This window comes from Dasypus novemcinctus, chromosome 1 (genome assembly GCF_030445035.2).
Source record: "Dasypus novemcinctus isolate mDasNov1 chromosome 1, mDasNov1.1.hap2, whole genome shotgun sequence".
In the NCBI taxonomy this organism is placed as follows: Eukaryota; Metazoa; Chordata; class Mammalia; order Cingulata; family Dasypodidae; genus Dasypus; species Dasypus novemcinctus.
This window is the reverse complement of record NC_080673.1, coordinates 181,622,212-181,900,042: the sequence shown is the minus strand read 5'-3', so window position 1 is coordinate 181,900,042 and position 277,831 is coordinate 181,622,212. Positions and strand designations below refer to the sequence as shown.

The 277,831-nt window shown below is 38.8% G+C and overlaps 1 protein-coding gene, 1 non-coding gene and 1 pseudogene across 6 annotated transcripts; 2 read left to right on the top strand and 1 right to left on the bottom strand.

Moving 5' to 3' along the window:
• Positions 1 to 34,400: 34,400 nt before the first annotated feature.
• Positions 34,401 to 194,298, top strand: STIM2 (stromal interaction molecule 2). 5 transcript variants are annotated; one of them, XM_071217145.1, is made up of 13 exons: positions 34,401 to 35,508; positions 35,847 to 36,223; positions 90,370 to 90,500; positions 134,227 to 134,341; positions 166,964 to 167,075; positions 170,458 to 170,573; positions 173,170 to 173,347; positions 174,524 to 174,701; positions 176,005 to 176,172; positions 176,909 to 177,009; positions 177,251 to 177,489; positions 187,809 to 188,082; positions 192,635 to 194,298. In XM_071217145.1, exons 3-13 carry the CDS (start codon positions 90,378 to 90,380, stop codon positions 193,110 to 193,112), a joined length of 2,082 nt encoding a protein of 693 aa, XP_071073246.1. In that variant the 5' UTR covers positions 34,401 to 35,508; positions 35,847 to 36,223; positions 90,370 to 90,377; the 3' UTR covers positions 193,113 to 194,298. The 5 variants fall into 5 exon arrangements, with proteins under 5 accessions (XP_071073246.1, XP_058156081.1, XP_004452300.2 ...); XM_004452243.5 differs by lacking the exons at positions 34,401 to 35,508; positions 35,847 to 36,223 and adding exons at positions 37,553 to 38,048; positions 176,456 to 176,479; XM_058300095.2 differs by lacking the exons at positions 34,401 to 35,508; positions 35,847 to 36,223 and adding exons at positions 38,208 to 38,397; positions 68,552 to 68,661.
• Positions 100,275 to 101,649, top strand: LOC139438681 (poly(rC)-binding protein 2 pseudogene; annotated as a pseudogene).
• On the bottom strand, positions 105,559 to 105,665 carry LOC111762682 (U6 spliceosomal RNA). Its single transcript, XR_002795735.1, has one exon. It is a non-coding gene; the product is annotated as a U6 spliceosomal RNA (small nuclear RNA).
• Positions 194,299 to 277,831: the final 83,533 nt, after the last annotated feature.

The following is a 277,831-nucleotide window of genomic DNA, read 5'->3' as shown; positions in this document are numbered from 1 at the left end:
TTTATACTAATAAATTCCTCATTAGGTTGTTTCTAATTTTTATTATGAATATTGTTTAAATGTACATGTTTATGCATTCCTTTGTATAGGATGAATTCTTAGAAGTAGAATTGCTGGTTAGAGGGTAGGCCCGTTTAAGGTTTTATACACATTGCAAATTGCCATGGAGAAAGGTGGTTTAAAAACATACCTCCACTGCAAGCTACCCCATACGACCACACACTGGGTATTGTTGTCATTCCAATTACTTGGTAGGATAAACATTTTCTCCATATGTTTGTCAGTTCTTTGTATAGACTCTTCCTTGAATTGCCTCTTCATACCCAAAGATTTGGGTTTCTTTTACTTTTCTTCCTGGAGTAACTGGTAAATAAGGGGCTACCTCATTGTTCAGTCATTTCAGTTATTTTTCCAATGATACTTTCTGTCCATAAAAAAAAAAAAAAAAAAAATTCCAGGCCTCAGTAGATGCTTTCTGGTTGAAAACAACCAACTGCACATTGTTTTGTATCTTTGCCGATAGTTTTCCGTATCACCAACCTGCCATGAGTTAAGTGCAATGACTGAGAGGCAATAATACTGTGTAGTTACATAGATTACTGTTTAGCAGTTGTTTGAACTTGGACAAATGGTTTAAAACTACTCTGTGCCTCATTTTCGTCCTCTGTAAAATGGGAATAACAGTGCTTATTTCACAGGGTTGCTGTGATGTCATAAAGATGAATAAACACTTGTAACAGGGCCTGGCACAAGTTAAGCCTTCAATAAACATTAACTATTAGTAATGGAATATATAATAGCTTACGCTGTATTACTGTGATAAGCATGTTACAAACATCCCATTTGGTCTCTGCTAACTCTCTGAATCAGATTCTTGTGTTATGTCTGTTTTATAGGTGACAGGACTAAGGCTTGGTGGGCTTAACTAACTTAGCCAAAGTCCCTCTGTTAATATGTAGATCTGGGACTCAAGCCCACCCATATTGCTTATGGAGGCACATAGAGGATGGATTGTTTTTGTCTTTGTTTTTAATTTCAGGACCACATATTTGTTGTAAAAGGGGAATTTAATTCCCACCTCAGGTAGAACTTCACATTCCATCTGATCATCACTTAAATATAGTATTAAAGCATTCTTGCCCAGCTGCCTAATCCATGTTTAATGATGATAGTAATCATGAAAAGCTGGGATATCAGAAGCAATTTAACGTTTATACATATTAGTTCCCATACCGTCTGCTTATAATAGGTGAACATTATTTAGGAAAAAAATCAGGAGTGGCATTATTACAAACCATGTTTGTTTTTCATTCTAAAGAAATGGACTATCGTTCTTAGGATATTAGGGCTGTTACAAACATAATCACTTCGAGATTTTGTCTGCTATAACTCAGGTTGAGAGTTATTGTTATAGTTAATGTCCACATGTATTCTCCTATATATTCAGCAGTCCCGACAGCAGCACCCAGTAGAGTTTGGCGTAATGGCATTTCAAGGTTTATAACCCACTTTTTTTGCTGTTTCTACAAAAAAAAGAAGATTAGTGCCCTGGTGTCCTTTTGGGTGGATGTGTATAATGGCTCTTGGATGTGGGCGGGTGAGGGAGATTGAGGGAGGGTGGAGAGAAAGCTGAGAGGGAAGTGTTATTAGCAATACTGGATAAACCTTGCCAGAGAAATAATAACAGCAATGAAGTAGAAAAGAACCTCCCAGCCAGTACTTCAACCCCCTACTGAGATCTGGGGCGCAGCAGGTCTCTCCTCTAAACTGATTGCATAATATTTTTTCTTTAGAAGGTTTCACAACCTCTTTTATAAACTGTTAATGTGTTTATTCAGCCGTATCGTGGGGAGAGGTAACTAATTTTTAACTTTTAACTACGATAGTTTGACCTCCCCATGGTAACTCCGGTGAACCTGCGTAGACTGCTCTTTCATACCCTTTTTTTTCTCTCCTCATCAATTCTATCACAATAAATGACAACTGCTTACAGAGATATTGGAAACACCTTACTTTCACTTTCACTTAACTGAAATACTCAGCTTTCAATATATTAGTATTCAAAATGCCTCTCTTCTTAATCACCAGCTCTGTCGTTTGGGTCAAAAATATTAGGCCAGCACCTACCTACCCAGCCCTAAATTCAAGCAAATGTTTTGAGGACAGGCACATTGTCACTGGACTTTGAGACCAACAGAGCACATCCAACAAATCCATGCTGGAAGATTCTTTAAAGAAATAGTTTTGAAACTGGTTCCTCTAAGAGCTTGTTTGGCAGCCCCTTTGATGGTTATAGGTATAGGGTAGGATAGAAACTGCCCAACGCTGGGAGCCAAATGCCCCGATCCTGGCTCGTTTTATATGTGTGGCCCCCAGAAGAGTTATCAAGTGTGCTGGGCCTCAGTTTTCTCTGCTGTAAGATGGGGTTAGTGGAGGATTAAATGGGCTACGTGTGTGAATGTAAGTGGTGGCTGTTGTGATTACTGTTTCTGGGTACATTTAAAGAATAGCAACTGGAGAAATTAATTTTGCCTCCTGGGCCTTAGCAATGGCCTTAAACGTGGGCAACCTGACCTATGAACTCTAGCTTGGCCTAAAGGGAATTCTCCCGCCGTTTTGTCATTTACATGTTGTCTTTGGATTAGCCAATGGTTGAAGGGTAAAATACTTGACGGTGTGACATTTTTCAAAACTTCTGTTATAAAACATTGTTTCCTAAATCTAGCTATGCATGTCCAAGTGTAATGCAGTATGGTAAAGTGGTTAAAAGTATGCCTCTAGAGAAACGGACTTTGGCCCAGTGGTTAGGGCATCCGTCTACCACATGGGAGGCAGGCGGTTCAAGCCCCCGGCCTCCTTGACCCGTGTGGAGCTGGCCCATGCGCAGTGCTGATGCGCGCAAGGAGTGCCCTGCCACGCAGGGGTGTCCCCCGCGTGGGGGAGCCCCACGCGCAAGGAGTGCGCCCCATAAGGAAAGCCGCCCAGCACAAAAGAAAGTGCAGCCTGCCCAGGAATGGCGCCGCACACACAGAGAGCTGACACAACAAGATGACTCAACAAAAAAAACACAGATTCCCGTGACGCTGACAACAACAGAAGCGAACAAAGAAGAACACACAGCAAATAGACACAGAGAGCAGACAACGGAGCGGGGGGGGGGGTGGGCGGGGGGGGAAGGGGAGATAAATAAATAAATAAATCTTTAAAAAAAAATTATGCCTCTAGAGCCTGACTGCCTTCAAAATCCTGGTTTTGCCACTTATTAGCTCTGTGACCAGGGACAAGTTATTTGACCGCTAGGTGCTTCAGTTTCCTAATTTGGTAAATGAGGGTGATAAGACTGCCTACCTTACAGGATTATAGTGCGAATTTGATGAATTAACAAATGTCAAGCCCTTAGAATGGTACCTGGAACATCAGAAGTGCTATGCTTCGCGTTAGCCCTTAGAACAGTGGTTGGCAATTAGCAGGCACTGAGTAAATGTTAGCTATTCCATTACCATTTTAGACGATGGAGGTTGTGATGCAGGAGAGTGGGAAGGATTCAGGAAGGGAGATTAGGACAAATCCATTTAGTTTATACCCCTTAGTCATTGTATCTACAACCTTTATCAAACCAATTATCTTTCTTGAGAGTTATGGACTTTGCCTGGGCATCCACAGATGCCCAGAACTCAAGACTGGAAGAAAATAAGAAGCTCAAATAGCACGTAATTAGAAGGAGCTTACTCTGAAAAATATGTTTGCTCTTGAGTGGAGCTTTAAATGAGCTCATGGGAAGTATATTATAAAATGCTTGCTTGCACCAAATGTCTTAATGGGAAAAACCTTGTCCCAGTTCAGTTTGTTTAAGTAATACACAACCATGACTCTCTTGGGTCTCTGTTTCTGCTGTGGGAGTCAAAGGTTCTTTGAACATCTTTAGGTATTCCAAAGCAATCACAAAATCGCATTGAGAGCTAGAAAGAAACTTAGAAATCATCTCATCCTAAACTGTCTTTTTACAGTTGCAGAAATAAGTTCAGAGGGGTTAACTGATTTCCCTGAAGGTACTCAGTAAGTGGGTGAGCTCAAATGAACACTCACAGTCTTTAACTTCTAGTCCAGTGCCCTTTCCAGAACACATCTCCAATGGGGGTGGAGTGGGGGTGGGGCCAAGGGGGAGAGAGAGAGAGAGAGAAAGGAAAGGGGAGAAAGTTGTTACATGAATGCAGATGTGGAATTTTCTGATTTTCCCCCTCTCTCTCATACACACACAAAAGGATAAACTGATCACATACCTATAGAACCATTTTTTCCCTTAAACTTTTTATTTTGAAACACTTTCAAACTTATATGACAGTTGCACAAATAACATAAAACTCATACAGAGTACTCCAACACTCCTACCCAATTACACATATCTACCAATTTTAACATTTTTTTCACAATTATCCTATCTTTCTGTCTGTGTGTGTCTCTCTTTTATCAATTTTCTAAACATGAGAGTGATACACATCATGCTCCTTGAACAAATAATTCAAGGATGTTCAGCTACGAAACCATCTTAAGATACAATTACCAAGCTTAAGAAATTTAACATTGATTTCACATTTCTTAAATTGAACAAATTAACATTGATATATATATAAACAGTTTTGATTTAGCCGAGAAAAGTATCTATGCAGTGAATCACCAAATGTTCAAGGTGCTAGTTTATTAGAGGCAGGTAAGATATTGTTTCTTTTTGCTGTATCTGGACTAAAACCTGTTGTTCTCTGGGTTCCTGGCCCCATGCTGTGATGCATGTGGAGAAAGAGCTTGGCTGACTCTCCAGGAGGTGGGTTTTAGCACTCCAGGAACTATTCTGGCATGCTGGCATGTAACTTGACATGGGCGTCAGCCTAGAGTGTTCCGGGGTGACAGGGATCTCTGGGTGGTGAGAGCTTATTTATGGCAATTCCTTCACTCCCCCCACCCCCTCCCCCCCCCCCATCTACGCAGTCATTCAGGAACCATCGGGACCAGGATCCAAGGGCCTCTGTGATTTGGGCTATTCCATACCTGGTCATGGCTTCCTGACCTACAGTGCTCAGGGTCCACAAATGAGGTTTCACTCCCTCTTGCATTTGAATTTGGGGGAAAGACTTTGTAACTGCTAACTCAACTTGACAAGTACTTGCAAATCATTCCCTCTGTTCCCCTCTATGAATAAATGATACTTCTACACAAATGATAAACACCCATAAGTTTGGCCAGGACATCTGAGCACTGTGGGTGAGCATTCCAATGAGGATTTTACTGAGTTCCTGGCTCCCATCTTTAACCCAGCCAAATTATCTTTTAGTTACTTTAGTTACTCTGAGTGTGTGCCATCCTACCTCTAGACCAGATGCTCCCGGAATAAACTAACGGACAGACAAAACTGGAAGGGGAAACTAGGTAAGTCCTTGTCATTAGGTGCTGGGGCCCTCACAGCACTCTCAGTGTTAGCCTCTAGGAGAGATTTCCCAGACCTTTGTCAACTCTCACCTCTGCAGCTGTCTTCTATTACTGAGATCCTCTCACAACTCCATCTCCACTTCTGCAATTCAGAGGCTCACAAAGGTGCATACTTGTGGCCAAGATCACACAGAACAGGACCCAAACCCTGGCATCAGCCTGAAAATGCCTTAAGACTACGATTTCATGGATGCTGGCATAGCCCGGGTGCCCTCCACACCCCCTTCCTCAAAGAGGTTTGTGAATGGAGTTCTGCTTGTACAGACTCATCCTTGTGTAAAGGAGTAATTTACCTGGACTATAAAGTTGGGCTTCAGATCTCTGTGAACCTTCAAAATGATATACAAAGTTTGGGGATCTTTGCCTATGTCCATTTTTAACCCTGCGGAGAGGATTTTAAGATCTTCTCTGGTGCCCCCAAAAGCTCTGCAACTCCTCCAAATTTTAAGAATGATTGCTTTTTCAGATACATAAACAAATTTCATGTATCATGAAGAAGGTAAACTGAAAATGTGCCTAAGGTTTTCTCTAGAAAAAAAAACTTCATTGATATTTTTTCTGTTCAAAATAAAATATCCATCACTGTGAGAGTGGTGATCACAAGACAGATGCCATCTTTCCATTCTTACCTTCAAGAGGAGGGCTTGAGCACAGGACTGACCAGGATTCTGAAACTGACTCTAGAAAATAATGTCTTAGGGCAGGAGTTGTCAAATTTTTTCTCTAAAGGGCCAGGTAGTAAATATTTTTGGCTTGGCAACATGGTCTCTGTCATAAATACAGAACTCTGATATAGTATGAAAGCAACCAAAGACAATATATAAACTAACGGGTGTGATGCTGTTCCAATAAAACTATATTTACAAAAACAAATGGGGAAGCGGCTGTGGCTCTATCAGTTGGGCTCCCATCTACCACATGGGAGGCCCTGAGTTCGTGTCCCAGGGCCTCCTTGTGAAGGCAGGCTCGCCTGCACGCTGCGGAGCGCCACCATACCCGCAGGCGCCGTGAAGCACCGCCCCACCCACAGGTGCCACGGAGCGCCGACTCAGCAAGGTGACGCAACAAAAGAGGGAGACAAGCAAGAACACAGAGGAGTGCACAGCAAATGGACACAGAGAACTGACAGAAACAAGCCGCAAGCGGGGAGAGGAAATAAAATAAAATAAATACAGACACAGAAGAATGCACAGCAAATGGACACAGAGAACAAACAGCATGCAAAAAGCCACAAGGGGGGGATAAAAAAAAGTGAAAAAAAAAAAATGGTCACAAGAGCCAAAAGGTAGAAACGACCCAAGTGTCCATCAACAGATGAATGGATAAACAAAGGGTGATACAGATGTACAATGGAATATTATCCAGCCATAAAAAGGACACAAAAGGGAAAAGATTGTATGATTTCATTTATGTGAAATGAAAACAAAGAACGGGTGACTGGCCAGATTTGATCCATGAGCCATAGTTTGTTGACCCCTTTCCTAAATGTTTTGAGATGCTATCAAATGAAAACAATAAGGCTCACATATCTGCCAGATTTTGGTGTACACAAACTTTAAGCTGCTTTGCAAAACCAAAATGCCTGATCATATTATTATGTTGGTTGTTGTTATGTTGGAATGAAAGTAATTTAAAGAAATATTTCTACATGTTGGGTAATCTATGGATGATGGTAACCACATAAGAGTTAAAATTAAGAACTCCACACGCCAAGTTTTTCTAGCGCATACGACAAATATAAAACTGGGTTCTTCAGATCATGATTTGTCTTTCTGTGCAACTCAAGGATATCAGATTCTTGGCAAAGGGACTATGGTAAAGCAATTCTTTTACCCTAAGGCCTCACTCTGGGTGGTAAATCCCTCCCTGAACCTCCACAGGTAGTCTTCTATTTTTTCTAGAAACCTTATATCTTTCAGAATCACAGGCTTCTGGTATTGCAAACACAAATAGGTAGTGTCTGCCAGTTTTCAGGCTGCTGCTTGTCAGATTAGGAAGAAAAGAAATCCTTACTATGTTCCAAAAGTCTACAGTTCCTTCTCTTTCCAAGTAAAACGTTAGAAACTCTGACCCACTTTTAACTTACCACATTTAATATAAGTAGGCCTTTTATATTCATGTTTAATATTTAGTTTTGCAGGCTGTCTTGTTAGAACCTTTCATATCTGTGCAGTAACAGATACGGAGGTTTTAACAAATGACTTATGAGGAAAAAAGAGAAAGGACTGGGCTGGGCACCAAATGAGCCCAAAGGAAGTAAAAAAGTCAATCAAAAGAAAAACCATTTTTCTCAAATAAAAATCCGCCCCCCCCTCCATTAGTGAGTGCTGAGTCACCCTAAAGGAAAAACGATCAAAATATAAGCCCTGCCCACTGTCCTCAAGGAGCTTAAATCCTAGCTGTGGACGCACAGAGACAAGTGAGAAAAGACCTCGCATAGTTAAGTGTATTAGTGAGGGCCTTCCAGAGAAGCAACCGTCAGGATGTATAAGTAAACGGTGAGAGATTTATTGTGGGATCTGGCTCACGAGACTGAGGGGACTGGAGGGCAGGCCACAAGTTGGGAACTCAACAGAGATGATGTTGAATTCCCGAGGAGAAGCTGGGTGGCTAAAGCAGAGAGAGAGCTGCTTCTTTCTGACTGCTGCTACCATCAGCACTCAGCCAATTCGGTGAGGCACCTCTCATTGCTGAAGGCATCTCCCCAGTTCACTGTGGGTGTAATCAGCCATAGATGCAAGCACCTGGCTAATGATGAAAATCCACGAAATACCCTCACAGTAACAATCAGGCCGGGGCTTGCTCTACCAAACAACTGGACAACCATAACTATGCCAAGGAGACGCATGAAATAGGAACAAACGGTGGTGTTTTTTTAAAAATGTTTACTGAGAATAATTTACGTGCAGTTAAATTCAGTCTTCTTAGTGAATAGTTGCATGAGATTTGACAAATACGTACAATCAGGTAACCACCACCACAATCAAGATATAGCAGAGCTCCCTCACCCGTCTCTAGATTCCCTTGGGCTCCTTTGTAGTCTATTTCCTTTCTTCCTCCAGCTCCTGTAACCACTAATTTGGTCTCTGTCCCTACAATTTTGTCTTTTCCATAATGTCAGATAAATGGAATCATACAGTCTGCAGCAGAAAAGATGAGGTTTTCATCTTAGGCAACCAGGAGCCTTTTAGAGATGGAATGTCTTTAAAACATTTTAAGGGGCAGTTGGTGAAGGAAGCTGGTGCTATTAAAAAACTGCCCAGGATAATGGGACTTGTGAGGGTTCATTATTTCCACACCACACACCACCAAACGCTCTGTTGCCTATTAGTGGCGGACAGGGATTCTTCAAAGCCTCACTCAGTGCATACATGGATCCACAGAGATTTGCCAAGTGTCTGCTGCATACTAGGACCATACTAGGTAGGTAGGCAGGCTTTGAGTTGTGACAGTAGTGCAGTGGCTTGCATGTGGGTTATATGCTCCACCTGCACTCTCATTATCTGTGAAATCCTCCCTACCCAGTGGGGAGCCTCCCAGAGCCAGGTTTGCACTCTAAGATACCCCACAGCCAAAGCTGGTTGGAGCAGGAGTAGATCTGTGACTGTATTTGTTCATTCAACAATATTTATTGAGTGTCTACTATCTGGCAGGGACAGTCCTGGAGGTTGGATCAAGCTGGGCCATCAGATTCCTTCTCCTGGAATTTAGAATTAGGAATAAGAGACAATGGTCAGCCTGGGCTGGTGGTTGGAGAGTATACATGTCATGGACACACCAGCATAGCAAAGGCCCAGTTTGAGAGGACATGTGCAAAGACGTGAACACGGGAGACTCAAGGGTGCTAAAGAAAGAGAATAAAACTGCTCCCCTCTCCTGGTGTCCTTCCAATTTCTTGGGCTGCTCCTTTTCATTTGCCTTTACAGGTTCTTGTCTGCTCATCCATGGAGTGATGATGTTTCTCAAGGTCCTGATCCCTCATCTCTTTTCACTTCAAATATTTTACCAGGATGACTCCATCTGCTTCTATGGTTTTAATTGCCATCTATAATTTGACAAATCTCAAATTTAGATATTCAGGCCCAAATACCATCAGCATCACCACTTGGATGTGCTACATTCACCAAGTTCCATGTATGCATAATTATGTGGTTGGCAGAATAATGGCTCCCAAAGATGTCCATATCCTCATCCCTGAAACCTGTAAATATGTTTTCTTACCTGGTTACATTTGCAGGTGTGATTAAGTTACGATTCATGAGTTGGGAAGATTATTCTGGATTATCCCTAGAAGAGGGAGGCAGGAGAGTCAGACACACATAGAGACATCTGAAGATGCTTCACTGCTAGCTGCAGGCAGCCTCTAGAAGTTGGAAAAGTAAAAAAAATTAAGAACAGAGGCCAAATCTGTCTTACTCATCATTGTCTCTTCAGTACCTAACACAGTGCTTGGCACAGAGTGGTACACAATGGGACCTCAACAAATAAACTTTAAATTGAGTCAGAATTCAGACAAAATACAGACAAAATTCAGGAGATAGAGAAGTTCCTTTTAGTTAGCTAGTGTTAGGGAGGGGCAGGGAAGAAGTAAGGGGTCAAGAAACACCTCAGAGGGGAGTGGATGTGACTCAAGCAGTTGAGCACCTGCTTCCCACATGGGAGGTTCTGGGTTCAATTCCTGGTGCCTCCCCAAAACAAAGACAAACAACAAGCAAAACAAATGAAAAAGCCAATTCAGGGGAGCCAATGTGGCTTAGAGGTTGAGCACTAGCTTCCCACTTATGAGGCCCTGGGCTGAATTCTGGTACCTCAGAAAAGAAAAAAAAAGAAAGAAAGAAAGACCTCAGAAAATATATGGCATTTGAGTTAGGTCCTTGTCCAGTGATTCAACTGTTGTCTCTCAGTCCCACCTGCTCTTTTACATTCTGCTCTGTAGAAGTGGGGCTACAAGTCTGAAAACTACATTTCCTAGTCCCTCTTGCCAACTGCGTCAGAAAGAAATCCAAAGGCAGCCAAAGGAGAACATTCCTGCTGTGGTATAGAGAGTGAAGCAGTTGCTCTGTTGCTGGAAAACAGCAGGGGTGGGGAGGTTCTAGACTGCTGCAGTGGAGGAGGCAAAGGAGGTACCTTTTCAGCAGTTCCAGCCAGGTCTATACAGCACTTCTTTGGCAGATCCAGAATTGGCAAAACCATAAAGTAGCAGGTAGGGATTTTGAAGCTTCAGCTTAAGGGTATTTAGCTGTTTATTTTTTGCTTCTTCAGCCACCACCCCCTTCTCCCTTTTGCTCTTTCAGTACCTTTGAAACCAACTCTCTGTACTCCATTTCCAACATTTGAAACATCTAGAGTAGTTTCTCTTCTCCTGCCTGGACCCTGATAAACACTGGCTTGAAGTTAGGATACGGATGAAGACAGAAAAGCAGTCCAGAGGAGAAGACTGCCATGAGCAAAAGTCCAGGGAAGGGAGAGCTTGGAAGGGTTTTAGGGGAGTAGAAAATCATACAAGTTGACTGGGGCATAGTTGTTGAATTGGAGTGTGGTAAAAAATAAAGTCACAGAGGCATAAAACATCTATGTTGGGGAGGAACTCACAGCCTAAGAAGAAAAGTTTGCACTGGTTTCTGTAAACAAAGGAGATTCACTGAGTCCTTAAGTAAAGTGCTGTGGTTGGAGCTTGGCATGAGAAGACGGTTCTAGTTAGTGGTGTGTGGTGCATTTGTATGACTATAGTCAGTAGGTTGAGGAACCAGTTGGAGTATACTACCAGAGTCTATGTGGGATACAGCAAAGGCTTGGAATAGGACTGTGAGAGTTGAAAAGAAAGGGAAGGATGAAAAAGGTTTACAGAAGTATAGTATTTACAGTCTTTGGGGCCTGATTAGAAGAAAGAAGTAAGAGGAGAAAAATCGAAGATGGCACTACAATTTCCCTCCTTTTAAAATGAAGGGAGGGGCCATCAGGAAATGTCAGTGACACAGAGCGAAAGTGGTTTGGGAGCTGCAGAAAGAAGAAAACCACAAATGGCATTTTTAGAGCACTCTTGATTTTCACAAATGTGATTTCATTTGATTTAAATTCCAATTCCCTAGCTCTTTCCACTATCTTGCTCAATGACGTTGGTCTATAACTAGGGAAAAAGGTTGGGTCTAAATAACATGACTTGGTAGTTTTGTACATAGGAGAGACCCCCCAAAATGTGATACTGGATAAGATCACTAAGAAAAAGAACAGAAAAGCCAGAACCACAGGATGAATATCAGTGGGTAGTTGGCTGGGGGGATAAAGTGTCAGGGGCAAGAGCAAAGATGTAGAGAGGTAGCAGGAAGACCAAGATGGTTCTGTGCCACATAAGCCAAGAAGAAGGATTTCACGCAAGATGGGACTTGCCAAGACTATCACCTTCTACAAGGTATTAGGGAAGATAAAGGTTGAAGAAAAATCCAATGGAGGTGGTGGGGACAGAATCTACATTTCTATTGGCTAAAGAGTGGCTGAAGAACAAGGAAGTGAGACAGTGAGAATGGCCTATTTTACCATCCTTTTGGCCCCTTTCCCACCCATTTCCTCTGCCCACCACAAAGCCGTTTCTTCCCCATACCCTTGGCACACTTACCCACTCACCTCCCGATATCACCTTCAACCAAGTGTAGGATGGACCAGTTGTTGGGGTTATGTGTACAAAGTAAGTTTTAATTTATGCTGAAAGTATGAGCTTCATGTAGACACAGTCTATGTGTGACAAGTACTGGTTCATTAGCTGAAGATATCTATTGGTATTAATGAATGGTCCTTACAGTTGTAGATAATAGACCCAAATTTATTTCTTAATAAGATACCTATCAATTTATTATACCCAGTCTGTCTTCTACAACTTCATTAAGAACAAAAACACAAGAATTATACAATTCCCCTCCCCTTCTGTATAAGTATAGTTTGTCACATGTACTTGGCACTCACCCAAAGTCACAAAATCCCACCAACACATGCCATGAAGTGTTTCATATCTCACAAGATCAGGAGAGCTCTGTATACCATGCTCAGAACACTTGATGTGAGTAGGCCACAGGGGCAGTGAGCAGGCTTCCTGTACTTTGACAGAGCTAAAATCTGATTACTTTGCAAGGATTTCAAACCCTGACCTAAATTACCCCCTCAGAATCTGTTAACATCTCCCATACCACCAAGCAAGAGGCATTAAGCTCTCCCAATTCTGCTAAGAGCCATTTTTGGGATAGGGTATACTTGGCCAATTTGGGACCCTTCATAAAATGTAGAACTTGCTAAATCCAAATGTAAATATGTCCATAATAAAATATAAGCCTTCTAAATTACATTCTGTATGAACAAACAAGCCTGTAAAACATCCAATCAATGGTGCAGTAGGTGGAAACAGATGTCACCATTTATTTTAAGATTAGTTTATTCAACAATTGAAAGGGGGAATGTTGCTTATTCTACATAACTTCTTAGGATTTGAGTAGTTTACCCATTATTTACACAATTTTCTAGATTTTTAGAATAGCACCTAAACTATGTAACTACTTTGTTTCTGTAATATAAACAAAATGAGTTTTTCCTGAAATGTGCCATAAAAAAAAAACATGTTATAATTGGGCAAAAAATGTTTTAAATAGCTAAAAAACTAAAACCAAACCAAATCCATGTGAATTAGTCTCAAATAACCCACTTTTTTTAAAACTACCAATATCAGCAGCAATAAATATGATTGGTATCTCTGAGTATGACATGTTAAAAAGGAAGAGTAAAATCTCAGTTAATTTCCACATCTTGAATTTATTTTTTCTAAATTGTAAAATCTTGAAGAGAAATCTTCTTTCATTTCAGGTTGCTTCATTTCTTTAGTTACAGAGGGTGTGTGGGAAGGAGGATGAGGGATGGGTGGGAAAAGCTGGGTGGGTTTAAACTGCGTTTCCATCACCCTCCTTTATGACAAAAAAAAAAGCTTTAAAAATTAGTCTCTTCCCTTGCTGTCTCCATTTCATCACCTCCTATTCACTTCTCAACCCACTGCCATCTGGCTTCCATCCCATCACTCCATTCAGACTGTTCTTATGAAGTTACCAATGTTTTCCTACTTGCCAAATCCAATGACCTATTTTAAGGCCCCCTCCTACTTGATCTCTCTGCAGATCAGACACTCCGTTCAGACCTGAGTCCCAAACTCATGTACCCACAGGGAAAGGCAGGAATCTAAATGGGTGAAGCTGGGTCCAGCGAAGGTGCTGGTCAGAGGAGTGGACACACACACCTTCTAACCTGGCAGTGGCTGCTCCTCTCTGGCCCCTCTGGCCATGGAGGAATGTGGACACAGCGTTGTCAAATCTTCTGATTTATTTTTCAAAGAAAAGTTGGGTATCTTGATTCTTTTGAGACTGTTTCTATTTTTAAAATATTGGCTCAAATTTATAAAATGCTGTGGGACAGTAAAGACATCTGTACTCTACTCCAGTAGATGATTTTCCACTTCTCTTGACTATAGGACCTAGCTCTCTTCATTCTACCTGTTCATCTCTACCTTTTTTTCTTTTATTTTTTTTCAGTCTTTCCCCCTCTTACCTGTCTCATGTTGAGGCTCCCCAGTGTTCCAGCCTTGCATCTCTTCACCTTTCTCATCCTCTTGGCTAATGTCACTCACTCCCAGGCCCAGGGCTGGGTTCTCGGTGCAACCAGCGCAGTCACACAGGGCCCCGCACTCTCAGGGGTTTACGGCTCTGAAGTCGCCATCTTGAAATGCTTCGAAATTTCTCTTTGAGTTTGTGTTTTCTAAATGAAGTCCAGGGGACTTGGCATCTCAGTAGACCTGGGACCCTTCCTCCACTTGCCTTCCAGGAAGGGGTCACCGCACCCTGGATCCTGCCTGGGGCCCCCAGTTCCGGCTCCTTCCCAGAGACTGCTGTGGACCTTCGCCAGGCAGGGGTCTCAGTGTGGGTGTCAGGTCATGCCCTGCAGCACTTGGGAAGAGCTGGCAGCCATAGCTGTGTCCATCCTGGGTGGTAGCCCCAAGGCACACTCATTTGGTGACTGTGCAACCTGCCTCTCGCCCACACCCTGATCCAAGTACTTAACATATCCTGGTGAAAAGGTGGCAGTACCCTTTGGGAGTCACCCATCCGCTGTGGGAGGGGAGACCCCTAACTAGACTTCCCCTCCCACTGTAGGAAATGGCCCTGTTGGGAGGGGGAATATGGCCGCCGTGAGGCCCAAGGGCTTCAGGCCCCTAAGAGGGTCTGAACTCACCCTGTGCTTCTGCCTGACCCCCAGAAAGTGCTCTGCGAGAGTCCTTTCTACTTCCTTCCATCTTTCCTGAGTCTGGCTTGTGCTCTTATCTTGTAGTCAGCTTGAGGCTTCCTCCAAGATCCAACCATGCAATATGAAACGTACAATTTCAGAGATTCTGCATACTAGGGAAATATATTCAAATACTTGTATTTAAAATTGACATTGCTCCATATAAAGATGAACAGGAAAGGTCATTCTGGGTAATTTATATGTTTCCTTTATTTAGAACAACATTAAATAGCACATAAGAAAAACCATGACATGTTGAAAGATGGTGGAAAAAAGGAAAATGCTTGCTTTATTTTCGTTCCTTTAGGCGCACTTTCTTCCTGCTTTATTTTGCACTGAGCTCCACACATGTATCTGGTTCTGCCCAAGCTTTCATTTAACTGATGGTTCTCACCCCTAAATCTTCAGTCTGGATTCAATGCCTCCTCTTCAGACCCATGTTTCTAAAAGTACACTAGGCCAGTATATCTGGAACTTTTGCAGACAACTCAAAACTCAACATGTCCTAATCTAATCTTATCCTCCCAAATCTGCTTCTCCCCTTATTTCATTTTTCTATTCATGAAATATCATCAGATCACTCTCTTGGAACAGAGCATGAGCTAAATATTTGTTGAATGAATGAACACTATCTAAGAAATATTTTTGATCCTCTCCTTTCCCTCAATTTCCCATAACCAATTGGTTGCCAAGTTCTATCAATTTTACAAAACATTCCACGCCCCTCATATCTCAATTCATGTATATCTTTTATCCTTCCTGGAATATCTATTCATTCTTCAAAATTCATTATTATTATCTCCCTCAAGAAAATTATCCTAATCCCATGACACCCAGGCCCAGAGCCTCAACAGACTTCAGCTCCTACACTTTGATTTATTGGACTTACCCCGCTCAGCTAACATCGAGTTGAAGAAGGTCAACCACCACACTATGGAGCCTAGAGTGTCTACAACTGAAAGCAGGAGGAGTGCATCCAGTATCCATGTGGAATCTAAGCCCCCACTTGACATAGATGTGCAATGGACACAAACAATCCAATGTCCACAGAGAAAATGTGGAATGGGTGTGGGAAGGGTAGCCATGGTGGCTGCTGGGTTTGGGGAAGGGGAGGAAGAGATGAGATGTGGAGGCGTTTTCGGGACGAGGAGATGTCCTGGGTGGTGCTTCACGGACAATTACGGGACATTGTAGATCCCCCCAGGGCCCACTGGATGGAACTGGATGGGAGATTGTGGGCTATGATGTGGACCATTGACTATGGGGTGCAGTGATGCTCAGAGATGTACTTACCAGGTGCAATGGATGTGTCACAATGATGGGAGAGAGTGTTGCTGTGGGGGGAGTGGGGGGTGGGGACGGTGGGGTTGAATGGGACCTCATATTTTTTTAATGTAATTTTTAAAAATAAATAAATAATTTAAAAAAAAAAAGAAAATTATCCTAATTTCCCAGGAAGAATTAGTCATTCTTTTTCTATGATCCTACAGCTTGCTGTTATAATATTTATTGTGGTGTATTGCAGTTACTTGTTTATATGACTGTCTCCCCTACTTCTGACCAAAGCAAAGGAAGAATATATTTATTTATCTGTAAGGTTTTTTTTTATGTATAGCAAAGTACTTTGAAGACTCTCAGTAAACGATTAAATGGTACAGGAAATATATAGGATGTGATTTAGAATACCAGAAAAAGCATATTCTTATATATAGAAAGCAAATCTGTTTCCTAAGGATACCTGGGGTACAAGGGGACAAAAAAATGGAGTCAGTTCCCATATCTGGTTGGCTAGAGGTTCATTTTGAGCACAAACTTGCCATAGAGAAGACAAGGGCAAAGGGGAAGAAGCAGGAAAAAAAAAGTCTTTGCCACTGTAAGAAAAATGATGTGATGGAAGTAAATGAACTATGAAATAATGTCTGTGTTAAAAATTCTTTTGGAAAATGTTAACATGACACATTTTAAAGCTTTATGTTTGTTTGGCTGAAGTCCATTCAGAAAAATAGATAGTGAAAAATATCAATGCCATGTTCTAGTAAATCCACATCTTCTCAAAATTTTCATTCACACTATGTATTTGATTAAGACTCCTCTATATTCATTCACAGTTTTTCCCAGTGTCTTCCAGAAAACCCACCCTCCCTAACCAGGTATCAGATGTTTTGATAAACATCTTAAAGTATCAGAGAAAGGAGCTGTGATGCCAAAGACCTTAGTGAAAACACTATGATTAAATATTTTACTAATGCCAGAAACAATAATATCTAGTATTATGTCTTTATTAACATTAAATATAAAATCTGGGATAAAGGCTATTATAAATCCAATCTTTTAAATAAAAAAGGAAAAACTTTACTAGAGAAGAATGAATTTGGAGAGTCACCCTTCCTGATTTTAAAACTTATTACCAAGCTACCTTATCAAAACAGCTTGGTACTGGCATAAGGACAATATTGTAATTGAGTTGAGAGTTCAGAAATACACCCTCACATCTGTGGCCAATGGATTTTTGAGAAGGGTGCCAAGTCCACTCAACTGGGAAAGAATAATCTCTTCAACAAATGGTACCGGGCTAAAAATGAAGGTGGACCCCTACCTAACACCACATACAAAAACTAACTCAAAATGGATCAAAGACCTAAATATAAGAATCCAAACTATAAAACTCCTAGAGAAAACATAAGGAAGTGTCTTCAGGACCTTGTGTTAGGCAATAGTTACTAAGACTCTTAGTAACCCAAAGCCACAAGCAACAACAACAAAAAATAGATAAATGGGACTTCATCAAAATTAAGAACTTTCATGCTTCAAAGGACTTCAGTGTGAAAGTGAAAAGACAACCTAGAGACTGGGAGAAAATATTTGGAAACTACATTTTTTATAAGAGTTTGATATCCAGACTATGTAAAGAAATCCTACAACCCAACAACCGGAAGACAAACAACCTATTAAAAAATGAGCAAAAGACTTGCATAGGCATTTCTCCAAAGAACATATGCAAATAAGCAAAAAGCACATGAAAAATACTCAACATCATTAGCCACTAGGGAAACACAAACCACAGTGAGAAACCATTTTACACTCAGTATTTAAAAAATGGAAAATAGCAAGTGTTGGAGTGGATGTGGAGAAATAAGAATAGTTGTTCATTGCTGATGGGAATGTAAATGGTGCACGCACTGTGGAAAATAGTTTGGCAGTTACTCAGAAAGTTAAGTACAGTAGAACCTTATTTTACACGAACTCCACACCTGCAAATTCAGGTATATGCAATTGGCAATTGAAAGAAGTAAAGGTGAGAGAAAATTTTTAAAAATTATTTCTATGATCCAGTTTGTTTACTTATTGGTACTAGAGTGTTTATTTGCCTTATTAATCAAATGTGCGATAGATAATTTCATGTAAGAAATACCTATTTTATTAAGCAATGGATATTGTTACTATGTGCATCCTGTATAGAGCTGGGGAGTGGGCAATTATACCTGCCGTGGGAGGAGGCAGAAGGCTGACCCAGTCAGAGGCTCTGGGAAACACCAGGAGCCCACTGACCAGGAGGCCCATGTAAGGCCTCTTCCTGGCATATCATTAATGACTGCCAATTTTTTTCCTCTTGGGGCAGGGCAGGCTGCTTGGATGAGAGAGAGAATTTTAAAAATTTAAAATTATTTCTATGATTATTTTTGTTTACTATTGCTATCAGAATGTTTATTTGCCTTAATAATTTAAAAATTTGTGATAGGTATGTTTGTATAAAAAGTACATATTAAATAATGGGGTTTGCTATTATGTGTGATTTTCAACTTATGTGAAGGGTCTTGGAATATATTGGTCATGTAAAACGAGGTCCTACTGTATAGAATTACCACATGAACTGCCAATCCCACTTTTAGGTGTATACCCAAAAGAACTGAAAGCAGGGACTCAAACAGATATTTGCAGACCAATGTTCATAGTGGCATTATTCACAATTGCCAAAAAAATGGAAGCAACTCAAGAGTCCCTTAACCAATGAATGAACAAAATATGATGTATTCATACAATGGATGTTATTTAGCATTAAAAAGTTCTGACAGGTGGCGGACTTGGCCCAGTGGTTAGGGTGCCCGTCTGCCATGTGGGAGGTCCACGGTTCAAACCCAGGGCCTCCTTGAACCATGTGGAGCTGGCCCACGCACAGTGCTGATGTGCGCAAGGAGTGCTGTGCCACACAGGGGTGTCCCCGCGTAGGGGAGCCCCACGCACAAAGAGTGCGCCCCATAAGAAGAGCTGCCCAGCGTGAAAGAAAATGCAGCCTGCCCAGGAATGGTGCCACACACACACAGAGCTGACACAACAAGATGACGCAACAAAAAGAGACATAGATTCCCATGCCGCTGACAACAACAGAAGTGGACAAAGAAGATGCAGCAAATAGACACAGAGAACAGACAATCGGGGTGGAAGGGGGAAGGGGAGAGAAATAAATAAATAAATAAATCTTAAAAAAAAAAGTTCTGACCATACAATAACATGAATGAACCTTGAAGACATCACGTTGAGTGAAATAGGCCAGACATAAAAGGACGAATACTACAGGATTTCACTGATATGAAATAATTAGAATAAACAAATTAATAGAGGCCGATACTAGAATACAGGCTGGAGTGGAGGTTGGGAATGGGGAGTTAATATTTAATTGGTATAGAGTTTCTATTTGGAGTGGTGGAAAAGTTTGATAATAGATGTTGGTGATGGTAGTAGAACACTGTGAATGTAATTAACACCACTGAATTATATATTTGAATGTTGTTAAAAGGGAACATTTTAGGTTGTATGTATGTTATGGAATAAAAATTTAAAAAGAAACATAGGACTGTACAACACAGTGAACTCTAATGTAAGCAATGGACTATAGTTAATAGTACAATTATAGTATTTTTCATTAATTGTAACAAAGTTACCAAACTAATATATAATATTAATAAAGGGAAAGCAGTGTGTGCGTGGTGGGGGTGGTATGTGGCAACTCTGTATTTTTTGCACAAATTTTCTGTCAACCTGCAACTTCTCTAATAAAATTATTAGTAGCAAATCAGGAATTTTTTTTTTTTTTTGAGGTACCAGGGTCTGGGGAATGAACCCAGGACCTCGTATATGGGAAGCTGGCACTCAACCACTGAGCCACATTGGCTTCTCTGAGTTAGTTTATTTGTTCATTTTTTCAGGAGTCACTGAGAACCGAACCCAGAACCTCCCATGTGGGAGGCAGGCATTCAACATCTGCTCCCCAATCAGAAATTCATTAGTTAAAAGTTTTTGTTTTTTTAAAAATTTATCTCTCTCCCCTTCCGCCACTCCAAACCCCGCCCCCCCCCCCGCCCCCCCGCCTTGTTGTCTGCTCTCTGTATCTATTCACTGTGCATTCTTCTGTGTCTGCTTGTATTCTTGTCAGCAGCACTGGGAAACTGCCTCTCTTTTTTGCTGTGTCATCATGCTGCGTCAGCTCTCTGTGTGTGCGGTGCCACTCCCGGGCTGGCTGCACTTTTTTCACATGGGCAGCTCTCCTTGCGGGGCGTATTCCTTGAGCGTGGGGCTCCCCTACACAGGGGACACCCTGCGTGGCACGGCACTCCTTGCGTGCATTAGCCCTGCACGTGGGCCAGCTCATTACATGGGTCAGGAGGCCCTGGGTTTGAACCCTGCACCTCCCATGTGGTAGGCCGACACTCTATCAGTTGACCCAAGTCTGCTTCCCTAGTTCGAAGTTGAATTACATAATCCTACTCAAGCCAGGAGAATGATAAACCTCAACAACCTTAAAACAATGCAGTTTATTTTAGGTAGTTTAGTATTTCCCTTAGTCTAAGATGAGAGGAAATTTACCTCTTTTTGTGTTGCATACCTCTTCTTTATTAACATTGATATGTTCTGAGCTGGAGGGCTGGTAAAGCAGAGAACTCTCTAGCTATTCCTAAATTAAGTGTTCACAGCTTTATTCCATTGTCCCACAATTTCTATACCAAATCATCTGTTAAAAATGCCAGTACTCAAGCTCCATGCCAGATCCACCAGATTAGAATATTTGGCGATAGGACTGAGGAAACTACATTTTTAACAAGCCTTCCACCCCATCCCAAGTGATCATGGGAAAACCCTATTTCCAACAAAAATGCAAGCATTTTAGATTTTTATATAATATGACTTTTCATTTCTCTTTAAGAATATTGGGAAAATGAGGAGTTCCAGCTAATGACTTAACTAGAAGAATTTAATTCCAGTTTATCCCTGAAAATCCTAAAGTTTTAAAAATATTTTAAACATTTTAGTGAAATTCCTTCTAAACACTTACATATTGCACTGTCTTCTCAAACAGAATATATTGCATAAACTGAACACTTTTATTGATGACAGGATCATTATTATGAATATCCATCATTATAAGGGTAGTTTAAGAAGTTATTGATAAAAATGTGTTGATAATAGGGGAGTATGGAAAAAGTGTGCCAAGTGTACACTATGGACCTGTTAAAAATCTGATGATATTATCTGTGGGAGGAAGGGCGCCCGGCTTGCCACAGTAGCAAACAGTGCGGCAAGAAGTGATACCGCCTCTGCCCACTGGGCCTAGATAAGGTGACCACGCCTGACTAGGCCTTTGCTGCTAGCGGCTGGCCGGCACCGCCCTCCCCCTTCCTATCTCCCGCCTAGCCCAACATCCGGCCAGCTCTCACTCCCCCTTTCCCCTCCCCTATTCCAAACCTCTCAGCCAGCCCTCTGCCTAGCAACCGCTTACATTCACCTATCAGGAAGCAGTACCCGCCCGCACCTATCAAATCCCTCCACGCAGTCCCTAACCCTATAAAGCTGTGTCCCCTTCCGCAATAAACCAGACTTGCGCACAGACCTGGTCTCCGCGGCTTTCTTCCTCCCCTTGCCGTGCGTCCTCCACACCTGAGAGCCCCTCTGATGCTGTCTGCCGCAGCCTCAGACGCCGCTGCGGTCTAGCCTGACCCCTCCAGACCCCCCCATCAGCGTCGGGGTTAAACAAACCCCAGCCGCAATTATCAGTGACAAATATTCTACCACAGTTAGTGTGTTGATAGAAGATGTTGTATGGGAATTCTGCACATGTGTATGATTGTTTTGTAAGTTTACAACTTCTGACATAAAAATATATTTAAAAAATAATAATAGGGTGGGTTGGGGAAAAAATACACCAAATGTAAGATAAGGACTAGAATTAGTAGTAAGATTTTGACAATATTCTTTCATAATTTGTAACAAATGTCTCATAACAATGCAAAATGTTGGTGGTGGGTTGATATATGGGAACCCTCTATGATGTTATGCATATTTGCTTTGAAAGTTCACAACTTTTACTATATACTTATTGTTTATGTATGTTCATATATAAATGATATAATAACAATAATAGGCTGAGTTGGGGGGAAATACAACAAATGTAAGATACTTTGGTTAGTAGTAGTATTTTGAGGATTCTCTTTTAGTTAAAAATGTTTCACAACAGTGCAAGGTATTGGTGGTAGGATGAAGTGAGGTATGTGAGTCCTGTATGATGTTATATACATTTGTTTTATAAGTTCACAACTATTACTATACACTTATTGTTTATATATGTTTATGTATGAGTGATATAATTCAATAAATTTTAAAAAAGGAAAAGAAAAAAAAGAAGTTATTGAAGTCTGTGAAACTGACTATCCCTCCACTAAGTGGCTCCAGGCAGCTCCGTTTTCATGGTGCTGCAGTTGCTCCTTTGTGTTTTGTTTAAATAATATTCCCGGGATGCTGACTTGGCCCAGTGGTTAGGGTGTCCAACTACCACGTGGGAGGTCTGCGGTTGAAACCCTGGGCCTCCTTGACCCGTGTGGAGCTGGCCCATGCGCAGTGCTGATGCACGCAAGGAGCGCCCTGCCATGCAGGGGTGCCCCCGGCGTAGGGGAGCCCCACGCGCAAGGAGTGCACCCCGTAAGGAGAGCCGCCCAGCGCGAAAGAAAGTGCAGCCTGCCCAGGAACGGTGCCACACACACGGAGAGCTGACACAAGATGACGCAGCAGGAAGAGACACAGATTCCCGGTGCCGCTGATAAGGATAGAAGCGGTCACAGAGGAACACGCTGCGAATGGACACAAAGGCAGACAACTGGTGGGGGAGAAGCGGTGGGGGGGGGGGCGGGGGGAGATAAATAAATCTTTAAAAAATAAATAAATAATATTCCCATTTTCTCCCTCTCTGTCAGCTAACTTTTTATAAATGGTACCACTCTTTTTTCCTATGCTCTGCTTTTCTCTTTATTAAGCTATAGGAAGGAAAGCTTGAGGTGCTCTTTATGGATAAAGGCTCTTGTGTGGTGCAAGAATCATTTGCTATGCTTTCAGGTATACTAAAAAACCACAACACAGATTGGCTTAAACAATAAGGGAATTCATCATCTCACCTAGCAAGAACGCTTATTTTACATAATTGAACTGATATTGTCTCTACAAGTTTTATCTTGCTTTTTTTCACTTACTATATCAAGTTGTTTCCTATGTCATTAACATTCTTTATATTCTTGTACACAGTATTTCACCATATTAATTAATCCGACAAATGCTTGTTGGATATCTTCTATGTGCCAAACATGAGAAGGCGGTGGAGATGAAATGGAGAGCAAGAATAGACTTGGTCCTCATTGTCCTTTTGTTTCTAGTTTAGTGAGTGTGCCATCAGCTATATGAGCATTATTTTGCTTCTAAGAGCTGTTTTCCAATGATAAACAACACTCTGATAAATATTGTTGCTTAAATTTTGGTTTATTTCCACAAGTGTAATTCATAAAAGTGAAATACTGGGTCATTTAAGGCTCATATTTATAAATTGCTTTCTAAAATGGATAGTCCCTGGCAGCCAGTTTATTACTTACAGTAAATAAACAACTCTCTTTCACAGTTCAGTTGTCCTAATTATATTTTTAAACTTTATTAACAGGAGAAAAAAATTATCATTGTTTTTATTAGTTTTTCTTCATGTATTAGTCAAGTAAACAATTTCTGAACTGTTCATATTTCAGCTTTTGTGAAATGTCTATTCTTACTGTAAGTTTCTTAAATATAAAAATATTTCCCCATTGCCAAGTTTATTGCATATATTTTTCCCAGTTTGATATAGAGAGTGTCTGTCATTTTAATGGAGTAAAATTTATCAGAGTACACTTGTAAATTATATAATTACTTTAAGTTTAGAAAATCCTTTCCCATCAAGGGAATATTTCTTCACTGATTTTTTTTTTATTTGACATTTACCTATCTGGAGTTAGATATATGGTATGAAATGATTTCCATGCATTTAATTTTTCCAAATAACTAAGCAATTTCTATGGACACTTTTTAGTTCTAATCTTAATTAGCCTTTCGGCTACACTTGAAACTGCTGAACATTGCTTTAGAAAGTATGTCTTCATTTTGGTTGTTCACTCTCTTTTTTGTCTCCTCCTATACTCTTGTCTCCCAAAGTTGATTTCAACCCTTTATTCTTCTCATGGTATATGTATTTAATCTGCCCCTTAATCACAATTCCAGCTACCACCCATATGTGGATGACACATGTTTTTTGTTTTATTTTTTCATATTTGGAAGAAATTCCTACCAGGTTTCCAGATCTATGTGTTTGGTCTTTGATTCATTCAAAATCTACCAAATAGTGATTGAACATCTACTCTACCAGACAGACTTCGATGCAAAGTGGATAAATGCCTGCCCTCAAGGACTTACATTCTTGTGAGTGATATTTTTGGGGAAGAGTTAGGAATTTTTTGTAATACAATAAATTATACAAACATGAAATGCTTGATTTTCAAGGGCTTTATTAATACTTCTTACAGAATAATTTGTGTAAGGTGCTATCTATGACTTAGGGAGATTATTATCTGTGAAAATTATGGACTAGTTATTTGGTTAAAGAATTAGATGAAAAGCAAAGGAGAGTAAAGAGAGAGTTAATTAAAGACAGAGAATATGGTTTGTTGAAATATAGTAATTTACGTGCAGTCCCTATACACAACATAGTAATAAATGTGCATGAGGCACTTAGTTACTGTCAGGGTGAACTGTGATTTTCTGGAGGCCAGTGACCGAAGAAGGGACATTTTTTTCTCAATAGTTACACAGATATGACTTCGAAGATGTGTATAAATACATCTTATTTATATTTGTACTTGCAAATCAAAGTCCATAGTCTTAAGCATCTCTTCAGAGCTGAGGTGGGGTTTTTTTTCTTTTGTTTAATTTTCTTTTAATTTTTGTATCATTTCTATTCAAATGCATCTAAGGGTGTAATTAATATTGTTCTGTATTTAATTTTGTAAGCACATATAATAAACAGTGTTTTAAGTAGGAATAATGGCTATGGAGAGAACTAAAACAGGAAAGGAAGTTAAAAAGTATCCATGGACAGATGGGAGGATTGAAATTTTAAACTGAGTGGACAGCGACAAAAGTGGCTTCTGAGAGGGTGACATCTGTGCAGGAGATAGATGGGGGAGCAATCAATGTGGATATCTGTTGGAAGAACATTCCAGACAGAAGGGAAAAGCAAGTGCAAAGGCCCTGAAGCAAGGTTGTGTCTGGCTTGTTCCAGGAGCAGTGAGGAGACTGATTGGCTCCAGCAGATTCAATGAAGAGGAAAGCAATAAGAAAGGAAGTCAGAGAGGTCACTGGAACCAGATCAGCCATTTCATTACTTCTGAGCCAAGCAAAGTGATATATATGAGGTTTAAAGGAGAGAAATAACATGATATCTGGTATAGATGTGTTGAGAACAGACTTTGGAGAGTGTAGTGGTTTGGAGCTATGTACCCCAGAAAAACATGTCCTTAAACACAATCCATTCCTGTGGTTGTGAACCCTTGCAAATAGGACATTTTGATGAGGTTACTTCAGATAAGGTGTGGCCCAGGATGGATTTTAATCCTGTTACTAAGGCCTTATAGGAAAAGTCACAGAGAGAAAAAAGCCCCAGAGGAAGCGGCTGGAAGCTGAAAGTCAATGGAACTTGGGAAAGGCGGGAGAGGCCAGGAGAGGTTGCCATATGTTCTACCATGTGATGTAGAAACTAAAGACCAAGATTCATCAGTAGCCAACCCCGGAACACAAATCTTTTGAAGAAAACATTGCTTTGATGATACCTTGATTTGGACTTCTCCCATCTCAAAATGTGAGTCAATAAATTTCCAATGTATTACAACCCATTGCATGGTATTTGCTTAGCGATGAGGAAACTGAAACAGAGGGCATAGGCAAAAGACTGAAGCCAGTTAAGAGAGAACTCAAGTAACCCAAGCAAGAATTGATGGTGTTTGGACAAGAGTGTTAGCAGTAGCAGTGGTGAGAAACGGTCAGATTACTTTTCTATTTTAAAGGTAGAGTTAACAGGATTTTCTGAGTGATTAGGTGTGGGAATTTGAGGAAGGATGTCATTAATTGAGATAGGGACTGTAGAGTTTTGGGGAGAATATCAAGAACATGGTTCTTGAACAGGTTAATTTGATATGTTAATTAGACATCCAAGTGAAGATGTGAAGGAAGCACTTGGATATATATAAGTCTGGAGTTTCCATGATAGCTTTGAGCTGGACAAATGAATTTTGGAGTCATTGAAATGCCATGGCATTTAAAGCCATGAGATTAGAGGCAATTACCAAGGAACGAGCACAGATGGAAAAAGAGGTCTATGCGCTGAGCTCTGGGCACCCTGTCATATATTTAATTGCTTACTGTACTTTTGTACTTAGGTGTACCAAAGGCATCTCAAGCCAAGCATATCCCAAGTTCAATTGACATCTCCTATTTTATTCTCCACGTTCATGTATAGAACCATTTTCATAGAAAAATGGGATGAAAATTCAGAGGAAAAAGTAAGCTCTTAAACAGGTTAAGCCCTATATGATTACTAAAATCTGGCAGCAAATTTAGCTTTGAGCTTCCTGGCAGCCAAAGAATCAATACCACGTATCAATTCTCAGAAGCCTTTTTGCCATTATTACTTCTTTCTTTTACTTTCCAATAAGTCACTAGCTCTTCCAAAGATCTTCTCCCACTCATTTCTGCTTCTGTGAGAGAACATTTCTGTGGCTTTCTTCCATCTGTCTAACCACATTGCTTATTAGATAAAAATAGGCTTTTAGGTTTAGATCTTACACATTATAATATAGTGTACTAAGTACTTTCCAGGTGGTTCATACGAAAATATACACACATACACATGCATTCTCACACACATACAATTTGGTGCCACTCAATGCCAAGATTTATTATTCAATTATTTACATGTCTATGTAGAGCAAAATATGGTTGTTCTCCAAAATGTGTATATTTACTGTTCTATAATAGTCTTTATTTTAAAAGATTCAGATGATATTACTTCCCCTTTCTCTTTGTCTACTTAACCTATTATTTGGCAACATCTTTTTGTCCTTCAGAGATATCTCAACTGTTATCTCTTGTAGTGTGCCTTCCCCAATTTCTGACTGTGCTCACATAGCAAACTCTTTTTATACCGATTATCTACATCTTTAGTGTAAACACTTATTTGTCTGTCTCCATCACTAGATGAAAGTGTCTTGGGAGCAGGCAATCTGTCTTTTCAATCTCTGATGCCCAGCAACTAGCATAGTGACTGGTACGTAGTAATCAATTGGTAAATACATGGTGAAAGAATGAATGCCCCTTGCAAATGAATGTCTTGTTTATCACACAGATGAATTGTGTGGGCCTTTATAACCTCATTGTGTAAACGTTAATCCTAAATAATTTCTCCATGTTTTAGTGTCACCCCATGCATACCTATATCTGAAACTTTTGCTTGGCTCTGAGGGAAGGTGACATTTTGTTATTTTTATAGTCAACTTATGTCTGGTTTCATGCTAATGGAAGGTTTTTTAGGGATTGCACATAGATCAGAAGAGTTGATAAACCATATTCTCTATCACTCTAAAATTTGATTGCCTTTTATGTGCCATAAACTGTATTAGATACTGTATTTATCTCATTTAAGCTTCACAATTATTATTTTACATAGGCATCTAATTTATTTTCTCAATGTCAAACAGAGAGGACTGATCCCAGAGTTGACTGGTTCCCAAGATCTTTCTTTTATTGTGAAATGTCTCCTTGACATCTTGAACTTTGGATGGGAGTACAGGAGGTATAGCCCTAAACTACCGAATTGCCCTTAATAAACTGTGGATCTTACGGTTATTAATTGAATTAAACTTCCTTTGCAGTTATCTATTTCATACTAATTCTATGGATAATGAAGTTAATAAATACGTTCCTTCCTGTGATAAGAACTATTTCTTTTATTTGTACCTGTTTAGTTCATGAAAAAAGACAGGGAGGGCATTTTTGGGAAAACTGTGAATAATCTTGTGGCTTTAAATATAAGCTATAGCCTGGTGATTCCTAAATTTAAATCTCCAGCCTGGGCTTTCCATCTGAACTCCTGGCCTATACATCTAATATCCCACTTGATGTTTCCACCTGGATGCCTAGTAGGATCTCAAATTAAGCATATACACCAAATGGAGCTTCTGGTCTCCTTCTATCACCACCTGCTCCCTGCCTCCAACCTCTTCTCACATTCTCCCTCATCTTGGTTGATGGCAGCTCCATTCTTCCAGTTGTGTAAAGCAAAAATGTCAGTTATCCTTGGCTTTGCTCTCTCACACCTTCAGTTGGTCTATAAATCCTGTTGATACTACTTTCAAATTTAATAAAGAATTCCACCATGTTTCACCATCACTTCTGCCACTCTTCTAGTATAAACACTATCATCTATTATCTGGATAATTGAAGTAGCTCCTAACTGGTGTCTCTGCCCCTGTAAGAACAAATCAGAGTGATGCTGTGAAAATATATATTATATCACATCACTGTACTCCAAACCTTCCAATGGTTTTTGAACTGATTCAGTAGAAAAATCTAAAGTTTTTATTTTGACCTGTAAGGCACTTCATGACCTTCCCTCTTATCTTGCATCTTCTGCTGCTCTTTCTCTTGATCTGCTCTAGCAATACTTACCTCCTTACTTTTCCTGGAATAAACACACACATTCCCTTTCCTCAAAACCTTTCTGCTTGCTGGGATACTCTCCCCCCAGGTGTCTGTATAACTAACAACCTCACTTTGTTCAGGTGTTTTCTCAAAAGTCATTGTCATTCTCCTTGCTTTTTTTTCTTTTCTTTTAGCACTTATCACTATCTAGCATGCAATATATTTTACTTATCTCATGTATTGTCAGCTTTTACCACTAGAATATAAATTCCATCAGGACAAGTGTTCTTTTTCTTCTTTCTTTTAGATTGCCACATAGTAAAGGCCTCAATAAATCTTTTTTTAAAAATTTTAATTCTATGCTTCCCTTGCTATTCATAGCTGCTATTTCTGGCTATTCTTGCATATTTATTTATTTAGCAGTTTTATTGAGATATAGTCACATGCCATATGATCTATCCAAAGTATATAATCAATGACTTTTAGTATAATCACAATGTTGTCCGTTCATCACCACAAACATTTTTAGAACAATTTCTTTACTCGAAAAAGAAAAACTGCAAACCCCTTAGCAGTCCTTCCCCAGCCCTACATAACTACTAATCTAATTTCATCTTTATAAATTTCTATTTCTATTTTTTATAAATGGAATCATACAATATGTAGCACTTTGTGTCTGGTTTCTTTCACTTAGCGTAATGTTTTTTTCCATACATTTTGTTCAGTTTCAAAAAAAGTCTTATACATGCAATTTTACCTATATTCATATTTCAATAAATCTTGACCAAATAACAATAATGTGTCCCAGAGAGACACTTTTAAAATCTTTTGTCCTTCCCTCTGGATGTGAAATATAGTGGTATGGGAATGTGCCCCTCATAATTTGAACCCTCAAATTTCTAGGTTTTCTGTTTTCCTCCATGACTGAAGGTTTGTCTCCAAAGTTTCCTTCAATTATTCCACTCCTCCATTGCCACTACATACTGGGACACCTTTGTGTAAATGTTAAAACATTCAGACAAATGCCTCAATTGACCAGTTTCCAACAGCTGCATTATCATTCATAAACTCACTTGATATTAATTTTGAGGCAAGAACATCTCAAAACAAGCTTTTTTCTTAGAGGGATTTACCCACACTAGAGATTATGGAACCAGCACTCAATGGTGACAAATATTATTAAACAATTAATGAATCATGAGCATGAATGAAATGGATATTTATCTTTTTATTGCTTTTGTGTGACTGTGAGCTCGTGGATCCTGGACACAGGGATTATCTTATTCATCTTTGATCCTAGCATCTAATATAGTACCTGACCCCTCAAGTGCATTCATAGTTTGATGCATGAATTACCAAGGGCTTTTTTATTTTTTAAGTACACAATGCCTTTTCACCTTGGTTCGCCTATGTCTCTGCCATTACCACTGTGTCGAACCCATTTGATGTGTCTTCCTGGATTTGCTTGACCATAGTTTTGTTTGATGCTACTGTTACCATCCAGGAACATTACTGCACCCCAACAGCATCCTAACAGGTTGTAGAGAGGATGTTCCAGTTTTCAGTGGAGGGAGGCTTGTTGAGCACTGCTGCTGCTGTTGTGGCAGCAACCAAGGGGTTGTAATGCTGTGCTTGCTCCAGGTCCCTCGTGTTGCTTGTAGGCATGACAAGAATGCCTTGCCTAAGGCCTTAAATCCCAGCCTTTTTTCTTGGGGTTTCAGTGTTGCGACAGAGGTGGTAGACACTGCGGGGAAGCTGCAGGCTGCAACTGGACAGTTGGAGAGGGCTCCTGTTTCCCTCACTTGTTGGCTCAGCTCCAGCATGGATATTGCCACTGCTGTTAAGGCATTAGGTGGCATGATTCAAAAGTGTGGAGGCGTTGTGTCTCCTGTAGTAACCTGACTCACGGGAACCAGATGAGAGCAACCTCCAGTGTTCTTTCTTCCCTTGCTACTGTTCCAAGACACTGGTTTTCTAAGTTCTCTCTGGAGATATCTGGAAAGACTGAACAACCAACTGTCTTTGCTGCAAAGCTGTGTCCAGCTCAGTAGTTCATTACTTTGAAAATTTTTTTTCGGTCCTCCGTCCCTTATTTCCCCTTTCTCCTAATGCTTGCTTCCCTGGGATAGTAGTATCTAACAAAGTGTTGCTTTATAAGCCTTTGCCTCACACCCTGTTTTTTAGGGACACTGGGTTAAAATATTTCCACTGACTGTCCCCTTAGGCCCTATAAAGCTTTTTTTTTTTTTTTTTTTTTTAAGATTTATTCCCCCCCTTCCCCTCCTCCTGCGCTGCTGTTTTTGCTGTCTGTGTTGTCTTCTTTTCTCATTTTCTCTCCTCTAGGATTCACCGGGGTTTGAACCTGGAGACCTCTGATGGAGAGAGAGGTTCCCTGTCAATTGCGCCACCTCAGTTTCTGTCTTCTGCTGTGTTTCACCTTGACTGTCCCCTTGTCTCTCTTTTTTTTAAGATTTATTTATTTCTCACCCCCCCCCCCAGTTGTCTGCTCTTTGTGTCAATTTACTGTGTGTTCTTCTGTGTCTGCTTCTATCCTTATCAGCGGCACTGGGAATCTGTGTTTCTTTTTGCTGCTTCATCTTGTTGTGTCAGCTCTCTGTGTGTATGGTGCCATTCTTGGGCAGGCTGCACTTTCTTTCGCGCTGGGCGGCTCTCCTTACAGGGTGCCTCCTTGCGCATGGGGCTGCCCTATGTGGGGGACACCCCTGCGTGGCACGGCACTCCTTGCGTGCATCAGCTCTGTGCATGGGCCAGCTCCACACGGGTCAAGGAGGCCCAGGGTTTGAACCGTGGACCTCCCATGTGGTAGACAGATGCCCTATCCATTGGTCCAAGTCCACTTCCCCACTTGTCTCTCTTTTGATGTGTCATCATCTTGCTGTGTTACTCACTTGCACGGGGCACTGGCTCACCATGTGGGCACTCACATGGGCACTCCTGCGGGCACTGGCTCACCACACAGGCACTTGCATTGACACTGGCGCGGACACTGCACCCTTTCTCTTCTTCTTTTTCACCAGGGGGACCCAGGGATTGAACCCAGGTCCTCCCATATGGTGGGTGGAAGTTCTATCATTTGAGCCACATCCATTTGCCCTGTAAAGCTTTTCATGTGCTTATGTTTGTGGTAAGCTCTTACACGTTTTTCTTTTGTCCTTCTCCCTCTGCCCCCACTTGGCTCTTGCCCAACTTGAAGCTCAGTAAGAACAAGACTCTTATCCTTAACACCCTTAAGAGTTTAGATAATAGCTAACTATGCACCAGGCACCTTTAGAATCATTATTACCTCACAACTACCATATATTGAGGTACTATAATTATCCCCTTTTTTACAGAAAGGGAAACTGAGGTTAAGATATTTTGTAACTTGGCCAAAATCACACAATTAGTAAGTGGCTGTGGAAACTCTAGAATCTTGTACTCTTAAAGACATCACCTTTCAAGTAAGCACACAACAAGCACCTGACTTTCCTGGAACCACATACAGGGGCTGGTCCTTATGAAGGCCATAAGGGTCAAATGGCTATTTATGTCAGTTTTTATACTTTCATTCTTAACAAGATGGCATGTTACTTGTAGTCTCTGGATAGATTTTCCACAAAAGGAGAGAGCAGCCCTTTGAAACTTTAAAAAAATCAGGCCATTCTTCTCCTTCATGTTGATGTAGGTTCTGTGGACATTTTTTTCTAAACTAGATGTCTCCTTTTGTATACTTTGAAATTGATGGTAGATAATTGCCTCCTAGATAATCCCTGTAGGTATTGCAGAAAACCCTTAGTAATTTGATGCCTCATACAACAAAGATGTTAGGAACATTTGATTTGTGTCTTGAACCTCAGGGAATGTATTTTGTCTGAAATGTGTATGTTACTATCCTAAGCTTTATTCCTAGAATAAATGCTTGATCTTTGGTGAATCAAGTTTTGGTTAGTAGGTATCAAATTTAGAAGCTTAGCCTCTTGCATCATACTCAGAAGTTTTTCCATTTCATCAATCATTCTCCTGTCTTTTGCTGTCAACTGCATAGGCATATCATGTTTTACATGTTGCATAATTTGCCTTTCATCTTCAGAATTGTCCTAGGAAACCATAACAAAGTACCACAAACTAGGTGGCTTGAAACAACAGATTTATTCTCACAGTTCTGGAGGTTACAAGTCTGAAATCAAGGTGTTGGCAGGCCCATACTTCCTCTGAAAGCTCTAAGAAAGAATCCTTCCTTGTGGCTTCCTAACATCTGGTGGTTGCCTGCAATCCTTGGCATTTCTTGGTTTGCAGATGCATCACTCCAGTTTATGCCTTTGTCCTCCTCTCTGTGTCTGAATTGCCTTCTCCTTATAAGGCTATCAGTTATTAGATTAAGGGCCCACCCTAATCTAGTATGACCTCATTTTAACTTTATTATATTCGCAGAGACCTTATTTCCAAATAAGGTCATATTCATAGGTACTGGGGGTTAGTTCTTGAACATATATTTTTGGAGATTACAATTCAGTCTAACACACTACCCAGGTATTCATCTTTGTGCAAATGAAAGTTCTCATTTTCTCATCACTTTCAAATATTATGAATATCTCTACTTTAATCTCCATCATAACCTACTCTTTTTTACAGGATGTGTCAACACTCTTACTGCTGCAGCACTTATCACATATTATGTAATCAATAATATTCATGTAATGCCTCATATTAACCAGCAAAAGAGCAAACATATCCTGTTTAATAATAGAAAAAACCCACAAGCCTGCTGATTCTGTTGGCTTTAACGGGCACAGTTGACTTCCTTTTGCTCTGTTGGGACTTTAAAAACATGTTAATAAGCTAAAAATTCTTAAGGCGATTTTGATATCCCAACCTGGATTCTGGACGCTTTTTAAAAAACTTCCTCTAATTCCGGATAAAGACGAGGTGATGAGGTTTTCCACCTTCACTAGAATAGCTTAAGAGTATCTCATGCTTTATGGGCTTTAGGCAGAAAAGAGTCTTGTTAATGAGTTACTACTTCTACCGTCTTTTTCTTTCTTCGTGCTTTAAATCATTCAACATGCATTTGAGAATGTACAACACGCCTATGGCTCTCTGTACGTTAGCTGCATCACGTTGGCTCCCTTACTTTGGAGACTTTCTTAAGTTTCGGGACCTCAATTCTCTTTTCAAGCTTGTGTGGGAGTTAATGAGAAAACATAATGTGGCTGTTACACAACAGGCCCCAACCCCGCTCCACAACGCAGCTCTTTGCATTTCTCCGAGGGACTTAAGCGTATGAGCTATTGAAGCGGGCTGGGCGATGATGCTCGGTTACCCCGATATTCCAGGGACAGGGAGTTAACGCCAAGAAGACCGCCCTCGGAGCCCAAGATTGGCGGGAGGACCTCCTTGGGCGGGCGAGACGCAGAAGGAAGCCCCTCCCGGACCGGAATTCCCCACTCCTCCTCCCCAGTTTGGTCTCCACGACAACCGCGACATCCCACGAACGGCCCATCGCGCCCGCCCACGCGGCGACGTCATCGCGCGGCGGCCGCTCGCCGGGACGCACCGCCCACAGAGCGGGAGCCGGAAGCTGGGCGCGCAGCGACGCGCGGCGTCGGGGGAACCGCGGCAGCGTGAGAGCTCGCGCACCTGTGGAGGGCCGGCGGAGGCAGTGGGCATGCGCAGCTCGGCCGGGTGGCGCTGGCCGGCTGCCCCGCTAGCTGGAAGAGCTCCGGTTTCCCGAGTTGCGGCGGCTAGCGCGTCGTGGGCTGTGCTGGCTGCGGGTGCAAGGCCGGAGGAGGAGATGGGCAGGGGAGCCCGACTCTTGGGAAGGGCGGGTTGGCTCTGGGATGGGGAGGGGCCGGGTAGATGAATCCAGCTGTGCGTCTTTGCAGGGCGCGCCCCACGGAGTTTGGGGTTTATTTGCCGAAAGATGAAATCAAACCACGTCGGTAAAGTGTAATGCGCATATCTGGTGCCAAGAACACGCTCAGGATACACGCCCAGATCGTGGGGACAGGCTCCTCGGAGGCTGACACGTTCACCTGCGTGGCAAGCACAGTGCAAGGGCTTTACACGCTGTTTTACTCACTCGCCGCCAGCAACAACCCAGTGGCGGCGGGCATTGTTACACGGTTGTTAATTTATAGGTGGGGAAACTGAGGACAGATCAAGTTGCCCTCAGGTCACACAGCTGAAAAGTGGCAGTTGCCAATTTCCAAGAGGTCTGATTCCAAAGCTCAGCGTTGCCTGTAAGATGCTTGAAGTCGTGAATAAGTGAAAATTAGATGGTCACGACATTCTGTAAATAAATCACAGAGTTTGAATGTTAAGCGTTATAGACTTCTATTGTGGCAGTCGGATAGTCCTAAAAGGAACTCAGTATAGATTTTGAACGCGGTTTGGCAAGAGGGAGGAACCAAAGAGCTTTCGGGTCTCTAAGGAAAGGGAAAACGAAGACTTGAAGGAGGAACCGGAAACCTGAGAAGAAAGGGAGGCGATTGCCTCAACTGGAGCCCTGTGTTTGTATTTGGTTTGCAAATAGAACCATCTGTAATTCTAGGGATGGACGTGTCCACCCAAGCAATGGACTTTCTCTTTTCTGCACTTAGGTTTATGCTCTGCACAGTGACACTGTTCCTCAGGTTTAGCAAGAATATGCATTCCTGCGACTGAGTACAGGATACAAAGATATGACATGTGAGATTTATTCCTTTATCCTGAGAGAAACATAGAATTCCTTTCTGTGCTAGCACCCTCTCTCTGTCTTTAAAAGAAAAGAATTGCCATCTTTGTTTAAAGAAGCTGTGTCTTGATGATTTGTTAGTTTTTCTGTGGTTTTATACTGTTTTTGCTATAACACAGCTTGCACCACTCAATTTTGCAATGATTGACTACTGCCTTGTATTAGTTGTATTGTTTAATGACTAAATTTTTCCTCCTAAGCAAGATTGTAAGATTGCCCAGCCAGAGACTGTATTCTCTATCTCGTTTCCGTAAGTGCTGACTTAATTGACTTTTTCAAGTGTCATTCACAGCTGAATCTCTTGTGTCCAGTACCCTGCCTGGAACATCACATGCACTCCTTGAGTACTGAATGAATGAAATGATGACTTCTGGAAAGCAGGAAACATGCCAGTTACCTGGTCTCCTAGCAGAATTATCTCCTTGTGGTGGACACACAGCAAATGTGTGTTTTGAAGGCTGTGCCTTTCAGCAGGGGAAATTTAATCTCCTTGTTGCCCTACAAGAATTGCCACTTAAACATAGTGTCCCCAAAAAGTCTGTCAAAAAACAACTGTTGATCGATTGCTTAGCCTCAAAGAAATTCTTAACTCTTTTCTGAAGTTGGCATCTGCACTTCTACAATGAAGGATATGGGTCAGGCTGCCCAAGAAATTCTTTAAGAGATTGTGTAAGTTGAGTATCTTCTAGATAAATAAGCAAACAAACCAGTAAAAAACGAAAACCCCAAACCAACAAAAATCCAAAGAGGACCACTGTGCTTAAGAACCCTAGCTGCAAATATTTAAAAAAATTGCGTGTGCCTGGGAGAGAGAATGCTGCTGCTACTGTGTGTATTTGCATGTGTTTGTGCGTGTGTGCGTGCTTACTGGGTTTTAAATTTATAGACTTTACATTCAGCTTCTCCTCTCAAGGGGGGTGGCCTGAAAAATGTGTTGGTAATTAGTTTGAATGAGAAAGATTCCAGTTATCATTTTTTCCCCCAGCAAACCAATTAGGCCCGGCCTGTGTAGGCTCTACAATAGAAAATAGATTTGGGTGCATAAGAACTGTGCTTCGATATAGGTGAAATCAAGTCAGATCTGACCCACTGTTCTTCGGTCGCTTGTTCACTTCACAGCAGATTCTCTGTGTGTATGTACGGCTGGAGGGAAATGATGTGGTCAAATTATATTTGAAGACAGGAGAGTCAGAAGCTTGAGCAAATCCTCTCCAATTTACATCCAGCAACTGCCAAATCCGCTCCACCCCCATTTATTAGCTTTGACACCTTGGGAGCAAGTTACTTAATATTTCTGGGTTTCATTTTACTCATTTCTAAGATAGAGATAACGATGCCATCCAACTTTTAGAGTCACAACGTGTAAATGTGTAAGACGCTTACAACGGTGTCTGCACGTTACAGGCGCTTGATTGTTTCACGGGTAAACGAAACGCTCCGCTATGCTAACCTCTACTTCCACCCAGCTAGCCACTTCTAGGTCTCACCTATATTGAAATTCTGGACACGCCTGTGTTTCCGTATACCAAGTTTTTCTGACCCACGCAATTAACTTTGCCGCCGCCTACACTACAACTCGCCCCAGTTATCTGGGATGCCTGTGCTGTTCTCCCTGACCCCTTCCGCCCCAATCACGGTGGGGGCGTGAGTGGGGGAGGGGAACAGTTCATCCTTCCTCTCCGCCCACTACATTTCGGGCTCCGCCGACGCCCCCAGAAACCTTCTTTCAGCACCCTCCTCATCTGGGAACGCCCCTGGGGCGGGGCTGGGGCGCCGCGCACGCGCATTGCAGCAGCGCCGCGCCTGCGCCGTGGAGGGACGGAGGGAAGCGGGGGATTGGTATGCGGCGAGTGTGTGAAGGGAGGGAGGCGTCCGCGCGGAGCGTGGTACTACGACGAGCGCGGGCCGGAGGGGGCGGGGGGATGCGCCGCGGCGGCGGTGGCGCGGGCGCTGAAGCTGATGTCAGGAGGCACCAGAGCAGCGGCTCCAGGTCTCGCCGCGGCCACAGCGCGGGTGTCGCGCACGGCCTGAAGACGCCGTTCTTTTCTGCCCCCACCTTTGAAATTTTATTGTTTTGAATAACCGGAACCAATGAACGCAGCCGGGACCCGGTCTCCGGAGGCCGCCGGAGCCGAGGGGACAGGGCTGGCGCCCGGCGGGAGCCCGCGTCCGAGGTGGCGGGGGCGGCCCGGGGAGCCGCCGGCGGTGGCGCCTGGCGGAGCGGAAGAGTGGCCCGCGGCCGGGCCGCCGCCGCGCTTGGCCCCCGCTCCCCCTCCGCGCCTTCATCCCGCCGCGACTCCCGGCCCAGCCTCGGGCTGGCGGCCGCGGCGGCGCTGGACTGCGCTGCTGGTGCTCGGGCTGCTGGTGGCCGGAGCGGCGGACGGATGCGAGTTGGTACCGAGGCACCTCCGCGGGCGGCGGGCGGCGGGCGCTGCCGCGGCAGCCGCCTCCCCTCCCGCCGCGGCGGCGGGCGACAGCCCGGCGCTCATGACAGGTGAGGGCCAGGCGGCGGGGGGCGGCGGCAACCCCATCCCCGCGGCGGCGGTGGGGGGAGCGGCACGGCCAGCGCGCGATGCCGAGCGGGGCTCCCGGATGCCGGCGCTGTGGCCGCGCTCCGCTGCGGTCCCCTGCACACTGGGCGCCTTGCCTTTTTACCCCGACACCCCGCCCTCGACCGAGCCTCTCGCCGGCGCTGGCTTCCCCGCCCTTCTTTCGGGCTCCCTGGTGCTCTAAGCTGAGCTATGCAGTGGTTTCTCTTCCGTGCTGCAGGAGGGTCTGCAAGATACTGGGCTGATAATTTTTTCTTTTGGAAGCTGCTAGTAAAAGTCAGCAGCGGCAATGCGGTATTGAGTCTCTCTGGTGCTGCTCTTGTAAAGGCAGCTGGCAGCGAGTCTCACCAGTTCAAAGCTCTGCTGAGCAAAACATCCCAGGGGAGGCTGCTAAAGAGGATTCTTTGAGAGCCATGATACCTAGTGGTATTAGTGGTTCCGTAATAGTATGCGGAAACCTTTAAGTCAAATGTGTATTTTTTTGAGGGGTGAGAGGAAGGCCATTTTAAATAATGGAAACTATTTGCTTGGTGGGTCCATCAGTGGGTGATAAAGGGTGCATAATAATCAGCAGGTAACCCTAAATCTAAAATTTAACTTGTGCAGGATACTCAGGGCTTGTATCTAATAAAAGTTCACCAGGTGCTTTTTAATGTGGAGCGTTCTCGAAATTATTGAAAACTTGCAAACACGTTTGATAATGTTAGTAGAAAATTGTATCGTTTTAAAACATTTAGTGTCATGTACAGCTGATATTTTGTGGTTTAAATTAATACTGTAAAGATCCTAAATAAGTTCTTTTGGAAAAGTTGTGGAGCCAAAGTAATGTTTTTCATATTACTTTATTTATTTAAAAGCAAATCTGTTAGGTCCTCTACATTAATTACAAGATTTTAAAAAGGAAAAAGTAAAGCGGAAACAAGATGACATATCATTAAGTTAAGCAAAGTGATAGTCCAACAGGCGCCTGAAAGTTACTAACAGCTGCTTGGAGGAGTGCTCAAGCTGTTCTTTAGAGCAAAGCAGATAATCTCTGGGTTCTATGATAGGATGTTTACTCTTGTAGGAGGAAGAAGGATGTTGGTAAACTTTGTCATACGCTTTGGAAATTGTAATGTATAGAACACGCTGAACAGAATATTTAACTTGCTTTACCCAGAAACATATCAAGTCTTTTTAAAAGCTTGATGGGGAAGCCTTTGGAAATGGAAACATACAGTACTAGCACTGTGTGAATTGGATAATATTACACAATGATCAGTGTTAGGAACATAGTGTGGTTTCAGTGAGAAAATAGGTTGGATAGTCTCATGCTTTAATAGTCTCTAAGTGGGAAATAAAAATGTGGTGTAGAATAGTTATTAACAGGAAAGATACTAGATAAGACTAAAATTTGAAAGATTGATGCTTGATTTAGGAAGGGACGGGGCAGAAACATTAGGGCTTCTGGAAGTTATAAGAGGTCGCTTTTGGTTTCTTGAACAGAAATGTTTGATTAATATATAATTGGCTAATGTTTTATCAAAATGTAATTGGTACATGGTCATGCAATTAAGGAAATTCAGTATTTGTTCACCAGTAACAGTATTTTGTATGCTATGTAGATCAAATTAAGAAAATTCAGATAGAATTTTATTTTAATAAGCTTTTAATTTTCCTTCCTTATGAAGACTTAAAATTTCTCTGTAAGAAAGGGTGATTCTTTTAGGGGAAACATTTTGATATATCATGCAAAAAGTTTGTATTGTACTTTAAGATAAGTTTACAGAAATAATATTAACGCTGGAATTTATTTCTAATATCCTTATTTTTTCCCTTGTTAGAATTCTAATTTTTTTTAACATATTAAGAATTTCTACTTAAAGTTTAAAATATTAACTGTACATAACATAAATTAAATTATCATTTTAATATAAGTGTAGTTAATATCACTGGTATCTCAGAAAAGTAATTTGAAAGTCCATAATAAAGTCAGAAAATGTTGAAAATTTCTTTGAACTTGTGACCTCCATAGAGCTTCTTCCCATTCTTAAGATTGTTTGAATAGGGCTTTTCTTTTATGGTTTCCATTTGTAAATGTTGTGTTAAGCCCAGAACATAGTTTGTAACGTCTCTTGTCCACTTCAGGAAGTAAAACCTTAGAGTGAATTTTTGAAAACACTGCATTGTCAGATTTAATTAGCGTTAAAAGATAAAAATGGAATAGAACATCCATCTGTATTAAGAGAACAAATTTCATGTACATTCAAGTTAATCCTTGAAAGGATTCTGAGAGAACTCTGGATTAGAGTTGTCATTTAACTGACTATTCTTAATAGCTCGGTAGAAATAGAGACAAAATCTCTTCCACTTCTCTTCCCCTCCAGGTTGCTATTTTTAATAGTTAACTTCTATATAAACTTCGTAATAGTCTTCCTTTTACTAATGTAGAAAAAAAAAATTTTTCCCTGTAAAGTTTGCCCCTCAAGTGTTCTTTACTCAAGGGATTTTAAGAGTATATTAAGAATAAATTGCTTTTGTTCGTGTGCTTAGTTTTGAACAAGCAAGTGTTTTTATGGAGAGTCTGTGGCAGACCATCAGAATAAACAGACCCATTTTCATAATGAATATTGGATTATGTTTTATTTTCCTTTTTTATATTACCTTTTCAGGATTCCTTGTGCAAAGGTTTTTGATAAGATGGAACAAAAATATATAATGCTGCATATTAAGTATTTTAAACTATATATATATATAGTTTAGAGCGCTTACTGTGAAAGTGATTGAAATTAAAATCAAATAAGGTATTGGTGACTGAGAGCATGCTGATCTAAAATAGTGCTTTAGTAATTCAAGACATTACTTTCCTTTTTGTTTCTTTTTCTTTCCTTTTCTTTTTGCCAACAGGTTTAGAATCTATGACTTGATTCCAGTGAGGAATGATCAGTCTCATCCAGACCTGGTCCCTGAGAAATAGTTTATGAAAGGGAGATAACGGCTTATATTAATACATATTTAATTATGGTTGGAACACAGATCTATTCTGGCAAAGTATGCAGAATACTTGAAACATTATAAATTCTTTTAATATTTGTAGCTAATTGTTACAGAATTAAAAAAATTAACTTGGAAATAATTGTTTTCTGTGACTCTCTTTTTGTGAATTAAAGTAACATTCTGTGGTGCCTACACAAAAGTTTTATTTTAACTATGATACCATTTCATGAGTTTGGAATGTTATAAGATTTACATTAAACATGATGTCTGGAAGTATTAAAATGTCAATGAGAATTTAAAATAGTCTTAGTTTCAAAGCATAATACCATTTAAAACGGGTTTTTAACAAGGGGTCTGTGGGCTTGAGTTGAAATTGAAAAAACCATTCTTGTGGGGACCTGTTGGTGCGGGTGTGATATATTTATTTTATAATACACAGTTTAGTGTGGACTTAGTAAGGGGTCTGTGGTTTTCACCTAACTGGAAAAAGGGTTCATGGAACAAAAAAGATTAAGAAACTCTGATTTAGAAGAACCACTTTGCCCAGTAGCATTAAAAACATTTGTGGGGCTTTCATTAATTTAGTTGAAAATATTTCAAAATAGCGTGATTGACATTGGACAAATCTTCTTTCTCACATTTATCTCTCCTTGTATCTGTACATACCCAGTAAATGTCATATTTTAAAAAAATTAGTAGTTGATCAGTGCAATGTAGTGTATGTATATTGCACTGAGGAATATTTTACAGTGAATTTACACATGTTCATGTTTACATTGTGGCAATAGTTAAATTTACAGTGTAGTTCACATAGTACTAGAAACCTTTATTGCTTCTTTAGTGAAGTTGCTCTGTCTGGACTTAGCTTGTTTTCCATAAGCGTTTTGATGGTTAGATCTTTTGCTCGATCCTCTTTCTCCTACTCAGTAGTTACCATCACCAATCCTTTTCCTCATCGTTCTTTGGCTATTGTTGTAGTCATATGGCTTTTGCTAACTGCAGGATTAAAGACTCTGCTTGTATTCATTTTGATCTAGCCTATTCTGAACATTTAAGCATTAGCAGTAATCTTTTTGGTCTGGAAACATTGCAGCCCTTGGTGCTCTTCTTGGGAATACTGTAGCAGAGCTGACCAGTCTCTGATGGGAAACCCCCTGCCAAAGGAATAATTTTAAGGGCCATTTGGAAGAGTGACTTTAGGATTCAGCTTAATTTTTAGCAGTAAAGAATTTCCACACAGGATCTCTTTACAGTTTGCTAAAGGCTTGCTTTTTTTGGCTGGTTAACTGCTAGTGTTTTTAGATTAATTTAGACTTCTCTCGAGTAACTGTATCCAGTACTTTGTATGTTGGCCTACTCATTGATAATGTTGAGGTGTGGAATGCTTTCAGAATGATGCTTGAAGTTCTGTATTTTATGTGTATAGTAGCTAAAGTATAACTGGTGAAGGCAATGTTAAAATTAATAGCCTGTAATATGATTAGCAAGCCATTTTTAACATTTACTACAGTTCGGACCTTACCTTATTAAGAGCTGCCTAGGAAGTTACTTCTGAATTGATCAGGTTTCATCAGCCAAACTATTAGTGAGCACATGCAGAGTAAGAATATCACATTCCTAGGAATTGGGAACTGTCCATTGGGAATTGGAAACTTCCCATTGGGAACTCAAACTAGTAACAGTTGGGTAAAGATAGGTACCTTTATTAATGATTATTGTGAAAATGCTTTATATACATCACTTTTTCATTCTGATTAGACTAAACCCTGTTAGATAACTGCTTTTCTTTTCTTATGAGATGAGGAAACTGATGCAGGGTGATCTTCAGTAACTTGCCCAAAGTCACACCTAATAGGTAGCAGAACCAGAATTTTTCTCCCCCTGAATCTTCTATTCTTAACTAGTATGTTGTCTACATAATCTGAGGCAGACTGTGATTAGTACCGTAATGGAAAGCAAAATGTTGGGAAAGGAAGAGAATGTTGGGATATATTACTTGGAGGAGAGTGTAGGATTTGAGCTGAACCTTGATGTATAGATAGGACCTTATATGGATAGAAGTGAAAGGGGTTTCTAGGAGAAGGCATAGGCAAGAAAAAGAGTAAATAGTTCAGATTAAGCATGGGGTGTATGTAGAGTAGTGGGAAGTGAAAGGGGAAAGAAGATTGGGGCCAAGTTGAGTGCTTTAATATTCCTTAGTATTGCCAATAATCCCTTATTTATTGATATGTAAACAAATCTAAAATTGGGATACTCAGTCCTGTACTTGGGAATATGGGAAGCTCCAGGATATATATGGTGCATTTTCTTGATATATCCATTTTACTAGATTATTTAGGAAGCATTAAATATTTAATTGCCAGTAACTGAAAACATTTAGAAGATATTAAACATGTGTCTTATGGAGAACGTAAATATTCCTTTAATTTTCAAAGTAAAACAAAAGACTTAAAAAAGGAATTTCAGCATTCAGAGTGTTTTGTTTGTAGACTGTTGGAGTTCTTAATCCTGTGATTAGGGGTTGAGTAGCACTGTGGTTTTTGAATATGAGAGTGACATGATCTCTGTCTTTGAGAAAGCTAATTTTGGGTGAATAAAAGTGAGGAGATAACAGAAAGAAGGAGGCCATTAGGAAGCGATACAGAAGTAGAGGGCCTGAGGGTTTAAATTATGCACTGCCAATGTGAATGTTTAGAGGAAATTTTGTAAAATTTGTGTTATTTTCTTATATTAAAGTAATCTGGCTACTTACAGGAAATATAAGAAAAAAAATTACCTTTTAATTTTAAATACCCAGCGTTTGTAGAGTGAAAGTTTTTAAAATTCGTACAAACCCTTGGAAGATTGTAGAATATTTTCTTTATTTCAGATGTTTATGTTATTTAATCATATAAAACTCAGCTATTCTTTTGTGTATGTTTGGGTTTAAGTGATGACTTTCAGGGTAGTTAACAGAAAAGTAGTTGCAAAAATTTGCCAATTGTTTTATAAAGCAGAACAAATTTTTTGGTAGCCAAAAGACAATATATTTGACATAAGAAGCTTCCATAAGGCTTTCAGTATCCCATATTTAAAATGCATGTTTATTTTTTTAACAAGAGTAACTGTTTACAGATTGAATTGATGTTAAAATAAATCGGAGGTGAACTTTACCATCACCTGTAAATATTAATAACAATGTGTGGTAGTACTGGCATTTCATTTGTTTCACATTAACTTCTGAATTTCATTCATGTGTGAATTTCAAGCTTGATCTGTTGATGATGGTTTCCAATGCCAAATCTAAATGGTTTGTTTTTCTCCTCCTAAATGTTATGTTGGTAGGTGAGCATGGGATATTTAATCCCTCTTGACACTATCTAATCCTTTCTTCAGTAACTGTTCTCCTTGACTGGTTTCATTGTTGCTTACTTTAAAGGTGGTTCTCCTCTAAAACCACAGTCTTGTGTTCCTCTAGTCTAGCTGAACATTTCCTCCTCAGAGAAGTTCTTTACTAGGAAAGTTCTGAATTGAGGGTGGAGAACCCCAAGCTAGTGATTGATTTGAGTTTGGCTTTATTTCATTTGGCCCTTGAGGTGATACTGCATAACCATCACGGCTGTAGCGCTGAGAGTAATTTCCTTGCTGCTGGGCTTCATCAGCCATGTCGTCTGAAGTGACACAGCTAAAAGGCTAAAAGCAGTTGTAGAATGTTTAATTATGACTCTTCAGTATTTTTCTTCAGGTAATGGTAACTTTTTTCTCCTCAGAGTCCCAGGGCACCAGAGAGTAGGGCTAGAATAGTTTAATTGAACTAACATTTATCTTAGAATCCAAGTGTCTATGTTTTACTAGTGTTTCTTTTGTATCTGAATTTGTTTTTGTCTCTGTGTAATCTACTCTGTTTCCTCTAGCTGTTTTCACTTTCTTTCTCTGTATTTCTCTTTGATCTTCCTAAACTTGCTATTATGTGGTAGTGAAACACTACAAAAAGCATTTTACAGAATTAAGTGCTGTTTTTAATTTTAAAAATACTAGAAGTTGAATCTTATTTATTTGATCACAAAATCTTAAACAACCTCATCACGGACCCCTAGAGTATTGTAAATAATAAGTAAAACAGGGTCTTTTTTTTTTTTAACCATACTTGAAATCTTTATCTGCTGTTCTGTACACTGTATGCTTCACAGGTCCAGTTTTGCTCTCATGTTTTCTTTCCTTTTCAAAAACATCTGATGTTTAATTTCACTAGGTGATCAAAGCACCCTTTCTTTTTCCCCTGTTCTCCAGCAGTCAACTTTTAACTTTTCTATGAATGAAATTATGTAATCCCTCTCCCTGCCCCATTTACCCACTATTTTAAACCATTGCCTTCTTCAGCTGTTCCTTCTACTTTGCCGCACTGGTATTCAGACTGTGTAAATCCTTGCTCTTTCTTCTGCATTTCTTGGGTACCACATTTTTAAAAATTCACTTTAAATCCCAAAAATACCTCTTGCTGTTTTTGATTTTGCCCTTTTAAGTATACCCTCTGATGTGCAACTAGTGTTTGATCCTCATTCTATTGTAATGGGTCCTAAAAAGAACTATAGAAAGATAAAAGTACGAAAATCAGTTTTTGATTAATATGCATATATATGTGCATATAGTTTTAAACATTATTTAGTGACTGTTTTGTCTGTGGCGTGATATTAGGAACTGTTGAGATAAAGATGCTAAAATTAACCATTTTTATACTTGAAGAGAATGTAAAATTGAAAATTGCCTGAGAATGTATTGCATAATTTAAAAAAATGTGTTAAGACATCCCACTCATCTTTTTAAGGGCCTCTACTGTTTTGACCTTTGTAGTAGCATTGCTGCATATATTAAAGTTATCTTTTAGAAGTTTATTGTAATTATTAAACATTTGCAGTGTTAAAACCAAATTCCCCCTCCCCACTTTTGGGAAGAATAAGTAATGTAAAGTAATACTGGTCTTGGACCACTCTTCTCTGTTACTTTTCTTCTACATTAAAAAACTAAACAAAAACTTCAGTGGCTTCTCTGTGTCACCAATTTAGGTGTTTGGAATTTCAAGTTCAATAAGATAGTGACATAGCTCTGTAGTCTCCTAGGAGATACACCCACTTTTAAAGGGTGGTGGTACTGTGTTGAGAGTGGAAGGGTATTAGGGTATGTGCTGTATTTTACAAAGATGGAGTTCTTAACTTCGATGGGAGAGGTGGGTTATTATTGAAGAGTTTTTCCACAGTAATTTGCAGAAAATGCCTGAGGGTTTGTCAGATAGGAAAGGGCATAGTGAAAAAGACCCATAGATATTAAAGGAGAGAGCTGAGTTTCTGGGGTGATATTTATTGTAGACACTGGCATTTGTGAATACTGGATGGAGGTTGTGAATTATATATACATAGCATGGCATCTGAGCTATGGTAAGCTTGCTTGCACAGTGACTGATTAGGCCTGGGCACACCATGATCCTTCTCTGCGTACAAGATTCAAATACATGCCAGGCATTTTACATGCTTTGTCTCATTTACTTCACAGAGATTCCTTTTGAGGTTATTGTCATTCCATAGAAAGTTACCTAATATAATGGAGATACAAATCCTCTCAAATATTTTATACTTAAAAATTCCTCTAGTGCCAAGGATCTTTATGATGAATCAGAGAGTTAATGGAGTTGAGTTAGGAAAAAAGGCTGATGAAGTAGCAGAATTAAACATTCTGAATAATGTTATATTCTAGATACTTTAATGTCCAACGACCTTATGAGTTCCTTCTTCATTTCTCTTTGACAAATAACCAGTTATTGATTAAAAAATTTTTTTGCTATGAAATATTCTAAAATCTTAAAGTATGCTCTCTTAAAAATAATTTTTTTAAAAAAAATTTCTCTCCCCTTATCCCCTCCCCCAGTTGTCTGCTCTTTATGTCCATTCCGTGTGTTCTTCTGGGACCACTTCTATCTTTATCAGTGGCACCGCGGGAATCTGTGTTTCTTTTTGTTGCGTCATCTTGTGTCAGCTCTCCATGTGTGCGGTGCCATTCTTGGGCAGGCTGCACCTTCTTTTGTGCTGGGCAGCTCTCCTTACAGGGCACCTTCTTGACTGTGGGGCTCCCCTATGCGGGGGACACCCCTACATGGCACGGCACTCCTTGCGCGCATCAGCACTGCCCATGGGCCAGCTGCACACGGGTCAGGGGGTTTGAACCATGGACCTCCCATGTGGTAGGTGGATGCCCTATCCATTGGGCCAAGTCCGGTTCCCTAAAAATATAATTTCTAAGACACCAATGCTATGTTTTAGGTAAGCTTTTTTTAAAGAAAAATGTTAGTATCAATAAGTGGGTAATTCCTATTCATGTTGTGTTTTTTCCCCTATTAATATTCCCTAAAGATGGGATTTTTTTTTTTTTTTAAATGGTCCCGAGGCCTGGGATTAAATGGACCATATTATGTGGGAAGCTGGCACTCAACCACTGAGCCACATCAGCTCCCCTGAGTTGTTTGCTTGTTTGTTTTTTTTTAGGAAGTACCAGGGACCGAACCCAGGCCCTCCTGTTTGGGAAGCAGGGGCTTAACTGCTTGAGCTGCATCTGCTTCCCAGGATGTGATTTTTAAGAAGCAAAGCATGTTATATCTTGGACTTTTATCTGGGCCATAGATCTTTTTCCACTTTTGTATATAGTGCTGGTTAAAAGTACAGCTTCTAGACTACGACAGGATTTCTTGGGTTTGAATCCCAGTCTGATAGTGGTTCTGTGATTTTGGGTAGGTGATTTAATTTATTAGTGCCTAAATTTCCTTATATCTAAAATGGAGTTGTGATAATAAAGGAGTTAATATATGTAAAGTGCTTAGAACAGAGCTTGGCCAAGAGTAAGTGTTCAATTGTTGTTGGCTGCTATTATTGTTTTTCTTTTTAATGATAGATATAGATGTAGGATAATTGTAGCTTTGTGATGTGATCTATTGACTATTACTGGTAAGGTGCTTTATGTTGCATTTTTAAAAAGTAGAAAGACAATTTATGGCACCAGGAGTATCTAAATAACCTTAGATAAGCAATGGTCTGAAATTAGTTAACACTTTCTAAAAAATATGAAGTTGAGTATAGACTGAAATTGAGAAGTATTATATTAAAATTTTTTTGTATCCTTTGGTTAGGTCATTTTATATCTTTATTTTATATGACTAAAAAATGTAAAGCATTTTGCAGTAGAAACGTTGGACTTAAAAATCCTCAATTTTGTTTCTTAGTATAAAGGTTTATTATAGGAAATTTAGAAAGTGTGGAAAAGTAAAAGTACAAAATAAGTTATCCCAACTAGAGATACCTGTAGCATCAAAATTTTATTTCTTACTGTCTCTTTTAGACCTGTAGGTGTGGGTGTGTATTTAATAATATAGAGTGATTTAAAAAAAAAAAATGAGACACGGGAAGTGGACTTGGACCAGTGAATAAGGCATCTGCCTACCACATGGGAGGTCCGCGGTTCAAACCCCGGGCCTCCTTGACCCGTGTGGAGCTGGCCCATGCGCAGTGCTGATGTGCACAAGGAGTGCCGTGCCACGCAAGGGTGTCCCCTGCATAGGGGAGCCCCATGCGCAAGGAAGTGCCCCACAAGGAGAGCCGCCCAGTGCGAAAGAAAGAAAGTTCAACCTGCCCAGGAATGGAACTGCACATATGGAGAGTTGACGCAGCAAGATGACGCAACAAAAGAAAAAAAAAGAAACCCAGATTCCCGTGCAGCCGATAACAGAGGCGGACAAAAAGAACACGCAGCAAATAGACACAGAGAACAGACAACTGGGGCGGGGTGGGGGAAGGGGAGAGAAATAAAAAAAAAAGTCTTAAAAAAAAAAATGAGACTGTGCAAAAATATTTTAATGTTAATTATATCCCAGAAATATGATAAATATTGGGGACAAAGTGATGAACAAGACCGATGAGGTTCTTGTCCTCATGGAGTTTGCATTTCAGTTTGGAATATAGAAAAAAAAATAAATGGAAGTTTAAGTTGTGAGAAATGCTATAGTGCTATCAAGGAACAAGAGAGAGGTAAGATAGAAAATAACATGGATGGTATGGGGACATTTCAGGTAAGCTGGTTAGGGAAGGCTTTTCTGAGAAGGCCACATTTAAGGGTGACATCTAAAGGATAATGAGGAACCAGCTCTGTGAAAAGTTAGCAATCTCACAGAGGAAAGAGCATGGATCTTGAGGCAAGAAAGAATTTGAATTATTTGAAGAAGTGAGAGAGAATCATTTTTTCTGAACTTCTTGAGGCAGGGCAAGAGTAGCATCTAAACAAATGTGTGTAGAAGCAAGGGCTGTATGCTACAGAGCTTTATTTTATTTAGAGAGTAATGGGAAGCAGTTGAAGCATTTTAAGGAGGGGAGTGATGTGATATGATTTATGTTTTAAAAGATCTCTTTGGCTGCTGTGAAGGGAATGGATTGTTGGCAGCAAAAGTGGCCACAGGGAGATTGCCTGAGAGGGCAGTTATTATAATCCAGTTATGGAGTTGATAATGGCTTAGACTATGATAGTAGCAATAGAGGCTGAGAGAGGAGGGGAGGTTAACGAGACATTTTGGAATTAGAATTTTTTTGGCTTGCTGATGGTGAAAAAAAGGAAGGAGGAATCTAGGATGAATCTTAGATTGCCCCCTTCAGTATTCCTAATGACGGTCCTCAATGCTAACTCAGGGAGGAAAATCTTGCCCAGAATATTTCTTCTCAGGTCTCATTGGTCAGATATGGGTTATTGGCAGAGGGAAGATAGGATTACCTTGCTTAGAACAATTACGTTTCATCCCCCTAGGGCTGGGGGAGGGTCTACCTTCCTGAGAACATTGGTGATCTGTATTTAAACAAAATGAGAGACTCTTTTATGAAGGAAGAAGGGAAGAAGGGTTGACACATAATTAAGCATCTTAACCTTTTTTGCCTCATTTGTGAAATGGAGATAACTGCCTCAGGGTTGTTGTAAAGATTAAATAAAATCATGCATTTGAAGTGCCATCAAGGAATAAATGCTCAATAAATGTTAAATTCTCCCCTCCCAATATCTTCCTTTTTTACTTTGTGTTTCTTTTGATGGTACTGCTGTTTTTAGAAATAATCAGCCCAAACAAAAATTCTTGGATTAGAATTTGAATCTTTCTCTAATTCTTTCCATTCTCATTGCTACCACATTAGTTCCGAACTTCTTTATTTGGGCTATAGGAGGCAACAATCTTGTAACTCACCTTGCAAGGTAGTTCCTTAATAAAACTTGCAGTATATCCAGTCAATACCAAATTAAATATAAACTTGTGAAATATCGTAGTGGAATACACAGACCTGCTGATCCTCTGCATGTTGTAATTATTCTCCAGTGACATTAGGCTATTCCTTTTTCTTTGAACTTGCCTTATTTCCTCTATTCCTTTGCTTGAGTATTTCCTTCATCCTAGAATGTTGTCTTCATCTCTCCTGGTCCATTCCAAGTGTTTGTTCACTCAATGAGGAAATATTTGTTGAGAATTTTCTTTGTTCAATGCATTGTTATGAGTTGGAGAAAAATGGTAGGCAAATATTGACATGGTCTCTGCTCTTCTGTGTTTCTTCTGTACTGATTCCTTTCACCTTGGAAATTCCATAAAAGATTGTTTATACCTTTCTTACTGAAGTTCTAATTAGCAGTGCTGCCCTAATTACTTTATTCATTCTACTGTATTATAATAGTGGTTCTGTTTTCTTTTTTACCACTTGAGATATCTATAGTGGTGTTTTTCTTATAAAAGTTGTACCATAGTCTCATAAATACTTTTTGACATGGTTTTGTCTTTGTAATGTATTGTAGTTAATGATACCTTAGATCTGTATAATGATTGATTTACAAATATTTGACACAGTGTCTAATAACCTTGAAATATATGGGTAGTTTAATCTGGAATATAGTATGATTTGTTCATTGACATTTGTTTTTATGTAAAGATGTTTTAATTGGTACTTAAAAAATGTGATGGGTTAAATACTTTTAGAAAGAATTGGCACATCTTCATTTGTGACTTATTTTTAGTGGAAAAAGGTTAGAGGATCAACTTATAGTTATTCACTTACATAAACTGAGCAGTTATGTTTAATATGTTATCCATTTTGCTTCAGTCATGAACTCTTTTCTGCTTTGAATTGAAAATTAAAATGGTGGGATTAATAAAAATTTTATTCAATTTGTAGTCTAATAGATGTAAAAATATTAATATTTAAAAAGTGCTAGTTGATGTGAATTTGGGAGTAGTAAATTCAGTTAGAATTTACTGTAAGTTTACATTGTGCTACTTAGTAGGGGACATTATTTATTTGCAGATTTGAATGACTCCTATGTGCCGGACACTTAAAAGGTACTGAAGAAATAGTAGAAAACTAAACAAATGAGTTCTCTGCTCTCATGATTTTGCTTTTAATGCTCTTGTTCTTTATTGTGCAAATGTAGTTTTGCTATGTTAAACAGTATGTGGTCTTTGAACAAATTGGCATTTTCCTCATTTTATAAATACTACAGATCCCGCTATTTACTAGTTCCCAGGCTACTTTGTAATTGAAACTGAGTGACACATTTGTTTTATTTATTAGTCTTTACACTCATTTGTAATATCAATTATAAAACTCAGAATGCTAAATCTCTTTAAATCTTATATAAAGGGTTTATAAACACTATTCTAAAATAAACTTTAACTTAATGTCATAGATTTAGAAACTAGATCTCTTTACTCCTAGTTGTTTTTTTTTTTGCCATATGCTATCTGATGTTTGTTTATTCTGCTTTAAAATTGAATAGAAATATGTCATCTATGAATTTAGTCAAACCTATATACAAATAACCTATGGTAAGTTGTTTATAAAATTATCAACTGTAATAAAAATTTTGAAGTCTTTAAAAGTTCTCCAGGCAGGTGGTTTGTAGTCATGTTAGAATTAATTTTAAGTTTGGGATATTGAACTGTTAGTAATTAGGCCATTTTTTTCTGTGTTCTAGATTAGTGAGAGGGTGAAAAACTGTTACGACATTCTAGGGCCTACTAATTTATATTGTAGCAACATGAGAATAGACTCTGATCAGGAATTAAAAGATAAATATCCTTTTTTTTCCTGTCTTCAGTCAGTTTTTCAGGATGTCTAGATAAGCAGCAGCTGTTTCTAGTTAAATACAAATTCTAAAGCAGGGCATAATATGTTTATAGATTATTCTTTCCTAATCAAAATGGAAAGATTCCTGAAAAAGTCTTATTCTGGTAAAATTTGAAGTTGAAAACTTAAGATATTCTGGAAAAAATGGGCTTTGGAGTGAGGGTCAATAGCACGATAAAAGCTCTTATTGATATTTATATTTGCTTAAAGAAAAGACCATAGTAAAGAATCATTTGCATATCCTGAATTAGTACACCTAAAAATTTCCATTTACCATTCTTTTATTATAAGGTAGGGTTTAGATTTGCTTTCTGTAACTTGTGAGTTACTTGAAAACCCATTTTAGGTTGCAGTAGATAATTTGCAAATAAATAGTATTAGCATATTGGCATATTAGTATGCTACACAGTATCTAGCCCTTTGAAATCTTCCTTTTTTTTTAAGTTTTATTTTTACTGATATCTCTCCCATTCCCCACTCTGCCCCCCAACATCTGCTCTCTGTGTCCATTTGCTGTGCATTCTTCCGTGTCTGCTTGCATTCTTGTCAGGCAGCACCGGGAATCTGTGTCTCTTTTTGTTATGTCATCTTGCTGCGTCAACTCTCCATTTACGTGGTGCGACTCCTGGGCAGACTGTGCTTTTTTCGTGCAGGGCGCACTCCTTGCATGGGAGGCAACCCTGTGTGGGGGGCATCCCTGCGTGGCATGGCACTCCTTGCGGCGTGGCAGCATTGCGTGTCGGCCAGCTCACCACGCGGGCCAGGAGGCCCTGGGTACCGAAACCTGGACCTCCTATATGGTAGGCAGACAGCTCTATCACTGGAGCCATATCCACTTCCCTAGATATGTTTTTGTTAATTGGAAAATTGTAGATTTTCACATTTTAAGTTCCACAGTGATTGGGTAAAATGCTGACTAATTTAGATGTTTAAAAATGGGGAAAATTTTGGGTAAATTTATTTAACAAGTCTTTGAATGTCCCCAGTAGTGTTGCTCATACATCTTCATTAATTCATAGGGTATTGGTAAAGTCTGAATTATTTCTGTAGGGACTTTCTATCAGGAGATATGAGGATATTGAACATTATCGCCTGGCTCTGTTCTTACCACAATGGAGGGTCTTTGGATTTTAGCACTTTCTCAGCTTTCAGGCACAAGAGTATACTTTTTTTCCCTTTTATATAATAAACTTTATTTTATTTTAAAATCCACCCCCCCCCCCCGCAGCTTGCTTGTTGTATGCTCTCTGTGTCCATTTGCTGTGCGTTCTTCTGTGTGTCTGTATTTTTATTTTTTTAATGTCTTTCCCCCTCTTGTGGCTTGCTTGTTTGCTCTCTCTGTCCATTCGCTGCATGCTCTTCTGTGTTTTTACTTTCTCTCCTTTTTTTTCGTTGAGTCATGTTGCTGAGTTGGCTGTTCCGAGGGGGCTGGGCAGCACTCCGCTGCTTGAGGGTGTGCCTGCCTTCAGAAGGAGGCCGCGGGATGTGAACTCAGGGCCTCCACAGCTGCTTCCAATAAGCTTTATTTTTAACGAAGTTTAAATTACAGGAAAGTTACATAGAAAATATAGGGGATTCCTATATACACCACCCCTTCCCCCCTTACTTTTTCCCCTATTAATAACATTTTACATTAGTGTGATATATTTGTTACAATTAATGACCAAATATTGAAGCATTGCTACTAACCAAAGTCTACATTTTACAAAGTCTATATTTACATTATATTTTGTACTGTACAATTTTATAGGTTTTGACAAAATCTATAATGGCTTGTATCCATCATTGCAATACCATGCAGAACAATTCCAATGTCCTAAAAATGCCCTATGTTCCACCTACTCTTTCTTCCCACTCCTTTCAGAACCTCTGGTAACCACTATTTTTATATCAGTGTTTGCAAGTTTTCTCATTACTACTAAAAATAAATCTACTTTGGTCCATGGTTGCGTTCCCCTCTTATGTTTGTTCATTCCTCAGTCTTGTGGATTTTGGGATGGTGGTGTCTTTTCTGCTTCAGATTGAGAACGGGCTTAGATTTTATTGGTCAGATGGAAGGAACTGTTTTGCCTGCAGTTTTAGATATTCCTTGTTTTTTTCGGGGGTGGGGTTCTTCACATCATCATTTTATCAGTTGTCCTGGGTGAGTCTCGTGACTTAGAGAGTAGGTGTTGGCCTCAGCTCTGCTGAGATTCAGGGCTCAACTGGCGTATAAACAGACCAAAGGTTTAAGTCTCTGGGACATATATTTAATGGGTATAGCACTAATTATAGGTTTGAGTAAAAGGGGTGAAAGAATCATGTGTAGGGAAATTATAAATGAGCCTATTCTGTTACATTGGGGAAATAGGTTATCATATATTCCAAGGCCCATTGAAGGAGTGCTGATTTCATGGGGCTCTGTGCCTTGCCTGTAGTGTTCCGATGTCTCTAGAGTCCTTGGTAGCACCCCTGTTTGAGGCTTTCTTTACTGACAGTTAGTGAGATCCGCTTGAGACATGCATAAGTGTAATGTCTGGAATGACCTCCCGACTCACTTTGAAATCTCTTAGCTATATAAACTTTTAAAATTTTTTGAGGTACCAGGGGTGGGGGATTGAACCTGGGACCTTGTATATGGGAAGCCAGTGCTGAAGCACTGAACCATGTTGGCTCCCCTGAGTTGTTTTTTTCATTTGTTTTGCTTGTTGTTTCTTCTTTAGGAGGCACTGGGAACCCGAACTTGGGACCTCCCATGTGGGAAGCAGGTGCTCAACCGCTTGAGCCACATCCACTCCCCATATAACTTTAAAAAAAAAAAAGATTTATTTATTTATTTCTCTCCACTACTCGTCCCCCACCCCAGTTGTCTGTTCTCTGTGTCTATTTGCTGTGTGTTCTTTGTCCGCTTCTGTTTTTGTCAGCGGTATGGAAATCTGTTTCTTTTGGTTGCGTCATATTGTTGTGTTAGCTCTCCATGTGTGTGGTGCCATTCCTGGGCAGGCTACACTTTCTTTCGCACTGGGTGGTTCTCCTTATGGGGCGCGCGTGGGGCTCCCTAGCGTGGGGACACCCCGTGTGGCACGGCACTCCTTGCGCGCATCAGCACTGTGCATGGGCCAGCTCCACATGGGTCAGGGAGGCCTGGGGTTTGAACCGTGGACCTCCCGTGTGGTAGACGGACGCCCTAACCACTGGGCCAAGTCTGCTTCCCTAAACTTTTTTGTATTTAATGTTTCCCCCTTTTGGTCACGGTCTTTTTACAAATGCTGCATTTCTGGTTGGCACTTGGATTAATCCCTTGGTACCAGGGAGGCTTATCACTGGGAATCATGTCCCATGCTGGGTGGTGTTTTTTCTCAAAACATTTATTGAATACCTTCTCTGTCCTTGTTGCTGAGATATTATTAGTATGTTATTATTGTAATTTTTGACAGTTCCAAATTATTGAATGCTTAGGTACACTCAATAATGTTTCATCTGGTAGATACTTTATTATATTCTTAACCATTCTTCTATTACTGGAAACAGTTATTTTAAGTTTTAATTTTGTAAATAATGATTAAGCCATCATCCTAGGGACTATCCTTGATTGCTTTTGGGTCATTAACTTCACATCTTGACTATTCTACTAAGCAACCGTGGGTTCTGACCTACCTTCATATATTTTGTAGCTCTTCTTCACTATTTCCATTGCCATCACTCTAATCCAGGCCACCATTGTCTCTTACTGGGATTCCTGCAGTACCTTCCTAACTATCTTGCTCTCATCTTTGACCTTCTACAGTCTGTTTTCTTAGAAGCCATAGAGATGCATGTAAGGTTATCCCATGTCCTCCACCTTTTCAGTGACTTCCCATTGTAATTAGGATAAAATAGAAACCTTCTATCCTGGCTTGTAAATCCCTGGATGATCTGGCCTGCTTTCCTTTCTACCTTCATCTCTTTTTACCATCATCCCCTCGATACTGGCTTCCTTCTGCTCCTATAATATGCCAAACTGTTTGTTCATTTCTGAACCTTTGCTCTTGTGAATTCTTTTTGTCTTGATTGTTCCTCTTCAGTTTTTTATAAGCCCCCCCCCCTTTTTAATATGTCTTTCTCAGAAAGATTTTTTTTGTGGCCACTTACAGGAGTAGTCTCCTTCCCACCTCCTCTCAGTAAACACAAGCATTTTGTTTCCTTTATAACACTATTATAACAAGAAATTACATGGTTTATATACTTAATAACTTGCTATGTGTACTTTCCCATAGGCATGTAATCTACTAAAGTATTGGACCTGTATCTGTCTTGTTCATATAGTACCTAGGTAATGTCTGGTATATCATGGGTATGCTGTAAAAATTTATAAGTAATGAATACCTTGATTTATACCTTTCATGCATTAACATTTTTGTATATTTTGATTTTGTGCTGGGGACGATAGATAGCCAGAAGTAGAATTAAGCTAGAGGATATGTTTAATGTATTTTAACCATATATGCTAACTTAAACATTTCAGAAATGATCTTTTTGAAGATCTTATGATACTTAAAATAGGTGACATGTCATCTCAAGCTTCATTCTTCTTTCATATAAGTAGTTTTTCTTATGAACTTGGACAATATAGAAACATGTAGCAAAGAGCATAAAACAAATTTTGCTCCTCAGAGAGAGAACCATTTTGGTATTGCCTTTTTTAAAAATACAGTAAGTATGTTTTGTATGTTGCAGTCCTCTTAGATGCAGTTATGTGTCTTGCTTTTTTAATCTAACATATCCTGAGATTTTTCTTAACTATTAAATATAATAGAGTATATAAATTACATCTATTGTTGGATAGATTCCTACTGTTGGGTAGATTGTTAACAGTTTTTTTGGTATAAAGTTGTTATAAACATCTTTTTCTGCATTTTGGATTTTAAGGGTACATTCCAGAAGCATTATTATCAGATCTCTTTCTCTATTTTTCATGCCAAACTGGTGTCTGCAAAGATTGCATATTTGAGTGCCCATTGATGTTTTAGTTGAAAATGAATCTTTGCTATTTTGCATGAAATACCCTACCATGTTTTCATTTCTTTGATTATTAAAAAGTTGAATGACTTCCTTGTTGTGCATTGTGAAGCACACTGCCCCTTGTTATTGGGGATTGGAGTTGTAGAATTTGAGAGAAGTTCAATTACTTGAGTATAGAGAGGCCAGGACTCAGGAATGATTTTGAGAAGGAAAAATGGTTTATTGACGGCCGGCCGGACTCGGGAACTTTCTGTTTGAATCCCAAGCCCCGAACAAGATTTTTTAGTCCCTTTTATACAGAGAGGAAAGGCCAAATGGTCCTTTTGTTTCAGTTCTCAATACGCTTGAATTAGCATATATTTCCACATCTTAGTAAGCTTTTAGCATGGACCTCAGGCATTCGATAAGCTTTTAGCATATTTGCTTTGCATTTCCCCTGAATACTTAAAGTTTATAGACCTTGCATTGTTAAACTGTCTCCTGCTCACCAAGGGCAGGACTGCAACCTTTCATCATCCCACACTCACAAGTAACAGATAGTTTAGGTTATCTCTGAAGAGACAAAGAGTCTCCCACCCATAGCCCACATCATTTCCCCCCTTTGCCAAAGTTTAACTTGCTAAGTTTTGGCATAATTATTGTTGGAGCTATGAGGTGGGTGGCTGTTTGTTGTTTTGATTGATTATTTATCAATCTTTAGTGTACCATCCAGGACTGTTTTTAAGAGGTTAGAAGTTTTCATTCTGGACAGCAGAATCCTGGGGCGGGGGCCTCCTGCAGTCATCCTGCGGCCACTGGCGCTCACATGGATTTCCAGTCAGGTTCCAGATCCATCTATTAATTTCATTTTACCCTTGAAGAGTTTACACCTTTAATTTAAAAGGGGTGCTGAAGGGAGACGGATCTCTTTTCTGTAACTGCTTCCTGCTGGCCATGGTCTGTAGTCTTTGCCTAATAAGGTGTAAAACTCTTAATTTATTCGAACTGGAGGAAGATGGATTTGGCGTTCTGTACGAAGTTGGATGAAGTTTTCATATAGTTAAGATGTTCACTCTGAAAGAAACTTAATTAAAAATTTGGAATACCCGTTTTTAAAAGAGGACACATTGGATTACAGAGGTAGACAAGGTTAGGTGCCTAAAAAGACGGCACTCCTTAAAAGCTGAAGGGAACAGCATATACATTCTTTTTTTAAGTTATTCATCTTTAGAGAGAAATTGCAACAGACACTTAGCTTTGTCTGAAGACACATTCCAAGCTGTTCAATGATTGGCACTCATTCGCTCTGTCAGATGCTCCTGGTGAACTGGCACTCCTTGGGCAACTGGCTTCACTCAGGATTAGAACACTAAGTTGGAAATTCTCTTCGTTTTCACCTGTGGGAGTGATCAGAACTACAGAATAAAGGTTTTTTTACACCTTGGTTTTCATTGTACAATTTCTAGCAATTTTGACTTGTTCAATAGGTGACTCACCATCAGCAAGCAAGCCTCACCTTTGCTACACAGCAGAGTACAGTAGAATATAGAAGTTGACTGAGACTGGCTGAGACTGCCACCTTATTCTATAGACATGTTTTTAACTGTTTAGAAAATGATTTTACCAGGAATTTAACATGTCTAATATACTTCTGCACTTGATCCAAAATAGAAAAGATAACGTTATAATTATTAGGCATATATTTAGTACAGGATAAAAGTACAGCATTTAATATTAACTAATGTATTACTTAATGCATAAGGATTCAGAGTTGCAATTATTAGTTTTGAGTTTCAGGTTTGTAATACTTTACATGTTATCTCTCCATGAGAGCAGGCCATAATGCCAATTGTGTTTAAGTTTCACTTACTGTATCCTGGTATCATGGCTCCACTTAGCATGTTCTTCAACGCAGTGAGCAAGTCGCAGCATCCTTCATCTTAGAGAGAATTTCCAGTATTCTACTAGCCTGGTGTATAGTGCTATCTGGCACTATGGAACAGTGCCAGTCTGGAGGCGATATCCATTGTACACTTGGCTGTACCGAGTCATTATTGGCTGCTGCAGGAGCTTGAAACTGCAACGTAGTTTCCATCGACTTCAGGAGCAGAACCAGAGGCTGATATAGCAAATATTTTTAATTGAGGGGTCAGTGACCAGCCTAGCCAGTAACTCACATGGAGAGGCCACCTGTAATGTATTCAAGGCCTGGTTTGAATGCACAAGACTTTGACAATGTTAAAGTTTATTCCTTGTTTTTATATATATTTTAAACAACTTAATGCAACACATATATCAAATGACTGTTCACTTACACAATTTTACTGTGAAGATAACAGTAGGTACTTTAGTAATAGAAGAAAAATATTATTTTTCATTGTTAAAATGAAAACAGAAGATTTCCAATAGAATCAGGATAACTTTTTATTACCATTTACTTAAATATGTACTTTGCGGTGGCCTTCAGACAGGTTTTATTGTCATTAAGTTATTTCTGCTACCAATACCAATCTAAGTTTTAGTTAACAATGACTTCTAGAACTAGAACTATTTAAACATTTTCAGTTTGGCAGATGTTTTACAACCTCCTTATAATTGACTATAACCACATTGACTAGACACCTCTTGTTTAAATAACTTATTAAATTACAATTACCAAAGAAATTTACCCTATTTATTTAAGAAAGCATATCTACAGTCTTTTTCCTTTAGCCTAATTTCACCAGTGTGAACTTACAATTTTCATTACTCTAAAGATTTTGTATATATAATGTTAATTTAGTTTATAAATTAACTATGGGAGATTACACTCAAGTTAAATAAAATTGAAACCATAATAGTTTATGCAAGGAATGTTCTCTTTTTCCCTTACAGGAAGCTAAAAACTTCTTTAAGTTATGAAAATTAATAATTTAAAAGCATACTGACTACCAGGTTTTAAAACACATTACACAATTACTTAATTTTTTAAATCATAACCCAGGAAAGATCTCTCCATAGTTTTTATGGACTTTCCTTTACTTACTCAAATTTGTTAATAGAGCCACTAATTACCTTTATTTTGTTGGAAAGAAATCTTCTGGAAGAAAATAAGGCTAACCAGATTGTGGAGAAGAAAAGAATTTATTCTCAATCTTGCAAGAAGGGGTGCAGAGCCAGATATGGCTGGTGCCCCGAACAAAGAAAAATGACACAATTTATACCGCTAAGCCTAGCATGCAAGCTTTTTCTGTTTTTCCATAGATTGGATACTTCAGAAGTTACATCTTATCTGAGATTTAACTTTCCCACACAAAAGTTTGTGATTTTACTGCTTCCTCTATCACATTCCAACCATTTTAGTTTTTACCTGCTCCCCTTTGTCAAATAAGGAATAGAATTTAGTGCTGAAATGGCACCGACTTAGCTCCTTCTTGGGCATCCTTCCACTGCCCATAGGACTGGCCTAAACTGGTCTCCTCCACTGCCATCCAACCCGGGAGTGGGAGACTGAGGCAGCAGGCCGCCAGGTTACATCAACATTTTTCTTATGTGAAAATTAACCTAATCTTTGTTTTTTTACATTTTATGGCTGACAAAAGGTTTAAACTGGGAAATTACCGGGCAAACTGATTCTTAATTCCCTAGCCTAGTAGATAGGTTTAATCTGCTACACCTAGTCTTTGCCTTTAAAGCTCTTGCAAAGAGGAGGCCCTTTCCCAATTGTTTCTATAATCAGATTTCTTTGACTTTTTCATCCTGCTTAGTTTAATTTGGGCTTTAAGAATATTTATTTACATATATAACTGCATATTTAATTAACAATTTGAATAGAGCTCTTTTACGAATTTTCATTTGTTAATTTGATATTATTATCCTGATGTATGAAGACATACACTGAGCAAATGGGCCGACACAAAGAGTTAGACAAAGAAACAAAACTCATTGATATTATTTATAATTTGCATTATTTTATATACTGTTTAGCTTAATTTGGGGTCCCGAAATATATATTACTTATAACTGCATATTTAACCTCAACAATTTGAGCAAATAGGCAGACATGAATAGTTTGACACAACATAACTTTAGTTACTTTAAACTTCTAATTCTTACAAAACAAGTGTGACTGCAAAACATTTCAAAGACTCTTGAAACTCTTCTTAATTTGCACTATGACTGTGCAGTTTTATACTATGACTATGCAGTTTTACACAAGAATTTTCTTTCTTAATGGATTGTAACCAAAATGTTCTCAGTGCTTTAGCACTATTTTTTTTTTGTTTCAGAACTTTATATTTTACTTTGAATTTAGCAGAATTTTGGATAAGCAACAAGATTAATTTTATATATATTTACTGAGGCTATTTGAAGCCTCAGGGAGACAGACTGGTTTTTCTCATGAATTGCCACTCTTAGGAACACTGACCGTCAAGGCAGGAGACTTCTCCCCCTCCACCCCCCTTTTTGATTTTGGAGATAATAAAACTCCAGTGGTCATTTAACCTTATTCCATCAGGCAGCAGTTTATTTAGTTTACACTTGAATTCATGAGAGAAAGGGTTACTAATACCAGGAGAGGAGACAGTGATGTCCCAGCTCTTCTCAATTATGAAATAACCATAGGCAAAGGCAAAGGGTGAGGTTAGGCTTGAAGTAACCATAAACAAAGGAAAGGTTAGTTTAGAATTTACACTTAAATGATAGTTTCAGGCTAAATTCACCCAGCTGTAATTTCAGTTATTGTCTTTCCACTGCTTTATAATATAAATGCATTTATAAATGATTTTAACTCTTACAGTTTTTATTAATTTTTTAAAAACCTATTAATTTTATAACACCTTTAAATACCTTTCATTCGACTTATAACATATTAAATGAACTTAACCATTACTTTAATTTTTCCTTTAAAGTAAAAGAATAAATCTTTTACTTTAAAGTTAGTTTGAAATAAAAAGCTACTTTTCAGGATTTGATTTCTAGAACATAAATGTTCTTTTAAAAGAAGTAAGACTCTTCTTCAAACACTGAGGAAATGATGAGGTTAAAACACAAAAAGCTATTTTGATAAAAGATTTTCTTTGTATATTGATCTTACTCAATTTTAATCATAAAAATTTTCCTTCCACAAACCTACTTTCAGTATTCATTTAGGTTTTGTCCCACACTCTACTCTTTCCAATAATCAATCATTTTATCTTAGGACAAAATCATCTTCTGTTTCCTTAACAATAAAAACACACTCCATATATCCCACATACTAAGTTACCAGGCAAACTTCTTACAACATATAATTGCCATTAATACTAAACAAGCTTGTTAAAATAATGAACTTTTCTTCACTTTAAATACTTAGTAGCATGTAATACCAGAAACAGTTTTTTTGGAAGCAAGTTGGCAGGGGAGACTGGCTGCTGAATAAGTTTGTTATAAAATTGCCTTTTATTATTATTATCAATTCAGTTTTTGTTAAGTAATGACTTTCTGCAATTAGCCATTTAAATACCTTAATTTAAACAATGCTTTGTAAAACTTTTATAATTATTTATACTCTTAAGACAAATTTTACCTTCACAGAACACATTCTCTTACTTAAAGTTACTACAATACCTTCTAAGAACCTGGGCAGAATGCAAAGGTATTTTGGCTTTGACACCCTAGGGAAGGAACTTTACTGCATTTATTCTGATTCTGCTTTTTACCCCCTTCAGGCAGTCGGGTGCACAACAATCAAACAGGAATGCAGTTTATGAATAGAAGGTGTGGACTCACTGGAAAGGGGCAAGCCGCTCCCCCCTTTCCAGCTTTCAGGCCAAAATGGGCAGACAGAACCTACTGAAATTCAGCAACTCTCCAGGGGACCCAGCCACCCTGACTGGGGCACAGCCCCAACAAACTTGGGTGCATGGCGCGGACACAGATGGCCTCCAAGCCCTGGCAAAGGGCCAGACCAGTGACAAGACAGCAGAGCATGCACAAACATCTAGACTCCGCAAACATCCAGACTCCTCAGTTTTGCCCCATAATCATTTCATCCCCTTGCCAATGGCAAGGGAGGGCTTCAGCTCAGCTGTAATTCTACTTTACATAAGGACACAACTCCAACACTAGCATTGAGCTGACACAGACAGAAGCACAAAGGTCACTAATCTGACCCACAAGTTTATATATATTTTCACCATGGCTGCCCCCACAGCCATCACAAACCTCAGAACACTTAACATTTGGTATAAAGCGAATTCATTCACAATTTAGCACCATAACAAAAGATTTCAGCTAAACTTTTCCCACTGTTTAAACTTTACACCCAGACCAAGCTCCACCAGAAAAGCCGATCCATTTTCCTGTAACCAAGTTTTGTTTTTTTTAATCTAGACCAAGTTCCAGGATATTAGGACTTGAACCTATAAATAGACCTTTTTACTAAAATCAATACTCCACTCCTTTAGTGGATATAAGACTAGTACCAGATTCTAACTTGCAGTTAGACAAACCCAAAACACCAGGGCTTTTTCTCGGTTTTTCTCCAGGACATTAGGACTCGAACCTATAAACAGCCCTTCCTATTAAAATCAAGACTCCACTCCTTTAGTGGATATAAGACTAGTACCAGATTCTAACATGCAGTTAGACAAACCCAAAACACCAGGGCCTTTCCCCGGTTTTTCTCCTTTTCCCAAGCCTAGAGAGAATGGCTTCCCCCCAATTTTCTGGGGCTACTAGGGTTCTCTCGGGAGGTGATCAGCCTCCCCTTCCTAGCAATTAAAGCTAGGGCCTTCCAGACTGTGCTCACCCGGGGAGTCTTACCTTCTTCCATGTTCGGAGTTCTTTTTCGTTCCCAGAATCTTTCTCTTCAGACCTTCCATTGCCCTCGATTTTTGTTGGGAAGATTCTGGTGGAGCCCACATCTTTTCTGGATTAAATTTAATCCAGGGGCGCCCAGATTTGGGGTTCACCCGAGTCCTCCCGGCTTCCTCGGGGATTTGGAAGGGGCAGCAAAATGCTACTGTCTCTGGCCTTCGTTTGTTGTCCTGCCGCGATTGCCAAAAATGTTGTGGAATTTGAGAGAAGTTCAATTACTTGAGTATAGAGAGGCCAGGACTCAGGAATGATTTTGAGAAGGAAAAATGGTTTATTGACGGCCGGCCAGACTCGGGAACTTTCTGTTTGAATCCCAAGCCCTGAACAAGATTTTTTAGTCCCTTTTATACAGAGAGGAAAGGCCAAATGGTCCTTTTGTTTCAGTTCTCAATACGCTTGAATTAGCATATATTTCCACATCTTAGTAAGCTTTTAGCATGGACCTCAGGCATTCGATAAGCTTTTACCATATTTGCTTTGCATTTCCCCTAAAGTTTATAGACCTTGCATTGTTAAACTGTCTCCTGCTCACCAAGGGCAGGACTGCAACCTTTCATCATCCCACACTCACAAGTAACAGATAGTTTAGGTTATCTCTGAAGAGACAAAGAGTCTCCCACCCATAGCCCACATCAGAGTGACCCTGGTAATATCTCTCTTCTCTTAAGAAACTAATGAGGGGATAGAGACTGATTGTTTCCTAATACGGTATTTCATTATGGTGACTCTTCTTAAAAATGTGATTATCATTAAAAGGGTTGAGCTTTATGATAGCTTAGTTGTGCTTCTGTTTTTTCCACATTTTTGATATCATTAAAGTTTCACCATTTTTTTTCCTCTTGTAATTCTTAGTTTCTTGAAATTCTTAATTTAACAACTCAGATCTCTGTGGTGTAATTACCATGAAATCTTGGTTGCCTTTATTTTCTGTTGCAAGTTCCTCTTGAATATTGACCCTTTTCTCCAAATGGTGAGATCAGTGGTATCTCATTGTATAGTCTACGGTTTGTGACATGTAGTAGCTTTTTAGTTTGAACTATCACTTGTAAATCCAGGGGCTACTGTGTATCTCTTCTGCTTTGGGGACTGGTGAGCAATTTTCTATTAGTCTGCAGAGTAAGAAAGAGGGAGTGCAGGGAGGGAATGATAATATGGAATTAGAGAAAGAACTGGGTTGTAGAATAATATAAGCCTGCATTTTATTTGTCTTCTCTTTACTAACTCAAAGTTATTGTGACCCAGTTTTTTCCTTGGGGGAAAGAGATAATAAATCCTGTCTTTTAAGGTCATAGTAAGGATTAAATTATAAACATGCACACATATACTATATATTTTGTTTTATTGTTTTTCTTATTTTATGTTCTTTTATTTTTAAAATACTGTATAATATATAATTTCATGTTCAGTAAATTAGCTGTTTTTTTGTCACAGTATGTGGGAAGAAGATATTATATAAACACAGGAATGAGTTGTATATGCCTCAGACATTGCCTGAGGTGCTGAAAGTATACCATAAATTGTATTGTGGTGGGCAAAGCAGTTTTAACATTCTCTGTAACAAAGCTGTGTAGCAGAAGTAGAATTATATAAATAAAATAAGGAGTGAAAGTCTCTTGGAAGGTTAATTTAAAACGAAAATTTCCTGCTACATTTATTAATTTCTTTCAAGGAGACTTAATGCTGTATCAAACAAAATTCCTTTTGTAACTGAGGGGGAAAAGCAGCATGTAGATTTTGGAACATGTTGTTGCTAAGCTGAGAGAGGTATATGACTCTGCAAGGTTGTGTGCTGTGGTGTGACACTAATAACTTAATTTCATGTGGTATGCCCATCAAATTGATCCTCAGTGTTTATTTTATTCTTTGCAAAGTTATTGTTAACAATAGGATTATGAAATTGTCACCTGGATTAATACTTTACAAATGGGTGAGCCTCTTTGACAAAACAAGAAAATATCTCAAGTAGGATTAAAATAATGGGATTAGATATTCCTGTGGAAGACAAGGTTTTTGCTCTAGAATAGTCAGTCATGAGACCTGCAATCTCTCACGTTTAGAATTAACTGGTTCCTAAAAACATTCCTGAGTCTTTCCTTGGGCTAGACTCTGCCAGCTCTGGAAATGCAGAGTTGAGTAATTTATAATCTAGTGTGGAAGAACAGATATGTAAAAAGATAATTACAAACATTGTGATAATTGAGGTAGCTGTAAAGAGTTGTGAGAGAATAAGGTGAAGAAAATAAAGGATGGGAAGTGGACTTGGCCCATAGGTTAGGGCATCCATCTACCACATGGGAGGTCCACGGTTCAAACCCCTAGCCTCCTTGACCCATGTGGAGCTGGCCCATGCGCAGTGCTGATGCACGCAAGGAGTGCCGTGCCACGCAGGGGTGTCCCTGCATGGGGAGCCCCGTGCGCAAGGAGTGCGTCCTGTAAGGAGAGCCACCCAGTGTGAAAGAAAGTGCAGCCTGCCCAAGAATGGTGCCGCACACAGGGAGAGCTGACACAAGATGATGCAACAAAAAGAAATACAGATTCCTGTGCCACTGACAACAACAGAAGCGGACTAAGAAATACACGCAGCAAATAGACACAGAGAACAGACAACTGGGGCGGGGGTGGGTGGGTGAGAAATTAATAAATAAAAAAAAGAAAATAAAGGAAATGAGCTATGAAGTAAAATGGATTTATGCCGTTTTAGTCAGGGTGAACAATAGATCTATCAATAATGTTGTGAACAAGACAGGAGTAATACAGGAGAAATGCTTATTAGCACAATGTTTGGCACATAGTAACTCTTACTAAGTGTTAACTTTAGCTGCCAGTGATGATGCACTGCTTTAAGTGATTAATTCTTGAAGATATTTAGAATAAAGGATTAAAAAAGAGCCCAGCATGGAGCTGGAGTGTGGTTTACTGGAGTGTGTACTACTGTGAAAACCTTAGGAAATTAAAATACAAAGAAAAGTACAGTTGGGAGTGGATGTGGCTCGGGCAGTTGGATGCCTGCCTCCCACATGAGAGGTCATGGGTTCGGTTTTTGGTGCCACCTAAGAAGAAACTAACAGACAATGAGCAGACAATGAGCAAAGACAATGAGCAAGAAAAACAGACAACTAGCTAATGCAGTGAGCAAACAGATGAGGGAGCCGAAGTGTGTGGGGGGGTGGGGCTGGAAGAAAACTACAGTTAATGATCTTGCTTTGCAGAAAGGGTAATGTACAAGTTATTTTCAGAAGGGGCTCCTTGTGTTTCAGTGCCCACCCATCAGTTGGCTACAGTAGAAACACCCAGTTTATTTAGCATCATTGGGGGATTAAGTATTCCATGTGAGTGAAGCGCCATCATTTATCCAGTACTTATGACATGTCAGGTGGTGTTCTAAATACTTTGTATGAAATAGCTCATTTGGTTCTCAAAAGCTTTTGGGGTGGATCCCTTTTACAGGTGAGATAACAGAAGCCCACAGAGATGGCAAGTGGTAGAGGTAGGATTCTAATAGGACTCATAACCATAACCACTACTCTCTTGCTTCCTAAGTAATTGGAGCTTGGCCTCTTTGAATTATAAAACTTGTTTTATTTCAAACATTTTGGAAGCAAATTATGTCTAAAATGTGTTATTTATTTCCCTTCCTTCTTAATTATAATGCACCCAGTGTGGTTTGACAGATGCAATGTTAGTGTTAGTGTACATGCAGAAACAGATATTCTTATACTCTTGATTTGTATAGAGCTGTTGAGCCTTACTGGTGATCTTGAACTGCTGCAATATTTACTTTTTAATAAAACTTTTATTTAATCTAACAGTAAAGGGCACAAATCATCAGCACACAGCTTAGCTGTTTTCACAAAAGGAATATTCCCATGCAGCCAGCACCCAGATGAAGAAATATAGTATTACCTGCACACCAGAAGTTCCTCATGCCCCCTTTGACAGTGCCTCTGCCCAGGGCTAATCACTATTCTGACTTTAATACTATAGATTATTTTCCCCATTTTTATTTAAATGGAATCATTATTATGCGATTATATCACAGTTTTTTTATTGGACAGCTGTAAATAAAATTTTTTTTTTATATCTGCTAAGGCTGGAAAGTTTGGTATTCAAGCTTCTGTTGTCACAAGTATCAGTAGTGTGAAGGATCCTCCTTTGAGTAAAGTGTATGGAATTTTAATATATGGTATTTACAGCACCTTTTTTCAGTTGTAATGATTTATTTTTATACTTTCAGGTTGATCTGTGTTTTGTCTAGGCAAACCCAAATGACAACTTTCAGATAAATTGCTTATTTGTATTTACTCTGCTTAATAATCTAAGGAGTTTGGGTGCAGAGAAACTTAAAATATAGGGTCATGTGTCATTTGCATTATAGGAATAAAGCTAATTTTAACACCTCAGGTTTATACATATGGCCGTGGTGATTTTTCCTAATTACTGAGGAATTGTAAGATGATGTTTTGAAAATTTCATATAAGCTTTGCTTCAAATTTCATTTTTGGATATCTCAGATATTTTAGAAGATGATCATGATGGATGTTTCCCTCATTTGAGAGAGAAGAAGTTGGGACCATGGGTGCTCATAATTTGTTGTTAAGTGGAAAGAAGAGCAATATGACAGGTGAAACATTTAATTTCCTTTTAGATTTACTGCAAAACTGAATTAGTGAGATGACTTGAAGGAGATTTAGGAAAATATATAGAATTTTCTTACTTAAAACTTTTACTGTCTAACAGCATATTGTAAAGATTGCTTAAAATATTAATTTAAGGCTAGTATATTAATTCAACATATATTTACTGAGCATTTATTATAGGCATTGTTCCAGGCACTCAAGCAATGACCAAAACAATGAGCCTACATTCAAGTGAAATAAGACAGACAGTAAACAAGCACAGAAATGTTATTAGTCAGGGTTTTCTTGGGAAACAGAATGGACAAGATGTACATATAACGTTAATATTATGAGATCTTTAATAGGAATTGGCTCACACCACTGTGGGAATGAGCAAATTCAAATTCTGTAGGGCAGGTTGCAAGCAGGCAACTCTGAAGATTTTCAGTGAATTCCCTAGGAGAAGCTGTCTGGCTGAAGTAGAGATGGAAATTCTCCCTTCTGACTGCTGAAATCTTTACTTTTCCTTTTATGGCCTTACACTGATTGTTGAAGGCAATCTCCTAAGTTGTTTGTGGCTGTAATCAGCCATAGATACAAGCAACTTTGATTATTTAAATCCATGAAATATGCTCACAGTAACAATCATGCTAGTGCTTGCTTGACCAAACATCTGGACACCATAACCTAGCCAAACTCACACATGAACTTAACCATCACAATTCACCCTTGTCAGCTTGCACCTATATATATCTCCTTAAACCATGTATCTCTAAATAAAAAAATGACTCATTTTCACCTAACAAATATTCTAAATACTGTCCTTTATATACCCGGAAACACACTAACTTTCCCTAGAGTGTAGGGTACAAGTCCTTCTCTTTTTTTAAAAATTCCCCTCCCCCCCCATTGTCTGCTCTCTCTGTCCATTTGCTATGTATTCTTCTGTGTCCGCTTGCATTCTTGTCAGTGGCACCAGGAATCTGTGTCTCTTGTTGTATCATCTTGGTGCATCATCTCTCTGTGGGTGCAGCGCCACTCCTGGACAGGCTGCGCTTTTTTCGTGCAGGGCGCCTCTCCTTGCAGGGCGCATTCCTTGCATGTGGGGCTCCCCTACGTAGGGGACACCCCTTCGTGGCACAGCACTCCTTGTGTGTATCAGCACTGTGTGTGAACCCTGGATCTCCATATTGTAGGCGGACGCTCTATCATTTGAGCCAAATGCGTTTCCTAGGTACAAGTCTTTCTTAATTTTCACTTTTAAACTTCATATCCTATAATTTAAATGCTGTGACATGAAGGTAGTAAAATTTATGTCATATGATGAGGAAATAAGGGAAGAAAACAGGTATTTGCTTTATGTATGTATATATATGTAAACATACTCATAAAACAGGGAAATAATATTAATAACCATTACTGCCCTCATTTTCATAACTGGTCATGGGGTTGTAGCTCGTATTTATAGCTATCTTCTTTCACTATGCATTCCATATTCCCTTTTCTTTCAGCAAGTGCCTCAGTTGACCATGGGTCTTTGCCTAGTGGGATGGCCCAGATCTTCATTTCTGAATTTCTAGGTCATTAGCAGTCCTGTCTGGGTTGGGTTGTTGCAGTTTTCCATTGACTTTAATCATAGGGCATGGTGGTAGACATGCCCTAGGGAATCTCCTGTATTCCAGGCAAACTCTCTTTTTTCCTCCACTGTGTAAATGCAGTCTTACTTCCCCTTGATAGTCAGGATCAGTCACCCCGCCAGTACAGTAATTCCCTTCTCTGCCTGTTGGTTCAGATGCATGAGGAGCCCACAGTGGCTTAACTTCTAGTTCATTGGTATCATTGTGTCTCCCGGTGGAAGCAGTGTTCTTTTTGGAAATAATACCTGTAGACCAGCAGTACTTAAGGTAGCTGGGACTGGAAGCAGACAGTTTTCTAGTGGATCACTAGGGGTAATAGTGAGTAGTGCCATTCACATTTCCACCTCTTGTTTCCTGGATCTGTGCATACGGGTAGTGGGAGAAACGGCACCATTGAGTAGATGCAGATTTAGAGCATATATCAACTCTTGAAGAACACTGCCCCAGCCCTGCAATGTATTGCTACCCAGTTGGTGCCTTAATTGAGTCTTCAAAAGGCCATTCTACTGTTCTATCAGTCCAGCTGCTTCAGGATGATGGGGAACATGGTAAAAATAGTGAATTCCATGAGCATGTGTCCATTTTGTGCTTTCCTTCAGAGTGGGCCCTTTCAATATTTCACCATTAAGAATGAAGTCTGTTTGGTATAGGTTCTTAAAGAGATTAAGGCTGTACGCTTATTTTCCTATACACCCTTACATTGCATTAAAGTTAAATTTTTTGAGTGCTTTTTCCACACCTGTTCTTATGTCATATGATTTTTCTACTACCTTTAATCTGCTAGCATGAATTCTATTAATTGTTTTTTTTATTTTTTATTTTATTTATTTCCTCTCCCTCCCCCCAACTTGTGGCTTGTTTTCTTGCTGTCTGCTTTCTGTGTCCATTCGCTGCGCGTTTTGCTTGTCTCCCTTTTTGTTGCATCACCTTGCTGAGTCTGCTCTTTGTGGTGCCTGCCACTTGGCAGGCAGCTCTCCACAGCATGTGGGCAAGCCTGCCTTCACAAGTAGGCCCCAGGACGTGAACCTAGGGCCTCCTATATAGTAGATGGGAGCCCAATTGATTGAGCCACAGCCACTTCCCTATATTAATTGGTTTTTTAAATGTTAAAACATCTTCTATACCTGAAATAAACTGAACTTTGTCTTGATATATTGTGATCCTTTTTGTGCTGTATTGAATTTAATTTGCTGCTGTATTGAGATTTGTTCATTTATGTTGGTGAGTGAGGTTGTCTTTATAGTTTTCATTTCTACTATTTTTTGGTTTTGATGTCAGTGTTACACTAACTTCATAAAATGAATTAAGGATGTTTCTTCTACTCCTTGGAACAGTTAGTGTAAGAGTGGAATTCCTTTTCTCCTGAATATTGATAGAACTCAATAATGAAACATCTGGGCTTAGAGTTTTCTTTGTGGGAAAAAATTCCCAGATGGTTTAATAAAAATTTTTGTGTGCGAAGAATTTAAGGTAAAAGAAGTTTCTTCCCGTGATGACAGAGGTTAGTAGTTATAAGTGAAAAATCGGGTCTCTGATTGATGCCTTTTTTTTTAAAGGAGGTACCAGGGATTGAACCCAGAACCTTGTATATGGGAAGCAGGGGCTCAACCAACTGAGCTACACCTGCTCCCCTGTACTTTTTTATTGAATTATTTGAATTGGGTTGTTTTGATGCCATTTTCTGAGATACATGTTACTTACCTTGTCAGTGTAAGTCATTACATTTAATACCTATATTTCAAAGTTTTTGTAGGTTATGTAGTATATTGCCTTAATACATTTGTTTAGATCAGTGCTTTAAACTTTTTAGGTTTCTAAGATTTCTTTAAGGAATCTTTAAGGGGCTCTTATCTATGTAATCTAGATTCTAAGAAGTTTTGGCTCTGATAGTTGAGTGTTTCGATTATGTCTCTAACTTCTAGGCATCAATTCCTCACTGGTAAAACAGATATCTACTTCACATAGTTTTCATGAAGATTAACTGAAAAATGCTTTATAAACCATAAACTATGTAAATGCAGGGTTTTAAAGATACTGAATGTAGGTCAAATGTTTCAAAGAAAGAAGGCTAGAAGGAACCTTTGAGATCTGTTTCAGTCCCTCCATGTTATTGGAAACTGAAGTTAGAGACTCAAAGTTACCTATATTAGCTAGCCTACTGAGCTGATCTACAACCCAGGTGTCCTACTTCTCAAGCCATTGGGCTTTTCCTCTTATGCCCAACTTCAAATTAAATGCCTAGTAATTGAGAGAAACTTTGACTTCTTCAGGTACATAGTTTTGTATATCATTCCCAAAAGGTTAGTTAGAAAAGTACATGGGACATTAAGGGAAAAGGAATTTTAAGACTTTAATTTGCCAGTAATTAAAACTGCTGTCCAAGTAGTTATTGAATTTTTTTTTCAGAATTCAGACAAAGAGAGCCTTGTTATACTTTTGAGGGATTAAAATTCATCTGATACGGTAAGTAGTAAGGACCTGTGTGATTGCTTATGCAGGAATCACTTCGTACTTGAAATTCAGTTGAAAATTTCCATTGAAATTTTCCTTTAAAAATCATGATTTTAATAGAATTTTAGTAAATTTTACCTAGTACTTAACATGAAAACTTTCCAATTTAATTATGTTTGTGAAAGGTAGTTCCTTGAAATCTAATTTTTCCTCCTAATTCCTTATTCTATCTAAATATACTCTGAAAATTGTTTCCTTTAACTTCTCTCTTCTTGAAGTTAGTATTTGAGCTTTGAAAGTTGAATATATTATGGTGTTTATGGCTTCTTATGCCTTTACTCTCTGACTGCTGTAGTATACTGGAACAGAGAGCAGAATAAGTAAATCCCAGGCTAGGAGCTGCTCCTCTTTCCCTCTAGCATTGTTTCTCCTCCACCTTCTTGTCCTTCCACCTTCTCCTATTCTTTTTCCCTTCCCCTTCCCCATTCCCCTCCATAGGGCACAACCCGTATTTCACCTGTTAATCCCAGTTCTGTTGTCTGATTTCACTTGAGAATCTCCTCTCTTTCCCTTCTTACTCTTCTTCTTTTGGGAAAATTGGCTCCTTGTGAAATAATGGGACAATATAGGGACATGTTAAAGGGAGAAACCCAGGAAGAGCTTTTGTGTAAAATAACACGTTTGCTGAGGCATTTCTGAAATCTTAAGTATTCCCTTGTGTGTAACTTTTATACAAATAAGAGTTCTAAACTCTAATGATTTTTTAAGCTTATTTGGTCACACTTGTATTTTTATTAGAAATAACACCATCCTATGCTAGATTCATCAATAGTTATTTTGAATAAAAAGTTTCTAAGAACTGAGGCTGTATTCTTTCTGTTTTTTGTTTTTTAAGTTTTTATATGTTATCTTTCTGTTTTAATAGTCATTTCTATGAGTACAGTAAACATTTATATAAAAATTCTTTATATTTGTTTCATTCTTCATAGGAATAAATGAGGGTGAATATTGTTATCTTAATTTTACAGCTGAGGATACCAAGATCCAGAATGTTAATAGGTTTACTGAAGATTTCATGGCTAGTAAATAGTAGAATTGTAATTTGAACTTAAGTTGACTCCAAAGTTGGTGTTTTACTGCTTTTGTTCTGAAATTTTACTTATCTCATTGAGAGACTGATCATCTAGTAAAGGATGGAGTTGATAGGTAAACAGTTACAACTATAACAGTTACGTATAAAACATTGCAAGAGTGGAGAATAGGACACATCTAACTGTTTAAGAAGGTCAGAAAGACTTTATAGAGGGAGTGTGAGTCATTGGTGAAGTGATTCTTCAGAGATCAGAATGTGCCTTGTATTTCATGCTGTAGAGATTGGACTTTATCCTTTGAGGGATTAGGAGCTACTGAAGGGTTTAAAGCATGAGGATGATGTGATCAGATTTGTATTCTAAAAAGATCTGGTGGCCTTAAAGTGGGGGGTGGGTCTATTTGTAATGTGGTGATACTACCGAGGGGGAGACTGTCAAAGGAATGCAATAGGAGAAGTGATGAGGTTGTTTCTTAGGACAGTGGCTATGAGATGGAGAGGTGGGAACTGGATTTGAATGAGGTTTCGCTGGTGAGAGTTTGATTTGGTAACTGTTTAGATATGGGAGAGACTGGAGAAGTCCTGGGTCACTCCTAAATTTCTACCATTGAAGACTAATTGGGCATTTTTTTAAAAAAAAGAGATTTATTTATTTATTTACCCCCACCCCTCCTCCCCTACGGCTTGCTTGCTGTCTGCTCTGTGTGTCCATTTGCTGTGCGTTCTTCTGTGTTGCTTGTCTCCCTTTGTTGCATCATTTTGCTGTGCCAGCTCTCTGCGGGTGCGGGCCGTCAGCTCTTCACAGGCATGGCCAGCTTGCCTTCACAAGGAGGCCCTGGGACGCGAACCCAGCACCTCCCATGTGGTAGACAGGAACCCAATCGATTGAGCCACAGCCACTTCCTTAATTGGACATTGATACTGCCATTCGTTTAGAAATTATATGTTTGCATTTTGGGGAAAGGAATGAGGAAGGAAGCAGCTCAGTTTTGTGCTGTAATTAATGTTTTCTTACTCATTACTTGTTTCCTGAATCTATACTTCAATCTTTTCTCTCTACCAGAATCATTTTAATTAAGCCCTAATTACAGCTGATATTAACTTTTAAATGTTCTGATTTATTTCTGTTACTAACTGTAATTATATGTTCTCTTTGCTAACAAAGTCTTTCTACTTAATTCATCTATTCTATTTCATGTTTTTCCCTTCATTTAAAGCCCAGTTTCTCTGAAATTGGAGTTTGGGCTAAAAATGATGGCAGTTTTTTTTGTTAATAGAAACTAAATAATAGTGCATTTTAAATTTGATGGCAACTTAAAGTCAGTGAAAGCTTTATTAGTATTATACCTATGATTTACTCCTCTTTTTGAAGCTTTTCAAATTTGCATTGTTTGTAGCCGCTTCCAAATTTGGTTTTATTGTTGCTGTTGCCATTATTACCATTCCTGTTTTCTAACGATCATTTCTTGAAGGTCAGCCCTGGAGTTGGATGTGTCACAAACCCATTCTAGGTGCTTTAAATGTTATTTGAGCCTCACATTACCAGTAAGACTTTTGGGCTTTCTTAACCTTTTTCCATTTTTTTTGTTTTTTCTGAAATGGTTCATGACATGTTTAATAGTACATGTTGTGTAAAATCGTCCAGAGGCCTCTCTAAATCCTAATTGACTATCTACAGAGATTTAAACTTAGAAAATGCTTCAGAGATCATGACTTAAACTACTCTCCAACTTTATAATCCCATCTCCTGAATATCCTCAATTTTGGAAGATGTTCACTGACTCAGAAGAGGACATGTTTTGTTTCTGAACAGTTTTATAAGAAAGTTCTGTTTTATATTGATTGAAAATATTTCCCAGATACTAATTTTAAGGTTTTCTTTTATTCTTGATATGAATAATTGTGTGAGCAAGGCCTAGAAGTAGGAAAGTACTGACCAACTCGAGTTTTGGGTACCTGGGTCAGTTAGGGTTCTTCGGTTATAAGGAATAAAAAGCCATTCTGGCTAATTTAAGCTTTTTTTGTAAGAAAACAAAACATACATTGGAAGGGCATGGATAGTTTGTAGAATGAAAACGAAGCACTTAAGGGGAGGGAGGAGAGAAGGCAGAACATCTCTTGCCTCTCCAACTGGTGTAGTTTGTGTGTTGGCCAAGGGTGGGAAGGAGGTGGGGGGTTGTGGGGGAGGGTCGACAGGGCATCTTGTAACACAGTTCCAAGACTGTTTGAGGGTGGGATAGTTACCCTATGACTAGAAAAAGAGGAAATGAATGGATGCTGGGCAGAAACAACAGTTTCTTACTATACTACCAATGCTGGCTGAGTTTTCAGAACATAAATAAGTCAGATTAATTGAAGCCCAGAAATATTTTTCAGCTATCATGTTTAAGATTTGTTAACAAATGACATTACTTTGTTTTTCTTGTTGGGGCTCTAGTGACCTAAGCAGTTAATAGCTAAAGTCTTCTAAGATAAGAAAAAGTAAACCCACTTATATTTCTATTAAGAGGAAATTTTAGCTTTTAATAATTATACAATATATAGATGTTGTTCCCAGGTATTTCTTCTCCTCACCAAAAATAGTGAAAGCTAAATGTTTTGGGTTTAGAAGAGTGATCCATTAAAAAAGAAATTTTTTTTGGATACCCGGGATTGGATCCGGGACTTCATACATGGGAAGCAGGAGTTCAGCCACTGAGCTACACCTGTTCCCCGGGTCCAGTTCTGATCATCTTCAGATTGCTGATCTGCTAAGAATTTTGCTTTTAGGCTGTTAGGCGTATGGCTACATTCAGGATAGAAGTAACATATTTTAGTGATAAAACTGTTTCTCTACATCGAATCTAAATATCTATATTGATTATGGTAAATGTGGGATTAAGACTACTCAGTGTAGTACCTACACAGTCAACATTTCAGGGAAGCAAAGCTAATATTACTTAAAATGATCAGCATTGGTTTGTGAATGACTTCTTTCATTCCATTCTACATCATTCAAAATCATTTCTTAGAAATTTCTGATTGAGTTCTGCAGGCAGGAAGAATGCAGTAATTGTCAATCTTTTTGACAACATGTCCTCCTAGGTTCATTTCTACCTTTTTGATGCTGCCCTGTGTCTTGTTCTTTCCTCAATCCTGAGCTGGAATGGAACTGCTGCAGTGTTCCAATACGTCATGTGATAGGTGGATTGTCTCTAAGAACTGTCTTCCTGTTGCTAAGAGGGCCAAAAAAAAAGTTTGTAATTGTTTTAGTTTTTAGTACCTAATCATTTGGAAATTTAGTTTATATTCCTAGATATGTCTTTATAAAAAATTATGAAATATAAAGGAAAGTGGTAAGTATTCTTAGTGCTTGGTATAATGAGTAAAGTCTTTTCCTAAATAGTGACATCTCTATAATAGGGAGGCTGAATATTAAAGTGGGAGAGTTCTGAGAACTAGTCAAACTTCGTAAATATTTTTGTAATCTGCCTTAGTCTCTCTCATTCTATTAGCACAGCCTTAGTTCAAATCCTCCTTGCTTGGGATGATAAAACAATTTGTCTCCTTGACTCCAGTCTGTTGTCCTTAAATCCATATTTTGCAACTGTCTGAATATTCTATACAAAACACAAATCTGACATTATCTTCATGAGTCCCTAATTGCCAATGAATTCTGCTAAGGGCTAGGCGTTTGTGGCATAACCCAAGTGGCTCCTTGAACATTTAATTTTCATGAAGTCTCATTAAGTCAATAATTTTATTTATATATATATACATACACATGCATACACATATATTTACATGTATACAAACCTATATTTATGCATATATATAAACATGTGCTTAATGTTTGTGCAATATTTTAATGAACTTGCTTACATAAATTATTTGAGTCTCTAGATTTGGTAATTTTAACATCTTTAAAGTTGAATATTTATCATATAATTAATTTTCTTCTCCTGAAATTCTTTAAGTAATATTTTACTTATTCATTTCTTAATAGTATTTATTAAAATACCTAATATATGAAGATATTAATTCAGACATCGTGTAAATTTCTAAGAGAGAGAAAATAGGACATATAACTGATAATAAATAAGAAAGTAGCACAGATCTCTGATAACCATGTTCATATTACTAAAGGACAAACTTAGCTGAAGCTTGCAAAGAATAAAATAAAAGGAATTTTCAAGTGTTATGTTTGGAAGAAAAAAGGCAGTGGGTTTATTTCTGGTACTGTAATGTTAATAGATAACAAAGAGAAAGCCAAACTTCACTTAATTGGTTGTCTCTTTTGTTAGGAAAATAACTGTGTGATTGAAAATGATAGAGCCAACATTGTTTTTTAAGGATGGGAGAGGATTAAAGTCCAGGATGAAGGAGGCTATGAGAAAGGAACTAACTCTTCTTAATAGACAGGATTTTTTCATCCTAGGATCTAAAAGCAACTTTAATAACATTTTCATGATCTCTGAGCAATCTTGAACACCAGGAAATGATACATGAAGGGTGGCAGTTACCTGTTTTTAAACATTTTTATTGAGGTGTAAGTGGCATAAAATAAGCAGTTTTTATTTATAGTATACAATTTGGTGTTAAGCACTTATCCATGTATATATGTGTGAGTGTTATATATATAAATATACACCCAAGAAACCATTAACACAGTCAAGATAATAAACATAACCACCATCACCAAAAGTTTCCTGCGCCCTTTGTAATAGTAGGAGACTGAGAAGGAGCAGTGAGTGAGCAAGGAGGATAAGGATAATGTGTTGTCCTGGAAACTGGAGCATATGCTTACTGGTAGGCCATGTAAGATGAAAAATAAGGATTGGCCTCAGGATTTAGTAATGTAGAGGTTATTAGTGATATTGATGAGGGCAATTTTGGTGGCGTGGTGAGGGTAAAAGCCTTATTGGAGTTGGCTTTCAAGAGAGAAAGGGAGGAGAAAAATTGGAGATGCTGAATTAGTAATGTTTTCAAGGAGGTAATCTGCAAAGGAAAGCAAAGAAATGGGGGTAGTAGTAAATGAGGTTGAGGGGTTTTTGTTTTTTTAAGGATGAGATAAAAAAACAAGCATGTTTTTATGCTAATAATGAGCCATTACAGAGCAAAATGTTGAGAAACTCCCAGAGCCAATGCCTGTGAGAGGCTAAATGGGATGAAATATAGTTACAAGTATAGGGATTGACATTACATAGAATCAGGTATAGTTCATTTGTGGCAAAAGGCAAGAGATACAATATGAGGGTGTAGACCCTAGAAGGTGGTTTGATGAATCATGGAAGGTTTTGGAAGTTCTTTAAATTTTCAGGGAAGTTTAGGAAAGTCATTGCTGAGAGTGAGGATGTGGAGGAGGCATTGTGGGTTGAAGAGCAAGAAAGTGTGAAATAGAGTGAGAGAGGATCAACCAAGAGTTTTAGTATGACTGCCCAGCATTAAGGGTGCAGTTGAGGTCTGTGCTCATGAATTTAAAGCATTACTTCTCAGTCTGGTTATGTGTGTTTCTCCAGCCATGTTTAACTGGTATGGGTGCAGAGCAAGTGGAGAATTAGATTTCACCAAGGTTATGACTTTGCAGTGAAGTATGATGAAATGAGAGGAAGAAAAGGGAGTTGAGGCTGTGTGCAGGGGAGTGATTATAATGAGTGACCATGGAATTTAGCTGTGAAAGGAGGGTAGAAAGAATATGAAAGAGTGAGGAAAAGTAATCTATGCAGGATATGATGGTGACTGGGAAGGGTGGAGTCTGGATAATGTTTTAAAGGTAGAGCCGAGATTTCTTCATGGTTAGATATGGAATGTGTGTGAGAAGAGTAGTAGGAATGACTCCCGAGTTTTTGGCTTGAGCTATTGAAAGTATATAGTTGCTGTCTTTTGAAGTATACTTTATCACATGGCTTGGCTTTATTTTGTTGATCCTTTTAAAATGAAAATAAAAATTCCATGATTAAGCCAGGCAAATATAAATCTTAAATTTCTATATTGATCCATTTATTCAATAAGTAGTTATTGAGTCCTTGTTAGGAGCCACTTTGTGGTCTTAGTGATGGGAATATAGCACTGAACAAAACTAATAAAACCAGGAATTTGCATTGGTTTCAGTTCCAATTGGGAAAATGATGTTATGGAAAACTTATGAAATAAAAGTGATTACGGTGTCTTAATGAAAATTAAATTTTCATTTAACTGCTAAATAACTCTGGTTTATTTGACTGTTTTAATATTTTTTCTTTAGGCCAGTTTAAACTTAAATACTGTTCCTCTAGGAACTTATATTATCAGAGTCATTTCTTAGATCACAGTTATTTAAAAAATTAACGTATTAATGGTATATTCCAAAGAATATAAAATAAAAGCTTGAGGATTAATAAATTGAAATTTGTGTCAGAGTTTGTGGGACTACATGAAAATCCTTTATTTTAGGCCAAAAACGATACTCTGCAGATTGATTGCCTGAGAAATTTCCAAAGTTTAAATCCATCCTAAATGGAAGAAATTATGCTATTCTTCCATTAAATAAATAAATAAATAAATAAGCATATGCAGAAAACCAGTATACAAGCTTTGGGGTTGTTATTTTGGGTAATTCATGAGTGCCATACGTTTTAGATAGTGGCGAAGTAGTAGTGTTTATACCTTCCTAAGGATAACTCTTGAAATAGAAGCAATATTAATTTATATGCATATATTTTGGTATATTGATTAAATAATTTCATTACTCTCAGAGTTATCTTAAGTAAAATCTGATATTTAGAGAGAGAGAGCCCCTCAAGAAGAGTGGAAGTAAACACTTTCAGAGGAAAGAGATTATTCTGGGAAACATTTTAGTTTACTGTACTAGTTATTAACAGTGTTTGCTACATACCAGGAATCTGCAATAACCTCTTTAACTCCGAACTACCTTCACTTCTCCTTACCCATTTTGAAGCAGAAATAGATGTTAGAATTATATGGTAATTAATTATGTAAATGGAATATGTAGAAGAGATTATATTTAAGAATGAGGTTGATGATCCTAACAGCTATGTGACAATTCTTTCAAAAACTACACAAAAGCTTTGCCTGATTCATCTTTTTGCATGAAGACTTTTTGCAAGATGCTATCAAGTACTGACATGTTCAGTTCCTCTTTGCTGTTATTGAATGTCTCAGGCTATTTTAAAAACATTCAAGGGAGATATTAATTCTAAAATTCAGAGACCCCATTATGTTTCTGCTTTGATATTTTAATTATCAATAAGGATTTCAATAAGTTTTGGGACTATATATTATTTTAGAACCCTGGATGTTGGAAGCAGAATTTTTAAAAGTTTAATGAAAGATTTTTTTGAGGGTCCTCTTCTCAAAACAAAACAAAACAGTGGCTGTCTGTTTTTGAAGGTTATTTCCATAAGAAAAGGGATTGTTCAGCTGTTTCTTTGTAAATTGTATAGGCAATCCCCAACTAGGAATATTTGATTTGCAAATATTACTGAACATGAAGTCTCTGGCCCTGGTCTCATTTCCCTACTGTGGCCACCGGCACATCACAACATATGCCAGCTCTAGACACCTTTTCCAATGATTGTAGCCATAGCCTTGTAAGTCTTCAGGCTTTTATTATGCAACAACGGTACATGGAAGGGATATTACAAATATTTTTTGTGAGATCAAATTGGTAGGTAATGAACTCTTCCTGGTTGGAAATGTGATTTTGTTTCCCCTTAAAAATGTTAACTTTCTAAAGTAATTGTGTGAACAAACAAACAAAAAGAATCCAAGATATAGCAAAACTTTTATCTAATTGAGCATTGTCCTTTTCTTTGGAGATGTAAATGCTCTTCACTCTTTCTCTTCTTTTGTTTTAAGGCATATTTGGTTTTGGGATCAGCCAAAAGCTATTTAGTGTTAAGTCTAATTTTTAAAAAAAGTGATATTTTTTACCAGATAACGGAAATACAATGGAAATACTGGACTTGCTTTTCAGGAGAGTTAGTATTGAATTTCTACCGTGCCATTTATTGATTAACGACTGAGCATTTACCTCTTTAGAGGATCGTATCTATTGAGTACCATTTATTGAGTCCTTAATACGTGCACACACTATTAGATGTTTTATATGTAGAGATCTCATTTAATTCCCACAACAACTTTGCAAGATTATTATTCTTATTCTACATATGAGGAAATTAAGGAACAGAGAGATGAAATCACTTCCTTGAGATTATACTGTAAGTGGTAGGGTGAGAATGAGCAGAAAATTAAAGTTCCTCCCCCTGCCCTCCAGACTTTTCCAGCTTTCTCATCTGTAAATTCAGGATACTCATTTTATTTTGCATGATTGTTGTTAATTTCTTGAACTGGGGGATAAGTGAAACAATCAGTGTAAAGCTCTTGGATCAATGCTTGGCATATAGAGAGCACACAATAACAACGTTCTCTTTATTTCCCTCCTGTTAATGTGGGTAGGATAGTATTAATAATCTTGGTGCACTATAGCTTGTATTTTGGTTGTAGCTTTGAATCATCATATTATCTTCTCCAAAACAAAACAAAATAAGCAAAGCTATTCCATCAATCTGTGCATGCAATATATTAGCATATTAATAAAAAGAGTAGCACAAGCATGCAGTCTCTCTAAAGGGTCTGTGCTTCTTAAAATCTTAAACTCAATTTTGGTCACTTTGCTTTCAGTTGTGTATGTCATTAAGATTTTTCTGATCTCTGGAGAGAAGTTAGGAATTTCTTCTTGATTCTCTGCATGTGTGTTCCTAAATCCCTCTCTTTTTTGTTAAAAACATTTTTCATTAAAATTTTTATAGCATCTTTGGAATCCAGGAGTCAGTATAATAAATGTATGCCTGGTCCTGTTTACTTTCTTTTCCTTTCATACCTAGTCAACAGTATTTTCCCACATACAACAGATGTTGCAAAGTTATAAATGTGAAAGCATTCGAAGAGTTTATAATATAAAACAAATTTGGGAGAATTTATGTGGTTGTCAGTGAATTTAGAGATAAATACAGCTGTATAAATACTTCTTATTTATTTATGTACTTTGAAAGAAGATATTGGTTAACAATAAATATAAATGAAGTATATAAGGGAGTGTACTAGTAAATGAACTGCTTATTAAGATAGTTTTGAGGCAGAGGCATTATCTTCTGGCTCAGTGTAGAGAAGCTCTTTTGAGAAGATTATATAAGTAATTTTTAAAGGGACAAGGGGCTTTGGTAGGGAGAGGGATAAATGGGAATGAAATATCAGAAGATGGGTAAATTGAAAAATGTCTCTGGAAAGTGGGAAGGGACCTAAGGGAACTGAGTTTTGTCTCTTTAAAACATTTGGAAGGTAGTATAGGTGAATGTTGCTATTATTAAGGGGAACTCCTATCTATATATCAGGGTAAACTTCTTTCTTTTTCCTGGATCTAGATTAATTAATAGCTACTTTTTATGCAAAATCAGTGATTAAAAGATTCAGAGCTCCAAGAGGCAGTCATCAGTCAGAAGGGTTTACAGCAAAGTCCCTTTATTTTCTTTTCAATATAATACTTAAGCCATAGTTAGATACATCTGCAGTGGTGTCTCATCCCTCTCTTGGTAAGGTCTATCTCCTTTAACTATTGTTTAACTTTTCAAATGTCTGAGCAGAAATGAGAGCTCCTGGACTCATCCAACTGCTTTTTTGTGTATACCCATCCAGTTACAACTTTCCCTTATTCCTTTGGTGTTCTAGCATGTGATAAGCTCTAAATAAATCTTAGCTGCTGTAAGTAACATTAAGAGCCCAGATTCGTTTGTTCAATATATAGTATGAATGCCACCTATATATCAGGTACTATAATGGTTTTTTTTTCCTTAATTTTTATTTTTTTCTTCTTTATTTTCTTTTAAATGTTACATTAAAAAAATATGAGGTCCCCATATACCCTCCACCCTTCCCACATCAACAACCTCTTCCATCATCGCAGCACATCCAGTGCACTTGGCGAATACATTCTGGAACACTGCTGCACCACATGGGCACTGATCCACATTGTAGTCCACACTCTCCCCCGGTCCACCTAGTGGGCCACGGCAGGACACACAACATCCACTATCCATCCCTGCAGCACCACCCAGGACAACTCCAAATCCTGAAAATGCCCCCATACCATATCTCTTCTTCCATCTTTGTACCATAAGCAGCCACCGTGATCACCCTCTCCACATCACTATTACAATTTTTTCCCTTAGTAATCACAATAGTTTCCCTGCAGAACATCAGTAAGTCCACTCTAATCCATACTCTATTCCTCCATCCTATGGACCTTGGGATGGTTATGTCCAGTCCCCCTCTAAATCAAGAGGGGCCTTAGATTCCACATGGATAATGGATGCAATTCTCCTGCTTACAGCTGTAGGCACTCTTGGCTCCCTGGTGTTGTGGTTGACCCTCTCCACTTCCCTGTCAGCTGGCCAGGGTAAGTCCAACAAACCAGACGATAGGAGCTGCAAGTCTGCTGAGACCCAGGGCCTGGCCATAACATGGACAGTCCAGAGATTCAGATCTCCTGACTATACACCAACCCAAATGTCAACCACAGGTCCGGTAAAAGTAACAGAAGAGGCATGTGTAGAAAGGTCATATCTGAGTCCAACTCCATCACACTCAGGAACACAAACTCCAAAGTAGGGCCAGCTGACATGGCCCTGAACTCCAGTGCCATCTGCTATGACATTAGAACCTGTGAGTCTCTGCAGCCTTTAGGAGAACCAGCACCTGGGTTTCCATCTACCTTGGCTGTCTCTGGTACCCTGCTGAGGCGTGCATAAACATCACCCCTCTGATGACCTCCCGACTTTTTTGGGGACTCATAGCCATATAAACTCAGTTGTCCTTCCCATTTCCCCCTTTTATCCAAAATCAAAAAGCAGTTTTTAACACCTGATATTACATGTAGGCTGAGATATTCTGCCAGTCTGAGTTGACCCCTTTATTCTCAAAGTTGAAGTAATGTCTCCATTCTACTTAAAAATCATCAGTGGCTTCTATTATTAGACTCCTCTTGAAGTTCTTCCTTGCCCTTCACTGACTTGTGCTAAGCTGACTTAACAGATTTATGTTCTATTGCTCTTCCACCAATTATTCAGTATTAATAGTATTTTCTTCTTCCCAATATAGAATACTGTTGGCATTTTGTGGGGGACAATTCTTTGTTGTGTTGGACTGGCCTGTGCGTTGTCGTTTCTTTAGCATCTGTAGACTCCTACTTGCTGAATGCTGGTAGTAGTCCCCAGATGTTGTGACTGAGGAGCTCATAGTAAACGTCTGAGTTCCCCATTAATTTAGCATGCACTTTTATTAATATGAAATCCTTAGTTGATGGAGGGTATTCAGAAAGGAAAGCCTTCCGTACACTCCAAATAGGCCCATCTTTTAAAATATACCAAAAATAATTTTATGACCAAGTAGGGTTATAAGACATTTTTAAATGTATGTATTCTAGATTTTGAATATTATTCCTGAAGTGGCAGTGATCCCCTTCCATGGAACACATTTATGATTCTTGGTGTTCTCAGCCTAAAGAGAATGCCTTCACCCAGGTATAGGGTTAGGAGAGTTGTCTTCTTAGTCAGGTCCTGGCAGATCTAAAATAGTAGTATTTTATTATTTCTTGACCCTGGTGGCACTGTCCCATTTATGTTCATTATACTTAAACTTGGGCATGAATTTGGAGTCTGGAATACTTGCTTTGAATTCCAGTTCTGTCACATTCTAGGCATGTGATCTTAAGCAGGGTTATTGTGAGTCTCATTTCCTTATCTAAAAATCATAGTCTTGGCCCACTAGGGTTGAAGGAATTAAATTATGTACACAAAATACCATTTGTTTCTAGAATATAGTGGATGTTTCTTATTGGGTGAAATAATTTTGATTCAATTAACCTTATTTCTGTGGAATCACACTTAGCATTTGCCTGGCTTTGAGTAAAAGATAGCAAGGTGGATCTTAAGAATAGTGTTGATTGCTGACTTTGGCTAGGTCTCATTCAATTTCACCTGATTCCTTTTTCCTCAGTGGAAAGTGCTACTCTTGCTTCAGTGAAAAGAAAAGAAAGCGTTCAGTGAGTAATGGTAAAAAGATATATCATGCTGTGTTGCATATGACATAAGGTGAGGAGACCTGGGGGAAGAAATAAATCTTTGTCATTATCATTGTATGTCTAGCACCAAGCACAGGACCTAGCACATTACAGGCATTGCTTATATTTAAATGAGCAAATGGATTCTGTTTAGATGAGAAACATGTTCAGACTGTGGAGTACATGATATTAGTACATTTTGGGTAGCTTAAGTAGGTGTGTATGAAAAGTTGGCAAAGAATGATTTTGTTATTTTAGCACTTGTGTTTTAAACTGTTATAACTGACTTTTTTTTTTAAAGATTTATTTATTTCTCTCCTCTCCCCCCCCCCCCGCCCCGTTGTCTGCCTTTGTTTCCATTCGCTGTGTATTCTGTGTCCACTTGCATCCTCATCATGTGGCACCAGGAAACTGTGTTGCTTTTTTTGTTGTGTCATCTTGCTGCATCAGCTCTCTGTGTGTGCGGCACCCAGGCGCTTTTTTCACATGGGATGACTCTCCCTGTGGGGTGCAGTCCTTGTGCGGGGGACACCCCTGCATGGCATGGCACTCCATGCGCGTGACAGCACTGTGTGTGGGCCGGCTCACCACATGGGTCAGGGTATCGAACCCTGGACCCTCCATATGGTAGTCAGATGCTCTGCCAGTTGAGCCACAACCGCTTTCCATAACTGACTCTTTATAGGCACAAATCTTTTATAAAAGGTAGTATATTTTAAAAGAAATTTAGGCTAATTTGAGTTAAAATAATCACTTACGTGGAATTAAACTAGAATGGAAACAGCTGAAGAAGAAATTAAAAGGCATTTGTACACGTAATAGAGATGAAAATTTACAAGTATTCTAAGTTAGATTTCTAGGCCTTAATTCATATACCAAAAGGAAATACAATGTCATATGGAGAAATAGATCACTTTTGCCGTATCTTTAACTCCCATCTTTCCTTCCGCTGCTCTACCTTGACAAATCCGTAGAGTAATCTTCATCATCTACCTTCTCCTTTCCTTGGAGTTCTGCCAGATTTACTGTAGCACTTCCTGAAAGCTGTGTCTCTCAGTCTTGGCTCTATCTCTTCTATCTTCCACTGTCACCAGAATTATCTTTACATAATGAATCTGAGTGTTTAGTTTCCTCCTTAAAATCCTTGTAGTTCTTTCATAATTTGCAGGATAATTAACATTCAGAAAAGAACATTTAGAGATCCAACCCCATTTTATCAATTTCCTACCTGCTATATCTCTTTTCCCACTGAAAATATGGTTATTATTCTTCTAGGCATGCTTTTCTCTCCTCCTAAGCTTATCAACTACAGTCTTTTAAAACTCCCCAGAGTTACTTCTAGAAAACTTACTGCTGATTTCTCTTTCCCGGTCTGGATTAGGTACTTTTCTTCCGTGTTCCCATAAATGAGACAATGTTCTCAGTATTTAACACAATTTATTTTGGAAGTCTGCATGCCTTCTTTCTCATTTGAGCTTTTTTTGAATGCAGAGATACTGTTTTGTTTCTTCATTCTCTAAGGTCTCTCACTGCCTTGCATACTACAAGTTTGTGATTTAAATTAATGTATGAATTAATAGAATTTATCAGTGGATTAGCATATGCCCTAGCTATGTCCAGGGTATTATGAACATGTGAGAAGTGTGAGAACATGGTCTCCGCCCTGCTCATAAGCTTAGTTGTATGGACAAAAAGACATATAATACAATAAGCAATTAATAAACTACAGCATTAAGTGAACACCTAGGTAGAATGGTTTGAGAATAAAGATATAATAGACAAGTTCAAGTCCCTTGACATTTCTTATCTGCCCTTTACCTTTTTTCTCCCCTCAACACCACTAACTATGCTATATTTTACTTTTATTTATCTTATGTCTATTTCCCCCATGAGAATGTAAGTTTTATGAGGGATTTTTGTCTCTTTTATTTACTATGGTATTTCCAGAGCCTGGCATGTTATAAATGCTCTATTGATATTTGTTGAATGGAAGAGTTTAGAGAAGAAGTGATCATTAGGAGATGGTATTTATGAAAGACTTCATTGGAGAAGTTAAATCCTGAAGTGGGTCTTGAAAGATGGTGTTTTATTAGATAAGTTAATAAATGTTTATTACATACATTTATTTAAGTTAGAAATGGTTAATTTTATTTTTATCTGAAATTTTTTTCAGATCATATGTTGCTTCTATTTTTCTTTTAAAGCTTTATAAGGTTTGTGCATCTCTCACTGTTAACTCTCCTATAGAGTTTAACAACAAAGCCTGTTTAATCAGAGTGATTGATATTGGCGCTTTCCTTATATTCCAGTTGGAATAAACACTTTCACTTTATATGTTAATTAACAAGATAAAATGAATGTAAAAACATAGGGCTGTGGGAGGCAATTACACATTATATACAGATCTTTTTACTTTATGTTATTATGGTACCTGAGAGTTTATTTTTTACTAAGTATCTTCCAATATAATTACAAATGAATTTGAACTCATAGGCATATCCCTCCCTGTTTTGTGAATTAGGGATTGTATTTGACCATTATGGGTATAAGGTCTTAGATTTTAGCAGATCTTGATTGCCATTCTAAATACATATATACATATACATGTATCACACATAAGTATTAATTGTACTTTCCACTTGCATAGAGTTCCTTTTTCTCTTCTGCTTCCTTCCCATCCAAGTCTAAAATAACTAGAATGAAATTGTGAGTTAAAACTATTAAAAATTTTAAATTGCCAAAATATCTTTTGGTTTACAAGTAGAATGTGGAATAATATAAGATTGTCATGCTTTTTAGAAAATAGAATTACTAATGGCTTTCAAGTACTGGTTTCTTTCTTGCAAGGTTTTTCCCCTAAACACAGAATTAGGTATTCTTATGCTCTTATAGACCTTACTAAGCTGCTCTTTTACTTTATTTTAAAGATAATGTGAAATAGAGACAGCTAATTCATAACAAAGCCAGAATGATAGACTAAAATTTAAAACTATTGTTGAAGGATAACAAGTCTGTGGGTAACCGTTCTAACATACTAACCACAATAAACTTTTACGAATTCTAGAATTACATGTGTTCTGATGGCATTTTTTATAGGATAGAATATTAGTGACTTGGTAGAAGTAAGTTCCTGGGATCTGTTGTCCAAAGTATGGTGAGGAGCTGTGTAAAATGACAGGTCCCTGCAGAACTGAGATGGTTATGTCAGACCAAAGAAGGATTCAGTTAAGTCTGACTTGGCGAGTGACGAGCACTTATTTAGGGGGCTTATGTGGTGTCCTTTTCCTCAGGGACAGGAGGAGGGACAGCGTTTTCCAAGCTCGATCGTCTGCATTCAGGGCAAAACGAGCAGGGTTTTTTAAAAACGCATGTGTACATGCAGTTGGGACAGGCATGTGAGGGGTAGTAGGACTTTGAAAGAATGCAATGTTCCAAGATTCACTGATCAGGTACAAGTTCACTACCAGTTCTTGAGGCTTGCCTTTTAACTATTTAGGAATGAAATGTTGCTGCGACTGGAAAGGGAAAAAACTGGAAGGGTTGAGGGGAGAAAATATAAAGTCATATATACCACATTTGTCTACCAGCCAGATCATGGCTGGAGTGAAATGTTGGCAGTAGTTTTTCTTTTTGGTATATAGCATGTTTACTAGTTGGGTCAGCAAGAGGTAATTTTCACTAGTCTGATTTTTAAGCTGTGAAAAACTATACATTTCTCTAAAATGTTAGTTTTTGGCAACCTGAATGTAAGGATTCACACTTTCCTTTAGAACATTTTCCAAAGAAAAGAGGTCTAACTGATAAATGTATATTAAGTAAAACATCAGGAACAAGATTTTTAAAAATTTAGTCTTTTTCTTTCTTTTTCCTTGTTGAACCTAAGAAATTAGTATTTTATATAAAGCCATATGACCTCTTGGATTCTCATTAAAGAGAAAAGTGGAAAAAATGTTGTTTTGAGGTCATTGGAATATTCTGCATTTCCCTCATATTCTTTTTGATATTTTCCTAGGACTTACATTTAATTAAACTGAATTATACAAAAATAGCACATTGTGTTCTGTGGTTTTTAGTTTTTTTCTTTCTTTTTTGGGAGGAGGAGAAATCTTCTTTTGGGGAGGGAATAACGAATAAATATAATAGGTTGGATAAGAAGAAAATGGTTAAAGATGTTTTAAAGATGTGGAAGAACCTGACATTATTATAGACATAAGTCCTATGCAGTTGCCTATTATTAATTAAATTGGATTATTTATTTTTAGTTAATTTTGGATGTATATTATACTTTTTATGGGTGAAGAATACTCTGCTAGGCATTCTAAAGCTTTGGTTTCACTTAGTCTGAAGTTTAATTTTGTTGGTTTTCTTTTAAATTATATTCTCTAATTATAGCCTGTGTTTTGGTATGGGAAGTTAGTAATTGCCCATTGTTCTCTTTCAGATCCCTGCATGTCACTGAATCCACCATGCTTTACAGAAGAAGATAGATTTAGTCTGGAAGCTCTTCAAACAATACATAAGCAAATGGATGATGACAAAGATGGTGGAATTGAAGTTGATGAAAGTGATGAAGTAGGTGAAAGAATTTTTTCCCTGGTATTCTCTTAAGATTCTCAGAATTGACTGAGTTTTTAATCTTAAATTTTCCCAGTATTCCTTGCATTACTCCTTCAGCTTCGGCATTTTTAGTTTTTCTTTTTACACTTTAATTTTACCCTCTCTATAACTTGGTTTTGCTGATTTTTTTACTATGTCTACAAGTTTCTTCAGTTATAAAAATTTAGTGTTCTGGTCTTGGATTTCCAAGTATATATTGTATTCTTACTGTATCAGTTCTCTGTTGCTGCTTTACAAACCACCCCAGAACTAAGTGACTTAATACAGTAGTTCATTATTTCAGCTCATTCTCGACAGATTCAACTCATGGTTGATGGATTCAGCTGACCATTTTTGTGGTTGTGGAATTCAGTTGGGACCTCTACTAGGGCTGGAAGTGTTAAGATTGTCTAATCCTTAGGGTCTCTTCCATGTGGTCTCTCGTCATTTAGGATTCTAGTTCAAGTTTTGTTATAGCATGACAGCTCGCTTCCAAGTGGTAGTGTACCAAGAAGACAAGTTCCCATGTGCAAATGTTTAGCATGCCTCTGCTTGTCAGTGTTTGCTAATGTCGAGTTGGCTACAGCAAGTCACTTGGCCAATCTCATAATCTGTGTGGGAGAGGATTTATAGGGGTATGAATACAAGGAAATATGGGGTTCATTGGGGGCCACCAATGTGTAATAATCTCCTGAACCCACTGTTCTTATTTTTTAAGCATTCCCATGTTCTTCCTGGTCTTTTCTTTCTCCCTTATTTTCTCCACTGAAGTTGTTTTCTTTATTCGGTTGTGGTTTCATTCTAACCAAATTTCTTAGGCATTTTTAAGCTTTTCATTCTCTTTGTTGAATTTGTCCCTATTAAAATGTTCTTTTTTAGTTTACATAGCACCAAATTATATTATTCTTTATATTACCATCTAATGCTATCAAATGTTCTGTCACATTATCTATTACATTTTATTTAACTGTGACATTGTTTAAAGATCAGTTCTTTTTTTTTTTTTCTAGTTCATGTGAGAACATTCTTACATTTGTATTATTAACCACTTTCATTGACCACAACAAGGTTCACAGTGTTATACATTCACATGTTTAATACTCTGGCTTTTCTTATAGTGACATAAACAACACCAAATTTATCCCTTTAACTACAATCACAAACACAATTCATCATTGTTAATTACACTCATGGTAATGTGCTACCATCACCTCTATCCATTTCCAAATATTTATAATCAACCTTATTAAAAATTCTGCACAAATTAAACATCTGCTTCCCATTCTCTACTGTTATTCTATCTCATGGTAACTATATTCTAGATATTAATTCCTTGAGTTTTCTCATTATACTTAATTCATATTAGTGAGAGCATACAATATTTGTCCTTTCGTGTCTGGCTTATTTCACTCAACAGAATGTCCTCAAGGTTCATCCATGTTACATTCATCAGGACTTCATTTCTTTTTACAGCTGAATAATGCTCCATTGTATGTATATACCACCTTTTGTTTAACATTCATCTGTTGATGGACACTTGGGTCATTTCCATTTTTGGTAATTGTGAGTAATGCTGCTATGCGCATTGGTGTGCTAATATCTGTTCATGTACCTGCTTTCAGTTCTTCTGAGTGTACACTTTGCAACAGAATTGCTGGATCATATGACAGTTCTATACTTAGCTTCCTGAAGAACCATCAGACTTTCTTCTACAATGGGTGTAACTTTCTTCATTTCCACCAGCATTGAATAAGTTTTCCTATTTCTGTACATCCTCTCCAAAATTTGAGTTTTCTGTTTGTTTGTTTTTTTTAATAGTGGCCATCTAATAGGTGTGAAATGATATCTCATTGTGGTTTTAATTAGCATTTCCCTAATAGCCAGTGATGTTGAGCATCTTTTCATGTGCTTTTTTAGCCTTTGTATTTCCTTTTTGGAAAAATGTCTATTCGAGTCTTTTGCCTATGTTTTAATTGGACTATTTGTCTTTTTATAGTTGAGTTTTAGGTTTTCTTTATATGTCCTGGGTATTAAGCCCTTATTGGATACATAGTTTCCAAATATATTCTCTTATTGTATGGACTGCTTTTTTACCTTCTTGACAAAGTCCTTTGAAGTACAAAATTATTCAGTTTTGAAGAGGTCCCATTGACCTATATTTTCTGTTATTACTTGTGCTTTGGGTGAAAAGCCTGAGAAACTACCACCTGTCACAAGATTAAAGATAAGTTCTTGACCTGCCATGTAAAACATTTACCATGAGAAGGCTCATCCATTTTCAGTTTACGCCTGATTTTTCCATCTCTTACCCAGTATGTTTTCCTGAAATATTCATTCTGCCTGCCTTCTTCACAGGGCTCTTACTTTTACTTTAAACTTAGTATTTCTAAAATAAAATCCCAGTTCTCCTGTTTTAAATCCCTTACTATTCAGTGGCACTTTTGGACCCACATCTCTTTAATTTTTATTCATTTATATCAGGGGTTGGCAGACTTTTTCCTATGAAGGAGCAGATAGTAAATATTTTAGATTTTGTGGGTCTGATGGTCTCTATCATAACGTTCAGTCTTGCCATTGTAGAATGAAGCCTCCATAGACAATGCATGAACTAATTGGCATGGCTGTGTTCTAATGAAATTTTGTTTATAAAAGTAGGCAGTGGATTGGATTTTGCCCACAGCTATAGTTTGCCTACCCCTGCTGAAATAGTCTTTTTTTTCTTGAAGTGTATCCTTTCTCTCTTCTTTTCTAACTACCTTTTCTCTGCTCTAGTTACTTGCTTGCTCTGTTTTAATCTAGGTATCAATTACTTTGTCCATAGATTACTGTCTCTGAGTTTTTCCTCTCCAGTCCCTCATGAATATCACTCTGGTAGTGTATTTCTCTGTTTAAGAAACTTGAACTGATTTCTAATTATTTATTACATCAGATATTAACTTTTCAATCCTATGTTAAATGTCTCTGTGTCAGTTGATTTCCATTGATTGAGATAATCTTTTATATTTTTTATTTTTTATTTATTTTTCTCCCCTTCCCCCTCCAGCTCCCCTGTTGTCTGCTCTCTGTGTCCATTTGCTGCATGTTCTTCTTTGTCCGCTTCTTGTTGGTTGCACGGGAATCTGTATTTCTTTTTGTTGCGTCATCTTGTGTGTCAGCTCTCCATGTGTGCCATTCCTGGCAGGCTGAACTTTCTTTCGTGCTGGGCAGCTCTCCTTACGGGGCGCACTCCTTGCATGTGGTGCTCCCCCACATGGGGACAGCCCTGCGTGGCACGGCACTCCCTGCATGCATCAGCACTGTGCGCAGACCAGCTCCACATGGGTCAAGGAGGCCCGGGGTTTGACCTGCGGACCTCCCATGTGGTAGATGGATGCCCTATCCACTGGTCCCTTATTGGGGATAATCTCTTTTTAATTGTGGTTAAATCCTTTTGGTTAGAACTTAGTGTCAGTAATCAAAATCCTGACTTTTAGTTCCAAATAGACCAATTTATTTCATTCATTTCTGGAACTATAGGCTATAAGAGAATCCTCTTTTACATTATTTCCAATGGCAAAAATATTTGAAGTATGTAAATACGTTCTTTTGGTCCTAAGGAAGAGTGGATGAAATGAAATAGATGGAATATCACCTATTACTGGTTTACAGCATAAACTAGTTGGTTTTTATTATAGTCCATTAAATAATTCATTCTTTCATCATCATCATCAATTTTTCTCTCCATATATACACACACATACAATAAAGCTATCAGATTCTATTTTAGTAAGAATAATCTGGTTTAAGAGTGATAGATTGTTCTTTCTAATCCACTCAAGATTATTTTAGTGGTTTATTTGAGTTGCCAATATAGATGTTTAAGGATTAGACTTAAGTAAGTTATGGAGTATTAGAATTTGTTATATTTAATACTCTTTGTAGAAGGAAATTATTCTCTAAATAGATTTTTAAAAATTATTGTATGTTTTCTTAATTACAGTGTGACAATCTTAGCTTTTTTCAGGTAAAATCTGTTTCAGCTCTGAGAGTATATTAATGTTCAGTAGATGAATGGCTTGTGGAGTTTACCTGTCTTCTGCAATTAAGTTGCATGCAAATTTATTTATTTGCATTCTTTATTTTTAAAGAAGCTTTAGATTATATAAATGTTACATTGAAAATATAGAGGCTTCCCATATACTCTGCCCCTGTCCACTTCCACTCTTTCCCCCATTAACAACATCTTTCATTAGTGTGGTACATTTGTTACAATTGATGAACACATATTGAAGCATTGCTATTAAACATGGTCTGTAGTATACATTATGGTTTACACTTTGCACTGCACAATTTTATAGGTTTTGGCAAAATATATAAATGGCCTTTATCTGTCATTACACTGTCATGCAGAACAATTCCAATGTCCCCAAAATGACACATGCTACACCTATTCTTCCCTCTCTCTCTCTCTCAGAACCTTTGGTGACCACTGTCTTTATATCAGTGTTACAAGTTCTTCCATAATAATAAGTCTGCTTTGGTCCGTAGCTGCATATCCCCCTTATGTTTGTTCATTCTTCAGTTTTGAAGATTTTGGGATGGTGGTGTCCTCTGCTTCAGATCGTATCAGTCAGGTGGAAGGAACTGTTTTGCTTGTGGTTGTAGATACTATGTTATTTTGGGGTAGGGGTTGTACATCATCATCCTTTTGTTGGTTGCCCTGAGTGAGTCTGATGAACTGAAGAGTAGGTGTTGGTTGCAACTCTGCTGAGATTCAGGGCTCAACTGTCATATGAATAGACCAAAGATTTAAGTCTCTGGGATACATATTTAATGGGTATAGTGTAAATTATATGTTCAAATAAAAGGGGCAGAAGAACCATGGTAGGAGAATTACATATGAGTTTAATTCTGATACACTGGGGAGATAGGTTATCATATATACCAAGGAAAGGCCCATCGACAGTGTGTTGATTTCCTGGGGTTGTCTGTCCTGCCTATCATGACTAGATTTCTCTAGAGCCCCTGCTTGAGGTACTGTTTACTGTGGCAGTCAGTGAGATTCTCCTGAGATGTGCATACATGTAACCTCTGGAATAATCTCCTGACTTACTTTGAAATCTCTTAGCCATAAAAGCTCATTTGTATTTAATATTGCCCCCTTTTGGTCAAGGTCTTTTTCCAAATGCATCTCTAGTTGGCTCTTGGTAGTAATTCCTTGGTGCCAGGGATGCCTTTCCCCAGGAGTTATGTCCCATACTGGATGGAAAGCAGTGAGCTTATATGCTGAGTTTGCCTTAGAGAGAGTCCACATTGAGCACCCAGGAGGCTTCCAGGAGATGACTCTTAGGCAGTATATATTACTAGGCTAAGTTTCAATTTCACAAGAACAAGATTCATAAGTACAGGAATCAATATCAAGGACCTGATGTATTTGTCTGTCCTCCTTCTCTAGGCACTGCCCATGTACTCTTGAGATTCTTGCCACTCTATTAGAGAATGTAACAGGACTCCCCAGGATGGGAATTCAGTATTCTGTCAGTTATTTTGTGAGTATTCACCCACTAAGACAGCGCCCCATGACCACATGAACACATTCATATTCCATAGAGTATGCCCCCGATGCACCTCTCCCCAACATTGCCCCCACCACTGACACCCCACACCAGTGATCCTCCCCTGCCACAGTTGAAACCCTTCTGCAATCCATAACCTCTCCAAAAACAAAGCCAAAGAAAAAAAAATTTTTTTTGCATTGTGCCTTTAATCAGCATAAGATCTATTATCTTTTATATTTATTGACAATTTCTTGTGGATGTTTCCCCAGTGTCTTAATATTTTTCACTTTATTTTCAAAGAAGCTTTAGGTTACAAAACAGTCACATTGGAAAGATAAGGGAAAAAAGGGGGGTTGGGGATTCCCATATATTCTGCTCCTTTCCCCTCTTACATTTTCCCCTATTAATGACATATTACATGAATATGGTACATTTGTTACAATTGAACAAATATTGAAGCATTGCTACTAACCATGGTCAATGCATTACATTTTGCACCATCCACTTTTATGGGTTTTAACAAAATATATAATGGCCTGTATGCATCATTGCAAAATGATGCAGAACAATTCTGATGCCCTAAAAATGCCCTATGTTCTATCTGTTCTTCCACTCTCTCCCCTTGGAACCTATGTATTTTAATATGCCAAAGGGTATAGATGCAAAGTACCAGAAATCTGTTGACTTTCATAAAGAGTATTTATTTGGAGTAAAAACTTACATTCCTGAGGCTGTGGAGAGTCCAGCCCAAGGTATCATAAGAGGTACTTTCTCACCAAAGTCAGCTGACACATGTTGAAGCAAGGCAGCTGGGCGATCTCTGCCTAATCTCTCCTTCCTGGGCTTCCTCTTCCTCTTAAGGCCCCATGGGATCAGCTGTAAGCCATCATGTAACTAGCTCATCTCTTTCTGGGGCCACAGGATCAAAAATGACAAAAGTTCTCTCATCCTCATGTGTCATCTTGAATGAGCGTCCATTTATATAGGCCCACCAAGGGGGCAGGGACTCAACCTGAGTCACACCTTACTGACATGGTTGAATCAAAGCCCTAATCTTAATAGGTAATTTAACCAAGGGCCCCTCAAATGAATCCAGTATAATCAAAGGGGATCACATCTAGAGAGATTAGTTTACAAACATAATCTTTCTCTTTTTGAGATTCATAAATAATCTTAAACTGCCACACTGTGGTAACCACTAAGTTTCAGTTTTGAAGAATAAGGTTCATAGTTACATGCATAAATATTGAGGGCTTGATATACTGGTCTGTTTTCTTTTATTAGGCACTGCCTATATATTCTAGAGATCTTGTCCCTCTATTTGAGAACACAGCAGAACTCCCAAGGATGGGAGTTTAATATTTTCTTGTTTTTTATGTGTGTCTCCACCCACTGAGATGACATTGTATGACAGGATAAATACATTCACATTCCACAGAAGCATGCCCCAAGTGTACCCTTTCTCACATATCTCCCCACTGCTGATGCCTTGCACCAGTGATCTTCCTCTGCTATATTTGCCAAAAGAGCATTCCCACCATTGTAGTTTCAACCGCAGACTTACAGATTCCCAGAGTTCACCTGTTCCTTCCTCCTGCCCTTCCTCCCAACCTGCTCACCCTCACATTCCAGCACTGTCAACCCCACTCACATCCCTGCTCCGCCATCACCCCCATCCATTTCCAAACCACCCTTTCCACCTTATCACAGGTTTTGCCCATATTGAGCATCAGCTCACCATACTACTCTCTTTCTGTCTCTTGATAACTTAACTTCTAGACGCTAGCTCTGTGAGTCTTCTCAATATGCTTAGGTCATATAATTGGGGTCATGATGTATTTGTCTTTTAGTGATTGGCTTATTTCATTAGGCTTAACATTAGGTCTTGGGTACATATAACTTCAAACACCCACACTTCTTACATGAACTAGAAAAATAAAAGAACTGATCTTTAGAGAATGTCATGGTTAAAGAAAATGTAATTAGATAATGTGATAGAGGATTCAATAGCATTCCTTTAGGTTAAGAAGTATAATAATGCTGAGGGATTATATTTGGGGGGGGCGAATGGTGAAATTTGGGAAACACATATGGTTGATTTTAAGATATTTAGTATTTTACAATGTTTGAAAATATTTTTTTACATTTTTTTTGTCTTTGTTTTTTTAATGTTACATTAAAAAAATATGAGGTCCCTCCCCTCACCCCACTCCTCCCCCCATAACAACAACCTCCTCCATCATCATGAGACATTCATTGCATTTGGTGAATACATCTCTGAGTACCGCTGCACCTCATGGTCAGTGGTCCACACCATAGCCCACACTCTTCCATAGTCCACCCAGTGGGCCATGGGAGGACATGTCTGGTAACTGTCCCCGCAGCACCACCCAGGACAACTCCCAAGTCCCGAAAGTGCCCCCACATCATATCTCTTCCTCCCACTCCCTACCCCCAGCAGCCACTATGGTCACTTTATCCACACCAATGCCACATTTTCTAGAATATCAGTAAGTCCACTCTAATCCATACTCTATTCCTCCATCCTGTGGACCCTGGAATGCTTGTGTCCACTCCACATTATATCAAGAGGGGGCTTAGATTCCACATGGATGCTGGATGCAATTCTCCTGCTTTCACTTGTAGGCACTCTTGGCTCCCTGGTGTGGTGATTGACCTTCTTCACCTCCATGTTAGCTGAGTGGGGTAAGTCCAATAAACCAGAGTGTAGGAGTTGCAAGTCTGTTGAGACTCAGGGCCTGGCTATCACATGGTCAGTCCAGAGATTCAGGTCCCCTGGGTATACACTAAACCGCAGCGCCAACTACAGATCCAGTAAAAGTAGCAGGAGAGGCTTGTGAACAAAGATCACATCTGAGTCCAGCTCCATCACACAGAAACACAAACTCCAAAGTAGGGCCAACTGACATGGCACTGAACTCCATCTGCCATGACCATAGAACCTGTGGGTCTCTGTAGCCCTCAGAAGAACCAATACCTGAGGTTGTATCTACTTTATCTGTCTCTGGGACTCTGCTGAGGTGTGCATAAGGGCGACCCCTCTGATAACCTCCCGGCTCTTTTTGGAGACTCATAGCCATATAAACTCATTTGTCCTTTCCTTTTCCCCCTTTTATTCAAGGTCAAAAAGCATTTTTAACTCCTGGTATTATATGTAGACTGAGATATGTTTTTACTTTTTAAAGCTGGAATAGTTTTATATAGCCATGTTTCAGAAGTTACAAATTAATTTGTTGAGATTGGCTAATTTCAAGTCTGGAATGAGAGCTAGATTCTTTATTTAGAAATTTATATAATAGAAAGTACCTTGTTATTGGTTGATATATCGAGTTATAAGTATTGCAATATTTAAATATGAAAAATTAGAAACTCACATTTTACTTAATCATTTTAAATATCTTCAAAGGAAAGATCAGTTAAAATTGTGTACAATATATGGACAGTTTATTAAATAAGCTTATGCAGATATTTGACAGCCTATTTTAATGTATTTGGTTGAATAATAGTTCTTAGAATTATAAATTATTTTGACCTTTTTCTTAACCTCATCATCAGATATTAAATGTGTGCCTGTGTAATGTCCTCTTATCACTGTCTAAAGAAATTAAGTACGCATGGCACTGTAAGTTTTACTTCAATGGAAGGCCTTACATTTCAATGGAATTACAAGCATTTTGCAATAATGGTTAGACCTAAAAGCTTATGGTTAAGAAGTAGAGTTTACTCTATTAATGAAATAAGATATAAGGTATAAGTTGCTTCAGGTTGCCATTCTCCCCACAGAATGTTTGAACAATTTCCAAAATTGGCAGAGCTATCATCCTCAGAACTCTGGAAAGTAGTTAAAAGAGTTGCAGTGACTGAATGTGTGCAATCAAGAAACTGCAGCTTTAAAAATCATAGGCAGACCAGCAGAAGGAGCAGCCAGAGCAACCGCAGCCTGTGCAGTCTCCTTCCCACTACCCCGGGGTCTCTTTCCCCCTTTCCACGCTTCCTCCTGCATCCCCCTACTACTTTCCCTTTGCCTTCCCTCCTGCCTCTATTATTCTGTCCCTGGGGTCCAACCCTTCCCCTGCCTGCCTGTACCCCTTTTCTCCACAGTCACCTCACGTCTGCAGTTTTTGACTTTCACCCTCACCACTGACCAAAGACTTGACCATTCAAAGTCCAGCTCCCCAGAATTTTGCTGTACATGGGCACTGGTGTGATTGAAGGTAAATTATATGTCAGTCTCCCCATTTGACAACTTATGCATGGAAAAGAAGTTGACACTATCATTGGAAAGAAAGGAGAAACAGTTAAGAAGATACGTGAGGAAAGTGGTCCATATGTCAGTATCTCAGAAAGGAATTGTCCTGAGAGAATTATCACTTTGACTAGAACCACTAATTCATTTTTAAAGTCTGCTGTGAACATTGACAAACTGGAAGAGAACATCAGCAGCTCAATAAAGATGAACAGAGCTGCCAGGAGATCCGGGTCACCCTGAGGCTGGTGGTCACTGCTAGTCAGGGCGGCTCTCTCATTGGGAAGTGTGGTTGCAAGATCAAGGAAATACGAGTGAGTAGAGGATCTCAGGTTCAAGTGGCAAAGGATATGCTTGCCTATTCAACTGAGCAAGCCATCGCTATTGCTGGCATTCCATAATCATCATTGAGTATGTCAAACAAATTTGCTTGGTTATGTTAGAGTTCTCCCTGAAGGACTTGACCATCCCATACCGGACCAAGCCATCCAGTTCTCTGGCCAGCTTTGCAGGTGGTCAGGCCTATACCATTCCACAGTCAGATTTGACCAAGCTGCACCAGTTGGCTATGGAACAGTCTCATTTTCCTATGCCACATGGCAGCACTGGATTTAGTACATGTTTGGATGCATCTGGTCAGACTACTTCTCTTGAACTCACCATTCCTAACAATTTGATTGGCTTCATAATCGGGTGTCAAGGCACCAAAATCAGTAAGAGCTGTCAGATGTCTGGGTCATAGATCAAAATTGGGAACTGTAGCAGTTTGGTATTGTTTATGAATTAAAAAAATAGATATTGGATTCTGTTTGTAAACTGGTCTGCTCCTCTGAGCACATTATATTGTATTGGATTCAGAGGTTTCACTTTTACTTCATTAAATAATGATTAAGGCTTTGATTGGGCCATGTCAGTAGGACATTGAGTCCCTGTTCCCATTGTCTGGTGGGCAGGGGCTCTCAGAGAAACTGCACGTATCAACACGTGGCAACAGAGTCTGGGTGAGAAAGTACCTCTTATGGCACCTTGAATTGGAATCTTTAGGGCCCTCTGACTGTAAGCTTCTACCCCAAATAAATACTCTATAAAAACCAACCAATTTCTGGTATTTTACATCAGCACCCCTTTGGCTGACTAATAAACGAATCCAGTGGAAGGATCTACTGATAGATAGGTTACCATCATGGAATCTGCTACCCGCATTAGCCTGGCTCAATATCTAATCAGTGTCATGCTTTCCTTGGTGACGGGTGGCATGGGGAACAGCAAGAATAATACAGATGGATCTGTACTCCTTTCTGCTGTTCACTACCACCCATGATCCATCTTTGCAGTTTCTGAATAGTCAGCGATTCCAGGTTTTAAGTTGTTCGTAAATTTTCAGTTTCTGCGTATTTTATTATCCACTTACAATTTTTTAATGAAAGCATTTAAATTCCTTTCTTTGTTCAGTTTTTAATGCTGTTAATGCTGAGCTCTGCATTTTGTTTTAAACCTCCCTGGTTTTTGTTTGTTTGCTTTTTTGCTCATGAATTTTTTCTATTTGTCATGTCATGGAAATATAAGAGTGGAATATTAATACATTTCAGTTTAATTCTGTAATGTTGGGAATTTTTCAAAAAAATGAAAAGGTGGACTGGAGCTTTTTCTTTGTGAATAGAAAAAAAAAATGGTAGGTAAAGCTCATGGTGCCCTTGCCAGCCTCTCCACCACTTCCTCTGTGGTGCAATGTGGAGGCCACCTGCACTCCTGTTACTGGATTTTGTTTAGGCTCTTGGCTATACTGCAGAAATGAATTTCAAGAGCACGCCAGGTGAGTTAGGCCAGGAATTTACTCAGGTAGGGAGGTAAGAAAAATGGGAGAAAATAATAGATCAGGGGTCCTAGGTAGAGAGGAAGGGGCTGAAAAGTGATAAAAGTGGACTGATTTACAGGATACAATTTCCCAATATAGGTTATAAATGTCCAGGTTTTATTTGTGTGGTAATCCAAGTGGGGGAGAAGGCAGCTGTTCAGGTCCAGAGGCAAGTGTGAATGAGAGAGAGAACTCAGGCCCGGTGCCACCTTTTGAACTGTTAATTACCCCACCCCTTTGCTAATGGCAGGGGAGGAGTTCCAACTGTTCACAGTTTTGATTGCTTATTTCTCCCATCAATCCCCCAGGAGGGCCCAATGATAAAGTCCTTAGGGAATATCTGGGGCTTCTGGAAGTCTTCTTCTGAGTGGCAAAATCTTGGGGGAGGGTCTTCCAGCAGCTATCTTGGGGTTATTGATGTCCATGTGGACTTCTTATCAGGTTCCAGATCCATCTACCTATTCCCTATCTTACTAGCCTGCTTCACTCCCATTGTGGGTCCCTGTCCTGGTTCTGGAGGGAACAGAGTAACCTCTGTGTGCATACTGGGATGCTGGTATGTCGATGCCAGTGTAGCAGATGGAATCCTGAAAGACAGAACCAAGAAACTTGTCAAGTTTGCCCTCTGGAGGGAACAGAGTAACCTCTGTGTGCATACTGGGATGCTGGTATGTCGATGCCAGTGTAGCAGATGGAATCCTGAAAGACAGAACCAAGAAACTTGTCAAGTTTGCCCTCTCAGAACTTGTCCTGTAGGTAGACACAGATTGCCGACCGCTAAAGCAGTTTAAGAACCAATTAAGTCAAAGCAGCCTGGGGCAAAGGATTATTTACATTAAGTCATACAATCAAGCATCCAGGAAGGAGAGAAAGTCTAATTCATAGGAAATAGAGGGGGCATTTGAATTCCCATAAATGGGTGATGGGGGGAGATTCAAGGACTGCAAGGAAACACAAACAGACTCTACATATACACCAGGCTCAGGTAAGAAAGACAACCCTGCGCTGTGCATTCACCTTGGGCTGGTCATCATGATAAGAGGGCTAAACTCTGAAGGAGACCATCAGCCAAAGCAGAGCCAGTATGCATAGGCTATGTAAAGTGGTGTGTATTTGCTTTTTTTTGCCTCTGTTGTTAGCTCCTGCATTCAAGGAATCTCTGTCGTATCAGTAATGGGGTACAGATGTAAGGAACAGTTTAGGACAAAACATTTTAAATATTAAAATGTACAGTGTATTAAAAAAGAGTACAATACAAATAGTAAGTGATGGTCCACCCAAAGAAAAAGATAAAATGCTAAAAACTATCAGTGAAGAGGACAAGTCTTTGGAAGTACAGGAAAAAGACTTTTTTAAAATTATTATTATTTTTCAGTTTTTTTAAAAAAGATTTATTTATTTATTCCCCCCTGTTGTCTGTTCTCTGTGTCTTTTTGCTGCATCGTCGTCTTTGTCCACTTCTGTTGTCAGTGGCGTGGGAATCTGTGTTTCTTTTTGTTGTGTCATCTTGTTGTGTCAGCTTTCCGTGTGGACGGCGCCATTCCTGGTCAGGCTGCACCCTCCTTCGCGTTGGGCGACTCTCCTTACGGGGTGCACTCCTTGTGCGTGGGGCTCCCCTACGTGGGGGACACCCCTGTGTGGCATGGCACTCCTTATGCACATCAGCACTGCACGTGGGCCAGCTCCACACGGGTCAAGGAGGCCCTGGGTTTTGAACCACGGACCTCCCATGTGGTAGATGGATGCCCTAACCACTGGGCAAAGTCCGCTTCCCTATTTTTTAGTTTTTAAAGATACTTAGATTACATAAATGTTACCTAAAAAAAAATTTGGGGATTCCTACATGCCCTCCTTCCACATCTCCCACACTTTCACACATTAATAACATCCCTTATTAATGTGGTTCATTCATTGCTATTGAGGAACACATTTTGGAGTATTGCCACTAAGCATGGATTATACTTTACATTGTAGTTTATACTCTCTCCTACCCAGTTCTGTGTAGGTTATGGCAAGACATATAATGTTCTGTATTTGTCATTGCAATGTCATTCAGGACAATTCCCAAGTCCCCCAAATGCCCCTGTATTACACCTGTTTTTCCCTCTCCCTGCCTTCTACATCAATGATATAATTTCTTCCATTGCTAGAATCACAATAAGTCCATAGTAGAATACTACTGAGTCTACTTTAGTCCATAGTTGATTCCCCAATCTTGAGGATTCTGGGATGGTGATGTCCACTCTGCCTCTAATTGAGAGGGGGCTTTGATCCCATAGGACTGGTGGATGAGACTCTCTTGCTTACAGTTGTACTCTTTCGTTTCCTTGGTATGGTGGTTGTCCACCATCACCTCCTTAGTAGTTGTCCTGGGTGAGACTAGTGAACTGGAGTGTAGATGTTGCAACTGCATTGAGATTCAGGGCCCAGCTGGCACATGACAACCCAAAGATTTAAGTCTCTTGGACCTATATCTACCAACTCTAGTACTAATTATAGATTCATATAGAAGAACAGAGGAGCCATGTGTAGGGAAACCGCACAACTGAGTCCAACTCTGTCATCCTGGGGAACATAAATTCTACAATAGGGCCCACTGACAAGGTACCTAACTCCTGAGCTATCAGCCCTGACTATAGTGTCTGGATGTCTCCAGAGCCCTCAGGAGCCCCACTATCTGGGGTAGTATCTACTTTGGCAGTCAATGAGATCCTGCGGAGATGTGCTTAAGTGTAACGTCTGGAATGACATCCCGGCTCACTTAGAAGTCACTTAGCCATTTAAACTCATTTGTCTTTACCTTTTCCCACTTTTAGTCAAGGTCTTTTTCTAGTTGCATTGCTAGTTGGTGCTTGGTGGGTTTCCCTTAGTGCCAGGGAAGCTCAACCCCGGGAGTTATGTCCCATGCTGGGGGGAAGGTACTATATTTATATGCTGAGTTTGGCTTAGAGAGAGGCCACATTTGAGCAACAAGGAGGCTCTCAGGAGGTAACTCTAAGGCACTCTATAATACTAGGCTAAGTTTCAATTTCAAGTGTAAAGGTTCATAGGCACAATCATCAATATAAAAGTCCCATCATGGACCATTCTCCTTCACTGGTCACTGCCCCTATACTCAGGGGATTCTTGCTGTTCCATTAGAGAATGTTGAGCACTCCCCAGGATGGGGATTTGATATTCTTCCGGTTATTGTGTGAATCTCACTCACCATAAAAATGCTGCACGAACATCTGAAAATATTTATATGCCTTATATGTATGCCCAGGTGAGCTTCCTCCTATATATTCCCCATCACTCACAACCTGCACAAATGATCCTCCCCTGCCACACAGGTTGTAACCCTTTTGTGATTCAAAACCTCTTCAAAACTGAAGCAAAAATATGGACTGCTTCTCGAATTTGTGTGTCATCCTTGCTCAAGGGCCATGCTAATCATCTTTATATTGTTCCAATTTTAGTATATGCGCTACTGAATCGAGCACCAGGTCAAAAATTTTAAAAAATGTGATTCTCAGTATGCCTAGACAGATAAAGGATATCACAGAGAAAGAAATAAATGATATGAGGAAAACAGTGAAAAATACAAGAGTCTCAATAGAGTGAATTTTTAAAAAGGAAACAGAACTATTGGAGTTGAAGCCTATAATAACTGAAATGAAAAATTCCCTAGAGGGTTTCAACAGTATATTGGAGCTGGCAGAAGAAAGAATTAGTGAACTTGATGATAAGACAATTGAAATGATTCAGGATGAGGAGCAGAAAGATAAAAAAGTAGAAAAATAAAAAAAGCAAACAGAGCCTAAGGGACCTGTGAGATGCCATCAAGCATACCAATGTATACATTATGGGAGTCCTAAAAGGAGAAGAAAGAGAGAAAGGGGTAGAAGAAATATTTAAAGGAATAATGGCAGTAAACTTTGCAAATTTACTGAAAGACATGTCCATACACATTCCAGAACCCAGTGAACCCCAAACAGAATAAACTCAAGAGAACTACACCCAGAAACATAGTCGTCAAACTGTCAAATCCAAAGACGGGAGATAGTTCTGAAAGCTGTAAGAGAAAAGCAACATGTTATGTACAGTGTACAAGATTATGTGCTGATTTCTCATCAGAAGCCATAGAGGCAGGAAGACAGTTGGACAAAATATTTAAAGCAATGAGAGAAAACAGCTGCCACCAAGAATTTTATATCTGCAAGACTGTCTTTCAAAAATGAGAGTGATTAAGCTACTGCCTCATAAACAAAAGCTGAGCAATTCATTACTCCTGAAACTGCCCTACAAGCAATGTTAAAGAGAGTTCTTCAAAGGACAGGACACTAGACAGAGGACTGAAGCGATAGAAAGAAAAAAGGCTCTCTAGTAAAGGTAATCCTATAGGTAATTACAAATGCCTGTACTATTGTAATTTTTTCATATACAACTCCAGTTTTTAATTTTTACAGGTTCTAAATTGCAAAATACATAAAAAATAATGGTAAATCTATTATATAATGTATAAAAATATGTTTTATAAGAAGTACAACAGAAAGGGAGTATGGTGTTCTATAGGAACAGTGTATACATATGCTATTGAAGTCACATTGGTATCATGTCAGTGATGATTGTTATAGATTTAGGATGTTAAATTTAAGCCCTGTGGTACTACGCAAAAAAACTAAACAAAAATATATACTGAAAGAATGAGAAAACACTAAAAATGATTCAGGGCATAAAATTAAATAACTATCAAAGTAGGTATTAATGGAAGAATTGAGGGACAAGAAGTTATAAGAGTTAAAATACCAAATAGCAAAAGGGCAGAAGAAACTTCTGTATTACCAGTAGTATTTAAATGTAAGTGGATTAAATCCTACAAACAAATGGCAGATATTGGCAGTGGATGAAAAAGCATGACCAAATGATATGCTGTTCACAAGAGACTCAACATTTACATTTTAAAGACACAAGTAGTTTGAAAGAAATGATGGAAAAAATATACCATGCAAATGGTAACCAAAAGAGATCTGGGGTAGCAATATTAGTATCAGATAAAAGAAACTTTAAGGTGAAAAATTGTTAGGGGGATAAAGGCCACTATATTTTGATGAAGGGGTCAATTCAACAAGAAGACATAAAATCATAAATATATGCACCTAATGGCAGAGCACCAAAATATATGAAGCAGATATTGATGACAGATTTGAAGGGAGAAATAGAGAGTTCTAAATTAATAGCGAGAAACTTAAGTACACTACTTTTAAAATAGATAACATCTAGATTGAAGATTAATAAGGTAATGGAAGATTTGAATAATACTATAATCTAACTAGACCTAACAGATATATGTAAAATACTTCACCAAACAGCAGCAGAATACATACGCTTCAAGAGCAGGACCAGCAACTCGGGGGTTTTGTAATTTGATCTCTGTAGTGATGTACCATCACTTTTGCTGTATTCTTTTTGTTGGAAGGGAGGCACTAGGTCCACCTGACACTCAAGAGAAGGTGTTTGCACAGGACCATGAATACCACAATGTGGGGATCATCAGGAAACATTTTAGAGGCTGCTTACTACAGTTTGTTTCTGGACGCTATTACCTAGAGATACTTAATGGGAAATTCTCAAGTAAAAATTTTTATCTTAAAAGCCATAAAGTGATGTAACTTCCTTGAAAACGTTTCCTTTTGGAATTGACAAACAGTGACACTTTTCATGTTCATCTTCCTAATAGGATAGATCTACAATTTTGAAGCAGGGTTTATCTGTTCTATAGAGTGCTTTGTGGTTAAGGGTAACTGTTGTTACATATACAAATTACTTTTACAATTTATTTGACAAATGAAGAGAGTAGGTACTAAAGAATTCTTGTTTCTTGTTTAATTATAATTTTTAAGGTATTTTCCTAGTATCCTGAGATTTTCATAGTTTGTGAGCAATAATTAATAAAACCTGATGCCACATAAACATAGGTTTTCATTCTTTCTGGAAAATAATGGCAGTAAGCATACAATTACAGTAGAGAGAATGTTAAATAGATATTCTATAGAAAGAACTGGTTATATGGTCAAAATTGGGAAATGCTGAATTAATTTAGTTTCTTTATTATAGAACTTTTCAGACTTACGTTAATAGGTTTATGTACTAAAATAATAGAAAACATCCACACTATAAGTACTTTATATATGCTGTGGTATGGACTTCTTACAGTCATGCTGTGAGCTTAGGATATATTATTATTATCTCTTTTCAGGTAAGGAAACAGGCTTAGGGAAGTGTATTAGTCAGCCAAAGGGGTGCTGATGCAAAATACCGGAAATGGGTTGGTTTTTATAAAGGGTATTTATTTCGGGTAGAAGCTTACAGTTACCAGGCAATAAAGCATAAGCTCCTTCCTTCACCAAAGTCTTTTGCCACGTGTTGGAGCAAGGTGGCTGCTGATGGCTGCCAGGGTTCAAGCTTCCTGGGTTCCTTTCTTCTTGAGGTTCAGGCCTCAGCTCCTCTGTTTTTTCCACAAGGTCAGCTGTAGACTATGAGGCCCTCAAGGCTTTGCCTCTCTCCACAAGGCCAGCAGTAGACTGTCAGGCGAATGGCTCTGTCTCTCCCTGAGGCTTCTGCTATGTCTAAGGAGCTGTCTCTCTTCCTCGGTGTTCTTATGTGTGTTCACTTCCTGGGCTCCAGCTCAAAATTCCAACCTCCCTTCTCTGTGGTGTGGTTTCTGTGAGTCCCCGCTCACCAAGAGGGTGGGGACTCAATTTTCTACTGACATGGCCCACTCAAAGCCTTAATCATTATTTAATCATGTAAAAGCAAAATCTCTGAATCCAATACACTCTCATATGCCCAGAGGAAAAGACCAGTTTACAAACATAATCCAATATCTATTTTTGGAATTAATAAATAATACCAAACTGCTGTAGGAAGTTAGGCCATATACCCATGCTTACCAGCTTTTAAGTGATAAAAATGGGGTTTTGAAGCCAACCTGACTCCAGAACCTATGATCTTGAGCTGAAGCTGTGTTATGTTAATGTGTATCATTTAAGAGGGTGGTATATCTTAAGTCTATTTGACCAGGAAATTTTCTGTTTCAAACTATCACATGAATCTAGTGTCTTAAAGCTCTATGTTTGGTGTAAGTGGTTAGTGTTTGTTTAATTGAATATACTTTTTGCTTTTAAAAATACAACCTTGATACAAGTATACGGTACTACATTGATTTTTAAAAAAAATTTTTTGTATTTTTATTTGTCTTTTTTTAAAAAAAGATACATAGATCACAAAAAATGTTACATTAAAAAATACAAATGGTTCCCTTATACCCCACACTTTGTGACTTTAGCGTAAGTGTGTAGTATTGGACGTGAGCTTACCTTTGTCTCTGATAAATTGAGTAAAGTCATTGTTTAGCAAATGGTAAACTGACCATTGTTTGTTCAATTTTTTGGTTTTGCTTTATATTTATTGAACCTTTCATGGGCAATAACATCTTGACCATGAGTGTCTGACACAGTGCCTAATAAGCATGTAATAAATGTTTGTTTAATGAGTGAATATTGGGGAAATCAGACTTTTGGAATGGTCTGTGCCTATAAGTAGATGGTGACCCTGTGTTGGAAACACTCTCCAGAGCTAAGCAGCAGCAGCTCCTGAGTACTTCTCAGTAACAACAACAACAACAACAACAACAACAACAACAACAACAACAACATGAAGTACTGAAGAAATAGAGTTCAGTTCAGCAAACCTTTATTGAATATCTGTCTCCTGCTAGATGGTGTGCTAGGTACTGGCATTGCAAAGATGGACAAAGATACCTGATTTCCTGGGACTAGTCATTTCATTAAAAAAAAAAAAAAAAAAAAAAATATATATATATATATATATATATATATATATATATATATATATGTAGACTTGTCCTGAAGGAACTGAGCTATGGTGAAGACTTAATAGTACAGAGACTAGAAGTTGAGAAAAGATGTGAGAAAGCACCAAATTAGTGCTGGGATGATCCATGGATATTAGGGAAACAAAGGAACAATGAAAGACACAAAAAGCTGGTGGGAAGGTGTATTAGTGCATCATGCTAAGGGCTTGTTGGTCATAGGCAAGCTCTTCTAACTTACAGAGCTCCTATTGAGAAATAATGTTAGTGTCTGGAAATTTTTTTTTTAATTAGAGAGATTTTAAGTTTACAGAACAGTCATGCATAAAATACAGTATTCCCATATACTATCCTATTATTAATACCTTGAATTGGTGTGGTGCATTTGTTATAACTTATGAAACACATTTTTATAGTTGTACTATTAACTATAGTCCTTGTGGTTTAACTTGGGGTTTCACTATATAGTACAGTTTCATGGATTAAAAAATTTTTTATTCTATTACCATATATATAATCTAACATTTTCCCTTTGAAATTCATTTTTTTTTTCATATCTGGTCTTGTAAGGGCATTTATCTTACTTAAATATTGAGAGAAAATTGCAGCCTAGGAGTTATATTAACAGATGTTATTCTATGGTGATGAAAATTATGAAATTTTAGGCCTAGGAGTACATCTTCTGTAAAACAGATTAGTAATAATTTAAAGAAAAGGTGAAGGATACATAGTAGACTTGATGGAAATATAGAGATACCTGTGGCTCAGATATAATTTTTCAAATTATGTTAAATCACGTGACATTGTTGGTAAAAGCAAAAAATAAAATGACTTTCTAGAAGCTGAACATGGTCTCTGATAAGTCATATTTCTACAAACTATTTTGCACATGCACTTCTACTGGTAAAAAGTTTTTGAGTGTATACACCCTTATTTAATTTATCAAGTAATAGCTATATATAAGTAGCTATATACATTACTGTCTGTATTAATATATCATTTAAAAACATTCAAAAATATATACAAAAAATGGGATAAAATTGGGTGTAAATGGAGTTTTAATATTTTCTCCCATTAAGTGAATTAACTTGTAGATCCTTATGGGGTCTGGCAACCCAATTTGGAGACCACTACATTAATGAATTGTAAAACGAGGTCATATTATAAATCATATAAGCTTCATTCCATTTTTATGATAACAAGGTATATTTGAGAATATTTCAAGAAAGGAAGTTTCAGAGGCACTGCTAATGTTAGTATTTATTCTTCTTTACTTTCTGTTGTAACATACAACAACGGAATATGTATTGTAAGAACTTATTGAAGTTCTTATGATGCCTACTCTACTTTCCGTATTTGAAATTAGCTCTGAAGCCTTGTAATAGGTGTTAATATGGAGAAAAAACTCACTCACTTTATACTAATTTAATTTAGAAGAAAATACAGTGATAGGAAGGAAATTTAGGTTTCAGTTTTTAATGGAAGACTTGATTAAAATGTATACTTTATTTCCTTCTTTGAAAAATACTTTTTTTCAACAAATCAGTTTTATTGATACATATTAATAGAACATACAGTTCATCCAAAGTGTATAGTCAGTGTTATTTTGTATAATCACAGAGTTGTGCATTCATCACTTCAATCATTATTAGAATATTTTCATTATTTCAATAATAATAAAAGACAAAAAACCAGACAAAGAAAATTCCTCACCTCTTAATCTCTGTTTCTCCTGCTGTACATAGCTGCTATTTCTGGCTATTCTTCCACAATTATTCGTTTATTAAGCAGCTTTATTGAGATATCTTCACATACCATATTATCTATCCAAAATGTGTAATCAGTAGCTTTTAGTATAATCACAATGTTGTACGTTCAACATCTCAAAAAATTTTAGAACAATTTCATTACTCCAAAAAGAAAGACCCTACGCCCCTTAGTATTCCTTCTTTAGCCCTACATAACCACTAGTCTAGTTTCATCTTTATAAATTGATTTATATTTACATTTTATGTGAATGGAATCATACAATATGTAGAACTCTGTCTGGTCTCCTTCACTTAATATAATGTTATGGGTGTTTTTTTGGTTTGATACTAATATTTTGTAGTATTAATCTACATTTGTTCAGCTTCAAAGAAAAATGGTCTTATATATGCAGGTTCACCCTTTTGAATAATTTTTTTCTGTAAATATGTTGCTATGAATTTGTTTTAGTTGCAAATTTTGTTACTTTTAAAATTTGATTTTCATGTGGAATACAAGCGTCTAATTATTGATCTGAAGAGATCGTAGAGGAGAAATGATTTTGAACATTTTCTAATAGTATGTGGAAGTCTCTTCTTATCCAGGTGGAAGTCATCTGTTAGGATATGCTCAGGTTATTTTAATATTTAACAACTTACCAAATATGTTTGTCATTTTGTTTATTTCTTCTCTCTTTGTCTATTTCTTCTCTGTACACTTATCCATTGTTTAAGTTTTTCAGAATGATACTGGAATTATGTACATGTTTTGGTAGCAAGGTAGAAAAAAGGTTGGAACACTTTCCTACTTTGCATTAGGGCTATAGAGTGAGGAAGGAGGGAAGCGGACTTGGCCCAGTGGTTAAGGTGTCCATCTACCACATGGGAGGTCCGCGGTTCAAACCCCGGGCCTCCTTGATCCATGCGGAGCTGGCGCATGCGCAGTGCTGATGCGCACAAGGAGTGCCCTGCCATGCAGGGGTGTCCCCCGCATACGGAAGCCCCACACGCAAGGAGTGCGTCCTGTAAGGAGAGCCGCCCAGCGCGAAAGAAAGTGCAGCCTGCCTAAGAATGGTGCCGCACACAGGAAGAGCTGACACAACAACAGAAAGACAGATTCCTGTGCCGCTGACAACCACAGAAGTGGACGAAGAAGATGATGCAGCAAATAGACACAGAGAACAGACAACCAGGGTGGGGGGGGCCAAGGGTGAAGGGGAAGAGAAATAAATACATAAATAAATAAATCTTTAAAAAAAAACAACAACAGAGTGAGGAAAGAAAGGTGAGATCTTATATGACAAATTGGATCGTTGCAGCTATATCTTTGGTCCCTGAGAGAGAGGTAACAAAGGGAATTGGCATGAATCTGAGATATTACTCTAAGGAATAAAGCAAAGTATAGTCCCTGAACAAGCATCATTAACCTTATTTGTTAGAACTTGTTAGAAATACAAGTTCTTTGACCCCACTCTAGCCCTACTGAATCAGAAACTCGGGGGCCCAGCAGTCAGTGGTTTAATAAGTCCCTGGGTGGTTCTGATGCCCTCTAATGTTGAGAACCACTGGATTAAACCATCAGGGTACTGATACCTGCTGGAAACTCTATATTGTCCTTTTATGAACATATAATATAGCTATAGAACTTATTTTCTCATAATTGCATCAATGTAAAATGGTTCATGGCCCCACCCCAATCAAGATGGCAGAATCAGACACTTCAGGGCTTCATCCTCCCATAAAAACTTGGAACAACCAGCAGGAACTAACAAAAACATTGTTCTCGGGGCTTCAGAGAACAATTAAAGGACTGTTGTAACATGATTTGGTTACTACAAATCAAGAAACAGGCTTCTTAAAAGCAGTGGAATCTCATGGTGCCCTGGCAGGACCCTTCTTTATCCTTCACCAGCTCTGCATGGAACTGGCCCATGCTCCCGGTGTAAATCCCTGGTCCTGGTTTCAGAAGGAGCAGAGTGAACCTGGTGAACATGCTAGCATCATGTGTGAGTGGCCTAATCTGTCTGATGTTGGCCTGAGGGACTCGGAGTCCTAGAACTTGCCCTGTGTGTAGAAGGCAACTCAGCAAGCTCTTTACAGAGCCCTGCAGAAGTGCAGACAAGTAGTGTTGCCTGGGGCAAGGAATTGCTTGCTGTTGGACATACAGTATAGTATACAGGACCCTGAGAAAACTGTTTCCTCATTTGTAACTTTGTAAATGGGGAATTCTTAGGAATATATGCACATGCCCCAGTCAAGACTCCTGCTGAGAAGAGATCCGGGAGGCCCCTACACTTTGGCATATAGCTGTTTTCAGACAATCCATTGTATGGATAAGTCCTGAAGGAGACACTGGCACAGGTCAACCTGCAAAGATTGGGAAAGGTATTTTAATTTTTTTCCTTCCTTTTTTTGTTAGTTCCTGGCATTCAAGGAAGGGTCTGTCATTACAGTAGCTGGATACAAGCTTAAGAAATAATTGCCACGGTAAATTTCATTGATCGCACATTGATATCAAATGTCCAGGTTTCAGTAAAAGGTTACAAAACATAAAAAAAAAAAACCCAGGAAGTAATAGCCCAGGGAAAGAAGATTAAAGCATTAGAAACCAACAATGAGGCAGATCAGACCTGGAACATCCAAGACTTATCCATGGTAAGTACATAGAAAATATTGCAGAAAATGCAAGTTTATAGAGACAGGAAGTAAAGTATGGGTTGCCAGGTGTGTGTGTGGGGGGTGGGTGAATAAGGAGTTAATGTGTAATGGGTGTAGGGTTTCTGTTTGGGGAGATGAAAAAGTTCTAGGAAGGGGTGGTGGTAAGGGTACTGCAATTTTGTGAATTTGATTAATCCCATTGAATGATATACTTGTGAGGGGTTGATAGTTTATATTGAATATAAGTTCCTACATTTTCAAACAAAGGAAAACAAGGAGCAACTAAAGAGACAGTGGCAATTAAATGAAATACCTGATCTAGATAAGACCTAGCAAGGGTGGAGAAAAGGCTCAAAGAGATATTATTGGGACATATAAAAAATTTTGGAATATAGACTGTAAGCTTTATATCAGTGTTAAACTGTTTGAACTTGATAGTATACGTTGGTAGTTACATAAGTGAATATCCTATCCTTGTTCTTAGAAAATGTATGTGGCAGTATTAAGTGTTCGTAACACATGAATATATACAACCTATACTTATGTGTTCAGAAAATGGATTGATAAATAGAATGATAAATGTAGCAATAAGTTAATATAGGTGGAGTGGATCTGTGTACCTGGGAGTGGGGCAGGGTATGTTCGAGTTCTCTGTATGTTGTTTATTCACTTTTGTATCATCTTGTAAGTATTACCATATTTCAAAATAAAAAGTCAATAAAAATGGTTCATGACTTACATCTTAGAGTTGTTTTTGCACTAAACTTTTATGAGTTTCTAGCCTTTTGGGAATGATACCTACATTTGGTAGTCTTGCAAAAGACCTTGATTCCTGCTCCTCTATTTTATGATTTTACTTTTGTCTAGTTCCACCTTAAAAATTTCCTAGTATGTTCCACTGGGAATCATGGATATATATCTCATTACTATAAATCAAGATAGTATATTTTTCTGGGGAGAGAATTATTTGCTTTTATAAAGTCATGTGGTTCTGTAACCTAGAATGCTTAAGAACCATTGTATAAATTACAGAAACATAGTTGAAGAAAATGTTTTATTATTTTATAGTTGTACCCAGAAATATTTCTTAAGTTGTGAAATTTCTGTCCTGTTTCAGCATTTATTTAGTGGAGTACCCAGGCTCTTATTTCTTCCCTTGACGACTGAAGTAGCTGTTTACTGGACTCCTTTTATCTTGCTATTCTATCCATTTACCAACTGCTTTTGGGTTATCTTTCTTTCTTTTATTTATTTTTATTTTTTTATTTCTCTCCCCTTCCCACCCCCATTGTCTGTTCTCTGTGTTCATTCGCTGCATGTTCTTTTGTCCCCTTCTGTTGTTGTCAGCGGCATGGGAATCTGTGTCTCTTTTTGTTGCGTCATCTGTCCGTGTGTGTGGCATCATTCTTGGCCAGGCTGCACTCTCTTTGGCGCTGGGTGGCTCTCCTTACAGGGTGCGCTCCTTGTGCATGGGGCTCCCCTATGCGGGGGACACCCCTGCATGGCAGGGCACTCCTTGTGCACATCAGCACTGCGTGTGGGCCAGCTTTACACAGGTCAAGGAGGCCTGGGGTTTGAACCGCGGACCTCCCATGTAGTAGACAGAGGCCGTATCCATTGGGCCAAGTCCACTTCCCCGGGTTATCTTTCTGCTTATGATATTTACTAAGAGCTGATTCTCCCAGAGTGTTTCTGGTCATCTGCTTGTCCTCTGAAAGCAACTATCATAGAAACTAGTGTCCCTTTACCAGAACATTTTCTATACCCTTCCATTTCTTACCATCCACGCCATCTTTTCTCTACCCTAAAAGTCTGATTTATTATAGTAGGTTTCTTCTTTTTAATGCTGCTTTATGTCATAGTCCATTTGAAAAGCACCATTGGTACTATATAGTTCAGCTACGTATGGATTAAATAGGCTTTTGCAGTGAGCTGGAAATTTAAACACCCTGTTTATAGAAAGGTGTGTTTCAAATGTCAGATATACATGCTTAAATGCAACCTGCATATAAACTGATAATGAATGGCCTGTAACTATGAAATCTGTCTATAGAGAGCTGAAAACTCTGTAATCCTTTTATGACAGACACCATGGAGCATTGAAACCTTCAACACAGTAGTATCCTTCCTCTGTTTCTGGGCATTACCACAACTCCTTCTTCAATTAGTGAATCATTCTCCTCCCTCAAATTATTTTTACTTTTTTTTAGTCCCACAGGTTCGTAGTTATATATATTCATTAAAAAATCATTCCTCTTTCCTATTTCATCAAATTTTAACTTACCTTAGAATGATTTTTGGATGAAATATTGTTACAGACTGAAAGGGGGCAGAGGAGTAGGAGTGGGAATCAGAACGAGCATCTGTACTTCTCATCTTCATTCTAGCCTGATGGTACTGCCAGTCCTACTCTTCTCCTCCGCCTCCTTTCCTGGGCATTTTCAGGATCACAGAGCATGGCAGTGCATTTATGTAATGCAGTTTTTTTTTTGAGAGTTTAGCATACTTCACATATTGTCTCATCTTTTAAAAGACCTTTGAATTTGGGTGGATACAGAACTTTATTCCAGTTTCACAAATGAATTAAATAAAATCGACTCTTTACTGAAACACTAACACTGTCTGCCTTGTCTTGTTATTATAGATAGTATGACCATCCAAATGGGTATATTTTTGAGGCTGAGAGTGGTGATATTAATAATTACACCGGGACAATAGGTATAAAATAGAACTTTCCCCTGCAAACTGGGATGTGTAATCATTCTAGGTATATGGCTTATCATAGTAAGCTTTCTAGTGTGCTTGCTTTTATCTCAGTCTTGCTCCCTTATTAATTTATTTTTAATTGATCTAAGTATTAATCAACTCTTGTGCTTTTAGCAAAACTTCAGTCTATTTCAATTTAGTTCATTACCCTAAGTCTTTTTATTTTTTAAGGTTGTTTTCTACTAACAATCAGTGACATGTGAGGGTTTTTCTATTCCTTTTCCTTTCTTAGAGTTGAGTGATTTTTTAAGAAATCTTTTTCTACAGAAATAGTTTAAATATTTTCTGTATTAACAACATAATACCCTTTTATTAATTTTTATAATTATTTTTTGTAGTAAGTTTCCTGGTTTTCCCAATTTTTCATATCTGAAGATTTTTATGTAATGCTCTAGGTTCTTTTATAAACCTTCTAGTGTTCAGCCTGCTGAATTTTTGCAAGGAGTTAGTGCTGCAGTCACTAACCACGTAGTCTCTAGAACACTGTTTTGTTTTAGAAATTTGTCTGTGTGGTCTTAAGGTTAGGTTCTGTACTGTATCAGGAGGGCATGCGCCAATTTGTTAAATTGTTCTTATCTTCGGATAACCCCACAATACGTAGATTGTAACATTATGGTTTATAAAGCATTTGTTCTGTCTCACATTATCTTCATCAGCTTTTTTGTTTTGTTTTGTTTTTTGAGAAATGCAGGACAGGTGCTATTCCTATTTCACAGATTAGGAAATTGAGGCTTAGATTGTATTACTTAGGACACTGTGTATAGAAGGGGAACTGGGATTAGAGCCCGACTATCCCAGCTCCTTTTCACTCTCCACAACATGTTTAGACACCGTTTCCAGTTGTTTTTTCACTTATATTTAATTTCAAGCACTGTAACTGAAAGAACCTCCCTGTATACATTCTTGACTGTGTTTCTGTTAATGACCTCAGTTATTGTTGTAAGCCTCTGGATATTGGTGTCAGCTTAGTCATTAGGACCTCACGCTCTGCGTATTTCCTTTGTTTTGGTCTGAGCACCATACTGACGACATGTCGTAAGTGTTACCTTGAGTTTGCTGGAGAACCCATCTTACTTCATCCTGAAGATCACTTCCCCCTTGCTGATGAGCTCTGTGTTTCATTTAGGCTTTTTCTCCTGGCCTTTCTGAGTTTGGCCTGGTTTGATATTGCTCAGGCCCTAGTAATGGTACTACCAAGTATTGATGACTTGCTTTATGCTCCCCTGTTCCCCTTCCTCCTAATACTCCCTTCTCCCTGGTAGTCTTATTGTGCCTGTAAGACTTTTAAACTTAACTGATAAGGCAAACTCTTTAAGAATTTAAAAAATTTCACCTTTATCCTGAAAATATTTTGAAAGGATTGATAATAAATTTTCGAGAACCTTTTTCTTGAATATTAGTCCTTGCTAACTGACCTTTATTTATTTTATATCACATTCTCTAAAATTTGTTTCACATATAAAATGGGTTGGTGTAGGAATTTTTCTGTGTTTGTGTGTGTGTGTTCCTTTTCCCTTTATTTTCTTTTCCTTGGTCCTTTCAAGAGCCTAGGAAAGATACTCAGACTCCTGACTTAAGGGCATTGTTGGTCATTCAGTTAAAAATAAAACACACATAATACTTTGAAGATCCTATTTATATATAGAGACTGTACTAAATTTGGGACAGAATTAAAAATATGAGCACAGACCTCCATGAGCTTACCATCAGGTAGGACACATAATGTCATGTGTATATAATATAAGGCATATTATGAAGAATTATCTGGGAACAAAAACAAATCATGGAAGTGCTTTTGTGTTTCAGAGGACAAGACCACATTTCTCTTTGTGGAACACCAGGAAAAGCTTCATGAATCAGTCCTAGAGATGATCCTTGAGAAATGGGTATGGTGTTCACAGATAGTGATGATAGGTAGGCCATTCCAAAATAAGGATAGGGAAAAGACACTAAAGCCTATGGTACTAATTTAGCCAATTGTGAATAATTCATTCTGACTGAGTATAGCATTATGGGGGATAGGATTGAAAATAACTTGCCTGGTTTTCCTTCTTCCTCCTTCAAGCAAATCCTCTTCTAATTCCTAATTGATTTTGCTTTTTGTGCATCCTGAATGTATGTATTCCATAAGGTTTGGTCTTTCGGCCTCTTCTTTGCTTTCTGTCGCTTTCTAGGAATTTATATTCTGGTCATGGCTTTAATAATCACTGTATATTTTCAGTTGTGACTTCTGTCTTGAATTCTAATCTCTTATTTTTATCTGCTAGGATTTCCAATTCACTGTTCTAAATGTTTACATAACACACTGCTTTATCATTATCTTCCCTCCTGGAAAGTCCCATACTGAACCAGTCACTGTCTTTTTTCCTAAAACCGTTTCCTGTTTTTCCTTCAGTGTGTTATTATTTTTATTGACAATATCACTATTTTACCAGTTAATTTCAATTCAGTTCAGTTTATTGAATTCAGCTTCAGTGCTCCAGACTCATCTTTGTCTGACTTCTTGTTTATCTCTCCTGAGTTGGTAAGTTTTATTAATATTTGACTTCTAATCGGTTTTGTTATTGCTAGTCTTTTTCTCCTTTTAAAATCATTTGACCATTATTGCTTGATTAAAACATTGTAGAACATGATATTTTATTATTCTATCACGTACTCAGAAGCTTATGTTGGAGCTCCATAATTCAGTGCTCTCAAACTTTGGTGTGCATCCTAATCACCTGAAGGATTTATTAAAAATGCAGATTGCTAGGTCCTACCCTCAGAGTTTCTGATTAAGTTTGTCTGGGATGAGACCCAAGAATTTGCCTTTTTTAGTTCCCACTGCAAGAGTGTACCAAATAAGAGTCTAGACTTCTTTAGTTTGTCATTCACTATCTTTTGTAGACTTGTGCGATGCTACCTCTCTTATCATTATCATTTTTTAAAAAAGGATTTATTTACCTCCTTCCTCCCCCCACCATTGTTTGCTCTCTGTGTCCATTCGCTTTGCATTCTTCTGTGTCTGCTTTTCTTCTCTTTAGACTATATGGAACCAATCCTGGGACCTTCTGGAGTGGGAGAGAGGTGCTCAATCTCTTGTCTGAGCTCAACTCCCTGGACTGCTGTGTCTCTTATTGTCTCTCCTCTGTGTCTCTTTTTGTTATGACATCTTGCCACTCCAGCTCTCCGCTCAGGCCAGCTTGCCATCACCATGAGGCCCTGGGAATCAAACCCTGGACCTCGCATATGGTAGACGGGAGCCCAGTCACTTGAGTCACATCTGCTTCCCATCATTATCATTTACAATGCAGTTTCCTCATGTATTTTTATTCTAGCAAAAATGAGCTATTTGAGAGGAGTAGGTGTAGCTTAGTTGGTTGAGCATGTCCCATATATGAGGTCCTGGATTCAATCCCCTGTATCTCCTGAAAAAATAAAAAAGGGATCTAGTTGATAACCTGTTTATACACATCTTTGTATTCTTATTACTATAGAGGCATTTCACTAATGATTTCTCTTAATTTCTTCCTGTTCCATTTTGCACGTCAAATTAATTATAAGACTGAGCTTGAATGAGATCTTTTCCATAGAAAACCTTCCCTGTTTTTCTGTGTTTTCATTCATCATCTTTCTGAGTTGAAACAGTCTTATGATCCTAAGTTTTTCTCTTGAGGTGTTTGTTGTTCTGTGGTTTTGCTTGATTCTTATTTCCATTTTCTTTCCTTCAGTCAGTCTACCTTTTAGGTTTTATCTGGTCCTTGTTAGTTACTTAGTATGTGTGTGGAGGTTAAGGGAAGTTTAAGCTCTTTCTGTAGGCCTAAGAAGCCAGCATTCTCTGAATAATCTATATAGGATTTTCATGTTTCAGAAGTGAGTTGGAGTCACTAAACTGAATCTCAGTGAAGGAAATATTTTAATTACCTGTTTTATTTTCTTTTTTTCCTTGCAAAACCAACAATTGATAAAAAGACATTTAATAATTATAATTTATGGCAAGTTAATGGGATCTTTTAGCATTTGACTTTCTTAAAGATCCTGAGAGATGAGTAGTGCATTTAAAAGTAAATAATATCTTTTTTTTAAATTAAAAATTTTTTTTAATTTCTTATTTTATTTTTTAAAATTTATTTCTCTCCCCTTCCCTGCCCCAGTTGTCTGTTCTCTGTGTCTATTTGCTGTGTGTTCTTCTGCGTCCACTTCTGTTCTTGTCAGTGGCACCGGGAATCTGTGTCTCTTTTTGTTGCATCATCTTACTGCATCAACTCTCCGTGTATGCGGCTGCCACTCCTGGGAAGGCTGAACTTTCTTTCGCACTGGATGGCTCTGCTTATGGGGCGCACTCTTTGTGTGTGGGGCTCCCCTACGCGGGGGACAACCCTGCGTGGCACAGGCACTCCTTGCGCGCATCATCACTGCGCGTGGGCCAGTTACGCACGGGTCAAGGAGGCCCTGGGTTTGAACCGTGGAACTCCCATGTGGTAGGCAGATGCTCTATCCATTGAGCCAAGTCCGCTTCCCAATAATATCTTTTTAATGAATAAAATTGTGCTCTTACAATGAATTTCTTCAAATTCTTGTTGACTTAAATTTTTGAGTTATAATTTACATGGGTTCAGTGCAGAGATTTTAGGTTTACAGCTTGATGAATTTTGACAAATATATATACTTGAGTCTGACACCCCAATTGAGATACTGAAACTTTTGATCTTTAAATTTTGAAACTTTCACTTTCTTTTCTGGAAAACAATAATGAGAAATGTTTAGGTTACTCTGAAATTTGTTAAGTATTATTGGTCATTTTTATTGATTGAATTGTATTCCCCAAAAGATATGTTCAATTTGTAACCCCCAGACTCATGAATGTGACCTCTGGAAATAAGATCTTTGACGATATTGTTAGTTAAGGCAGGGTCAAACTGAATTAAGGTGGGACCTAATCCATTTTAATTAGTATCCTTATAAGGAGAGGAAATTTGGACACAGATAGATACAGAGAAAGAGAGACATTTGTGTGATGGAGGCAGAGATTGAGATTGTCACAAGCCAAGGAACATCATGGATTACTGATCACTGCCAAAATGCTATATACATCATAGGGTGCATGACCCTGCCAACACCTTGATTTAGACATCTAGCCTGTAGAACTGAAACAATAAATTTATGTAGTTTAAGCCAACCAGTCTGTGATACTTTGTTATAGCAGTCCTGGTAATCTAAGATAGTAATTTTCCTTTAACTCTTCAGTGCTAACTTATATCCCATACTTTAAGTTGTGCTTAAAATCTTATCCCAGACTGCTAATAATTGACAAAAGATATTAGAATTGGAGTAAGGAAGTTTTTTGTTGACTTAAATTTTTTGAGTTATAATTTGCATACAATTCAATGCAGAGATTTTAGGTTTACAACTTGATCAGTTTTGACCTCTCCCTGTCAGAGGTCATAAAACTACTGGAGCTCAATCACCTGTATTTGGTTCATAATTCTGCCTTTTCTCCTGGCTTCTAGATTAACTGTACTCCTTGCAAAGGTGACTTCCTCTGCTTGTGCACTAGATCTCATCTTCGCTCATCTACTCTAGAATATTGCTTTAGCAATTCCCCCTTCTTAACAACCATTTTTTTCCCATTTTCTACTGGAATTGTCTCATCTATCTCAAACCTGATATTATTTCTCCCTCCTTATAAACAGAACTGTGGCAGTTTGACTTTATTTATGGATCTCAAAAAGAAAAAGATTATGTTGTAAACTGATCTGTATTTTTGGGTGTGATATCATTTGATTGTATTGGATTCAGCTGAGATGTCTTTGATTAAATTACCTGTTAAGATCAGGATTTCGATTTGATCATGTCAGTAATATGTGACTTAGGTTGAGTCTCTGCCCCTTAGTGGGCTTATATAAATGGACACTCACTCAAGACACAAGAGAAAAGGAGAGAACTTTTCTGTGTGACAGAAAAGAGAAGGCTCAAACAGCTCAGGCCCCGGGGAGAACTGAGCCATTCACCTGGTAGTTTCTGGCCAAAAACACAGAGTCACTGAGCGGCTGAGCAAGCCCAGAAAGAAACAAGCTCTATGCCCGAGACAGATATAGGAAGCCCTGAGAGACCAGACAGTAGATGAGCAACTGTCTTGCTTCAACACATGGCAACTGACTTTGGTGAGAAAGCATCCTTGAGTTGGACTCTTTAGGACCTTTTAACTGTATGCTTTTACCCCAAATTAATACTCTTTGTAAAACCAAACAGATTTCTGGTACTCTGCATCAGCACCCCTTTGGCAGACTAATACAACCACAAAATAAAATCTTCTTTTGACTCTGCTTCTCCTTTGGGTTATTTCTCCATTTCTTTCCCCTTTCCTTACAACAAAATTCCTCAAAAGGACTTGTGTCCAATTTTTATCCTCTCTCTTTTTTTTGAACTCAGGCTTTTACAAGCTGTTATTCCACCAAAACTGTTCTTAAGCGCACTGGTGATGTGCTGTTGCTGTATGCAGTGATCAGTTCGTACACTTTATATCACTTACCAGCATCATGACATAACTGAACAATGTTTTCTTTAAAGCACTCTCTTCAGTTTGACTCCCAGGAAGTCTTACTCTTCTTGTTTTCCTACTGCTATGCTGGTTGCTTATATTACCTGTTTTAGTTTACTAAAGGCTGCCAATGCAAAATACCAGAAATGGGCTGACTTATATAATGGGAATTTACTAGGGTAAAGTCTTAGATTTCTGAGGCTGGGAAATGTCCAAATCAAGGCATCATCAGAGATGCTTTCTCACCAGAGGTTGGCTGCTGATGATCCTGGACTCCTGCAACATGACAAGGCAAAATGGCGGCTGATATCTGCTGTCTTTTGTCCTACAGGCTCAATTCTTCCCCAAGTTTAGCTGTGGTGTGATCACGCATATGGCTCCTCTCTCCCCTCTCTCCTCTGGGTGTCCTTGCTTCAGGGTTTCTTTGCTGATTTCAGCCCTTGGCCTCTTTCTGCCTCCTTGGGTTTCTCTGGTTTGCTGGCTGTATGTGATCCTGGATTCCTCTCTCATATGGCAGGCTAAAAATGACAGCTTTCCTTGTCTCTCCTCTGCTTATATAGGACTCCACTGAGATGATTTGACAAATGCTGAGCCTTGCAATCTAATCAGAGGCCTTCAAGAAAGTGATCTAATCAAAGACGATCTATTAAAAGGTGTCTTAACTGAATCTAACCGAAAGAGCCCACATAATATAGGTTTACATGCCCAGGAATAGGTTTGCTTTAAAAACAGGATTTTCTGGGCTCCACAAAAGAGGCAAACTCCAGTACATTACTATAAGTTTGGGATTAAATGGTTTCAAAATTAGTTCAGTGACTGTATTACGTAGGGCTCTGTGTTAGCTTTTCTTTCATTTTGTTGACTTTCTACTCATGCTTGAGATGGCTTCTGTGAATGAGTTTGGCACTCATGATACTGTTGTGTTTGGAGGTATAAATTGGTTCAGACTTTCCAGAGGTCAACTTGACAGCTTAAGAAAATGTGGGTTATAAACATGACTGTCTCTTTCTAGAATCTCTACTAAGGAAATAATCAGAAGTTAGCACAGATTTATCTATAGGAATCTTTCTATGTAATCATGAACAATTTGAAACTCCATAAAAGGAAATGTATTGACTCACATAACTCAACATCTAGGACTGGTACCAATGTCAGTTGTGATTCAGAATGCTGTCATCAGAACATTGTCTCTCTCAGCTCTGATTTTTACTTTGTTGGCCATGTTCTCAGGCTGGTTCTCCCTGTATGATGGCCATATAGCCACTATCAGCTCTAGGTCAAATCCTACTAGTTTTACAACCCCCAGTAAACCGCTTATTTTTCCCAGTTGTTCCATCTGTTCCAGTTGTTCTGGGAGGGATGCACGCTGGTGCAAATTGTCCTGACAGGGTCATGTGCGTACCTCTGACCATGATTGTGGTCACAGGGATTGGGGTATTCTTACTGGTCAGCCCTCCTAAATTCAGACATACTGACACCTTCACAGAAGAAACTGGGAAATTAGGAAAATATAGTTAGAGGATTGCAACAAAGGAATAATTATGACCTTGAATTAGCAGTGAAAGGTTAACATATATATATATTTTTTAACTTTTTTTATTAGAGAAGTTGTAAGTTTACAAAACACACATACAGAATTTCCATACATCATCCCACTACCACCACCTTGCATTATCGAGGAACATTTGCTACAAATCATGACAGAACATCAAAATCTTACTGAAAGCTATAGTCCATAGCTTACATTTGGTATATTTTCCCCATAAACCACCTTATTAACACCATGCATTAGTATTATTATTTGTTATAGTTCATGAGAGAATATTCTCAGATTTGTACTGTTAGTCACAGTCTGTCATCCACCATGGGGTTCATTTTCACTGCTGTATTAGTTAGCCAAATGTTATGTAAAAAATATAGGGGATTCCCATATGCCCTGCTCCCCACACCTCCCACACTTTCCCACATTAACAACACCCTTCATTAGTGTGGTACATTTATTGCAATTGGTGAACACATTTTGGAGCATTGCCACTAAACATGGACTAAAGTTTACATGGTAGTTCATACTTTCTCCCTCCCAATTTTGTAGGTTATGGCAAGATATATCATGACCTGTATCTGTCATTGCAGTGTCATTCAGGATAATTCCCAAGTCCCAAAAATGGCCCCATTTCACACCTGCCTTCCTCTCTCCCTGCCTTCATAACCTCCGGTGGCCACTGTCTCTACATCAATGATATAATTCCTTCCAGTGCTAGAATCACACCAAGCCTATAGTAGAATACCAGTAAGTCTACTTCAGTCCATAGTTCGTTCCCCAATCCTGAGGATTCTGGGATGGTGATGTTTACTGCGCCTCTGAGAGGGGGCTGCGAGCCATTAGGGCCAGTGGTGGAACTTTCTTGATTACAGTTGTGGACACTCTCAGTTCCTTGGTATGGTAGTTGTCCATCATCACCTCCATGTTATTTGTCCTGGGTGAGACCAATGAACTGGAGAATAGGTGTTGCAGCTCCATTGAGATTCGGGACCCAGCTGGCACATGGACAGCCTAAAGATTTATTTATTTATTTATTTTTGGTCTTTTAATTTTTTTAATATTACATTAAAAAAATATGAGGTCCAGCCTAAAGATTTAAGTCTTTTGGACATTCACCTACCAACTCTAGTACTAGTTATAGATTCAGAAAGAAGAACAAAAGAGCTTTGTGTAGGGAAACCACACAACTGAGTCCAATTCTGTCATCCTGGGGAGCATAAATTCTAAAGTAGGGCCCACTTACAAGGCACCTAACTCCTGAGACATCTGCCCTGACAATAGTGTCTGGGTGTTTCCAGAGCACTCAGGAGCTCCACTATCTGGGGCAGTATCTACTTTGGCAGTCAGTGAGATCTTGCTGAGATGTGCATAAGTGTAATCTCTGGAATGACCTCCCAACTCACTTTGAAGTCTCTTAGCCATATAGATCCATTTGTCTTTCCCCTTTCCCCTTTTTGGTCAAGGTCTTTTTCCATTTGCATTGATACAAATTTTTCTTTGTATGCTAAGTGCAACAAAATGATGTTGTAATTATAAAAGATCTCTATGGGTAGCAAGTCCACAATTTCCTTTGGTACAGTCTATTTTATGGTCTTAATTATGGACCTGTATTTTAGCTCATAGTTCTATATGTATTTTAAAGTAATGAAGTAGTAAAATTCTTTTTTAGAAATTACATATATTAATATGACATAGTGCCCATGTTAAAGTCATGAATACTAATATAAACTTTCTTTTTGCAATGAGAACTCTGTTTTATTATATTTATGTGCAATAGAATATAAAAGCTATATAGTTACAAAATTAGCATCCAGTTTCTCTTTCTAGATGCACTGGTAACCATCCTTAATCAGTGTGCCTAAGAAATAGATTTGATGTAGTTTTAGATTTGCTTTTGTGCATTCCACTCCGGAATGCCACCATCTTGCTTCAGGATCTTTATTGTTGAATTTGTGTGCATGTATGCTGAATTATGCAGGTGCTCACTGTTTTATGTGCAAGTATTGTGCCTCCTCTTTGGCACCTCCTCTTATCCTCCTGAGAACCCATCCTACTACCTCCCACTCACTCATGCATGCTACTGCTCATCCATTTTCTCCCATAACATTTTTTTATGTTCATAAAATCATATACAAACATATATATAATATGCTTTTTTAGTTTTTGCTTTATAAAAATTTGATCATTCTGTATTCTTTGGTTGGTTACTTAAGCTATTTTAATGAAGAATATTTCTTATAAAAACACCATATCTCTCTTTTAAGCATTTATAAGTACTTACATAGCAGTGAAATTAAACATAACACCACACTGCTTTTCTCAGTGGTAGCTACTAGAACTAATAGGACCTCATTATATCACATTATCTTATCTCTAATATATCTGCTGCTAGTACTCTACCTCATAACTGATGCTCCACTATCAATAAGATAGTGATAGCTACTTCATGTTTTAAGCATTCAGGTTAAATGTAGTCTTTATATTAAATGTTTTCAATTCTGTGGAAATTAAAAGACTTTTAAATATATAATTCAGTGTCTTATACTGGTACTGGTATTCTCTAACTTATAAAGACTATATATATCTGTAATATACTTTATAGGTTTCCTTTCTACCAGAAATTTTGATTTTCTCTTCAACCATGAGTTCAGATTCAGATGTTGTTCTGTAGATTAACATGTCATCTCTGATTTTACTCTCAGATTCTGGAGTGCCTGGTTTAGTTCTGTGTTGTTCTTAGCAATTAGCAAGCAGTACCTTGGGGGATCCAGGTAACACCTCCTTGCATTAGGATAGAAGTTGAGAGATTATGAAAATGTACCTCAGAAACTTTGATTGCCTTATTTTTTTTTTAATGTATTAGACATACAGTAGCCATCTAGAGGTCCTAGTCAACATGAAAAAAAAAATAAAGTGATCATAGTCATTTGACATAATTTTATTAAATATCAGAGAACTCTAATGTGCCTCTTTATGATGGGTAGATGGATATATCTTCATTTTCATTTTGCAGTGGTAGTGTTACAATTTGTCTAATGATTCTCCTAATGGTTAGTAGTTCAGGTAGTTTTCTGTATTATTAATATGCTGTTACTTCTAAGAGTTTGAGAATTAGTGCATTTTTGTGGAAGAGTTCTGTCCAGGTTCTGTCTAGGTTAACATGGTGATGAAGAACTTAAACTTTGAAATTCTTTAAAATTTACTTCCAGTTTTGGGATCTCCTTTTAAAATAGCTATATAAAAAGGAATAGTTCAACTTCCTTTAGCTTTAGCTTTTTCAGCTTTAAAGTGGGGATAACAGTAGTACCTTTCTTGTCCATTCCTTTCTCTGAGACATTATACTGAACTATTTTAGTATTATTTTCAAGAATGGAAGATCCTGCCATTGTTTTCAAGAAACCCATCTTCTTTAACTGACTCACATGTCAGATCTTGGACACTGCATTATTTTGATGTCAGGTCCTTTTCATTTTCAAAGAAAAAGGTGTGGTTTTTGTCTACCTCTGTGTTATATATTTTGTTACAGAATATCAGAAATAGTACTTTAAGAGTACTGAGTGATCTTAACCTTTGTCAATGTCTGATATTCCCCAAAATGTATATTAAACCCATTCATATACTTAGGTTGAAACATATTTATTCATGTTCTAAACTTGAAAAGCAATAATAACATTAGTTATTAATTATTATTGGTTCTTAATACTCATAGTATTTTTATTGTCTAACACTTCTATGCAATATGTATGAACTTTTGATTTAATCTTCTTCATGATTGTATATGATAGTTAATTTTATATTCCATATTTTACAAAGGAATGATTCATGAGGCTAAAGAGAATTTAAATAGCTTGCAGAAGTCTCACAATATAAATTAGATTTTTAATGCATGTCTGTTAAGACTTCAGAGCCTGAATGCTTTACTATAATGATAAATTACATTTCCTGGGTACTGAAGTCTTAAATATATAAATCTTATAAAAATTTGTATTAAAAAAATAAAAGAGGAAACAGATTTATTTCATGGAAATCAGGACAATAATTTTGTTGCTGGGGCCTCCTGAGGACCTGGAAAATCATTAAGAACTGAGGCATTCCAGGTATCATGTCTATCTTTGGGCATAACTCTGTTATCTTTAATTGCTTTTTCTCTCTGCAGATTGGCTTCATCTGGTCCACTTACCACCTGGCCCCTCTTGTGTGTACATAAAATAATACCTTCAACACCAGAGGCTTTATTACCTTAAAAATCCAGAGCTACAGCCAAGTGACCCCGCTTTTTGTGATCTCAATCTGGGTTCTTGTGAGAAAGAATCCTGTCGTCCTGGATTGTTTTCCTCTAGGTCAAATGTTGATTCTTTGATCAGATGGCTGTGGCAGAGGGTAATAGGTTGAAGGACTAGAAACCTTCAGAGACCTACTGGTAATGTTGGGGGTAGTTCTCAGAGGAAGGGGTGTGGACTGAATAGAGTCTCCAAATATTTCTGTAAGACCTTATATGTTTTAAAGCTGTATCATAAAAAGAACATAGCACAAATATAAAATGTATAATATAGGTACAAGAAACTGAAATCAGTTTATTATGTAAAAACCAACTTCCTGAAAATAGATATGTAAAGCAAATTCTTTTCATGATACTAGAAGAGTTTATTTAAAAGAATCATCCAAGTGAGTATTTTTGTAAAGAATATTCTGTCATTTATTTATTGAACACTCTTTTATTTGTGTTCTCATTTCAGGCCTTCCTGTAGTAGATAGATAAAATATTAGGTTGGCGCAAAAGGAATTGCGGTTTTGGACTGTGAATTTTAAATCACTATAACCAGGCTCAAAAACATCTTTACTAATCAAAATAGGAACCATTACGATCTACACATTTTTGCCAATGTGAAATAAGTTTGCTTATTCCTGTAGCATAAAAATCCATGCTTCAAGATTCAGTGAACTTTTGGAAAACATTTTCTGCATCTTGCTGGTTGGGGAAGTGTTTTCCCTGCAAAAAGTGGTAGAAATGCTTGAAGACACGGTAGTTGGTTGGCAAGAGGTCAGGTGAATATGGTGGATGAGGCAAAATTTCGTAGCCAAATTCGTTCAATTTTGAAGCGAAGATTGTGCGATGTGCAGTTGGGCATTGTCGTGGAGAAGAATTGGGCCTTTTTTGTTGACCAGTGTTGGCTACAGGCAGTGCAGTTTTTGGTGTGTCTCATCGATTTGCTGAGAATACTTCTCAGATGTAATTCAGAAAGCTGTAGTGGATCAGACTGGCAGCAGACCATGACCTTTTTTTGGTGCAAATTTGTTTTTGGGAAGTGTCTTGGAGCTTCTTCTAGGTCCAGCCACTGAGTTGCTCATTAGTGGTTGTCCTATAAATCCACTTTTCATTGCAGGTCACAATCCAACTCAGAAATGGTTCGTTGTTGCATAGCATAAGAGAGGGCAATGCTTCAAAACGACAATTTCTTTGAATTTTGGTGAGCTCACCAGGCATCACCTTATCTAATTTGTTTCAAAATGCAGAACTACTGTAGAATGGTCAACATTGAGTTCTTCGGCAACTTCTCGTGTAGTTTAATAGGATCAGCTTCCATGATTGCTCGCAATTGATCCTTGTCAACTTCCAATGGCCAGCCACTATGCTCCTTATCTTCAAGATTCTTGTCTCCTATACAAAACTTCTGGAACCACCACTACACTGTGTTTTTGTTGGCAGTTCCTGGGCCAAATGCATTGTTAATGTTACAAGTTGTTTCCACTGCTTTACAACCCATTTTGAATTCAAATAAGAAAATTGCTCAAATTTGATTTTGTCTAACATCATTTCCATAGTGTAAAATAAATATAAAATAATCAAGTAATAAGTCATTAGCAAAAAAACGAAGCGAGAAATGCACATTATAAAATGATATATAACATAACCACATTTATTTAAGAATGTATGACAGTATCAAGTGCCAAATTTCAACAATGCAAAATCTCAATTACTTTTGCACCAACCTAATAACTGTTCTGTATTATTTCAAAACGAGCAATTTTCTGTAAAGTTTTAGAAAAGTCCGAACAGTCAGAACTGTATGCTCCTCTTTTGTTGGATATTGAGAATAAGGTTTAATGGAAGTTGATGATTTCCAGTGTGTTTGATGCACTTAAACATTTTCCAACCAAGCGCCAACATAAAGTAATTCTAATTATGTGTTTTCTAGTCATATTCTGGAATCAATATGTTGAAGAGCTATAAGATAGCTTTATGTTTACATGACTTGTTATAAGTTATGACATCTTGAGATTTTAAAATAGTACTATATTAATTTTTAAGTGGTAATTCCAGGGACAATATGATTCAGTGTTTTTATTCACTTTCATTCAACTTTCTTAAGAACAGATCTTTTATCTAAGCGAGTATCTTTATAGGCTTTTTTATTTTAAATTGTCTTTTTCTTTTCTTTTCGATACTTCAAGTCTTTTGTTTACATGTTTTCGCATATATCTATAAATTCATTCTGGCCTCTTTAAAATTGTTCAGTAGCTAGAATGCCACATCCAGTCTTCATCATATAGAAATTAGCTATCTTTTATAAAATGTATTGGTGTTGAACCCACAGAACTCTGATTCTGTGTTTTTTGGGTTCATGTGGTGAAGAAAGTTTCTTTTTATGCCACATATAAGTGAAACAGTTGCCCTTTGTTCCAACTGACTAGACCATTTCCAAGATAGACTTCTTCCCTCTTCTGTGTAAAATTATGATTTCAGTCTAGAAGTTCTCTCTAGCTCCTGGACCACTTTTCAAGATAGGGGCAGTTTCTGAGCATCTCAGTGTTAATGATTTCTCCACATATCTCTACTGCATTCTGAAGGTGTCAAAAGGACAGGATGGGGAGCGGATGTGGCTCAGGCAGTTGGGAGCCTGCCCCCCACATGGGAGGTCCCAGGTTTTGTTTACGATGCTTCCTAAAGAAGAAACAAACAATGAGAAAAACAAAAACAAAACAATGAGCAAAACAGACAAGGGAGCCATGGGGGGCGGGGTAGAGGACAGGAGGCTTGGACAGAAATAGGTATGGATGGTGGGATTGGGGACAGTGAGGCAGGCCCCCTTGAAATAACTTTTAAAAGGGGCATTTAGGAAAAGGAGTAAGGCAGCATTTAAAAAATAGAATAAATACGTGCTAGAAGAGACCTCCTAAATGATTGTTTTTCAAATTATGATAAAGAACCAAATTGTTAATTTTCAGTCTGTTCTGGATAACGTCTATGAGGTGAACACATTCATCACATGTTTGGGCCCCATGCTTTCAAAGCATTGTCTAATTGCTATCAGGGTTTCTAAATGACATCTCTTAGTTCTGTAGGCATTGTAAACTGTTACCAGTCCATAAACTGGCTCTGGTCTGCTGATCTCATGCTGGATAGTGTTATTGTAGTTTATTTTGTACCCAAGGCCATTGAAACTCAGAAAAGTGAAATGATTTACTCAGTATTATATAGCTATTCAAATCTACTTTTTCAGTTTTATTAAAAACAACTCTTTTAGTTTCTTACGCTGCTCAAAGTAATTACCATGAAATGGGTTGGATTAAACACTGGGAAAATTTATTTGCTCATGGTTTTGTGGCTGAGAAAATATCCAAATCAAGACCTCATCAAGGCTGTTGGCATTTCTTGGCTCCTCTGTCACATGACAAGGCACATGGCAGAGTGTTTTGGTCTCTCCCTTCTCTTTTGGGTTTTGTTGATTTCCTCTTCTTGCTCTCCTATCTTTCTCTCTTTCTGCCTAAATTTCATTCTTTTACAAAGGACTCCAATAATAGGATTGACTCCCATTCTGATTGAGGTGGGACATCCTTAACTGAAGTAACCTCATTGAAAGGTCCTACTTACAATGGGTTTACACCCACAGAAATGGATTAGATTTAAGAATATGTTTTTTTCTGGGGTACAGACAGCTCAAACCACCAAACAGCTCTAACCAAAAGTAAAATTTAGTCTTTTGTTTGAAAATGATGTTTATTATTAGTATGTAAAAGTCAAAAACATATGCCTCTGGAGCTGAAAAAGATTGTCAGGGACTAGACTGAGAAATGGTATGTAAGCCATGAAAAGGAATTTACTTTTTATTTGGTATATAGCGGGAGAATTTTATACAATGAACAGGTTGGTTTTTAAGAAAGATAATTTTAGTGCTCTTTCTCTGTATTTTAAAGTAAGATTAATAGAGATAGTTCTTCAGCTTTGTAAAGCTCTTTAGTTCTAAACACCATAATTGATTCCCTTTCATTTATAAGTAATCGCTTAAAAGGCAGGTGAACAAAGAAATGTGTGCAGTAATTGAAGGGATTAGTATTATTGTGTTTTAAAACACCCTTGTCACTATAATATGTATTTGGTAAAAATGTATACCATTGACACAGTATATTGTACTGGTCAGCAAAACCAACTGGCTTGGGTTGGAATTTCAGTTCTGTTGTTCATTATTTTTTTTTCAATCTTGGGCAGATTACATAAACTCTCAGGGCCTTGGTTTTCTCATCTATAAAATGGGGATGATGATGCTTTCCTTATAAGACTGTTATGAAGTTGCATGATGGACTCTGTGTACATCTGTATATATGCGTATATAGTTACATAGATATTTAGATCTATTTATTATATAACTTATAATAGTGCCTGGTATTAATGAATGTTAAATGAGTGCTTTTGCTGCTGCTGCTGTTGTCATAGTGGTTATGATTAGTATAGAAGTAATTTCATTAGATAAATTTTGTGAGAATAAAGTGAGTATAAAATATTTGTGAGAATAACGTGAGTATAAACTACCAAAAAAGGTATCACTTATTATCTGAAAATAACCACCCACTAGATTTCAAACTTTTATTTTTTGTCCTCGGTTTATGAAGACTAAAATAGTGAATCAAGTGTATTTAACTTACGTTTTCTATTCCATAGTTTATCAGAGAAGATATGAAATATAAAGATGCTACTAATAAACACAGCCATCTGCACAGAGAAGATAAGCATATAACTGTTGAGGATTTATGGAAACGATGGAAAACATCAGAAGGTAAGATTATTTTTGTAATCTGAGTACTTAACCTTCCGCTCTACTTAGCCATTGCTAACTTTCTAATCGCATATGATTTTACCAAAAAAAAAAATCAAAATAACATTTCCGAGATATTTATATTTTAGGAAATAGCTTTTCCAGTTTTACTTTTTGGAAGATGGTTTTTATCATTCTTAGGATTCATTAAGCATCAGACTGTTTTGTATAACTTGATATATTTTACTAGAATAAATAAGACAATATATGTCTGAGCTTAAAGTGGGAAAGCATTGTTTAAGCTATTAAATATGGTTTATCAAATAAACTTATCCCAAAGTTTTCTTTTTAGTTATGGAGAACAGTTCTTAAAGTCTTAAGGGGGCATAGAACTTTTCAATCTTTTTCTTAAGTAAATCCTTTATGAAGGCTTTTAATAGTTGTATGATAAAATTGTGTAATTTAAATTTTATTTCTTTTTCTAACTTTCAATCCTCAGGCCGTCTTATGGACAGTAATTGTTTAGGGCAGGATGAGTGTGTGTCCTAAAACTTTCAACTTGGTACCTAGTAGTAAAAAGCTACTGCATTTAAAAAATGTCCATTAAGCTGGAGTAATGGAATCAACCAAACTCTTTTTTCTAATGTGTCTTATTTTATGGAAGTCAAGCACTTATGTTACAATGTGTATTTTTCTCTGCAAGTTTGAATAATGAAATGAACATAAAAGGGAGCTGGGACAAATTACCACGTAAGAATATAAAGAAATAATAAAGTTTATTAGCCTGTCAGTGGTGACTTTTGGAAATGGGAAAATACAGTAAACTATTCCACCAATGCCCAGTATTTTTCCTGATGTAGAAGTTGCTTTCTTGGAACTTTGTTTTTACTTTTTTAAAATGACAGGTCTGTCAAAATATATTAGGAAAAAGAAAAGGAAAGAAGTAAAAAAATAACATTGGCTTTTAAAAAGACACATAGACTTAAATTAAAAATCTGCCTCTCTTTTCCCCCTCTCTGCACCATTTTTAAAAAGCATGTATATGGGTAGGAATGGGAATAAATAAGTATAAATTTCAAGGGAGAAAGTGATAGGATAGTGGAAAACTCAGTAACAATCTATTTATATGTAATATCTGAGCAATGTATAGATATTGCTAAAAGAATGGAAGGTCCATTACATAGTCTATTATTGCTAGTGTTTTTCTTAGAATTTGGGTATGTGATAAGTTGAATAGAGCCCACTTAACTATGTTTAAATGAAGAAAAAAGGATTTGACCCTGTCTCACCACCTCTGTGCAGCCTGGAAATTGAATTAGCTTCTAAATTAATCTATCTTTGTATACTTAGGTTCTGCTATAATCTTTTCTTTACCTAGCAAAGTAATCTTTTAAACATACAAGTTAGATCTGCCCAATATCCTATAATGACTCAAAGTAGATGCCAGCATCTTTACAGAGACCTATAAGCCCCTGTGTGATCTGTCTTCCCCTATTTCCATTCCTGTAATCTCAGTCACTTCTTTAATTCTGTCCATCTCTTTCCCTCACTGTGTTCCATCTAGACTCCATCTACCGATGCAAGGCCACTCTGCCTTAGGACCTTTGTACTGGCTCTTGCCTCTACCTGGAACATTCTTGACTCAGATGTCCTCATGGCTAACGCCCTTACCTTCTTTATTCATATCTTTATCAAGAACTGACCATCCTCTTAAAAACTGTAAACCACACTTCCCTTTAACCCTGTTGTTGGGACTCTTAAATCAGCTTCCTGCTTTCTTTCACCATAGCATTTATTATGTTTGTCTTCCTTCTGCTCCTTCTCCTCTGCCCCTAAAAATGTATACGCTTCCGAGAGCAGGGTTCTTTGTCTACTTCATTAATATTTTCCAAATCTGAGGAGACTGTCCTCAAACCCCTTTTTGGTTTCCTACCCTAGTGAGTTTGGTGAGATATGTGATCTATGAGAGGGTATACTTGTTTAGATTAGGGCTTTTCAAGTTGAGTAGTCTCTTAACCCTCTTTCCCCCTAAGCCTTTACCGTAATATTCACCCTCTAAGAGCTTACCATTATGATGAGGAAATTTCCCTGTAAATCTCTAGTTAATAGTTGGCCTAAACCTTCCTTTTCTCTGCACCTTCTTAGGGATTCATGGGCTAGGAAGAATAATCTTAAGACTCCTCCTACTAAAATAGTCACATGAGAGGGAAGAGAGAAAAGTCTTGAGTGAAATAAAATTCTTTCATTAGAGGGTCTTTAGTGGCATAATTGATTTTCTTAGGTCATGTCAGAACTTTATTTATTAAAGGGTCGTGTAAGGGTTGGAGCATTGTTGCCAGAACACTGGCTTTTAAATCTGAGTCTGATAAACCCTAGGATTCCTGGAGGTGTTTCAGGTCAGGGGCATAGGGCATTCTGAATGTACAGGGTTGTTTTTACCTGGTATGTTTTGTTTCTATTTAAGACTTTTCCTGGAAAACATAAAATAGTTCTGTTGAAAAAGTTTATCAGTTGCTGAATTAGAAGATGTTAGAATGCACTTATAATAATATGTAACTCAAGTTTGTTTACTTGAATATAATATAGATGCCTCTTTTTACACACATATACATGCACGCACACACATATACCTTCACATTCACACTTTGCTCATTGTTGTTGTGTCTCCAGTGCCTAGTGCAGTGTCTTACTCACTTTGGTACTCAGTAAATATTTTTTGTTGAATGAGTGAATGTTTAAGGTCTGCTGAATTTTGGAGGCTCAGTCATTCAGTTCATCAAATACTTTTTTTTTTTTTTAAAGAGTTATTTATTTATTTATTTTCTCCCCATTCCTCCACCCCCCCCCCCATTGTCTGCTCTCTTGTGTCCATTTGCTGTGTGTTCTTCTGTGTCCGCTTGCATTCTTGGTGGCACCACATGTCTGGTTCTCTTTTTTGTTGTGTCATCTTGCTGTTTCAGCTCTCTGTGTGTGTGGCGCCACTCCTGGGCGGGCTGCATTTTTTCCACGTGGGGCGGCAATCCTTGCACGTGGGGCACCCCTATGTGAGGGACACAATTGCATGGCATGGCATTCCTTGCGCACGGTAGCACTGCGCATGGGCCAGCTCACCACATGGGCCAGGAGGCCCTGGGTTCAAACCCTGAACCTCCTATATGGTAGGCGGACACTCTTTCAGTTGAGGCACATTTGCTTCCCATCACATACTTTTAATACAAGTATTTTGGCAATAATGCAGTAGACCCACTCCTGAAAAACTTAGATTTTGCCAAGTTATGAACTTAAAAATAAGAGTTTATGGGGAAAGCAGACTTGGCCCAATGGATAGAGCATCCACCTACCACATGGGAGTTCCTCAGTTCAAACCCTGGGCCTCCTTGACCCATGTGGAGCTGGCCCATGTGTAGTGCTGATGCATGCAGGGAGTGCCCTGCCACGCGGGGGTGTCCCCCATGTAGGGGAGCCCCACACGCAAGGAGTACACCCTGTAAGGAGAGTCACCCAGCACGAAAGAAAGTGCAGCCTGCCCAAGAATGGTGCTGCACACACAGAGAACTGACACAACAAGATGATGCAACAAGGGAAAACACAGATTCTCAGTGCCGCTGGTAAGGATAGAAGCAGTCACAGAAGAACACCCAGCGAATGGACACAGAGAGCAGACAACTGGGGAGGGGGAAGGGGAGAGAAATAAAAAATAAATCTTAAAAAAAAAAATAGAAAAAAGAGTTTATGGGAGAAATGGAATTGGATAGACTACTCACAGTCCATGCAAATTTATAACCATAGCACTAGCAATACTAGTAAAAATACAAGGGCACGTAAAAAGACATGTTGCATTCATAATCAATAAAGACTATAGTAGATATAGGACTTTACCTTAAAAAAAGTGAAGGTAACTTCACGGCAGGGGGGATAGTAGGTAGGGTTGCTAAATTATGGAGACAAGGGATAAATGCATAAAAAGGTGCATGAGAAATGAGAACTGAGCAATAAGCCCTTCCAAGATAGAGGCTGTGGCCAAACTAAGCTAAGAGGAAGAAGGAGGGGTGAATAGCTGTATTCTTAGCTTGCCATTTTGGCTGTTAGTATAATTTGAATCTATCTGCTGTTACTTGGCAGTATAACATATTAATGTAGGAAAAGTCACACATGAAATGATGCACATTGTATTGACAATTCCTATTTCCCAGTTGTACATAAGGTAATTCATGGTACAGAAACACAGGTAGCAGAGCAGATGGTATCAATGAAGTACTAAGCAGGCATTGCACTAGATACTGGGTGTTAAAGATGAATCAAACATGTCCAGGCTATAGGGAGCAAATAGCCAAGCAGGAAAGACCAAATAAATAAATAATTACAATATATAGGGATAGATACACTTAAAGAAGGATTTATGGAATATGGAGATAGCTTACTGGAGGGAGTGAGTAATTCTCTGGTAGGATTATATACAGAAGGCTGTGAAGGATGACTCAAGAGTTCGGGAAGGGGCTAAGGAGGTAGACCATAAATGGTAGCCTCCTCTTGGTTCCTTCTTCAGCCCTGAAGATTTGCTAGATATGGAGGTGGCATGCTGCAGGACGAGTATGGGCCTTCAAACTATCCAAATTCAAATCCTTACCCTTCTATTTACAGTCACTGAGACATTGGACACATTAATTCACTTATAAGATGGGATTCTTATGTGATTTAATGAGTAATAAAATGAAAGTGCCTGAAATAGTTTCTTACAACACCCAAAAGGAACTTAGTAAATATTAATTTATTTTTGTAGTAATTCTGGATAAACTAAATGTTCACCCATATTTAAAGTTTTGCAAGGTTTTTGATTCAGTCTCATGATTATCATCAATAAAATGAACAAATAATATTAGGCTGTACTTACCATTGTAGTGTGACACTCCCTGAAGGATAAAATGTAGCTAAGATCTTTATAGAATGTTGTAACTGTGGGAAAAATAAAATTGCATTATCAAGAAGTGGATCCTGACCTCATATAGAAAAATATCAACAGTAACCTGAATGCAGTGTGTGTGTGTGTGTGTGTGTGTGGAGAATGCTTGGTTAGGTTGAACATGGCAACAATCCAATGCAAATGAAAATCACTTTAAAAGAATATTAGCTTTCACATAGATTTTGGTAAACTGGAGAAATTGTTAGAATAGACTCACTGAATGCGATTAAGTAGTAACCAGATACCTAATGAAGGAATATGTAGATAGAAAATTATTGGTTATGTACAAGGTTTTGGTACCATAAGAGATAGCAAACAGATTAAGTATTATGCTGTTTTTAGAAAAGATAACTCATTGGGTTAAATAGTTGTTATGACATGTGACAGCCATGAGGTAATCTTTCCATCCTGTTCAGCACAGGTCTTATCCTACCTAAGGTCACTGTTATCATGAGCTTTATAAATTAAATAGACATTTGGAAAATTTAGGAATTTTTTTTTTTAAGGTACCAGGGGCTGGGGACTGAACCTGGGACCTCACATGTGGGAATCTGGTGCTGCATTGGCTTCCCTTAGTTGGTTCATTCCTCTGTTTTGCTTGTTGTTGTTTTTTCATGAGGCACCAGGAACCAAAGCTGGACCTCTCATGTGGGAGGCCCTTGAGCTACATCCCCTCCCAAAGTTTAGGATTTGTTTGTTTTCTAATCTAGGATTGGTAATGTAAAGAAACTGAGGTTGTCTTAGAGAAGAGAGGTAGATGTAGGCATTTAATAAAGGTTGTGTTCATGTGTATATAAAGCCTAACCAGAGAGAAATGATCAAGCATACTTTCTTTCCATTTAGGATCACAAAAATTAAATGTTACATAATAAGGAAGTTATAAGGAAAAAATTCCTAACAATGGTTGTTGTTAAATTTCTAAAAGTAAGAAAGACTATAAATATTTCCTTTATATAGATAGCTAATATCCATAAAGCTTTTGTTCTAAGTGTGAAAGGATAAGTGGATCTTAAATGTTAATAAAATCTGAAACTTTTCAAAGTTTATGCTGTTAGTTGCAATGGAATGAAAGAATGTGAATGGATTAGATGGATTAGTATGTGTTGTTCAGCATTATCTGCAGCATAACTCAAAATTAAGTTTGCAGGGAAAAAGGTAGCATTATTTTTGGCATCTATCAAGAAAATATTTGTGTATTTATAATATGCATAGCACCCACCATGGTAGGATACAAGACATTATAAAATAAGGCCATTCTCCTCAAGGAGCTCACAGTACTGTTTTATATGTACACTAAGAAATGTTAAATACTTAACAGTATAGGAAGGTTTGGTTAGATACTAGGTAAATGCTATTATATGGGGACTTAGAGAAAAGACAGATTAATTAGAGGGGAGACTTCCTTTGGGAGATGACTCTTCATCAAGACTTTGAAAGACAGAATTTTCTTAGAAACATGATAAGATAAATAAATGAACAGGTGTAATTTCAGACTCAAATCCTAAATCCTCAAATAAACACAAAATTTAGTGGCAGAGGATATTGTAGTAATTATCTAGTGATATTTACAATGCGTGTGGGAAGTTGTAATGTATTTAGCATGTAATGTAGTCTTTAGCATTTTTTTGATCATCGTACTACGTATTAGGAACTAATGTAGTTTCTTGTTGGAGAAAGCCTTGTGGCAAAGAAGAATTATAGGGCGATGAATTAGCTGTCCCCAGAAAGACCAGCACTGAGGTTAATGTAATGGGGATTTGATTAGGAAGAATGAAAAATCATGAATTTTGGAGAAATATTTTAAAGGAGGACCTGGATCAACTCTTTCCCTTTGTCCAGAATGAATTCTAGTTTTTTTCTTCCTTGTGATCATTGGGCTTGCGGGGATTCATTTAACTGATCCATACAGTAAATATTTCTAAGTAAATGCTTATTATGAGCAAGGCATTGTCCTAGATACTGAGAATACACAGATGAAGAATATGTTCTGTATTCTTCACCTGTCCACAGTATGTTTGGAGAAAGACCTATGAACAAGTAATTAATGGATGTGGTACAATCTGTAATCAAAATATGCAGGAGGCATTGTGGGATGATAGAATACGTATGTTGGTCTGCCTACTACTATCTGGTCTGCCTACTGTCTGGTCATGTAGGCCAGAAAAGGGAGGTATATTAAGTGGCATTTACTTTTCATCTCTTGTCACCCCTTTATTGGGAAGCACTTCTGCTAGATTAATAGCTTTGAGAATATCTACAATTAATGTAGCACATAAAAAATACAAGCCTTTTAATATAACAAATGCCTATACTGTTTTATTAAATCATTTTAATACTTTGAACTACTACTTTCAGTTTTAGGAGAAGCTCTTGTTAGTCACCAGTAGAGGTTTTAGATTTTCATCATCCACAGAAAGTAATTTACATGAGGGAAGGCCTGCTCTTGAGGTAGAATAGAATTTCAGAATGACAGGTCATTATTGACACCAGTGACAAAAAGTCTTTTCTGGTCAAAGTTCGTTTTATATAGAGAATAGGTGAAACAAACAACGTTGCTTATTTACTCAATCATCCTATATTCAAGAGTGCTTAACATAGGTTTTTGCTAGAAAAGTAGCACAGACATTACTTGATCAATTTGCAAATTAGGCGAACACTGTTCTATATTAATCAAATTGGTTTTATTACTTTCTATAAAGTATGTTCTTTATTTCTTTATACCCAAATAGCTTTATTTTATTATAAAATTATCCATGTAACTTCAGAATACTCACAAAAATCCTAATGCTGATCTATTTTTATTATGATCCTATGCCAGTATTTAAGTCTCTCTGTTCACTCATTTTAGATCTGCTAGGGGCTGTTTCAGTTATTGCATTAGTGTTCTTCTTTCCTACGTTCTTTTCTCTTTTATTGTTGACACTCTTCCTATTTTACTTCAGGATATTGGGTTTTGGAGATTTAGAATCATTGCATATACTGACTTGCTGCTATTAGTTATGCTTTTTTTAATTTGTGGAAAATACTTGATTTTGAGACAACCTGTCTTCATTTTATAGGTCCTTCTTGGTTTTTATTCTGAAAGAGAGACTACTTCTCAGAATAGAATCAGAGACAACTACTGTCACATCTGTGGAAACACATGAAATAGATATTTCGTGAGCCTCATTTTTTCTCAAGTAAATTCTTTAGTATGTAATTCATCATAGGAATCTTTTCTTACAGTTTAAGGAAGTACTATCTAAAATTGCTTGTGAATTTGTCTTTTGGTTTTCTCTTTACCTGAATTGTTCTACATTTCTCCTCTATGTTCACCGACTCAAGGGATACCTCAAGTTTGGAGTACAGTAACAGAACCTTCTGCAGAAGGTAAAAGTAAGGGCTGTCCACTTTTCACTATTTGTGAGGGACAGTCTAGAATACAGTAGGCTTTTTTGAGCATCATATTCTTTCTTCCCTTTCTATCCTTTCCCTAGCAGTTGGGAAGCAGTTGTATATGGGCATGAGTTAAGCTCTGCTTTATCAATCCTTGGTTTGGGAAAGATATGGTTAGGGGAGCCTCTGGAGGATACAGTTCTGGATGTTTATATGTTATTGCTGGAGATTGACTTTATTATACTTTAGATGGAACAAATATTTTGTTCCTACTGCTTTGGGATAAGGAAATTGTTTATAATAGTATTTTCCTCTTCACAGGTGATCAGTTTTTTAAAAAGATCTTTTTTTCAAACAGTCTTACACTTGGATTCTTTTTTATCTTCTAATAGTTACGTAGCAATTTAGAAGCATTTGTAACAGAAATGACACAAAGTACAAGTACACTGAAAAATAGAGTTTTCAAAGGCGTCAGCTAACCTTTTCAATTTCAATACATATCTTGTTCATTTCTAACATTTCTAAACATGTATATAATTCTTAAATGAATGTATGTATATTGAATATAAATTACATTAAATATATGTTATATTACATATAAAAACGTAGCTCACAGGAAATGAATGATAAAAATAGGATAAATTATACTGCTTGTATCTCTCACACTTAAAATTCTTTTTACTCTGAATAATTTACTCTGGATGGAGTAGAAGAAAGAAAGCTTATATAGTCCAACTCTTTCATCTGGTTTCATGTTTTATTTAAAGATAAGAACCTCTTCAATAAGAGTTCCTCAGTAAACATTGTTCTAAAAGTTGGTCCTTCTGTTTCTCTTTTTGCATCTATATCAACTATTCCAGGATGTTGAAAAGGGTGGACAATTTAGATACTTATTATTTCACAGTGTTTTTAAATCAGCTGCTTACTTAAATTATTACTTTGAAACTAGCAGTCTAAAGATCAGATGCAAAATGAAACATCAGAGCCAAAATAAACAAATGCCAGTATCTCTTAGAAGGTTATTTAGTTTTTATTTCCTTCATCAATTTTTTTTTCTTTACATGTAATTGACTAAAAGAAAATAATGTACAATAGGTGTTTATCAATGGTTGTTTATGGCTTCTTAAGGGCTGTATTCTAAAACAAAATTAACAATATAGATTTGGGATTCATCCACATAAAGGTGTGATATTTAAAGTCTCATGAATTGAGAGTTCACGAAAGAGAAGGAAAGGGAAAGAGAATAGCCCCTTGGGCACTGCTGGCATTAAGGAAAGGAAAAGGATTACCTGATGACATAAGCAATGTTCATCAGAAACATGGGTGGAGAATCAGGAAGGTACATTTTCAAGTCTTAGAGAGAGAAGAGTGTTTTCAGGAAGGGATGGATGGTTATGTAATTGAGGGCATAGTCTATCCCATTGCAAAGTATCTGCCAAGAGCCCTCATGAAGAATTTTTTTTTAAAGGCTTGTTAATAAGATGTGTTCCTAAGCAGATGTTTTATGCTTAAATTGTGACTCCTATGATTTGCTTTCTTTGCCCTCCTTTTGTAGCTGTTATTTAGGATCTCATGTATGTTTTGACATGGTCTTAACCCAGCTTAATTTCATTTCCCTGGTCCATTGACATTTTTCATTTATTATTCTCTTTATGTTAAATGAATTTTTGTAAGCCATTTCTTTACATTTTCCCTCTCTCTTTATTGGTGGGGGATTGAGAGAAGAGATGAAAAGTGGCTAGTAATTTGATATAAGGAACATATTATATGATTTCACAACAAAAAATCAGTATTAACCTTCAGGAAACCAATTTTAAAATTGGTATGGGAAATTGAGTTACATTAAAAAGACTTAAGGCATAGGCAAGAAAATGGAGGGAAATTAAGTGATAGTTACAAATGGGTAATATGATCTAGTAAAGGGTTTTCTGTAGAACTGGTGCATCTGATATGCTCAAAAGAAAAGAGGACTCTGACTGATTTTTTAAAAAATTCAATTCAGCAAGTACTTTTTGAACACCTTTCGGGTTGCCCTTATTACATCTTTCCATCTAATGCCAGCATCTCATTTTTTCCTGGATAATTTGTGTTGGTTTATGGATTGAGAAGACTTCATTAGGCTAATAAAAATGAATTTAAGTGAAGAACAACAAAGAACTTATTGGTAGAATGATTTTCCATTGCTGGATGGCACTGACTTAAAGCATGCCAACCATTTCAGATCCTCCTTAGAATTAATTTCCTATGAAGCATTTGAATGATAATACCTGTTAAACAATGTCTTGAACTTTATGGAAAGGGATGGAGGTGGGGTGGACAAAGGGGAAAAGGCAGAGGGGTGAGCAGTTAGAGAGGGGAGGCTGGAGAAATTCCATACCTTTTAGTTTACCTATGCATTTGTTTGGTTTGTTTCTGAATTATATATTGTAAGCCTGTAGAACGCTAACATCATTATTTTCCATGTTTTGACCAGTACCAAATATTCTGTGGCAGGATTTTAATGATAGTGCTACAGCTCTACTACAATGAATAATAATAGGTTTCTGAGTACTAGCTGCATACCCACTGATCCAGAGCCTGTGACCTTAGCCAAGGTAAGCATATTCCAGATTGCAGTGTGAGATAGTTGAAGATTGATCTGCTTTGGTAATTGTCTAAATTTTCCTCATCTGTTTTTAATGAGCATGCTCAATTGCATGAATCTGATCATGACATTAGATTGCATTCTCTTATATGTATAATTAGAAGCTTTGAAAGAGAGAAGGTTAAGTTTTAATTTAGTGAGTATGTGTTTTAGAGCTGTGTCAAGGTTCTTTTGAGTGCTTTTAAAGAATGCCCCTGAAAGTAGTCACTGTAGTTTCTAATAGAACCTGCACTCTGTTAAACATTGGAGGCTGTATTTATTACAAAACTAAATGCTTAAGAAATTCCTTTGCATTACTGACTGTTCCACATGCTTTGCTAATTGGCTTGAAACCATAGAATACTGTGTCTTTTTTAAAAATTTTTATGATAGAGCTTTGCTTTAAAATTTGAGTAATAAGTCTGTTTTAGTCTCTTTTTAATGGTAAAGGATAAAAAGAGAGACTCAAATTATCTCAAGTAAAGGAAAGTTTGTTGGGAGGTATTCTAATCATTATCAAATCTGATACTCCATCAGATTTGCCAGAAATCACATTCACTTGTTCCATGCATTAAATCGTCAAAAATTTAGGTAGGACTTTCTGTGAGATAGGCACTAGAGTTTGGGGATAGAGCACTGAATAAAATAGATTTAAATAGATTTCATGCCCTCATGGAGCTTTTGTTCTTTTAGGGAGACAGCTAATGAACAAGTTTGCATGTGTGCTTGTAGATACATACCCATTCACACAGCTGCTGGTATAGATAAATGATGTGATAAAAATAAAGCAGGGTAACAGGATAGTCAGTCATCAGGTAGGGGCAAGGACTATTTAAATAACAGAGTTAAGGAAGAACTCCCCAAAAAAGTGATACTTGGTTTTAGACTAGAGTGATGACAGTGAGTGAGCCCTGTAAGATCTAGGTGAAGTATGTTCCAGATTTAGGGATCAACAAGATTAAGCCCTGAGGCTGGAAGGACTTTGTTCAGGAAACTGTAAGAAGGAATGGGAGGATAGAAGACACAAAGTCAGGGATGTGGACAGGGGCCAGATATCATAAGACCTTGAAGGACGTGGTAAGGATTTGGGGGTTTATTATAAGTGTAATGTAAATATAGAGGTGTGATTTTTATGTTGGAAAGATTATTATGGTCACTGTGTAAATATTAGACTTGGGGGGGGGCGGGTGGTAGAGTAGAAATGGAAGACCTGTTGAAACTCTTGGAGTGAACTTGTGAGAGATGGCGATGACCTGGGTTAGGAGGGTGATAGGTGGGTCTGATTCATAATATTTAATGAAGGAATAGTTTACATAATTTGCCGGTGGATCAGATTCAGGGGATTGGGCAGGGTGATGACAGGACTTAAGGAATAAAAATGACCTCTAAGTTTTGGGACCGAACAGCAGAGTGGCAATTTGTGCCCTTTACTGATATGGAGAAAACTTTGAGGAGGGGAAGGGGGCCAGCAGGTAGAAGCAGAGAGTCAAAGTTTACTTTTGGTTATGTTAAGTTTGAGATGTTTGTTAGAAGCCATGTGGGGAAAGAGTTGGATAAACAATTCTGGAGTCAGGGCAGAGGTCACAATTTGTGAATCATCATTGGAGAGATGATGTTAAAATTGAGGAAGTAAGTTTAGATTGTGCATTCTTTTTTCTTTTTTTATCAGGAGGACCCAGGAATCAAACTCGGGTCCTCCATATGGTAAACGGGAGCTCAATTGCTTGAGCCACACCCACTTCCCAAGATTGTGCATTCTTAATGGGGGTGATATCTCCCACCAAGGGATGAAAATTGGTTTGGGGGGAGGCAGAAAACTTAGACATTGCACTAGCTCCCAAGGGCTCTACAGTGCCCTTGTAGATACATAGTGTACCTGTGGTATTAAAATTTCTTGGAGATGGGAATGATTAAGGCGGAAAAGTCTGAAAAAGCTCATTAGGGGAGCAAAATGAGGGGGGAAAAAGTTGAAAACATTAGTTGAGATCATGAGGATAAAAGGCAGAGAGCTTTGAGTGCTGTAAGGGCAAGAAGCAGAAGAGGAACCCGGAAAGAACACTGAGAAGGAATGACCAGTGAGGTAGGAGGAGAACCAGTAGAGTGTGAGGGCCCGGAAGCCTAGGGAAGATAATGTTTGGTTTTGGTGATTTTGATGAAAGTAATTTCACTGTAGTCATAGAGGTAAAAGTCTGATTGGAATGGATTAAAGAGGAAGTGAAGTGAGGAAGTAACACTGACTTTTGAAAGGAGGAGTGGGGAAGGGGACTGATACCTGCAAGTAGTTAGGAAGGAAGGAAGCTTTTCACTTTTTATTTATTTTTTAAAGGATTTATTTTTTATTTCTCTCCCCCCCCCCCCATTGTGTGCTGCTGTGTCCATTCACTGTGTGTTCTGTGTCCACTTGCATTCTTGTCAGCAGCACTAGGAATCTGTGTCTCATTTTGTTGCATCATCTTGCTGCATTGACTCTCCCGTGTGTGCAGCGCCAGTCCTGGGCAGGCTGCGCTTTTTATTTTGTGCGGGGTGGCTCTCCTTGAGGGGCGCACTCCTTGCGTGTGGGGTTCCCCTACGTGGGGGACACCCCTGTGTGGCACGGCACTCCTTGCGCGCATCAGCACTGTGCATGGGCCAGCTCGCCACATGGGTCAGAAGGCCCTGGGTTTGAACCCTGGACCTCCCATATGGTAGGCGGATGCTCTATCAGTGGAGCCAAATTTGCTTTCCCGCTTTCCTCTTTTTATGATGTGAGATTTTACATGTTTATATATTAAAGGAGTGACCTAGTTGAGAAATATTTGATATAAGAGAAACTCAAACTACCTTAATTTAAAAAGTATCCTCATTTAATGGGGAAGTGCAGGTGTGTATTCAGGGGCTTAATCCACCTTGGCTCCCTGTTTTTCTCTCTTTTCTTTCTGGATATTGATTTTTATTTTCTCCTACTGCTTTTCCTAGAGGCCAGGTCTGTGGCTTTTGGCCAGTATAGGCTTAAAGTTTTCCCAGGATCATGACCAAAGAGGAACAGGCGTCCTCCCTGCTTACTCCAGTTAGGAAAATTACAGTAAGTAACTTGCTTAGGTCATGTGACCAAACCTAGACCAATCGCTGTGACCTCCAGAATGGGATGCTATGGTTACTCATCCCACCCACCAACCTCCCCTTGATCAGGAGTCTAATCTCAGAATGGGATGCTATGGTTACTCATCCCACCCACCAACCTCCCCTTGATCAGGAGTCTAATCTCAGAAGAAGGCAGAGAAGGGGTATTTAGCAGACAAATACTATAGATTGATCAACAAGGGAGGGCAGGACTTCGAGAAGAGCTCCTTCAGAACAACCTGGTGTGTCTGTGACACTGGCATTCTAATACCTGTTTTACTAAATCCCATTTTGGTATTTTAATGAAATGAGCTAATATAATTCTCATCACTGGAAACTATATCAGAAATTTTTGTGACTTCTTTCCCCTTTCCAAAATCTGCATGGCTTTTACAGACTTCCACTACTGCATAGCACTTTTTACTTTGACAGAGTGAAACTGGGGCTGAGATTATACCTAGGATCACCAGGCATGTCTATATTGTGCAAGATGAAGTATAGATACTTTTAAAAGCATCATTGGCAGAGCAGAAAAATGAAAGTTGAGGCAGTAAAACCTAGGCATTCTTCATTCTACAGTAGTTTGGAAATCTTGAAAGAAAAATACCCTCCAAATACCTGTAAATTCTTGGCAACGTGACCTAGACATCACAATAGTATTTATCACACTTTAGTAATATGCAAGGATACTAATTTTTAGTTCCAAACTACTGTTATACTTGACAGTTAAGCATAGGAATGTGGGAGGTTTTTGCAGTGCTTTTTTTTCATGGTGCTTAGAGTTCTTGTCATTTGCAAATTTTTACCAAATGAGGAAAAAGGAATAAATATAACATTATAGAAAGCTGTTTTGATCAGGAGGTTGAGCTCCTGCTTCTCACTTGGGAAGTCCTGGGTTCAGTTTTCAGTGCCTCCTTAAAAAAAACAAAAACAAACAAGCAAAACAAATGAAATAGCCAACTCAGGGAAGCTGATGTGGCCCAGTGGTTGAGTGCCAGCTTCGCACATATGTAGTCCCAGGTTCAATCCTCAGCTCCCTGTTCCTGGAAAAAAAAAATTCTTTTTTAGAGAACCAATAAGTATATTAAAGTTTTTAAAGCCATCCAGAGAATTGTCTAGGAGGGTATGCCTTTATGAAATTATAAAAAGTTTTATTAAATTATAAATAGCTCTAGGTGAATATCTTGATGTTATCAAATCTAGGAAAAAAAATACTTTATGTGACTCTAAGAAATGGTATTTTTGTAGTTTAGATTGTTGACTTAATTTTCTATATTTGCTAATGAAAGATTGTGGTACTATTTTTTCAAAAATTAATTTGGTGTCATTGTGAATAATTTTTACATTCTTTACATTAATAAAAAGCAAATATCAGAATTCTCTGATGTACCATATCGGTATAGTATTTGTATCAGTAGCATTTTGTGTAGACTGAAGGGATATGTAAACTAAATATGCTTTTTATTTGTCTTCTACAATATAAGAATTTGTTTATTTTGCAAGTAAGCTGGTTAGGCAGGGTTTAGAGACCACTTGTATCATTTTTGGTTTGTTGACACTTCTGTTAAAATATTAATAAATAATTTTTACTTTCTAGACAAAGTATTTTGATTATGTTAGAATAATTAAATGTAAGAGAGGACAGTTTATAATTTAAGAAGGACTCTGAATTTAATTATTTGGTAATGATTTGTTGGTTTGTCTCCAACACTATTTTACCAGAGTCAGTAGAATTACTTCTTCCCCTTCAGCTGGGACATAAAAATTAAAACAGCAGGAGAGCATGTCGAGATTTGGGAAACAAGTCAGTTGCAAGAGAGCAAAGAAACAATGGGAATAGAACTGGGAATTATTGAATATGCAATTGGAAAAGGCAAAAATAGCATAAAATAGGTTGAGAGGAGACTTTTTTTCAACTCCAGCCTGCGAAATTTAAGAAATTATAAAGTATAAATGTTTTAGTAATTTAAATCAATGTAGTGACCATGTTCCTAAAAAGACTACTAAAATTTCTAGTTATTCCCTAATCAACCAAAGCTAAGACAATAATAAGTTCTCTTTTAAAGTATAGTTTTTAAAAGGTATCAGTGATATTTTTACAGTGATTTGTTAGTACTTATATGCTAGCTGAACAATGCAAATCCATTCTAGAAGTGTTCCAATATTGTACATTTAGGATGTTACATCTTTTCAACCTAGTACTTAATTAATACTGAAGACATTAATTGTGAATTCTGAGGCTTTGTTACCGTTGATGCATCACATTCTTTAAACACTGATACCTAGAGAAATCCTTAAGGTGTGGTTATCCTAAGAGCAGTATACCAGGGTAAATAAGAGCATGGAGCCTGCCTGCCTGGATTGAAGTCTCTGTGTAATATCTACCAGATTTGCGACCTTGGGCAAATAACTTCATCTCTCTGTCCCTGACTTTCCCCACCTGTGTAATGTAGATAATAACAGTAGCCATCTCAGAGGGTTGTGTTGATGATTAAATGAGTTAATGAGTGTAAAGAGTTTAGAACAGTACTTGGTAGCTATTAAGGGCCTAGTATTTGCTGTCGTCATTGTTCATATTGCTAAAAGATTATCATACTTTTTTGAAGAAAATCAGAAGCAACAAAGCTGTAGAGAAGGTGGAAATTAATGGAACTTTCTACCTACATTAATTGAAGGAGAATCAGAAAATTTTTTTTTTATTTTAACTTTTTTTTTTCAGATTGTTCAGCATTTTTCTTTTTTTAAAAAAATATTAATGTATTTTTAAAAAGATACTTAGATTACATAAATATTACATTAAAAATAAAGGGGAGCTTCCCTATGCCCCACTCCCTAAACCTCCCACATTTTCCCATATTAACAACATCCTTCATTAGTGTGGTACATTTGTTAGAATTGATGAACACATTTTGGAGCATTGCCACTAAGCATGGATTATAGTTTACATTGTAGTTTACACTCTCTCCTGCCCAGTTTTGTAGGTGATGGCAAGATATATAATGGCCTGTATCGGTTGAAGCAGTGTCATTCAGGAGAATTCCCAAGTCCTGGGAATTGTTCTGAAAATTTAACTTCTTAATTGAAAGCAATTTCAAATTTAGGGGAAAGCTGCAAGACCAGAACAAAAAACTCCCATATACACTTTGTCCAGAGATCTCCGTTCTAATTTCACTGTTTGTATTATTAATGGCCTTTATGGCCCAAGAATCCAGGATCATGCATTGTACGCAGTTGTCCTGTCTCTGTAGTCTTTAAATCCCAAACAGTTCTTTAATATATCCTGGAATTTTATGACTATGGTCTGTGATCTTTAAAAATGTCAGACATTTTGTAGAATATATCTAAATGAGGGTTTCTTTGATGTTTCCAGATGATGAGACCCAGGTTGTGCATTTTGGGCCAGAATGTAGCAGAAACGATGTTGTATCCTTTATATTACATCTTTTTGGGTGGCACGCAGTGTCAGTTTGTCCTTCTACTGGCAGTGTTAACTTTGATCACTTGGTTTAAGATAGTGTCTGCTTGGTTTTTGTAACTGTAAAGTTACTTTCCCCCTTCTGTGATTAACAAGTATTTTGTGGAGACATACTTTGAGACGTGTAAAATCACATTCCTCATGTAACTTTCACTACAGGTTTTGCATCCATATTTGTTTCTTGCCTGAAATAATTATTACTTTGGTGGTTTCCAAATGGTAGCTTTTCTAATTCCATCATTCTTTCTATAATACTTATTAGTTGGCATTCTACAGGAAAGAAGAGATTTAAACAGTCTGTTATCAACACCTTGTCCTGTTAAGATGGTGGGAGATAATAACAAAGACATACATTAAAAATATAAATTGAAGAAATATTGAATCTCAAAATCTGTATCAGTGTGAACTGATATAGATTTATATCAGCGTGAACACCACTGATTCCTATTTTATATCAGTGTGAACTCCTGGATTCCTTTTTAATTCAGTGGGTTAGAAAATAATTTCAAAATGTCCCAAATTTGGCCAATGGGACATCTCACACTGTCTGTTGTGTCCTTTTATATGTCTCCACCATTGAGTACATCCTTATTGTCTGGCAAAAAAAAAAAAAATGATGTTACAGACTAATATAGTTTTTTTCTTACCCCCTGCCCTGGAAACTACCATTTCTTCAAGGAGTCCCAGTTACTTTTAGTGGAGAGTGGGTTTTTGAACCTAGGATCTAGGTTCCTGGAATATTGGTCATGTGCCTTCTCTGTGAACAGAGTTAAGAAACATTCACACACATATCTATATTTTTTTCTTATATGTATTAAAAACCATGAGTTCACGCTGATTGCTGCAATTTCAGTCCAGCACTACAGGGTTAATTCTAGCTTAACCCCTTCCCTATTTGTACCTCTCTTCATTGACAGTGAAAAACCTGGCTTCTGTTATCTTTGGTATATTTACACCTTTGCTCAGTTGCTCTTAATGTAGCCAGTCTCCTAACCCCATTGGGTGGGTTGCCACTTCACTTAGGAGCCTTCTCCATTGGGCCTGTCTTTGCAGGGCTGCCACCACAGTGTTTACCTCACGCAAACCATGTACACCGCTAGCCTGTCTTCCGTCCTCATATAGTATCCAGCTGCTCCTGGGTAATTAAAAGGTTTTGAAATGAATCTGAGAGTTGGAAAAAACTGGAGAAAAATCTGAGTGAGAACTACCCAGTGGATTTATATTAATGAGTCCATCTTTGTGAATTTATTTTTATTACTGAAGCACATTCATACTTTTTCCATCCTCACATAATTCTTTAGTTATTGCCAAAGGTTCCCTGTGAATGGGGAGAGAGGCTATTTAAATATTTTATGTTTTATCCACTGTGTGATTACTTACAAAATAATTAGTCCTAAAAGCTGGTTTTGCATTAACATTAACTGTACCACAACTACTTTATATTCCAAATGAAACCTCCTTTGGAAAATGCTATATACCAAAGATTTTAATCTCCTAGCTGCTAAAACAAATATCATACAGTGGGTTGGCTTAACAGCAGGAATTTATTGGCTCATGGTTTCAGAGGCTAGAAGGCATGCTTCCTTTTGAGGTCAGTATCTTCAGACTGGCCAGCAATCTTTAGGGTTTCTTGGCTTTTCCATTATATGGCAAGGGTGCACATTAGGGCATCTTCTCCATTCTCTGTTGGGTCCTGTTGACTTCCAGCTTTTGGTTGCTTCCTATAACTTCTCCTTTTTGTGTCCAATTTCCTTTCCTTATTCAGATGTCAGCCATATTGGATTAAGGCCTAATCTCATTTGGTTTGGTCATACCTAATAACGTCTTTAAAAGTCCTGTTTACAATTGGGTTTACACTCACAGGACCAAGGGCTGGAACCTGAACATGCCTTTTGTGGGAGACCTGATTCAATCCCCCAAACCAAATAAATGAAGCTAATAGTATTTGTTAACTGTTAGATTTTTAACAGCTAACTGTACTAGAAAAAAGCTATACATAGTTAGCATTAAACCATTTCCTGAGTAAAACTACCCTGAAATGCTTCTGTCATTGTAATTGGTGAGCTTTTCTATTCATAAGAAACCAAGTTTTGAATGTAACGATTCTTCTTACCTGAAGATTGTAATCAAAAGCAGTGAAAGGTCAATTTTTAACTGGCCTTAACTACTTTTTAGAAAGAAAATCTTTGTTAATTGGGTTTTTGTCCTCATTTTATCTTGAACTCCTTCCAAATTGGGTGCATTTTCTTAGTATATTGATCTTTCTGCTAGTCTTTGTAATAAATTTCTTTTTTTTTTTTTTAAAGATTTATTTATTTATTTAATTTCCCCTCCTCCCCCGGTTGTCTGTTCTCTGTGTCTATTTGCTGCCGTCTTGTTTCTTTGTCCGCTTCTGTTGTCGTCAGCAGCACAGGAAGTGTGGGCGGTGCCATTCCTGGGCAGGCTGCACTTCCTTTTGCGCTAGGCGGCTCTCCTTACGGGGTGCACTCCTTGCGAGTGGGGCTTCCCTACACGGGGGACACCCCTGTGTGGCACGGCACACCTTGCGCGCATCAGCACTGCGCGTGGGCCAGCTCCACACGGGTCAGGGAGGCCCGGGGTTTGAACCTCTGACCTCCCATTTGGTAGACGGACGCCCTAACCACTGGGCCAAGTCCGTTTCCCTGTAATAAATTTCTTGTCTCTGGTGTTCACACTTATTTTATCCAATGCCCAGTAGTAATTACTGTACACTTGGTAAATATTTGCTGAATGAATGAATCCCAAGTTGCCTATACAGAACATCTTGAGAAGAAGCTTTCAAATTCTAAGAAAAAGAAAAGGAGCAATTTTGAGAATTTTAGTAGAAAATTAACGTAAATGTTTGTAATGTAGAATTTACAAAGAAGTAGAATTATTATTTTCCTAAACATATTCTTTGGAAGTAATATTTTCTCTTTTATGAAGTGTAGTTAATTACATTTTTGAAAAATGTTTGTTGCTTTATCAGAAATGCCCCTATAAGGAGCGTGTGAAGGGGGTATGCATGTTCCTGACAGCCTTGGATAACAGAATCATTTTGTCATCCATTCATTTATTCGACTACTTTTCCTGCTACCTGCCATTCCATGTTTGTTTAGCACCTGTTACATTTTTGGCATTGTTATAAGATGTTGGAATATAGAAATGAATGAAAAACATTGCCTGCCTTTAAAGAACATGGCTTCATTTGGTGTGGAATAATTTTTTTATTCTCACTTCAGTGTTACAAAAAAACCCCAAAACTGAACGTGAAATGGAGAAACAAAAACAAAAAACAGAAATTCAGCTCTTTTGTTCCTAAGTTACTTTCTTCAGTGACACCCATAATGAGGTATTTAGGGAAACTTGATTGAATATCTAGTTCAGTTGTGGCCATTGAGTCCCCTGGTTTTGTTGAATTATTTATGAAGGAAATAAATTCCTTGAATTTCCCTTAATTAACAAAAATTTCGGCTCATATACTGTACTATAGTACATTTATAGAGCATTTTTACCATTCATAAGAGCCGTTTCTACATACATTTTGTTCGTTAATCTTAAGAAAAGTCATAGGATTTTGAGACTCAATATTTCTCCACTTTCTCTTTTCAAGATGTCTTTGTTATCTTCCACTATCTTCACAGGATAAGGTGTTGGTAATAAACGCTGTTTAAATGATAAGATTGCCCTTTACCATAGAAAAGGTAAAAAAGTTTCTCTTAGTATCCTTGTGCCATTGTTGAAAAGAGTTTTGAATGTTCAGACATTTACCAGCATTTATTTTGTGCACCTAAAAATTCCATGTACTTCTTGAATATTAAAGGGTAAAGAACATTAGAGAAAGTATACTCTATCCCTCTAGCTACTAATGGATGAACTTCTCAAGTCAGTGGGTGGGGCATTTAGGTGTCCAAATATAGCATGTTGCAGGAATTTAGTCCCTGTTACAAAGGCATGCCCCGCTGACCAACGTACAAACGAGAAGCTCACATTCTGGCACTGTTCTAAAGATAAGCCTGTCTTGATTGGGCTGAGCAGCTGATAATCATCTAAAGTCACTCTCAGAAGTGACACTACAAAGTCTAGAAAATGAATTGAGTTAAGATGAAATATGCAAGACCTCAAACTTCTGCAGCCTTTAGATTTTTAAGTTTTCTTCCAAGTTTACATAAATTTAAAGTTGCTATTATCAAAGCCTTGCTGTATTGAATCTTAGATTAATTGCATCTTCCTGTGATAAGTTATGCTATCACCTCTCTGTCAGTATAAAGAGAGCTGCTGAGGCTTTTATAATTTAAAATTCACAGGCGAAATTGAATTTAAAAGTTGTGAATATTATTGTATACCTATGTTGTTTTCAAATACAGTACTTCATGTAAACATGCCAATAATTCAAACATTTTTTGAACTGCTAATAAGGATTTTAGCTTAGCTTATATATCAGAGTTGCTTAAAAATACAGAACTTCTTTCTATAACCATTCTATATGACCAACTTTAAATACGGTACTTTGGTTTAACAATGTTTATTCTTCTCCTCCTCCCTGGTCCCTTTACCAAACCTTTTGGTATTTATAAATATGTTTTCATGTTTTAATATAAAGTAGTGAGTATGTATTTAACTCTTCAGCTATGTTATAAGATCAGAAGTTGCTTATTTCTAAAATACAATAATTTTCCAAAAACATTGTTATGCCACTTGCTTCCTTAACATTACGAAAAACATTACAAATGTGTTTTTAAGATACATTTAGAATTACAAAGTTTTTAGAAAGCAGTAGGAAAGGCATTAAAAAGTGAAATGCAGAATACATGTAATATGTGTCTGTTATAGACAAGGTCCAGCACAGCTAATGGTAAATCTGGCTAGGTTTTGAAATTTCCTCAGAATGCAGAGTGGAGGTGGAGGAATATAATTAGTTGAGGGTTAGAGCTTTTGAGTTAGCAGATGTGGTTTAGAATTACACTACTTACTTGCTGCTTGGGAGTGTTTCAGTTATTTAAATTTCCTGAGTCTCAGCTTCCTGTTCTGTAAACCAAGGATAATATGTCACTTCTGATAACCTGCTTCATAGGGTTGTGTGAGGATTTCCTGAGATAATTCATGTAAAGCATTTAGCACAGTCACTAGAAATTGCTAAGTGCTCATAAAAGCATAAGCTACTACTGTTAACATGTCTACAAGCACACAAATATTTTATAATTAGAAATTAGATTTTTCCCACAGTATTTAGGTGATTTCAATTTGTGAAGTCTTTAAAGGTTTTTAGGACAGTATGTACTTCTATTAAATATAACAGCTGGAAACTTATATGGTGGTACCTCACTAAGCTGTTTTGTATTTTTAGGCCTGTAATTTAATACAAGTATATGGCTGAGTGCACTGGGTACATTGGGTTTTATAAGATTGCCTTTAATTGATGAAAGGAACAAGTAAATACATATACCATTGTTTTAAAATTTGTCTTTTCTACACTGATTTGTCTATATATCAGGTTTTCTTAACATGGGGGACTGGATTGGAATCATGCAGATTCTTGTCTCATCCTGCTGTCTTGCACACAGCAATAAATTGGCACCTTCTATCTTCCATTAAGTTATAGGTTATGAGATCCTGTTTTGGAGCCCAGAATTCTTCAGTGCTGCTGTGAAATGAGATATCCTAAAACCAGTATTGTTTGTCTTTGATGCTTTCATACAACTATGGGAGAGCAAGTCGACACTGATTTTTGTCTTTAAGGAAGAAAAACATTATTTATGTATTCAGCTGACACTTAAATGCCACCTTTGTGCTGTGTTCCCTGCTAAGGTTCTTAAGGGATAAATAGATAGTTCTTGTCTAATAGGTGCTCCCAATGTAGCAGAAATATAAGATGAAAGCAGATAAAATGAAACAGCACATATGATGGTAGAATTAGTAAGTATTCTAGAGATCACTTTCAGCTGGGGTGCTTCTTCTAGTTTGTACAACTGAGGTTGTACCTATGTTTGACTCATATGTCTCTTTAGAAGGCTATGTCAGCTGGGTGGCCTCAGAAAGACCAGTTCCTTTACCTCTCTGTTGCTAACTCTTTTTGGTCCTTTCTCTCTTAATTCTCCCTGTTTCTACAGAAACTACTCTCTCCCCCCCCCAGACCCAATTACCATTTTTCATCTCTTTTAAGTGCTGGTCTAAAATAGGTATGGTGGTGGGACTGACTGTAGAAGTTAGAAAGGGGAAGAAAGGGAAACTTTTGGTGTAGAAAAATGAACCTCATTCCCTGTTACAGAAATTGCACTGTTTAAAGCAAAATGGGCGAGGGGTGATAGAAAAATGCTTCATCTTGTGAAAATCTACAAACCTGTGTTCCCACCCTTATTATATTCCCATACCCTCTGATCTCCTGAAGTTTTTGGTTTTATTCACCATCCTATTACCTCTTTCAACCCTGTCCCCTTTGCTCCAGAGTCCTGTTCCAGCTCTGAATCGCCTGGATCTTTGAAATCTTGCCCTCTAAGCTACTAGAACCCCTTTTCCATGGTGAGAATGGACAGGGCTCCATTGCACATTTCTTTCACTACCACTAGGCCTTCAGTAGGCCTCATTGTATACTAGACGTTTCAAGTAGAAACCTGAGTTCATTAATAGCAGATTGCTCATACATGTTGTTTACTTCTTATAATACCATCAGTACTATATGTCTGGAAGGTTTGTTTCTAAGGAAAATATATTTCAGATTTTAGCATAAAACAGTGAAGATTGTTGAAAATGAGGAACCACCTATATTTGCAGTGGACTTGGAATTAGAATATTGGAATTTAAATTAAATTCTCAGTAACTGGCCCTGTGTGATCTCTTAGCCTCTCTTGGCTAAGGTTGTCTGTATAGAATGTATAACAGCTACCTCTCAAAGGTGGTTATGGAGGAATTTAATAAGAATGTATGTGAAAGCATATAGTAAAATGTAAAGCCCTATATCAAATAAGTGTGGCAGGCATTGTCATATTAAAAATCTATTTGCTCTTTATTCATCATTTATTGAGGGCTGTATGTTGCCTACTGTGCTAGCTAATAGAAGAAGTTCCTGATCTCTACGAACTCATCACCTCAAGAATGAGATGGACATGAACAATTACATTATGGCATGTGATATGTCCAGTGGCAGTTATGTGTACAGGTGATCAAGGAGCTCAAAAAGGAGCCAACTATAACTGAAAGTTGTTGGATAGCAAAAACTTCATGGAAGAAGGAGCTTGTCATTTGAGTGTTGGTGGCTGAGGAAGAGCAAGCTTGGCAAAGAAGGAAGATGACAGGAAAGCCATTCCAGGCTAAAGAAGGGACATGGTGGAATATGGTACATTCAGAAAGCTGCAAGTATAACTAGGGCATAAATTGTCTTTCTGTGGCCCCTGATCTGATTATTAAGAGGCAATCTTTTTGCACAGTGAGAATGACTCTAGAAACAGACTTGGTCTGAATCTGGCATTTATTAATCTGTTAAACTTAATTAAGAATTTAGCCTTCATACACTTTCAGTTTCATAATGATGATAAAAATACCTACTTCGAAAGATTATTGTGATGATTTGAAATAAGGTTTGTAAATTCTCCTTAAAGTTCTTTAAAGTCACTGTTCACTGCTCAGATTTTCTGTAATCTACTGTCATGGGTTAATGGTTCAGTTAGCAATGTTTTAAACACCAACCTCCTATTTCTTATAATGGAATTATAGAAACAGAATTTGAAGAGATTTAAAAAATTATCCTAGCCCAATTTCATTACTTTGTGTGTTGAGAAACTGAGTCACAGTTACATAACCTGGCTAAGATAGCTCAGTGAATTATTGGTACAACTGGGAGGAGCTAGAATCAGGTCTCCTGCCATTCCAAAGTTCTTCCTATTGTCTTGGAATAAATTGCCAAAAATTAATCTAAGACACCAACCTATAGAGTTGGCCACAATTTCTACTAGAAAAAAATATGTTACAATATCAAATTTATATTTCTGTAGCTTTGCAGATGGGGAAATATATTTTTAAAAAAGAATACCAAATCCTTCTCTGCCTGCCCTCCGGTGGAACTGCTCTTTAGTAACAGCACGTGTGAAAAGGTGATGAGAGGCAGGTAAAAAGAAACCAGATAATTCTTAAATAACTAACTTCCTTAACATCAAGAATTTCTTTTACAGACAGAGCTCTTACTTTGTTTATTTGGGTCTGCTTACTAAAATGGAAAAAAGATTTTCATAATATTTGTCAATTATAAACATGTTCTATTTCATTTATTCAGCATATCCATCAAATAATTTGTTGAGCATGTTTGTGTATCAAGTGCTAGGGATAGAGTAATGAGCAAGAAGCTAATCATACAAATAAATAATTATAATCAGTTAAAAACTATGCATGAAAATTACAGGGTGATTTATGATCGTAAGAGCATCAGGGGAGGCTAACCTGAGGAATTAAAGTTTTAGCTTTCATATGAAGGAGTAGTAAATTAAATCAGAAAAGGTAAGGGAGGGGGATGGAAAAAGGGACTCTGAAGAAGAAAAAGCCCTGAGGAAGGACAGGATCTGACCTGTTCTAAGAACTAAAGGACAACTAGTGTTTTTGAAGCAGAGAAAGCAAGTATAAAATACAGGTTTTGGTCATGAGAAGAGGATTAAGTATTTATTAGGCATCACCAAAGGAGCCATACAGCACATGTAAATGCAGATTAAGTTATTAATCTTTATATGTCAGCTGTATCTTTGATTCCTCAGGATATACTCCCCTGACATTGCTATATGTTCATAAATCACCCTGTACATTTTGTACACAAGGAGGCGTGAACCTCCCCTTGAAGTAAACTGCATGTTGTATGTTAGAATTTTGTTGGTTTTAATAGAGGGAACTGTATCCCTCGAGAGAAAGGGTGGCTCCCAGGGCATTGGGGCAGTTGAGCAAGTTAGGCCCCGAACACTATTCCATCTATTTCTGGAAGTGGCTCCTCAGGAAACGGAGGTTGGCTGTCACTGTGGGCACCAAGGTGGAAGGGAAAATGGACGTTAAATGTGTGGAACCAAAGTAAAAGGGGGGCAAGAGAGGAGTTTTTTGAGAGTACACAAGGATGGATATAAAACATGTAATATTACACCATAACATATAGGAGATGACAGACTGATAATGTAAACCATAATGTAAAACATAGGATAACTAAAAATGTAAAGAACTGTGTATCCTAAAGTATGCACCATAATGTAAGCACAGATATTACCTTGTTAGAAAGCTAATATCTCAGACTCTGTACATCACCTTAAGTAAATATGATGTGAATAGGGTGTAAGAGTATCGCTGTGGAAGGAAAAAGGTTTTGTGGTGGATGTATGGGAGTGCTGTATATTATATATATGCATTGCTGTGGTCTAGGACTCCTGTGAAGAAATGCTGAATAATTAGGGGGGGGAAAAAAAAAAAAAGGATAGGATGTGGAATTTTTTCAAGTCAACATTCTTTATCTAAGTTCTTTATCTAACTTTATCCAAGTTCTTTATCTATCCTTTAAACCCATCGCTATATGCCATTCCCTAGTAAGGGACCATGACATTATATTGGGCTTCAAATTTCGGGGAGCTCTGGACCACAGAGTGTCTCAACAATGGCAATGGAGGGATACTGGTATGGGATACCAATGACAGGTGATATATGGCTGACAGGGAGCTGTACAGAACATATATCCAGGGGGCATCGTAATGATTGGATATACTCATAGTGGCAACAGTTAAAAACCACAGCAGGGGGGGTACTGGGTTCCTGGCCAGTGGTGCTCTGTCGCGGTCCCTAGGGGAGCAGCGACAGTCTCCCAGGTACAGCGGCGGGGACCTGGAGGGAGTGAGGGTTCAACAGTGAGCCCCTGATGCTAATGACTATGCTTGTGAGCTGATAAACCTAAAATAAGAACAAGGCCTAGAGCAACATTGTGCCTGGGAATTTCCTCCTGTCAGCCTTCATGTTACTCAAATGTGGCCAGTCTCGAAGCCAAACTCAGCATGTAAATGCAATGCCTTCCCTCCAGCGTGGGACATGACACCCGGGGACGAGCCTCCCTGGCAACGAGGGACCACTATCAAATACTAACTGATGATGCAACTGGAAAAGGACCTTATATGGAAGGTTCAATGCGGATCAGCAGAATATCCATGTCTACATAAAATAACATGACTTTAAAATGCTGTTTGACCTAAAGTAAGGGGGAAATGGAAAGGAGAAATGAGTTTATATGGCTACGAGTTTCTAAAAAAGAGTCTGGAGGCTGGCAGAAGGATTGTCCTCATGCACAACTGAGCAGAGTCAGAGAGACAGATAAAGCAGATACAACCCCCAGATATTGGTTCCTTTGAGGGCTAAAGAGACCCATAGGAGTTATGGTCATGGCCGATGGGGTTAACTACCAGGGCAGATGGCCCCTCTTTGGAAATGGTGTTTATGTGTGATGAATCTGGACTCAGATGGGATCTCCCTTCATAAGACTTTCATGCTAATGTGCTGGAGGTGCAGTTAACGTTGGGATTTAAGATATATTTAGGGGATTTGAATCTCTGGACTGACAATGTGATAGCCAGGTCCTGAGCCTCAACAGACTCCAGCACCTACAATCTGATTTATTGGACTTACCGCACTCAGCTAAGATGGAGTTGAAGAAGGACAATCACCACACCATGGAGCCTAGAGTGATTACAACTGAAAATGGGAGGATTGCATCCAGCATCCATGTGGAATTTGAGCCTCCTCTTGACATAGAGGTGCAATGGACACAACCAATCCAATGTCCACATAGAAGAGGTGGTATTGGATTGAGAAAAGTGGACATGGTGGACGATGGGTATGGGGAAAGGCAGGAAGAGATGAGAGGTGGAGGTGTCTTTGGGACATGGAGCTGCCCTGGATGGTGCTTCAGAGGCAATCACCGGACATTGTAAATCCTCACAGGGCCCACTGGATGGAATGGAGGAGAGTATGGGCCATGATGTGGACCATTGACTATGAGGTGCAGAGGTGCCCAAAGATGTACTTACCAAATCCAATGGATGTGTCATGATGATGGGAACGAGTGTTTTGGGGGGGAGAGGGGGGTGGGGGAGTGGGGTTGAATGGGACCTCACATATATATTTTTGATGTAATATTATTACAAAGTCAATAAAAAAAAAAAAAGAACTTTGTTGGTTTAAAGATTCATTGTAAAGAAAACTACTTTAGAACTACTATGATATTCTTTTTATTAGATACCATGTAGAGTTAGGATTTGGGCTGTTTAAATATGCATTTTTCATTCGGTTTTTCTTCCTTTTTATGCTGGATCATTGGGAATTGTAGAAACATTTTGATGTGCTGGAGTGTTTAGATCAGGGACTTTTGCTGTTGATCAGTTGAGCAGCTATAGAAATGACAGAGAGAATCTTATCCTGTTTTCTTGCCTCAGATTTTTGAGTGGGTGTGTGAGTACGGTTGCACTGTGGGTTTCTTGGCAGTCAAGACAGGGCGGTTCTCAACACAGTTCATCTTGAATAGGAAGAAACTTAAGAGTAAAAAGGCTACTCTGAATGTATTAAATTCAGTGGAAAGCTCTCAGGGCCTGAACCTTTGACTGATATCCTGAGTTATTTGGCTAACCTGAAACAGCAGCTTCAGGTACATGACCAGGCTTGTGAGAGGAACACATGAAGGAGGGAACATAAAAAAAAGTCAACACTTTTTTCCTATATAAAATTATAAATATATATATGGCCTTTTAAAATGAAGGTTTTGTTGTTTATCATTTATTTAAGCTTTTTCTCTAAAGAACACTTAATGGAAAAGGCAGACTGCCAAAATCTAGCTTTGCTAGTTTTCTTAATTTTCTGTGACTTATTAGAAAGATCTTTTCTCAGATTAATTTATACACAGTTGGATTCCCAGATCTGCTTCTGTTGCTCACTTGTTTTCTTCACTTTCCTTTGACCTGTTCTGTGATCTTTAAGCACTTTGTTTCCCCAAACCCTCTTTAAATACAGACAATATGGGACTTTTTTTTTTTTTTTTAACACCATATTTGCCTCTATTCTTTTGGGTAAACTTATCACCGTCTTTTATACTCTTCAAGTGGAAACCTTGGAAGTGATTTCAATGTTTAACTGCTTTTTCACATTTTTACTGTTATTAAATATTGTTCTGAGGATAGTGTAGAGTCAGATCCTGTGGTCAGTCTGCCTTTGTTCAAACCCAGCACTGCTCTTTACTGTCTTTAGTGCCTTTAACATTTCACTTTCTTTTTGCATTAGCTCCACTCTCTTAGAACCTTTTAATAGCTTTCTTCACTCTTCTGGGTGATCTCATTCAGTCTAAAGGCCATGTGTATGCTGATGACTCCCCAAATTGAATCTCCATCCCTAACTTCACTTTCCCCTAACTAAGCTCCAGACTTGAATATTGGATTGCTACTGTACATCTAAAATGTCGAATAAATAGCGCAGAAATAACCTGTCTAAAAACTTTTGATGGTCCCTACTCACCTCCCTAATCTTTTCCTCTCCATTTTTCCCTATCTCCGTTAATGGTACCACTTTCTATACTTTTTATCTTTCCCTAGCTACCAACCCTCATATATTTCATTAGCAAATCTTATCAGCATTATTCCCAGAATATGTCTTGAATTGGACCATTGCTCACCATCTTCTCTATTACTACGATGCTCCTAGCCAATACCCTCTTTTACCTGGACAGTTTTGTAAGGAATGCTCTCTTTATTGTTCTACCTATTTCCAGTCTTGTTCCTTATAATCTGCTATCTACATGGAACAGTGATTTTTTTTTTAAAACGTAAATTATTTTATTCTCCTGCTTCTTATTGAAATTTTTAGAAAAATACCCAGAGTTCTTAAAACTATTGAATGACTTAGCCCTTCTCTGTTTTCTTCCTGTCACTCAAACAGGTTCATTCCTTTATTAAGCCTACACTAGCTTTTCCCTCTTTTTGAGATATTTTTCTCTCAGCTCTTCAAAATGTTAGGTCTCACTTCAGATGTCAAGTCCTCAGGGAGGTTTGCCCTGACATTTTGCCTTTCTTCCTTAATAGCTAATCACGATCTGAAATATCTTTCCCTTTTCTTCCATCTTTCATAAGCTGCCTTTCCCCACCCCCAAAGAATTTAAGTTCTTTAAGGGCAAGGACTTTATCTTGTTCACTGCCCTATCCCCAGTGCTTAGAATAGAACTTGACACAGTATTCCATGGATAGATGAATGGATAAATGGAGGAAGAATGAATAAATAATTATCTGGTAAGTCTTCTAAATCCAGAGAAATAATAGATTATTTCATCCTGTACCAATTTTGTGTAGATGCTTATTTTAGAATTAACTATTAATATTTTGTCCTTTTTGCGTTTATCTGTCTTCTCTGTTCTAGATTGTAAGCCTCTGGGCAGGTGTATGTTTCCTCATTGTTTTTAATTTGTCCTCATGGAATGTTAGATTTCATTTTGGTACTTATTATTGGCTGAATTGAATTGAACAGTCAGTCTAACATCTTTGTTTCCCCTGAAGTTATAGTAATTAGATCTATGTAAATATTTTCAATAAAGTTTTATTGAAGTATATAATTTATAGGTGAACATACATTAATAATAGGTGTGTAGTAAAAGTTGTGAACTTAGAAAACAAACATGCATATCATTCTACAGGGCTCTCTTTTACATCACCCCACCACCCACACCATGCATTGTTGTAAAACATTTGTTATAAACTGTGTAATAACATTGTCAAAATATTCCTACTAACTGTAGTCCATATGTTACATTTGGTGTATTTTCCCCCAACCTACCCAATTATTAACAGCCAGTATTAGTATTATACATTTGTTACAGTTCATGAGCAAACATTCTCATATTTGTACTGCTACACAATCTATTTACCACAACTGGACTCCCTGTGTTATACAGCCCCATGATTTATACAATCCATTCAAAGTTTATACTTAGTGGCTTTCATTTTCATCATGGAGTTGTGCTGTCATCACCACAGTCAATTTTAGAATGTTTTCATTATATCAGAGGAAAAATCCCTTATCCCCTATACCCCCCATAGCTGTCCCTTTGAATTGATATATCTTTGTCAATATAGCAGAAATATTACAATATTACTGTTAACTATCATCCATAAGTTAGAGTTGTAATTTTCCCATGTATCACCATATTCTTAATACTTTTTAAAAGAAGTACATTCTTATATTATTAACCACAGTTTTCATCCACCACTGAAATCACTGTTGTGCATACTATAGATTATTCTCTGGTTTCCTTTCAATTAACATATATGTCCCTAGACTACCGCTTTCAGCCACAATCTCATTTATAAATCAGCAGTGTTAGTTACTCACTATAATGTGTTATCATCAACTCTATTCATTTCCACACTTTTACAGTAAACCTTATTAAAAAATCTCTACATTGAGCATCAGCTCACATTCTCAGCCCACAGTCTATTTCTTAGTAACCTGTACTCTAGAGTTTACTTCTGATGAGTTTACTCATCATATTTAGTTCATATTAGTGAAACCATAAGATATTTGTCCTTTTGTGTCTGGCTAATATTTCTCTCAATATAATATCCTCAGGGTTCATACATGTTGTCATATACATCCCAATTTCATTTTTTTTTTTTACAGCTGAATAGTACTCCATTGTATGTATATTTCACATTTTGTTTATCCATTCATTAGCTGATGGACACTTGGCTGGTTCCATATTTTAGCAACAGTGAATAATGCTGCTGTGAACATCTATGTGCAAATGTGAGTTCACATCCTTGATTTCAGTTCTTCTGAAAATATTCCTAATAATAGAATTGCTGGATCATACAGCAGTTCTGTATTCTGCTTCTTGAGGTACTGCCAAATGGTCTTCCACAGAGGCTGCTCGATTCTACATTCCCTACCAACAGTGAAGGAATGTCCCTATTTCTCTACATCCTGTCCACCACTTGTAGTTCTGGTGTGTTTTTTTTGTTTTGTTTTGTTTTAATAATGCCCATTCTGTAAGGTTTGAAATGATTGGATATATATTTTTTTAATTCTGTGTAGCAGGTGTGTTTGAAATACGCCTTCCTCTTTTATCTCCTGCAGTTCATAATTGGACCCTTGAGGACACCCTTCAGTGGTTGATAGAATTTGTTGAACTACCCCAATATGAGAAGAATTTTAGAGATAATAATGTCAAAGGAACAACGCTTCCCAGGTGACTCTTCAATTTATTAACCAAATGTATTTTTCAACTCATGGGAAATTATATATTAGATTTCTGGTTTCAAAGCTGTATCTATAAGTTTACTTCTATGGCCAGATGCTCAAAGGAGGTGTATACATATATACATTCTTTAATTTCTTTAATATTTTGAATTTTCAGTTTTTAACCAATTTTTCTTATCTCAGTAATCAAGACCTTTTAAAAAATATATTCCCAAGGTAATTAATTTTGAGAGTTACAAGTTGGGTCAACTACCTCTTTTTTATTTTATTTTTATTATTTTTTATTTTTTTATTTTTGTGTGTTTGAGGCAGCTTTATTTTTAATAGCTCCAAACCCTCTTTTTTAGATAATCTCAAAAATCAACCACTGACTTGATTTTTGGTAAATAAAATATAACAATACTCAAAATAAACCACTGACTTGATTTTTGGTAAATAAAAATAACAATACTTAAAACTAATTGTGACCATGAGTTATATATCAGTTTAAAAAATGAAGTTTTCACAAACGAAATAAATAATAGCAACCATTTTTAAGTGTTTGTTACATAGAGTTACTTTATATTATCTCACTTAAGCCTCATGACTAAAATGATGTATGTGTCCTTACTCCCATGTTACAGCTGAATGACATCAGATAGAATTCAAGTATTTTTTTAGGCAGCATTTCAACCAATAGACCTGATACCAAAGTCCAGAATGCCAACATATCCCATAGATGTCTGAAACCCTGTTTTTCTAGTTTTCTAAATTGTATTCTCTAACCTTGTACTTTTAAAAGATTTAAATGTTAAATTTTACAATGATTTCATAGAACTTTACAAGATTGCTTCCTGTGTGCCATTCCTCCCTGGATGGTTTCTTGAATAAAAAAAGACTGTAATTGGTTATCATTATTTAATTATTATATGTGATGAAATGTACATAATCACATTCCTGATCAGTTTGCTTATATATACTATTTAATAGCATCTTTTGTTGTTTTTAGAACAAGTTGAAAGTTTCATATCTCCCTTTAAACATTCTGAGTATTAACATCAATATTTCCTATTTTTACATACACATTATTAGAACAATGAAATTATGGGGAATAAGAATCATTTCACTAAGTGCTTATTGAATATGTTTTATATTGATGGTACAGCTAGATGCTGGAGAAAAGAATAAAAATTAAATAAGGTACAGTTCCTGTTTTTAAATAAGATGGTTCCCTAAGTTAAAACTAAACAAGGCAGAGTGTTAAAATGGGATTAGGGTTTTTCTAGTTATTTATGTTAACCTGGAAATGAGGAACTCATGGTACTTTCTTACATTGTCTCTTGGGAAGTTTCTTTATATAACAGTAATACGAAATAAAATAGACTACCCTATGTTTTGGCAATAAAAGGTTGAGCCACTGTTTTCTTTTGCTTAAGTAAAGTTCATGAGAGATGCCACAAATTCTGATAGATTGTCGATAGATTGTTGAGGTAACATCATATACCTATCAGTATCAATTTTAAAAATAGTTAACATGTTTCTATAGGAAAAAATAGAAATGTAGAAGTTCAGTTTTCAGATTAGCTCACTGGAGGCTTTTTGAACAGGAGAAGTGAACCTTTTATAGGGTAGTAACAATTAGATGAATCAGCTTAAAGGGACGATATAGTTAACTTCAACTACTATGTAAGATATGGAGCCTTTTTGTAGAGTAACTGTAGAGATAAGAGCTAATTATAGGACTGTATAAGAAAATGTATTATGAATTCCAAAAAGTTGACCTATGACAATCTATTATTGCATTTCCTTCCTGTGATATGAAAACATTGTTACATCTGCTGTAGGTTGCCCAAATTGTTATCGATAATGGTTATCTTAAGTCTTGTACTGTATTTTCTGTTCTCTGTAATTCTTATTACCAGAGCTTTTTCTAAGGCTCTCTTCACCTGACGCATGCCTCCTCATTCCTTTCAGACCTTTGTGGCCTTCTCTGACATCCTCACCCACTCAGGTAGAATCACTTCCATCTCTGAGCTTATATGGCACCCTGCATAAAATTCTGTGATATACTTTCTTTTTCACTACATCTCATTGTCTTTCTTAAATTTAGTCTATCCGGTAGTGTTGCTATTATTTAATTCATGAACCCATCCATGTATTCATTCATTTAGTTTGCAAACATTAATCAAGCATCTACTTTTGCCAAGCACCATGCTAGGCTTGGGGGATACAGAGGTAAGACATAGTTTCTGCCTTCAAACATTTTAATAAGTGTCATGTTAAAGGTATAAGGGGGACATACATGAAGGGTACTTGTGGAGACGATGGAAAGGGAACATTAGAGGTCTTCTTAACCTGCTTGAGTTGTTTTAGAAGATTCGTAGATGTTCCTGTAATTCTTCCTTACTCAGAGAGTACTAGTATAAAATAAAATGAAGTCATTCAGAGTATGGTCTTTGGAATCATATGTATTTGGGCTTGGATCTCTGCCTAACCTCTTACTAATTATGTAACTTTGGGCAAGTTATTCAACTCTTAGAATCTTACTAGTTCCCTCATCTATAAAGTGGGGATTCTATATAAATTATAGGGGTTTTCTTTTAATGTTAAACCTTTGCACAGGACCCGGCACATAGTATATGCTTGTTTATATTGTCATTGTTATTAGTAATTTAATTATTATTATACTCTCTTGTAAGATCTTTACTGGCATCGTACTTAGTGGTTAAGAAATCTTAGTTGAGTGCCTTGAATTTACAGTCCAGATTGAGTTTTTCTTATTTCTCCTGTTTCTTTTGGCCCCCTACATGCTTTCTTCATTGCTAATGAAATTGTTCAATACTTAATACATGAATCCTTAGATCTACCCTGTGATGACTTCTTACTTCCTACCTAGGACTTCATTGTACTTTCATTTTTAAAAGTTTAAACGTTAGAATGCAACATGATCTAAAGGGAGAACTGTTTTTTTTAAAGAAAAGCAACATGAACGAAATTGAGAATGATTTTTGTCAGCTATTGATATTGAATGTTACAATTTTATTGGTTTTTTTTGGTGAAATGATAAAATGTCAGAGATAATTTTGAAATTGTATTTCAGTATTTTGAAATTGTTAAATTTCTAAATCATAGTAAGTTATAGCAGAAAGTACCTTAAAAAACAAAAACTTATAAATATGGGTACTAAATTATTAACATATGGGAGTCTTTGCAGATAGGTTTATACTGAAAATATTTTTGATATATGTAACAAATCACTCATGTGCTTTTAAAGTATTAATATTAATATGTATAGTGTTAAATATGTCACTCAAGTATTTAAATTTACATTCTGTAATTCTTTTCATTTAATGTATATGTACTTTTTTCCCCTCTTTTTAAAAAATGAACAGGATAGCAGTTCATGAACCTTCATTTATGATCTCTCAGTTGAAAATCAGCGACCGAAGTCACAGACAAAAACTTCAGCTCAAGGCACTGGATGTGGTTTTGTTTGGACCTCTAACACGTTAGTATTTTCTCTCATTCAAAGAATGATGCAAAAGAATAACCAGAGGGTCTATGTGTTATTTAAGGAAGGAAAATGTATGAAAGATAAATGTCGACCACTAAGACTCATCTATTATTAACTGTGAAAGAAATGTAAAATACCATCTTAAAATGAAAAATTTATAAGTTGGGTGTTCTGTCATCGAATATAGGGTATGAAATTTTCCATGCTGGTTATTGATTGTAAACATATTGTAAAAACAGTTGATAGTTTAGAATTAAATTTCCAGATTCAAAACTTTAGGTCTATATAGCAGTTTGAATGTTGATGTTCATATAGATGGATGTTCAGTGAAGAATTCCTTAAAAAATGATATAATCTAAACACCTTGATGGCATGAAGTAATGGATCCTGACTTGATTTTATTAATCATCAAGACAAAGATTTTTTCATATAGATGGAAAGCAAAGACCCACTTGAAACTTGACAGAGTAACTGACTTTACTGGCAGGAGCAGAAGATGGAGGTGGTTATCTGACTGTTCTTCAGGTTGTTTTGAGGAACAACATTTTTAAAAAGTGTTATGTTGTATTTGTAAGGAAGATAAACCTTGTATTCCTTTACTTTGATGGGAATATTTTTCCCAGGAGGGAAATTTAATATTTCATTTCAAATTTTAGCAAGTGAAAGAGTATGCATTTTAGAGAGAATTGCTTTATTTTTCAGAAGCCAAAAAGGAATAGAAAAGGTAATACTATAAAAGTAGCTTTCACAAATTATAAATTAGAAACTAATGTTTATTTCTACTTGAATTCTTATAATTCAGAGTCTTAAGGTTTCTATGATAACATGTTGGGGTGGCTCTGCTCAAAAGGGACTAGTGGAGTAGTCAGATGTATTCTGTGGCTTTAATGGTGGATCTTTTTTAGCTCAGGCTAAAAGAGCAGCTGTTGAAACAGTTGTAAGCTTTGTTAGAGTTGGTGGAAGTGTACTATTAGTGGAAATTACAAACCCTAGGAAATAGAACACTACTGAAATGCTGAGCATTCCACAGAGGTGATCTTCTTTTTAGTCTCTTCCTTGTCTTAAGTTTTTCATTTAATCCACTTGGAGATTGTCTTCTGTAAGATTTTATCTAATTTTTTCATGTGAATGATTGGTGAAAATAGGAATTAAAATACAGGCAAATTCTCTGTGTATGTCTTGGTCAGAAATATTTGTATTTTATTAATCTGGGAACAAGCTATTTTTTATAAACCAAATGAAGTATTATATTATCAAGTCATTTGAAATGAAATCAGACTAGTCCCAAAGAATGTTGAGAGCCAGAAATTAATGATATATTTTTAATATGTTTGTCTTGAAATAATTATTTGAATGCTTGAGCCCCACAGCTAGGACACCCGTATTCGATTTATAAAAAAACTAGCAATGTCAAATGAACAGAGGTACATTTTTAGGGAGTTTTCACTTAAATTTTTTCTAGTATGTGGTTCTTATTAAAGAGTTTGGAACTCACTCCTCCATTTCTGATGATTTTATATTTCAGAACAGGGCTCATATTTGAACTAGGACTTGAGCTAAACCTCTGAGGCAGAAAAAAAAATCGTATTGAGACTTTAGCTTTCTTCAGTGCCTCTCTTCCACTATAGGTGAGGGTATACACTTTGGAAGTAGAGAACACTGAGAACCCCTGGCATAGAAGAACATACTCCTTACCACACATGCAAACAGATGAACCCTAATAAACGTGGGCACTTGCCATTTTCTATAGAGCTCTTCATCATGTTGTGTCTTCCTGCTGAGGCCCGGACATCTAGGGAGTTTTGCACTGTAAACTGTTTGTCTTTGGAGCAATGACATAACCCATTATATTTTATTAGTTAACATGGTATCTCCCTTTAGAAAGCCCCCTGAAAATTAGTGTGTGTTGGCAAAATAATTAGGAAAATATTTAAATAGTAGAGTTCTGTGTTTTTATCACTGAAGACAGTAGGGCTTGGTTCTTACCTTAGAAAGGAAGCTAGGATTAATATTGTGCTGGGGAGTGGTACTCTTTTCTTTCCTCTAGTAACCCTGTTATCTCTGGTGAATCACCCCCAGTTGAGAACCACTGTTTAACTTAATTAGTTACATAACCCCATGTTTTGGAAAAATGCTTTGTGACAATGATTGGGCTTCTAGTTTGCATCAAAGCATGGCTGCTGCCCAACTTGATGAAGGAAAGGAGTTGGAGTGATAATTGTGATACACTTTATGACTCCATGTACCCTACAGAGGTCAGGTCTAGCACAACATGAATGGAGAAGCTGTTGCTCTTTCCAGGGTCCCGGGACCTTAGTTAGTACTTTCTCTACCACCAGTAGGGGCATGGTGCCATGGTGCCTTGTGGGTTTGTCTCTACCCCCCTATAGGTCCAGTATATCAGGTAATTATAATATGCACATTGATTATTTGAAGAAGGAATTCTTGAAAGGGGCGAGCTTGTATATGGGAGGGAGATCTTCATAATTTTTTTTTTTTAGATGACTACTACTTTTTGAAAAGTGCCTCTGTGTCCTGAGATTCTATTACACTCAAAGATTAATTTAGCCATCTGTAATTCTCTTCACAGGTCCCCCTCACAACTGGATGAAGGATTTTATCCTCACAGTTTCTATAGTAATTGGTGTTGGAGGGTGCTGGTTTGCTTATACACAGAATAAGACATCAAAAGAACATGTTGCAAAAATGATGAAAGACTTAGAGAGTCTCCAAACAGCAGAGCAAAGTTTAATGGACTTGCAGGAGAGGTAAGTCAAAATTATAACCTTGATGTTTATATAGGAAAACACAGTTCATAAAAATGTAAAATAGACATGTGTTTACCTACTTAGATTTCAGGCCAGTACAAACATCAGGAATGTATGTTTCCTTCATTCATATTTTTAGGAAAGTATATAATATTGTCATAATTACAGATTTATTGTAAATATATCCACTTGAGAATAAATGGTTAGACCACCAGTGGAAATAATCAAATATAATCAAAGCTATGTGTAGTACGATTTTATTTTTTTTAACTTGATTTAAATAATTATGAATTTCTTAAAAGTGTCTGTAGTTCCTGTGTTTTGAGCCCAAGATAATCAAAATAGTGGTGTAGTAGGCTAATGTTTTTATTGTTCAAACTTAAGTTTAATTGAAAATGCTACAGATTCTGATTGATACATGTCTTTTTTAAAAAACGTATTTTTTATTTATTTTTAAAAGATACTTAGATTACATAAAACGTTACATAAAAATACAGGGAACTCCTACATGTCCAACTCCCAACACCTCCCACCTTTCCCCACATTAACTTCTTCTTTCATCAGTGTGGTACATTCACCAGAATTGATGAACACACCCTGGAGCACTGCTACACAGCATGGGTTATAGTTTACAACGTAGTCTACTCTCCCCCCCCACTCCATTCTGTAGGTTATTGAGGTATGTAAAATGTCCTGCATCTGTCCTTGCACTGTCATTCAGGACAATTCCAATTCCTGAAAATGCCCCTTCTTATTACACCTCTTTTTTCCTTTCCCTGCCTTTAGCAACTCCCATGGTCACTGTCTCCACATCAATGATATAATTTTTTCCATTGCTGGAATCATAAGTCTATAGTAGAACACCAGTAAGGCCACTGTAGTCCATATTTTATTCCCCAATCCTGAGAAATCTGGGATGGTGCTGCCCATTCCACCTCTCTTTGAGAGGGGGCTTCAGTCCCATGTGGCTGATGGATGGGCACTCTCTTGCTTGTAGTTGTAGACTCTCGGTTCCTTGGTATGATAGTTATCCATCATCACCTCCTTGTTGGTTGTCCTGGGTGAGTCCAATGAACGACACATGTCTTAATTGCTTTTGATACATATTTGTTTTTCAGTAAAATAAATTAAAGTTTTTAACTTTCGTAAGGAATTTTCATTTTTATTGTCTATAAGGCTTGAAAAAGCACAGGAAGAAAACAGAAATGTTGCTGTAGAAAAGCAAAATCTAGAACGCAAAATGATGGATGAAATCAATTATGCAAAGGAGGAGGCTTGTCGGCTGAAAGAGCTGAGGGAGGGAGCTGAATGTGAATTGAGTAGACGTCAATATGCAGAGCAGGAATTGGAACAGGTATTTAAAATTTTAAAGTAGTAATTTGTTAGGATGTTTCTATTGCCACTCCGAGGAGTCCTCTTCTTCAGGCCTAGGCTCTTTCAGCCTCTCAGGGGCCTCTTTCCATGCCTCTGTGCTCTGTTGATTCCAACCTCTGGCCTCTGAGACCTTCCTCTCAGCCTTTTGGGGTTTGTCTCTGCCTCTCTCTGTCGATTATTTTTCTATGTCTGAGGCTTTTATTTCTCTGTTTATAAAGGACTTCAGTAAAAGGACTAAGACCCACCCTGGGTCATAGAATTTAATCAGAGTCCTTTAAAAGAAGTAATTTAAGCATTCCCACATACAATAGGTTTACATGTACAGGAATGACTTGGTTCTAAGATGTGATCTTTTCTAGGATCCACAAAAGCTTCAAACTGTCATAACCTTGCAAATCTCAGCAGACCCTAATGTTACCATGATATGTCACAGTACAAACATAATAATCTTAATGAGATTCCAAGTCAGTATGGCTTTTCCTTAAAATTTTTTTTTCTTTACACCTAACACTATGCATGTAACTTACTACTTTTTAAAAAATCTTTTTTTATTGTCTGACTTCCCTAAATGTCAGAAATACTGTAGCATTCTTACATGAACACAATACATAGAATGTCATGGAAAAATGACTCTTACATAGAAGCTGTTTGCTCAAAATTTACACATGGTCTGCAAATACAGTTAATGTAGTTTCTGGTATGTTAGAAGCTGTGTATAAATGGAAGTAGTCAAACAGACTCTAATAGGCAGATATGATTTTCACAGTGAGAAATAACCAGTCATAATGAAATTGTCATGAAAATTACAGAAAGATTTCTCCAAAAAATTAGTATACAGTTGAGTTTTTGCAATAAGGTCTTTGGGAGACATTAGAAGGGGTGGTAGAACAGGTATCACCCTATTTCTGACACTTCTTCGTATCTTACTCCATAAACAAGTAAATGCATTGTGGGAAAAAGTGTGATTAGTTTTTGTTTGTTTGTTCCCGGATTTTTTTCTTTCAGTAAGTCTGACTATTATAAAATATAAAAAATAAATATTGCGACTTAAGGTGTATATAAAACCGCCTCTACGCACTCTGGCTTCACCACTTACCTTGGTGAACCTAAGAAGCACTTAAAACTTCAGCTTTAGTTCTGGTGTTAAAAATATATTGTATTTAGAATTTGCAATTTAGAAAGATATTTACAAAGCATAATTAAAAAGCCTTTTTCTCTTAACTTTGGTATTAAATGATACTGTAATCCTTCCTTCCTTCCTCTCTTTCTTTCTGAATATTCAGGTTCGCATGGCTCTGAAAAAAGCTGAGAAAGAATTTGAACTCAGAAGCAGCTGGTCTGTTCCAGATGCACTACAAAAATGGCTTCAGTTAACACATGAAGTGGAAGTACAGTACTACAACATTAAAAGACAAAATGCTGAAATGCAATTAGCTATTGCTAAGGATGAGGTACTTTATTTTTAATCTACTGTATTTTAAAACCTACTAAATTTGTCTTAAGGCTGCATTGTAGAGAGATTAGCCAACTGTGATTTAAAAATCTGAGTAAAATATTTATTACATTTTTTTCTTGAATTGGAATTTATTGCATAAATTATCCCTTGTAGTCATATGCCATAAAATAAAATTACTTTACTTAGAGAAATATATACCTTTTAAAATGACCTTATGTCATTTAAAAGTCGTCACTATTATGATTAGAAATGTTTTATACAGCGCTTTTCTTCTCTAGGTTGCCACTTCATATCTGATTCAGGTTAGTAGTTACTAGAAATTGATGTCTGACACTTAATAAATTGTATGAAATAAGATTAAGTCTTAATCTGATTTCTAGCAAAAAACATGCTCAGTTCACTAACACCTCCATTGCAGTATGATATAGTTAATGTTTTTTTTGCTAGTTTTAATATTATAGGAGACTCAGGTCTTTCTCAGCCATGGGGGATAAGAGAGAAATTTTCCAGAACAAGAATGTGAATTACATCGATTGACTTAGGAAAGCATGCTGCTCCACCCCACTCTTCCATCAGTTTTATTCTTTGGAAAACAGCACTATATCTTGGCTAATAATGCTACACTGTTTTTCTGATTATTAATACACTCAAAACAAAATATACTTCATAAGTATATTTGTGTTTGTTCAAACCAAGCATTTGGATTTATTTTTCTTCCCTTGGATTTTTAGGCAGAGAAAATTAAAAAAAAGAGAAGCACTGTTTTTGGGACTCTGCACGTTGCACATAGTTCCTCCCTGGATGAGGTGGACCACAAGATTCTGGAAGCTAAGTAAGAATGTCAATTCAGCTATCTTTTTATTTGTCATTGTGCTTAAATGAGTAATTTATAGAAAATTTGTATTTTAATTTGTCATTTATGTAAAATTACATAATTTACACTAATTCTAAGAGTAGGAAATTTATTTTTGAAATTAGTAAATGACCGTGGTCTGTTTATGTAGTTGCCTCTTTTCAGTACCATTTTAAAGAATCTTTTACGTAAGAAGTAACTCGTATATTGGCTTTTTCAGGAAAGCTCTCTCTGAATTGACAACTTGCTTACGAGAACGACTTTTTCGCTGGCAACAGATTGAGAAGATCTGTGGCTTTCAGATAGCCCATAACTCGGGGCTCCCCAGCTTGACCTCTTCCCTTTATTCTGATCACAGCTGGGTGGTGATGCCCAGAGTCTCCATTCCACCCTATCCAATTGCGGGAGGAGTTGATGACTTAGATGAAGATACACCCCCAATAGTTTCACAGTTCCCTGGTAAGTCCAACAATGTGAGAGTTGGTACAGTTTTTAAAGTAACTTTCTCCCATGTCCTTTTATGCATCATTTACTTTAAATCTATGATGAAAATTGTGTTCATCCTTCGTTCTGTTTTCTTTTTTGTTATAATTTAAATGTTTACTGTTTGGGAAAGCCTTCTGATGTGTATATATATGTACATACTCTTGTTTTCTATCTGTATGTACATGGACACACATATACTTATGTATATATAATGCACATATACTTTAAAGAAACTCGAATGTTTGATTAATTTGTTTACTTGATCAACAAATGTTTATTTGAGCAATTATATACAATACATTATATTAAGTGTTGAATAAAGGACTTTAATTTTTTAACCATTGCTTATTAAATTGGGGAATAGAATGATCACATGAAAACATGATTGACAGTAAAGATAGCACATTATACTTCCTAAGTACAATTGTACTAATGAAGTACTGAGCTTTGAGGGCAAACATCCTTTCAAAAGGCAGCTTAATCTATAATAAAAATTAGGGAAAATTCTTGGAAACATCAAGTTCACTCCTTGCTCTATCACTAACAAATCAATTCTGTGAGTTTGAGCCAGTATGTGATTTATATTAAATTAAGTTGCCATTCCTAATAGATATATTTTTTTAGTATTTTGTTTTAATTTTCCAATTCTATCATTTTATTGAAAGTGTATTATCCTGCTCTTTCTAATTCATGAAGCACTGGATTAATATACCTTTAAACAAAATTAAGCTGTGTTTATGTATAGAAAAATATATCATTTTGTCACTAGAAAGAAGAGTTCCTACCAAAGATGGTGTTTTACATGTACAAGTTTCATTTTACTGCTTTGTTATGCTCTATGTTTTGAAAATTTTTTTGCATTGTTGAGAATGTTTTAGTAGGCAGGTGAAATGTACATATTTTAGCTTTGACTTTTTGCAAAATTTTACAGGTTTTGAATTTAAAGTGTTGTATCTTTTGTATAAAAAATCATTTGAAAAACTTTTTATTCTTATTATTGCCAGATTGATTGATTTTCCCTGTCTTTGTGACCTTTTTGAAACAGCAGAGATTGAGTAAAGTTCCCAAGGATAGAGAACAGAATTTAGTCATTGGTTGGTTGAAAATATACATGGAAATTTTACTCTGAGACAAATCAAATTATTATATATGAGCATTTTCTACTTTTATTTTTTTTCTATCCAATTGTTATAGCTTTCCTGAAGTTATGATTTAGAAAGGAATCTAGTTTTTAAAATAGTTTTATGAAATAAAGACCTTAACCTGCAAATTAATTTTCTATCACTATGTGCTTGTATTCATTTCTGTGGTTTTAATTCTCTGGATTAATGGAAGACAGATTGTAAGCAGATTGAGGAGGCACTAAACTTTTACAAGAGAAGGAGAGAGTAGACAATTTGTAAATGCAAACTCTTGTTTCATTCTCTTGTTTCATTCTCCTTCTCTCCCTCCATGGTAGTGATTGTTGCAAAGTTACGTTTATACCTGGGTCTGCTCTGCAGTTTGAATATTGTCAACTTGTGTTTATTTGATTTATATGCCCCTAAGCTTGCCAAATGGAACACTGATTTCTTAAGTATATGCTTTTGTTTGAAAACCATAACTTTTAAAAGTCAGAATTCCTCCTTAGAATCCATAATTGACAATATCAGAATTGTGTGTGAAGATGCGTTCCCTAAATTAACTAGTTTTTTTCTTATTTTCTAAAAAACTTTTGTAGAGTAAGTTACCTGACTGTCCATTAAAAGAATACACTTATTTGAAACGTGAATACTTAAGTTTTAGGTGATTGTGGCATACAGATTCAAACTTTTAAATATGAAAAATGTGCATTTATTTTAATTTTAATTTGATGTTTTAGAAATGCTAAATTTATTCTCTTTGAAAAATATTAAGAGAGCTCTGTCTCCACCCAGTGGTACCACAGTATACTCAAGTCTGTTTTCCTGCATTAAAAAAAAAAAAAGCACAGGTTTTTGACCTGATAAACAAGAAACTCTTGACAATAAAACTAGGGTCTAGTGCAGGATAAAGGCTCTTTATTATATCCCTTCTGAGCTGTTTAAATTTTTTTTGCCATGGGACATATAACAACTATAACTTTGAAATAATGATAAGGAAATGTGCCTCTGGTCTGTTAAGAGCTAAGCAAAAGATTATAAAACTATATGCAGAATAATATTTTCTTTTAAATTATGTATAAAACAAAAAGACAGGTAGAACAAATATTATCAGTGGTTATCTCTGTGCAGGTGGGAGAATGGATATTTGTTTTTGTATTAGTTTTTTAACATGTGCTAAATATTTTTATAATGGAAATGTAGTACCAATTTATGTAAAATTTCTTATTATAAAGCCCTTTATATATTTAAATTATTGAAAATAAAATACCCACTTCCTATGATAAATAGATTTTAACATTTGCCTTATTCGTTTCTCTCTCTTTTTCTTTCTCTGAAACAAACTAGTACCGATACAGCTAAAACCATATAGTTTCCCTTTCCCACTCCTCTTAAGTTGCTGAGTATCACTCTAAAGCATGTTATCCTTTTATTACATATATATATATATATCCAAAAGACTATAAAAAGAGAATTCAGTCATGTTTCTGGATACAGGATCAGCATACCAAAAACACCTGCATCTCTAAGTCAGGAGCAAGCAATTTGAAGTAAAATTTTTTAAGATAGGTAACATTTATAATTACCAAAAAAAGCTAAAAGGAACCTAGAAATTTATCACTTTCAAAAAGTATTTATGAGACCTGTACAATTTTATTTAAAGATATAAAAGAATGGGAAGCAGACTTGGCCCAGTGGATAGGGCGTCCGCCTACCACATGGGAGGTCCGCGGTTCAAACCCTGGACCTCCTTGACCCGTGTGGAGCTGGCCCATGCGCAGTGCTGATGCGCACAAGGAGTGCCATGCCATGCAGGGGTGTTCCCCACATAGGGGAGCCCCATGCGCAAGGAGTATGCCCCATAAGGAGAGCCACCCAGCGCGAAAGAAAGTGCAGCCTGCCCAGGAATGGCGCCACAGACAGGGAGAGCTGACACATCAAGATGACGCAACAAAAAGAAACACAGGTTCCTGTGCCGCTGACAACAACAGAAGCGGACAAAGAAGAACACGCAGTAAATGGACAGAGAACAGACAACTGGGGGTTGGGAGGGGGGAGAGGGGAAAGAAATAAAAAAATAAATAAAGATATAAAAGAAGATCTCAGTAAGCAGAATTCATGAATAATAATTCTCCCAAAATAAATCAACAAATTATTATTATTTTTTGCCATGTGCTTTTGGTAGCTAATTTTAAATCAAGAAAATTTCTTTCTATTCTTATTTTATGAAGAATTTTTTCTTTTTAAATCAGTGAATGACCGTTAAATTTTATCAAACTCTTTTCTGCATAATTTGAGGTGGTCTGTTGTTTTATTTTTCCTTTATTCCATTGAATTGCAATTTGTTTAAATAAATACATTTATGTGTCAGTGTTTTAGTGGCTGTCAAAGCAAATACCAAGCAATGAGTTGGCTTAGAATATGGGAATTTATTCGCTCATAGTTTTTAGGCTAGAAGAAGCCCCGAATCAAGATGTCATCAAGACAATGCTTTTTCCCAGAAGACTATGAATGGAGCTCTGGGATTTACTACTGGTGGTCCGTGGTCCTTGACTTTTCTGTCACAAGGCAGTTTAAATGGCAGCCTTTCCTGGCTTTTCTCTTCACTCCCAGGTTCCATTGATTTTCAGCTTCTGACTGTCCCTACTTGGCTCTTCTATATCTGTCTGACTTTCATTCTACTTATAAAGGACTCTGATAATCTGGGTTAAAGCCCTTCCTAATTTTTCTAGGGCATACCCTAACTGAAGTAACATCTTGAAGAGATCTTATTTACAATGGGTCTTCACCCTAGGAATGGATTAAGTTTCAGAACAAGTTTTTATGGAGTACGTAGCTCCAAACCACCACAGTCTGCCCTCTGGACTCCCAAAAGACATGTCCTTACCACGTGCAAAATATATTCATTCCATTACAACATCCAAAAGCCTTAAGTCATTTCAATAAAAATGCTAAGTACAAAGTCTCATCATCATTGGGTATGGGTGTTTTCTGTTGTGGAGCACAATTCCCCTGTGTTGACCTGTGAAACCTAAAAACAGGTTATCTGCTTCCAGTATACAATGGATGGGCAAGTATAGGATAGACGTTCCCATTCCAGAAGGAAGAAATTGGAAGGAAAACATAGGTCACAGATCCCAAACAATTCTGAATTCCAGCAGGGCAAACTCCTTTAGATTTCAAGGTCTGAAAATCATCTGGATTGACATTTTGTCCTCTAGACCTGATGGATTGGCAGTCCCATCCCTTCCAAGCACTTATGCATCCCTTCCAAGCACATGTACTCCCTGAACACTGGAGTGAAGCCTCTGTCCTCTCCGAGCATTGGGATGGTGGCTCGTCTCTCCACAAAAACTGGGACACAGGCCCCACCTCTCTATGCATTGTGGTGTCAGCATTCTCTCTGAACATCGGGGTGGAAGGCCCTCCTCCACTAAATGCAGGAATGAACCTGCCCTTTCCACTCACATGGGTGGGCCTGCTCTTGGCCTGAGATCTCTTCTGTTCAGATCTTACCTCAGCCCTTCTCTGTCCCTTTCAATCCAGGTTGGCCAAGGTTTTGCACATACAGATTTTGCAAAAATTGTTGGCTTTTTATGCAGTTTGCAAGGGTCCCAAACATCAGACAGTAGAACTTTCCACAGATCTTTCTTACATACTTGTATTTCTAATCCTGACTATCAACTATATGACTGACTGGATCCATGTGATGTTAAATCCTCACATGGAACCTTGTTCTCCAGGGACTTGCTTTCCAGAAGCTCAGGTACGTTCCTGATAGAGCCACTTTGACCCTAGTCTCAGAACACACTGTCTGGATAGGCTCAGAATTTTCCAAACCATCAGCTTTCTTGTGTCTTTGTGCTTAAGAGTTCATTTCTCAGCTTATCCCTTTCCTGTCTCATTTCACTATAAGCTGCAAGGAGAGATCAGACTGTAACTTCCACACTTAGCTTGGAAATCTTCTCAGCTAAATATCCAAATTGATTGCTTTCAAGTTTTGCCTTCCATCCAACTTTAGAACTCAGTTTTGCCAGGCTTTCTGCCACTTTAAAACAAGGATCACCTTTCTTCCAGTTTCCCATAACACATTTGCTGTTTCCTTCTAAGGCCTCATCAGAAGTACCTTTAGCATCCGTATTTCTAGCAACAGTCTTTTCAGAGCAATCTCGGCTTCTTCTGTCAAGCACCTCATAAGCCGATTTCAAAGCAGCACCCCACTTCTGGTACCTCATTAATTTCCTCTGGCTGCCAAAGTAAATATCATATAGTGGGTTGGCTTAAGGAATGGGAATTTTTTGACTCACAGATACGAGGCAAGGAGAAATTTAAGGTAATCCTCTCTCCAAGAAGACTGGTGTTCTGAGGCTGGCTACTAGAGATCCTTAGTTCTTGGCTTTTCTGTTACATGGCTATGTACCTGGTGGTCTCTCCTGGCTTCTCTCTTCTCTCCCAGATTCCATTGACTTTCAGCTCTGACTGTTCCCCTCTGGCTCTCTTTTATCTGCCTGACTTTCTTTCCACCTATAAAGGACTCTGATATTCTGGATTAAAGCTCAACCTGATTCATCTGGACTGCACCCTAAGTGAAATGTAGCATATTGAAGAGATTTTACTTAAAATTGGACCATACCCACAGGAATGGATTAAGTACAATTGGACCACACCCACAGGAATGGATTAAGTTAAAGAATATGTTTTTCTGGAGTACATAGCTCCAATCACCATAGTTAGTGTATTGTTAGCCAAAGGGGTGCTAATGTAGAATGCCAGAAGTTGGTTGGTTTTTATAAAGGGTGTTTATTTGGGGTAGGAGCTTACAGATACCAGGCCATACAGCATAAGTTACTTCCCTCACCAAAGTCTATTTTCACATATTGGAGCATGATGGCTGCTGACATCTGCCAGGATTCAGGCTTCCTGGGGTCATCTCTTCCCAAGTCTTGCTTTTCTCCAGGCTTAGGGTTCCTCTCTTCCCAGTGCTTGCTTCTTTCTGGGTTCAGGGTTCTCTCTTCCCAGGGCTTGCTTCTTTTTCCTCTGTGTGCTTACTTCCTAGGGCTCCAGCTTAAGGCTTCAGCATCAAACTACAACATCAGAAACCTTCCTCCCAATTCTTGTCTTTTGCCGTGCCTTTTATCTGTGAGTCCCCACCCACCAAGGGGTGGGGACTCAATGCCTTACTGGTGCAAAAAGTTTACTTGGTTACTTAAACCTCTGAATCCAATATAATCTAATATGCCCAGAGGAAAAGACCAGTTTACAAACAATCCAATATTTCTTTTTGGAATTTATCAAAAATATCAAACTGCAACAGTTAGTGAAACCATGACTATGTAATTATTACATAAATTTATGTAATAAACTGCTTGTGATAAACTATATTTGGTTTGTTATTTTACTTAAGTGTTTGCATTTTAATCTTTCATTAGATTACCTAGTAATTTTCCTTCTCAGTATCGTTCTTGTTGCATTTTGGTATCAAGGTTATATTAGCATTTAGCATCGTAAGATGAGCCTGGGAGCACTCTTTATTCTTCTATTCCATTCTTTTTGACTTTTAGAAAGGCAGTATTATACAGTTCTTAGGAATTGGGGCTTTGGATCAGGACTGCATGGGTTTGAATCTTTAGGTTACCATCTCTTAGTTGTATATACTATGGAAGGTATTTTGTTGGAGTCTGTTTCCACTTCTATGAAATAATGACCTACCTTATGAATTATTTTGTGATTTAATTAAATCATGCCTGTAAAAGTATTAGACAAGAATCTGACTATAATGACTCAATAACTTCTGTAAATTTCATTTCATACTTTGAAATAATATTAACTATAGATCATTTTTTTCCTTGAAGATTTTTAAAAAGTGCTTATAAATTGAGCTTTGGTTTGTGTGTGTGCATGAGCATACATGTGTTGGGTGGGAGGGCCCAGAAGATTTTTTTAACTACAGATTTAGTTTCTTTAGTGGTTAAAGGTTTAGTACTGGTTTCTATTTCTTCTTGGCTCAGATTTGTTGTTACATGTTTCTAGAAAACTGTTTCATGCAAGTTTTTTTTGCATTATTTGGCAAAAAATTCATAGTATTTTACGTAATTTTTAGAATTTCAATTTCTTCTTTAAATTGTCCTTTCATTTGCTATTATTACTTATTTATGGTGCCTCTCTCCCTTATCCCCTTGATTAATGTGTCATAGTTTATTTTGTTTTACTTTTTACTCCTCAAAGAACTGTTGGTTTTGTTGATCTTCTCCATTTAAACCTGGTTTTATCTTCTATTTCCTTCCTTGGGGGTTACTTTTTATTCTTTTAGACACTAGCTCATGAATTTTCAGTCCCTCCTTTTCCCCCAGTATGTGATTTAACTATGAATTTCCCTCTAAGAACCACATAGCTGCATCCATAAGTTTTGATATGTATATATTATTATTCTTTAGTTTTTGAAAGTTTCTGATCTCTAAATAAATGTCTATTCCTTGAAATAAGAATTATCTGGCAGTTTGTGTCTTCATTTCCAAAATATGTATGCTTCTTTCTTTTGCTTTTCACTTGGTTGTTGTTTTTACAAAGAGTCTTTATTAATTGATTTCTAACTAATTGCACTGTGATCATAAAATAGTGTCTATGGAATGTACTCTTTTGGTATTTTTGAGATTTACTTTATGACCCTTTATTTATATGGCCATGTATTTTAATTGTTCTATATGTATTTGAAAAGTACATTCTCCTAATTAGTTATGTTTAAATCAGTTGTTAATTATCATCAAATATATATTTGATTCCATTGGTCAATCTGTCTTTATACCAGTATTCTTCCAAATAAATTTGATAATTGGCTTTTCCATTTCTGCAATATAGACTGTTGGAATTTTTATTGGACTTGTGTTAAATCTGTAAATTAATTTGGATAAAATTGACATCTTAACAATATTTAGTTTTCCAGTTTATGAAGAGCCTTCTTTTAATCCTTATGTCCAGAGGTCATGCAGTTATAGAAGTTTCCTCTTCGTTGGTCAGATTACTTTTAATAACTCTTTCATTGAGCTATGTAGCTCTTCTAGGCCAGTTTTATATCCGTAACACTCAAAGCTCCTTACCTCATGTGGGCTCAGAGTCTAATCATTTATCCCTAGATAAAAGTCCTTGGATTTCTGAGACTGATAACCTCCCACAGCACCAGTTAGAGTATTACTCACAGGACTACTATTTCTTATTTTTAGTCTCTTTGTTTTGGGACCTGAAAATTTACTCTTCTTCACTGTAAACTCAACTGTGCATTTAAAGCAACTGTTATATTTTATCCATCATATCAAAATGTCTGTTAGGGTTTGGGGGATGGTTATCTTTGATTGGCATACTGCTAAAACCAGAAGTCCTTATATTTGGATTTGGATGTTGAGGCAAGATGATGAGAATTCCCTTTATTGAGAAACAAAATCTTACCCTCTCTGCCATAGGAAACATACCACAAAATACAGTTTGTTAATATAGGATCATATTAAACTGCTGTGTTTCTCTAGTAATTATTGACATTAGAATAAAAAGTTACCTTGGAAGTAAATTTCTGTAGAGTAAACCTTAATATCTCATTTAACTATTCTTATAAGTCTTAGGTAGAAATGAATGTCATTCCTTATTGGGAATTAATAATGGCCTGAGATATCATAAAACACTCATTCACATTACTGAAAGGAAAGCTTGTTACAAGGTTAAAGCACATTGCTTTTTACTTCTGCATGAGTTTTATGGTGTTAAAACAGTGTATGCAGCCCTGAGTTGGCATCTTCAAACAACAAGGAAGACAGATCCTCAACTTCAAGCATACGTAACTCTAATGGAGAAGTTTTACATATTTTTAGGCAATAGAGAAGGCAACATATATAAGAATTTTTTGGGACAAGATTGTTGAGTTCTAAGTGATTTCTCTATGTGAACCGTTTATTGATTCTAATCTTTATGCTGTTGAATTACTTAAAACTTTTTCTCACATAAAATATTTACTTCGTCTTAAAACTTCTTCATGAAGTACTTGTTTCTCCCATCTTTGTGAACTAGAAAGATAGAGATGTAGTCAGAATCTAAATGTCTGTCTGGATTTTTCATTTTAAAAATGGAGCAGTTTTGACTACTGGCAAGACAAGGCATAAGAGTGGAGGTGGAGCAGAATAACATAGAAGTAAAGGTGGTGAGAAGAGATGAAGCCCCTGTTTGGTTACAGTGTTGGAGAGGTCTTACAAATGAGATTGCTCAAATTTGTTATAAGTTGGATGGATTAGTAAGAAAGTGTTACTGGGAAGTGACCAGTGAAGTGGAGGTGGAAGAGTCATACGGTTTAATAGTGTGATTTAAAAAGGAAAACATTTTGTGAGAAAGTATAGGAGTAAGGTTTTGTGGAGTGAGGACTACCCACCTTCTATTCTGACACTGCAGTATATGAGGTGCACAAGAATGAGCACCTCATATACTGCAGAGAATGCTTGAGAAGGTTGTTCTAGGGAAGCTGTGTTTCAGTTAAGGCAAAGAAATGGAAAGCCCATTCAATGAGGACATTAAGGATGGAGGGCAAGTATGTTTACCATCTCGATGGGCCTAGACAGAGACTGGTGGCAGAAACAAGCTGTTGTAAAACTTCTGATTAATTCCATAATAATTAGTGTTTAAGAAACAAGTTCTGGTCTTACGGGGTGAGACCGTGTGTACAGTATTTTTTAAATTATTTCCTTGACTTATAATTTCTTGAAGTTCAAATAAGTTGCCATATCTGCTAATCTAGTCTATTTTGTATTAATAGATTTCCTCTTTTAATGTTAAAATTAATAAAAAGATTTGCAAAAAATACAAATTCCTGAAATATGCTAATGTTGATCTTTATATTTATATATTTGTTAGCTTGCATAAATTTTTGCCCTAGCGGTTAGTCATGTTAGACTTGATAATGAAGTGTATTATGTGTTTATGTTCACTTCTTATTATTTAGACCTGTTTCAATTTTGTTGCATTTTTATTTCTTATTAATGATCATAGAGGATGGGTAATAAATGTATTTCAGTAAAAGTAGGTTAATTGGTAATATTTTTAAAGTGACATCACTTCTCTTTTATGTATATTTGTGTCGTGTATAAAGGGAACATTGGTTGTTATGAGGGTTTTTATTTATTTATGTTTGGTTTTCAGGGACCATGGCTAAACCTGCCGGATCATTAGCCAGAAGCAGTAGCCTTTGTCGCTCTCGCCGCAGCATTGTGCCATCCTCTCCACAGTCTCAGCGCGCTCAGCTTCCTCCCCATGCTCCTCACCCACCACATGCCCGGCACCCTCACCATCCCCATCACACGCAGCACTCCTTGCCTTCCCCTGATCCAGATATCCTCTCAGTTTCAAGCTGTCCTGCCCTTTATCGGAACGAAGAGGAAGAGGAGGCCATTTACTTCTCTGCTGAAAAGCAATGGTATTGGTAATGAATTAACTGCAATATATGTTGGGGGTGAGAGGGGATGGAAGGTGTGGAGTGAGCAGGAGTGGTGTATTAGTTTGCGGTTTCACATCTCAGGTTACCACAAACTTAATGACTTCAAACAATACCTATTTATGAACTCTTAAGTTTTATAGATCAAAAGTCCAAGCCTAGTGTTCTCTGTCAAGTATCTCACAAGGCTGAAATGAAGGTGTTAGTTGGGCTACACTCTCATCTGGAGGTCTTAAAAGCTCTCATGTGGTTGTTGCAGAATCCAGCCCTTTGTGAATATAAGACTAGGTCCTGTCTCCAGCCAGGGGCTGCTCTCAGCTACCTTAGGGTGCCTGAATTCCTTGTCATGTGACAACCTTCATTTTCCCAGCCAGGAGCAGAATTCCAAATCACTCGCTTGCTTTGAACGTTTGACTTCCTTTATCTCTGACCCTTAGGCCCAGATTTAAATGGCTTTCTTGGAGATTAAGCTCCCTGTATTAAGATCAGCTTGTTTGGGACCTTAATTACATCTGCAACATCCCTTCACAACAGCACCTAGATTAGTGTTTGAATAACTGGGAAAAGGTGTGTATACTTCAAGGGCTGAATCTTAGAATTCTGCCTGCTACAGACCTGGGTAGAGATATAATCACATAGGCCTTTGGACATGATTTGCTCAAGTCTCAGAATAAACTTTCATATGAACAGTTTTATATGTAAAATTTAAAGTCATGGGCTTAAATATACTTGGTCACAAAGAAACATCACATATGACTGCATTTATTTTAATGTGTTGCCACTTAATGATTTATTCTGTTCTATAGTAGTACTTGCTAGCAGACAAGCAGAATCAGATGCCAGAGGCAGGAATGTATACAAGAGGAAATTAGGTTTATAAATTTCTCTCAAAATGTCAACAGCAGCAGTTCATTTCATTCCAGCTTAAGGACACCAGTGCTCCATGGAGTATCATTTGAGTCCTCTTGTTATTGTGGAACTTTTTTTCTAAGACACAACATATCTCTCTTAAAGCAGCATGGATCAAATACCAGAAAAGCTAGTGTTGGTTTCTGGTTTTGTACCTTATTAGTAGCTGTGTGACTCTAGAGTCTTACTGTTCTTATATGGGAAACAAAGGAAATGGTCTACATGCTCTTAGTCGTCCTTTGTAGTGCCATATCATGTGATTATTTAGTTAATATTATCATTGTATAATCATTTTGTGTAGTTAATTGTTTTATCTACTAGTGAAAGTAAATTTTATGATTAGGAAATGAATACTTCTTATTCCTAAACAGATAACTCAAGTTTTATATATCTTCATTGCAGTTGGAGAATTTGATGTAGCTTTGCTTGGTTAGCACTTTATGAATAGCTTTTTTGTATACCTGTGCAATATAACCATTCACCGGAAAGATGGCTTTAGTAGCAAAATGGATTTTGTGAGGCTTGGGAAACTTAGGAGGAAAACTCTTGGAATATGCTTTCCAAGTAGAACTTTCTGTATTGATGGAAATGCTTAATCCTCATTTAAAATAGCAATGTCAAAAATTCACAGCTAGCTGATAAAGAGAAGAATTTCAATTCAGAAAACTTTCCCTCCTCTCCTTTTTCAGTCTCTTAAGTATTGAGCCACCAGACTCTTTACAAAATAATAATAGTAATAATAGCAAGTAATATTTCCTGATCTTTTATGTTTTATATACATACATGTTCATTTAAACCTCACCTTGAGGTAAAGTCTTGTTATACATGCATTTACCTTACATGAATTCAGCTACATACCACTGTGTGGAAAAAAGAAATAGAAGAATATTAACGGTACAAATGATTAAGCTGTTCATTCCAAAGAATATATGCTCTAGAGAAAATGTGAAACTTAAAGGTATACAATTCCTGTACTCTACATCTGATTATGAGTTATCTGAAAGAAGCAATTCTTATTATTTGTTTTGAAATTAGAACTATAGAACTGAAAGCAACATTAGAGATTAATCAAATTCTCTTAATTGAACAGATAGGAAATTTGAGACCTGTAGAAATGAAATGATTTGCCCAAGGTCATATAGCTAATTTATGGCAAGACTAGGAAGGTAATCCTGCTGTCCTGACTTAGATCAGTATTCTTTTCACACATTTAAATTTTAGAGACTAGTTTTTAAAATATTTAACTTAGCTTAGAATTTCACACACAAAGCAACCAAAGCTACATAGCAGAATAGAAAGTAAATTAATAAAATTGTAATTAAAGCAGCATCTGACTCTGGAAACTGAACACCTTCAGAAATAGCAATATTTGCAATTGGATTAATGGGCCTTCTGTCCGAAAAGAAGCCTAGCAAAAAAGTCTCTATTAATTGATTTCTGAGTCTGACCATTTCTTCCTATCTGAACTACCTCTTGCTCTCTGGTAGCACTAACCATTATCAAATTGTAAAAGCCCTTAAAAGTTATGCAGCAGATGTAACTGTATGATATGAAGTCATTATTTAAGTCTTTATTTGCCTAGGGGATTTTATATCTTCTGGGAGCTTGTGCTATAGTAAAAGCAGTCTTAACATACATGTGTGAGTAAAATACATAGGTAGGACAAAGTAATTCAGCAATCCAGTGCAATATCTAAAATGCAATACTGACCTAAAATAAATGTCAAGGGTAAGTGCCATACTTCTAATAAACATTCATGTCGACAATGTGAATAATAATAGTGATCACAGGTGATCCAAGACAAGACAACATTCTGTTCATTCATCCAATAAATATGTGCCATGTACTTGCTAAAACTAGAGCTACCAAAGCATGTAAGGCAAGGTCCTAGCCTAGTTGGAGCTGGTGGATTGTAAACACGTGTTCTCGCCTTTCTACTCTGTCTTCAGATCTGCTCCTTCTCCCATCTTATTTCTTTGGCCAGTTACTTTAATTTCTTAATCATCCCTTTCATAAAGTGAACAATACTTATATCAGGCAATGTACATACAAAAGTGAGTAAGATATAATAGTCCCTGTTCTTTTAAGATCTCGTTCTGTTCATTCACTCATTCATTCATCTAACTCATACTTACTAAGCACCTATGTGAGCCTGCCACTGTTCTAGTGCAGAGAATATAGAAGTTACTAAGACTCTGTGTCCTCATTAAGATACCTTCTATGGAAAGTGATTATAGACAAGTGAATATAACATACCATCTTAGGTAGTGGTGAGTTCTAGGATAAACCACTGTGGTTTGATAAAACCACATCAAAGGAAAGAGAATGTTGTCTTAGGTGGGGTGATCAGAAAAAGCATCTCTGGAGAGACCTTAATGATATGAAGAAGTTAGTCTTATAGAGATGGAAGAGCACCAGGGCCGAGGGAACAGCCAGCACAAAAGCCTTGAGGAAATCACAAGAAGGGCATGGTGGAGGAACAAGAGGAAGCCTATAGTGGAGTGAGGCAGAGAGAGTGGTAGACCATGAGGTGAGAGGGTTAGCCAGGGACTGATCATACAGGATAATGTAGGTTTTAGCAAGGAGGTTTTTTAAAATCTTGAGTATAAGTGGAATCACTGGAGACTTTTGAGTAGAGAGATGATGTGGTTTTAAAAAATCATTTTAATGGCTGTGTAGAAAGTGACTGAGAGGGAAAAACAAGAATGGAAACAGGGACCCAATTAGGAAGCTTTTGCAGTCATTTACTTGAGTTCATGGTGTTTCTACAAGATGAGTTGTAGCAGTAGGGGTATAAGAAGTGGTGGATATAGAGTAAACGTTGAAGGAATAGCTGGTAGCATTTGCTCTATATTGGCTGTGCGATTATGAACTTTATTTTTCCTTTCCTCTTCATATCTTTTTTCTTTCTGCTGTGGAGAAAGGGGAAAAGAACATTTACAAAAGAATGAACCTTTGAGAATTTATTGAATGTCTGCCTTTTTTATTGGGTAACATACAATGCACAATTTTCCAATTTAACCATTTTTTAAGTGTATGAATGTTTACTTTAAAAAATATATCTTTATATAGTTGCATTCTACCTCTCATCCTCTGCTTCCTATCCTACCCATTCCTCCCTCCCTTATTTTTACATTTTAGCTTAAAATATTCCATTCTTCCTTACATTTCATCAACTTAATGGCTAAAAAATAAAGGAAGAGGGCAGTGAGTGAAAATCTTCTTTCCAAATGTATAGTGTCAACTATGTGATTTAGGAAGAAATACTGAATACTTAGTATTGAATTCAAAAGACATATGTAGATGAAATGAGAAAAAACTGTAAAATTTAAACATTTTCATTTCACTGATAATTGAAGAAGGTATAACTTAAATAATATTTCTTAGATAGTTAGATTTCATTATAGTTTATGTTAAAACATGGGATTTTAATAGGTTATATTATTTAAAGTAGGAGTTTTCTAATTCTGTTGAAATATGAACAGGATTTTTAGCATTTTCCCCTTTTAAGATGTCAATAGATTAAAAAACGAAGATTATTTTAGGTAGAACTAGTTAGAATCTACTGAAACTCTTAAGAAAATACTGAGTTTAAATATTTATCTTTGCTTCTCTGTCTATGCAGGGAAGTGCCAGACACAGCTTCAGAATGTGACTCCTTAAATTCTTCCATTGGAAGGAAACAGTCTCCTCCTTCAAGCCTTGAGATATACCAAACATTGTCTCCCCGAAAGATATCAAGAGATGAACTCTCCCTGGAGGATTCATCTAGAGGAGACTCACCCATAACTGCAGATATCTCTCGGGGTTCTCCTGATTGTGTAGGTCTAACAGAAACCAAGAGTATGATCTTCAGTCCTGCAAGCAAAGTGTACAATGGCATCTTGGAGAAATCCTGTAGCATGAACCAGCTTTCTAGTGGCATCCCGGTGCCTAAACCTCGCCACACATCATGCTCCTCAGCTGGCAACGACAGTAAACCAGTTCAGGAAGCCCCAAGTGTTGCCAGGATAAGCAGCATCCCGCATGATCTTTGTCATAATGGAGAGAAAAGCAAAAAGCCATCGAAAATTAAAAGCCTTTTTAAGAAGAAATCTAAGTGAACTGGCTGACTTGATGGAATTCCATTCAAGTGGCATCTTTAAACTTTTATCTCCCACCCTCAACTCCCTTTTTTGTTTTAAATTTAGGAATGTAGCTCCACTTGGGCTTTCCAGACTGGAGGCCACAATGGAATGTCCTGAAGGGCAACTGTCTACTGTCTGCTTATTTAAATGACTATATAATCAATTCATCAAGCCAGTTATTACTGAAAAATCATTAAGAGATGAGACAGTTTACAGTCTTTTTTGCCTATTTATTTCTGCTTTGTTATTAGTGATGTATATGCAACATTTTGTTGAAAGCCACTATGGACTTACAAGCTTTAATGGACTAGTAAGCCAGCATGGGCTTGCAAAAATTTCTTGTTTACCAGAGCATCTTCTTATCTTTCCACAGAACTATTTACATCCTGGACTAAATAACGTAAAAGAAGTAAAACTAATTGCACTACTGTTTTCCAGACTGGAAAAAAAAAATCTCTGCAAGTGAACCTGTATAGAGTTTATAAAATGACTATGGATAGGGGACTGTTTTCACTTTTAGATCAAAATGGGTTTTTAAGTAGAACTTAGGATTTCTAATTGACTTGATTTCTGGAAATGAAAACCCACGCTTTTATTATGGGAAGCTTCTTTAAATGCATTGAATATTATAAAGTTTCAAGTCCTGCTGTAAAGATCATGTTGTTTTGTTTTTCCCAGGGCTTTCACTGTGATTTACTGCATTGCAGGCTATATGATAAAATATAAATAATTTAAAGAGAGAAGGCTCTTGATTCCTTATGCAAGTGGAAGAGTTGAAACTTGATTGAAGGATTTAAATATTCACAAGCTTAAACTAATGTGGGGGATATAGGGGATTCAGACACTTGTTTACAGACTTTGAGTAACTGCAAAGGACTTATGGTTTGTGAAAAATTGTATTGTGGAAAAGATAATAAATTGGAGACATTATTGTATGGGATTGTGCTGATTTCTGTTGATAACATTAAAAACACTATGTTTTCTGGAGACCTATGTAAACTGTCCTGTTGCTTAATTGCAATATAAGAAATAGCAATGTTTTGGAAGTAAGTTGTCAACAAATTTCTTTCTATTTTATATTGTTTGTCCTATTTTTATGTAGTTTAAAATGTTACAATGTTCTAATATCAAGATTAACAAATATAAATTTATGGTGCATTTAGATGGTGTTGTATTAATTTGTAAAGTTTGGGGTTCATTAAACCAAGTTGGTATAAGAATGGTTTACTGAGAATTAAGTCAACATAGAGCAACAAAGTATGCTAACATCTGGGGATTTTCTGTTTAATTCTTTGAAAAATACAGTCATAAATAATCTGGTTAATGCAGTTAATGTGAGTGGATATTTGGGTGAACAGCTGATAACTATTATCTAGAATGGTTTTCTAGTATAATGGCTAATGAATGATAACTAATGTAGTACTATTTAAGTGAAAGTGCTGACTGATAAACAAGAGGTTTCTTTGAGATTTTCTCCAAAGAAATGCTTTAATAACTATTAAGAATATGAACAATTTCCTGACATCTCTTATAAATTATAGTTGTAAATTCTCTTTAGTATTGTTAAAAAAAACTATTGAGATCTTTAATGATATTTATTGAAAAATAGACTCTGGTGTAAGGTCAAAAATTGATGGACTGAAATGAACATAGTGCTTTGGACTAATAATAAGGAAGAATAAACTGAAAGGCAAAGAGCTGAGGAGCATAGAGTCTAAAGCTGTTTAGGAAGGGCAAAATTGGGCATAAAGAATTGAAAGTGTTCTGGAAAGTTTTTTCAGAGTAAAGAGTCCACCTTATCTTCTTTCTCCTTTTTACAGACAGACAATAGGAGTTCTTCCCTTTGAAAATTGCAAAAGGGATGTGAACTTTATAGTTTGGTGGATAGAAAAGGTAAAGGCCTCTGACAGGAGGAATGGCCTTCTGAGCTGCCAGCCAGGCCTCCTGGGAAGGGAACTCTGGATCTGATCCATCTGGACACTAGAACTCCTTTGTGGGGGGAGGGGAAGATGTTGGCCTAAGTACACTGTGGTCCAGCTTAAGTCAGGGAATGCACTGTTGGTGCCAAATTTCACACACTTATTCATACACAGATTCAACCAAAGGATATTTATTGCTTTATGTTGCTTATAATATTTATTTTTCACTTATATAATGCTCTGTATTTGTCAAATGCAACAGAAAATAGTTGAGTTTTGAAAAACCACAATTTCTGTTTTGTATTATTTACATATGAAGAGGTGAAAATTTCTACAAAGTTTTAAAATTACCCATTTGGTACCTTGATTTAACCTTTTAAAGTTATGATCTTTTCCTTATTTTAAAAGCCCTTCCTTTTTTGTAGAAAAAGATTAACAAAAAAGTATGAAGAAGAAAACCACAAGCAGGTCAAAGTCTGCTACCCAGCATAACTGCTTTTAATATTTCAGTATGTTTCCTGGTAGATCTTTTTCTACACCTTGATATATATATTTACACATTTGAAGTAATACTAAATATTCAATTTTATATCATGCTTTTGCACTTAAAACTATATTATGTGCATTTCTCTAGCTTCATTAAAGACTCTATGAACTACATTTTAACAACTGAATAAGATGACATTTTATGTCCATAATTTTTTTAACCATCCTGTTAAGCATTAGGCTGTTGCCAAATTTTGGATATTTTGAATAATAATGTTAATATTTATTGACCACTCTATATGCCAGGCACTGTTCTAAACACTAATATATACTTTCATTTAATCTTTATACCAACCCTGTAAAGTAGGTACTGATTCTTTTCCTTTTTAAATTGCCATTTTACTAATCAAGAAACTGAGCCCAGAAAATCAGTAATTTGCTCAAAGTGTTCTAGCTAGTATATATGTAGAGCCATATTCTTAACTTCTGTCATTGCATAAATTCTAATTTGCATTTTACTTCCTAGAATGCATTTTCTAGAAGCCTATAGAAAAGTAGATGCAATCTTCATTATTTAGGATATCCATATTTGTGAATTCACCTACTTCCTGAAATTTATTTGTAACCCCAAAATCAATATACAGGGATACCTCAAAGATATTGTGGCTTTGGTTCCAGACCATCTCAATAAAGGAAGCACAATAAAACAAATATCACATTAAAGTGGTCACATGGCTTTTTTTTTTTTTTTGGTTTCCCAGTGCATATAAAAGTTATATTTACACCACACTTTAGTCTGTAAGTGTACAATAGCATGTCTAAAAAATATATACATAATTAAAAAATACTTTCTAAAAAGTGCTAACTGAGCCTTCAGTAAGTCAATCTTTTGGCTGGGGGGGGGAGTTGCCTTTTGTTAATGAATGCTGATTTATCAGTCTGGTGGTGGCTGGAGGTTGGGGTGGCTGTGACAGTTTCTTAAAATAAGACAATGAAGTTTGCCACATTGATTGATTCTTCCTTTCATGAAAGATACTTCCGTAGCATGCAATGCTATTCAGTAGTAGTTACCCTATTAGAAATACTTTCAAAATCAGTCAGTCCTTTTAAACCCTATTCCTACTTTATCAACTAAGTTTATGTAATATTTCTAAATCCTTTGTTGTCATTTTAATAACGGTCACAGCATCTTCACCAGGAGTAGATTCCATCTGAAGAAACCACTTTGTTTGCTTCATTTGTAAAAAGCAACTTCATATTCATTCAAGTTTTATTATGAGATTATAGCAGTTCAGCCACATCTTCAGGCTCTACTTATAGTTCTTGTGCTAATTCCACCACATCTGTAGTTACTTTCTCCACTGACGTCTTGAACCCCTCAAAGTCATCCATGATGGTTGGAATCAACTTCTTTCAAACTTCTGTTAGTGTTAATATTTTTACCTTCTCCCATGAATCAAGAATCTAAATGACATCTAAAATGGCGAATCCTTTCCAGAACATTTTCAATTTACTTTGCCCAGATCCATCAGAGGAATACTATCTGACAGCTATAGCCTCACAAAAGGTATTTCTTAAGTCATAGGATTTGAAAGTCAAAATTACTCCTTGACTTACGGGCTGCAGAATGGATGTTGTGTTAGGTATGAAAACAATCTCTTGGTACATCTCCATCAGAGTACTTGGGTGACCAGGTGCGTTATCAGTGAGCAGTCATATTTTGAAAGTAATCTTTTTTTCCTGAGCAGTTCTCAACAGTGGACTTAAAAGACTCAGTAAACCCTGTTGTAAATAGATTGCTGTCATCTAGACTTTGTTGGTGCAATTATATGGTACAGGCAGAGTAGATCTAGCATAATTAAGGGCCCTAGGATTTTCAGAATAGTAAGTGAGCATTAGCTTCAACTTAAAGTCACCATCAACATCAGCCCCTAAGAAAAGAGTCAGCCTGTCCTTTGAAGCCTTGAAACCAGGCATTGACTTCTCTAGCTATGAAAGACATGGATGGCATCTTTTTCTAACAGAAGGCTGTTTTGTCTATATTGAAAATCCGTTGTGTAGTGTAGCCCCGTCATCAGTGTTAGCTAGGTCTTCTGAAAAACTTGCTGCAGCTTCTCCATCAGCACTTGGCTGCTTCACTTTGCACTTTTATTTATGGAGACAGCTTTTTTCCTTCAACCTCATGAGTAAACCTCTGCTATCTTCAAACATTTCTTTTGCAGTTTCCTCACCTCTCTCAACCTTCATAGAATTGAAGAGCCTTGCTCTGCTTTAGGCGTTGGCTTAAGGGAATATTGTAGCTGGTTTGATTTTCTCTCCAGACCACTCAAACTTTCTCCATATCAGCAATAAGGCTGTTTCACTTTTTTACCACTCATGTGTTCACTGAAGTAGCACTTGTAATTTCCTTCAAGAACTTTTCCTTTGCATTCGCAACTTGGCTAACTAGTTGGTATAAGAGGCCTAGTTTTCAGCCTGTCACAGCTTTTGTCATGCCTTCCTCACTAAGCTTAATCCTTTCTAGGTTTTGATTTAAAGTGAGAAATGTGTGATCCTTCCTTTTACTTGAACACTTAGAGGCCATTGTATTTCAGAGAACAGGGAGGCCTGCGAAGAGGGAAAGAGGGAGTAGCTGGTCAGTGGAGCAGTCAGAATACACAACCTTTATCAACGAAGCTTGCTATAGTGTATGTGTGGTTCATAGTGCCCAAAAATAATTACAATAATAACATCAAAGATCACTGATCACAGATCACAATAACAGATTTAATAATAATGAAAAAGTTTGAACTATTGTAAGAATAACCAAAGTGTTCCATAGAGATAGGAATTAAGCACATACTGTTGGAAAAATGCCACTGGATGCACTTGCTTAATGCAGGGTTGCCACAACCTTCAATTTGTAAAAAAAAAAAAATATCTGCAAAGCACAATAAAAGTTGGTATGCCTGTTGTGCCTGTGGAACTTCTCTGAATATGCTTATTTTGAGTAGCCTGATGTGCACATTCACAGATAAGGCTGAACAAGGCAACACTGTCTTCTTGTTTCAGCTCTCATTTTATAAATGACTGTCCTTTTCACAGTGTATTTAGTGCCACATCTGCTTTATTGTTTTCATTTTCATCCTTTTTTTTGTTGGTGATTTTGCAGTTTAAACGGCCCTCATTTGTAGTTTTGAAGTGCTGTCTAGTGTCCCTACGCACAAGAATGCTGTGATCTGTCATATGGAGAAAATATGCATATTGTATAAGCATTAGGGAATGAACTATAGTGCTGTTGTCCATGTGATCAATTTTAACAAATCAACAACATACACTAAAAAAGTTATCCTTCAAAGGAAACACGGGGAAGTAGATGTGGTTCAAGGGATTGGGCTTCTGCCTACCAGATGGAGGGCCCCGGTTCAGTTCCAGTGCCTCCTAAAGAAGGCGAGCTGGCATTACGGGCAGGCACAGCAAGCTGACACAACAAGGTGATACAACAAAGAGACACAAAGAGGAAACAATGAGAGAGACAAACCAGGGAGCTGAGGTGGCTCAAGCAATTGAGTGCCTCTCTCCCACATGGGAGGTCCCAGGTTTGGTTCCTGGTACCTCCTAAAGAGAACATGAGCAGACATGAAGAGTACACAGCAAATGGACACAGCAGATAGCACCCTCAAACAATGAGGCTGGGGGGCAGGGGATAGATAAATAAATCTTAAAAAAAAAACAACACAAAACAAGGTTATGTATCAACTGATTGATGAAAATATCATAACAGGAGGCTCACAGGAAGCTAATTCAAAATCTGTATCTCACCTAGGAGCAATGGTTTAGGTTTTGCTAATTCAGTGTTTGTGGCAACTTGATAGAATATAACTACTATGGATAATGTGAATTAACTATATAAAGATAGTTTTGCATTTATATGTGTATTATACACACACTCTCACATATATGCCTTTTTTATCGCCTTTTTTTAAATTTTAGAAGTTGTGAGTTAAAAAATCATGCATACAAGATTTCCATTCATGATCCCACTGCCAACACATCTGTTAGAAATGATGAAAGAACATCCTCATAATATTACTGCTATCTATAATCCATGGCTTATGTTTGGTGTATTTTCCCCACCAACCATCCTATTATTAACACCTTGTATTAGTATAGTATGTTTGTTACAGCTCACAAGAGAATGTTCTCATATTTGTACCGTTAACCATAGTCCATCATTCACCATGGGGTTTGCTGTGTTATATGGTCCCCTGCCTTGTACAATCCATCTAAAGTGCACACTCAGTGGCTCTTAGTTTTATCACAGAGATGTGCTGCCATCAACTCAGTTGATTTCCGAGTGTTCATTACTCCAAGAGGAAAAAAATCCCATAAGGCCTTATAACAGTCCATTATTGACCCCTAGCTTGGATATATTACCTTCTTTACCATTTGCTGTAAAAACATTACAATATTACTGTTAACTGTAGTCTATATATTAATTTTCCCATGTGTATTCATATTCCTAACACCTTATAATAGATGAACATTCTTGTATTTGTACTATTAACCGCAGTCCTCATCCACTGCCAAAATCATTATGTTATACAGTCCATAGATTATCTTCTAGCTTTCTTTTTAGGAACACAGAAAAAAGTTTTATGTATGAAATTTCAATTTTTATAGATATTTTTGTAGCACATAACATCAGGTGATCAACAAAAAGCTTTCAAGCATAAAAATATATTACATTAGGATAATCTGTGAGAGAAAGTTAATGGAAATATGATTTCAAGGAGAAAAAGAAATGGGACAAAAGCTTAGACTATTATAAAATAATTTGTGTATTTTAAATGGATAATGGTGGATAGCAAATTACTATATTTGGATATTATTAATAAATTTAAATAGTTTTATTTTTAAATATACATATTCATACAATGCATAATATACCAGAAACAAAATCCTGTGTGACTATTTAATTTTATTTTGTAATAAGCTTTTATTTTTAGAGAATTTTAGATTACAGAAAAATTACTTCAAAAGTATTAGGGGGGAAGCAGACTTGGCCCAGTGGATAGGGTGTCCGTCTACCACATGGGAGGTCTGCGGTTCAAACCCTGGGCCTCCTTGACCCGTGTGCAGCTGGCCCATGCTCAGGGCTGATGAGCGCAAGGAGTGCCGCGCCACGCAGGGGTGTCCCCTGCGTAGGGGTGCCCCACACATAAGGAGTGCACCCTGCAAAGAGAGCCGCCCAGCGCGAAAGAAAGTGCAGCCTGCCCAGGAATGGCACTGCACACCTGGAGAGCTAACGCAGCAAGATGATGCAACAAAAAGAAACACAGATTCCCGTGCCGCTGACGACAACAGAAGCAGACAAAAAAGAACACGCAGCAAATGGACACAGATAACTGGGAAGGGGGGCAGGGGGTGAAGGAGAGAGAAATGATAAATCTTTAAAAAAAAAAAGTATTAGGGGGTGAGGAGCAGATGTGGTTGAGCACCTGCTTCCCATGTATGAAGTCCTGAGTTCAATCTCTGGTATTGTCTGAAAAAAAAAAAGCATAGGGGATACCCATATGACCCCCCCCCACACACACACACATGCACACATTTTCCCCTATTATTACCTTACGTTAGTGTGGTACATTTGTTACAATTGATGAACCAATATTGAAGCACTGCTACCAACTTTGCACCGTGCAGTTCTATAGTCTGACAAATGTATACTGTCATGTATCTGTCATTGCAGTATCACACCGAACAATTTCACTGCCATAAAATTGTCCTGTGTTCCACCTATTTATTCCTCTCTCTCCCCTCAGAACTTCTGGTAACCACCATCTTTTATCAATGTTAAAAGTTCTTCTGTTAATGCACGATATTAACTATAATAACAATAAATCTACTTTGGTCTGTGGTTACCCTCCCCCTTATGTTTGTTCATTCCTCTGTCTTGAGGAATTTGGGGTGATATCCATGCTGACCGCTTCAGATTGAGAGGGGGCTTATATATTATGGTGCAGATAGAAGGAACTGTCTTGCTTAAGTTGTAGATATTCCTTGTTTTTTGGATGGGGATTGTCCACCAGCATCATTTTGTTAGCTGTCCCAGGCAAGTCCAAAGAATTGGAGAGTAGGTACTGACCTCAACTCTGCTGAGATTTTAAGTCTCTGAGGCATATTTAATTGGATATAGTGATAATAATAGGTTAAAATAAAAGGGATAGAAGATTCATGAGCAGAGAAATTATGAATGATTCTAACTCTGTTATTTCGGTGAAATAGATGATCATATATTCCAAGATCTTAATGCTTGTACTTGTGAACCTTATTCCTGTAAAAATGAAACTTAGCCTAATTATAATTAAGAGTCTCATGCTCTACTGACTGAGCTAGCTGGGCGACTAACCTAATTATAATTAATGCTTAAGAGTTTCCTCCTGAAGACATCCTTGTTACTCAAATAGGGCATCTCTCTAAGCCAAACTCAGCAAATAAACTCACTACCTCCTCCCCATCCCAACGTGGTCTGTGATTCCTGGAGATGAGCCTCCCTGGCACTGAGGGATTATTTCCTAATGCTAACCAGTGATGCATTTGGAAAAAAGACCTTGACCAAAAGGGGAAACATTAAGTACCAAAGAGTTTGTATGGATTAGAGATTTCAAGGTAAGTATTCTGGAGGTTACACTAATGCAGGCCTGGGGCAGATCTCACTAATCGCCACAGTAAACAAAACCACAAACAACCGACCGTCCTCCTGAGGATTCTAGGGCTGTCCAGGCACACAGCCTTATGAAACCAACACCCTGTCAGCAGCTCACAAATACACTTTGGATATAACTGTTACCTTTTTTTTTCTGGGGTATAGGGGCGGGGATTGAACCTGGAACCTCATATGTAGGAAGCCAGTGTTCAATCACTGAGCCACATTGGCTCCCCTGAGTTGGTTTTTTCACCTGCTTTGCTTGTTGTTTTTTCTAGAAGGCTCCAGGAACTAAACCTGTGACTTCCCATGTGAGAAGCAGGAGCTCTACTGCTTGAGCCATATCGACTCCCCTGGATATAAATATTTTTAAAGTTCTTTATTCATATAGCCAGTCTGATATCACATACTTGAGTTGATGAGTCCCCTTTTACTTCCACCATCTTTTCTGAATTATGCTTTGGTTAAAACTTTGCTAGTGTAACAGGAAAATAACGATAATGGCGTGTTTAGTAAAGTTGGAACATTTCTCATGTTTTATTCATCTTACATATTTTCCCTGTTCATGAATTGCCCATGTTGTTTTTGCCCACTTAGTCCTTGTGGTTCTAGTATTTTTCTAAAACTTTTTCAGTTTTTCTTTTTTAAAGATTTATTTATTTATTTCTCTCCCCTTTCTGCCTTCCCCCCAGTTATCTGCTCTCCATGTCCATTCACTGTGTGTTCTTCTGTATCTACCTGCATTCTTGTCAGCGGCATCAGGAATCTGTGTCTCTTTTTGTTGTGTCATCTTGCCATATGAGCTCTCTTTATGCATGGTGCCACTCCTGGGCAGGCTGCACTTTTCTTGCACAGGGTGGCTCTCCTTGCAGGGTGTGCACTACTTGCGCGTGGGGCTCCCTGTGCATGGGACTCCCTGCGTGGCATGGCACTCCTTGTGTGCATCAGCACTGCACGTAGGACAGCCCACCACATGGGTCAGGAGGTCCTGGGTTTGAACCCTGGACCTCCTATATGGTAGGCAGAGGCCTTATCACTTGAACCACACACACATCTGCTTTCCTCCCTTTTTTAGGTTTCGAATGGGACACTTTGTTCATTTAGTTGAGATAGGTTTTCACCCAACCTTTACAAGCAAGAGACAGAATAGAGACTCTTTCAAAATCTGTTTAATAGCCTACCATGTCCAAGCATTGTGACAGACTCTGGAAGTGTAAAGACCATTATGACAGGTGCATACCCTGAAGGAACTTGGTAGCTTATACAGAGATGAATCAGATAAAATTTCTTGTAATAAGTGCAATGGTATAAATAAACCAAATGGTGGGGGTTAGTGGAGAGAGAGATTATATAGCTCAAAAGTATTATTGAATCAAGGGTAATTTAATTTAATTGGTGCTCTTTTTCTGGGGATGTAGAGAGATTTCCTATGGCTGAAACATATAGCACCAAGGACAAGTTAGTTTTATGGCTTTTGCCAACTAGTCATTTTGTTTTGGCATTGGGTTTACAATTTCTGTGTTCCAGAAAAACACTTTATAACAGTTGTGAGGGTGCTCATTTTGGCTAATAATAGAAGATTGCCAGCTTTGCCGATCTAGAATGGGTAAGTTGTTTGCCAGAGAGAAACACAGCATTTACGCAATCCCACCACAACCCAGCCCTCAAATAGTGTAGTCTTTATTGAAAAGACACTCTCCTTCAGATTTCTCCCAGTTGACCTAATCCTATTTTGAATCAGTATGGTGTGTCAAGTAGGATTTGGCCAAGTTTCAGGATTTTATCTTAGTCCCATGATTGGGCCTTCGTGGGATAATCTGTAAGTCTCCAAAATGGCCCTCAACACATTCTCTCCTTGGCAATGCCAGCGGCAGGCCCCCGTAATACACTGTAAGGAGGCTTAGTCCAGAACTCGACGCCTTATCAGTGTAGAAGGTTTGGGACAGAATGCCCAGAATCCTGCCATGATTTAGAGTTTCGAATGCCAGCTTTTCCAGGATCCTGGTGTTCTGCTTTTTATTGAATATGTTGCAGTGTTTCCATCGGCCTCCAAAAGTGAGGGGTGGAGATGAGCTCAAGGTAGGGCAGGCAGCCCAGCTCCTAGTGAGAGCAGCTCTGTAAGTGTGCCCCAGGAAGTCACAGTTGCTCAGCCATTTCAAATCCTCTGGTTCTTAAAATAACAACAGAGCTGCTTCCTGCATGCTTCCTATTTTGTCCTGCCAGGTTCTACTTTCCTGTAAAAGTAGGACTCTAAGAAGTCTTATCTGTATCTTTTGTTCTTTACCTTTTGCTTCAGATCACCTCATTTTAGTTTCAAATGGTTTTGTTACACAGCAGCCTGTACAGTTCTCTTAAGAATATCTTGTATTTTTTCCTTAGTTCACCCATTTGTTTGAAGCGTCTTAGTTCTACATTATCCACATAGGCTAATTTTCCCATGTGTGAGAATGGTTAATGGCTGAAATCCTCTCACACCCGCTGGGTCCTGGGATGTGCTGGCACCAGGCCCTAGGGAGGTCTAAGGTTGCTGTCACTTAGAAGCTGAAAAAAGTTTTCCAGAATAAGAATACGGCTTTTTTTTTTTTTGCTTCATTTTTAATATACCAGCCATTCAAGTTTGATTCTTCTCCTTGAAAAATCTTCCTATTAACAATCAAAAAATGTGTATCTGTGGCCAACAAGTATAATGGCAAGAAATTTTTGAAAGGAGGAGGTTGAGTGAGGAAAGAAAATGAAGACTGGCTACAACAATGGACTATTATACCAAAGTTTGCCTGTGACCTTTAGACTAAAGGTAAGAAAATTAAACTGGAAATAGGACCTGGCATGGGACCTTGGGAATGGAAGAAGGGGAAGAGAAGGGTGCATTTATTGTCAGTTACTAAGAATTGCAATTTAACCTTGAACATCTCAGCAAATGCCCCTCCTTTCTTTATCCGAAAGCCATGCCTTCTTTATTTCTCGCCTTACTAACTTCAGCACCTCACTGAACGCAGTCTCACTCCCTTACATCTCCTATCAGTGAGATTTCCAACATATTTGGGAAATAATGGAATGAACATTTCCTTCTTTCCACCCTTCTTTGAGATTTTCTTTTTCCTGATGGGAGAAATTCGGAAGAACCGACTATCTGGGCCTGTATCGGAAAAGTAGCTGGCCTTCCATTCTCTTGCGCTCTGTATTAATTGTCCTGCCAAGATTCGGTTTTTAAGCCACAATTGTCCATGTAGTTGGCTGTAATCACATCCAGCTTTCCCACAAGTAGGTCTCAAGGTTTAGATGTTGATTAGGGAGAATGGGAAACATAAGTTTCACCCTGGGATTATAACAGGATTGCATTCAGTGCAAGCGACAGAAAAACACAACTAAACAGTTGCTTGAATAATTGTGCTTGAATAATTGGGGATTTCTATTTTTCTTCATATAACTGGAAATCCAGAGGAAAGTGGTCCAGTGTTATTACAGAGGCTATATGGTGTTATCGGAGATTGTGCTCCTCCATTCTTTCCACTTATTCATCTTATTTGTCTTCTGACCCAAGATAACTCTGCTTTGCCTCCATCATCACAGTCACATGTCAGGCAGGAAAAAGAAGGGGCAAAGGCAAAATGGGGTGTGCCAGTTGAGGTTACTCCCTTGTAAACGGCTTTTCAGGAAGCTTCAGCCAGTGACCTCTTTTTTCAGTCATTGACCAGAACTATGCCACATAGCCGTCCTTGGCAAGAGAAGCTAGGACATAAAGTGGATTTGCAAATGCCCAGAACTTTGTGTTTATCAAAGCACTGGTCTCATCATATTACAATGACCTGTCACCTTGTTTGCCCTGTAGATTGATCTAGATAAGTGTGTCTTTGAATTCCCAAGGACAGGTGCTTTAGGCACTGAATACATTACATGCATGAGGAATGAATGAATAAAGGACACTATTGCTGCCTTCAAGTTTCATGAGGTTAAAGGCATTCACAAATTCAGTGATCAGAAAACAGCTCAAGAATATTATCCAATACAAATGCGCATTGAATACTGTATTTCCACAGTCTTCTATATCAATTTCAAGAAGGAAGTGATGAAGATGACATGGAATGACCAGTGTGTTTCCTTGGAGAAACACATCTTTAGAGCTGGACTCTGAATGTTGGGTTAGGTTTGAGTAGGTCAAATAGGAGGAAAATAATCTCTCCCATCAAGCCATGTTCAGATGTATGCTCAGGGAAGCTACTTAGCCTATTCAGTCCTGGCGCTCAACTCCTTGAGCACAGCATTTAAGGGCTATACTACATATGTAGTCATTAATGTGATGTCTTGTATTATTAGATCTTATTCATTTAATAATTATGTAGTGGGACCTACAATGAATTGGGTGGTCCTGAGCACACAGCAATAGCAAAGATAAACATAGCTCTTACCAACTTCGTTGGACGAATCCATGAATAATTACTTAACTTATCATGCTTGTTGTTATTGCTATGAAAAAAGCTTGCAGTGCTGTGAGACTATTTAAAGAAGGTCTAGCTCACCTCGGGGAGAAGAAAGGGCTTTACCAAGTGTCTTAATCTGCCAGGGCCGCTGTAACATACACCATGCACTGCTTGGCTTAAACAACAGGAATTTGTCTCACAGTTTTGGAGGCTGGTATCACCAGGTATGACCAGGCCAGAGCTTCTCCCAGAATCTGTGGCATTCTGGTGCTGGCTTGCAGGCAATCCTTGGTGTTCCTTGGCTCATAAGTATATCTCTGCCTTTGTCACATGGGAATATGTGTCTCCTTTTCTGGCTTCCACTTCTGACTTCTGCTTCTGTGTCTAATTTCCTTTGCTTTCACAGACTTCAGCCATATTGGCTTTAGACCCACTTTCATTCAGTATGGCCTCACCTTAACTAATAACATATTCAAAGGTTCTATTTACAAATGAGTTCACGTCCATTTGACCCTGACTCACCTAGCCACATAGCCATCCTTGACAAGAGAAGCTGGAACATATAGTGGGTTCACTTTTATTTTTTTATTTATATATTTTAAATTTTTATTATCTTTTTAAAAAAGATACATAGATTACACAAAATGTTACATTAAAAATGTAAGAATAAAAGGGGGGGAATGGTAAAGGTAAATGAGTTTATATGGCTAAGAGTCTTCAAAAAAGAGTCGGGAGGTCATCAGAGGGGCCGCACTTATGCATGTCTCAGCAGCATCCCAGAGACAGTCAAAGAAGATACAACCCCAGGTACTGGTGCTCCTGAGGGCTACGGAGATGCACAGGTTCTACAGTCATGGCAGATGGCTCTGGAGTTTTAGTGCCTTGTCAGTGGGCCCTGCTTTGGAATTTGTGTTCCTGAGTGTGATGGAGGTAGACTCAGATGTGACCTTTCTATACATGGGTTATGACAGTGTATGTAATGTCCTACATCTGTCCCTGCAATATCATTCAGGACAACCCCAAGTCCCAAAATTGGCCCCATATCACACCTCTTTTTCCTTCTCCCTGCCTTCAGCAACTCCCGTGGCCACTGTCTCCACATCAATGATATAATTTCTTCCTTTGCTAGAGTCACAATAATTCCATATTAGAATACCAGTAAGTCCACTCTAATCCATATTTTATTCCTCCATCCTGAGGTCCCTGGGATGGCGATGCCCACTCCAACTTTAATTGAGAGGGGGCTTAAATCCCACATGGCTGATGGATGGGATTCTCCTGCTTGCACTTGTTATTTATTTATTTATCTATTTATTTATTTATTTAATTTATTGTATGCTTCTGCTCTAAAAAATAATTGGGGGTCTCCTAATAAGAAGCAGGAGGTGGGTACAGTGGATTCTGAGTAAGGAATTAGGAATTTCATCCACAAGGAAAAGCTGAATTCTCATATCTAGATATCTAGCTTCCTTGGGGGCCCTTTTCTTTAGTGTGTGTGTGCGTGTGTAAGGGAATCATTGGACAGTTGCCTGAGTTTGAAATAAATTTTAAAATGTTTGAGTGCCCATCATGCTTCATGAGCTATTCTAGGTGCTGAGCATACAGGAGTATACAAAAGAGAAAAAGGCACCACCCTTCTGGGGCTGACATTCTATTGTGGAAGGCGAATGAAATATGTAAACTATTACATGAGGGAAACAGGGAGTGCCAGTGGTGGCAGAGATGATGTGTTGCAATTTTAAGCTGGGAGGTCAGGGAGGGCCTAGGTTAAGACAATTTGAGTAATGACATGAAGGAAGTGAGGGAAGGGTCATGCAGATACCTGGAAAACAGCATCCCAGGCTGAGGGAACAGCAGGTGCAAAGGCCCTGAGATGACGCATTTTGTGATGTGGACTGTCAATATTTTTTATCTTAATTTCTTCATGTGATGTGGGTTGTCAGTATTTTTTATCTTAATTTCTTCATGTGAACATTGGTACAGTTTTGCTACCTGTTAAAGGGCATCTTCTTTAGGGGTATCTGGTGCTTTCTTTGCCCTTTGGAAAAAACAAAGTGTCTGAATCCACATCTTGATAAATGGGTAAGTGACTTTTCACAGTTGTCTCCTCTTCTGAATCCTATATACTTATTCTTTGGGGGACTATATGTTGCGGTAACTATGGAAATGGACTTCAGGGTCTGATAGCTGAGTATGAGCCCTGACATTTCCTACCTGTGATACCGAGCAAATAATTTATCCTTCCAGAGCCTCTTCTTCTATAAAGTATAGATGCTGATGCTTACTTCGTGACTGTTGTGAGTATGAAATGAGCTGATCTTTGGGATGGGCCTAGCATGCCTCTGGGTGCATACTAGGTATCTCTACAATGCCAGTGTCCTCCATTCTCCCCTTTCCTGTGTTCTTCAGTCCCCAGGTCACACGGAATATCTGGGGTAGGCCAAGTGCTGACCCTATGAGAAAAATGCATGAACCTTATTCTTAGTATGAGAGCCTAGTGTCACATTCATGTATTTTTAGTGGAGTCTTATTTACCAGCTGTTGAGGATTGAATCATGCAACCTACAAATGACATTTTCAAGTCTTAATTCTCATTGCTGTGGATGTGAACCCATTTGTAAATAGTATCTTTGAATATGTTAAGCTGAGTCAGGGTATGGACTCATTTGAGAACAGGGTCTGGCCAACTGAACCAGGAGGGACACTAATCCATACTACCGGAGGCCTTACAAAATGAAGCCAGAAGTCCGAGCCGTGCGATGGAGGACTGCCCTCACCAGAATGCTACTGACCCCAGGAGAAAGTGTGGCCTTGCTGACACCTTGATGTTGGACTGTTAGCCTCCAAAATCATGAGACAATAAATGCTTGTTGTTTAAACTAACCCAGTGTATGGTATTTGCAATACCAGCCCTGGTGAGTTAAAGACACCAACCTATCCCTGCTCACCACCCCAAAGTCTTTTGAGAGGTTGAGTAGAGGCTCTTAATTACTTGGATTACAGATACCAATGCTGCTCACACTATGAAACCTTGCCATTATCTGGAACTGTCCACCCAGGGATTCCTTATCCGCAGTCTCTCCTTGTGCCTCCTTAGCCATAATTGCCTCTCTTCCAGGGTGCTGGGTCCTTTGCTCCCACTCCTTATCATGGATCTTAGTCTCTTGATGCCTTCCATGTTCTCTATGTCCATCATCCACATCCTTGCTTTCCTTCCTGTGCTCTGTGGTCTGTATTCCATAATGGATCACTGCAATCACTTGACTCTTCCTTCCAACCACACTTGATTTCCTACTGTAGATGAACACAGTCGACTGCCTTTTCAGCTCTGACTCCCAGAGTTTTCCAGACTGGCTCTCTTTCCCATTTCTATCAGTAACTAATTCAAATACTTATCATCTCTGCACATCATCTACCATGCTATCAAACCCTCACTACCAGTAGCAGGGGGCTTATCTGGAATGAAGACCTTCAATTCTTGCCCCTTAACTCACAAAATTATCTATGTATGTAGCCGCCTTTTCCTCCCTTCTTAACTGTCAGAGGAAAGGTTGATTATTTTTCCTAACCAAAGCCATCTAGCCATTTATATTTACAATTCTATTCTCTCCTATTTTTTTCTGGAATTTGACTCATTAATTGTCTTCTCTTTACTATCTCTCTTTCCATGGTATTTTTTGCATTATGAAATAGGCTTAAATTTTTCTTATCTTAAAATTTAAAAAAAATGCCTTCCTTAACTCTCCTAGCATTCACATCTTACCTAAGCATCTAGAATATAGTCATGATAATCTATTTAATTCTTTTTCTTTTTAAGTGAGCCTGTGTCAAAGATTTATTGAAATCATTAGTGAGGGACACAGCAGAATGGTAATACTGCTTCAATGAAAATTTAAAAGATTGAATAGATAAGGTCACTGAAAGAATGCTGAAAAAAGATTTGTAAATCACATACAAAATAAACCATAATCTTTGGGTTATTATATTTTAATTTGTATCTCTACAAGGGCAAATTTCATTTTCATTCCCATTGAAAAAGAATAATTTATATTTCTATCAATTTGTTCTGAATCATTTACATTGGTGTGGCAAGAAATGTTAATCAATATATATAATTTTCCTTAGAGTATGGTCAGCAAGTCTAGGGCTGTCTGGAGTCTGATGATTAATTTCACCTGTTAGCTTGGCTAGGTTATGGTATCTAGTTGTGTGGCCAAACACTGGTCTATTTGTTTCTATGAAACTGTTCTGTGGATGGGATTTGTATCTACAGCCAGCAAAGTATTTTGCCTTCAGGAATGTGGGTAATCTCATCCAATCATTGGAGGTCTTAAAAACCAAAATTGAGGATTTTAGAGGTCAGAAGAATTTCTGTCTCCACTTCAACATTGGCTCTTGAAGGAATTTCCAAATGGCCAGCTTTCCTAGGGGAATTTGACTAAGGACTTCAATATTGAGGTTTCCAGCTTGTGCCCTGCCCTATGGAATTCAGACTAGCCAACCTGTGCAGTCACTTGAGCCAATTCCTTATAATAAATCCCTATACCTGGTTGGTTCTGTTTTTCTGGAGAACCCTGACCAGTACATGGTGTTAAGCAAATTCTAATGCCAAAAAAATTAACCTTTATCTGGAGAATTACTGAGAATTGGGAATCTGGTATTGTATTATTTTCAATAGGCTCTATTATTATAGAATTTTTATTTCTCTTATGTGCCCTTATGTTCTGGGTTAGAGAAACAAACCCAAGAAGTTCATTTCAACCAATTTTGTCTGTAACACCTGTAAATGTAGAAGAGTTTCTTTCTCCTGGAGGTTCCCCAAATCTTCTAAGGTTCCTGGTCTGCCAAGAAATGATTATCGCTACCATTTAAAAGTCTGGGACCCCAAATGCTTAAAGAATAGGTGCCAGACCAATCTACCAGGAAGGCTTTGTGAGTCTTGGCACCACATAAGAAGTACAACCCCTGTTCCCCAATGGGGAACTTGTCAGGCCTGATTAGATGAGATTTATTCTCATATGACACTAAGTATGGTTTTGGTTACACAATTGATGCTTCTAACCATATCCTATTTGTTTTTGAAAGCACAAACCCTTGTTGACTCCTTGAAAAAATTACTTGGCCTTAAGTAGCAAAGGGACTTGTTAAACATATTTGTCCTTGAATTTTGGAGGTTTAGTTAGAACCAAACACTATTTAAATAATGTTTCATCTCAGCTTGCAAAAGTGTAATCTATAGTAGGGGTCAGCAAATTTTTTCTGTGAAAGGCCAGATGGTAAATGCTTTCAGTTTGATGGGCCATGGGGTCTTTGTCCAAGATTTATGCTCAAATCTGCCATTGTTGCCTGAAAAGAGCGATAAACAATCTGTGAAGAAATGACTATGGCCATATTTGGCACGCCATGACTAGATTTGACCCACAATGAGCTGGATCTGGCTCATGGGCCATAGTTTTCTGATACCTGTTTTAGCATAAAGTTTAAGGATAGATTAAGAAGAAAGAAAAAAAGGTTTCTTTATATACCATAAGAACATAGAACTTTATAAATAATACTAACAATATTCCAAAACAAATCGTTCGCAAGAGTGAAAAGCAGTGGTAATTTTGTTAGAGTAACCAACAATATTAGAATGAAGGAGAGAAAAATAATCCATAAGAGTATAATGAAAAAGTATTTTATAAGATTTTTTTTTGTTCTTTTTTTTTTTTATTGACTTTGTAATAATATTACATCAAAAATATATATGTGAGGTCCCATTCAACCCCACTCCCCCACCCCCCCTCTCCCCCCCCAACAACACTAGTTCCCATCATCATGACACATCCATTGGATTTGGTAAGTACATCTTTGGGCACCTCTGCACCTCATAGTCAATGGTCCACATCATGGCCCATACTCTCCCCCATTCCATCCAGTGGGCCCTGTGAGGATTTACAATGTCCGGTGATTGCCTCTGAAGCACCATCCAGGGCAGCTCCATGTCCCAAAGACACCTCCACCTCTCATCTCTTCCTGCCTTTCCCCATACCCATCGTCCACCATGTCCACTTTTCTCAATCCAATACCACCTCTTCTATGTGGACATTGGATTGGTTGTGTCCATTGCACCTCTATGTCAAGAGGAGGCTCAAATTCCACATGGATGCTGGATGCAATCCTCCCATTTTCAGTTGTAATCACTCTAGGCTCCATGGTGTGGTGATTGTCCTTCTTCAACTCCATCTTAGCTGAGTGCGGTAAGTCCAATAAATCAGATTGTAGGTGCTGGAGTCTGTTGAGGTTCAGGACCTGGCTATCACATTGTCAGTCCAGAGATTCAAATCCCCTAAATATATCTTAAATCCCAACGTTAACTGCACCTCCAGCACATTAGCATGAAAGTCTTATGAAGGGAGATCCCATCTGAGTCCAGATTCATCACACATAAACACCATTTCCAAAGAGGGGCCATCTGCCCTGGTAGTTAACCCCATCGGCCATGGCCATAACTCTCATGGGTCTCTTTAGCCTTCAAAGGAACCAATATCTGGGGGTTGTATCTGCTTTATCTGTCTCTCTGACTCTGCTCAGTTGTGCATGAGGGCAATCCTTCTGCCAGCCTCCAGACTCTTTTTTAGAAACTCGTAGCCATATAAACTCATTTCTCCTTTCCATTTCCCCCTTACTTTAGGTCAAACAGCATTTTAAAGTCATGTTATTTTATGTAGACATGGATATTCTGCTGATCCGCATTGAACCTTCCATATAAGGTCCTTTTCCAGTTGCATCATCAGTTGGTATTTGATAGTGGTCCCTCGTTGCCAGGGAGGCTCGTCTCCGGGTGTCATGTCCCACGCTGGAGGGAAGGCATTGCATTTACATGCTGAGTTTGGCTTCGAGACTGGCCACATTTGAGTAACATGAAGGCTGACAGGAGGAAATTCCCAGGCACAATGTTGCTCTAGGCCTTGTTCTTATTTTAGGTTTATCAGCTCACAAGCATAGTCATTAGCATCAGGGGCTCACTGTTGAACCCTCACTCCCTCCAGGTCCCCACCGCTGTACCTGGGAGACTGTCGCTGTTCCCCTAGGGACCACGGCAGAGCACCACTGGCCAGGAACCCAGTACCCCCCCTGCTGTGGTTTTTAATTGTTGCCATTATGAGTATATCCAATCATTACCATGCCCCCTGGACATATGTTCTGTACAGCTCCCTGTCAGCCATATATCACCTGTCATTGGTATCCCATACCAGTATCCCTCCATTGCCATTGTTGAAACACTCTGTGGTCCAGAACTCCCCGAAATTTGAAGCCCAATATAATGTCATGGTCCCTTACTAGGGAATGGTATATAGCGATGGGTTTAAAGGATGGATAAAGAACTTGGATAAAGTTAGATAAAGAACTTAGATAAAGAATGTTGACTTGAAAAAATTCCACATCCTATCCTTTTTTTTTTTTTTTTTCCCCCCCCTAATTATTCAGCATTTCTTCACAGGAGTCCTAGACCACAGCAATGCATATATATAATATACAGCACTCCCATACATCCACCACAAAACCTTTTTCCTTCCACAGCTATACTCTTACACCCTTTTCACATCATATTTACTGAAGGTGATGTACAGAGTCTGAGATATTAGCTTTCTAACAAGGTAATATCTGTGCTTACATTATGGTGCATACTTTAGGATATACAGTTCTTTACATTTTTAGTTATCCTATGTTTTACATTATGGTTTACATTATCAGTCTGTCATCTCCTATATGTTATGGTGTAATATTACATGTTTTATATCCATCCTTGTGTACTCTCAAAAAACTCCTCTCTTGCCCCCCTTTTACTTTGGTTCCACACATTTAACGTCCATTTTCCCTTCCACCTTGGTGCCCACAGTGACAGCCAACCTCCGTTTCCTGAGGAGCCACTTCCAGAGATAGATGGAATAGTGTTCAGGGCCTAACTTGCTCAACTGCCCCAATGCCCTGGGAGCCACCCTTTCTCTCGAGGGATACAGTTCCCTCTATTTGGTGGCATTAGTCCTCCCCAGGATGTGGGTCCACCCCCACTCTCACTACTTGGGATTTTACCCCATGGTGTCACCCACTCTGGCAGAATGAGCATTTAGGCATTCCCCAGGAGCCCGTCCTGCATCAGACCCTCCCCTCCGAGCATTCTAAACAGGTAACCCTCTTTATTATATTTTGATATGATTTTCTCGGCATTTTACTCTCCACCACCTCCTGACCCTCTCCTGTGTTCGTATGCTCCCCCTCCCTCCCCCCACTTTTGGGCAACGTTACCCAACCATCCCTCCCCAGCCACCCTCAAACCCGTAAAGCCCCAACCAAAGGCAACCCCTTGCCCCCATTTTATCTCTTCTTTGTGTTCATACTTACCACCATCTCGTCTTAAATTCCCCCCCTGCAGACATCGGCTCATATCCTTCCTCCACCCTCCGATTTCCTGTAAGTCTATCGTTCAGTCTCTTGCTATCTAGGGCAGCTTGTTTATTTCATATCATTGAGGTCATGTAGTATTTGTCCTTCAATGTCTGGGTTGCTTCACTCAACATAAGGTTCTCAAGATTCATCCATGTTATCACATGTGTTTGTAGTGTGTTTGTTCTTACAGCCGAGTAGTATTCCATTGTGTGTATATACCACATTTTATTGATCCACTCATCTGTTGATGGGCATTTGGGTTGATTCCAACTTTTGGCAATAGTGAACAATGCTGCTATGAACATTGGTGTACATATATCGGTTTGTGTCCTTGTTTTCAGTTCTGCTGGGTATATACCCAGCAGTGGTATTGCTGGGTCATATGGCAAATCTATGGCTAGTTTTTTGAGAAACCGCCATACTGTCCTCCAGAATGGTTGGATCCTTCCGCATTCCCACCAGCAGTGGATGAGTGTTCCCCTTCCTTCACATCCTCTCCAGCACTTGTATTCTTCTGTTTTTTTCATAGCTGCCAATCTTATGGGTGTAAGATGGTATCTCATTGTAGTTTTGATTTGCATTTCCCTGATAGCTAGAGATTTGGAACATTTTTTCATGTGCTTTCTTGCCATTTGTATTTCTTCTTCGGAGAAGTGTCTGTTTAAGTCTTTTTCCCATTTTTTAAATGGGTTGTTTATCTTTTTATTTTCAAGATATAGGAGTTCTTTATATATGCAAGTTATAAGTTTCTTATCAGATATATGATTGCCAAATATTTTCTCCCACTGTGTGGGCTCCCTTTTTACTTTCTTGACAAACTCCTTTGAGGTGCAGAAGGCTTTAATTTTGAGGAAGTCCCATTTATCTATTAGTTCTTTTGCTGCTCGTGCTTTTGGTGAGATATTCATAAATCCATTTCCTATTACAAGGTCCTGTAGATGTTTCCCTACACTGCTTTCTAAGGTTTTAATGGTCTTGGCTCTTATATTTAGGTCTTTGATCCATCTTGAGTTGATCTTTGTATAAGGTGTGAGATGGTAATCTTCTTTCATTCTTCTACATATGGCTATCCAGTTCTCCAGACACCATTTGTTGAATATGCCACTCTCTCCCAATTGAGAGGGTTTGGTGGCTTTATCGAATATTATGTGGCTGTATATGTGAGGTTCTATATCAGAGCTTTCAATTCGATTCCATTGGTCTATGTGTCTCTCCTTATGCCAATACCATGCTGTTTTCACCACCGTAGCTTTATAGTATGTTTTGAAGTCAGGTAGTGTGATTCCTCCAATTTCGTTTTTCTTTTTCAGTATGTCTTTGGCTATTCGGGGTCTCTTTCCTTTCCAAATAAATTTCATAGTTAGTTTTTCTAGTTCCTTAAAGAAGGCTGCGTTGATTTTTATTGGGATTGCATTGTATGTGTAGATCAGTTTTGGTAGGATAGACATCTTAATAATGTTCAGTCTTCCTATCCATGAACAAGGAATAGTCTTCCATTTATTTAGGTCTTCTTTGATTTCCTTGAACAATCTTGTATAATTCTCGTTGTATAAGTTCTTTACCTCTTTAGTTAAATTTATTCCTAAGTATTTGATTTTTTTATTTACTATTGTGAATGGTATTTGTTTCTTGATTTCCTCCTGATCTTGCTCATTATTGGTGTACAGAAATGCTACTGATTTTTGCGCATTGATCTTATATCCTGCGACTTTACTAAACTCATTTATGAATTCTAGAATCTTCGTTGTAGATCTCTCAGGGTTTTCTATGTATAGGATCATGTCATCTGCAAATAATGAAATTTTGACTTCTTCCTTTCCAATTTGAATGCCTTTTATTTCTGGTTCTTGCCTCAGTGCTCGTGCAAGTACTTCTAAGACAATATTAAATAGAAGCGGAGACAGTGGGCATCCTTGTCTTGTTCCTGAGTTTAGAGGGAAGGAGTCTAGGATTTCTCCATTGTAAACAATATTGGCTTTAGGTTTTTCATATATACTCTTTATCATGTTCAAAAAATTCCCTTGTATTCCAATCTTTTGGAGTGTTTTTATCAAGAAAGGGTGCTGTATTTTGTCAAATGCTTTTTCTGCATCAATAGATATAATCATGTGATTTTTTTCCTTCAATCTGTTTATATGGTGTATTACGTTGATTGATTTTCTTATGTTGAACCATCCTTGCATACCTGGGATGAATCCCACTTGGTCGTGGTGTATAATACGTTTAATGTGTTGTTGAATACGATTAGCAAGTATTTTGTTAAGTATTTTTGCGTCTAGGTTCATTAGAGAAATTGGTCTGTAATTTTCCTTTCTTGTGATGTCTTTGTTTGGCTTTGGTACTAGGGTAATGTTGGCATCATAGAAGGAATTGGGTAATGTTCTTTCCGTTTCAATGTTTTGGAATAGTTTCAGCAGGATTGGTGTCAGTTCTTTCCGGAATGTTTTGTAGAATTCACCTGTGAAGCCATCTGGCCCTGGGCTCTTCTTAGTTGGGAGATTTTTGATAACCAATTCTATCTCTCTGCTTGTGATTGTTTGTTAAGATCATCAATTTCTTCTTTCGTCAATATGGGCTGCTTATGTGTTTCTAGGAATTTGTCCATTTCCTCTAGATTGTCATTTTTGTTGGAATATAGTTTTTCAAAATATCCTCTTATGATAGTCTTTATTTCTGTGGGGTCAGTGGTGATATCGCCTTTCTCATTTCTTATTTTGTGTATTTGCATCTTCTCTCTTTTTTTCTTTGTTAGTGTTGCTAAAGGTTTGTCAATTTTGTTAATCTTCTCAAAAAACCAGCTCTTGGTCTTGTTTATCTGTTCAAGTGCTTTCTTATTTTCTATTTCATTTAGTTCTGCTCTTATCTTTGTTATTTCCTTCCTTCTTCTTCCTGTTGGGCTACTTTGTTGTTGTTTTTCTAATTCCTTCAAATGTGCAGTTAGTTCTTCAATTTTTGCTCTTTCTTCTTTTTTGATATATGAATTTATGGCTATAAACTTCCCTCTCAGTACTGCTTTTGCTGCATCCCATAAATTTTGGTATGTTGTGTTATCATTATCATTTGTTTCAAGGTAGTCATTGATTTCTTTTGAGATTTCCTCTTTGACCCACTGTTTTTCTAAGAGTGTGCTGTTTAATTTCCAAATCGTGGGGTGAAATCTGGGCTTCTGCCCCTTGCAAATCTCCAGCTTGACTCCACTGTGGTCAGAGATAATGTTTTGTATGATTTCAATCTTTCTGAATTCGTTCAGCCTTTCTTTGTGGCCTAGCATATGATCTATCTTGGAGAATGATCCATGTGCACTTGAGAAAAATGTATATCCTGCTGTGTTTGGGTGTAGCGATCTATATATGTCTATTAGATCGAGCTCCTCTAATATACTATTCAGATGTTTTGTTTCTTTGGTGATTCTCTTTTGAGATGTTCTGTCCAGAGTTGATAGTGGTGTATTAAAATCCCCCACTATAAGTGTAGATGTATCTATTCTTTCACTTAGTTTTTCCAGCGTTTGCCTGACATATTTAGAGGCACCCTTGTTAGGGGCATAGATATTTATGATTGTTCGATCTTCTTGACAGATTTTCCCTTTCACTAAAATGTAGTATCCTTCTTTGTCTCTCACAATTGTTTCGCATTTAAAGTCTATTTTGTCTGATATTAATATAGCTACTCCTGCCTTTTTTTGGTTATTGTTAGCTTGTATGATTGTTTTCCAGCCATTCACTTTCAATCTCCATGCGTCTCTGGGTCTAAGATGTGTCTCTTGTAGACAGCATATGGATGGGTTATATTTCCTTATCCAATGTCCCAGTCTGAATCTTTTGATAGGTGAGTTTAATCCGTTGACATTCAGTGTTATTACTATCAAGGAATTATTTGTGTTAGCCATATTTTGATTGGATTTGTGTTTGTCATATTTTGTTTGTATATATTTTTTTGTCTTTTTTTTTGTTGTTGTTGGTCTTATACTCTCCTCCAACTTTGCCTTTCCTGTTTTTTCCTTTCTTCCTGCAGAACTCCCTTTAGAATTTCTTGAAGGGGAGGTTTCTTGTTGGTATACTCTTTCAGTTTCTGTTTGTCTGCGAATATTTTGAACTCTCCTTCATGTTTGAATGCTAGTTTAGCTGGATAGAGTATTCTTGGTTGGAAGTTTTTTTCCTTTAGTACCTTGACTATATCATACCACTGTCTTCTTGCCTCCATGGTTTCAGAAGAGAAATCAGCACTTAATCTAATTGAGCTTCCCTTGTATGTGATGGTTTTCTTTTCTCTTGCTGCTTTTAGGATTTTCTCTTTGTCTTGAGCTTTGGATAATTTGATAAGTATATGTCTTGGGGTGGGCCTGTTGGGGTTTATGACTTGTGGAGTGCGCTGTGCTTCTTGGATATGTACATCTGTCTCTTTCAGTAGATTTGGGAAGTTTTCAGCCATTATTTCCTGCAACACTCCTTCTGACCCCTTTCCCTTCTCTTCACCTTCTGGAATGCCTATAATACGTATGTTTGAGCGTTTTGCATTGTCATTCAGGTCCCTAAATCCTAATTGGATTTTTTCTATCTTCTTATTGACCCCTTCTACTATCTGTTTGATTTCTGATGTACTGTCTTCCACATCACTAATTCTCTGCTCTGTCTCTTCTAGTCTGCTGATATTTGCTGCAAGTGTATTTTTGATTTCTTGAACTGTGGTGTTCATTCCCATCATATCTGTTATGTTTTTGCGTATGTCTGCAATTTCCCCTCCAAGTGATGTCTTCATGTTGTTAACCTCTTTCATTACTGCATCAAATTTGTCGGTGATAAATGTTCTGAGTTCTTTCATTGCTTGTGCCAAGTTTTGCTCCCCTTCGTGATTATTGGTTTGTTGATTGGATTCAGTCATGTTTTCCTGATTATTGGTTTGGTTTGTAGATTTTTGTTGCTTTCTGGTCATCTCTTTATTTTGATGAATTTAATCAGTTCCTTAGCTTCTTTGTCTGCTTTTGGAGGTTAATTAGTTGTTATTTTTGCATAGGTGTTATATCTTCTCTTTGTCACTTTTTTCTTCTTATTCAAGTTACTTGTTGTTGGTTAAGTTCACTTTAGAAGAAAGTATTAGTGTTGGGGAAAGGCAATTGTGTCAGCAAGGTAAAAGTGTAAAGTAGTATTAGTAATGTATGTTAACAAAGCAAGAATATGAGATCTGGGAGGATGGAGGTTAGATTCATGTAGATTGTACAGAGTTATAGCTGTAGGTAGAGTACCTTTTATGAAGTAGATGACTGAATATGGGCGGAATATGGTATGAACTACAAAGCTATTGTTTTCATGAGAGAGGGAAAAAGAAAAGAAAGGTAATAGTTTCAAGAGTGGATAACAGACAGAAAACAGAGCAAAGGTATTAGAAATTAAGAGTTAGACACTTTGTGGATCAAAGAATGGGAGGTGGGGGTTGGAATATAGTAGAGACAGTAGATGATAGTGGATATCAAGATGCAGGGGAAGGGGGATAGTGTAGGTAACCTAAATCAGTTCACACAGAAATGAGGCAGTGGAGGATGGGAAAACCCAGCAAATGTGAGGTGTTCCCTGTAGCACCTATTGTGTACTTGAATTAAAATAAAATAAGTGGAAAATGAGGGACAAGAGGGAAAGAGAAAACCGAAAAAAAAAAAACTAATTATAATAAAGAAAAAAAAGAAAGACAAGAAGAAAGGAAGAAAGAAAAAGAGGATAAGCAAACGGTGGGGAACAGATAGGGGGAAGAGTGATACAGGTATACACGTGTCACATTTGCAACACTATCTAAAACAACAACCAAAAAAACCCCTAAATAACTGTATATTAAAAAAAAAAAGGACTTTGGGGGACACGCTAGGAGAAAAGACTAGGGGATAATGCAATATTAGCAATCAGGGCGTCAAAAAGAGTAAAAAATAAGATAAAGTGAAAATAAAAACAAAACAATATGAACCAATATAGATAAAACACAAACGTTAAGGTCCAAAGCACTCAAGGATCCCAGGTAGACCCCAGAGCGTGATGGATTCAGGGGTGGAAAGTCTGAGACACTGAAGACTCAAGAGGTGTGAGTCTGGGGTGTGGACCGCCAGCGTCCAGGGGACCCAGACCTGGGAACCTCAAATCTGGTCCACGGAAAGCTTAGGAGCCCCGCAGTGCAACACAGCCCTCAGGGATCCCCGTAGCTGGGTGCCAGCCCCGTGGGGGAAGCCAGATCCGCGAATTCTAAATTGAATGTCTAATCCCTGAAATTCACCTACTCCTCAGGGTATCAGCCTTTGGACAGCTCGCTCCCTGTGCTCCCACGCAACGGCCACTTGAGGGCGCCTCTACACCACGGCCCATTCAATGACCCAGATCCCAAGCCCCACCGGGTGGGGTGGGCTTCAGCTGGAAACGCGGAAAACAGACTCTAAGATCCGAAATCCCAAACTTCGCAAAATATTCCCCAATCAGCTTCCAGACGTGTCCTCCTCCCTCATTGCACCCTACAACAGTCTCCCAATTGTGTCCCCTTATTGCTCAAAAACCAATTCCGTTGCAGATCGGCAGCCGGACCTGTGGGGATGGGGCTCCAGGCGGAAGCGCTTTCCCCCCTGTCCGGCGACTAAATCGCCCCCCGCTTCACAAGAAAACACCGTCTGTCTCCCCAAATCAATCCGCCAAGGAGTCTTGTCCCAACAATCCCCCACCAGCCAGCACAGTATCCGCGAATTTCTCAGCACCGCAAAGCCTCCAGATAAAGGAAAAAAAAACAAAAACCCTGGCCGCCGCGGCTCCGGAGCTGCAGGAGCGCCCGCTACCGCGGCTCCGCCCACCCAAGGAGGGAACTTCCCGAGCCCAGCTGGGATCTCTGTTTATATATTATAGACGTATCCTCTCTGTTACCTTCCCACTGAATTGACGTCCAGACACCTTCCAACCAGCAAAAATCCCCGAAACAGCGCGGTCCTAAAGAGCCTTCAACACTGCCCAGCCGCCCCCTGCAGAGACACTACCAGGCAAGCTCACGCAGCCACCATCTTGCCAGCCTCTCTCCTTATAAGATTTAGATCAATGTTTCCCTTGAGGGTAAGAGCATATTATAGAAATGAGGACATAGACAACTCTTTGGAGGCATTACTAAAATGTACTATCTCTGAAAAAATAAAAACGGACCTAGGGAAAGCTGAGCTTCTCTGCTCACTTGCCAACTTCTCCCATTTTGCTTTCATCTTCATTTTTTCTCTTGATTCTCTTTTCTCTTTTGCCCTCTTCTCTTAACATTGTGGTTTTGCTTTCTGATAAATTTTTCTCTCTCTTGATTTAATATCATGTCATATCCTAACAATCTGTATTTTTATAAATCTTGCCCATCCCTCATTATCTCCTCCTCGGACATCTCTACCTGTAGGTTGCAGAATCACTGACAACTTAACCCACTTAAAGTGGAACTTTTTGGGACTTCCATTTCTGCCCTAATGGAGTAACTGATCTAGACTAAACATCCTGGCATAAACAAATACAAAACGGGTAACAACATATGAGAAAATTAGTTTCAGGCATTGAGAAAGAGTTAATGCTCTACTGTGTGAGGAGGGAAACATGCAGTGAGCCCCCCAAATGCCCCAGCTGTCTTTTTAGGGCACTTTTCACACTGCAGTGAAGGGCAATGGAGCATAGGGGTTTCTCACAAGTTCTTATCTGAGGGCTGGGCTGTAGTTAAGAGGATGAGCTTGCATGAGGCTTAGCAGAGAGTGGCTTCTGCTGACTGGGAGCAGAATGCAGATGTGAGGGGTTGTAGAGAGCTTGAGACATTGGATTCTGTCCCATCCAGAATGTGATATCCTCAATGAATACTTCAGGAATTCAGTTGAGACCTCATAAAAGGTACATGTTATGAGTAAGGACCATGTCCTAGAGCAGGGTTTGAAAAACTGGTTGAAGCTGAATTTGCACTTATTTTTGTATTGCCAGCAAGCTAAGAATGGGCTTTAAATTTTTAAAGGGTTATTAAAAGAAGAGTTGTTTTAAAGGAAGAGAGGAGGAAGTGGAACAGCAGGAGGAGAATAATAGATAACAAAGACCATAACCCCTACAATAGAGTAAAGGCTATGTTCTGGGACTAAAAACAAAACAAAACAAAAAGAAATAGACCCCCACTTACAAAAAATAAAACCAAGCAAAACTATGAAAATTTACCAGTAACTAACTTCCTTGCAGAATAAAACAAACTTCCTTAAAAAACACACAACATAATCCAGACTCCTTATAATGTATCATCTACAATGCCTGACATACAATAAAAAAATTATAGATCTGCGAGCCATTAATATTATGCTACCTATAATCAAGGGCATAAAAACAGTCAATAGAGATAGATTTTGATATAACCCAGATATTGGGCTTATAGACTAAGACTTTAAAACTGTCATTATAAATATGTTCAGGGACTAAAAGGAAAAGATGGTCATAATAAGTGAACAGATGGGAAATCTCAATGAAGAAATAGTCACTATAGAAAAAACCAGGTGGAAATTCTAAACTGAAGTGGAAATATCTAAAACTGAAATGGAATTGAAACTTCACTGGAAGGATTTAATGGTGGATTGGAGGCTTCAAATAAAAGGTCAGAAAATATGAAGAGAAATCAGTAGAAATTATCCAATCTGAAGAAGAAAGAGAAAAGAGAGGAGAACAGTGACCAGAGCATCTGTGATGCACGGGAGATTGTTCAGTTATCTCCCACGTGCATAACGAAAGTTTCAGAAGGGGAGAAGAGAGAGAATGAGCAGAACATATATTTGAGGAAACACATGGATGAAAAACTCATGGAATTAAAGCAAGAACTAGACAAATCCACAATTATAATTGGATATTTTAACACCCATTTTTCATAAATTGATGAAAACAAGAAGACAAAATCAGAGAAGTAGAAGGGAAAGTTGAAGAGGGGATACATACCCTTCAGCTCAACCACTTTCACCCCGCTTCTTCCTCATTCCTCCCGTGCTCACATCTGTTCTCTCTGTGCTTATCAAAAGGATGTGGAATCAGCTAAATAAATTGTAAACCCTGTCATGGTTCTCTTTGTTCTGTGACAGTGTCAACCTGCGGTTATTTAATCAAGAGGGAAAAATCAGAGCAATAAGCTCCTTGGTACACATTGGGTGAAGAAAGCAAGTCAATTGTAGCATCTCAGGTGGTCTGGTGTTTTTCTGGCTACCTGCAAAACTTGAGAGACCCAGGCATGGATTTGCATCACTTTGTGCACATTTTTTTTTTTAACTTCCTTTCGATTGTTGGATATGGTGCCAAAGTTAGTTATGATTTTTCCCTTGGTAGTTGTGATTCTTTGAAAACGCTATTGGAACAAAAGCACCGGTTCTTCTCTTTGACAATTTCTGTCCATCTTTGGCATGATTTTTTGTGCTTTTTTCTCTCTCCCATTGTGTCTTCCATCACCCGGTTCCCAATTCCTTGGGGGAGACTTCTCAGGTGGAATCAGGGTTAGGAGACAATATTGGCCTAACATTCTAGATGATTCAGCATTATGGGTACTTTTACATTTGTAATAAGGTGGGGAAACCGCTTGTTGGATTTGCGTGTTGAAGACTGCGCATATTTTCCTAAGCCCTATCCCACAGACGTTTATGAATTTCAGAGGATTAGATGGTTAAAGTTAGTTTTATGTTGGGGGATCTCACTTTCCCATCGACTGGACTGGTGTTTCAGGGCATGGCACAAAATGTCTCTTTATAAATTTCCAGGCTGCTAACAAACCCCTAGCTTCTCCATACCTTTCTGGCTTTGTCAGTATTTCCCCGCAATGTTCCTTTCTCCCTTTCAAGGCTGCCCTTTGAGCCAAATATGGTCCTCAACCATGTTTCATTCAGACTGAAGTGTTTTTGTTTTTTAAGCTGCCAAATGAAAATATCTGGAAATTTTACATATAAATGAACTTTTCAGTTTCTCTTAAAACAACGACAGCGAAGAAAGACGGAGCAATAGGGCTCCTGACCGGTCTGGGCCGGGAAGGGGCGGGGGGGGGGGGGGTGGTCTGAGTTTGCAGCTTCCCTTCCACCCCCCTCTCTTCAGCAGCCGCCTCTCCCTGCCTCGCCCCTGCCTCCCCCGCCCCAGCCCAACAGCCCAGAGTTCAGGCAGGTGGGAAAAAAGACATGATTTACGCCATTATTTAGAAGTCCGGGTCTCCTTTTCCCATCATTATCTGATAAGCCAGTAAACAATTTTCATTTTGCTTATTTTATATTTTATTTACGTCTCTGGAATAAAGCAATCCAAAAAAAAAAAAAAAAGACACACTGTGGTGATTTCTTCTCTCGTCCTCTAGATGGCAGTATTGCATCAATATTATTTCTGTTCAAGTAGCCTGCAAAATGTTAATTATGTAATTTTTCAGTTTGTTTCTAAATTTATTACAGCATTTTTTTCATTAATGTGACATTTATCAGTAAGCAGGTAGAGTCTACAAGCTACAATAAATAAACCGGGACAATCTTTCTTTCTTTTTTTTTTTTTAATCTCCTTGGAGTTTCCTGAGTTGGTTAGGAGAAACAGCACACATTGCAACGTATAATTGTCACGATTATACGGGCTGTTCATTTAGAGTTTGCGTGTGCACATGCATTAAGCTGCCACATCTGCAGTATATGTTGGAAAAATAGCCCTTTCTCTCTACGTTGCAAACATCAAATGTTTCTCATCTGGAGCAATTTCTTTATTTTGTTTTGTGGAAAACGAATGTTTCCCACAAATATAGTGAGGCAAAGGGAACAGTAAAGTCTCCACGACAAGGGGAGAGATCCTGAGATATATATATATACACACGTATATACATATATGTATATATGTATACCTGTGTACACACATGCACACAAGCAGACAAATGTGTGAACGGTGTTGGCCTGATACATAGACACGGCAAATGCTCTACAAAGGAAGTTGGGTATGTTAATGAATTAAATGGTTTGAGAACAAATCCATTTTAGAGCAGCCAATTAAATATTTCATTTTGTGTAATTTGCTTGGCTATGCGACAAACAAATATTAAGAACTTGCGCACAATCCACCAATATTTCACTGATTTGAGTCTTTAATTTTGGTATTTCGGGTTATGAAAGTGCCTCCTCAGGCTAATCCACTTGGCATGAGTGTGAAAGAGGGATCTTGCAAGCTCCCCTTTGTAAAAAGCCTGGTCAATTAAATCTTGGACCACTCTGAAGAGGATTTAAACTTTCTTGTTTCCATCATCTGGATGACATCCTAAGATGGAAGAACGCCAGTGAGAGTCTCTCCCCCTCGGTGTGCCTGTGTTACATTATCCCCAACAGGCTGACTCTCCAGCGACAGGAAGATGGTGGGCAGCATTGTGTCGACAGGAAGGTGGCCCCACTGAGGGACAGAGCTGCAGTTGGGACGTCCTTCCTGGCAATGAGCCCAGGAGAGAGCAGCGATAGGACGCGCATGCCAGACGTGTGAGCAGGGCTGCAGCTTGGAGTCCTGAAGGCTCTTGCTAGCACTTTGTGTTCCTCTCTACCCTGTCCTGGGGGCAGTTGTTATGATTTCATTAGAAATGCCCCCTGATAACTTTTCTGTGATCCTAACACTTCTCTAAACAATAAGAGCCTATTTAAAAAGTTAAAAACAAAACAAAACAGACAATAACAAGTGCTGGAGAGGATGCAGAGAAATAGGATCCCTCTTTACTGTTGGTGGGAATGAAGAATGTTGCAGCCTTTGTGGAAGACAGTTTGGTGGTTCCTTGGGAAGCTGAATATAGAACTACCATATGATTCAGCAATTCCACTGCTAAGAATATATTCAGAATAACTGAAAGCAAGGACATAACCGACACCTGCACACTGATGTTCATAGTGGCATTATTCACATTGCCAAAAGATGGAAACTACCCAAGTGTCTATCAACTTGGGTGAATAAACAAAACGTTTATGAATGGATAAACAAAATGTGGTCTATGTATACGATGGAGTGCAATTCAGCTATAAGAAGAAATGAAATTGGGATGCATCTAGCAACATGGATGAACACTGAGGACATTATGCTGAGGGAAACAGGCAGACACAAAAGGACAAATATTGTAAAGTCTCACTAATAGGAACTAAATACAATGAGTAAACTCATGGAGTTAAAATCTTGAGTATAGGACACTGGGGGATAGAATGAGAATTGAGAAGGGGAAGCTGATGTTTAATGTATGTAGAATTTTTAATAAGGTTGATTATAAATGCTAGGAAATGGATAGAGTGGATGGTAACATATTATAGTGAGTATACCTAACACAGCTGATTTATAAATGTGAATGTGGCTGAAAGGGATGGTCTAGGGATGTAAATGTCAGTAGAAAGAAAGCTGGAGGATAATCTTGGCATGGTATAACATAGTGCTCTTGGAAGTGGATGTGGTTTGTGGATAATAGTACAAATATAAGAATGTTCTATAACTAGAACAAATATATGTCACTATTACAAGGTATTAAGAATAGGGTGCTACATGGAAAATAAAACTAAGTAACCTATCAACCACAGTTAACAGTAATATTGTAATATTTTTGCACCAATGGAAACATAGGTGCTATATCAATACTAAGGGTCAAAAATTGGGACGTATAAGGTGGAAAGGGATTTTTTTCCCCCGTGTAATGAAAATGTTCTAAAATTGACTGAAGTGATGACAATACAACTCTGTGTTGAAAATGAGAGCCACTGAGTGTACACCTTGGGCAAATTATACAAGGCATGGGACTGTATACATAGTGAAAATGGTGGATGCTGGATTGTGGTTAACAGGACAAATATAAGAGCATACCTACATGAATCATAACAATTGTACAATACTAATACATGGTCTTAGTACTAGGGTAGTGTATGAGAAAAATGTAAGCTATAGAATGTAGTCAGTAGTAGTATTTGGATTTTTTTTTTATCATTTATAACAAATGTTCACAGCAACATGGTGGTGGTGGGGTGGTATATGGGAATCCTCTATGTTCCACATGATTGCTTTGGAAATTTATAACTTCTTTAATAAAGGAAAAAAAATGAAATGGCTCCTGAGATGAAACTCGTCTTCCCAGGTTTAGCCAAATAGGTTAACACAAGGTGCAAAGTCCCCCAGGACCTAGTTCTGTCCTGAGAAAGAAAGACTTCCTTCTAATGGGCACTGACTCCTCCCCACCCTGAAGTTTGATGCCCTGAATCTTGGATCAGATTATCTTTTCTTTAAACCATTGTTCCTCTACTGGCACGGCCCTCTTTCTACATCCTGTTTGGAACTTGGCTTCTGGTTCAAGCTTGGCAGCAGAGATTTAAGGAATCTAGAAAAAAAAATGTCACCAGAAGCCCTTACTCTGAGGCATGCCCATCCGCTGGGTCCTATCCTGCAAAGAAGGAGAAGCAGCTCCACTGCCTCACCTCCAGTCTCCACCCCTACAGTTCTCGGAACCCTCCAGATGCCCTTCCTGTGTCTTTTGACCAAACATTTTCCCTCTGCCTCCTTTGGGGTCCAGGTTAAGACTGGACACCTTCCATCAAACCTTTCTGGACCCACCTCTGACTCCACAAGAGAATCTCCTGTTCCTCTGAATGCCTCCAGCTCCTTGCTCCACCCTGCTAGTGAGCGGTAATTTGAGCCTCCAAACCGGTGTGACATTTGGCTATCTTTTTGTCCACAATTTTCAGAGGCTCTAAGTAAATGGAATCTGAGTTTGAGCAAATAAATGTCTACCTTCTCTGGGGCATTTAGAATTCTGAAAACTTTTCTAGTTTCTAGAAAAATTTCAAGACGAGTCACCTTTGATAGATACGTAGCATGTCTCTTCAACACGATAGCCTTTGGTTGATGGGATATTGACAGAGGAAGCACGACCTCTGCACTCCCACGTTGGACTGTGTCTTCTGGCTTCGAGTCTGGCAGTCCTGTGTTAAACCCAGCTCGCCTGTCGAAATGGGGCAATGGAGAGAACATGCAAAGGCTGAGCGACTTGAGGGAATAGGAGGGGAAGAGTTGGGCTCAGAGGTTGGTGGGAAGAGGCTCTGAGTTTAGATGTAGAGATTCTTAAGGGAAGAACAGGAGTTTTCTGTAAAAATGAGATGAAGAGCGACATTCCAGGTGAAAAGAGCAGAACATGCAAAGACATGGGAATGTGAAACAGCCGGCTATGTAAATAATCTTCTGACTTCAGGGCTCAGCTAAATTCTTGCGGTCTTCAGAAGGCTTTCGCCAATAATTTCAAATCACAGTGACATTCATTATTGCTGCCTTTCACAGTTATCTCATTCTTCTTGAGTGAGGCTTGAAGCCTCTGGAGAGCAGGTGCCACATTTTCCAGATCCGGACCAGATCCTAGGACTTACTCAGCAACTACTCGGAGCCCAAGCTGCAGTAGGGGCAGTCCAAGATGAATATAATAAAATTTCTAGGTTGCCAGTTTCTTACTGATTCTGCAACAAAGTCTTCCTTCACAGAATGTAAAAGGTGAAAAAATGGTCAGGTTTCTCTTGGTGGAAAACAAAGTGAAGTTAGCTTAAATATCACTCTGCTTTCTCATGGCGTAAAGTGTTCTTTTTTTCTTTCTGCAAAATGGGAGTTTTAATATTTGATATGTTTTTGAAAATGCTGCACGGTATTGAATCTGAATTGTTGGGCCCAGATCAAAGGCCTGTATAAATGTTTTCAAATGAGACCCATGGAAAAGAGCACACAGGCCCTGTTTTGAGGTTTGACTTTATTTACACATAAATCTTCAGAAGAGGCCCTCTTCTTGGCGTTACATTCTCCAAATGCTAATGCTGGCCTTTTTATGGCCCAGAAATCTATCTGATTTGTATTCCTCCGGTATCTACAACAATAAAGCCAACCTTATTACTGAATAAAATTTAAAACTGTCTCCCAATTGTGCAGTTGATTTGAATGAAATCTATTATGTTTGCCTTACTACATAGTAATCAGTGATAGATGGCCAGGGGAGTTTTGGGAACTCTGGGGATTTTGACCCTCGGCATGCTAACTAGAGCTGCAACAACGCAACCATCCATCATTACGGAAAAAGTGAAGGTCTGCCGAGCTAATGCCGGTGCACCCTGCTTAACGTGACAAGGCTCATGTTTGCTCAGATTAGTCATATGATGCCTTCAATGCAGAAGGTCAGAGAGGACTGAGTTTGCTGAGAAAACTCATATTTCTTCACGTACAGACACCTCTTTAAAGAGTGTTCTCTTTTGCTGGGGAGTGTTGTGTATGTAGCTTGCTCATTTTACCAACACGGTTGTCCTCCTTTTGGCTTGTACCGCCTACCACGTGTATTATGTGTGTGTCTGTCTCCATGCTCAATAGAAACACAGCTCTGCCAACCAACAGCTGCTGCTGCTTGCTTTTTTCTTCCTCTCTCTCAAGTTGGATAGGAATCACCTTCCCCTCGCCGTGGCGACCTTCAGGCTTGCCTTGCTCTCTCTCTGTGCTTCCTGATTCCTCCTTGGTGAGAGGATATGATAGACCAGGATGGACTTTGAATTCTAACACGTTTTTTGTCCCCAGCGCCATTATTGCCCTTAATTAAGCCATACAACAATTGTCGGGGTGGGGAAGGAAGAGGGGAACTGGCATGGAATGATCATCTCTTTTTGATTGCCCCAAATGTATTTGGCTCAGAATAAAACGTGGATGAAAGTGTGTTTCTTTCCCTAAGAGCTGGAATTATAGAAATATTGTGCTGAGCAGGGCTTAAGGCAGGAAGATATTTGAAGATTTGCTTTGGGTTTTCTACCCAGGCAGTTACAGGGAAGGGGGTTTGGATAATTCAGTTCGCCAGCTGGGCCCTTTCTGGTGCTTCTGTGGCTTAAGGGGCTTGGGGATGCTGAAGGTACAAAGACATTCTTCCTGGTGCAAAAAGTGGGGTTTTAAAAATGCGCTAGTTTCTTTTTAGATTTTTCTTGTTCTCTTTCCCCAAAGTCTTCTTAGCTGGTCCTGGAAAGATGATTTTCACCTCGGTTCAGGAAATAGGTGGCCTTTGAAAAATTAGACTCGGCAGATAACTAAAATCTTATCTCGGGTCACCAGATATTTTAACAAGGCACTAGCATACTGAATTTGGAAGAATTCTTAAAAGAGAATGTTGGTAACGAGCTAGAATTTCTTCCTGCCTCTTGTAGGGTCATCCTTTTTATCCTTCATTTCCACATAAGGTAAAAGAAAAAAATGGAGCTGCCCCCAAACAGTGCATGTGTTAACTCATTATTCACTAGTTGCTATTTTTAGATGTCTGCCAAGTTTTATGCTTCATGTGGTACAGACTTTATTAATTTACATAGAAGCTGATGTTGGCAGTCATTCAAGGACCTACTGCCCAAAGCAGGCAACTCTTTTTCCAGCATCACATGTTTATTGGATTTTTCCATATCATATATATACTTTTTGGCAGCAACTTGTTTTATCATCTGTCATTCCCCTTGGTCTCCTTAAAATAGAGTGAATTTCTTGGGTGGCAACTTTCTGGAAGCTTACCTTTTCTAAAATATGACTGTGTATGCTTGATAAGTGCATTGAAATTATTTGAAATAATAGGATTTGATAATAAATGACGACTAGTTTTTGACTCCATGGTTAATATGCATATGCAAATCAATTATGATTCCTATCTCCCTACTCTGGACTCCAAGGCTGTGCCAATTTCTATCTTTGTTGCTTTATAGTCAATATAGATTTGTCTTCCTTTTCTTTAATTTATTCATCATAATTAAAAAGTGTGAGCCCCTTATGCTGGATGAGATTGGGTTTCCTTGTCATCTATACTAAGCTGTTGGAAAAGGGATGACTCCAATCCATGACAAAAAATCACTGTCCATTGCTTTCTCTCATCACAGCTGTAGCTGCATGTATTAGCAGTCCCCTACAAGAATGCCCCTTTATTTTTGGCTTAATTTAAGCTGTTTACTTGTATTTTTCACATGCAAGGAGGTCCTGAAGTTACCTGAGGTATGGAAACACACATGGTAATTGGAGTCCTTCCTTCAAGGAGCTTAAATCGAGTGGAGGAGACAAACACAGATGCCATTAACTTTTATACACCTCAGCCTATAACACTAAATCAAATACAGATGTACGACTTGCTGTGGAAACACTGAGGGAGGAGTTGGAAGGAGGATACAAAGAACGAACATTTATTGACTCTGTGCCCAGTGCTTTGCTTAGGTTACTTCATTTCTTTTCTCATAATCATCCCATAAAGCAGATATTAGATATGAGACTGGGGATTACAAGGACAATATGACTTTGGAGGATGTCGGATGATAATCAAGAGGACTTAATAGGTGAGGGCAGAAGTGAAGAAGAAAACGGGTTTATTTTTACTATGACAGATTTCACTCAGTAATGAGCAACTAGTTAAAACCCATGTAAGGACATACATTCACCTGTCATATATGAAGTGCAAGATTTATCTTGGGATCTAGGAACAAAAAAGCAGTGTTGTGACTCCTAACAAGAGAACATATACTGGTGTGGTCCCATGGGAAGCACGTGATGTGAGCCAATAACTGCAAGTTGCAGGCCAAGCCCAGGCACAATGACACACTTGTCCAGCCTCCCCCACCCCCTGGCCCACTGTGTCTGTGACCCAACCTGAAGCCTCATAGGTAACATCACTTCTGCCCAGAAAGAGCAGTCCTTCTAGCTGGGACTCCTGCCATGATCTCCTTTCTATGAGACCCGGAGGACTTGGCTCTTCCAGAAAGCAGTATTCAGTGGTTTCCTCGGGCAGGGCTGCTTGAAGTCCTCATCTCCTAGAATGTGACAAATACCATACCCAGGCAGAGCCAAAATGGCACATGGGGCTGAAAGGACAGGAGGGGGGTGGGAGAGGGATCCAAGAAAATTAAATCAGTGGATGTTCTGCTGTGGGCTGGCTTGGCACACATCTCTCCAGAACCCTAGCACAGGACCTTCGACTGAGGAAATGCTCGGGAGACATCTGATGGAAGGATGAAGGAAGGAAGGAAGGAAGGAAGGGAGGAAGGAAGGAAGGAAGGAAGGAAGAAGGAAGGGAAGAATTCCCTCAGTCAGCAAATCTTCGATCTTACAGTTAACAAGAATATTTCTGAACTTCCAAACATTACAAAGCTTTTTTCTATTAATTTGAACCTGGAAGTCATGATCGGAGCTCCTTACTGGTTCCTAGGTTTTTACGTCCTCCAAGCACCTATTCTCATTTTTCCAGGGGTGGACACAATTGGTTTTGTGCAGGTCAGAAGATTGGCCATGACTCTCATAGCCTGATCTTCAGGATATTTACCTCCCAGATTTTCCCATTTTCCATGTACTAGGTAGCTCGTTTGGATGAGACAACTTCTTCCCCCCTTTATTAAACTCAAGTGCACTCTGGTTGGTTTGGTTTGCATGTGTGGAAAAAGACATACTTAGGGAAGAGATCCTTTGAAAATAATTTGGAAATGATGCCCAAAAGGAAGCTCAAAGATTCCTGTGTAGCCAGTAGTTTTTTCTGAGAATTTATTCAGCTGTTAATAGAAGTGGACTCCAGTTTAGTTGAGTGTTGCTATAAGTGCATTCTATTTAGAAAAGCAAATATGCATTTATCTCCTAATTGGACATTGCTGTGAAAATACAAGGCCCTGGTAGATACAACACATGCTTCCCTCTTCCTTTCTCAGTCCTTCTTTCACACTCTGTGAGCTATTATTGCAACATGTTTCAGCTGAGAAACACACACTCTCCCCGAGTAAGTGACATCTCTGTGAACAAAGAGCAAAATTAATGCAATTAGAAACAACTCTTCTTGGGCACCTGAATATTAGATTTAAAAACTGCACACGTTAACATCAAAACCCAAGGCACAGCAGTAAAAACAAAAACTCTGTGAAATAAAACAGCCAAATTCTACTGATTGACCTGGAAAATGCGTCCTTTTCTGAAACGGCTGGAACACAGCTCTGAGGAATTCTCTTGCGCTGTGGGAGAGACATGCAAAGAGAAATCACGAGGTGCAGTGGAGCTTGGAAGGTATCCAGTGAGTCTGACAACTTAGCGACCTTGGGCAGAAGCTTAATGTCACTTTGTCTCCCTTTGCCCACTTCACACATCTGTCACAGACGCATAATAACCCATCCTCATCTCATGGGTGGGGTGAGGATTAATTAATAAGTGATTGTAAATTACTTGGCACTCCTCAGAGGAAAGGCATTCTGTAAGTGCAAAGAATTGTTATTATGGAGCAATTCAATTGGCTCTGAAGCAATAATGACTTCGGGGAGGCTTTTGGAACATACTCTGTGGCCTTTTAGGCTAGAAACCAAAATTTGGGGAACTGTATAGTATACTAGTTCCCCTCTCAACATTGCTATGAAATAATTCATTCTGCCTTCTCCCTGCCAAAAGTCTGCCTAATTGATATTTAAGCCCCTAAAATATGAAGACAGATATCTTCCTGGATTCAGGCTGGGGATTCACAATGGGACAGAAGGGTGTTTTGGGGAGGACGGTTCTCAGAATGCCAGGCCCACAAGATGCCCACAACCAAAGGGGCTTTGTGGCCACCTACGTGTGGGAAGCATCATACATTATGCCTTCCCCTGGAAGATTAACAGTCCACTTTAGTATATTAAAGTTCTGCAGGGGGTTCAAAAAACATGCTAAACTTTCCTTACCTCACTGCTTACCAAAATTCTTGGATGAGTCTTGGAGATGTTTGCAAAAATTGGCATCATTCCTCTCCTTGTATGTGTAATCCATTGAAATGTGACTTTGCATCTCTTCTCCTCAAGAGGTGGAGTCAAGTTCTCTACCCTTTGAATCAGGACAGGCCTTGTGACTTGCTTTGGCCAATAATACACAGCAGAGGTGATGTACCAGTTATGAGCCTGGACGTCAAGAGGCTTTGCAGCATCTATTTACACTCTTAGAACACTGCCAGCCTCCATGGGGCAAGCCTGGGCTAATCTGCTACAGGATGAAAGAAATGCAGCTCCATTTCCTCCATTACCCCAGCTAACAGCCAGTCAACCCTCCAGAAGCCAGCCATCTGGCTTATTGGAAGATGACCACCAACACATGACAAAGACCTGCTGAGAGCAGCCAAAATTGCTGACCCAGAGAACTGAGCCATATAAATGATGATTGCTATATGCCACTACATTTGGGGTGATTTGTTACGCAGCAATGGATTCATGATACAGTGGTGGCATTCTCTTTTAAAAAATAATTCATTTTCATAGTCCCAGGAATATAAATTCGGAATATAAATTGTTATGCATATACTGTCTACTGTTTTGGCTGGATTGTCTGTTGTCAATTTGATAGCATTGCTGCTGCTTTATACATTCTCATCAGCATTGCAGGGAAGAAGTAGGGACTTGGATGTCCCAGATTTCATTTTCCCATATGATTCTGGGCTATATTCAGTCAATGAGTGGCACATGGGTAAGATTTGGAATATGGAAAAGAAGGTAAAAAAATCATCTTTTGGGGGTATTTGTGAGCAGAAAAGAGGGCAGATGGCTAGCATGAGGTTGGCAGCAGCTTTTGGGAATGATCTCATGAATCACCCATTTGGGGATGAGGCAGCTTCCCTGTGGTCCTGGCATGGCCTGGGTTTATGAACTCTAGCAGCCCCTTCACTGACCTTCGTTTCTCCAGCCCTCCAAAGGGATGTGTAAACTTCTGGTGGGGGAGACTTCCAGTTAAATCAGAAACTGATGACGGTTAGAATAAGGAAATTTCTGGAGGATGACTCTTGTTCATGACTGATGGCCGTTGCAGAAGCAGACTCCAGTTGGAAGCTTTAGCATGGCTACTTTTAACTCAAAGACCTAGAGAAGTTCCTGACCCTCTTGCCTCATTTTCCTTATTTGTAAAATGGGGATAATTATTCTTACCACAAAGGGTTCTTGTGGGTAATAGACGAGGGCCCCCTAGGCAGCATTTGTAGCTCACAGTCACTCTTTAAATGGCAGTTATAGATTAGGTCAGCACATGCCTGAATTTTCAGGGACTGCACCTTCAAGAGGCCTGACTTTGTTCCCTTCATTTTGCCTCCCAAATATGACACATCAGTATATCTCAAGAAAGCATCAGCAACTTTGAGAGCTACTGTACTTGGCCCTTGTCTCCATAAGATCTCTGCATCTTATGCAAGATGTGCTCTTGTTGCAAAGCTTGTTTTCTAATAAGCAAAAGCATTTTACCCAGGTGAATTCTGAACACAATTGTTGTGGTATTTACCAGGGCTTTGCCTTTGAAACCAACAAACAGATCAAAACACTTCATTCCCTTGTTAAGTATGTCAATAGGGCTTCATGGAAGTTCAAAGACAGGGAGGGGGCAGGACGGGAAGGAGAAAAAGTCAGCCATTTGCACTTGTGCAGTAGTTACTGATGTTGATAAGAGTCCTACAAAGGTAGACTCAAATGTGAACTTTCTACACATGCCTCTTCTGTCACTTTTACTGAACCTGTGGTTGGTGCTGGGGTTGGTGTATATCCAGGAGACTTCAGTCTCTGGACTGGTCATGTGCCAGCTGGGCCCTGAGCCTCAGCAGAGTTGCAGCTCCTACTCTTTGGTTTGTTAGACTTGCACTGGTCGGCTAACAGGGAGGTGAAGATGACCCACCTGGGAACCGAGAGTGCTTACAACTCCAAGCAGGAGAATCTCATCCATCAACCATGTGGAATCTAAATACCCCTCTCGAGGTAGAGGTGGAATGGCATCACCAACCCAGGGTCCACAGGATGGAGGAATAAAATATGGATTAGAGTGAACTTACTGGTATTCTACTATAAAACTATTGTGAGTAGTAATGGAAGAAACTGCAGCATTGATCTGGAGAAATGGGCCACAGTAGTTGCTGAGGGCAGGGAGAGGGAAGAGGAGATGAGATGTGGGGGTATTTTCAGGACTTGGAGTTGTCTTAAATGATATTGCAGAGACAGATGCTGGACATTATATATCCTGCCATAATCCACTGAATGGACTGGGGGAGAGTGTAAACTACAATGTAAACTATAATCCATGTGGTGCAGCAGTGCTCCAAATGCAATGAATGTGCCATAATGATGAAAGAAGTTGATGTGGGAGGAGTGGTAGGGTGGGGGTGGGGTATGTAGGACCCCTTATATTTTTTAATTTAACATTTTTTGTGATCTATGTACCTTAAAAAAAAAGACAATTTAATTAAAAAAAAGAATATAAAAAAATAAAAAACTAAAAGAATCCCACAAGGAATCAAGATGGTATTAAAAACAACAACGCAAGACACTGTATCTAGTGTCTTGATATTCTCAAGCTTGCTGTTCGCTTACTTGTGGGGAGGCGTGGGGTGCAGGACTTCCTGAACTTTTCTATGGAGGGAAATTCAACTACTACAAAGAGAAAACCCAGCTCCCTAGAGAGTTCCATGTACAGTTCAAACCTACTGGCCCAAAGGATGATATTTATTTGACCTTAAGAATGGATATTAATTTTCCCCATTTAGAATATATTCATGTTTATTTTTATATGCAAATAATGTTTGTTATTCCAAGCAGTAGATAATTAATACAAGTGGCCAATACATGATGATATAAAGTCCATTCTCCTGTACAAAGAGGAGGTAAAGATCTGAGAGCTTATTGGTAGAAGCAAGCAGAGAGAATGTCATGGAATTGAGATAATGATGGATTATCATCTTGGGACATTGCAAATACTCTTAGAGGGGTTGATGGGAACCCCAGGTAAGTTTGAGGGATGCTGCAAAGTAAGGAGGACTTGAACCTTGTTTCCTATGGAGGCAGCAAACTTCCTAAAGAATGCCTACTGCATTGAAGTAGCAGTAAGTAAAAGTAACAACCAGTGTATCTAGGCCAGGCATTGGCAAACTTTTTCTGTAAAAGGCCAGATAATAAATATTTAATTTATTTTTTATTTATTGGACATTTAATATACTTTATTATTCAATTAAATAATTTATTAAAATATTAAAATATTCAAAATGTTTGTGGGCTATAGGATCTCCATCTCAAATTCTTAACTCTACTGCTGTAGTGTGAAAACTACTATGGACAATATGTAAATGAAAAGATGTGACTGTGTTCCAGTAAAACTTTATTTACAAAAATAGGCAGTGGATGGATTTGACCCAGAGGCCGTTGTTTGCCAACACCTTGTCTAGGATGAAAGGACCTAAGTCAACCCTTGAGTCTCTAGTGCCAAGAAAAGTAAGAAGAAGCTCAGACAGAATGCTGGACCTGGAAGGGCCTCTCCGAGCTTGAAGGGGATGCAGAAAGATCTATGGGTACTGCAAAGCAGTGGGAGAAGAAATGAGGACCGAAGTTTCGGAGGAATTTTGTCTCAACAGAAGTCAGCATGGATGAATGCTAGTGACTTTAGGTGAAGAATTTCTTCCCAGGTTTTAATCACTCCTTAAGGAGTTGGGGTGTGAGGGTGGTAGGGGGTACAGGAAGAGTATCCTGAATCGAATGGGTTCAAATCCCAAGGCCATTGAGTTTCCTTGAACTGGCAATAGAAGCTTTTATTTATTTATTTACTTGTTTGTTTATTATTTACCATCAGTGGTGAATGGAGTCTTGTGAGCCATATTTGGTTCAGTAATGGAGAAATGAAAAAAAGTGACATTGTACACATTTAAGTACTGTGATTATGTGTTTTCTACTTGCACATAAATAATTATAAAAGATATATCAGGGAGATTCAGCTTTCAGAGTTAGGGAAAAGCAAAAGTTTAGAGTGCCTGACTAGAATTAACACTTCCTGCAGCTCTTGACTGATTCTAGAACTGGACCAGCTTCATAATTTATAGGGTTCAGTCCAAAATGAAAATTCAGGTGTCCGTTTTCAAAATGCAGGAAAAAGTAATGTTAAAGACACTAAAATACAAAGCTTTTCCCTTTCTTCTGTGGTTTCTTTCTCGATGTGGCATGGCATTTTTAATTTACTATTTTCTGTTGTTTTAGGTAAAGAAAAAACTAAAATTTTAATTAACATGAATTTTCCTGTGCATCTTTTTATTGTGCAATGCCACTTTAAAATGTACATATAAGATTAACTCACATGCAGAATTGTCAAAATGATATAATTCATATTTCTTAGCTAAATTATGTAACTCTTATTTTGTAGCTTATATATGTATATATATATTTCGTTTTTTACCAGAATTGTAGAAATATTGCACAAAAACTAAGTTGTTTTTTATTTTATCTTATTTTATTTAGGAGGTACCAGGGATTGAAACCAGGATTGTGTACATGGGAAGCAGAAGCTTAATCACTGAGCTATATTCACTCCCCAATTAGAGTTGGTTTATTCTTTTGTTTATTTTGTTTATTTTTTAAAAAAAATATGGGGAATGAACCTAAGACTTCAACTGTTTTTTAAAAAGATTTATTTATTTATTTATTTCCCCTTCCCCCCACCCCGGTTGTCTGTTCTCTGTGTCTATTTGCTGCATCTTCTTTGTCTGTTTCTGTTGTCAGTGGCACAGGAATCTGTGTTTCTTTTTGTTGTGTCATCTTGTTGTGTCAGCTCTCCCTGTGTGCGGTGCCATTCCTGGGCAGGCTGCACTTTCTTTCGTGCTGTGTGGCTCTCCTTACAGGGCATACTCCTTGCGTGTGGGGCTCCCCTACGCAGGGGACACCCCTGCGTGACATGGCCCTCCTTGTGTGCATCAGCACTGCACATGGGCCAGCTCCACACGGGTCAAGGAGGCCTGGTGTTTGAAGCACAGACCTCCCGGGTGGTAGATGGATGCTCTAACCACTGGGTCAAGTCCTCCATCTTCAACTGTTTTTATTTCAATTCTTTGATACATGCACATTTTATTAACACTCTACCTTTGGCTTACCGATGAGTAAGGAAGGATGGAAAGTAAAAGGAATTACGAGTTGCCTATCTTTTCCTTTTTTCTGTATCATCATTTTCAGCCCAAGTGGTTGACTAATACAGGGAAGTTACATGGAGAAGAAAGGGTGTGATAGGGTTCCTTGGCTGTTCAAGCTTCTTAGAAAGTCACTGCCCTCTCTCTGCATATGAAGCAAGTTCTGGTTTAAATGTAAAGTGTGGTCTCTTGGGGCACTCAGCATCCCCGTATTCTCAGGAGTGGACTTAGCATGCTACCCTGTACTGGCTTTGCATTTTGCTGAAATCCCAACTATTCTGGATCTACCACAATTCTATGCTCACGGAGAATCATGAACACCATATGACAATGTGGTGGCAAGAAATGCAGGCAGTCATGAATATTGCACTTATCTCCTCTGCTTGTGCACATGTTCCATTCCCACCAGAATTTGCTTACAAAACACAAGTGCAAAGATAAAGTTATTAAGAATGTCAAGATAGTGACCATTACACTGTAAAGCAATCACAGGTGCTTCTGAACTTAGGGCTCTTCTGAGCCTGGGGCCCTGTGGAACTAAACGGATTGAACACCCATGAAGCTAGGTCTGTCTGGAACTGGGGCCCAGATCCTTTACCTGAACTTTGGCCCTTGTTCTACATATCCCTAGATTAAATCTAACCATCAAAGACCTGGGGTGCACAGAGATTAAGTGCTTTTCCCAGGATCCCAAAGAGAAGAGGCATGACGAGAGTGCAGGTTGCCTGATTCCTGGACTGCTGTTTACTGAAGATCATTACTTTACCACTGGCTTATGCTGCTATCTTGTTTACTAAGAGCTAATGTGAATTCCTCACCACATAGAGAATTCTTTAGGACTCTGCCAAGATTTTTCAGGACACTTATTAGATGTGTATGTATATGGGAGTGACTTGCTTAGACTTCTTAGATGGAAATTGAAGCAAGTGGTGAAATGACAATTGTTTCCATCTAAACAGAATGTGATGGCTGAGTTCAGGACAGTGGTACAGTGAGCAAAGTCAGGGTATTAGAAGGATCTCAATTTTCCATTTGCTACTCAAAGTTTTTTTTTTTTTTTTTTTTGGCATAGCAGGGACACAATATTTAAACCTGACCTAAGGCAAAATGTTCCAATGATAGAGCTGGTTTTTAGGATTGACCTGACAGCCTCTGGCTTCCTTCTTGTATTATTTTTCTTGGTAACAAACCACTCAAAACATAGAGGTTTACAATAGCAGCTAATGAATTAGCCCATGATTCTGCAGTTTGACCATTTGGATTGGGCTCACCTGGTTGGTTCTTCTGTTTTGACCTAAGTTGCTCAAGCATCTGTGATCAGTTGGAAGGTCAGGGGCTGGGGCTTTTTGGCCTCTGAAGGATTGCATATCGTAATGGCCTTTGCCTGGGGTGTCTCCATGCAGTCTTTCATATTCCAGCATGCACGCCTGGGCTTCTAGCCAGGATGACAGCAGGGCTTCAAGTACACCAAAAAGGGAAGCTGTCAGGCCTGCTGAGCCTAGAACTGCGACTTACACAATGTCCCTTCTGCCACATTCTATTGGCCAAAGCAGGTTACAAGGTCAATTCAGATGATGGGATGTAGATACCCCTCTAGGTGGGGGGATCTACAAAGTACTGCAAACATTTTGCAATTTGCCACATTACCTTTGGACACTGAAAGCCCTCCCCCAATTATACTGAAATTTATCTGTCCTTGGTTTCACTCTTTTTATGTATGTGTTTCCCCTTGTTCTTCCTAGGCTCTTTATTATTGGATGCTTTCTGAGAAAAATCTAGCTTATTTTAGAAATAATTTCTGCCAGAAAAATAGATACAAGAGGTAGGGGTGCTTAAGGATACTATAAGACCTCCCTTCATAAAAGTTCTGGGCTTTTTAGAACTTATGGCTTAATTCAGTCTGTCTTAAACTCTTGTGATATAAGAATCACTGGGGGAGCCTGTTGAAAATCCAGGCTTTTGGAGCCACTCACGGACCTATTAATTCTGTATTTTCTGGGAGGGGCCCAAGAGTCTATATTTTTCAGGCTCCCTAGGTAGTTCATTTGAGCAGCAGGGTTTTGAAAACACAACCTTTTCTCAAAAGCATAAGAAGCATCTCGGCAAGCAGGCAAGGGAGGTATTAAGGATTGAATCATGACTCCCACAAAAGACATTTTCAAGTCTCAACTTCTGGTCCTGTGGGTGTGAACCTATTTATAAATAACATCTTTGAAGATGTTATAATTAAGGTATGGCCAAACTTCATCTGAGTAGGTTTTTTTGTTACTTTAAAGATTTATTTATTTATTTCTCTCCCCTCCCCCCTCCCCCACCCTGGTTGTCTGTTCTCTGTGTCTATTTGCTGCGTGGTTCTTCTTTGTCCGTTTCTGTTGCTGTCAGTGGCACAGGAATCTGTGTTTCTTTTGTTGCATCATCTTGTTGTGTCAGCTCTCCTTGTGTGCGGCACCATTCCCGGGCAGGCTGCACTTTCCTTCGCGCTGGGCAGCTCTCCTTACGGGGCGCACTCCTTGCGCGTGGCGCTCCCCTACACGGGGGACACCCCTGTGTGGCACAGCACTCCTTGCGTGCATCAGCACTGCACATGGGCCAGCTCCACACGGGTCAAGGAGGCCCGGGGTTTGAAGCGCGGACCTCCCGTGTGGTAGACGGACGCCCTATCCACTGGGCCAAGTCCGCCGCTCCTGGAGGGATAGACTGTGTCTTATTTATTTCTTTGTCCCCCATGGTGCCTGGCACTTATTTGACATTTGTGATGCTTACCATTTTTAACTGAATTTATTATAGCAGCAGTCTCTACAGTGTGGATCACGTTCCTGTAGCATCACCATCCTTGGGAACATGTTAGAAATGCAAATTCTGAGGTTCCACCCCAAACTCACCTGAATCCCAGAGTCAGGGGTTGGGGCCCACAGTCTGTTTAACAAGCCTGTCCAGGTGATTCTGTCAGTTTGAGAACCACTGGGTCAGAGCCAACTCTGAGCTTTTGGGTGGCTTGTACATCTGCAAGTAAGGAACCGTGGGCTTGTTGGGCCGGATAACCATCTGCATACGTGAACGAGGAGGGGACCACTCAGCCCACGGTGGCATGAATGGTTTCCATTAGACTGGAACCCCCGCCCTCATGACCTGGCTGACCTGGAGCTGCTGAGCTCACTGAGCAAGCCTGCCCTGCTTCCTCCCATCTGTGCTAACACACTCCCACTCTGTGACCTTTCTGACTTCCACACTCTGGAGGGAACCTCCGCTCCCTTTGGCAGGCAAGGTCTCCATGCTGATATCAGAAGTGATGGTTCCTGCTGGATGACTGGAACTTTTAAGTTGGTGTCAAGATTCCCCCCCCCTCCCCCGTTTACTGAACAGCTTTAAAAATTCTATGTTGTGCCTTAGATGGAGTGCTAAGGGCTCAGGGATTGGCATATGAGGGGTTGCCATTCCTGGAGCACTTCAGATGTAGCCTAAGTTATTAATGTGAGTATACACACACACACACAGAGCCTGGTATCAAGTTCCTTGAAGACAACTTCTGCCTCTTTGTGGTTTCCTGGATAGAGCTTAGCAAAGACAATGTGGTGAGTCCTCTCAATCTGTGGCAATTGGCCGCTAAAGTTTTGGTTCTGTGGGCAAGAAGGCCAAGGAGTGACAACATGGCCTGGGCATTAAGAGTCTGAAGTTCCAGTTCCAGATGCACCAGAAATTCTTGAACAAGTTACCTCATCGATTTGAAGCTTGGCTCCATATCTATAAAATGGGACATGCATTTAGATTTTATTTTCCCCTTAAATATTTTTGAAGATGCCTATAGTAAAATTAAATGTGAAACACAAATGTTAGACATATATATCACAAAATCAGGGAGAATTGAACAGAGAATAGTGGTAGAAACCTGAAATGAAAAAAAAATGTGAACATTAAATTAGACAGTGAGAGTTCAGATAGTCAGTGGAGGCCTGGCAGACAAGGAATTGAAAGTTCTTTTTCTCTCTATTGGATAAAAGAAGGAAGGAGGTGGGAGTGGGTAGAGGGGTACAGGTGGGGCTTGGGGTGGAGCCCATGAAGTGAAGAAGAGGAAACACTGAGCTGAGTTAAAGCTCCTCAACTCTAACACCCATCCCTTTTTGCTATGCTTTGACTGTTGAGGTTTCCTGAGATATCATTATATCCTTTGGCTTTCCTTGGCCTTTGTGGGGCTTGTACTTTATTGGAGGCAAGGAGTGGTTAACAGATCACTCCTTCCTCTACTCCCTCCTCCATCACTAATGAGGTCAGGCCATGTTTAATTACTACCCTGGAATTGTCACGGTGAATGCAATTTTAGGGGTATCTCTTTTTAGATGAGGCTTCAAATGGAAAATTGACCTTTCAGCTTGAAGAAGTATGAAACACCCAACCCTCTGTTGAAAATGCAAATTAAAGGGCAAGGGCAGCTATTAGTGGGTTTTAAAGAATTAAAGCAAGCAGCCAGTTTTGTGTAGTCTCACTGGAGGAAGCTGGATAGGAGTATCTCCCAATTCTTTCACTTGGGGTCTATTCTATGCTCTGCTAAAGATTGAAAATAGCTGGGGGGTGGTTCAGAAAAACTTTTATTTTCTGACTAAAGAATCCCTTAGACCTTGCCTCTTCCTTCTTTCTTGGGACATTAGTATGATGATGTGATGTCTGCCATGGTGGCAGCCATCTTACAATCATGAGGTGACAAGCAAGAGGCCAGAAAGTCAACTCACCAAGCATAGTAGAAAAAGATAGTCAGAATTGGGGAATTTGATGACATGGTTAAGCCACGGACTGAACCTTGCAACTGTCTGCATTCAGTTTGCTTATTAAGTAAGCAATAAGTATTTTAATGGGTGTGGTGGTTTGGAACTGTATGCACCCCAGAAAAATGTGTTCCTAAAGTTAATCCATTCCTGTGGGTGTGAACTCATTGTAAGCAGGACCTTTTGATGAGGTGGTGTTAAGTTAAGGTGTGGCGCACCTCAATCGTGATGGGTCTTAATCTTATTACTGGAGACCTTTATGAGAGAATGAAATTCAGACAAAGAGAGAGAAATGCCACAGGAAGCAAGAAGATCCCAGAAGAGAAGGGAGAGACTAGGAGACACTCCATGTGCCTTGGCGTGTGACAAGCTAAGGACCAAAGGTCTCCAGTAGCCAGTCTCAAAATGCCGGTCGTCGGGGAGAAATCATTGCCTTGATGGTGACTTGAATTGGACATTTTCTCAGCCTTGACCCATCAGCCAATAAAATCCTATTGTTCAAGCAAAAACTTTTCATCATGTTTGCTTGAGCAGCCTAGGAAACTATGACAATGGGTCGAGCTACTGACAGTCTCGTTTTCTGTTACTTGTGGTCAAAAGCATCCCTGATACAAAACTCAAGAAGTCACTTTTCTTTTAAATTTTTTGTTGAACTTGCAATTCCATGAAAACACTAAGTCTTTTCTCTTCCTCAAGGATCTACATTTCCCTCCTCGTACAGGGCTCCTACTCTCTGTGGTGAACCTCTCTTATCCCTGAAAGCTCTTCTGAGTTGCGTTTTTCTCACTGATGCCTTCCCACAATGCCCAAGTTAACAGCACTCTTCGATCTCTGTGGTTTTAAACATTCCGCATCTACATCAGAGCCCTTATCACGTATAGCAGCACAGGCTGCCATGAGTTCTTTTAAGCCAGGGTTCATGGTATTTTAATTCCTGGGCCTCCAGTTTCAGGCACATCTTGAGGCCCCAGGAGATTCTGGTTTGAATGAATGATGCTTGTCCCCCACGCATATCTTAGTGAGAAACAAACCAAGTACTGAACTGAGTGACAGAGGAGGAGAGGGGTGGGGAAAGAGACGTTTGGAAGGTCTTATTATAAATGAGCACTGCAACATGACCCCTGTTCTTACCAATCTCTTAATGCAGTATTACCCCAATCTCGTTCACACTTGCTGACATTTCTGTGTGTCCAGTGGAACTGCATTTAAGCTCACTGGCTTATTTAAACCCTGCTTTCCTTTCATTTTACCAACATAATCAGGGTTAAGTGACAATTGCTAAGACTTATTTTCTGGGAGATAAATGAGGATGCAGGCATTGCTGGGCTCTTAAGAAGTAGTTGCTAGCTCACCTCTTGAACTTTAGTAGTGTGAGCCACCTTTATTATTGGATGCCCGAGATGCCTGGGTGCAAGGTGCATCAAAGACAGCAGGCATGCATTCCTTAATTTAACTAGGCTTAAACATTTGCTCCTGTGCACTTCTCTGTATCAGCACATTGTGAAAATAGAAGAGGAGTTGCAGGAAGTAATTTTTGTCTGTTTTCTGAAAGCTTTTTATTCTTTTTTAAAGTAGTTGGCATGTGTGTGTGTGGGGATGGGTGTCAGAGATGAATGAAAAATGAGGCATGTACATATATAGAATAACCCCAGGCAGCAATGCTTTGCAAGTTCTGCATCAACTCCTTAATTGGAGAGCAGGTTTTAGGGGTGAGAAACTTCCACCTGCAACCAGAATAGACTTGAGACATAAAGGCAGTTTCAAGCAGATCCTCCTCCGGCAGAGAGTCCTTTGAAAAACCTCATTTGTGCACATGGACGGGATAAGTAATGATGGTAACATTTTATACAATACTTACATTTTATCAGGCATGTGCATCCCTTGACATGGATTATCTCATTTAATTTCGACAAAAAACATACGAGGTTGGTACTACCTATTATTATTTTTGTTTTGCATATAAAGGAAAGGGCCTTTAGAAACCTTGTTCAGGGATCACAGAACCAACTGGGAGAACTAGGTCCCATTTTCCTGGGAGCAGGGGTAACTATTGGTTTGTGGGTTTGGAAAATGTTGCCTCTCCCTTCAGTTGTCAGAGCTCTGGGAGAGAGGGACCTGCATGAATAAGAAGCCAGAAGCCTTCTGGGAAAAAAACAGCCCAGAACTCAACCTTCGCCTTCCAAGAGTTGACCTTAGGGCAGCGTGATCTGACCAAGGTCTGGTGGCAGTGAAGGGCAACAGAGTCTTTGAAGAATTTACCATGAGACTGGAGCACCTGCCCAAATGGGCTGTTCTGGCACATGGTCACAGAGAGGCATTAGCTGTTCTGGCTGCTGGAACCTGGCCTAGACGACACTTAGTGGCCATCTCCTGTCTTTCCAGTGTGGATGATAAGAATGTGATTTTTCTCGCACTGTGAAAACAGGACCTTGACCATTGCAATTGATAAGATGGCAATCTATAAAGCTCTCTTGACATCCATTTTTATCTTCTAAATGAAAGATAACAGCAGCCTCTTCTCAATGGGTCACAAGAGAACAGAATAAATTGATGCGAGTCACCAAGCAGTGCCAGCTAATGCCCTGGCTCCTTGTTGCAGGGATGCTGCAAGAGATCAGAGCAGAAGGCCTCAAAGGTCCTCAGTAATTCTCATGTTCTATGTATCTCTCCACCTGTAGGTGGTGCTCCCAGGGTCCCAGTAAGTCTCAGATGCAATCACACCCATTCTGCATGGCACAAGACCCCAACACCAGCCTCTTCTGTCTGACTCATGATTTCATGCTCTTAACCTTGTCTTCACTCAGCATTTTCTTTTTTTTCAAAGATTTATTTTTTATTTATTTCTCTCCTCTTCCCCCACCGCCCAGTTGTCTGCTCTCTGTGTCCATTCGCTGTGTGTTCTGTGACCTCTTCTATCCTTATCAGCGGCACTGGGAATCTGTGTTTCTTTTTGTTGCGTCATCTTGTTGTGTCAGCTCTCCATGTGTGCGGCACCATTCCTGGGCAGGCTGCACTTTCTTTCATGCTGGGGCGGCTCTCCTTATGGGGTACACTTCTTGCACGTGGAGCTCCCCTATGCAGGGGACACCTCTGTGTGGCACGGCACTCCTTGCGCGCATGAGCACTGCGCATGGGCCAGCTCCACACAGGTCAAGGAGGCCGGGGGTTTGAACCGTGGACCTCCCATGTGGTAGGCGGACGCCCTATCCACTGGGCCAAGCCTGCTTCCCACTCAGCATTTTCTTGTCCCAATGTCCTATAGTTGCTGATCCCTAGGCTCTGGACCTTCTCTTCCTCATCAAAATGTAACTGTTGTGTTTCTCTTTCCCATGAGGTCTGGAGGATCTTCATATAAATGCCAGCACTTTACTTAAAAAGAAGGTGTGAAGGAAATGGAAGGGTTGAAGGGCAAATCCTCAGGGCAAAAGGTCTCTTTCCAGATCACCTGACACCACACCATGGTTCTGTGCACCCAGGATCTACCTGCCCTGACTGTGTGCTTCTTGTCATCTCCACATGGCGTAGTCTTGACCCCTGGGCAGAGGTATGAAAAATGTAGCACAAGAGCTTAGCTTGTTCCCTGGTTAGGTATTAGAGAGGAATATCCTCTCATCTTCCGCTTGGCCCACAGCTTTCCTGGGGTTGGGGGTGCAAGTTAATTGAGAGAGAAGTGAAGGAAGGTTGGTGTAATTCCCTGACTGCTAAAACAAATACCATGCAGAGGGCTGGCTTAACAACAGGAATTTGTTGGCTCACGGTTTTCATTTCAGAAGAAGACCAAAATCAAGATGATGCTTTCTCTCAGAAGACGGTGGCTGCCGACGAGCCTTGGTCCTTGGCTTTTCTGTCACATGGCATGGGCATGGTGACATCTTCTCCTTTCTCTTCCTTGTTCTGTTGACTTCCAGCTTCTTGCTTCTCCTTTGGCTTCTTTCTGTCTTTTATTGTGCTTATACAGGTCTCCAGTAATCTGGATTAAAGCCCAACCTGATTTAGTCAGCCACACACTAACTGTAGTAGCCTCATCCGAAGGTTCTATTTACAATAGGTTCCAATCCACAGGAATGGATTAAGAATATGTTTTTTGGGGGCACATAACTCCAAACCACCATAGCTGATTTGGAAGACACTGGAATCAGTGGGTACCAGAAATGGATTTGGTGACTGCAGTAGACAGTTCTAACTCTTCCTCAGTGAGTAAGGACACACTTACTGATTTCTGTGTGCACATTTTCTACTCACATCTAGGCCTAGCCAATGCTGCTAATCAGGTAGGTCAACTTGGCCAAAATATCCCTGATTTCAATGGCAATGGCCAGTTAGAACAGGCTAGGAAATTTAGTTAGAGTGAGAAGGTGTTTGCACTGCAGACCATGCCTACATGCCCCTGGGAAGGTCACCAAAATTCAGTGTCCTGGGAAGATGACTTGGCCACTCTCTCAAAGAACTCTGCCCCCTGCACATCAAAGCCTTCATGTTTAAGACTGGGGAAGTTGGGAACAAGATCATGAACTTTCCAGAGAAGTTACTAAGTCATTATGGTTTCCAGCACAGTATGGGAATTAGGACGAAAAATATTTCCCCCTCCGCAACCAAGACTTTATAAATCTTTGTCCTTACGTATGAAAGAATATAATAGTTTTATTTAAGAAGAAATGAGAAAATAATCTTATGTAATTTTCTTATAAACCGTTGTCTTTGTAAGAGAAACTTTGTTGTTTATAAGTGATAAGCCTTATACCCTGTACTAGCAATGGTTAATTTATTAAATTGTGTTTATTGAGCATTTAACATATCCCCGGCAAGGTTTAGAAGGAATGACTGTTATTTCTTTTACATCTGCATTCTGATTTGTTTGGATGAGTTTGGCTTTCTCTCGTTTTTTTGTACTGCCTTTTCCTTGACCCTGTTTAATTACCCCTTTTCTTGATTTAATTTACATTTCACAAGGAAAGAGAGGGCAATATGGGGAAAGGATGGACAAGCACCAACAAGGGTGTTGGGATTGCTAACTCTAACCAGGGCTTAAACCAGCTAATAGTGAGACTGAGATAAGTCCCTTCATCCTCTTGGGTCTGATTTCTCATCTGTCAAGTGAGACTGTTGAATTAAATTATCGTTGCATCCCCTTCCAGTTCTGACATGCCTGGTCCTCATCAACAAGTTGAAGCTTTTTACGTGCAGAAGTTCTTTTGAGATGAAATTTATTTGTTGTAATTTAATGTAGCTTGATTATGATAACAGCCTTTGGCATGTACTGATAGAGGCTAACTTCACCGTTACTACTTTACAAAGGCTGCTGGGCTTTCATCAGGAAGGTGTCATTTCCAGCATGTTCTCAAATGTTTCTTGTATCGTGTGTTGGTCCACTGTAGTGGATGTACTGTGTGTGGGGAAGTCATCTTCCAGTTCAAGGGCTGGCCTTCAGGTTCTGTTCAGGCTGGTGCTGCACCAGTATATCTTCCCTGAGATTTCCGGGTAAACATGCTCACACCACATATGCAGTTGGTGTTTGTAATTAATCAAAGGGAACACACATAAGTCTGGGTGTATTAGGGCTGAGCCCAAGTCAGTATCAAAGTCTACTCTTATGCACTGACTGACTGAGCATTCAAGAGACTGGTGACCCATGAAGGATGTAGCTCCAGAGATGATGGAATCACTCAGATGCTTGAGATATAGGACAAGTTCAGGGTAGCTGTAGAGGGTACCGAAGGTTATCTGCTTAGTCTCTCTTTGGAACTAGGCGTTGCAAAGATGGGGCAACCTTACAGCCATGTTTGCTTCCCTGCCCTGGACTGACCCAGGTTTGGCCAATCAGAGGTTCTTCTCTGAGAATTTGCAATTGAGTGGAGAAAGAGAGTCATTCTTTTTGGGCAGCTGAACCACCCCAGAGGAGATGTGAGCTGGGTGGATTCCACCAGGCAGAAACAGAGGAAACTGTACTGCAAGAGAGAAGGATGAAGCAGCTGTAGCCATTGGGGCTGAGATGAAAGAGCAATGGGCTGATGCCTTCCTGGTTCCTGCTTCCCGTGGCCTGGTCACATGACTGTCCTCAAGACTGTCACATAGCTTGGGTTAGTTTCTGTCCCTTGCAAACAAAGAACCTTTTCCAATGGGGTACTCTATTAATCTACTAAGATAGATTTAAGCTGGAGGCATATACTGAAGACAAACATTTCTTCCTATGTTACTGCCCACTTTACCTTTTGTCTGTTCATTCATTCATTCATTCATTCAATAACCACGTACTGGTATATGTAATCCTATTCTCAAATGTTTAGAAAAATGATAACTGGCTAGCTACCTAGATCGAATGATACAAGTGTGACAAAATATTAAAAGTTGGAAAATCTGGGTAGGAGATATATTGGAGTTCTCTGTATTATTTTTTAAGGATTAATTTATTTATTGCCTCCCCCACCCCCCACTGTTGTTTTGCACTTGCTGTCTGCTCTCTGTGACCATTCATTGTGTGCTCTTCTGTGTCTGCTTATCTTTTCTCTAGGCAGCACTGGGAACCGATCCTGGGACCTTCTGGAGTGGGAGATAGCCACTCAGTCTCTTGCACCACCTCAGCTCCCTGGTCTGCTGCATCTCTTATTGTCTCTCCTCTGTGTTTCTTTTTGTTGCGTCATTTTGCTGTGCCAGCTCTTCACATGGGCCAGCTCTCCACTTGGGCCAGCTCACTGTGCGGGCCAGCTTGCCTTCACCAGGAGGCCCCAGGAATCCAACCCTGGACCTCCTATGTGGTAGACGGGAGCCCAATCGCTTGAGCCAATTCTGCTTCCCTGTATTATTTTTGCAACTTATATCAACTTATATCAAAATGAAAAGTTAAAAAATCATGTTCTTGGCACTGTGGTTTGCCAGACAGATGCAGTGCCTGACACCACAAAGCTAACCCTCTAAAAAAGAGAGATGGTGAACAATCTTTAGGAATGCAGAGGGCATAACAAGGGATGCTTGGCAAATTGCTGTAGTATCTTTTTGTGGTCAGGGAATGCTTGTCAGAGGAAGTGACATGGTCTGAAACCGAAGGCTAAGCAGGTGCTAGCTAGATTCAGAGCGGGTCAGAAAGATCGTTACGGACAGAGGCGCGCGAAGGAAGAACAAGGGTGCCTCCACGGGACGCAAGGAAAGCAAGCTGGCTAGAACAGAGAGTGCGTGGGGATAGGCCGGTGTGTCTGTGGAAATTGCGACAATCCATGTGTCTGTGGGAATTTTAGTAATTTTTTAATAATCGTTTCTTAAGATTCATTTTCTCTGTCGCTTAATGCCAATGCTCCAGTGCAGGCATTCTAAAGAGAGACTCTTGGAGAAATTCAGGAATTTTATGGCTATCTGTAAGAATACAAATGAGTCACACGCTTAATTCCACATTAAAGGAAGTAAAAGGGGGGAGGGACGTAGCTCTGTGGTTGAGCAGCTGCCTCCCATGTACGAGGTCCCAGGTTCAATCCCTGTGTTCTCCTTAAAAAAAATCCTAAAAAAAAAGATAATAACAATAAGGGAGTGGGTGTAGCTCAGTGGTTGAGCACATTTTCCCCATGTATGAAGTGCCGGGTTCAATCTAAAAAAAATAAATAAATAAAAAAGAAAACAAAAGAAAACTGGGAAAGCAGGTGGGTTCCCGTATGGTGCCGGCCTGGGGAAGACTGTGGACTGGATACTGGAAGCGATAGGGTACGACTGACCGGTTTTATGTGAAGTAATGTGACCCGATTAGCGTTTTAAATAATAATAATAAATATTAAAAAAAAATAAAAAATAAAAAAAGAAATAAAAAATATTGTGTTCAATACACCTTTTTCTCTCAACGCCCTATTTATTGCCCACAATATCTTTAAAGGGAAATCTGGGAACTACAGGGGTCTTGGGTGAGGGAAGGTGCAAAGGTTGGAATGCACCAAAAGCCGCCTTATTAGCATCTAATTTGTACTCCTTCCCCGCCCCTGCTCTCCGTCTGCCTTTCTTGGGTTCTGTAAATTGTAAATTAGTAAAATAGCACCTCAAGCCCTAAGATACCAAAGGCAATTTAATATTGTGAAAATTAAGAGGAGTCTTTGCTCTTCTGACATATGTTATTCCCGGGCTCGTTATTTTTCCTGATGAACGTTTTTTCCTCCTCCCGCTTATCGGTTTTAACACATGCCATTTCCCACCTCCGACCTGCTGATTAGGGGGCTGGGAATGGGCTTACATCACTGTCACGGAAGGAGAGGAAAAATTGCAAAGTAAATGGCAAGATGCTGCAGCGATAGCGAGCAGGGAGAAAAATCCGCAGTGCTTCGGTGAATGCAGGACCCAAAATGAGATTGCGGGGCTCCCCGCGCGGGGCGGGGACAGCAGAGCCACCGGCGGGGTGAGGCTGCGGCCGTGGGACTGATTATTCCAACGGAGCGATGATGAACGGGGTTTATATTGATGCAAATAATCCTCCCAGAGCTTGCAACAGCTAATGCATTTTGGAACTGCGGTTTTCCAATGATAGCACAAAGGAGTAGAGAGGAAAACCATTTTCATAATATTAATAATGGAATTACAGAATCAGGTCACTTAATGGAGCGGCGCTGACTCAGCGGAAGCAGCATTGATTTGAATGTGAGATTAATACCTAGTAGAACAAAGCACAAGCCTTCACCAGCTATCTCAATGCTTAAAACATACGTCTCCCTACCTTTTTCATTTTCCCAGAAAAGGAGCTTTAAAAATGATTCGAGGTTTAGCAATTCTCGATGATTTTAGGAAAGAACTCTCCACGGTGCTGAGAGAGCTCCCACTAAGGCAGGGGTTCTTGTCCAGGGGTCTCTGGACCCTCAACGGAGCCATGGAAAGATTTCAGGGGGTCTGTGAGCCTGAATTGAAAAAAAAAAAATCAACTTATTATCTTTATTTTCGCTGATCTCTAACTGAAATCTAGCATTTCCTTCACTTTTGAATGTATGCAATGAATAAATTTCATTAGGATTCATTTCACCTGACTGGCAAAGGGGTCCGTGGAAACTAAAAGGTGAAGAACCCCTGAGCTAGGGTGTTTTACCTCCTTCTTCTTTCTCTTTGATTCAATATTGAGTGTTTCTCTCTTGCCCATGCCCTACTTTAAGGTCCAATTCCTAGAACAAGGCATGCCAATACTTTCTAAATGAGGGATTAAAATTGCAAAAATTTAAGTGATTAAAACTCTGAAATAAATACCTTCTTAATGAATGAATACATTTGCAAATGAAGATGCAGGGCGACGGTGGAATTCTGTGGAAATCTATCGGGACTTACTGCTCGGTAAAATGAGTGAAGGTGGAGATCCTGGAGTCCTTGTTGGGGTTGGAATTGGAGAAGACAAGTGGTAGGGCAAAGGAGGTGGCTCCCTCCGTGGAGACTAAAGAAGTGTTGAAAATCTCGGGAGGGGAGCACAAAGATGTATATACATTGGCGCTCACGGCATGCGTTTATAAATGCGAACCAACCAGACCATTAAACTGTCAGATTAAAATCTGCACCTGACAATGATAAACAGGCAAAGTTGACTTTATTCAAAGTTATATGCAATATAGAACACACACAAAGAGACTGGAAGCCTACTGTGATAGAAAGACCAGTGTGTGTCATAGGGGAGAGAGAGGGCTCTACTCTGCTAAAGAGGAGGACAGAATCATTTTCAACAGCTGGGGTGAGCCAATGGAAGAGGACTGGAAGGGAGGTCAACTAATGGTGTGTCCACCACAAGATGTTTTCTCCTGAGTTTGCTGCTGAGGCCAAGTGGAACAGGTTCCATCTAGATTCTGAAGGGGCAAGGTGAGAGAGGTCAGGGGTCTAGTGACAGGGTTTAGTCAAGTGAAGAAGTTAAGGCAGTCTTGGTCAGTATCACAATGGGTTAGGGATTTCTTGACCTATGCTGTTTTCTAGGCTCACAAGTTTCAGGTAAAATTGAACATTATCAAGTCATATTGGGATATGTCCCCAAATGGAACATTAGGCACATATGAAAGAACAGAACAGCTGAGTAGCTGAGAAGGTCCAGGAGACCAGGCAGAGATAGCCCACCATCTTGCTTCAACATGTGGCAACAGACTTTGGTGAGAAAGGAGCCTTGAGTTGGACTCTTTAGGGTCTGGTAACTGTAAGTTTTTATCCCAATTAAATACACTTGATAAAAGCCAACAGATTTCTGGCACTTTGCATCACCACCCCTTTGTCAGACTAATACACTGAGTCTAAGGAGTTTAGGGTTTTTATGGATTCAAACAAGGGAAGGTGGAGTTGTTAGCATTACAATAATGAATATAGATAACTACAGTTTACAAATTGTAAAGGAATGGAGGTAGGCTAAAGTAACAAACCCGATAACCAGTATAAACAACTGTAGTATCATGTAAAGGAGTGGAAATTAACCATTATGTAAAATAATAAGTATGAACAACTATATAGGACCATATAAAGGGGGTGGAACTAAGCCAGAACTAAACTAAAATAACCATTACAGTAACAAGTACAAACAAGGAGTGGAACTAACAATCAAGGTGTGGAACTAACCCAAAATAACCATTACAATAACAAGTATAAACACTGCAGTCAGCAGTTACACTACCTGGATAACGCAATGCTGGAGTAATTAAGGCAAGCACATGTGAACATTCACAGTTAAGGTTCTACAAATAAACCAGATGCCCTCTACCCACACCCACCCCATTATCTGTCGACACTCCTTGAGCTTCTCCTATGGGCAGACCTTGTGCTTGTTGCAGCTCTCCTCCAGGACAGGAGGAAGTGGTGGGAACTGCCTCACTGGCATTCTCTTGTAAGGGTGATTTGAGCAGAAAGAGCGGAGACTCCTCCACCCGTCCTGAATGTCTAAGGGACAGTCAGAATGGGGTGGGTGAGGGGATCATCTGAAGGGCCAAAGAGAAGGGACAGGATCCTGGAAATATTCCCTTTGGTGTCCTGCTCAGAAGGAACATTTTATATTAGGGATGCATTTAACTATTAAAACCTCCAGGATCTTCTTTCTTGCTTAGCTTCACCTTGTGGTGACTGTGTTTTCATCAGAGGCATCTGTTGAGGGTTCTGTCTAAAAATTTCACTTGGAGGTGCTCACTGTTCCCTGTCGGTTTTGCTACTGTCAGTCTAACCACCTTTAGGATAATGGGGACATCAGACTCTTTATTTTTGGAATGCAGTAAGCAAAGGGTGATAAATACCACTGTATACTAAATGTTTCACAATAATGAAATGAAAAAGCAACCTCTGTCTTAAACTTGGCTGTTCTTTTCAACGTCATTTTTTCCCCCTCATGTAGACAAATTGACTAAGTCTGGGTGGGTGATGACGTGGCTTTTATCATCCCTGGATAGATTGAATGGTGGCTTGCCCAATGAGGTGTGGAGAATTCCCGGCTGCATCTTCTGTACACATTTATTAGGATGCAGGCTCTGGGAAATGTTGCTGGTGGGAAGCAGCCCCCGGAGAAAGTATTCACCTTCATGAGCAAGTAATTCCCAGCATTGGGAGCAGCTGGGATGTTATACCAAAGCCCCCCATCCGGTCTTTCTCTGCTCAGCTCATTCATTTGCTCTTGAATATGAGCATTTAGAGGCAATATTACTGCTCATTAAGATTTAGGAGGAGCCAGAGGTGCCTCTGATGGCTGGAGAGAAGCATGTGGCAGTTCTGCAGGGCTGGATGCTTTCCATGTGGGGCCTAATGGGTTGGCAGCTGGCAGTGGGGAGGGCTGGCACACCCACGTGGATATTTGCTCAGGTGGGCTTGATTCTCAGGCACGGGGATATTACATTGCCTGGATGACATTTAAACAGATTTCCTCTGATGGGTAAGGCTGTAGCTCCATTCCAAGGCAAGCTCATAGAGAAGTGTGGGAACTGCCATCCAGGGAGCTCCTAGCCTCTTCTGCAAGTAGCACCCAGGCTTGTCTGGAGCCCTAGTTGGCTGGGGGAAGGGAACTGATACCGGTTGAATCATGTCCCCCTAGAAGATATGTTCCTCTCCTTACCCCTAAACCCCCAAATGTGGTTTTATTTGGAAACACAGTCTTTGAAAATGTGATAGTTAAAATGCGGTCAGACTGAATTAGGGTTGGCCCTCAATCAAAATAACAATGTGACTGGTGTCCTCATAAGAAGAGGAAATCTGGACACAGATAGATTCAGACAGGAGAATATCATGTGACTATGGAGCCAAGAAAGAAGGTCAAGTGAAGATAGAGAAAGAGATTAGAGTGATGCACCTACAATCCAAGGAACATCAAGGATTTTTGGCAAACACCAGATTTTAGAAGAGGCAAGGAATGATTCTCCCCTTCAGGTCTCAAAAGGATCCTGGCCTTGCCAGCAACTTGATTGTTGGGTGGAACTCCTTTCCATGTGCAGTTTGGATGCTGCCCGATTCGTGAATTGGAAACTGCACAAATACACTTCTCTAAATATATTGCCTAATACTTTACCTTATTTCCATGCTTGGGGCAAGGTAGAACAGGGAGAAGATAGTGGCTTGAAGAGGTGATTACAGGAAGTGAGAGGGGAACTGCAGAGACTCTGGGTGTCTCAGAGATGCAAAATCCAAAGAAACGCCAGGAGCAGGGCTCTGAAGTGGGAGCTGATAAGTGGCAGTTGGCACTGTGTGACAGTTTGAGGCTTTTTGTGGACCCCAGAAAAGATCATGTTCTTGGAGCTAATCCATTCCTATGGGTGTGGCACCCTTTGGTTAGATTGGCTTTAGTTGGGAGGGCCATTGATTGGATTGCTTCAATGAGGTGTGACCCAGGGTGGATCTGGTCCTCTTGCTGGAGTCCTTTATAAACAGAGGACTTACAGTAGAGGAACCCAGAAGAAAACCTCAGAGACAGAAGAAGAGGTCCTGGAGGCTGGAGGCTGGAATCAGTGGAGCACAAAGGCATGGGAGGAGGCCCCTGAGAGGCTAAGCACACGGAGCAGCTCACAGCTGGAGAGAGGAGGCCTGGAGGAGAGGGGAGAGACTAGTGGACATGCATTTTGCCCTGCCAAGTGCCTGATTGCCCACAGCTGCAACTTGGTGAGGCAGCATCTCTTGATGATGCCTTGATTTGGCATTTTCATGGCCTCAGCTTATAAGCTTTCAACATAATAAATCCCCAATAGAAAAGCCAACACATTTCTGGTATATTGCTTTAACAGCCCATAGCAAACTAGCAACATGGCATCATTTCCTAAAGGCTCTCAGAAATTTGAAGAAGGAGGAACCCATAAAAGTTTGGGTCCCAGACTACATGAGATGGTGTAGAAAATTGAATATTACTCCAATTTATTTTTTTAAAATATATTTTTAATTTATTTTTAAAAGATACTTAGATTACATAAAATGTTGCATAAAAACAATAAGGGATTCCCATATGCCCCACTCCCTGTATCTCCCACCCTTCACCACATTAACCATTTCTTTCATTAGCGTGGTATATTCATTACAATTGGTGAACACGGTTTGGAACATTGCCACTAAGCAAGAATTATAGTTTACATTGTGGTTTACACTCTCTCCCACTCAATTCTGTAGGTTATGGCCATATAGATAATAACCCATGTCTGTCATTACAATGTCACTCAGGAAGATTCCAAGTCCTAAAAATGCCCCCTCATTACACCTCTTTGTCCCTTTCCCTGACTTCAACACCTCCAGTGGCCACTGTCTCCACATCAATGATATAATTTCTTCCATTGCTAGAATCACAATAAGTCTATAGTAGAATACCAGTAAGTCAACTCTAGTCAATATTTCATTCCCCAATCCTGAGGATTCTGGGATGGTGATGCCCACTCCACCTATATTTGAGGGGAGATTCAGTCTCATATGGCTGATGGATGGGACTCTCTTGCTTGCAGTTGTAGAGTCTCTCAGTTCCTTGGTGTGGTGGTTGTCCATCCTCACCTCCTTTTAGTTGTCGTGGGTAAGTCCAATGAACTGGAGAGTATGTTTTGTAACTCTGCTGAGGCATAGGACCCACTGGGCATATAGACAGCTCAGAGATGCAAATCACTTGGATGTACATCTACCAACTCCAGCACCTACTATAGGTTCAAATAAAGGGGACAGAAGAGGCATGTGTATAGAAGTCATATCTAAATCCAACTCTGTCACACTAGGGAGCACAAACTCCAGAGTAGGGCCCATTGGCAAGGCACCAACCTCTGGAGCTATCTGCCATGACCATAGGACCTAGGTATCTCCAGAGCCCCACTGGCTCAACTGAATGAGGGTGGGTCTTAATCTGGATTACTGGAGGCCTTATAAAGAGCCAGAAGCTGGAAGTCAATGAAAAACTAGAAGACAGGAGACAGGAGAGGATATCACCATGTTCTGGGAAAGCCAAGTAGCCCTAATGATTGTCAGCAGTCAGCACCAGAATGCTACAGCCTTCAGGCAGAAAGCAAGCTTTGCTGATGTGATGTTGGACTTCTGGCCTCCAAAATCATGAGCCAGTAAATGCTTGTTGCTTAAGCCAACCCACTGTATGGTATTTGTGATAGCAGCCTGCAAACTAAGTCAGAAGACTATTGGACTGTTTTATCCCTGAAGGCTGGAGAACCTTATATACCCATTTTACTTATGAGAAAACTGATGCTCAGGGACATTAAGAAAATGAGCAAGGACACATATCACTGAGGCCTGGAGTTGAGATGTGAAACCAGGACTACTGAGCTCTTCTCTTTCCACTGCATTTGATAACTTCTTGTGGCTGGACAGGATACCCAGAGGAGGTGGGATGTCCATTCAGCTTTCAAAAAGATTAAACAAACAAGCAAAGATATGGAAGTTGTAAATGATAAAATGAACCACCATTTGCTGAGCACTCTGTGCATTGATAGTTCCAAGAAGTTTGCTTTCTATGAATTAACTCATTGAATCCTCATCCACAAAACAATTGTTTCTTTTATTATTATTGTTATCCCCTATCTCAAGATGAGGAAACAGCGCTTCTGAGAAATTAAATAACTTGCCCAAGTGGAGTGGGTCTAGGAATACAAAACTACTGCCAAATTTGGTTGGGACTGAAGATGAACAATAAAAGTTGCTGTTGATTTTTTTTTTATTAATTCATTTTTTTAAAAAAATTACATTAAAAAAATATGAGGTCCCATTCAACCCCACCGCCCCCACCACTCCCCCCACAGCAACCCTCTCTCCCATCATCATGACACATCCATTGCACCTGGTAAGTACATCTCTGGGCATCGCTGCACCCCATAGTCAATGGTCCACATCATAGCCCACACTCTCCCACATTCCATCCAGTGGGCCCTGGGGGGATCTACAATGTCCCGTAGTTGTCCGTGAAGCACCATCCAGGACAACTCCAAGTCCCGAAAACGCCTCCCCATCTTATCTCTTCCTCCCGTTCCCCGCGCTCAGCAGCCACCATGGCCACCCTTCCCACATCAATGCCACATTTTCTCTGTAGACATTGGATTGGTTGTGTCCATTGCACATCTATGTCAAGTGGGGGCTTAGATTCCACATGGATACTGGATGCAATCCTCCTGCTTTCAGTTGTAGGCACTCTAGGCTCCATGGTGTGGTGGTTGACCTTCTTCAACTCCATGTTAGCTGAGTGGGGTAAGTCCAGTAAATCAGAGTGTAGGAGCTGAAGTCTGTTGAGGCTCAGGGCCTGGCTATCATATTGTCAGTCCAGAGATTCATATCCCCTAAATATATCTTAAACCCCAACACCAACTACAATTCCAGTAAAGTAGCATGAAAGTCTTGTGAAAAGAGATCCCATCTGAGTCCAGTTCCATCACGCAGAAATACCAGCTCCAAAGAAGGGCCATCTGACATGGCAGTGAACCCCATCTGTCATGACCATAGAACCCGTGGGTCTCTTTATCCCTCAAAAGAACCAATACCTGGGGGTGTATCTACTTTATCTGTCTCTTAGACTCTGCTCAGTTGTGCATAAGGGCATTCCTTCTGACAACCTCCAGACTCTTTTTTAGAGACTCGTAGCCATATAAACTCATTTCTCCTTTCCATTTCCCCCTTACATTAAGTCAAACAGCATTTTAAAGTCATGTTATTATATGTAGACAGGGATATTCTGCTGATCCGCATTGAACCTTTAATTCAAGGTCATTTTCTAGTTGCATCTTCAGCTGGTATTTGGTAGTGATCCCTCGGTGCCAGGGAGGCTCATCCCCAGGTGTCATGTCCCACGCTGGAGGGAATGCACTGCATCTACATGCTGAGTTTGGCTTCGAGACTGGCCACATTTGAGTAACATGAAGGCTGTCAGGAGGAAACTCCCAGGCACAATGCTGCTCTAGGCCTTGTTCTTATTGCAGGCGTATAGGCTCACAAGCATAGTCATTAGTATCAGGAGCCCACTGTTGGACCCTCATTCCTTCCTGGTTCTTACCATTGCACCTGGGGAACTGCCGCTGCTCCCCTAGGAACCATGACAGAGCCCCCCTGGCCAGTAACCCAGTACCCCCCCAGCTGTTGTTTTTAATTGTTTCCACTATGAGTATATCCAAACATTACCATGCACCCTGGACATATGCCCTGTATAACTCTCTGTCAACCATATATAGCCTGTCAATAACATCCCATACCAGTATTCCTCCGCCGCCATTGTTGAACCACTCTGTGATCCAAAACTTCCCGTAAAGCAAATCCCAATATAATGTCAGGTTCCCTTACTAGTACAATGGAATATAGCGATGAGTTTAAAGGTTAAATCTAGAGTACGTATTGATTTGGAAAAATTTCTACATCCTATCTTTTTCTTTTCTTTTTTCCTAATTATTGAGCTTCTCTTCACAAGAGTCTTAGATCACAGTAATTCATATATACAATATACAGTACTCCCACACATCCACCATAAAATCTTTCCCCTTCCACAGCGATAATCTTTTAACTTATTCATATCATATTTACTGAGACTGATGTACAGACTCTGAAACAATAGCTTTCAAACAAGGTGACATCTGTGCTTACAATGTGGTCCATACTTTAGGATATACAGTTTACTAAATTTTTTAGTTATCCTATGTTTTACATTATGGTTTACATTATTAGTCTGTCATCCCCTATATGTTTTTGGTGTAATATTACATGTTTTATATTCATCTTCGTGTACTCTCGCGAAACTCCTCTCTTGCTCCCACTTTTACCTTGGTTCCATCCATTCAACATCCATTTTCCCCTCCCCTTGGGGCCCACAGTGACAGCCAATCTCCATTTCCCGAGGAGCCACGTCCAGAGATACTTGCAACAGTGCTCAGGGCCTGACTTGCTCAACTGCCCTAATGCCCTGGGAGCCACCCTTTCTCTCGAGAGATACAGTTCTCTCTATTTGATGGCATTAGTCCTCCCCAGGATGTGGGTCCACCCCAACTCTCACTTCTTGGGTCTCTACCCAATGGTACAACCCACCCTGGCAAAATGAGCCTTCAGACATTCCCCAGGAGTCCGTCCCACATCAGACCATCCCCTCCGAGCATCCTAAACAGGTAACCCTCCTAATTATATTTTGATACGATTTTCTCAGCATTTTACTCTCAACCAACACCTGACACTCTCCTATGTTTGTATGTTGCCCCTCCCTCCCCCCAATTTTGTGGGCAATATTACCCATCCGCCCATCCCCAGCCCCCCTCAAACCCGCAAAGCCCCACCCAAAGGCAACCCCTTGCCCCCATTTTATCTCTTCTTTGTGCTCATACTTACCGCCAGCTCATCATAGATTCCACCCCTGCAGACGTCGGCTCACATCCTTCCTCCACCCCCCGATTTCCTGTAAGCCTATCTTCCAGTCTCTAGCTCTCTGAGGCAGGTTGCTTATTTCATATCATTGAGGTTATTTAGTATTTGTCCTTCAATGCCTGAGTTGCTTCACTCAACATAAGGTTCTCAAGATTCACCCATGTTATCACGTGTGTTTGTAGTGTATTTGTTCTTACAGCCGAGTAGTATTCCATTGTGTGTATATACCACATTTTATTGATCCACTCGTCTGTTGATGGAAGAGTTGCTGTTGATTGAGCAGCACTGTACAGTAGGCTCTGTGCCAGACACCTACAGGCACTCTTAAATTTAATCCTTGCAACAGCGCCATGAGAGAAGGCATTACTATTTTGGTTTTACAGATTAGAAAAACAACTGAGTCTAAGAAAGGTCAAGCAATTTACTCACAGTCACACAGCTAATAGGGGGTGGATTGGAGGCTCAAACTCGAATTTGTCTGAATTAAAAGCTTGGGTTCTTTCTCACATGTTGGAAGCACATCTGAGTTACCTGGAGAGCAATTATAAAATACAGATTCCTGATCCCCACCCCTGGAGACTGATTCAGAAGATCTGGGGTGTGCCTGGGAATTGGCATTTTATATAAAATTCCCCCCAGAGAGGGAAGTAGGGTACCATAACACTCTGTGTGGACAAGTGAGTGGTGGTCCTTTGATTAGAAGGAAGGCTACAGCTGGCACATCTGTGAGGGAGCTGGGAGGAGGTATGGGCTTCCACGTCCATATCTTCAAACCTATCAATTTGCTATCTGACTGCTGGTAAGACAGTCAAACTGTTCCTTATCTATAATATCAGTGGCTAATGCATGTGTCTCCTCTATTTGATTTGGAATATGGAGAGGATTAGTCAAAGAAATGTATCATTAACAGAATGTTTGGACGGTTTTAGATACAGTGCACCCAAAAGGAGGGGCTTGCTGTTGGTAGAACTGGCCACAGCCAGGATGGAGAAAGTTGGCAGTCACAGCTGGTTACCCAATCTCTCTGACTCTCATTTTCCAAGTCTAGAGAATTGAGTGTGTTGAATAATCAGCATTTCTTAGAGCTCTGTCCGGTACATTCTACATCCCCAAACTCTTGTATATCTTGTTAAAAATGCAGATTCCACCAGAATGAAAACCCCACCAGGACAAAGGTCTAATTTCACCACCTCACCCTAGTCCCAGGAGCAGAGCTTGTCATGTAGTAAGAGCTTGTTAAATGTTTGCTGAATGAATGGATGGATTCTTGGAAACCACCACGGACCTACTGAATTAGCATCTCTGGGTGGATCTAGGAATCTGCATTTTTAATAAGATCCGCAGAGTATTCTCATGTGCAGTAACATTTGAGAACCATTGAATAAAGCGTGGTTGTCTGGAATTGCATGTGCCCTAGAAAATCAAGTTCTTAAAGCTAATCCATTCCTGTGGGTGTGAACCTATTTTACGTAGGACCTTCTGGTGTGTTACTTCAGTTAAGGCGTGACAGATGGTGGGTCTTAATCCTCTTACTGGAGTCCTTTATAAACAGGATGACTACTGAGAGAAAAGGAGAAAGCCAGGGAACCAAGAAGCTTAAAGCAGTGGAGCCCAGACGAGAAGGGAGAGACCAGCAGACGCCGCCATGAGTCTTGCCATATGACAGAGTCCAGGATCGGTGGTAGCCGGTCTTCAGAAAGAAAGCATTGCCTTGATGATGCCTTGATGTGGGCATTTTTGTCAGTCTCAAAACTGTAAACTTGTAAGCTAATAAATTCCTATCATAAGCCAACCCATTTTATGGTACTTTCTTTGAGCGGCTTAGCAAACTTATAGTTTCTACTGTTTTTCTGGTATTACCTTTAACATTAACTAAGCTTATTCCCATATCGAATCCCCAGCAGATTTGTGTGGCTCTCTCTCTTCATAAAAGGGGAAATGCTGCTGAGAAGCATCCCCCCCCCCTTTTTTTTTAGTGATGGGGATTGAACCCGGGACCTCCTACATGGGAAGCAGGCGCTCAACCACCTGAGCTACATCCACTCCCACTATTTTGCTTTGAAGTTGCCGTTAGGGACTTTTGCAAGCTTTTTCTTCTTCAGCAAAGGTCATATGGTGGTGAAACAGGTGGAGACTCAGGGAAAGCTGGAGTCTGAGGTGTGACGGGACCCTTGGCCTACTTGGGGCATCTTGGCTCTCCTGGCAGCAGCTCAGCTGCCCCTGCAGCCTCATCAGGGGCGCAGGTGCAGTTCCATGGGGGTATTGCTTTGTGTTCTATTCCAGTCTATAAAACGACCCTGGTAATTCAAGTTGATATGGATTTAGAATCCTCCTGTGGGCTGTTTTACCTGGGAAGCCAATCCATAACCAGAAGCCACTTTCTCAGCTTAGCACAAGGTTCAGCGGGGCAGAGAATACTTGACATGTGCATGTCCATTCCTCTGTGCAGCCAGCTCTTCCTCTTCTCTTCCTCATAGGAAGACCACAGGAGAACCCAAGTCACAATCCAGAAGGTGACTTGGTGAGATCATGAAGCCTTGAGCAAGGGGGATTATGTCGATGTTTCTCAGCCCAGGTTGCTTTTGGGGGACCTTTGAAAGAATACCTGTGCCTGCCTACCCCAAACCAATTAAATATGAACCTCTGAGAGTGCTGATAAGGCATGGGTGTATTTTTTAAACTCTGTAGGTTATTCTATGCCCAGGCAGTAAGCTGTTGTTCGGCTAAAGCTGATATTCGGGTACCTTTCGAAGCCACTTTCTTTGGCTTTGCTTGCTTTATCAAATGCTATTTTCAATACAAATTTCCAGGACTTGAAATGATCAAAGAATAACTCTTAGATTTCCTCTCCTTGAAAGATGCTACCTGAAATCACTCATGCACAAACCTGGCACTGGTAAAAGTCTCACGGCACTTCCTGCATGACCAGCTGAATCCCTGGTTTCTTTGTAGCCGGTAACCTCTGTCTTGCTGCAAGTCTGCTTGCAGGTTTTCTCTGGTGTATGTGCTGTGGGGAAAACCTTCCTAGCCAGTGAAATACCCTGCGTGCACACACATATAGAAAAGGGTTAGAACTAGAGTCTAAAAGAAATTTGTTCAGATCCTCTTGAAACCAAAGAACAATTGCCCCATCCCTAATTTTGCCCCTATTTCTTTCTAAAATTCTCTTCAGCTTTCTGAAATTCTTTATATATTTCTCAGCTCCTTAAAATGCAAATATATTTCACTAGGGGGCACTTCAAGACTGAGAAAGAAAAAACCCAGTAACTTGGTGACAATAGATTCCACTTCACCATTAACAAGGTAAACAGTTCCACACAAAACAAAATATAAAAAATACATAAGGAATTAAATATGTATTTAGCAGAAACTGTGATTCAATTTCTGTGGGTCATTTTCCATGCCTGTTTTCTTGAAACTGTACATGGAAGAAAAGAGGCATTCTTGGACCTATTAGCCAATTTTGAACTGAGGAGTAGAATAATGATAATGAAAATGATAATAATAATAGTCTTTTTGTCTGGTTCAAAATGGACCCTCTGCTTACTGCCGTGCTTTAGTACAACTGGGCATTTGAAGCTTTTACTCAGAATTAAACATTGGTAGAGAACATTCGTGTGGAAATTTCTGCTATTGGATGTATGGGGCATTTTCTATTGAGCAGAGCAAGAAGTTCTGCAGTGGACATCTGCAGACCTGAGTTCTAGACCTGGCTGCATGTCTGTCCAGTGGTGTGACCTCAGGCAAATCACTTCCCTCTTTGGACCTCAGCATCCGTATTTGGAAAATGACAGGATCAGATCAGGCCAGAAAGATCTCCTAAGCAATTTCCTCATGGTCAGATTGTTGACACTACATTTCTCCCGGGCTTTTGCATAGAAAGTTACACTAGAAGGCAGTCAACCCTGAGAGGGTGTTTAACTTTAACCCATAAGGATGAGGGCAATGGTACCTCACTGGGAAGTTGTGAGGATTAAGTAGACGATGTATAAGCTTGCAGCTAGCACAGAGCTCCTCATAGGTGTTCATCAAATATAAATTCTCTTTAGGAAGGAATGAAGGAGGGAGAAAGGGAAGGAGAGAAAAGCAAAAGAGGGAGGAAGGAAACTCCTATTACTAAGTTCTGTTAGGTGCTACCAGCTTTGCATATTCTTCTTTAATTCTCACTAACAACCATTTGTTGATGAGGAAATGGGGGCTTCAAGAGGTTAACTCATTTTCAGAAGGTCACTCAGTTAGGAAGTGGCAGACACAACCCTGGTCTGTGTGACTCCAACACCTTTGCTCTTTCTACCTGTCATGCTGCTGCCAGGGGCAAGTGCTATGTATTCAGCCATGATGAAACTCATTCATTCATTCGCTCATTCAATTCATCAGCTTAAGAGACACAAGGAGCTGGAACTGGATCCAGTTGAGTGAAATAACGGCAGACTTGGCTTTCTGAAGTCATAATCCGGCTTTGTAGAATGGTTGAAGTTAATTGTGCAGAAGATTTTTTAACTGCCGCAATCCAGAGTGAGGCTGTTTGGGGAAAGTAGATTTCAGAAGTCAAACCATGAGTATGTTGGGGTGCAGTCCTCCATCATTCACACATCTCCAGTTTCTTGCCTAAATAAAAATATCCACACTTTGTTTTAAAGGTCATAACAGAAGACCCCAAACCTGGTGTGCTCCAGGCAAAATCCTAGGAGAATCGAAATCTGTCTTCCTTGCCTAACTCCTGAGTCAGTATTCCCCCAATCTGAGTCCTCCACATCCTCATCCTTATCTGTATGCTTCATTCCCATCCCATTCTACCCCACTTCAACCCCACTTATATTAGTTAGCCAAAGGGGTGATGATACAAAATACCAGAAATTGGTTGGTTTTTATAAAGGGTATTTATTTGGGGTAGGAGCTTACAGATACCAGACCATCAAGCATAAGTTACTTCCCTCTATTTCCACGTGTTGGAGCAAAATGGCTGTCGACATCTGTGAGGGTTCAGGCTTCCTGGGTTCCTCTGGGTTCAGCACTCCTGTTTTCTATACCAGGACAGTTGTAGACTATGAGGCTCTCTAGGTTTTGCCTTTCTGCACAAGGTCAGCTGTAGAGTATCAGGCAAACAGCTCTGTCTCTCTCCCTGGGGCTCCAGCTTCAACATCAAACTCCAACATCAAAACTCAAACATTAAAAGCCCTCAACTCTGTCCTTCGCCATGCCATTTACCTGTGAGTCCCTACCCTACAGGCACAAGAGGTTTATGTGATTACTTAATCAAGGAAACCTATGACTCCAATATAATCTAATAGGCCCAGAGGAAATGATCAGTATACAAACATAATACAATATTTCTTTTTGGAATTCATCAATAATATCAAACTGCTACACCACCCAAGTTCAGTTAAACACTTACCTGGAACCTAACTTCTGACAAGTCTTGGGGATATAGAACTGAGTCAGAGAGGGAATCCCCAGCAAATACACAGGTCATTGGAATACTGTGGGATATGCATGAGATGATAAAGGGTATGCAGTAAGATGCTTGGGTCAGGGGAAGTCCAGGAAGACTTTCAAGAGGAGGGATATTAGCCAAAGAGGTGCTGATGCAAAGGAACAGAAATCTGTTGCTTTTTATAAAGGGTATTTATTTCAGGTAAAAGCTTACAGTTACAAGGCCCAAAAGAGTTCAACTCAAGATACCATAAGAGGTTTTTTCTCACCCAAAGTCTGTTGCCATGTGTTGATACCAGATGGTGGGTGATATTTGTGAGGGTTCAGCCAAAGTCTGTTGCCATGTGTTGATGCTAGATGCTGGGTGATATCTGTGAGGGTTCAGCCTTCCTCTTTCCTCTTAAGGGTTCTTGGTCCTAGGTTTCTTCAGATCTCAGGTGTAGGCTGGAGGGCTTCTTTCTTTCTGGGCTCAACTTCTCTTTTCTCTTCACAAGGTCAACTGTAAACTATCAGGCAAATAGCTCATCTCTCTTCCTGGGACTGCAGGGTCTTCTTCCATGTCTATGGAGCTCCCTTCCTCTGTGTATCTTCCATGTATCTACTTCTGTCTATCTGTAGCTCCTTGATTGAATATCCATTTATATAGCCCACAAAGGGGGCAGGGACTCAAACTGAGTCATCCTTATGAAGTGATCAAATCAAAGCCCTACTCTTTTTTTTTAATACTTAAAAATTTAAAAAAAGTTTAGATTACATAAATGTTACATTAAAAATATAGTGGATTCCCATATGCCCCACTCCCTATCTCTCTCACGTTTTCCCTCATTAATAATATCCTTCATTAGTGTGGTACATTTGTTACAATTGATGAACATATATTGGAGCAGTGCCACTAAGTGTGGATTATAATGTAAGTTTACATTATTGCTTACAATTTGTAGTTCATACAATTTTGTAAATTATGACAAAACATATAATGGCCTGTATCCATCATTGCAATGTCATTCAGGACAATTACAATGTCCTGAGAATGCTCCCATATTACACCTGTTTTTCCCTCTCCCTCCCCTCAGAACCTCCAGTGGCCACTGCTCCCACATCAATGATAAGTCTATAGTAGAATAACAGTAAGTCTACTCTAGTCCATTGTTCATTCCCCAATCCTGAAGATTCAGGGATGGTGTTGTCCTCTCTGCCTCTAATTGGGAGGGGGTTTGATCACATGGGGTAATGAATGGGACTATCTTGCTTGCAGTTGTAGATTTTCTCTGTTCCTGGGTGAGTTCAGTGAATTGGAGAGTAGGTATTGCAACTCTATTGAGATTCAGGGCTCAATTGGCACATGGACTGTTCAAAGATTTAAGTGTCTTGGACTTACACCCAACAAGTCTAGTACTAACTGTAGGTTCAGACAGAAGGGGCAGAAGAGCCATGTGTAGAGAAGCCACAAATGAGTCCAACTCTGTGACACTGGGGAGCATAAATTCCAAAGTAGGGCCCACTGGCAGGGTGCCAAACTCCTGAGGTCTCTGCCCACCCTTGTAGTGTCTATAGTGTCTAGCTCTCTTTAGGGGCCTCAGGAGACCAGCTATTTGACGCAATATTTACTGAAGTAGTCAATGACGTCCTGCTGAGATGTGCATAAGCATAACCTTTGGACTGAACTCCTGACTCACTTTGAAATCACAGCCATAAAAACTTATTTGTTTTTACACTTTCCCCCTTTTGGTCAAGGTCTTTTTCCAGGTGCATTGCCAGTTGGTGCTTGGTAATAATCCCTCAGTGCCAGGGAGGCTCATCCTTGGGAGTCATGTCCCATGACTGAGTTTGACTTAGAGTAAGGCCACATTTGAGCAACAAGTAGGCTCTCAGGAGGTAACTCTTAGGCAACATATAATACTAGGCTAAGTTTCAATTTCAAATAAAAGGTTCATAAGTAGAGTCATCAAAATCAAGGGTCCTTTACAATGGTCCATACTCCTTCACTTGGCACTGCCTTTGTATCTGGGGGATTCTTGCTGTCCCATTGGAGAACGTGGCAAAGCTCCCCAGGATGGGCATGACAGTAGTGCAGTGATGCTATTGGTTCAGTGGTCTGTGAGGGGGGTAGGATGTGTGTGGGGGTTGGGTTGGACTATTCAAAGCCATACCCTTAAAATAATTTAATCAAAGACATCTCAGCTGAATCCAATACAATCAAATGGTGTCACACCCAGAGGAACAGACCAATTTACAAACATAGTCAAATAGCTTTTCTGGAATTCATAAATAATATCAAACTGCTGCAGAGGGGATGACCAGCATTCCAGGCTCAGAAACAGCATGGACAAAGGCCTGGAGGCAAGTATAGGCAATTTGAAACAGTTTAGTATAACTGGGCATAAAGTATGAAAGGAAGAGGGGAGTGAGAGAAGGTTGAGGATTGGCAAAGCCCAGGTGGTCTAGTTCTTTTGGCATTTCAGAACTAACTTAAAAGTTTCCCATTCATTCCACCATTTCTAGAAGACAATTTCCAGAAGCTCTCTTTCTCTATGACCCTTGTTCCACCTCAGTTTAACTCTCTGGGTTCAGGTGGGGTCTCCACTTCTCTGTATTTTTGAGTCATTCCTTCCTTCTTTATTCATTCAGTCAACAAAATTTATCTATGGAGTGCCTATACTATACCAGGGGCTGCTCTAGCCACTGGGTAACAGTGGAGAACAATCATGTCAATGATGGTGACTGTTTTATGTGCTTCTTCTTTTTAGGTCATGCATTTAAAATATTTTGTTTTAAAAATAAACTGAAGGTTTGTAGCTGGCTGGAGGTAGCCTGTCTGGAGACAGTCAGTCACCCTCCTCCTTGAAGCAGACTCCAAGGTGATGTGGCTGCCCTGGCACAGGGTAGTTCTAGTCTACTTCATCTTCCTAGCCTCCATGGACAGCCAATTCCCTCCTCTTGCCTCAGTTTCTCCATTGCCTTAGTAAGGGCCTTGAAAACTCCTTTCTAATAGTTGACATTGCTGGGACATTTCAGGAGGACAGGTATGCCTTGATGACATCCTACCTAGGGGGATTTTTTTGGCATCTTCGATGTGTCCCTGACTGGAAGCCTCAGTGGGGCCAGTTATGGATATCTCTTTCCTCAGTGAAGGCCTCGTTTGATCTATTCACCTCAGGGATTTTTCCTTCTTATTCCTCAGCTACACTCATATTTCCCGAGATGCATTAGTCTCCCCAGGTTGCTATAACAGATTATCACAAACTGGGTAGCTTAAAACAACAGACATTTGCCTTACAGTTCTGGAGTCTAGAAGTCAAAAATCGAGGTGCTGGCAGGGCAATGCTCCCTCTGAAAGTCCCAGGAAGAATGATTTCTTGTTTCATTTAGCTTCTGATGGCCTTCTGTGGCTTGTGGCAGCATAACTCATATCTCTTCCACTCTCTCCCCATGGCCTTCTTTGCTGTGTCTGTGTCTTTGTGTATCTTCTCCTTTTCTTTTAAAGACACCAAAATGACCCTCCCTAATCCAGTATGACCTCATCTTAACCAACTCCCTTGGCAGCAACCCTATTTCCAAACAAGTCACATTCACAACTACAGGGAATTTTCTAATTCAGTATCTCTTTTTGGGGGACAAAATTTAACCCCCAACACTGGGTGTGATAAGCAAAGATTTCCCTTGGAGTCTTATGCCAGGCTCCCTTTCGTAGTATGAGAAGTTCCAGGTTTCTCCCTGAAGTTCTCCAGTTGTTAAAGTCTTGATATTCTCCCCTGGAGCATGGTCTTTTACTTCTTGGATGCTGCCAGTGAGACCTATAGCCTAAGCCAGAAATGAGAAATGAGTTGACTAAGAGAGAGAGAGAGCAAGAGAGAGAGAGAGCATGCATGAGAGGGTCCGTAACTTTCTGTTGTCCCCACTCCTTTTTTTAGCTAATCCCTACCAGTTTCTCAGCAGTGGTGGATGGGATGGGGTCCTGATGCTGGGTTTAGGTCTAGGTTCACAGTCCTGGGTGTCCAGCTCTCTTCTCCTACCTCTCCTTTCTCATTCCATCATTTAGTTCTAACTGGTGCCTCAGGGTAAAATGTAACCAAGAGGCATGTGGTAAGGTCTGCAGGTCTGGGGGTTGGCAAAATATTTTCTTGGCTACAAATTGGCTTAAGGGAAATGCATTGCTCTGCACTGACTTGGGATTTAAAATGAAACAAAACAGCTGCCAGGTGCATTCTATCCAACATGAAGCCTGCTGCCCAGCAGTCCAGAAAAGCAATTCAGATTGATCGGTGTGCTCCTTCTAGAAACATCTAAGAAACAGCTGGGCTTGTATCACTGGTCTGAAATGAAAAAGGACTTTTGCTTCTCTGAGTTGGATGTTTATTAGATTTTCCCATAAAACAAATTTTGTTTATTTTGATGTGGTTATCTTTCGTTTGTCTCTTTAATCGGGTTTCTAGTCATTATGTATTCAATTTTGAAAACATCAACTTGTCTTGCTATTTCTCCTGAGCATGGGAAGCCAGTCGAATGTGAAGGTGGGTGAAAGTTTAACTCTGACTTGCATCAACACTGAGAGAGCATGTTTCCTCTTAGCAAAGCAACTTTTTAATGCGGCTTGACTAGATGCTGCTCAGAACTACCTCTTTTCCCACCATGACTGGCGTGGTCTCCACCAGAGTACTTAGAAGACATGCTGAGATGTTAAGTACTGATGGGTTGTGGGACATTTTTGTTGCTGTGCTCGGCAAAGCTGACTGCTTTTTACAAACACATTAAACATTAATATCTACAGAATGGGCAGTTTTATAGTGCACAAGCATGAGTTTCCTGGACACGGATTTATTTATTTTTTATTAATGTAACCTTAGCATGCCACATATTTCTCACGGCGCTCTAGATCTGAAAGGCCTTGGCTGGACCCAATGAATACTTTATGATTCCATTTAAGACCAAGGGAACCAATAAACTCACTCTAATTTACATTTCAATGGAGTCTCATAAGTAATGCATGATGCACGCCTCTAAACTGTCTCTTGGACTGCCTTTAACACCTCATCACACACATGACCTTTTCTGGAGCCTGAGAACAGAGAAGCATTGTCTTCAAACTGTTTTTTTTTTCTTTCCTCAACTACTTGAAACCTCTCTTCGTGGCCAGAATAGATAATCATAAGAAACTGGCCGCTAGAATATATTGTGGTTTCTCTCGTCTTACTCTCCTGTTGGGCCCTCTTGTGACCATAATTTCAGGAACCATCTGTGGGGTCTTGGAGTTTAATATCCTGGAAAAACAGGCCCTTAAACTGAATCCATTCCTGTGGGTATGAATCCATTGTAAATAGGACCTTTTGATGAGTTAGTTCAGTTAAGGTGTGGCCCAGCTGAATCAGAGTGGGTCTTAATCCTATTCCTGAAGGTTTTATAGAGAAAGCCATAGAAAGAGGAAGCCACAGGGAGTACTTAGAAGCTGGAAGTCAACTGGACCTGGAGGAGAAGTGGGAGAGGCTGCCATGTTGTACTGCCATGTGATAGAGAAGCCAAGGACCAAGGGTCATTGGCAGCCAGCCCCACAATGCCACCGTCTTTTGGGGGAAAGCTTCACCTTAATGATGTCTTGATTTTGGGCTTCTCCTAGCCTCAAAACTGTGAGCCAATAAAGTCCTGTTGTTTAAGCCACCTCATTGCATGGTCTTTATTTCAGCAGCCAGGAAACTAAAACACCATCTCTAAGCAAATGCCTCTGAGAACTGTAGCTGCAGCCCTGGACTAGCTTGCATTTGTAGTCTCGAATGTTCTGCTGCTTTTATTCTAGAAGCACGTCCAGTTTTAATTTCAGACCTAACTCTAAAATGGGATCCCTAGACCAGCCTCCATTTTGATTTTTTAATTTCTGTACCACAGTTGACTGTTCTCAGTCAGCTGGCATGGAACGAACAGTGCTGTCCTTTCTGATCCCTGTTTACCTTCTAGCCCCCCTGGATCCAGTGAGTTATTAACTCTGGAAAATACTTAGTCCAGGGGTTTTCCTTTACTTGGCTTTCCACATAGTAGCCAGGGAATCTTTAAATGATATAAATCTGATCATACCCTGGCTCAACATCTTCCAATGGCTTTCCAACCCATTATCCATGGGTTGATATGACATGATGATATGACATGAAGAGATATGACATGATGATCTTGATAAAGGGCTCTTTACTAATGATCATATGTAAATGACCACTATTCCACATTACTCTCAGGAATGTCTGTACATTCTTTGACAATCCTCTCCTACAAAGGAGAGACTAATTCCCCTTCTTTGAATTTGGCCAGTCTCAATGACTCACTTCTATGAATAGAACATGAGGCTGGATTAGAAAAGCCAAAAAGAGTCAGCCTGGCTTTCTCTCCCCCTCTTAGGACTCTCACTCTTGGAACCTACCTGCCATATTGTGAGGAAGCTCATGTCAAGTGGAGAGGCTGCATGAAGTCATTCTAGCAAATAGCCTTGGCTAAGGTCCCAACTGCCAGTCAGTATCAGCTCCAGACATATACAAGAACAAGATTTCAGATGACTTATCTCTCACGTGTCCCAGAGATATTGAGTGAAGCAGAGATGAGCTGTCCTCACTGAGTCCTGTCTAAATGGCAGAATCATGAATGCAAACAGATTATTATTATTATTATAAGCCACTGCTTGGCCATTAGTCCTTATACAGTAGCAGATAACCAGAAATTCTCTGTCCTCTTACACTGCTAGTACTTTATTTTTATTACCCACAAATTAATAGCATTGCTATTTGAATAATACTTTTATGTATTGTTTATTATTTGCCTTTGTCATTAAATTTAAGTTCCACAAAGAAAAGAACTGCTTCTATCTTATCCATTATTTTATCCCAGTGCCTACCACAGAACTTTGCATGCAGTAGAAGCTCAATCAATAGTTGTCAATTAAATAATGCTTCTGTATCTACTGAATTATATTCTTTCTTATTTTATTTCTTCTCTCTCTTCTTCTCTGCCTCAACATTTCTTTTGTCTTTCTTTTGTTCTCTCTCTTGCTTCTTTCATCTTTTTTCAAAGATTTTTGTTGCCTTTTAATCTACTACATAAGTATATTTCCCTTGTGAAAAATTAAAAAAAATTAAAATATTTTGGATAAAGCTAAATTATCCTTTTCTACAACCCACTTCCAAGCCTCTTTCCTCTCACCTCATTCCTTCCTCACTTTGTCACCACAGACCGAGTTCATTTAGAAGAGAGGTAGGGCCTTTTTCTCCTCAACCCTGAATACTGTAGCTTGCCAGCCTGCATATTGCCAGATTAATTATCACCAAACTTTGCTTTGAGAGGAAGTGTATTAGTCAGCGTTCTCCAGGGAAACAGAATCAATAGGAGACATCAGTAAATATTATGAGATTTAAAAAATTGTCTCATGTGACTGTGGGGAATGTATGAGTCCAAATTCTGTTGGGCTGGTGGGCAAACTGGGAACTCCGATGAAGATTTTTGATGACTCCCCCAGGAGAAGCTGGCTGGAAGAAGTAGAGATGGAATTCTGTCTTCTGACTGCCAAAATTAACACTTCTCCAGTTATCACTGATTGGATGAAGGCAATCTCCTCACTTCTTTGTAGATGTAATCAACCATAGATGCAATTGACTTACTGATGATTTAAGCACATGGCATGTCCTCACAGTAACATTAAACCACTGCTTTGGCACCATTATCTGACCAAGTTGACACCTAAGCCTAACCATCACCAGAAGACACTCCTAAAATGTTTGAAGGCTCCCCGTTACTTGGAAATCAAAGTCCAAACTCCATAACCTGGAGCGCAAACTTCCATGATCTGGGCCTTTCCCAGGCTTTTGGGTCTTCTCTTTTTCTTTCCTGCCTCAAGCATCCTCAGATTTTCCCACCACTACCCTTTTGCCAACTTTGTTTTTCATTTCTTCAATAACTACCCACTTTTTCCCACTTATTCAGATTCTCTCTGACTTTGAATCTTCTGTGGGGTTTGTCTTTCTTCCCTGCCTGAATAGACTTCCCTTCTGTGGGATTTAACCACACTCTGCCTTCTCTCTACAGTTGTCTTCTAGGCATATACTTTACATTTCTATGGCATCCAATCTTCTCTGCTATTCAGACTCTTTGAGAATGGGGACCATGCATACCCTGTTCTGCTTCACATGTCCAGGAAGATATGACAGCTGTGGGACTTCCAGAAGGCCCTGCTATTGCCTCCTGGGTCACTAGCTTCTCTGGGGAGAGGACATGTATGATGCCTCCAGGACCCATGCACATGTTTTCTAACATTGCAACAGGGGCCAAGTAGATTGTAGGAATTGGAAAATGTATAGGTTTCCTCCTAATGGCCCCTTCTTCGCAGCCTCACCTGACTGAGGTTGGGAACTTTGGACTTTATGAGCAGCTCTTCTTCTTTTTGGATTATACCAACAGAATTCACCGTAAGAGTTACTTGGTGACAGAGGCATGGCTGAGGGCTCGGCAGCCTTTGATGAGGAGGAGCAGGAACCATGGGGCAGAGGAGGAGAGAAGATTCATCTGGAGTCATTGGACTGGGTTTGAATTGGCTGTGAAGGAGTCATTCATTCATTTATTCAACATACTCAGCAAATATTTACTGAGCACCTATTGAGTGGCAGGCATTGGTCTGTGGGCTAGGGATTCAATGGTAAACAAAGCAGACACAGCTATTGTCTTCACTGAGTGTAGAGTCTAAGGGGAGAGACAGGCAGACAAGTGGCAAGCAAACAATTACGAATCAACACAGTGAGGAAGAAATTCAAAATAAGTCAGAAAACCATGGTGACCTAAAGGGAAGATGAATCTAGCCTTGGGAGGATAGGGCAAAGTTCCCTAGAAAAAGGAACACTGGAGGTGAGATCTGAAGGATGAAGAGAATTTTGCCAGATAAAGGTGGGCTGTGGAAGAGGAAGAGAAAATAAGCTGTGGGAGGCACAGCACAATGGCTTGGAGAAGGGAGGCAGGGAAGGCTGGAAGAAGGGAGAGAACAGCACCTTAGTTCAGGAAGATGAGCAAAGAAACAGGAACTGGGGACCCATTTACAAGGGCTACACTCAGGAGCTGGAACTGTTGCTAGAGCTCCGACTTGTCCCCGCAAGGAGCAGGGAGAGAAGGTCTGCTGTCCTCTCCTCGGCACTAATGTCAGTACTTGCCTGAGTACCCAGCCAGTGCAGACACTGGCATGGCATGTGAGTCACTGTTTTCATATTTGTATGTTAGGAACTAAGCTGAAGTTTGCCCTCCTTGGCCCACCTGGTCCGATTCTTTAGGTGCCCAGCTCTGACCTTGACACCAAATCTATTCCCTTCTCTGACTTCTACAAGAAGGCCACCCCAGTGAATGAATGGGAATTGCTGTTGTTCTAGAAAGGAGGTACAGGTATAAGGGAGGGGTCACATGGCAGGCCACCCCATGCCACTAGACATGTGCCACTCTTGTCCCCAGGCTCCTAGGCATCCTTGGATGAGCAGCTCCCTGCTCCTTCATCATCTGACAGAACCTCGCTCCTCCTCCCTCCCAGGAGCAGGCAATCACTGCTTATCTTGGGCACCAAAGCCGATTAGCTTCTCTAATCCTGGCACCAGCTGACCCCAGCCCCTGTGTGGCTTTATCAAAGCATTCGCCCAGCAAAAGTGGGTCTCTCCCTGTGGAAGGGCTTCTCAGCCCAACTCCTAAAAGGTAAAAATATATATATTGCTGAGCGAGATAAAACAAGCCTCAAAACACTGGCCACTGGAGAGCCTGCTCCTTGTGGTCCAAGGGCCTGACATCCCCTGTAAGTCAGCTAAGGGTAGAGGAGTCCGTCCTTCTTGGGTTCTCCATAGCTCTTTTAGTGAGCTCTCCTGCAGGGAACAGATGTTCCTCTGATGTGGAATCCTGGGCTGGCCCTGCCCCTTTGTCTATTCTGTTCACTTTC

What these genes read in the sequence shown, in the direction of transcription:
- STIM2 (XM_004452243.5), top strand. Translation starts at nt 37,646, where the DNA reads ATGAACGCAGCCGGGACCCGGTCTCCGGAGGCCGCCGGAGCCGAGGGG. An exon ending in AAGTTGATGAAAGTGATGAA is followed by an intron (nt 90,501 to 134,226) that starts GTAGGTGAAAGA and finishes TCTATTCCATAG; the next exon opens with TTTATCAGAGAAGATATGAA. An exon ending in TTAATGGACTTGCAGGAGAG is followed by an intron (nt 173,348 to 174,523) that starts GTAAGTCAAAAT and finishes ATTGTCTATAAG; the next exon opens with GCTTGAAAAAGCACAGGAAG.